The sequence below is a fragment of the Lingula anatina genome, chromosome 2 (assembly GCF_051362555.1).
Source record: "Lingula anatina isolate TDL-2025a chromosome 2, LinAna3.0, whole genome shotgun sequence".
In the NCBI taxonomy this organism is placed as follows: Eukaryota; Metazoa; Brachiopoda; class Lingulata; order Lingulida; family Lingulidae; genus Lingula; species Lingula anatina.
The window spans coordinates 22,884,401-23,118,710 of NC_141768.1; the positions used below are offsets into that span (position 1 = coordinate 22,884,401).

Genomic DNA, 234,310 nt, shown 5'->3' on the forward strand with positions numbered 1-234,310 from the left:
AAAAAATGTGGAAACGCGCCCGGGTCACTTCATTAAAGCCCCCAATTTCAGCTTTAAAGATTGCCAGAAAGCACACCTGAGAACAGGATTTGGAGAGAGGGGGGGTGGAGAGAGTTTTTGCTCTATTTCTTCCTAAATAATGACACAATCCCTCTTCCAGCACTTTACCCTCACTACAAATGACCAAACACACCTACCTGACACAATATTGAAGAAAAAAATTTTTCATCCCTACCTGGCCAAAATTGAAGAAAACTGCCATATCCGGACCTTACGAAAATCTCTCAAAATCACCCAAAAATGACCCGTCACCAATTTTTCCAAAAAGTGATGAAAATTAATTTACCACACCTGACATTCATAAAAAATGTGGAAACGCGCCCGGGTCACTTCATTAAAGCCCCCAATTTCAGCTTTAAAGATTGCCAGAAAGCACACCTGAGAACAGGATTTGGAGAGAGGGGGGGTGGAGAGAGTTTTTGCTCTATTTCTTCCTAAATAATGACACAATCCCTCTTCCAGCACTTTACCCTCACTACAAATGACCAAACACACCTACCTGACACAATATTGAAGAAAAAAATTTTTCATCCCTACCTGGCCAAAATTGAAGAAAACTGCCATATCCGGACCTTACGAAAATCTCTCAAAATCACCCAAAAATGACCCGTCACCAATTTTTCCAAAAAGTGATGAAAATTAATTTACCACACCTGACATTCATAAAAAATGTGGAAACGCGCCCGGGTCACTTCATTAAAGCCCCCAATTTCAGCTTTAAAGATTGCCAGAAAGCACACCTGAGAACAGGATTTGGAGAGAGGGGGGGTGGAGAGAGTTTTTGCTCTATTTCTTCCTAAATAATGACACAATCCCTCTTCCAGCACTTTACCCTCACTACAAATGACCAAACACACCTACCTGACACAATATTGAAGAAAAAAATTTTTCATCCCTACCTGGCCAAAATTGAAGAAAACTGCCATATCCGGACCTTACGAAAATCTCTCAAAATCACCCAAAAATGACCCGTCACCAATTTTTCCAAAAAGTGATGAAAATTAATTTACCACACCTGACATTCATAAAAAATGTGGAAACGCGCCCGGGTCACTTCATTAAAGCCCCCAATTTCAGCTTTAAAGATTGCCAGAAAGCACACCTGAGAACAGGATTTGGAGAGAGGGGGGGTGGAGAGAGTTTTTGCTCTATTTCTTCCTAAATAATGACACAATCCCTCTTCCAGCACTTTACCCTCACTACAAATGACCAAACACACCTACCTGACACAATATTGAAGAAAAAAATTTTTCATCCCTACCTGGCCAAAATTGAAGAAAACTGCCATATCCGGACCTTACGAAAATCTCTCAAAATCACCCAAAAATGACCCGTCACCAATTTTTCCAAAAAGTGATGAAAATTAATTTACCACACCTGACATTCATAAAAAATGTGGAAACGCGCCCGGGTCACTTCATTAAAGCCCCCAATTTCAGCTTTAAAGATTGCCAGAAAGCACACCTGAGAACAGGATTTGGAGAGAGGGGGGGTGGAGAGAGTTTTTGCTCTATTTCTTCCTAAATAATGACACAATCCCTCTTCCAGCACTTTACCCTCACTACAAATGACCAAACACACCTACCTGACACAATATTGAAGAAAAAAATTTTTCATCCCTACCTGGCCAAAATTGAAGAAAACTGCCATATCCGGACCTTACGAAAATCTCTCAAAATCACCCAAAAATGACCCGTCACCAATTTTTCCAAAAAGTGATGAAAATTAATTTACCACACCTGACATTCATAAAAAATGTGGAAACGCGCCCGGGTCACTTCATTAAAGCCCCCAATTTCAGCTTTAAAGATTGCCAGAAAGCACACCTGAGAACAGGATTTGGAGAGAGGGGGGGTGGAGAGAGTTTTTGCTCTATTTCTTCCTAAATAATGACACAATCCCTCTTCCAGCACTTTACCCTCACTACAAATGACCAAACACACCTACCTGACACAATATTGAAGAAAAAAATTTTTCATCCCTACCTGGCCAAAATTGAAGAAAACTGCCATATCCGGACCTTACGAAAATCTCTCAAAATCACCCAAAAATGACCCGTCACCAATTTTTCCAAAAAGTGATGAAAATTAATTTACCACACCTGACATTCATAAAAAATGTGGAAACGCGCCCGGGTCACTTCATTAAAGCCCCCAATTTCAGCTTTAAAGATTGCCAGAAAGCACACCTGAGAACAGGATTTGGAGAGAGGGGGGGTGGAGAGAGTTTTTGCTCTATTTCTTCCTAAATAATGACACAATCCCTCTTCCAGCACTTTACCCTCACTACAAATGACCAAACACACCTACCTGACACAATATTGAAGAAAAAAATTTTTCATCCCTACCTGGCCAAAATTGAAGAAAACTGCCATATCCGGACCTTACGAAAATCTCTCAAAATCACCCAAAAATGACCCGTCACCAATTTTTCCAAAAAGTGATGAAAATTAATTTACCACACCTGACATTCATAAAAAATGTGGAAACGCGCCCGGGTCACTTCATTAAAGCCCCCAATTTCAGCTTTAAAGATTGCCAGAAAGCACACCTGAGAACAGGATTTGGAGAGAGGGGGGGTGGAGAGAGTTTTTGCTCTATTTCTTCCTAAATAATGACACAATCCCTCTTCCAGCACTTTACCCTCACTACAAATGACCAAACACACCTACCTGACACAATATTGAAGAAAAAAATTTTTCATCCCTACCTGGCCAAAATTGAAGAAAACTGCCATATCCGGACCTTACGAAAATCTCTCAAAATCACCCAAAAATGACCCGTCACCAATTTTTCCAAAAAGTGATGAAAATTAATTTACCACACCTGACATTCATAAAAAATGTGGAAACGCGCCCGGGTCACTTCATTAAAGCCCCCAATTTCAGCTTTAAAGATTGCCAGAAAGCACACCTGAGAACAGGATTTGGAGAGAGGGGGGGTGGAGAGAGTTTTTGCTCTATTTCTTCCTAAATAATGACACAATCCCTCTTCCAGCACTTTACCCTCACTACAAATGACCAAACACACCTACCTGACACAATATTGAAGAAAAAAATTTTTCATCCCTACCTGGCCAAAATTGAAGAAAACTGCCATATCCGGACCTTACGAAAATCTCTCAAAATCACCCAAAAATGACCCGTCACCAATTTTTCCAAAAAGTGATGAAAATTAATTTACCACACCTGACATTCATAAAAAATGTGGAAACGCGCCCGGGTCACTTCATTAAAGCCCCCAATTTCAGCTTTAAAGATTGCCAGAAAGCACACCTGAGAACAGGATTTGGAGAGAGGGGGGGTGGAGAGAGTTTTTGCTCTATTTCTTCCTAAATAATGACACAATCCCTCTTCCAGCACTTTACCCTCACTACAAATGACCAAACACACCTACCTGACACAATATTGAAGAAAAAAATTTTTCATCCCTACCTGGCCAAAATTGAAGAAAACTGCCATATCCGGACCTTACGAAAATCTCTCAAAATCACCCAAAAATGACCCGTCACCAATTTTTCCAAAAAGTGATGAAAATTAATTTACCACACCTGACATTCATAAAAAATGTGGAAACGCGCCCGGGTCACTTCATTAAAGCCCCCAATTTCAGCTTTAAAGATTGCCAGAAAGCACACCTGAGAACAGGATTTGGAGAGAGGGGGGGTGGAGAGAGTTTTTGCTCTATTTCTTCCTAAATAATGACACAATCCCTCTTCCAGCACTTTACCCTCACTACAAATGACCAAACACACCTACCTGACACAATATTGAAGAAAAAAATTTTTCATCCCTACCTGGCCAAAATTGAAGAAAACTGCCATATCCGGACCTTACGAAAATCTCTCAAAATCACCCAAAAATGACCCGTCACCAATTTTTCCAAAAAGTGATGAAAATTAATTTACCACACCTGACATTCATAAAAAATGTGGAAACGCGCCCGGGTCACTTCATTAAAGCCCCCAATTTCAGCTTTAAAGATTGCCAGAAAGCACACCTGAGAACAGGATTTGGAGAGAGGGGGGGTGGAGAGAGTTTTTGCTCTATTTCTTCCTAAATAATGACACAATCCCTCTTCCAGCACTTTACCCTCACTACAAATGACCAAACACACCTACCTGACACAATATTGAAGAAAAAAATTTTTCATCCCTACCTGGCCAAAATTGAAGAAAACTGCCATATCCGGACCTTACGAAAATCTCTCAAAATCACCCAAAAATGACCCGTCACCAATTTTTCCAAAAAGTGATGAAAATTAATTTACCACACCTGACATTCATAAAAAATGTGGAAACGCGCCCGGGTCACTTCATTAAAGCCCCCAATTTCAGCTTTAAAGATTGCCAGAAAGCACACCTGAGAACAGGATTTGGAGAGAGGGGGGGTGGAGAGAGTTTTTGCTCTATTTCTTCCTAAATAATGACACAATCCCTCTTCCAGCACTTTACCCTCACTACAAATGACCAAACACACCTACCTGACACAATATTGAAGAAAAAAATTTTTCATCCCTACCTGGCCAAAATTGAAGAAAACTGCCATATCCGGACCTTACGAAAATCTCTCAAAATCACCCAAAAATGACCCGTCACCAATTTTTCCAAAAAGTGATGAAAATTAATTTACCACACCTGACATTCATAAAAAATGTGGAAACGCGCCCGGGTCACTTCATTAAAGCCCCCAATTTCAGCTTTAAAGATTGCCAGAAAGCACACCTGAGAACAGGATTTGGAGAGAGGGGGGGTGGAGAGAGTTTTTGCTCTATTTCTTCCTAAATAATGACACAATCCCTCTTCCAGCACTTTACCCTCACTACAAATGACCAAACACACCTACCTGACACAATATTGAAGAAAAAAATTTTTCATCCCTACCTGGCCAAAATTGAAGAAAACTGCCATATCCGGACCTTACGAAAATCTCTCAAAATCACCCAAAAATGACCCGTCACCAATTTTTCCAAAAAGTGATGAAAATTAATTTACCACACCTGACATTCATAAAAAATGTGGAAACGCGCCCGGGTCACTTCATTAAAGCCCCCAATTTCAGCTTTAAAGATTGCCAGAAAGCACACCTGAGAACAGGATTTGGAGAGAGGGGGGGTGGAGAGAGTTTTTGCTCTATTTCTTCCTAAATAATGACACAATCCCTCTTCCAGCACTTTACCCTCACTACAAATGACCAAACACACCTACCTGACACAATATTGAAGAAAAAAATTTTTCATCCCTACCTGGCCAAAATTGAAGAAAACTGCCATATCCGGACCTTACGAAAATCTCTCAAAATCACCCAAAAATGACCCGTCACCAATTTTTCCAAAAAGTGATGAAAATTAATTTACCACACCTGACATTCATAAAAAATGTGGAAACGCGCCCGGGTCACTTCATTAAAGCCCCCAATTTCAGCTTTAAAGATTGCCAGAAAGCACACCTGAGAACAGGATTTGGAGAGAGGGGGGGTGGAGAGAGTTTTTGCTCTATTTCTTCCTAAATAATGACACAATCCCTCTTCCAGCACTTTACCCTCACTACAAATGACCAAACACACCTACCTGACACAATATTGAAGAAAAAAATTTTTCATCCCTACCTGGCCAAAATTGAAGAAAACTGCCATATCCGGACCTTACGAAAATCTCTCAAAATCACCCAAAAATGACCCGTCACCAATTTTTCCAAAAAGTGATGAAAATTAATTTACCACACCTGACATTCATAAAAAATGTGGAAACGCGCCCGGGTCACTTCATTAAAGCCCCCAATTTCAGCTTTAAAGATTGCCAGAAAGCACACCTGAGAACAGGATTTGGAGAGAGGGGGGGTGGAGAGAGTTTTTGCTCTATTTCTTCCTAAATAATGACACAATCCCTCTTCCAGCACTTTACCCTCACTACAAATGACCAAACACACCTACCTGACACAATATTGAAGAAAAAAATTTTTCATCCCTACCTGGCCAAAATTGAAGAAAACTGCCATATCCGGACCTTACGAAAATCTCTCAAAATCACCCAAAAATGACCCGTCACCAATTTTTCCAAAAAGTGATGAAAATTAATTTACCACACCTGACATTCATAAAAAATGTGGAAACGCGCCCGGGTCACTTCATTAAAGCCCCCAATTTCAGCTTTAAAGATTGCCAGAAAGCACACCTGAGAACAGGATTTGGAGAGAGGGGGGGTGGAGAGAGTTTTTGCTCTATTTCTTCCTAAATAATGACACAATCCCTCTTCCAGCACTTTACCCTCACTACAAATGACCAAACACACCTACCTGACACAATATTGAAGAAAAAAATTTTTCATCCCTACCTGGCCAAAATTGAAGAAAACTGCCATATCCGGACCTTACGAAAATCTCTCAAAATCACCCAAAAATGACCCGTCACCAATTTTTCCAAAAAGTGATGAAAATTAATTTACCACACCTGACATTCATAAAAAATGTGGAAACGCGCCCGGGTCACTTCATTAAAGCCCCCAATTTCAGCTTTAAAGATTGCCAGAAAGCACACCTGAGAACAGGATTTGGAGAGAGGGGGGGTGGAGAGAGTTTTTGCTCTATTTCTTCCTAAATAATGACACAATCCCTCTTCCAGCACTTTACCCTCACTACAAATGACCAAACACACCTACCTGACACAATATTGAAGAAAAAAATTTTTCATCCCTACCTGGCCAAAATTGAAGAAAACTGCCATATCCGGACCTTACGAAAATCTCTCAAAATCACCCAAAAATGACCCGTCACCAATTTTTCCAAAAAGTGATGAAAATTAATTTACCACACCTGACATTCATAAAAAATGTGGAAACGCGCCCGGGTCACTTCATTAAAGCCCCCAATTTCAGCTTTAAAGATTGCCAGAAAGCACACCTGAGAACAGGATTTGGAGAGAGGGGGGGTGGAGAGAGTTTTTGCTCTATTTCTTCCTAAATAATGACACAATCCCTCTTCCAGCACTTTACCCTCACTACAAATGACCAAACACACCTACCTGACACAATATTGAAGAAAAAAATTTTTCATCCCTACCTGGCCAAAATTGAAGAAAACTGCCATATCCGGACCTTACGAAAATCTCTCAAAATCACCCAAAAATGACCCGTCACCAATTTTTCCAAAAAGTGATGAAAATTAATTTACCACACCTGACATTCATAAAAAATGTGGAAACGCGCCCGGGTCACTTCATTAAAGCCCCCAATTTCAGCTTTAAAGATTGCCAGAAAGCACACCTGAGAACAGGATTTGGAGAGAGGGGGGGTGGAGAGAGTTTTTGCTCTATTTCTTCCTAAATAATGACACAATCCCTCTTCCAGCACTTTACCCTCACTACAAATGACCAAACACACCTACCTGACACAATATTGAAGAAAAAAATTTTTCATCCCTACCTGGCCAAAATTGAAGAAAACTGCCATATCCGGACCTTACGAAAATCTCTCAAAATCACCCAAAAATGACCCGTCACCAATTTTTCCAAAAAGTGATGAAAATTAATTTACCACACCTGACATTCATAAAAAATGTGGAAACGCGCCCGGGTCACTTCATTAAAGCCCCCAATTTCAGCTTTAAAGATTGCCAGAAAGCACACCTGAGAACAGGATTTGGAGAGAGGGGGGGTGGAGAGAGTTTTTGCTCTATTTCTTCCTAAATAATGACACAATCCCTCTTCCAGCACTTTACCCTCACTACAAATGACCAAACACACCTACCTGACACAATATTGAAGAAAAAAATTTTTCATCCCTACCTGGCCAAAATTGAAGAAAACTGCCATATCCGGACCTTACGAAAATCTCTCAAAATCACCCAAAAATGACCCGTCACCAATTTTTCCAAAAAGTGATGAAAATTAATTTACCACACCTGACATTCATAAAAAATGTGGAAACGCGCCCGGGTCACTTCATTAAAGCCCCCAATTTCAGCTTTAAAGATTGCCAGAAAGCACACCTGAGAACAGGATTTGGAGAGAGGGGGGGTGGAGAGAGTTTTTGCTCTATTTCTTCCTAAATAATGACACAATCCCTCTTCCAGCACTTTACCCTCACTACAAATGACCAAACACACCTACCTGACACAATATTGAAGAAAAAAATTTTTCATCCCTACCTGGCCAAAATTGAAGAAAACTGCCATATCCGGACCTTACGAAAATCTCTCAAAATCACCCAAAAATGACCCGTCACCAATTTTTCCAAAAAGTGATGAAAATTAATTTACCACACCTGACATTCATAAAAAATGTGGAAACGCGCCCGGGTCACTTCATTAAAGCCCCCAATTTCAGCTTTAAAGATTGCCAGAAAGCACACCTGAGAACAGGATTTGGAGAGAGGGGGGGTGGAGAGAGTTTTTGCTCTATTTCTTCCTAAATAATGACACAATCCCTCTTCCAGCACTTTACCCTCACTACAAATGACCAAACACACCTACCTGACACAATATTGAAGAAAAAAATTTTTCATCCCTACCTGGCCAAAATTGAAGAAAACTGCCATATCCGGACCTTACGAAAATCTCTCAAAATCACCCAAAGATGACCCGTCACCAATTTTTCCAAAAAGTGATGAAAATTAATTTACCACACCTGACATTCATAAAAAATGTGGAAACGCGCCCGGGTCACTTCATTAAAGCCCCCAATTTCAGCTTTAAAGATTGCCAGAAAGCACACCTGAGAACAGGATTTGGAGAGAGGGGGGGTGGAGAGAGTTTTTGCTCTATTTCTTCCTAAATAATGACACAATCCCTCTTCCAGCACTTTACCCTCACTACAAATGACCAAACACACCTACCTGACACAATATTGAAGAAAAAAATTTTTCATCCCTACCTGGCCAAAATTGAAGAAAACTGCCATATCCGGACCTTACGAAAATCTCTCAAAATCACCCAAAAATGACCCGTCACCAATTTTTCCAAAAAGTGATGAAAATTAATTTACCACACCTGACATTCATAAAAAATGTGGAAACGCGCCCGGGTCACTTCATTAAAGCCCCCAATTTCAGCTTTAAAGATTGCCAGAAAGCACACCTGAGAACAGGATTTGGAGAGAGGGGGGGTGGAGAGAGTTTTTGCTCTATTTCTTCCTAAATAATGACACAATCCCTCTTCCAGCACTTTACCCTCACTACAAATGACCAAACACACCTACCTGACACAATATTGAAGAAAAAAATTTTTCATCCCTACCTGGCCAAAATTGAAGAAAACTGCCATATCCGGACCTTACGAAAATCTCTCAAAATCACCCAAAAATGACCCGTCACCAATTTTTCCAAAAAGTGATGAAAATTAATTTACCACACCTGACATTCATAAAAAATGTGGAAACGCGCCCGGGTCACTTCATTAAAGCCCCCAATTTCAGCTTTAAAGATTGCCAGAAAGCACACCTGAGAACAGGATTTGGAGAGAGGGGGGGTGGAGAGAGTTTTTGCTCTATTTCTTCCTAAATAATGACACAATCCCTCTTCCAGCACTTTACCCTCACTACAAATGACCAAACACACCTACCTGACACAATATTGAAGAAAAAAATTTTTCATCCCTACCTGGCCAAAATTGAAGAAAACTGCCATATCCGGACCTTACGAAAATCTCTCAAAATCACCCAAAAATGACCCGTCACCAATTTTTCCAAAAAGTGATGAAAATTAATTTACCACACCTGACATTCATAAAAAATGTGGAAACGCGCCCGGGTCACTTCATTAAAGCCCCCAATTTCAGCTTTAAAGATTGCCAGAAAGCACACCTGAGAACAGGATTTGGAGAGAGGGGGGGTGGAGAGAGTTTTTGCTCTATTTCTTCCTAAATAATGACACAATCCCTCTTCCAGCACTTTACCCTCACTACAAATGACCAAACACACCTACCTGACACAATATTGAAGAAAAAAATTTTTCATCCCTACCTGGCCAAAATTGAAGAAAACTGCCATATCCGGACCTTACGAAAATCTCTCAAAATCACCCAAAAATGACCCGTCACCAATTTTTCCAAAAAGTGATGAAAATTAATTTACCACACCTGACATTCATAAAAAATGTGGAAACGCGCCCGGGTCACTTCATTAAAGCCCCCAATTTCAGCTTTAAAGATTGCCAGAAAGCACACCTGAGAACAGGATTTGGAGAGAGGGGGGGTGGAGAGAGTTTTTGCTCTATTTCTTCCTAAATAATGACACAATCCCTCTTCCAGCACTTTACCCTCACTACAAATGACCAAACACACCTACCTGACACAATATTGAAGAAAAAAAATTTTCATCCCTACCTGGCCAAAATTGAAGAAAACTGCCATATCCGGACCTTACGAAAATCTCTCAAAATCACCCAAAAATGACCCGTCACCAATTTTTCCAAAAAGTGATGAAAATTAATTTACCACACCTGACATTCATAAAAAATGTGGAAACGCGCCCGGGTCACTTCATTAAAGCCCCCAATTTCAGCTTTAAAGATTGCCAGAAAGCACACCTGAGAACAGGATTTGGAGAGAGGGGGGGTGGAGAGAGTTTTTGCTCTATTTCTTCCTAAATAATGACACAATCCCTCTTCCAGCACTTTACCCTCACTACAAATGACCAAACACACCTACCTGACACAATATTGAAGAAAAAAATTTTTCATCCCTACCTGGCCAAAATTGAAGAAAACTGCCATATCCGGACCTTACGAAAATCTCTCAAAATCACCCAAAAATGACCCGTCACCAATTTTTCCAAAAAGTGATGAAAATTAATTTACCACACCTGACATTCATAAAAAATGTGGAAACGCGCCCGGGTCACTTCATTAAAGCCCCCAATTTCAGCTTTAAAGATTGCCAGAAAGCACACCTGAGAACAGGATTTGGAGAGAGGGGGGGTGGAGAGAGTTTTTGCTCTATTTCTTCCTAAATAATGACACAATCCCTCTTCCAGCACTTTACCCTCACTACAAATGACCAAACACACCTACCTGACACAATATTGAAGAAAAAAATTTTTCATCCCTACCTGGCCAAAATTGAAGAAAACTGCCATATCCGGACCTTACGAAAATCTCTCAAAATCACCCAAAAATGACCCGTCACCAATTTTTCCAAAAAGTGATGAAAATTAATTTACCACACCTGACATTCATAAAAAATGTGGAAACGCGCCCGGGTCACTTCATTAAAGCCCCCAATTTCAGCTTTAAAGATTGCCAGAAAGCACACCTGAGAACAGGATTTGGAGAGAGGGGGGGTGGAGAGAGTTTTTGCTCTATTTCTTCCTAAATAATGACACAATCCCTCTTCCAGCACTTTACCCTCACTACAAATGACCAAACACACCTACCTGACACAATATTGAAGAAAAAAATTTTTCATCCCTACCTGGCCAAAATTGAAGAAAACTGCCATATCCGGACCTTACGAAAATCTCTCAAAATCACCCAAAAATGACCCGTCACCAATTTTTCCAAAAAGTGATGAAAATTAATTTACCACACCTGACATTCATAAAAAATGTGGAAACGCGCCCGGGTCACTTCATTAAAGCCCCCAATTTCAGCTTTAAAGATTGCCAGAAAGCACACCTGAGAACAGGATTTGGAGAGAGGGGGGGTGGAGAGAGTTTTTGCTCTATTTCTTCCTAAATAATGACACAATCCCTCTTCCAGCACTTTACCCTCACTACAAATGACCAAACACACCTACCTGACACAATATTGAAGAAAAAAATTTTTCATCCCTACCTGGCCAAAATTGAAGAAAACTGCCATATCCGATCCTTACGAAAATCTCTCAAAATCACCCAAAAATGACCCGTCACCAATTTTTCCAAAAAGTGATGAAAATTAATTTACCACACCTGACATTCATAAAAAATGTGGAAACGCGCCCGGGTCACTTCATTAAAGCCCCCAATTTCAGCTTTAAAGATTGCCAGAAAGCACACCTGAGAACAGGATTTGGAGAGAGGGGGGGTGGAGAGAGTTTTTGCTCTATTTCTTCCTAAATAATGACACAATCCCTCTTCCAGCACTTTACCCTCACTACAAATGACCAAACACACCTACCTGACACAATATTGAAGAAAAAAATTTTTCATCCCTACCTGGCCAAAATTGAAGAAAACTGCCATATCCGGACCTTACGAAAATCTCTCAAAATCACCCAAAAATGACCCGTCACCAATTTTTCCAAAAAGTGATGAAAATTAATTTACCACACCTGACATTCATAAAAAATGTGTAAACGCGCCCGGGTCACTTCATTAAAGCCCCCAATTTCAGCTTTAAAGATTGCCAGAAAGCACACCTGAGAACAGGATTTGGAGAGAGGGGGGTTGGAGAGAGTTTTTGCTCTATTTCTTCCTAAATAATGACACAATCCCTCTTCCAGCACTTTACCCTCACTACAAATGACCAAACACACCTACCTGACACAATATTGAAGAAAAAAATTTTTCATCCCTACCTGGCCAAAATTGAAGAAAACTGCCATATCCGGACCTTACGAAAATCTCTCAAAATCACCCAAAAATGACCCGTCACCAATTTTTCCAAAAAGTGATGAAAATTAATTTACCACACCTGACATTCATAAAAAATGTGGAAACGCGCCCGGGTCACTTCATTAAAGCCCCCAATTTCAGCTTTAAAGATTGCCAGAAAGCACACCTGAGAACAGGATTTGGAGAGAGGGGGGGTGGAGAGAGTTTTTGCTCTATTTCTTCCTAAATAATGACACAATCCCTCTTCCAGCACTTTACCCTCACTACAAATGACCAAACACACCTACCTGACACAATATTGAAGAAAAAAATTTTTCATCCCTACCTGGCCAAAATTGAAGAAAACTGCCATATCCGGACCTTACGAAAATCTCTCAAAATCACCCAAAAATGACCCGTCACCAATTTTTCCAAAAAGTGATGAAAATTAATTTACCACACCTGACATTCATAAAAAATGTGGAAACGCGCCCGGGTCACTTCATTAAAGCCCCCAATTTCAGCTTTAAAGATTGCCAGAAAGCACACCTGAGAACAGGATTTGGAGAGAGGGGGGGTGGAGAGAGTTTTTGCTCTATTTCTTCCTAAATAATGACACAATCCCTCTTCCAGCACTTTACCCTCACTACAAATGACCAAACACACCTACCTGACACAATATTGAAGAAAAAAATTTTTCATCCCTACCTGGCCAAAATTGAAGAAAACTGCCATATCCGGACCTTACGAAAATCTCTCAAAATCACCCAAAAATGACCCGTCACCAATTTTTCCAAAAAGTGATGAAAATTAATTTACCACACCTGACATTCATAAAAAATGTGGAAACGCGCCCGGGTCACTTCATTAAAGCCCCCAATTTCAGCTTTAAAGATTGCCAGAAAGCACACCTGAGAACAGGATTTGGAGAGAGGGGGGGTGGAGAGAGTTTTTGCTCTATTTCTTCCTAAATAATGACACAATCCCTCTTCCAGCACTTTACCCTCACTACAAATGACCAAACACACCTACCTGACACAATATTGAAGAAAAAAATTTTTCATCCCTACCTGGCCAAAATTGAAGAAAACTGCCATATCCGGACCTTACGAAAATCTCTCAAAATCACCCAAAAATGACCCGTCACCAATTTTTCCAAAAAGTGATGAAAATTAATTTACCACACCTGACATTCATAAAAAATGTGGAAACGCGCCCGGGTCACTTCATTAAAGCCCCCAATTTCAGCTTTAAAGATTGCCAGAAAGCACACCTGAGAACAGGATTTGGAGAGAGGGGGGGTGGAGAGAGTTTTTGCTCTATTTCTTCCTAAATAATGACACAATCCCTCTTCCAGCACTTTACCCTCACTACAAATGACCAAACACACCTACCTGACACAATATTGAAGAAAAAAATTTTTCATCCCTACCTGGCCAAAATTGAAGAAAACTGCCATATCCGGACCTTACGAAAATCTCTCAAAATCACCCAAAAATGACCCGTCACCAATTTTTCCAAAAAGTGATGAAAATTAATTTACCACACCTGACATTCATAAAAAATGTGGAAACGCGCCCGGGTCACTTCATTAAAGCCCCCAATTTCAGCTTTAAAGATTGCCAGAAAGCACACCTGAGAACAGGATTTGGAGAGAGGGGGGGTGGAGAGAGTTTTTGCTCTATTTCTTCCTAAATAATGACACAATCCCTCTTCCAGCACTTTACCCTCACTACAAATGACCAAACACACCTACCTGACACAATATTGAAGAAAAAAATTTTTCATCCCTACCTGGCCAAAATTGAAGAAAACTGCCATATCCGGACCTTACGAAAATCTCTCAAAATCACCCAAAAATGACCCGTCACCAATTTTTCCAAAAAGTGATGAAAATTAATTTACCACACCTGACATTCATAAAAAATGTGGAAACGCGCCCGGGTCACTTCATTAAAGCCCCCAATTTCAGCTTTAAAGATTGCCAGAAAGCACACCTGAGAACAGGATTTGGAGAGAGGGGGGGTGGAGAGAGTTTTTGCTCTATTTCTTCCTAAATAATGACACAATCCCTCTTCCAGCACTTTACCCTCACTACAAATGACCAAACACACCTACCTGACACAATATTGAAGAAAAAAATTTTTCATCCCTACCTGGCCAAAATTGAAGAAAACTGCCATATCCGGACCTTACGAAAATCTCTCAAAATCACCCAAAAATGACCCGTCACCAATTTTTCCAAAAAGTGATGAAAATTAATTTACCACACCTGACATTCATAAAAAATGTGGAAACGCGCCCGGGTCACTTCATTAAAGCCCCCAATTTCAGCTTTAAAGATTGCCAGAAAGCACACCTGAGAACAGGATTTGGAGAGAGGGGGGGTGGAGAGAGTTTTTGCTCTATTTCTTCCTAAATAATGACACAATCCCTCTTCCAGCACTTTACCCTCACTACAAATGACCAAACACACCTACCTGACACAATATTGAAGAAAAAAATTTTTCATCCCTACCTGGCCAAAATTGAAGAAAACTGCCATATCCGGACCTTACGAAAATCTCTCAAAATCACCCAAAAATGACCCGTCACCAATTTTTCCAAAAAGTGATGAAAATTAATTTACCACACCTGACATTCATAAAAAATGTGGAAACGCGCCCGGGTCACTTCATTAAAGCCCCCAATTTCAGCTTTAAAGATTGCCAGAAAGCACACCTGAGAACAGGATTTGGAGAGAGGGGGGGTGGAGAGAGTTTTTGCTCTATTTCTTCCTAAATAATGACACAATCCCTCTTCCAGCACTTTACCCTCACTACAAATGACCAAACACACCTACCTGACACAATATTGAAGAAAAAATTTTTTCATCCCTACCTGGCCAAAATTGAAGAAAACTGCCATATCCGGACCTTACGAAAATCTCTCAAAATCACCCAAAAATGACCCGTCACCAATTTTTCCAAAAAGTGATGAAAATTAATTTACCACACCTGACATTCATAAAAAATGTGGAAACGCGCCCGGGTCACTTCATTAAAGCCCCCAATTTCAGCTTTAAAGATTGCCAGAAAGCACACCTGAGAACAGGATTTGGAGAGAGGGGGGGTGGAGAGAGTTTTTGCTCTATTTCTTCCTAAATAATGACACAATCCCTCTTCCAGCACTTTACCCTCACTACAAATGACCAAACACACCTACCTGACACAATATTGAAGAAAAAAATTTTTCATCCCTACCTGGCCAAAATTGAAGAAAACTGCCATATCCGGACCTTACGAAAATCTCTCAAAATCACCCAAAAATGACCCGTCACCAATTTTTCCAAAAAGTGATGAAAATTAATTTACCACACCTGACATTCATAAAAAATGTGGAAACGCGCCCGGGTCACTTCATTAAAGCCCCCAATTTCAGCTTTAAAGATTGCCAGAAAGCACACCTGAGAACAGGATTTGGAGAGAGGGGGGGTGGAGAGAGTTTTTGCTCTATTTCTTCCTAAATAATGACACAATCCCTCTTCCAGCACTTTACCCTCACTACAAATGACCAAACACACCTACCTGACACAATATTGAAGAAAAAAATTTTTCATCCCTACCTGGCCAAAATTGAAGAAAACTGCCATATCCGGACCTTACGAAAATCTCTCAAAATCACCCAAAAATGACCCGTCACCAATTTTTCCAAAAAGTGATGAAAATTAATTTACCACACCTGACATTCATAAAAAATGTGGAAACGCGCCCGGGTCACTTCATTAAAGCCCCCAATTTCAGCTTTAAAGATTGCCAGAAAGCACACCTGAGAACAGGATTTGGAGAGAGGGGGGGTGGAGAGAGTTTTTGCTCTATTTCTTCCTAAATAATGACACAATCCCTCTTCCAGCACTTTACCCTCACTACAAATGACCAAACACACCTACCTGACACAATATTGAAGAAAAAAATTTTTCATCCCTACCTGGCCAAAATTGAAGAAAACTGCCATATCCGGACCTTACGAAAATCTCTCAAAATCACCCAAAAATGACCCGTCACCAATTTTTCCAAAAAGTGATGAAAATTAATTTACCACACCTGACATTCATAAAAAATGTGGAAACGCGCCCGGGTCACTTCATTAAAGCCCCCAATTTCAGCTTTAAAGATTGCCAGAAAGCACACCTGAGAACAGGATTTGGAGAGAGGGGGGGTGGAGAGAGTTTTTGCTCTATTTCTTCCTAAATAATGACACAATCCCTCTTCCAGCACTTTACCCTCACTACAAATGACCAAACACACCTACCTGACACAATATTGAAGAAAAAAATTTTTCATCCCTACCTGGCCAAAATTGAAGAAAACTGCCATATCCGGACCTTACGAAAATCTCTCAAAATCACCCAAAAATGACCCGTCACCAATTTTTCCAAAAAGTGATGAAAATTAATTTACCACACCTGACATTCATAAAAAATGTGGAAACGCGCCCGGGTCACTTCATTAAAGCCCCCAATTTCAGCTTTAAAGATTGCCAGAAAGCACACCTGAGAACAGGATTTGGAGAGAGGGGGGGTGGAGAGAGTTTTTGCTCTATTTCTTCCTAAATAATGACACAATCCCTCTTCCAGCACTTTACCCTCACTACAAATGACCAAACACACCTACCTGACACAATATTGAAGAAAAAAATTTTTCATCCCTACCTGGCCAAAATTGAAGAAAACTGCCATATCCGGACCTTACGAAAATCTCTCAAAATCACCCAAAAATGACCCGTCACCAATTTTTCCAAAAAGTGATGAAAATTAATTTACCACACCTGACATTCATAAAAAATGTGGAAACGCGCCCGGGTCACTTCATTAAAGCCCCCAATTTCAGCTTTAAAGATTGCCAGAAAGCACACCTGAGAACAGGATTTGGAGAGAGGGGGGGTGGAGAGAGTTTTTGCTCTATTTCTTCCTAAATAATGACACAATCCCTCTTCCAGCACTTTACCCTCACTACAAATGACCAAACACACCTACCTGACACAATATTGAAGAAAAAAATTTTTCATCCCTACCTGGCCAAAATTGAAGAAAACTGCCATATCCGGACCTTACGAAAATCTCTCAAAATCACCCAAAAATGACCCGTCACCAATTTTTCCAAAAAGTGATGAAAATTAATTTACCACACCTGACATTCATAAAAAATGTGGAAACGCGCCCGGGTCACTTCATTAAAGCCCCCAATTTCAGCTTTAAAGATTGCCAGAAAGCACACCTGAGAACAGGATTTGGAGAGAGGGGGGGTGGAGAGAGTTTTTGCTCTATTTCTTCCTAAATAATGACACAATCCCTCTTCCAGCACTTTACCCTCACTACAAATGACCAAACACACCTACCTGACACAATATTGAAGAAAAAAATTTTTCATCCCTACCTGGCCAAAATTGAAGAAAACTGCCATATCCGGACCTTACGAAAATCTCTCAAAATCACCCAAAAATGACCCGTCACCAATTTTTCCAAAAAGTGATGAAAATTAATTTACCACACCTGACATTCATAAAAAATGTGGAAACGCGCCCGGGTCACTTCATTAAAGCCCCCAATTTCAGCTTTAAAGATTGCCAGAAAGCACACCTGAGAACAGGATTTGGAGAGAGGGGGGGTGGAGAGAGTTTTTGCTCTATTTCTTCCTAAATAATGACACAATCCCTCTTCCAGCACTTTACCCTCACTACAAATGACCAAACACACCTACCTGACACAATATTGAAGAAAAAAATTTTTCATCCCTACCTGGCCAAAATTGAAGAAAACTGCCATATCCGGACCTTACGAAAATCTCTCAAAATCACCCAAAAATGACCCGTCACCAATTTTTCCAAAAAGTGATGAAAATTAATTTACCACACCTGACATTCATAAAAAATGTGGAAACGCGCCCGGGTCACTTCATTAAAGCCCCCAATTTCAGCTTTAAAGATTGCCAGAAAGCACACCTGAGAACAGGATTTGGATTTGGAGAGAGGGGGGGTGGAGAGAGTTTTTGCTCTATTTCTTCCTAAATAATGACACAATCACTCTTCCAGCACTTTACCCTCACTACAAATGACCAAACACACCTACCTGACACAATATTGAAGAAAAAAATTTTTCATCCCTACCTGGCCAAAATTGAAGAAAACTGCCATATCCAGACCTTACGAAAATCTCTCAAAATCACCCAAAAATGACCCGTCACCAATTTTTCCAAAAAGTGATGAAAATTAATTTACCACACCTGACATTCATAAAAAATGTGGAAACGCGCCCGGGTCACTTCATTAGAGCCCCCAATTTCAGCTTTAAAGATTGCCAGAAAGCACACCTGAGAACAGGATTTGGAGAGAGGGGGGGGTGGAGAGAGTTTTTGCTCTATTTCTTCCTAAATAATGACACAATCACTCTTCCAGCACTTTACCCTCACTACAAATGACCAAACACACCTACCTGACACAATATTGAAGAAAAAAATTTTTCATCCCTACCTGGCCAAAATTGAAGAAAACTGCCATATCCGGACCTTACGAAAATCTCTCAAAATCACCCAAAAATGACCCGTCACCAATTTTTCCAAAAAGTGATGAAAATTAATTTACCACACCTGACATTCATAAAAAATGTGGAAACGCGCCCGGGTCACTTCATTAAAGCCCCCAATTTCAGCTTTAAAGATTGCCAGAAAGCACACCTGAGAACAGGATTTGGAGAGAGGGGGGGTGGAGAGAGTTTTTGCTCTATTTCTTCCTAAATAATGACACAATCACTCTTCCAGCACTTTACCCTCACTACAAATGACCAAACACACCTACCTGACACAATATTGAAGAAAAAAAATTTTTCATCCCTACCTGGCCAAAATTGAAGAAAACTGCCATATCCGGACCTTACGAAAATCTCTCAAAATCACCCAAAAATGACCCGTCACCAATTTTTCCAAAAAGTGATGAAAATTAATTTACCACACCTGACATTCATAAAAAATGTGGAAACGCGCCCGGGTCACTTCATTAAAGCCCCCAATTTCAGCTTTAAAGATTGCCAGAAAGCACACCTGAGAACAGGATTTGGAGAGAGGGGGGGTGGAGAGAGTTTTTGCTCTATTTCTTCCTAAATAATGACACAATCACTCTTCCAGCACTTTACCCTCACTACAAATGACCAAACACACCTACCTGACACAATATTGAAGAAAAAAATTTTTCATCCCTACCTGGCCAAAATTGAAGAAAACTGCCATAATCGGACCTTACGAAAATCTCTCAAAATCACCCAAAAATGACCCGTCACCAATTTTTCCAAAAAGTGATGAAAATTAATTTACCACACCTGACATTCATAAAAAATGTGGAAACGCGCCCGGGTCACTTCATTAAAGCCCCCAATTTCAGCTTTAAAGATTGCCAGAAAGCACACCTGAGAACAGGATTTGGAGAGAGGGGGGGGTGGAGAGAGTTTTTGCTCTATTTCTTCCTAAATAATGACACAATCACTCTTCCAGCACTTTACCCTCACTACAAATGACCAAACACACCTACCTGACACAATATTGAAGAAAAAAATTTTTCATCCCTACCTGGCCAAAATTGAAGAAAACTGCCATATCCGGACCTTACGAAAATCTCTCAAAATCACCCAAAAATGACCCGTCACCAATTTTTCCAAAAAGTGATGAAAATTAATTTACCACACCTGACATTCATAAAAAATGTGGAAACGCGCCCGGGTCACTTCATTAAAGCCCCCAATTTCAGCTTTAAAGATTGCCAGAAAGCACACCTGAGAACAGGATTTGGAGAGAGGGGGGGTGGAGAGAGTTTTTGCTCTATTTCTTCCTAAATAATGACACAATCACTCTTCCAGCACTTTACCCTCACTACAAATGACCAAACACACCTACCTGACACAATATTGAAGAAAAAAAATTTTTCATCCCTACCTGGCCAAAATTGAAGAAAACTGCCATATCCGGACCTTACGAAAATCTCTCAAAATCACCCAAAAATGACCCGTCACCAATTTTTCCAAAAAGTGATGAAAATTAATTTACCACACCTGACATTCATAAAAAATGTGGAAACGCGCCCGGGTCACTTCATTAAAGCCCCCAATTTCAGCTTTAAAGATTGCCAGAAAGCACACCTGAGAACAGGATTTGGAGAGAGGGGGGGTGGAGAGAGTTTTTTGCTCTATTTCTTCCTAAATAATGACACAATCACTCTTCCAGCACTTTACCCTCACTACAAATGACCAAACACACCTACCTGACACAATATTGAAGAAAAAAATTTTTCATCCCTACCTGGCCAAAATTGAAGAAAACTGCCATAATCGGACCTTACGAAAATCTCTCAAAATCACCCAAAAATGACCCGTCACCAATTTTTCCAAAAAGTGATGAAAATTAATTTACCACACCTGACATTCATAAAAAATGTGGAAACGCGCCCGGGTCACTTCATTAAAGCCCCCAATTTCAGCTTTAAAGATTGCCAGAAAGCACACCTGAGAACAGGATTTGGAGAGAGGGGGGGGTGGAGAGAGTTTTTGCTCTATTTCTTCCTAAATAATGACACAATCACTCTTCCAGCACTTTACCCTCACTACAAATGACCAAACACACCTACCTGACACAATATTGAAGAAAAAAATTTTTCATCCCTACCTGGCCAAAATTGAAGAAAACTGCCATATCCGGACCTTACGAAAATCTCTCAAAATCACCCAAAAATGACCCGTCACCAATTTTTCCAAAAAGTGATGAAAATTAATTTACCACACCTGACATTCATAAAAAATGTGGAAACGCGCCCGGGTCACTTCATTAAAGCCCCCAATTTCAGCTTTAAAGATTGCCAGAAAGCACACCTGAGAACAGGATTTGGAGAGAGGGGGGGTGGAGAGAGTTTTTGCTCTATTTCTTCCTAAATAATGACACAATCACTCTTCCAGCACTTTACCCTCACTACAAATGACCAAACACACCTACCTGACACAATATTGAAGAAAAAAATTTTTCATCCCTACCTGGCCAAAATTGAAGAAAACTGCCATATCCGGACCTTACGAAAATCTCTCAAAATCACCCAAAAATGACCCGTCACCAATTTTTCCAAAAAGTGATGAAAATTAATTTACCACACCTGACATTCATAAAAAATGTGGAAACGCGCCCGGGTCACTTCATTAAAGCCCCCAATTTCAGCTTTAAAGATTGCCAGAAAGCACACCTGAGAACAGGATTTGGAGAGAGGGGGGGTGGAGAGAGTTTTTGCTCTATTTCTTCCTAAATAATGACACAATCACTCTTCCAGCACTTTACCCTCACTACAAATGACCAAACACACCTACCTGACACAATATTGAAGAAAAAAATTTTTCATCCCTACCTGGTGAAAATTGAAGAAAACTGCCATATCCGGACCTTACGAAAATCTCTCAAAATCACCCAAAAATGACCCGTCACCAATTTTTCCAAAAAGTGATGAAAATTAATTTACCACACCTGACATTCATAAAAAATGTGGAAACGCGCCCGGGTCACTTCATTAAAGCCCCCAATTTCAGCTTTAAAATTGCCAGAAAGCACACCTGAGAACAGGATTTGGAGAGAGGGGGGGTGGAGAGAGTTTTTGCTCTATTTCTTCCTAAATAATGACACAATCACTCTTCCAGCACTTTACCCTCACTACAAATGACCAAACACACCTACCTGACACAATATTGAAGAAAAAAATTTTTCATCCCTACCTGGCCAAAATTGAAGAAAACTGCCATATCCGGACCTTACGAAAATCTCTCAAAATCACCCAAAAATGACCCGTCACCAATTTTTCCAAAAAGTGATGAAAATTAATTTACCACACCTGACATTCATAAAAAATGTGGAAACGCGCCCGGGTCACTTCATTAAAGCCCCCAATTTCAGCTTTAAAGATTGCCAGAAAGCACACCTGAGAACAGGATTTGGAGAGAGGGGGGGGTGGAGAGAGTTTTTGCTCTATTTCTTCCTAAATAATGACACAATCACTCTTCCAGCACTTTACCCTCACTACAAATGACCAAACACACCTACCTGACACAATATTGAAGAAAAAAATTTTTCATCCCTACCTGGCCAAAATTGAAAAAAACTGCCATATCCGGACCTTACGAAAATCTCTCAAAATCACCCAAAAATGACCCGTCACCAATTTTTCCAAAAAGTGATGAAAATTAATTTACCACACCTGACATTCATAAAAAATGTGGAAACGCGCCCGGGTCACTTCATTAAAGCCCCCAATTTCAGCTTTAAAGATTGCCAGAAAGCACACCTGAGAACAGGATTTGGAGAGAGGGGGGGTGGAGAGAGTTTTTGCTCTATTTCTTCCTAAATAATGACACAATCACTCTTCCAGCACTTTACCCTCACTACAAATGACCAAACACACCTACCTAACACAATATTGAAGAAAAAAATTTTTCATCCCTACCTGGCCAAAATTGAAGAAAACTGCCATATCCAGACCTTACGAAAATCTCTCAAAATCACCCAAAAATGACCCGTCACCAATTTTTCCAAAAAGTGATGAAAATTAATTTACCACACCTGACATTCATAAAAAATGTGGAAACGCGCCCGGGTCACTTCATTAGAGCCCCCAATTTCAGCTTTAAAGATTGCCAGAAAGCACACCTGAGAACAGGATTTGGAGAGAGGGGGGGGGTGGAGAGAGTTTTTGCTCTATTTCTTCCTAAATAATGACACAATCACTCTTCCAGCACTTTACCCTCACTACAAATGACCAAACACACCTACCTGACACAATATTGAAGAAAAAAATTTTTCATCCCTACCTGGCCAAAATTGAAGAAAACTGCCATATCCGGACCTTACGAAAATCTCTCAAAATCACCCAAAAATGACCCGTCACCAATTTTTCCAAAAAGTGATGAAAATTAATTTACCACACCTGACATTCATAAAAAATGTGGAAACGCGCCCGGGTCACTTCATTAAAGCCCCCAATTTCAGCTTTAAAGATTGCCAGAAAGCACACCTGAGAACAGGATTTGGAGAGAGGGGGGGTGGAGAGAGTTTTTGCTCTATTTCTTCCTAAATAATGACACAATCACTCTTCCAGCACTTTACCCTCACTACAAATGACCAAACACACCTACCTGACACAATATTGAAGAAAAAAAATTTTTCATCCCTACCTGGCCAAAATTGAAGAAAACTGCCATATCCGGACCTTACGAAAATCTCTCAAAATCACCCAAAAATGACCCGTCACCAATTTTTCCAAAAAGTGATGAAAATTAATTTACCACACCTGACATTCATAAAAAATGTGGAAACGCGCCCGGGTCACTTCATTAAAGCCCCCAATTTCAGCTTTAAAGATTGCCAGAAAGCACACCTGAGAACAGGATTTGGAGAGAGGGGGGGTGGAGAGAGTTTTTGCTCTATTTCTTCCTAAATAATGACACAATCACTCTTCCAGCACTTTACCCTCACTACAAATGACCAAACACACCTACCTGACACAATATTGAAGAAAAAAATTTTTCATCCCTACCTGGCCAAAATTGAAGAAAACTGCCATAATCGGACCTTACGAAAATCTCTCAAAATCACCCAAAAATGACCCGTCACCAATTTTTCCAAAAAGTGATGAAAATTAATTTACCACACCTGACATTCATAAAAAATGTGGAAACGTGCCCGGGTCACTTCATTAAAGCCCCCAATTTCAGCTTTAAAGATTGCCAGAAAGCACACCTGAGAACAGGATTTGGAGAGAGGGGGGGGTGGAGAGAGTTTTTGCTCTATTTCTTCCTAAATAATGACACAATCACTCTTCCAGCACTTTACCCTCACTACAAATGACCAAACACACCTACCTGACACAATATTGAAGAAAAAAATTTTTCATCCCTACCTGGCCAAAATTGAAGAAAACTGCCATATCCGGACCTTACGAAAATCTCTCAAAATCACCCAAAAATGACCCGTCACCAATTTTTCCAAAAAGTGATGAAAATTAATTTACCACACCTGACATTCATAAAAAATGTGGAAACGCGCCCGGGTCACTTCATTAAAGCCCCCAATTTCAGCTTTAAAGATTGCCAGAAAGCACACCTGAGAACAGGATTTGGAGAGAGGGGGGGTGGAGAGAGTTTTTGCTCTATTTCTTCCTAAATAATGACACAATCACTCTTCCAGCACTTTACCCTCACTACAAATGACCAAACACACCTACCTGACACAATATTGAAGAAAAAAAATTTTTCATCCCTACCTGGCCAAAATTGAAGAAAACTGCCATATCCGGACCTTACGAAAATCTCTCAAAATCACCCAAAAATGACCCGTCACCAATTTTTCCAAAAAGTGATGAAAATTAATTTACCACACCTGACATTCATAAAAAATGTGGAAACGCGCCCGGGTCACTTCATTAAAGCCCCCAATTTCAGCTTTAAAGATTGCCAGAAAGCACACCTGAGAACAGGATTTGGAGAGAGGGGGGGTGGAGAGAGTTTTTTGCTCTATTTCTTCCTAAATAATGACACAATCACTCTTCCAGCACTTTACCCTCACTACAAATGACCAAACACACCTACCTGACACAATATTGAAGAAAAAAATTTTTCATCCCTACCTGGCCAAAATTGAAAAAAAACTGCCATATCCGGACCTTACGAAAATCTCTCAAAATCACCCAAAAATGACCCGTCACCAATTTTTCCAAAAAGTGATGAAAATTAATTTACCACACCTGACATTCATAAAAAATGTGGAAACGCGCCCGGGTCACTTCATTAAAGCCCCCAATTTCAGCTTTAAAGATTGCCAGAAAGCACACCTGAGAACAGGATTTGGAGAGAGGGGGGGTGGAGAGAGTTTTTGCTCTATTTCTTCCTAAATAATGACACAATCACTCTTCCAGCACTTTACCCTCACTACAAATGACCAAACACACCTACCTGACACAATATTGAAGAAAAAAATTTTTCATCCCTACCTGGCCAAAATTGAAGAAAACTGCCATATCCGGACCTTACGAAAATCTCTCAAAATCACCCAAAAATGACCCGTCACCAATTTTTCCAAAAAGTGATGAAAATTAATTTACCACACCTGACATTCATAAAAAATGTGGAAACGCGCCCGGGTCACTTCATTAAAGCCCCCAATTTCAGCTTTAAAGATTGCCAGAAAGCACACCTGAGAACAGGATTTGGAGAGAGGGGGGGTGGAGAGAGTTTTTGCTCTATTTCTTCCTAAATAATGACACAATCACTCTTCCAGCACTTTACCCTCACTACAAATGACCAAACACACCTACCTGACACAATATTGAAGAAAAAAATTTTTCATCCCTACCTGGCCAAAATTGAAGAAAACTGCCATATCCGGACCTTACGAAAATCTCTCAAAATCACCCAAAAATGACCCGTCACCAATTTTTCCAAAAAGTGATGAAAATTAATTTACCACACCTGACATTCATCAAAAATGTGGAAACGCGCCCGGGTCACTTCATTAAAGCCCCCAATTTCAGCTTTAAAGATTGCCAGAAAGCACACCTGAGAACAGAATTTGGAGAGAGGGGGGGTGGAGAGAGTTTTTGCTCTATTTCTTCCTAAATAATGACACAATCACTCTTCCAGCACTTTACCCATACTACAAATGACCAAACACACCTACCTGACACAATATTGAAGAAAAAAATTTTTCATCCCTACCTGGCCAAAATTGAAGAAAACTGCCATATCCGGACCTTACGAAAATCTCTCAAAATCACCCAAAAATGACCCGTCACCAATTTTTCCAAAAAGTGATGAAAATTAATTTACCACACCTGACATTCATAAAAAATGTGGAAACGCGCTCGGGTCACTTCATTAAAGCCCCCAATTTCAGCTTTAAAGATTGCCAGAAAGCACACCTGAGAACAGGATTTGGAGAGAGGGGGGGTGGAGAGAGTTTTTGCTCTATTTCTTCCTAAATAATGACACAATCACTCTTCCAGCACTTTACCCTCACTACAAATGACCAAACACACCTACCTGACACAATATTGAAGAAAAAAATTTTTCATCCCTACCTGGCCAAAATTGAAGAAAACTGCCATATCCGGACCTTATGAAAATCTCTCAAAATCACCCGAAAATGACCCGTCACCAATTTTTCCAAAAAGTGATGAAAATTAATTTACCACACCTGACATTCATAAAAAATGTGGAAACGCGCCCGGGTCACTTCATTAAAGCCCCCAATTTCAGCTTTAAAGATTGCCAGAAAGCACACCTGAGAACAGGATTTGGAGAGAGGGGGGGTGGAGAGAGTTTTTGCTCTATTTCTTCCTAAATAATGACACAATCACTCTTCCAGCACTTTACCCTCACTACAAATGACCAAACACACCTACCTGACACAATATTGAAGAAAAAAATTTTTCATCCCTACCTGGCCAAAATTGAAGAAAACTGCCATATCCGGACCTTACGAAAATCTCTCAAAATCACCCAAAAATGACCCGTCACCAATTTTTCCAAAAAGTGATGAAAATTAATTTACCACACCTGACATTCATAAAAAATGTGGAAACGCGCCCGGGTCACTTCATTAAAGCCCCCAATTTCAGCTTTAAAGATTGCCAGAAAGCACACCTGAGAACAGGATTTGGAGAGAGGGGGGGTGGAGAGAGTTTTTGCTCTATTTCTTCCTAAATAATGACACAATCACTCTTCCAGCACTTTACCCTCACTACAAATGACCAAACACACCTACCTGACACAATATTGAAGAAAAAAATTTTTCATCCCTACCTGGCCAAAATTGAAGAAAACTGCCATATCCGGACCTTACGAAAATCTCTCAAAATCACCCAAAAATGACCCGTCACCAATTTTTCCAAAAAGTGATGAAAATTAATTTACCACACCTGACATTCATAAAAAATGTGGAAACGCGCCCGGGTCACTTCATTAAAGCCCCCAATTTCAGCTTTAAAGATTGCCAGAAAGCACACCTGAGAACAGGATTTGGAGAGAGGGGGGGTGGAGAGAGTTTTTGCTCTATTTCTTCCTAAATAATGACACAATCACTCTTCCAGCACTTTACCCTCACTACAAATGACCAAACACACCTACCTGACACAATATTGAAGAAAAAAATTTTTCATCCCTACCTGGCCAAAATTGAAGAAAACATACCTTACGAAAATCTCTCAAAATCACCCAAAAATGACCCGTCACCAATTTTTCCAAAAAGTGATGAAAATTAATTTACCACACCTGACATTCATAAAAAATGTGGAAACGCGCCCGGGTCACTTCATTAAAGCCCCCAATTTCAGCTTTAAAGATTGCCAGAAAGCACACCTGAGAACAGGATTTGGAGAGAGGGGGGGTGGAGAGAGTTTTTGCTCTATTTCTTCCTAAATAATGACACAATCACTCTTCCAGCACTTTACCCTCACTACAAATGACCAAACACACCTACCTGACACAATATTGAAGAAAAAAATTTTTCATCCCTACCTGGCCAAAATTGAAGAAAACTGCCATATCCGACCCTTACGAAAATCTCTCAAAATCACCCAAAAATGACCCGTCACCAATTTTTCCAAAAAGTGATGAAAATTAATTTACCACACCTGACATTCATAAAAAATGTGGAAACGCGCCCGGGTCACTTCATTAAAGCCCCCAATTTCAGCATTAAAGATTGCCAGAAAGCACACCTGAGAACAGGATTTGGAGAGAGGGGGGGTGGAGAGAGTTTTTGCTCTATTTCTTCCTAAATAATGACACAATCACTCTTCCAGCACTTTACCCTCACTACAAATGACCAAACACACCTACCTGACACAATATTGAAGAAAAAAATTTTTCATCCCTACCTGGCCAAAATTGAAGAAAACTGCCATATCCGGACCTTACGAAAATCTCTCAAAATCACCCAAAAATGACCCGTCACCAATTTTTCCAAAAAGTGATGAAAATTAATTTACCACACCTGACATTCATAAAAAATGTGGAAACGCGCCCGGGTCACTTCATTAAAGCCCCCAATTTCAGCTTTAAAGATTGCCAGAAAGCACACCTGAGAACAGGATTTGGAGAGAGGGGGGGTGGAGAGAGTTTTTGCTCTATTTCTTCCTAAATAATGACACAATCACTCTTCCAGCACTTTACCCTCACTACAAATGACCAAACACACCTACCTGACACAATATTGAAGAAAAAAATTTTTCATCCCTACCTGGCCAAAATTGAAGAAAACTGTCATATCCGGACCTTACGAAAATCTCTCAAAATCACCCAAAAATGACCCGTCACCAATTTTTCCAAAAAGTGATGAAAATTAATTTACCACACCTGACATTCATAAAAAATGTGGAAACGCGCCCGGGTCACTTCATTAAAGCCCCCAATTTCAGCTTTAAAGATTGCCAGAAAGCACACCTGAGAACAGGATTTGGAGAGAGGGGGGGTGGAGAGAGTTTTTGCTCTATTTCTTCCTAAATAATGACACAATCACTCTTCCAGCACTTTACCCTCACTACAAATGACCAAACACACCTACCTGACACAATATTGAAGAAAAAAATTTTTCATCCCTACCTGGCCAAAATTGAAGAAAACTGCCATATCCGACCCTTACGAAAATCTCTCAAAATCACCCAAAAATGACCCGTCACCAATTTTTCCAAAAAGTGATGAAAATTAATTTACCACACCTGACATTCATAAAAAATGTGGAAACGCGCCCGGGTCACTTCATTAAAGCCCCCAATTTCAGCTTTAAAGATTGCCAGAAAGCACACCTGAGAACAGGATTTGGAGAGAGGGGGGGTGGAGAGAGTTTTTGCTCTATTTCTTCCTAAATAATGACACAATCACTCTTCCAGCACTTTACCCTCACTACAAATGACCAAACACACCTACCTGACACAATATTGAAGAAAAAAATTTTTCATCCCTACCTGGCCAAAATTGAAGAAAACTGCCATATCCGGACCTTACGAAAATCTCTCAAAATCACCCAAAAATGACCCGTCACCAATTTTTCCAAAAAGTGATGAAAATTAATTTACCACACCTGACATTCATAAAAAATGTGGAAACGCGCCCGGGTCACTTCATTAAAGCCCCCAATTTCAGCTTTAAAGATTGCCAGAAAGCACACCTGAGAACAGGATTTGGAGAGAGGGGGGGTGGAGAGAGTTTTTGCTCTATTTCTTCCTAAATAATGACACAATCACTCTTCCAGCACTTTACCCTCACTACAAATGACCAAACACACCTACCTGACACAATATTGAAGAAAAAAATTTTTCATCCCTACCTGGCCAAAATTGAAGAAAACTGCCATATCCGGACCTTACGAAAATCTCTCAAAATCACCCAAAAATGACCCGTCACCAATTTTTCCAAAAAGTGATGAAAATTAATTTACCACACCTGACATTCATAAAAAATGTGGAAACGCGCCCGGGTCACTTCATTAAAGCCCCCAATTTCAGCTTTAAAGATTGCCAGAAAGCACACCTGAGAACAGGATTTGGAGAGAGGGGGGGTGGAGAGAGTTTTTGCTCTATTTCTTCCTAAATAATGACACAATCACTCTTCCAGCACTTTACCCTCACTACAAATGACCAAACACACCTACCTGATACAATATTGAAGAAAAAAATTTTTCATCCCTACCTGGCCAAAATTGAAGAAAACTGCCATATCCGGACCTTACGAAAATCTCTCAAAATCACCCAAAAATGACCCGTCACCAATTTTTCCAAAAAGTGATGAAAATTAATTTACCACACCTGACATTCATAAAAAATGTGGAAACGCGCCCGGGTCACTTCATTAAAGCCCCCAATTTCAGCTTTAAAGATTGCCAGAAAGCACACCTAAGAACAGGATTTGGAGAGAGGGGGGGTGGAGAGAGTTTTTGCTCTATTTCTTCCTAAATAATGACACAATCACTCTTCCAGCACTTTACCCTCACTACAAATGACCAAACACACCTACCTGACACAATATTGAAGAAAAAAATTTTTCATCCCTACCTGGCCAAAATTGAAGAAAACTGCCATATCCGGACCTTACGAAAATCTCTCAAAATCACCCAAAAATGACCCGTCACCAATTTTTCCAAAAAGTGATGAAAATTAATTTACCACACCTGACATTCATAAAAAATGTGGAAACGCGCCCGGGTCACTTCATTAAAGCCCCCAATTTCAGCTTTAAAGATTGCCAGAAAGCACACCTGAGAACAGGATTTGGAGAGAGGGGGGTGGAGAGAGTTTTTGCTCTATTTCTTCCTAAATAATGACACAATCACTCTTCCAGCACTTTACCCTCACTACAAATGACCAAACACACCTACCTGACACAATATTGAAGAAAAAAATTTTTCATCCCTACCTGGCCAAAATTGAAGAAAACTGCCATATCCGGACCTTACGAAAATCTCTCAAAATCACCCAAAAATGACCCGTCACCAATTTTTCCAAAAAGTGATGAAAATTAATTTACCACACCTGACATTCATAAAAAATGTGGAAACGCGCCCAGGTCACTTCATTAAAGCCCCCAATTTCAGCTTTAAAGATTGCCAGAAAGCACACCTGAGAACAGGATTTGGAGAGAGGGGGGGTGGAGAGAGTTTTTGCTCTATTTCTTCCTAAATAATGACACAATCACTCTTCCAGCACTTTACCCTCACTACAAATGACCAAACACACCTACCTGACACAATATTGAAGAAAAAAATTTTTCATCCCTACCTGGCCAAAATTGAAGAAAACTGCCATATCCGGACCTTACGAAAATCTCTCAAAATCACCCAAAAATGACCCGTCACCAATTTTTCCAAAAAGTGATGAAAATTAATTTACCACACCTGACATTCATAAAAAATGTGGAAACGCGCCCGGGTCACTTCATTAAAGCCCCCAATTTCAGCTTTAAAGATTGCCAGAAAGCACACCTGAGAACAGGATTTGGAGAGAGGGGGGGTGGAGAGAGTTTTTGCTCTATTTCTTCCTAAATAATGACACAATCACTCTTCCAGCACTTTACCCTCACTACAAATGACCAAACACACCTACCTGACACAATATTGAAGAAAAAAATTTTTCATCCCTACCTGGCCAAAATTGAAGAAAACTGCCATATCCGGACCTTACGAAAATCTCTCAAAATCACCCAAAAATGACCCGTCACCAATTTTTCCAAAAAGTGATGAAAATTAATTTACCACACCTGACATTCATAAAAAATGTGGAAACGCGCCCGGGTCACTTCATTAAAGCCCCCAATTTCAGCTTTAAAGATTGCCAGAAAGCACACCTGAGAACAGGATTTGGAGAGAGGGGGGGTGGAGAGAGTTTTTGCTCTATTTCTTCCTAAATAATGACACAATCACTCTTCCAGCACTTTACCCTCACTACAAATGACCAAACACACCTACCTGACACAATATTGAAGAAAAAAATTTTTCATCCCTACCTGGCCAAAATTGAAGAAAACTGCCATATCCGGACCTTACGAAAATCTCTCAAAATCACCCAAAAATGACCCGTCACCAATTTTTCCAAAAAGTGATGAAAATTAATTTACCACACCTGACATTCATAAAAAATGTGGAAACGCGCCCGGGTCACTTCATTAAAGCCCCCAATTTCAGCTTTAAAGATTGCCAGAAAGCACACCTGAGAACAGGATTTGGAGAGAGGGGGGGTGGAGAGAGTTTTTGCTCTATTTCTTCCTAAATAATGACACAATCACTCTTCCAGCACTTTACCCTCACTACAAATGACCAAACACACCTACCTGACACAATATTGAAGAAAAAAATTTTTCATCCCTACCTGGCCAAAATTGAAGAAAACTGCCATATCCGACCCTTACGAAAATCTCTCAAAATCACCCAAAAATGACCCGTCACCAATTTTTCCAAAAAGTGATGAAAATTAATTTACCACACCTGACATTCATAAAAAATGTGGAAACGCGCCCGGGTCACTTCATTAAAGCCCCCAATTTCAGCATTAAAGATTGCCAGAAAGCACACCTGAGAACAGGATTTGGAGAGAGGGGGGGTGGAGAGAGTTTTTGCTCTATTTCTTCCTAAATAATGACACAATCACTCTTCCAGCACTTTACCCTCACTACAAATGACCAAACACACCTACCTGACACAATATTGAAGAAAAAAATTTTTCATCCCTACCTGGCCAAAATTGAAGAAAACTGCCATATCCGGACCTTACGAAAATCTCTCAAAATCACCCAAAAATGACCCGTCACCAATTTTTCCAAAAAGTGATGAAAATTAATTTACCACACCTGACATTCATAAAAAATGTGGAAACGCGCCCGGGTCACTTCATTAAAGCCCCCAATTTCAGCTTTAAAGATTGCCAGAAAGCACACCTGAGAACAGGATTTGGAGAGAGGGGGGGTGGAGAGAGTTTTTGCTCTATTTCTTCCTAAATAATGACACAATCACTCTTCCAGCACTTTACCCTCACTACAAATGACCAAACACACCTACCTGACACAATATTGAAGAAAAAAATTTTTCATCCCTACCTGGCCAAAATTGAAGAAAACTGTCATATCCGGACCTTACGAAAATCTCTCAAAATCACCCAAAAATGACCCGTCACCAATTTTTCCAAAAAGTGATGAAAATTAATTTACCACACCTGACATTCATAAAAAATGTGGAAACGCGCCCGGGTCACTTCATTAAAGCCCCCAATTTCAGCTTTAAAGATTGCCAGAAAGCACACCTGAGAACAGGATTTGGAGAGAGGGGGGGTGGAGAGAGTTTTTGCTCTATTTCTTCCTAAATAATGACACAATCACTCTTCCAGCACTTTACCCTCACTACAAATGACCAAACACACCTACCTGACACAATATTGAAGAAAAAAATTTTTCATCCCTACCTGGCCAAAATTGAAGAAAACTGCCATATCCGACCCTTACGAAAATCTCTCAAAATCACCCAAAAATGACCCGTCACCAATTTTTCCAAAAAGTGATGAAAATTAATTTACCACACCTGACATTCATAAAAAATGTGGAAACGCGCCCGGGTCACTTCATTAAAGCCCCCAATTTCAGCTTTAAAGATTGCCAGAAAGCACACCTGAGAACAGGATTTGGAGAGAGGGGGGGTGGAGAGAGTTTTTGCTCTATTTCTTCCTAAATAATGACACAATCACTCTTCCAGCACTTTACCCTCACTACAAATGACCAAACACACCTACCTGACACAATATTGAAGAAAAAAATTTTTCATCCCTACCTGGCCAAAATTGAAGAAAACTGCCATATCCGGACCTTACGAAAATCTCTCAAAATCACCCAAAAATGACCCGTCACCAATTTTTCCAAAAAGTGATGAAAATTAATTTACCACACCTGACATTCATAAAAAATGTGGAAACGCGCCCGGGTCACTTCATTAAAGCCCCCAATTTCAGCTTTAAAGATTGCCAGAAAGCACACCTGAGAACAGGATTTGGAGAGAGGGGGGGTGGAGAGAGTTTTTGCTCTATTTCTTCCTAAATAATGACACAATCACTCTTCCAGCACTTTACCCTCACTACAAATGACCAAACACACCTACCTGACACAATATTGAAGAAAAAAATTTTTCATCCCTACCTGGCCAAAATTGAAGAAAACTGCCATATCCGGACCTTACGAAAATCTCTCAAAATCACCCAAAAATGACCCGTCACCAATTTTTCCAAAAAGTGATGAAAATTAATTTACCACACCTGACATTCATAAAAAATGTGGAAACGCGCCCGGGTCACTTCATTAAAGCCCCCAATTTCAGCTTTAAAGATTGCCAGAAAGCACACCTGAGAACAGGATTTGGAGAGAGGGGGGGTGGAGAGAGTTTTTGCTCTATTTCTTCCTAAATAATGACACAATCACTCTTCCAGCACTTTACCCTCACTACAAATGACCAAACACACCTACCTGATACAATATTGAAGAAAAAAATTTTTCATCCCTACCTGGCCAAAATTGAAGAAAACTGCCATATCCGGACCTTACGAAAATCTCTCAAAATCACCCAAAAATGACCCGTCACCAATTTTTCCAAAAAGTGATGAAAATTAATTTACCACACCTGACATTCATAAAAAATGTGGAAACGCGCCCGGGTCACTTCATTAAAGCCCCCAATTTCAGCTTTAAAGATTGCCAGAAAGCACACCTAAGAACAGGATTTGGAGAGAGGGGGGGTGGAGAGAGTTTTTGCTCTATTTCTTCCTAAATAATGACACAATCACTCTTCCAGCACTTTACCCTCACTACAAATGACCAAACACACCTACCTGACACAATATTGAAGAAAAAAATTTTTCATCCCTACCTGGCCAAAATTGAAGAAAACTGCCATATCCGGACCTTACGAAAATCTCTCAAAATCACCCAAAAATGACCCGTCACCAATTTTTCCAAAAAGTGATGAAAATTAATTTACCACACCTGACATTCATAAAAAATGTGGAAACGCGCCCGGGTCACTTCATTAAAGCCCCCAATTTCAGCTTTAAAGATTGCCAGAAAGCACACCTGAGAACAGGATTTGGAGAGAGGGGGGTGGAGAGAGTTTTTGCTCTATTTCTTCCTAAATAATGACACAATCACTCTTCCAGCACTTTACCCTCACTACAAATGACCAAACACACCTACCTGACACAATATTGAAGAAAAAAATTTTTCATCCCTACCTGGCCAAAATTGAAGAAAACTGCCATATCCGGACCTTACGAAAATCTCTCAAAATCACCCAAAAATGACCCGTCACCAATTTTTCCAAAAAGTGATGAAAATTAATTTACCACACCTGACATTCATAAAAAATGTGGAAACGCGCCCAGGTCACTTCATTAAAGCCCCCAATTTCAGCTTTAAAGATTGCCAGAAAGCACACCTGAGAACAGGATTTGGAGAGAGGGGGGGTGGAGAGAGTTTTTGCTCTATTTCTTCCTAAATAATGACACAATCACTCTTCCAGCACTTTACCCTCACTACAAATGACCAAACACACCTACCTGACACAATATTGAAGAAAAAAATTTTTCATCCCTACCTGGCCAAAATTGAAGAAAACTGCCATATCCGGACCTTACGAAAATCTCTCAAAATCACCCAAAAATGACCCGTCACCAATTTTTCCAAAAAGTGATGAAAATTAATTTACCACACCTGACATTCATAAAAAATGTGGAAACGCGCCCGGGTCACTTCATTAAAGCCCCCAATTTCAGCTTTAAAGATTGCCAGAAAGCACACCTGAGAACAGGATTTGGAGAGAGGGGGGGTGGAGAGAGTTTTTGCTCTATTTCTTCCTAAATAATGACACAATCACTCTTCCAGCACTTTACCCTCACTACAAATGACCAAACACACCAACCTGACACAATATTGAAGAAAAAAAATTTTCATCCCTACCTGGCCAAAATTGAAGAAAACTGCCATATCCGGACCTTACGAAAATCTCTCAAAATCACCCAAAAATGACCCGTCACCAATTTTTCCAAAAAGTGATGAAAATTAATTTACCACACCTGACATTCATAAAAAATGTGGAAACGCGCCCGGGTCACTTCATTAAAGCCCCCAATTTCAGCTTTAAAGATTGCCAGAAAGCACACCTGAGAACAGGATTTGGAGAGAGGGGGGGTGGAGAGAGTTTTTGCTCTATTTCTTCCTAAATAATGACACAATCACTCTTCCAGCACTTTACCCTCACTACAAATGACCAAACACACCTACCTGACACAATATTGAAGAAAAAAATTTTTCATCCCTACCTGGCCAAAATTGAAGAAAACTGCCATATCCGGACCTTACGAAAATCTCTCAAAATCACCCAAAAATGACCCGTCACCAATTTTTCCAAAAAGTGATGAAAATTAATTTACCACACCTGACATTCATAAAAAATGTGGAAACGCGCCCGGGTCACTTCATTAAAGCCCCCAATTTCAGCTTTAAAGATTGCCAGAAAGCACACCTGAGAACAGGATTTGGAGAGAGGGGGGGTGGAGAGAGTTTTTGCTCTATTTCTTCCTAAATAATGACACAATCACTCTTCCAGCACTTTACCCTCACTACAAATGACCAAACACACCTACCTGACACAATATTGAAGAAAAAAATTTTTCATCCCTACCTGGCCAAAATTGAAGAAAACTGCCATATCCGGACCTTACGAAAATCTCTCAAAATCACCCAAAAATGACTCGTCACCAATTTTTCCAAAAAGTGATGAAAATTAATTTACCACACCTGACATTCATAAAAAATGTGGAAACGCGCCCGGGTCACTTCATTAAAGCCCCCAATTTCAGCTTTAAAGATTGCCAGAAAGCACACCTGAGAACAGGATTTGGAGAGAGGGGGGTGGAGAGAGTTTTTGCTCTATTTCTTCCTAAATAATGACACAATCACTCTTCCAGCACTTTACCCTCACTACAAATGACCAAACACACCTACCTGACACAATATTGAAGAAAAAAATTTTTCATCCCTACCTGGCCAAAATTGAAGAAAACTGCCATATCCGGACCTTACGAAAATCTCTCAAAATCACCCAAAAATGACCCGTCACCAATTTTTCCAAAAAGTGATGAAAATTAATTTACCACACCTGACATTCATAAAAAATGTGGAAACGCGCCCGGGTCACTTCATTAAAGCCCCCAATTTCAGCTTTAAAGATTGCCAGAAAGCACACCTGAGAACAGGATTTGGAGAGAGGGGGGTGGAGAGAGTTTTTGCTCTATTTCTTCCTAAATAATGACACAATCACTCTTCCAGCACTTTACCCTCACTACAAATGACCAAACACACCTACCTGACACAATATTGAAGAAAAAAATTTTTCATCCCTACCTGGCCAAAATTGAAGAAAACTGCCATATCCGGACCTTACGAAAATCTCTCAAAATCACCCAAAAATGACCCGTCACCAATTTTTCCAAAAAGTGATGAAAATTAATTTACCACACCTGACATTCATAAAAAATGTGGAAACGCGCCCGGGTCACTTCATTAAAGCCCCCAATTTCAGCTTTAAAGATTGCCAGAAAGCACACCTGAGAACAGGATTTGGAGAGAGGGGGGTGGAGAGAGTTTTTGCTCTATTTCTTCCTAAATAATGACACAATCACTCTTCCAGCACTTTACCCTCACTACAAATGACCAAACACACCTACCTGACACAATATTGAAGAAAAAAATTTTTCATCCCTACCTGGCCAAAATTGAAGAAAACTGCCATATCCGGACCTTACGAAAATCTCTCAAAATCACCCAAAAATGACCCGTCACCAATTTTTCCAAAAAGTGATGAAAATTAATTTACCACATCTGACATTCATAAAAAATGTGGAAACGCGCCCGGGTCACTTCATTAAAGCCCCCAATTTCAGCTTTAAAGATTGCCAGAAAGCACACCTGAGAACAGGATTTGGAGAGAGGGGGGGTGGAGAGAGTTTTTGCTCTATTTCTTCCTAAATAATGACACAATCACTCTTCCAGCACTTTACCCTCACTACAAATGACCAAACACACCTACCTGACACAATATTGAAGAAAAAAATTTTTCATCCCTACCTGGCCAAAATTGAAGAAAACTGCCATATCCGGACCTTACGAAAATCTCTCAAAATCACCCAAAAATGACCCGTCACCAATTTTTCCAAAAAGTGATGAAAATTAATTTACCACACCTGACATTCATAAAAAATGTGGAAACGCGCCCGGGTCACTTCATTAAAGCCCCCAATTTCAGCTTTAAAGATTGCCAGAAAGCACACCTGAGAACAGGATTTGGAGAGAGGGGGGTGGAGAGAGTTTTTGCTCTATTTCTTCCTAAATAATGACACAATCACTCTTCCAGCACTTTACCCTCACTACAAATGACCAAACACACCTACCTGACACAATATTGAAGAAAAAAATTTTTCATCCCTACCTGGCCAAAATTGAAGAAAACTGCCATATCCGGACCTTACGAAAATCTCTCAAAATCACCCAAAAATGACCCGTCACCAATTTTTCCAAAAAGTGATGAAAATTAATTTACCACACCTGACATTCATAAAAAATGTGGAAACGCGCCCGGGTCACTTCATTAAAGCCCCCAATTTCAGCTTTAAAGATTGCCAGAAAGCACACCTGAGAACAGGATTTGGAGAGAGGGGGGGTGGAGAGAGTTTTTGCTCTATTTCTTCCTAAATAATGACACAATCACTCTTCCAGCACTTTACCCTCACTACAAATGACCAAACACACCTACCTGACACAATATTGAAGAAAAAAATTTTTCATCCCTACCTGGCCAAAATTGAAGAAAACTGCCATATCCGGACCTTACGAAAATCTCTCAAAATCACCCAAAAATGACCCGTCACCAATTTTTCCAAAAAGTGATGAAAATTAATTTACCACACCTGACATTCATAAAAAATGTGGAAACGCGCCCGGGTCACTTCATTAAAGCCCCCAATTTCAGCTTTAAAGATTGCCAGAAAGCACACCTGAGAACAGGATTTGGAGAGAGGGGGGGTGGAGAGAGTTTTTGCTCTATTTCTTCCTAAATAATGACACAATCACTCTTCCAGCACTTTACCCTCACTACAAATGACCAAACACACCTACCTGACACAATATTGAAGAAAAAAATTTTTCATCCCTACCTGGCCAAAATTGAAGAAAACTGCCATATCCGGACCTTACGAAAATCTCTCAAAATCACCCAAAAATGACTCGTCACCAATTTTTCCAAAAAGTGATGAAAATTAATTTACCACACCTGACATTCATAAAAAATGTGGAAACGCGCCCGGGTCACTTCATTAAAGCCCCCAATTTCAGCTTTAAAGATTGCCAGAAAGCACACCTGAGAACAGGATTTGGAGAGAGGGGGGTGGAGAGAGTTTTTGCTCTATTTCTTCCTAAATAATGACACAATCACTCTTCCAGCACTTTACCCTCACTACAAATGACCAAACACACCTACCTGACACAATATTGAAGAAAAAAATTTTTCATCCCTACCTGGCCAAAATTGAAGAAAACTGCCATATCCGGACCTTACGAAAATCTCTCAAAATCACCCAAAAATTACCCGTCACCAATTTTTCCAAAAAGTGATGAAAATTAATTTACCACACCTGACATTCATAAAAAATGTGGAAACGCGCCCGGGTCACTTCATTAAAGCCCCCAATTTCAGCTTTAAAGATTGCCAGAAAGCACACCTGAGAACAGGATTTGGAGAGAGGGGGGTGGAGAGAGTTTTTGCTCTATTTCTTCCTAAATAATGACACAATCACTCTTCCAGCACTTTACCCTCACTACAAATGACCAAACACACCTACCTGACACAATATTGAAGAAAAAAATTTTTCATCCCTACCTGGCCAAAATTGAAGAAAACTGCCATATCCGGACCTTACGAAAATCTCTCAAAATCACCCAAAAATGACCCGTCACCAATTTTTCCAAAAAGTGATGAAAATTAATTTACCACACCTGACATTCATAAAAAATGTGGAAACAAGCCCGGGTCACTTCATTAAAGCCCCCAATTTCAGCTTTAAAGATTGCCAGAAAGCACACCTGAGAACAGGATTTGGAGAGAGGGGGGGTGGAGAGAGTTTTTGCTCTATTTCTTCCTAAATAATGACACAATCACTCTTCCAGCACTTTACCCTCACTACAAATGACCAAACACACCTACCTGACACAATATTGAAGAAAAAAATTTTTCATCCCTACCTGGCCAAAATTGAAGAAAACTGCCATATCCGGACCTTACGAAAATCTCTCAAAATCACCCAAAAATGACCCGTCACCAATTTTTCCAAAAAGTGATGAAAATTAATTTACCACACCTGACATTCATAAAAAATGTGGAAACGCGCCCGGGTCACTTCATTAAAGCCCCCAATTTCAGCTTTAAAGATTGCCAGAAAGCACACCTGAGAACAGGATTTGGAGAGAGGGGGGTGGAGAGAGTTTTTGCTCTATTTCTTCCTAAATAATGACACAATCACTCGTCCAGCACTTTACCCTCACTACAAATGACCAAACACACCTACCTGACACAATATTGAAGAAAAAAATTTTTCATCCCTACCTGGCCAAAATTGAAGAAAACTGCCATATCCGGACCTTACGAAAATCTCTCAAAATCACCCAAAAATGACCCGTCACCAATTTTTCCAAAAAGTGATGAAAATTAATTTACCACACCTGACATTCATAAAAAATGTGGAAACGCGCCCGGGTCACTTCATTAAAGCCCCCAATTTCAGCTTTAAAGATTGCCAGAAAGCACACCTGAGAACAGGATTTGGAGAGAGGGGGGGTGGAGAGAGTTTTTGCTCTATTTCTTCCTAAATAATGACACAATCACTCTTCCAGCACTTTACCCTCACTACAAATGACCAAACACACCTACCTGACACAATATTGAAGAAAAAAATTTTTCATCCCTACCTGGCCAAAATTGAAGAAAACTGCCATATCCGGACCTTACGAAAATCTCTCAAAATCACCCAAAAATGACCCGTCACCAATTTTTCCAAAAAGTGATGAAAATTAATTTACCACACCTGACATTTATAAAAAATGTGGAAAAGCGCCCGGGTCACTTCATTAAAGCCCCCAATTTCAGCTTTAAAGATTGCCAGAAAGCACACCTGAGAACAGGATTTGGAGAGAGGGGGGGTGGAGAGAGTTTTTGCTCTATTTCTTCCTAAATAATGACACAATCACTCTTCCAGCACTTTACCCTCACTACAAATGACCAAACACACCTACCTGACACAATATTGAAGAAAAAAATTTTTCATCCCTACCTGGCCAAAATTGAAGAAAACTGCCATATCCGGACCTTACGAAAATCTCTCAAAATCACCCAAAAATGACTCGTCACCAATTTTTCCAAAAAGTGATGAAAATTAATTTACCACACCTGACATTCATAAAAAATGTGGAAACGCGCCCGGGTCACTTCATTAAAGCCCCCAATTTCAGCTTTAAAGATTGCCAGAAAGCACACCTGAAAACAGATTTTTGGAGAGAGGGGGGTGGAGAGAGTTTTTGCTCTATTTCTTCCTAAATAATGACACAATCACTCTTCCAGCACTTTACCCTCACTACAAATGACCAAACACACCTACCTGACACAATATTGAAGAAAAAAATTTTTCATCCCTACCTGGCCAAAATTGAAGAAAACTGCCATATCCGGACCTTACGAAAATCTCTCAAAATCACCCAAAAATGACCCGTCACCAATTTTTCCAAAAAGTGATGAAAATTAATTTACCACACCTGACATTCATAAAAAATGTGGAAACGCGCCCGGGTCACTTCATTAAAGCCCCCAATTTCAGCTTTAAAGATTGCCAGAAAGCACACCTGAGAACAGGATTTGGAGAGAGGGGGGGTGGAGAGAGTTTTTGCTCTATTTCTTCCTAAATAATGACACAATCACTCTTCCAGCACTTTACCCTCACTACAAATGACCAAACACACCTACCTGACACAATATTGAAGAAAAAAATTTTTCATCCCTACCTGGCCAAAATTGAAGAAAACTGCCATATCCGGACCTTACGAAAATCTCTCAAAATCACCCAAAAATGACTCGTCACCAATTTTTCCAAAAAGTGATGAAAATTAATTTACCACACCTGACATTCATAAAAAATGTGGAAACGCGCCCGGGTCACTTCATTAAAGCCCCCAATTTCAGCTTTAAAGATTGCCAGAAAGCACACCTGAGAACAGGATTTGGAGAGAGGGGGGTGGAGAGAGTTTTTGCTCTATTTCTTCCTAAATAATGACACAATCACTCGTCCAGCACTTTACCCTCACTACAAATGACCAAACACACCTACCTGACACAATATTGAAGAAAAAAATTTTTCATCCCTACCTGGCCAAAATTGAAGAAAACTGCCATATCCGGACCTTACGAAAATCTCTCAAAATCACCCAAAAATGACCCGTCACCAATTTTTCCAAAAAGTGATGAAAATTAATTTACCACACCTGACATTCATAAAAAATGTGGAAACGCGCCCGGGTCACTTCATTAAAGCCCCCAATTTCAGCTTTAAAGATTGCCAGAAAGCACACCTGAGAACAGGATTTGGAGAGAGGGGGGGTGGAGAGAGTTTTTGCTCTATTTCTTCCTAAATAATGACACAATCACTCTTCCAGCACTTTACCCTCACTACAAATGACCAAACACACCTACCTGACACAATATTGAAGAAAAAAATTTTTCATCCCTACCTGGCCAAAATTGAAGAAAACTGCCATATCCGGACCTTACGAAAATCTCTCAAAATCACCCAAAAATGACCCGTCACCAATTTTTCCAAAAAGTGATGAAAATTAATTTACCACACCTGACATTCATAAAAAATGTGGAAAAGCGCCCGGGTCACTTCATTAAAGCCCCCAATTTCAGCTTTAAAGATTGCCAGAAAGCACACCTGAGAACAGGATTTGGAGAGAGGGGGGGTGGAGAGAGTTTTTGCTCTATTTCTTCCTAAATAATGACACAATCACTCTTCCAGCACTTTACCCTCACTACAAATGACCAAACACACCTACCTGACACAATATTGAAGAAAAAAATTTTTCATCCCTACCTGGCCAAAATTGAAGAAAACTGCCATATCCGGACCTTACGAAAATCTCTCAAAATCACCCAAAAATGACTCGTCACCAATTTTTCCAAAAAGTGATGAAAATTAATTTACCACACCTGACATTCATAAAAAATGTGGAAACGCGCCCGGGTCACTTCATTAAAGCCCCCAATTTCAGCTTTAAAGATTGCCAGAAAGCACACCTGAGAACAGGATTTGGAGAGAGGGGGGTGGAGAGAGTTTTTGCTCTATTTCTTCCTAAATAATGACACAATCACTCTTCCAGCACTTTACCCTCACTACAAATGACCAAACACACCTACCTGACACAATATTGAAGAAAAAAATTTTTCATCCCTACCTGGCCAAAATTGAAGAAAACTGCCATATCCGGACCTTACGAAAATCTCTCAAAATCACCCAAAAATGACCCGTCACCAATTTTTCCAAAAAGTGATGAAAATTAATTTACCACACCTGACATTCATAAAAAATGTGGAAACGCGCCCGGGTCACTTCATTAAAGCCCCCAATTTCAGCTTTAAAGATTGCCAGAAAGCACACCTGAGAACAGGATTTGGAGAGAGGGGGGGTGGAGAGAGTTTTTGCTCTATTTCTTCCTAAATAATGACACAATCACTCTTCCAGCACTTTACCCTCACTACAAATGACCAAACACACCTACCTGACACAATATTGAAGAAAAAAATTTTTCATCCCTACCTGGCCAAAATTGAAGAAAACTGCCATATCCGGACCTTACGAAAATCTCTCAAAATCACCCAAAAATGACTCGTCACCAATTTTTCCAAAAAGTGATGAAAATTAATTTACCACACCTGACATTCATAAAAAATGTGGAAACGCGCCCGGGTCACTTCATTAAAGCCCCCAATTTCAGCTTTAAAGATTGCCAGAAAGCACACCTGAGAACAGGATTTGGAGAGAGGGGGGTGGAGAGAGTTTTTGCTCTATTTCTTCCTAAATAATGACACAATCACTCTTCCAGCACTTTACCCTCACTACAAATGACCAAACACACCTACCTGACACAATATTGAAGAAAAAAATTTTTCATCCCTACCTGGCCAAAATTGAAGAAAACTGCCATATCCGGACCTTACGAAAATCTCTCAAAATCACCCAAAAATGACCCGTCACCAATTTTTCCAAAAAGTGATGAAAATTAATTTACCACACCTGACATTCATAAAAAATGTGGAAACGCGCCCGGGTCACTTCATTAAAGCCCCCAATTTCAGCTTTAAAGATTGCCAGAAAGCACACCTGAGAACAGGATTTGGAGAGAGGGGGGGTGGAGAGAGTTTTTGCTCTATTTCTTCCTAAATAATGACACAATCACTCTTCCAGCACTTTACCCTCACTACAAATGACCAAACACACCTACCTGACACAATATTGAAGAAAAAAATTTTTCATCCCTACCTGGCCAAAATTGAAGAAAACTGCCATATCCGGACCTTACGAAAATCTCTCAAAATCACCCAAAAATGACCCGTCACCAATTTTTCCAAAAAGTGATGAAAATTAATTTACCACACCTGACATTCATAAAAAATGTGGAAACGCGCCCGGGTCACTTCATTAAAGCCCCCAATTTCAGCTTTAAAGATTGCCAGAAAGCACACCTGAGAACAGGATTTGGAGAGAGGGGGGGTGGAGAGAGTTTTTGCTCTATTTCTTCCTAAATAATGACACAATCACTCTTCCAGCACTTTACCCTCACTACAAATGACCAAACACACCTACCTGACACAATATTGAAGAAAAAAATTTTTCATCCCTACCTGGCCAAAATTGAAGAAAACTGCCATATCCGGACCTTACGAAAATCTCTCAAAATCACCCAAAAATGACCCGTCACCAATTTTTCCAAAAAGTGATGAAAATTAATTTACCACACCTGACATTCATAAAAAATGTGGAAACGCGCCCGGGTCACTTCATTAAAGCCCCCAATTTCAGCTTTAAAGATTGCCAGAAAGCACACCTGAGAACAGGATTTGGAGAGAGGGGGGGTGGAGAGAGTTTTTGCTCTATTTCTTCCTAAATAATGACACAATCACTCTTCCAGCACTTTACCCTCACTACAAATGACCAAACACACCTACCTGACACAATATTGAAGAAAAAAATTTTTCATCCCTACCTGGCCAAAATTGAAGAAAACTGCCATATCCGGACCTTACGAAAATCTCTCAAAATCACCCAAAAATGACCCGTCACCAATTTTTCCAAAAAGTGATGAAAATTAATTTACCACACCTGACATTCATAAAAAATGTGGAAACGCGCCCGGGTCACTTCATTAAAGCCCCCAATTTCAGCTTTAAAGATTGCCAGAAAGCACACCTGAGAACAGGATTAAGAGAGAGGGGGGGGTGGAGAGAGTTTTTGCTCTATTTCTTCCTAAATAATGACACAATCACTCTTCCAGCACTTTACCCTCACTACAAATGACCAAACACACCTACCTGACACAATATTGAAGAAAAAAATTTTTCATCCCTACCTGGCCAAAATTGAAGAAAACTGCCATATCCGGACCTTACGAAAATCTCTCAAAATCACCCAAAAATGACCCGTCACCAATTTTTCCAAAAAGTGATGAAAATTAATTTACCACACCTGACATTCATAAAAAATGTGGAAACGCGCCCGGGTCACTTCATTAAAGCCCCCAATTTCAGCTTTAAAGATTGCCAGAAAGCACACCTGAGAACAGGATTTGGAGAGAGGGGGGGTGGAGAGAGTTTTTGCTCTATTTCTTCCTAAATAATGACACAATCACTCTTCCAGCACTTTACCCTCACTACAAATGACCAAACACACCTACCTGACACAATATTGAAGAAAAAAATTTTTCATCCCTACCTGGCCAAAATTGAAGAAAACTGCCATATCCGGACCTTACGAAAATCTCTCAAAATCACCCAAAAATGACCCGTCACCAATTTTTCCAAAAAGTGATGAAAATTAATTTACCACACCTGACATTCATAAAAAATGTGGAAACGCGCCCGGGTCACTTCATTAAAGCCCCCAATTTCAGCTTTAAAGATTGCCAGAAAGCACACCTGAGAACAGGATTTGGAGAGAGGGGGGGTGGAGAGAGTTTTTGCTCTATTTCTTCCTAAATAATGACACAATCACTCTTCCAGCACTTTACCCTCACTACAAATGACCAAACACACCTACCTGACACAATATTGAAGAAAAAAATTTTTCATCCCTACCTGGCCAAAATTGAAGAAAACTGCCATATCCGGACCTTACGAAAATCTCTCAAAATCACCCAAAAATGACCCGTCACCAATTTTTCCAAAAAGTGATGAAAATTAATTTACCACACCTGACATTCATAAAAAATGTGGAAACGCGCCCGGGTCACTTCATTAAAGCCCCCAATTTCAGCTTTAAAGATTGCCAGAAAGCACACCTGAGAACAGGATTTGGAGAGAGGGGGGTGGAGAGAGTTTTTGCTCTATTTCTTCCTAAATAATGACACAATCACTCTTCCAGCACTTTACCCTCACTACAAATGACCAAACACACCTACCTGACACAATATTGAAGAAAAAAATTTTTCATCCCTACCTGGCCAAAATTGAAGAAAACTGCCATATCCGGACCTTACGAAAATCTCTCAAAATCACCCAAAAATGACCCGTCACCAATTTTTCCAAAAAGTGATGAAAATTAATTTACCACACCTGACATTCATAAAAAATGTGGAAACGCGCCCGGGTCACTTCATTAAAGCCCCCAATTTCAGCTTTAAAGATTGCCAGAAAGCACACCTGAGAACAGGATTAAGAGAGAGGGGGGGGTGGAGAGAGTTTTTGCTCTATTTCTTCCTAAATAATGACACAATCACTCTTCCAGCACTTTACCCTCACTACAAATGACCAAACACACCTACCTGACACAATATTGAAGAAAAAAATTTTTCATCCCTACCTGGCCAAAATTGAAGAAAACTGCCATATCCGGACCTTACGAAAATCTCTCAAAATCACCCAAAAATGACCCGTCACCAATTTTTCCAAAAAGTGATGAAAATTAATTTACCACACCTGACATTCATAAAAAATGTGGAAACGCGCCCGGGTCACTTCATTAAAGCCCCCAATTTCAGCTTTAAAGATTGCCAGAAAGCACACCTGAGAACAGGATTTGGAGAGAGGGGGGGTGGAGAGAGTTTTTGCTCTATTTCTTCCTAAATAATGACACAATCACTCTTCCAGCACTTTACCCTCACTACAAATGACCAAACACACCTACCTGACACAATATTGAAGAAAAAAATTTTTCATCCCTACCTGGCCAAAATTGAAGAAAACTGCCATATCCGGACCTTACGAAAATCTCTCAAAATCACCCAAAAATGACCCGTCACCAATTTTTCCAAAAAGTGATGAAAATTAATTTACCACACCTGACATTCATAAAAAATGTGGAAACGCACCCGGGTCACTTCATTAAAGCCCCCAATTTCAGCTTTAAAGATTGCCAGAAAGCACACCTGAGAACAGGATTTCGAGAGAGGGGTGGTGGAGAGAGTTTTTGCTCTATTTCTTCCTAAATAATGACACAATCACTCTTCCAGCACTTTACCCTCACTACAAATGACCAAACACACCTACCTGACACAATATTGAAGAAAAAAATTTTTCATCCCTACCTGGCCAAAATTGAAGAAAACTGCCATATCCGGACCTTACGAAAATCTCTCAAAATCACCCAAAAATGACCCGTCACCAATTTTTCCAAAAAGTGATGAAAATTAATTTACCACACCTGACATTCATAAAAAATGTGGAAACGCGCCCGGGTCACTTCATTAAAGCCCCCAATTTCAGCTTTAAAGATTGCCAGAAAGCACACCTGAGAACAGGATTTGGAGAGAGGGGGGGTGGAAAGAGTTTTTGCTCTATTTCTTCCTAAATAATGACACAATCACTCTTCCAGCACTTTACCCTCACTACAAATGACCAAACACACCTACCTGACACAATATTGAAGAAAAAAATTTTTCATCCCTACCTGGCCAAAATTGAAGAAAACTGCCATATCCGGACCTTACGAAAATCTCTCAAAATCACCCAAAAATGACCCGTCACCAATTTTTCCAAAAAGTGATGAAAATTAATTTACCACACCTGACATTCATAAAAAATGTGGAAACGCGCCCGGGTCACTTCATTAAAGCCCCCAATTTCAGCTTTAAAGATTGCCAGAAAGCACACCTGAGAACAGGATTTGGAGAGAGGGGGGGGTGGAGAGAGTTTTTGCTCCATTTCTTCCTAAATAATGACACAATCACTCTTCCAGCACTTTACCCTCACTACAAATGACCAAACACACCTACCTGACACAATATTGAAGAAAAAAATTTTTCATCCCTACCTGGCCAAAATTGAAGAAAACTGCCATATCCGGACCTTACGAAAATCTCTCAAAATCACCCAAAAATGACCCGTCACCAATTTTTCCAAAAAGTGATGAAAATTAATTTACCACACCTGACATTCATAAAAAATGTGGAAACGCGCCCGGGTCACTTCATTAAAGCCCCCAATTTCAGCTTTAAAGATTGCCAGAAAGCACACCTGAGAACAGGATTTGGAGAGAGGGGGGGTGGAGAGAGTTTTTGCTCTATTTCTTCCTAAATAATGACACAATCACTCTTCCAGCACTTTACCCTCACTACAAATGACCAAACACACCTACCTGACACAATATTGAAGAAAAAATTTTTCATCCCTACCTGGCCAAAATTGAAGAAAACTGCCATATCCGGACCTTACGAAAATCTCTCAAAATCACCCAAAAATGACCCGTCACCAATTTTTCCAAAAAGTGATGAAAATTAATTTACCACACCTGACATTCATAAAAAATGTGGAAACGCGCCCGGGTCACTTCATTAAAGCCCCCAATTTCAGCTTTAAAGATTGCCAGAAAGCACACCTGAGAACAGGATTTCGAGAGAGGGGTGGTGGAGAGAGTTTTTGCTCTATTTCTTCCTAAATAATGACACAATCACTCTTCCAGCACTTTACCCTCACTACAAATGACCAAACACACCTACCTGACACAATATTGAAGAAAAAAATTTTTCATCCCTACCTGGCCAAAATTGAAGAAAACTGCCATATCCGGACCTTACGAAAATCTCTCAAAATCACCCAAAAATGACTCGTCACCAATTTTTCCAAAAAGTGATGAAAATTAATTTACCACACCTGACATTCATAAAAAATGTGGAAACGCGCCCGGGTCACTTCATTAAAGCCCCCAATTTCAGCTTTAAAGATTGCCAGAAAGCACACCTGAGAACAGGATTTGGAGAGAGGGGGCTGGAGAGAGTTTTTGCTCTATTTCTTCCTAAATAATGACACAATCACTCTTCCAGCACTTTACCCTCACTACAAATGACCAAACACACCTACCTGACACAATATTGAAGAAAAAAATTTTTCATCCCTACCTGGCCAAAATTGAAGAAAACTGCCATATCCGGACCTTACGAAAATCTCTCAAAATCACCCAAAAATGACCCGTCACCAATTTTTCCAAAAAGTGATGAAAATTAATTTACCACACCTGACATTCATAAAAAATGTGGAAACGCGCCCGGGTCACTTCAATAAAGCCCCCAATTTCAGCTTTAAAGATTGCCAGAAAGCACACCTGAGAACAGGATTTGGAGAGAGGGGGGTGGAGAGAGTTTTTGCTCTATTTCTTCCTAAATAATGACACAATCACTCTTCCAGCACTTTACCCTCACTACAAATGACCAAACACACCTACCTGACACAATATTGAAGAAAAAAATTTTTCATCCCTACCTGGCCAAAATTGAAGAAAACTGCCATATCCGGACCTTACGAAAATCTCTCAAAATCACCCAAAAATGACCCGTCACCAATTTTTCCAAAAAGTGATGAAAATTAATTTACCACACCTGACATTCATAAAAAATGTGGAAACGTGCCCGGGTCACTTCATTAAAGCCCCCAATTTCAGCTTTAAAGATTGCCAGAAAGCACACCTGAGAACAGGATTTGGAGAGAGGGGGGGTGGAGAGAGTTTTTGCTCTATTTCTTCCTAAATAATGACACAATCACTCTTCCAGCACTTTACCCTCACTACAAATGACCAAACACACCTACCTGACACAATATTGAAGAAAAAAATTTTTCATCCCTACCTGGCCAAAATTGAAGAAAACTGCCATATCCGGACCTTACGAAAATCTCTCAAAATCACCCAAAAATGACCCGTCACCAATTTTTCCAAAAAGTGATGAAAATTAATTTACCACACCTGACATTCATAAAAAATGTGGAAACGCGCCCGGGTCACTTCATTAAAGCCCCCAATTTCAGCTTTAAAGATTGCCAGAAAGCACACCTGAGAACAGGATTTCGAGAGAGGGGTGGTGGAGAGAGTTTTTGCTCTATTTCTTCCTAAATAATGACACAATCACTCTTCCAGCACTTTACCCTCACTACAAATGACCAAACACACCTACCTGACACAATATTGAAGAAAAAAATTTTTCATCCCTACCTGGCCAAAATTGAAGAAAACTGCCATATCCGGACCTTACGAAAATCTCTCAAAATCACCCAAAAATGACCCGTCACCAATTTTTCCAAAAAGTGATGAAAATTAATTTACCACACCTGACATTCATAAAAAATGTGGAAACGCGCCCGGGTCACTTCATTAAAGCCCCCAATTTCAGCTTTAAAGATTGCCAGAAAGCACACCTGAGAACAGGATTTGGAGAGAGGGGGGGTGGAAAGAGTTTTTGCTCTATTTCTTCCTAAATAATGACACAATCACTCTTCCAGCACTTTACCCTCACTACAAATGACCAAACACACCTACCTGACACAATATTGAAGAAAAAAATTTTTCATCCCTACCTGGCCAAAATTGAAGAAAACTGCCATATCCGGACCTTACGAAAATCTCTCAAAATCACCCAAAAATGACCCGTCACCAATTTTTCCAAAAAGTGATGAAAATTAATTTACCACACCTGACATTCATAAAAAATGTGGAAACGCGCCCGGGTCACTTCATTAAAGCCCCTAATTTCAGCTTTAAAGATTGCCAGAAAGCACACCTGAGAACAGGATTTGGAGAGAGGGGGGGGTGGAGAGAGTTTTTGCTCCATTTCTTCCTAAATAATGACACAATCACTCTTCCAGCACTTTACCCTCACTACAAATGACCAAACACACCTACCTGACACAATATTGAAGAAAAAAATTTTTCATCCCTACCTGGCCAAAATTGAAGAAAACTGCCATATCCGGACCTTACGAAAATCTCTCAAAATCACCCAAAAATGACCCGTCACCAATTTTTCCAAAAAGTGATGAAAATTAATTTACCACACCTGACATTCATAAAAAATGTGGAAACGCGCCCGGGTCACTTCATTAAAGCCCCCAATTTCAGCTTTAAAGATTGCCAGAAAGCACACCTGAGAACAGGATTTGGAGAGAGGGGGGGTGGAGAGAGTTTTTGCTCTATTTCTTCCTAAATAATGACACAATCACTCTTCCAGCACTTTACCCTCACTACAAATGACCAAACACACCTACCTGACACAATATTGAAGAAAAAAATTTTTCATCCCTACCTGGCCAAAATTGAAGAAAACTGCCATATCCGGACCTTACGAAAATCTCTCAAAATCACCCAAAAATGACCCGTCACCAATTTTTCCAAAAAGTGATGAAAATTAATTTACCACACCTGACATTCATAAAAAATGTGGAAACGCGCCCGGGTCACTTCATTAAAGCCCCCAATTTCAGCTTTAAAGATTGCCAGAAAGCACACCTGAGAACAGGATTTCAAGAGAGGGGTGGTGGAGAGAGTTTTTGCTCTATTTCTTCCTAAATAATGACACAATCACTCTTCCAGCACTTTACCCTCACTACAAATGACCAAACACACCTACCTGACACAATATTGAAGAAAAAAATTTTTCATCCCTACCTGGCCAAAATTGAAGAAAACTGCCATATCCGGACCTTACGAAAATCTCTCAAAATCACCCAAAAATGACCCGTCACCAATTTTTCCAAAAAGTGATGAAAATTAATTTACCACACCTGACATTCATAAAAAATGTGGAAACGCACCCGGGTCACTTCATTAAAGCCCCCAATTTCAGCTTTAAAGATTGCCAGAAAGCACACCTGAGAACAGGATTTGGAGAGAGGGGGGGTGGAAAGAGTTTTTGCTCTATTTCTTCCTAAATAATGACACAATCACTCTTCCAGCACTTTACCCTCACTACAAATGACCAAACACACCTACCTGACACAATATTGAAGAAAAAAATTTTTCATCCCTACCTGGCCAAAATTGAAGAAAACTGCCATATCCGGACCTTACGAAAATCTCTCAAAATCACCCAAAAATGACCCGTCACCAATTTTTCCAAAAAGTGATGAAAATTAATTTACCACACCTGACATTCATAAAAAATGTGGAAACGCGCCCGGGTCACTTCATTAAAGCCCCCAATTTCAGCTTTAAAGATTGCCAGAAAGCACACCTGAGAACAGGATTTGGAGAGAGGGGGGGGTGGAGAGAGTTTTTGCTCTATTTCTTCCTAAATAATGACACAATCACTCTTCCAGCACTTTACCCTCACTACAAATGACCAAACACACCTACCTGACACAATATTGAAGAAAAAAATTTTTCATCCCTACCTGGCCAAAATTGAAGAAAACTGCCATATCCGGACCTTACGAAAATCTCTCAAAATCACCCAAAAATGACCCGTCACCAATTTTTCCAAAAAGTGATGAAAATTAATTTACCACACCTGACATTCATAAAAAATGTGGAAACGCGCCCGGGTCACTTCATTAAAGCCCCCAATTTCAGCTTTAAAGATTGCCAGAAAGCACACCTGAGAACAGGATTTGGAGAGAGGGGGGGTGGAGAGAGTTTTTGCTCTATTTCTTCCTAAATAATGACACAATCACTCTTCCAGCACTTTACCCTCACTACAAATGACCAAACACACCTACCTGACACAATATTTAAGAAAAAAAATTTTCATCCCTACCTGGCCAAAATTGAAGAAAACTGCCATATCCGGACCTTACGAAAATCTCTCAAAATCACCCAAAAATGACCCGTCACCAATTTTTCCAAAAAGTGATGAAAATTAATTTACCACACCTGACATTCATAAAAAATGTGGAAACGCGCCCGGGTCACTTCATTAAAGCCCCCAATTTCAGCTTTAAAGATTGCCAGAAAGCACACCTGAGAACAGGATTTGGAGAGAGGGGGGGTGGAGAGAGTTTTTGCTCTATTTCTTCCTAAATAATGACACAATCACTCTTCCAGCACTTTACCCTCACTACAAATGACCAAACACACCTACCTGACACAATATTGAAGAAAAAAATTTTTCATCCCTACCTGGCCAAAATTGAAGAAAACTGCCATATCGGACCTTACGAAAATCTCTCAAAATCACCCAAAAATGACCCGTCACCAATTTTTCCAAAAAGTGATGAAAATTAATTTACCACACCTGACATTCATAAAAAATGTGGAAACGCGCCCGGGTCACTTCATTAAAGCCCCCAATTTCAGCTTTAAAGATTGCCAGAAAGCACACCTGAGAACAGGATTTGGAGAGAGGGGGGGTGGAGAGAGTTTTTGCTCTATTTCTTCCTAAATAATGACACAATCACTCTTCCAGCACTTTACCCTCACTACAAATGACCAAACACACCTACCTGACACAATATTGAAGAAAAAAATTTTTCATCCCTACCTGGCCAAAATTGAAGAAAACTGCCATATCCGGACCTTACGAAAATCTCTCAAAATCACCCAAAAATGACCCGTCACCAATTTTTCCAAAAAGTGATGAAAATTAATTTACCACACCTGACATTCATCAAAAATGTGGAAACGCGCCCGGGTCACTTCATTAAAGCCCCCAATTTCAGCTTTAAAGATTGCCAGAAAGCACACCTGAGAACAGGATTTGGAGAGAGGGGGGGTGGGAGAGAGTTTTTGCTCTATTTCTTCCTAAATAATGACACAATCACTCTTCCAGCACTTTACCCTCACTACAAATGACCAAACACACCTACCTGACACAATATTGAAGAAAAAAATTTTTCATCCCTACCTGGCCAAAATTGAAGAAAACTGCCATATCCGGACCTTACGAAAATCTCTCAAAATCACCCAAAAATGACCCGTCACCAATTTTTCCAAAAAGTGATGAAAATTAATTTACCACACCTGACATTCATAAAAAATGTGGAAACGCGCCCGGGTCACTTCATTAAAGCCCCCAATTTCAGCTTTAAAGATTGCCAGAAAGCACACCTGAGAACAGGATTTGGAGAGAGGGGGGGTGGAAAGAGTTTTTGCTCTATTTCTTCCTAAATAATGACACAATCACTCTTCCAGCACTTTACCCTCACTACAAATGACCAAACACACCTACCTGACACAATATTGAAGAAAAAAATTTTTCATCCCTACCTGGCCAAAATTGAAGAAAACTGCCATATCCGGACCTTACGAAAATCTCTCAAAATCACCCAAAAATGACCCGTCACCAATTTTTCCAAAAAGTGATGAAAATTAATTTACCACACCTGACATTCATAAAAAATGTGGAAACGCGCCCGGGTCACTTCATTAAAGCCCCCAATTTCAGCTTTAAAGATTGCCAGAAAGCACACCTGAGAACAGGATTTGGAGAGAGGGGGGGGTGGAGAGAGTTTTTGCTCTATTTCTTCCTAAATAATGACACAATCACTCTTCCAGCACTTTACCCTCACTACAAATGACCAAACACACCTACCTGACACAATATTGAAGAAAAAAATTTTTCATCCCTACCTGGCCAAAATTGAAGAAAACTGCCATATCCGGACCTTACGAAAATCTCTCAAAATCACCCAAAAATGACCCGTCACAATTTTTCCAAAAAGTGATGAAAATTAATTTACCACACCTGACATTCATAAAAAATGTGGAAACGCGCCCGGGTCACTTCATTAAAGCCCCAATTTCAGCTTTAAAGATTGCCAGAAAGCACACCTGAGAACAGGATTTGGAGAGAGGGGGGGTGGAGAGAGTTTTTGCTCTATTTCTTCCTAAATAATGACACAATCACTCTTCCAGCACTTTACCCTCACTACAAATGACCAAACACACCTACCTGACACAATATTTAAAAAAAAAATTTTCATCCCTACCTGGCCAAAATTGAAGAAAACTGCCATATCCGGACCTTACGAAAATCTCTCAAAATCACCCAAAAATGACCCGTCACCAATTTTTCCAAAAAGTGATGAAAATTAATTTACCACACCTGACATTCATAAAAAATGTGGAAACGCGCCCGGGTCACTTCATTAAAGCCCCCAATTTCAGCTTTAAAGATTGCCAGAAAGCACACCTGAGAACAGGATTTGGAGAGAGGGGGGGTGGAGAGAGTTTTTGCTCTATTTCTTCCTAAATAATGACACAATCACTCTTCCAGCACTTTACCCTCACTACAAATGACCAAACACACCTACCTGACACAATATTGAAGAAAAAAATTTTTCATCCCTACCTGGCCAAAATTGAAGAAAACTGCCATAATCGGACCTTACGAAAATCTCTCAAAATCACCCAAAAATGACCCGTCACCAATTTTTCCAAAAAGTGATGAAAATTAATTTACCACACCTGACATTCATAAAAAATGTGGAAACGCGCCCGGGTCACTTCATTAAAGCCCCCAATTTCAGCTTTAAAGATTGCCAGAAAGCACACCTGAGAACAGGATTTGGAGAGAGGGGGGGTGGAGAGAGTTTTTGCTCTATTTCTTCCTAAATAATGACACAATCACTCTTCCAGCACTTTACCCTCACTACAAATGACCAAACACACCTACCTGACACAATATTGAAGAAAAAAATTTTTCATCCCTACCTGGCCAAAATTGAAGAAAACTGCCATATCCGGACCTTACGAAAATCTCTCAAAATCACCCAAAAATGACCCGTCACCAATTTTTCCAAAAAGTGATGAAAATTAATTTACCACACCTGACATTCATCAAAAATGTGGAAACGCGCCCGGGTCACTTCATTAAAGCCCCCAATTTCAGCTTTAAAGATTGCCAGAAAGCACACCTGAGAACAGGATTTGGAGAGAGGGGGGGGTGGAGAGAGTTTTTTGCTCTATTTCTTCCTAAATAATGACACAATCACTCTTCCAGCACTTTACCCTCACTACAAATGACCAAACACACCTACCTGACACAATATTGAAGAAAAAAATTTTTCATCCCTACCTGGCCAAAATTGAAGAAAACTGCCATATCCGGACCTTACGAAAATCTCTCAAAATCACCCAAAAATGACCCGTCACCAATTTTTCCAAAAAGTGATGAAAATTAATTTACCACACCTGACATTCATAAAAAATGTGGAAACGCGCCCGGGTCACTTCATTAAAGCCCCCAATTTCAGCTTTAAAGATTGCCAGAAAGCACACCTGAGAACAGGATTTGGAGAGAGGGGGGGTGGAGAGAGTTTTTGCTCTATTTCTTCCTAAATAATGACACAATCACTCTTCCAGCACTTTACCCTCACTACAAATGACCAAACACACCTACCTGACACAATATTGAAGAAAAAAAATTTTTCATCCCTACCTGGCCAAAATTGAAGAAAACTGCCATATCCGGACCTTACGAAAATCTCTCAAAATCACCCAAAAATGACCCGTCACCAATTTTTCCAAAAAGTGATGAAAATTAATTTACCACACCTGACATTCATAAAAAATGTGGAAACGCGCCCGGGTCACTTCATTAAAGCCCCCAATTTCAGCTTTAAAGATTGCCAGAAAGCACACCTGAGAACAGGATTTGGAGAGAGGGGGGGTGGAGAGAGTTTTTGCTCTATTTCTTCCTAAATAATGACACAATCACTCTTCCAGCACTTTACCCTCACTACAAATGACCAAACACACCTACCTGACACAATATTGAAGAAAAAAATTTTTCATCCCTACCTGGCCAAAATTGAAGAAAACTGCCATATCGGACCTTACGAAAATCTCTCAAAATCACCCAAAAATGACCCGTCACCAATTTTTCCAAAAAGTGATGAAAATTAATTTACCACACCTGACATTCATAAAAAATGTGGAAACGCGCCCGGGTCACTTCATTAAAGCCCCCAATTTCAGCTTTAAAGATTGCCAGAAAGCACACCTGAGAACAGGATTTGGAGAGAGGGGGGGTGGAGAGAGTTTTTGCTCTATTTCTTCCTAAATAATGACACAATCACTCTTCCAGCACTTTACCCTCACTACAAATGACCAAACACACCTACCTGACACAATATTGAAGAAAAAAATTTTTCATCCCTACCTGGCCAAAATTGAAGAAAACTGCCATATCTGGACCTTACGAAAATCTCTCAAAATCACCCAAAAATGACCCGTCACCAATTTTTCCAAAAAGTGATGAAAATTAATTTACCACACCTGACATTCATAAAAAATGTGGAAACGCGCCCGGGTCACTTCATTAAAGCCCCCAATTTCAGCTTTAAAGATTGCCAGAAAGCACACCTGAGAACAGGATTTGGAGAGAGGGGGGGTGGAGAGAGTTTTTGCTCTATTTCTTCCTAAATAATGACACAATCACTCTTCCAGCACTTTACCCTCACTACAAATGACCAAACACACCTACCTGACACAATATTGAAGAAAAAAATTTTTCATCCCTACCTGGCCAAAATTGAAGAAAACTGCCATATCCGGACCTTACGAAAATCTCTCAAAATCACCCAAAAATGACCCGTCACCAATTTTTCCAAAAAGTGATGAAAATTAATTTACCACACCTGACATTCATAAAAAATATGGAAACGCGCCCGGGTCACTTCATTAAAGCCCCCAATTTCAGCTTTAAAGATTGCCAGAAAGCACACCTGAGAACAGGATTTGGAGAGAGGGGGGGTGGAGAGAGTTTTTGCTCTATTTCTTCCTAAATAATGACACAATCACTCTTCCAGCACTTTACCCTCACTACAAATGACCAAACACACCTACCTGACACAATATTGAAGAAAAAAATTTTTCATCCCTACCTGGCCAAAATTGAAGAAAACTGCCATATCCGGACCTTACGAAAATCTCTCAAAATCACCCAAAAATGACCCGTCACCAATTTTTCCAAAAAGTGATGAAAATTAATTTACCACACCTGACATTCATAAAAAATGTGGAAACGCGCCCGGGTCACTTCATTAAAGCCCCCAATTTCAGCTTTAAAGATTGCCAGAAAGCACACCTGAGAACAGGATTTGGAGAGAGGGGGGGTGGAGAGAGTTTTTGCTCTATTTCTTCCTAAATAATGACACAATCACTCTTCCAGCACTTTACCCTCACTACAAATGACCAAACACACCTACCTGACACAATATTGAAGAAAAAAATTTTTCATCCCTACCTGGCCAAAATTGAAGAAAACTGCCATATCCGGACCTTACGAAAATCTCTCAAAATCACCCAAAAATGACCCGTCACCAATTTTTCCAAAAAGTGATGAAAATTAATTTACCACACCTGACATTCATAAAAAATGTGGAAACGCGCCCGGGTCACTTCATTAAAGCCCCCAATTTCAGCTTTAAAGATTGCCAGAAAGCACACCTGAGAACAGGATTTGGAGAGAGGGGGGGGTGGAGAGAGTTTTTGCTCTATTTCTTCCTAAATAATGACACAATCACTCTTCCAGCACTTTACCCTCACTACAAATGACCAAACACACCTACCTGACACAATATTGAAGAAAAAAATTTTTCATCCCTACCTGGCCAAAATTGAAGAAAACTGCCATATCCGGACCTTACGAAAATCTCTCAAAATCACCCAAAAATGACCCGTCACCAATTTTTCCAAAAAGTGATGAAAATTAATTTACCACACCTGACATTCATAAAAAATGTGGAAACGCGCCCGGGTCACTTCATTAAAGCCCCCAATTTCAGCTTTAAAGATTGCCAGAAAGCACACCTGAGAACAGGATTTGGAGAGAGGGGGGGATGGAGAGAGTTTTTGCTCTATTTCTTCCTAAATAATGACACAATCACTCTTCCAGCACTTTACCCTCACTACAAATGACCAAACACACCTACCTGACACAATATTGAAGAAAAAAATTTTTCATCCCTACCTGGCCAAAATTGAAGAAAACTGCCATATCCGGACCTTACGAAAATCTCTCAAAATCACCCAAAAATGACCCGTCACCAATTTTTCCAAAAAGTGATGAAAATTAATTTACCACACCTGACATTCAAAAAAAAATGTGGAAACGCGCCCGGGTCACTTCATTAAAGCCCCCAATTTCAGCTTTAAAGATTGCCAGAAAGCACACCTGAGAACAGGATTTGGAGAGAGGGGGGGGTGGAGAGTTTTTGCTCTATTTCTTCCTAAATAATGACACAATCACTCTTCCAGCACTTTACCCTCACTACAAATTACCAAACACACCTACCTGACACAATATTGAAGAAAAAAATTTTTCATCCCTACCTGGCCAAAATTGAAGAAAACTGCCATATCCGGACCTTACGAAAATCTCTCAAAATCACCCAAAAATGACCCGTCACCAATTTTTCCAAAAAGTGATGAAAATTAATTTACCACACCTGACATTCATAAAAAATGTGGAAACGCGCCCGGGTCACTTCATTAAAGCCCCCAATTTCAGCTTTAAAGATTGCCAGAAAGCACACCTGAGAACAGGATTTGGAGAGAGGGGGGGTGGAGAGAGTTTTTGCTCTATTTCTTCCTAAATAATGAAACAATCACTCTTCCAGCACTTTACCCTCACTACAAATGACCAAACACACCTACCTGACACAATATTGAAGAAAAAAATTTTTCATCCCTACCTGGCCAAAATTGAAGAAAACTGCCATATCCGGACCTTACGAAAATCTCTCAAAATCACCCAAAAATGACCCGTCACCAATTTTTCCAAAAAGTGATGAAAATTAATTTACCACACCTGACATTCATAAAAAATGTGGAAACGCGCCCGGGTCACTTCATTAAAGCCCCCAATTTCAGCTTTAAAGATTGCCAGAAAGCACACCTGAGAACAGGATTTGGAGAGAGGGGGGGTGGAGAGAGTTTTTGCTCTATTTCTTCCTAAATAATGACACAATCACTCTTCCAGCACTTTACCCTCACTACAAATGACCAAACACACCTACCTGACACAATATTGAAGAAAAAAATTTTTCATCCCTACCTGGCCAAAATTGAAGAAAACTGCCATATCCGGACCTTACGAAAATCTCTCAAAATCACCCAAAAATGACCCGTCACCAATTTTTCCAAAAAGTGATGAAAATTAATTTACCACACCTGACATTCATAAAAAATGTGGAAACGCGCCCGGGTCACTTCATTAAAGCCCCCAATTTCAGCTTTAAAGATTGCCAGAAAGCACACCTGAGAACAGGATTTGGAGAGAGGGGGGGGTGGAGAGAGTTTTTGCTCTATTTCTTCCTAAATAATGACACAATCACTCTTCCAGCACTTTACCCTCACTACAAATGACCAAACACACCTACCTGACACAATATTGAAGAAAAAAATTTTTCATCCCTACCTGGCCAAAATTGAAGAAAACTGCCATATCCGGACCTTACGAAAATCTCTCAAAATCACCCAAAAATGACCCGTCACCAATTTTTCCAAAAAGTGATGAAAATTAATTTACCACACCTGACATTCATAAAAAATGTGGAAACGCGCCCGGGTCACTTCATTAAAGCCCCCAATTTCAGCTTTAAAGATTGCCAGAAAGCACACCTGAGAACAGGATTTGGAGAGAGGGGGGGTGGAGAGAGTTTTTGCTCTATTTCTTCCTAAATAATGACACAATCACTCTTCCAGCACTTTACCCTCACTACAAATTACCAAACACACCTACCTGACACAATATTGAAGAAAAAAATTTTTCATCCCTACCTGGCCAAAATTGAAGAAAACTGCCAAATCCGAACCTTACGAAAATCTCTCAAAATCACCCAAAAATGACCCGTCACCTATTTTTCCAAAAAGTGATGAAAATTAATTTACCACACCTGACATTCATAAAAAATGTGGAAACGCGCCCGGGTCACTTCATTAAAGCCCCCAATTTCAGCTTTAAAGATTGCCAGAAAGCACACCTGAGAACAGGATTTGGAGAGAGGGGGGGTGGAGAGAGTTTTTGCTCTATTTCTTCCTAAATAATGACACAATCACTCTTCCAGCACTTTACCCTCACTACAAATGACCAAACACACCTACCTGACACAATATTGAAGAAAAAAATTTTTCATCCCTACCTGGCCAAAATTAAAGAAAACTGCCATATCCGGACCTTACGAAAATCTCTCAAAATCACCCAAAAATGACCCGTCACCAATTTTTCCAAAAAGTGATGAAAATTAATTTACCACACCTGACATTCATAAAAAATGTGGAAACGCACCCGGGTCACTTCATTAAAGCCCCCAATTTCAGCTTTAAAGATTGCCAGAAAGCACACCTGAGAACAGGATTTGGAGAGAGGGGGGGTGGAGAGAGTTTTTGCTCTATTTCTTCCTAAATAATGACACAATCACTCTTCCAGCACTTTACCCTCACTACAAATGACCAAACACACCTACCTGACACAATATTGAAGAAAAAAATTTTTCATCCCTACCTGGCCAAAATTGAAGAAAACTGCCATATCCGGACCTTACGAAAATCTCTCAAAATCACCCAAAAATGACCCGTCACCAATTTTTCCAAAAAGTGATGAAAATTAATTTACCACACCTGACATTCATAAAAAATGTGGAAACGCGCCCGGGTCACTTCATTAAAGCCCCCAATTTCAGCTTTAAAGATTGCCAGAAAGCACACCTGAGAACAGGATTTGGAGAGAGGGGGGGTGGAGAGAGTTTTTGCTCTATTTCTTCCTAAATAATGACACAATCACTCTTCCAGCACTTTACCCTCACTACAAATGACCAAACACACCTACCTGACACAATATTGAAGAAAAAAATTTTTCATCCCTACCTGGCCAAAATTGAAGAAAACTGCCATATCCGGACCTTACGAAAATCTCTCAAAATCACCCAAAAATGACCCGTCACCAATTTTTCCAAAAAGTGATGAAAATTAATTTACCACACCTGACATTCATAAAAAAATGTGGAAACAAGCCCGGGTCACTTCATTAAAGCCCCCAATTTCAGCTTTAAAGATTGCCAGAAAGCACACCTGAAAACAGGATTTGGAGAGAGGGGGGGTGGAGAGAGTTTTTGCTCTATTTCTTCCTAAATAATGACACAATCACTCTTCCAGCACTTTACCCTCACTACAAATGACCAAACACACCTACCTGACACAATATTGAAGAAAAAAATTTTTCATCCCTACCTGGCCAAAATTGAAGAAAACTGCCATATCCGGACCTTACGAAAATCTCTCAAAATCACCCAAAAATGACCCGTCACCAATTTTTCCAAAAAGTGATGAAAATTAATTTACCACACCTGACATTCATAAAAAATGTGGAAACGCGCCCGGGTCACTTCATTAAAGCCCCCAATTTCAGCTTTAAAGATTGCCAGAAAGCACACCTGAGAACAGGATTTGGAGAGAGGGGGGGTGGAGAGAGTTTTTGCTCTATTTCTTCCTAAATAATGACACAATCACTCTTCCAGCACTTTACCCTCACTACAAATGACCAAACACACCTACCTGACACAATATTGAAGAAAAAAATTTATCCCTACCTGGCCAAAATTGAAGAAAACTGCCATATCCGGACCTTACGAAAATCACTCAAAATCACCCAAAAATGACCCGTCAAAAATTTTTCCAAAAAGTGATGAAAATCAATTTACCACACCTGACATTCATAAAAATTGTGGAAACGCGCCCGGGTCACTTCATTAAAGCCCCCAATTTCAGCTTTAAAGATTGCCAGAAAGCACACCTGAGAACAGGATTTGGAGAGGGGGGGGGTGGAGAGAGTTTTTGCTCTATTTCTTCCTTAATAATGACACAACCACTCTTCCAGTACTTTATCCTCACTACAAATGACCAAACACACCTACCTGACACAATATTGAAGAAAAAAATTTTTCATCCCTACCTGGCCAAAATTGAAGAAAACTGCCATATCCGGACCTTACGAAAATCACTCAAAATCACCCAAAAATGACCCGTCAAAAATTTTTCCAAAAAGTGATGAAAATCAATTTACCACACCTGACATTCATAAAAAATGTGGAAACGCGCCCGGGTCACTTCATTAAAGCCCCCAATTTCAGCTTTAAAGATTGCCAGAAAGCACACCTGAGAACAGGATTTGGAGAGGGGGGGGGTGGAGAGAGTTTTTGCTCTATTTCTTCCTTAATAATGACACAACCACTCTTCCAGTACTTTATCCTCACTACAAATGACCAAACACACCTACCTGACACAATATTGAAGAAAAAAATTTTTCATCCCTACCTGGCCAAAATTGAAGAAAACTGCCATATCCGGACCTTACGAAAATCACTCAAAATCACCCAAAAATGACCCGTCAAAAATTTTTCCAAAAAGTGATGAAAATCAATTTACCACACCTGACATTCATAAAAAATGTGGAAACGCGCCCGGGTCACTTCATTAAAGCCCCCAATTTCAGCTTTAAAGATTGCCAGAAAGCACACCTGAGAACAGGATTTGGAGAGGGGGGGGGTGGAGAGAGTTTTTGCTCTATTTCTTCCTTAATAATGACACAACCACTCTTCCAGTACTTTATCCTCACTACAAATGACCAAACACACCTACCTGACACAATATTGAAGAAAAAAATTTTTCATCCCTACCTGGCCAAAATTGAAGAAAACTGCCATATCCGGACCTTACGAAAATCACTCAAAATCACCCAAAAATGACCCGTCAAAAATTTTTCCAAAAAGTGATGAAAATCAATTTACCACACCTGACATTCATAAAAAATGTGGAAACGCGCCCGGGTCACTTCATTAAAGCCCCCAATTTCAGCTTTAAAGATTGCCAGAAAGCACACCTGAGAACAGGATTTGGAGAGGGGGGGGGGTGGAGAGAGTTTTTGCTCTATTTCTTCCTTAATAATGTCACAACCACTCTTCCAGTACTTTATCCTCACTACAAATGACCAAACACACCTACCTGACACAATATTGAAGAAAAAAATTTTTCATCCCTACCTGGCCAAAATTGAAGAAAACTGCCATATCCGGACCTTACGAAAATCACTCAAAATCACCCAAAAATGACCCGTCAAAAATTTTTCCAAAAAGTGATGAAAATCAATTTACCACACCTGACATTCATAAAAAATGTGGAAACGCGCCCGGGTCACTTCATTAAAGCCCCCAATTTCAGCTTTAAAGATTGCCAGAAAGCACACCTGAGAACAGGATTTGGAGAGGGGGGGGTGGAGAGAGTTTTTGCTCTATTTCTTCCTTAATAATGACACAACCACTCTTCCAGTACTTTATCCTCACTACAAATGACCAAACACACCTACCTGACACAATATTGAAGAAAAAAATTTTTCATCCCTACCTGGCCAAAACTGAAGAAAACTGCCATATCCGGACCTTACGAAAATCACTCAAAATCACCCAAAAATGACCCGTCAAAAATTTTTCCAAAAAGTGATGAAAATCAATTTACCACACCTGACATTCATAAAAAATGTGGAAACGCGCCCGGGTCACTTCATTAAAGCCCCCAATTTCAGCTTTAAAGATTGCCAGAAAGCACACCTGAGAACAGGATTTGGAGAGGGGGGGGTGGAGAGAGTTTTTGCTCTATTTCTTCCTTAATAATGACACAACCACTCTTCCAGTACTTTATCCTCACTACAAATGACCAAACACACCTACCTGACACAATATTGAAGAAAAAAATTTTTCATCCCTACCTGGCCAAAATTGAAGAAAACTGCCATATCCGGACCTTACGAAAATCACTCAAAATCACCCAAAAATGACCCGACAAAAATTTTTCCAAAAAGTGATGAAAATCAATTTACCACACCTGACATTCATAAAAAATGTGGAAACGCGCCCGGGTCACTTCATTAAAGCCCCCAATTTCAGCTTTAAAGATTGCCAGAAAGCACACCTGAGAACAGGATTTGGAGAGGGGGGGGTGGAGAGAGTTTTTGCTCTATTTCTTCCTTAATAATGACACAACCACTCTTCCAGTACTTTATCCTCACTACAAATGACCAAACACACCTACCTGACACAATATTGAAGAAAAAAATTTTTCATCCCTACCTGGCCAAAATTGAAGAAAACTGCCATATCCGGACCTTACGAAAATCACTCAAAATCACCCAAAAATGACCCGTCAAAAATTTTTCCAATGGTGATGAAAATCAATTTACCACACCTGACATTCATAAAAAATGTGGAAACGCGCCCGGGTCACTTCATTAAAGCCCCCAATTTCAGCTTTAAAGATTGCCAGAAAGCACACCTGAGAACAGGATTTGGAGAGGGGGGGGTGGAGAGAGTTTTTGCTCTATTTCTTCCTTAATAATGACACAACCACTCTTCCAGTACTTTATCCTCACTACAAATGACCAAACACACCTACCTGACACAATATTGAAGAAAAAAATTTTTCATCCCTACCTGGCCAAAATTGAAGAAAACTGCCATATCCGGACCTTACGAAAATCACTCAAAATCACCCAAAAATGACCCGACAAAAATTTTTCCAAAAAGTGATGAAAATCAATTTACCACACCTGACATTCATAAAAAATGTGGAAACGCGCCCGGGTCACTTCATTAAAGCCCCCAATTTCAGCTTTAAAGATTGCCAGAAAGCACACCTGAGAACAGGATTTGGAGAGGGGGGGGGTGGAGAGAGTTTTTGCTCTATTTCTTCCTTAATAATGACACAACCACTCTTCCAGTACTTTATCCTCACTACAAATGACCAAACACACCTACCTGACACAATATTGAAGAAAAAAATTTTTCATCCCTACCTGGCCAAAATTGAAGAAAACTGCCATATCCGGACCTTACGAAAATCACTCAAAATCACCCAAAAATGACCCGTCAAAAATTTTTCCAAAAAGTGATGAAAATCAATTTACCACACCTGACATTCATAAAAAATGTGGAAACGCGCCCGGGTCACTTCATTAAAGCCCCCAATTTCAGCTTTAAAGATTGCCAGAAAGCACACCTGAGAACAGGATTTGGAGAGGGGGGGGGGTGGAGAGAGTTTTTGCTCTATTTCTTCCTTAATAATGACACAACCACTCTTCCAGTACTTTATCCTCACTACAAATGACCAAACACACCTACCTGACACAATATTGAAGAAAAAAATTTTTCATCCCTACCTGGCCAAAATTGAAGAAAACTGCCATATCCGGACCTTACGAAAATCACTCAAAATCACCCAAAAATGACCCGTCAAAAATTTTTCCAAAAAGTGATGAAAATCAATTTACCACACCTGACATTCATAAAAAATGTGGAAACGCGCCCGGGTCACTTCATTAAAGCCCCCAATTTCAGCTTTAAAGATTGCCAGAAAGCACACCTGAGAACAGGATTTGGAGAGGGGGGGGTGGAGAGAGTTTTTGCTCTATTTCTTCCTTAATAATGACACAACCACTCTTCCAGTACTTTATCCTCACTACAAATGACCAAACACACCTACCTGACACAATATTGAAGAAAAAAATTTTTCATCCCTACCTGGCCAAAATTGAAGAAAACTGCCATATCCGGACCTTACGAAAATCACTCAAAATCACCCAAAAATGACCCGTCAAAAATTTTTCCAATGGTGATGAAAATCAATTTACCACACCTGACATTCATAAAAAATGTGGAAACGCGCCCGGGTCACTTCATTAAAGCCCCCAATTTCAGCTTTAAAGATTGCCAGAAAGCACACCTGAGAACAGGATTTGGAGAGGGGGGGGTGGAGAGAGTTTTTGCTCTATTTCTTCCTTAATAATGACACAACCACTCTTCCAGTACTTTATCCTCACTACAAATGACCAAACACACCTACCTGACACAATATTGAAGAAAAAAATTTTTCATCCCTACCTGGCCAAAATTGAAGAAAACTGCCATATCCGGACCTTACGAAAATCACTCAAAATCACCCAAAAATGACCCGACAAAAATTTTTCCAAAAAGTGATGAAAATCAATTTACCACACCTGACATTCATAAAAAATGTGGAAACGCGCCCGGGTCACTTCATTAAAGCCCCCAATTTCAGCTTTAAAGATTGCCAGAAAGCACACCTGAGAACAGGATTTGGAGAGGGGGGGGTGGAGAGAGTTTTTGCTCTATTTCTTCCTTAATAATGACACAACCACTCTTCCAGTACTTTATCCTCACTACAAATGACCAAACACACCTACCTGACACAATATTGAAGAAAAAAATTTTTCATCCCTACCTGGCCAAAATTGAAGAAAACTGCCATATCCGGACCTTACGAAAATCACTCAAAATCACCCAAAAATGACCCGACAAAAATTTTTCCAAAAAGTGATGAAAATCAATTTACCACACCTGACATTCATAAAAAATGTGGAAACGCGCCCGGGTCACTTCATTAAAGCCCCCAATTTCAGCTTTAAAGATTGCCAGAAAGCACACCTAAGAACAGGATTTGGAGAGGGGGGGGTGGAGAGAGTTTTTGCTCTATTTCTTCCTTAATAATGACACAACCACTCTTCCAGTACTTTATCCTCACTACAAATGACCAAACACACCTACCTGACACAATATTGAAGAAAAAAATTTTTCATCCCTACCTGGCCAAAATTGAAGAAAACTGCCATATCCGGACCTTACGAAAATCACTCAAAATCACCCAAAAATGACCCGTCAAAAATTTTTCCAAAAAGTGATGAAAATCAATTTACCACACCTGACATTCATAAAAAATGTGGAAACGCACCCGGGTCACTTCATTAAAGCCCCCAATTTCAGCTTTAAAGATTGCCAGAAAGCACACCTGAGAACAGGATTTAGAGAGGGGGGGGGGTGGAGAGAGTTTTTGCTCTATTTCTTCCTTAATAATGACACAACCACTCTTCCAGTACTTTATCCTCACTACAAATGACCAAACACACCTACCTGACACAATATTGAAGAAAAAAATTTTTCATCCCTACCTGGCCAAAATTGAAGAAAACTGCCATATCCGGACCTTACGAAAATCACTCAAAATCACCCAAAAATGACCCGTCAAAAATTTTTCCAAAAAGTGATGAAAATCAATTTACCACACCTGACATTCATAAAAAATGTGGAAACGCGCCCGGGTCACTTCATTAAAGCCCCCAATTTCAGCTTTAAAGATTGCCAGAAAGCACACCTGAGAACAGGATTTGGAGAGGGGGGGGGTGGAGAGAGTTTTTGCTCTATTTCTTCCTTAATAATGACACAACCACTCTTCCAGTACTTTATCCTCACTACAAATGACCAAACACACCTACCTGACACAATATTGAAGAAAAAAATTTTTCATCCCTACCTGGCCAAAATTGAAGAAAACTGCCATATCCGGACCTTACGAAAATCACTCAAAATCACCCAAAAATGACCCGTCAAAAATTTTTCCAAAAAGTGATGAAAATCAATTTACCACACCTTACATTCATAAAAAATGTGGAAACGCGCCCGGGTCACTTCATTAAAGCCCCCAATTTCAGCTTTAAAGATTGCCAGAAAGCACACCTGAGAACAGGATTTGGAGAGGGGGGGGTGGAGAGAGTTTTTGCTCTATTTCTTCCTTAATAATGACACAACCACTCTTCCAGTACTTTATCCTCACTACAAATGACCAAACACACCTACCTGACACAATATTGAAGAAAAAAATTTTTCATCCCTACCTGGCCAAAATTGAAGAAAACTGCCATATCCGGACCTTACGAAAATCACTCAAAATCACCCAAAAATGACCCGTCAAAAATTTTTCCAATGGTGATGAAAATCAATTTACCACACCTGACATTCATAAAAAATGTGGAAACGCGCCCGGGTCACTTCATTAAAGCCCCCAATTTCAGCTTTAAAGATTGCCAGAAAGCACACCTGAGAACAGGATTTGGAGAGGGGGGGGTGGAGAGAGTTTTTGCTCTATTTCTTCCTTAATAATGACACAACCACTCTTCCAGTACTTTATCCTCACTACAAATGACCAAACACACCTACCTGACACAATATTGAAGAAAAAAATTTTTCATCCCTACCTGGCCAAAATTGAAGAAAACTGCCATATCCGGACCTTACGAAAATCACTCAAAATCACCCAAAAATGACCCGTCAAAAATTTTTCCAAAAAGTGATGAAAATCAATTTACCACACCTGACATTCATAAAAAATGTGGAAACGCGCCCGGGTCACTTCATTAAAGCCCCCAATTTCAGCTTTAAAGATTGCCAGAAAGCACACCTGAGAACAGGATTTGGAGAGGGGGGGGTGGAGAGAGTTTTTGCTCTATTTCTTCCTTAATAATGACACAACCACTCTTCCAGTACTTTATCCTCACTACAAATGACCAAACACACCTACCTGACACAATATTGAAGAAAAAAATTTTTCATCCCTACCTGGCCAAAATTGAAGAAAACTGCCATATCCGGACCTTACGAAAATCACTCAAAATCACCCAAAAATGACCCGTCAAAAATTTTTCCAAAAAGTGATGAAAATCAATTTACCACACCTGACATTCATAAAAAATGTGGAAACGCACCCGGGTCACTTCATTAAAGCCCCCAATTTCAGCTTTAAAGATTGCCAGAAAGCACACCTGAGAACAGGATTTGGAGAGGGGGGGGTGGAGAGAGTTTTTGCTCTATTTCTTCCTTAATAATGACACAACCACTCTTCCAGTACTTTATCCTCACTACAAATGACCAAACACACCTACCTGACACAATATTGAAGAAAAAAATTTTTCATCCCTACCTGGCCAAAATTGAAGAAAACTGCCATATCCGGACCTTACGAAAATCACTCAAAATCACCCAAAAATGACCCGTCAAAAATTTTTCCAAAAAGTGATGAAAATCAATTTACCACACCTGACATTCATAAAAAATGTGGAAACGCGCCCGGGTCACTTCATTAAAGCCCCCAATTTCAGCTTTAAAGATTGCCAGAAAGCACACCTGAGAACAGGATTTGGAGAGGGGGGGGGTGGAGAGAGTTTTTGCTCTATTTCTTCCTTAATAATGACACAACCACTCTTCCAGTACTTTATCCTCACTACAAATGACCAAACACACCTACCTGACACAATATTGAAGAAAAAAATTTTTCATCCCTACCTGGCCAAAATTGAAGAAAACTGCCATATCCGGACCTTACGAAAATCACTCAAAATCACCCAAAAATGACCCGTCAAAAATTTTTCCAAAAAGTGATGAAAATCAATTTACCACACCTGACATTCATAAAAAATGTGGAAACGCGCCCGGGTCACTTCATTAAAGCCCCCAATTTCAGCTTTAAAGATTGCCAGAAAGCACACCTGAGAACAGGATTTGGAGAGGGGGGGGTGGAGACAGTTTTTGCTCTATTTCTTCCTTAATAATGACACAACCACTCTTCCAGTACTTTATCCTCACTACAAATGACCAAACACACCTACCTGACACAATATTGAAGAAAAAATTTTTTCATCCCTACCTGGCCAAAATTGAAGAAAACTGCCATATCCGGACCTTACGAAAATCACTCAAAATCACCCAAAAATGATCCGTCAAAAATTTTTCCAAAAAGTGATGAAAATCAATTTACCACACCTGACATTCATAAAAAATGTGGAAACGCGCCCGGGTCACTTCATTAAAGCCCCCAATTTCAGCTTTAAAGATTGCCAGAAAGCACACCTGAGAACAGGATTTGGAGAGGGAGGGGTGGAGAGAGTTTTTGCTCTATTTCTTCCTTAATAATGACACAACCACTCTTCCAGTACTTTATCCTCACTACAAATGACCAAACACACCTACCTGACACAATATTGAAGAAAAAAATTTTTCATCCCTACCTGGCCAAAATTGAAGAAAACTGCCATATCCGGACCTTACGAAAATCACTCAAAATCACCCAAAAATGACCCGTCAAAAATTTTTCCAAAAAGTGATGAAAATCAATTTACCACACCTGACATTCATAAAAAATGTGGAAACGCGCCCGGGTCACTTCATTAAAGCCCCCAATTTCAGCTTTAAAGATTGCCAGAAAGCACACCTGAGAACAGGATTTGGAGAGGGGGGGGTGGAGAGAGTTTTTGCTCTATTTCTTCCTTAATAATGACACAACCACTCTTCCAGTACTTTATCCTCACTACAAATGACCAAACACACCTACCTGACACAATATTGAAGAAAAAAATTTTTCATCCCTACCTGGCCAAAATTGAAGAAAACTGCCATATCCGGACCTTACGAAAATCACTCAAAATCACCCAAAAATGACCCGTCAAAAATTTTTCCAATGGTGATGAAAATCAATTTACCACACCTGACATTCATAAAAAATGTGGAAACGCGCCCGGGTCACTTCATTAAAGCCCCCAATTTCAGCTTTAAAGATTGCCAGAAAGCACACCTGAGAACAGGATTTGGAGAGGGGGGGGTGGAGAGAGTTTTTGCTCTATTTCTTCCTTAATAATGACACAACCACTCTTCCAGTACTTTATCCTCACTACAAATGACCAAACACACCTACCTGACACAATATTGAAGAAAAAAATTTTTCATCCCTACCTGGCCAAAATTGAAGAAAACTGCCATATCCGGACCTTACGAAAATCACTCAAAATCACCCAAAAATGACCCGACAAAAATTTTTCCAAAAAGTGATGAAAATCAATTTACCACACCTGACATTCATAAAAAATGTGGAAACGCGCCCGGGTCACTTCATTAAAGCCCCCAATTTCAGCTTTAAAGATTGCCAGAAAGCACACCTGAGAACAGGATTTGGAGAGGGGGGGGTGGAGAGAGTTTTTGCTCTATTTCTTCCTTAATAATGGCACAACCACTCTTCCAGTACTTTATCCTCACTACAAATGACCAAACACACCTACCTGACACAATATTGAAGAAAAAAATTTTTCATCCCTACCTGGCCAAAATTGAAGAAAACTGCCATATCCGGACCTTACGAAAATCACTCAAAATCACCCAAAAATGACCCGTCAAAAATTTTTCCAAAAAGTGATGAAAATCAATTTACCACACCTGACATTCATAAAAAATGTGGAAACGCGCCCGGGTCTCTTCATTAAAGCCCCCAATTTCAGCTTTAAAGATTGCCAGAAAGCACACCTGAGAACAGGATTTGGAGAGGGGGGGGTGGAGAGAGTTTTTGCTCTATTTCTTCCTTAATAATGACACAACCACTCTTCCAGTACTTTATCCTCACTACAAATGACCAATCACACCTACCTGACACAATATTGAAGAAAAAAATTTTTCATCCCTACCTGGCCAAAATTGAAGAAAACTGCCATATCCGGACCTTACGAAAATCACTCAAAATCACCCAAAAATGACCCGTCAAAAATTTTTCCAAAAAGTGATGAAAATCAATCTATCCAATCACAGACTGTTATAGGCGAATGAAGTGCTGTGAGAAAAATTAGTGATTTTTCTAGTTTTTTTCCCTGATATTTTTTAGTGTTGCTAGGTTTAATTTTGATGTCAGGGAGCAGGTTTGTTGCCATTTTTTTTTCTTTTGCAGGACCAGGCTCAGGTACTGTGCCGTGTTAGACCTCTGGCGGAGGGATCGACCTTCCGACTTTGAGCAGTGCAGTGGTTTGTTTACAAACAAGGGTGTGCACGTGTTCAAGTACTGCATGACGATATGAAAATTACCGGTAACCTTTTGCAGTATATTTTTGTGTCATTGGCAGTTATGTCAGTGAGTCTGCTGTCTATAAGGTTACGAAATATTTCACCAAATTGCGGCCGTCAATGGGAATTTGAATTATTTGTCGATATAAAAGTATTACAATATAAACTGATATTGTCGAAGCCATTTGCCCGTAGCTCCTTATATAGGCCTCACATTTCAGAATAAATCACATTTATGTTGCAGTGCTAATACATGTATTAACATTTAAAACACATTCTTAGTGCAACAATTATTTCTTGTAATTACAACGTTTAAAACATAACATGACAGATAAATGGTCTTAATAAATATCGTAAATAATAATAATAATAATAATAATAATAATCACCGTCTGCAGCCGCCACGCCCCGTTTGTGAGCTATCTTGACACAGTTTGAAATAACGCGGGTTCTCGAGTCAGATTCGAGATGTAAACAAACACATGAGTGAAGAGAGACCATGCATGTTAAGAGAACCTTAACAGGTAAGCAAGTTATATTCACTATGAGCAGTTTTCAGATACATGTAAGAAGGTACCACGTGGCGGGGAAACCAAAATGTCTGGTAGTTGAATGTAAATAGCGTAGCGTAATTGCTAACGTTTCGTCTTGTAACGCGATGATTGGGTATTGCTATACAAAATGTACATACAGTATGTAGGCCTACTAGTTTAAGAACATGGTTACGCGCTATCTCACCTACTGAAATATTTAATGTTTACTGGATACTGTAACTGAAATGCAGTTTTGTGACTCACAGTTTATTCGAAGAAGCCGAATAATCTAGTCTTTTCATGAAACACACAAAGATTTCAGGATCATGTTAGCCTTTGCTAATAACCCCTTATTTACTACCTTATATACATTCTGTAAAGCGTATGACTCACTACGTGATTCCTTCAGAGGGCAGCTGTCAGATTTCCTACCCCTGGGCGACCTCAGCAATAATAAACTGTTTAATCTTCTTATGGGTGCCCAAGACATAGACATTCTTAGAATGGTTATGTGTTTTGTAAATAGATGCTTAAAACAAAGAGAACAGGCCCTCTATTAATGCATTGTACTCTCTCCAATGTACTCATTCTAATTCATCACCTTCATGTATAGATTGCCATCATACATTCCTTATATAACTTATTATAAAGTAACTTATTGATATTATGCTACATGTAAACATTGAAATCATGTATATTTATATTTATTTATATACCTGTTTGTACTGTTGTAGTTAGATGTAATTGTCCTTGTCTTTGATTGTACCTTATTTGTAAAGGTGTATCAATAAAGAATCCCATTCTTTTGGGTAACAGATAAATCTCCAGTGTTCAGTGACTAAATTAATTGACATTTACACACTTGTCATCTTAAATACAGGTGATGTCATGATTGTGATTTTGGGCTAAAAATAAAAAAAAAAATTGGTATCTGAATGTTCACAAAACATGACAATTTTTTTTTTGCTAATACGAAGTTACATGAATAAGGAGCATTTTAATCTTTGTGTTTCTGGTTTTGTAACAGTATGTAGTGAAATAGAACTGTTTACTATACTGCATGTACTGTGCGGTATGTATTTGTGTACTATATGTTAAGCCGCATATATTGCTATGCACATGAATATGAACAATAAAGTAGTGTATGGCGCGTTGTTTCAGACCCTTCATCATGGCTCCTTGTTTTATTTATTCAGGTTTGAAATGGTATGTGTACGGCAAATATGTGTATGGTGAGTGACATTATCTGGAAATTATTCCCACTTTCCTCGCATGTAAATAAGTTTTGTACAGACAGCTTGTCCAAAATATTCCATATTTATATAAGTTGACAACTGCTGATTCCCTGTGATTAAAGAAAGTAGTTGCCATTCCCAGATCCTATCATACTAACTATGGATCGATGTACATGTATCTCCAAGGGGATTCTAGCTAAATTGCAATCAACTTTAGCAGCCTTAGATGTCTGGCACGCGTAATGAAGCCGTTAGGGGGTAATTAACTACATGTATCATTTAGCAGCTTCAGTAGGCTTGCTAGATATCTAAGCTGCTTAAGCTGAAAGCAATTTAGCAAGAAACCTTTTGGCAATGGAATGAGCATGTTAGTTCGCTCTGGGTATGGGAACCCAGTCTAGGTCACGAAATAAATATATGCATCAGCAGGACCATCACCATCATTATTCGGATATTGATTTATTCTTGGTTTCTTTCAGCTATACTTTGCTCAGTTGAGGCTGACGTCCACTCCCAAGTTCATCCCTAATCCCAAATTAAGCAATGTTCAAAAATCTGGTTCAGAGTGAGTGAGTGTCTTTTGATTGTGCTTAAATATCTGCACTAGATTTTATCAAACATATTATATGTATAAGGCTTGCTATGTATGCTTTTTATTTGATAATGGGAAACATATTTAGTTAAACATCATTACATTAATTATAATTTTAAGGAAATAAACTTATTGCAAATGTGTTATTTAAGCTTTAATTAAATGGATTAATCTAAAAGTTTAACTTAATGGATGTTTTGTTTATCAAGTGTAACCATGTCTAGGTATAATAAGAAGCAACGGCTGGAAGCAATGGTTCTTATGTTCAGGTTTTGACCCGTACGTAGCCCTAAACCACAAAAGAGGAGAGCTGATAAAGAGGCAAAAAATCTGAAAATGTGAGAAGATGAGGATGTGTTGGAAGCACAATACTGTACATTGTTGCTAACTACAAAATATGGGATGTGTTGGAAGCAGAAGTTGTAGATAAAAGAGAAAAGAAGCTGAATGGCACTGTAATGGAAAAAGAAGGGGTTGTCAAAGCTATGGATGTCCTGAAAAACAAAGGAATCAATGTAACAGAAGTTCTCACAGATGCCCAAGTTGCACACTTAGGCAAGTACATGCCATTTAGGTCTTACTTATATAATTAGAAAGCAAATTCATTATGTGAAATGTGAATACAGTACGTGTCATGTATGTGATTATTAAGTTACAAATTTTTGATATATATCCATTTAATTTAATGTAAACTCAATATTCCAGGAAAAAGTTGACCTGGGATAAAACATTTATGGGTTATTTAGCATGGGGCAAAAAATCTTGGAAAGAAGAATCTGATATCACTGTGAGTAGATATGCATCGATCTAGCATGATCGACCCATCTCCGAGGGGATTCTGCCTAAGTTGCATTCAGATAAAGGACACAAAGTGACCTAGATGTCTGGCATGTCTACTGAAACAACTAAACAATTGTTAATTACTTCCTAACAGCTTCAGTAGGGGTGCCAGACATCAGAGCCACTTAAGCAGAGATAGGTCGATCCTGCTAGATTGATCTAGGTATGGGAATGGGATCTAACACTGATCAGATATCAGTCTTTATTCAATCAAGGCAAAGTCTATAAAGAAAATTCATTTTTACTTCCAGTCAAAATGGAGAGGTGTTGTACCATCACATTCAAAATGAACATGAATCGTTTTTAGAGATGGTCGGGGGAAGCACATTGTCAGCATGAACCTATCCCACCAGAGGCTGAGAGGAACAAACCATGGCTAGAACCTGGGTCACATGCAGTTCCGGCACTGGTAGAAACTGTTCTTAACAAGAAGTTTCAAAACATCTTATCTCAGGTTATTAACACAGGTAATATACTTGTAGCAACATTAGCATATTATAGAGGATCCAAATGTAGTTTTTGCCTCATCACAAAGAACTTCTCCGGACCCATAACTTGTTTAAGAAAATGTTTAAGGACTAGCTGCTGTTATCTTAACAAGATGACAAGATGGGAAGCTTTTTTTTAAAGAAAGTTCTATTTGTGTTTTCTTAGCTGTGTGCTGTTTTGTCTTTTATGTAGACTCTGTTAATACTGTGATGGATACTGTACCTATATATTAAAGTATGTTCTAATTTATGCTAAGAATCATTGTTAAACGACTAGGGTAGGAAAATTGCAGAACCTTGATTTATAAAAATCACTATATAAAGTTAAATCTATACAAATGTAGTAAGAGGCATTTTCAATTTTATTGCAGACACAGGATCTAATGAAAACATCAATTCACATGTTTTGATGTATTGTTCAAAACGGAACTCTTTTAAACCACTTGCCTACACAGCTAGAAGCTATCTGGTTGTGATGCACTACCAAGAGCACAAGGATAGGCAGGCAAGCATTAAAGTGGATGGCACATTCAGATAGTGTTCATTCTGAAAGGGATTTCAGATCATGATTGATTTCTTTATGATGCAAATTAAAAAAATGTACAGTATTCACTGCGATTTGATACAGTCTGATGTATTGAGAAATGGCTGTTCACTTCTTTTCTGAAATACTGTCAAGTGTTACATACTAAAATGTTTTAAATGAGATGTTCCCATGTTTCTTGAAAATATAAAGATATCATTACATTCCCACATTACAGTCTAATGCAGTGACATTGGCCCATATGGCAGCATGGATGCAACTTGAGCCATGGGACCCAAGGAACCTCAGTCCAAATCCTGTTTAGTGATTATTATGTATGACTTGCAATGCCCAATACAAGAAGATGTAACAAATAAGTTAAACTGTTTTGTAGTTTTGGTTTGTCATGTATGTAAGACCCCATTCCTATAGACACATCATCAGTCCATGTGGATCAACCCAGCTCTGCGGGGTCTCTCGCTAAGTGCAATCAGCTAAACAGATTGATATGCCTCCTCTTGTTTCCAACATACTCATATGATACATTTTGGACTGACAGCTAGAAGAAACCTCTGTATATTTTCAAAAAGATATTATGAAATTTCTATTTGCGTCAAATGAGAATCTTGTTCGTTTTATTGGACCAGCTGGGCGCACAACACTAAGGCCCAAGAACCGACGCGTTATCCAACGTGACATTATCCTAACTTGAAGTCTGACTGACGAAGTCTGGGACTTAACAGATGACATCTCACCTCATTCATTTCAGCAATTTTTCCATTAGCTTATTACTGGTTACCCATTGGTATCGTTTCATTTTAATTAACAAAATTTCTTGAATTTTAGCTTTAATCTTCTGATATTCTATTGAATCCAATTAAAGATTGACGACAGAAAAACATTTCTGTGTTAATAGCAAGTTTGAAGTCTGAGCAGTTTCTCAAGCTTCTAAACAATTTCTTTGAGACCAAATCTGTATCAACAGAAAGGTTAACAGGAGACGTATTCTGCCCTGATGAAGTTAAACTGAATGACTCCTAACCCAGTGGCGGATTTAGAGGGGGGGGTCAAGGGGGCCCTGACCCCCCCCCCCCTTCGAATTCTGGTCCTCCTCTTGAAATTATAATTTTGACTAGTTGAATCATAGTTGTGAACCATACCAAATTCACAAAGTCAGTGCTACCCATCAGACAAGACATCTGATTTATCACATTCCCTGACCCTGAGAACATAGGTGTAGACACTTCATTTGTCATGTTTGCTTGCCTAGTTACAGAGATACAGAAGTAAAACGGTTTTTCAGTAATGGCAATCCTAATCTTGGAAAATTGCGTAAATCTAATTCTAACAGAAACATCTTAATAATGTTCCTCGACCCTGAAAATATGGGTAAAGACACTTCATTTGTCATATTCGCCTGTCTAGTTCCAGAGATATTGCAGAAAATTGGAAATCTGGCGTCCATTTTTTTTTTTTTTTTTTTTTTTTTGCAAATTAGATTGTTAAAAACGCAAAATTTCGCTTGGGAACCGGGTTAATCGGATTCAGCATCCCAAAATTATGCCAATAAGCCTGGTTCCCAACTTTTACCCCAAAATGCCCCTTGCTTCTTATGCAGAGCCTTTTTTCAAAAATCTCACTAGACTATAATTAGGAATTGGTGATAATTATGCAGGTAAATGTTGTTTAATATTGCAAATACGTTTACAGAAGAAAAATAAATTGTGTAACGCCAACATTAATGCTATAGATGAATAACAGTGCCTTATTCATATCATGTTAATATAGCAAGAATAAAAGTTTGAATAGCAGCTTTATTGGAATATTTTTGTTATGTTTTCTTTTTAATTTTTTTTTTCAAACACTGGCATTTCAACTCCCATCCACCTGAAGCTCTTCACTTTTTCTGTATTATTTCTGCTTTTTGTCTGACAGCTTTTCTGCCTTGTTATGATTATTTGTTGACTCTTTTTAATGAGACATTGATAGTATTTTATTATTAATTTAAAAATTACAAAAGGTAGTCTCTGCAACCACAAAAATCACCGGTGCTGTTTGTTTCGGTATACTAGAAAGTTCACATGGTGACTATTTAACATGGTTATTATTGATTTATCGGTAGATCTGTACCTGTTAAACAAATATATTTTAATTGACACGTCGCCCAGAGGCATTCACATACATGAATTGCACATATCTGCTTCACGGCCACGGCTACCGTCCTCTACAAATTGCGGGGGAGGGGGGCACGCATATAGTCCATATGATTTTGAAATACTGCAAGGCGGTCAAAAAAAAATACACCCCTATGTTATTGACTTAGTCAGACTTACTGACGATCAATAAACTCTAGCCGCTATTGACAGCACATAAATCTTCGGCTGTAGTTCACAGAACAAATTGCCAGAATCAACAACAATAAATATTTCATTGGAATGACATGCACTAATTCACTATTTTCCATTTCCGAGGGTCTAAGTTGAGAATGTCCTAAAGAATCTGCTGGCCTTGGAACGAATTTTAAATCCATTAGTTAAAATAGAGTCTGCTACGAAAAGACAAGTAGGCACATTCTAGATATACCAAAATTATATATCATTGAAATATATGTATGGAGGCCGTTGCGACAGCAGAGGACGAGCTTGCATTTAAAAAGAATGATGTACTTAAGGTAAGTCCTAGTATTGATCAAGGAGGTAAACATACGAGAGATAGAATCCCTTGGTTTGATCGTGTGTACATGCGATATTACTATCTATTAGGATAAAAGATAAGGTATGGATGGAGTTCGGTACAATGAAAAGAAAAGAATGATGCTCGTTTTGCTAGGTGCCAATCAAAATCAGCATTTCTTGATCAGTGTTACATTAAATGCTGGTGACGAAGGACATTTGCAAGGCAGAGGCACTATGCAACCACTGAGAGCTCGGTGGCTAATAACATTTCTCTTCGTGTCAGAAATCAAAGCAGCGTACCGTATGAATGTCTGCGTAAACTGACATTGCAGAATTCGGTAAAGGGTTGTTTTGTGGAGGGAAATTCTTCACTGCGAAAGAGAATTTTTAGATTGTAATACGGTATATTTTGCAAATAAAAATGTGTAATATGAAATAGGCCGATAGTTTGTTTAGAACTTGGAATGAGCCCCTTTTTTTTGAGGGGATAATGGCTTAACGCGCCTTTGTTCGTAAACCCATCGTTCACTTTTGAAAATGCATGATAAAAAGCAACTTATTCAAAGCAAATTAATAACATTTCAGATATTATGTATGAATGAGCAATACTGGTATAAAGCAGAATTAAACGGAAAGTAGGAATTGTCCCCAGCACTTCAGTTGAAATGAGAGATTACGAGTAAGTGTTGCATTGCTCTTTTCAATATTATGCGTGTTTTGGGTTGGAGTCGATGACTGCATTGAGGTTTAAAGGCCAGCTAAAGGGAAAAGGTTAAATTGATAAATTCAACCTCCAATTCGCAGGAATCTGAAACATACGAGGGTTCACAGAAACCACTATTGTATTTGTTGATTATTATTACACTTACCTCTGTCAAGGGGGTTATACTTTTGGCTTTGTACTGTAAGTTTGTTAGTCAACAGCCTAACTAAAAGGTTGTGGATGGATATTGATTAAATATTCAGGATGGGTCAGAAATAGGCCAACTTGAAATCATTTGAGTGGTACTCAGTTATTTAATTAATCAACTATTTAATTAATTGGAAATTAGAATTGAACTGCACTAACAGAGGTGTGCTCTCCGAGTGCTTTTTTAAGTTAATGATATTACGACATAAAAGAATCTTTCTGTCTAACGATGCATTTCGTAAAGTGTAGAAGGGTGCAATAGTTTCTTCTATTCAACTTTTTATTAACAAATCACACGGTTAAATAATTTGACGTCGGGCTTAGATTGTACTTGAAATTTAATTAAAGATTGATAATCAACTTACACGTTTCAACATTTTATAAGGAAAAAAATGCCCCTTTTGTCAATTTTAATTATATTCACAATCTTTCTAATTACAGCTGGTTTTTTGGTCCAATAAATCGTGAAAAAGCAGAAGAAATTTTACTTGAAAGAAAAGCAGATGGAACCTATTCTCAACCAGATGGTGCTTTCTTAGTAAGACATGATGAAAGTTCTGAAGGGAAATTCTCTGTTTTAGTCAAGTTAGTATACAGCATCATAAATCGTTTGTTTGATATGCCATCAAATTCAAATAGTATTTCTGAATCAATGAATTAGCATTAACAAGGTACACTGTATCATACAGTCAAGCATGAGCATTTTATGTTTTGTTTCTAGATTTCTCTTATTATTTAGAATATATCTGCTCACATTTATACACATTAGGAAACGGCCAACGCTCTTTGTATCCTCTGCTCTGCACTCTGTCAAATATTTTCCCATAAACGCTCTGGTATGAGAATCGCAAGAAAAATGTGCAAAAGAGCATTCGACATCACGCGCAGAACCAGTATCTTTGGGGAGCTACATTGTGCACGTTCTTGGCATTGAGAGAATTTGCCTGTAATACACTCGCGGTTTAATAATTTTTTTGTTGTTGTTTTTGTTTTTATCTTTTTGCAGATTGGGTGAGTCTGTCCAACAGTTTAAAGTGCTCTCAGATAACACGGGAAGATATTCCATTTGGGGGAAGAAGTTTAACTCCTTGAATCAGGTTGTACAGCACCACAGAACTACCTCTGCCAGTACAACGCGGACAGTTCTCCTCAAAGACATGTTTTAGAGTCCAAATTAAACTATTTTCATTCAGTACATTCACCCTTCTTTTTTGTTTTGAAAAGTCCTTACGAACTTCAGCACCATTATGTGCTACATAGTTATTAGATTAACAAAATTATTACAGTTCTGTATGGATAGCTTGATATTTAATCTTATTATCTGCATGCTATGCATTTTATATTTTGTGTCAGCATATTTTCCATTGTCATTACTGCATATAATCGATGGTCCGTCAATTTAACAGGACAGAAAAGCGCGCTGCCTTCTTCCTTTAGGCACAACTGCGAACAGAAAGAATTATTGTTCTGGTTATGCCGTTTGCTGGGTCCTACATGTACATTTTTCTTATTTAGAAAAATAAAGTAGCATTTTAAAAGATTCTTAAATAATTTTTTCATTTATAAAAATTGCAAATAAAAGCATCGTTTTCTGACTTTGTATGTATCATACGTCTACGGATTTATTTTATCGGGTGGGTAAAACAACGAAATTTTAAGTCTTTTCTTCTAAAACTACCCAGCGCAATAAAACCAAATTGTGACCGGCGGCCATCTTGGTTTTGAGGATCAAAAAGGCTAAGCACCAAGTATGTGTCCTTTACCTTTAATTAAGCCATTTTGGTCTCATACACTTGTTTAAAGGTCTTAAAGATGTTATGAAACATTTTGTACTAATTAGACTACATGACGTAAAGTTTATGTGATAACTTAATTAAGCCTACATGAATATTGATTTTGGAAGCTTAAAATAGTTTGTACTCACATTTTATGAAGCAGATAATAAGAAAAATGGATTCTACACCAGAAAAAAATAAAAAAACGGCGTATTTCTCATTTACAAAGATGTAATACATATAGTTTCAAAATGGCGAATTATGCTCAATTTCAAAATGGTTTCTGGCGGCCATCTTGGATTTCAGGGATAAAATGGCCACCAATGGCCTTCATAATGGTTAAAAAGAGTTTCTCACTCATAATTTAGTCCAATATCGATGGTTTATAACAAAAAATTGCATTGAAATATACTTGAAAACGGGTTATCAATACCCATGGTTTTGCAACTTCACACACATATATATATCTTGGTAGTCACTTAAAACACTCCTTGGCCCTTCTAATCACCTTCTTTCACCAAAGCAATATCAAAAATGACTTTTGCACCCCCAAAATAGTAGGAATCCATATATATCACGTTTATATAGGTCAAACGCTTCAAAAATCAACATAAAATAGCAAAATTATGTCCACTTTCAAAATGGCGGATGGCGGCCATCTTGGATATGAAGCACAAAATGGCCGCCAATTGCTTCCTTCATGTCAAAAATGGGTTCTTTGTCCCTAGTTTAGTCAAGTTTGGTGATCTATGCGTGTTTTTAGGCCAAAAATTGATAGAAATATGAAAAATTGTATATTTTGGTAACTAATTTGCATAATTTATGCTAATATATGCATCGATATAGCGTGTCTCTTTGAATAAAAAATTTGCTTTGGCCCAAGTAACATTCATGCCAAGTTAGACATTTGTACTACAAAATGCAGTGTTTGGCCAATTTTTGGTCCTTAACAAGCCTACTATAACACTGCAATATTCCATTGCGTACATTAATACACAACACAAATTTGACCTTCCTTACAGGCTGTTACAATGTAAATGCATTTTGAAAGTATATACTACAAAAGTACAATATACACAGGATGGCCCTCAAGGGGCAAATAATTTTTTTCAAGGATATATTTTTTTAGATAAAATTGTAATTCAATACATGATGAGCTAACAACATGTATAAATATCTCAATAAATATAGAGCAGTAGAGCCTATAAATCGAAACACACAATGAAAAATGAATGAGTTGCCATATGTAATAATGATGAAAAGGTTAAGTTCAAATCATATAACAATGTCCTATATGTATCCCAAAGAGTCTCGTTTTTCTGCCTCAAGAGCTGTTCTCGCTTCGGTTGCTTTTCGCAGTTTCCTGCCCGTCAATTTCACAGCATCTATTATCTGCATTACCTTGGTGTAAGAACTGCCATCTCTGCCCTCCAGAAGGTTAGCGATTTCTTTGAGTGTTATCAAAAATGTCTCTATGTCCCCCTCGGTAAGGCAGCCGACGGTGGAGGAGGCCAAAGACAAACGGCCGTGCAGTAAACCAAGGAACTCGGAGCAGCCGTGTATTACCTGGATGAGATTTGTGGCCTGGAGCAGAGTTTGATGAAGTGCTTCATTTTCATGTTCGATTTTATGAATTTCTTCCTGCAGTTCATTATGTTGTTGTTTAAAGCGTGTTAAGTCTTTTTCCAGTGATGAGAGGTCGCTTTCGATTTTGCGCAGTCTCTCTTCATATGAGTTAATCTTACTCTTATACTCCCTCTCCATTTTATTGCAATGCTCTATTGTTTCAGCTAGGTTTGTTATAGCAGCCGCAGTGATGTAACCCCCAACTACTCTTGTCAATATTCCGACCCCAGGCATTATCATGGCTGCTGTGCTGCCTATGCCTACTATTACAGAACCTGCCTTTGCTACTTTGTACATGTTTTCTGCCTTAATTTTACTTTCTCTGGTAATAGTGAGCGACTTTTGAACGTCACGTAATGCACATTCTTTTGAGTTTTTGTCGTCTTTCATTTGTTGCTGTCGACGTTCGTTTTCGGAAATTCTCTGCAATTTTTCCTCCTTTTCTTTCTTTAATTTGTTTAAGTCAACTAAAATGACTTCCATGCGCTTGTATGACTTGCTTTGAATCTCCTCAGTTTCTTCGCGCGATTTCTTGATAAAAACTTGGGCTTGTTCCAAGTTGGAAATAATGTCATCGGTGCTAGAAGATGGCTCTACGATAAGCCTGGAGACGTTACAGAGGTATTCCAAACCTTGGCGAAGACAGGGGTATACGTCTTCGACTCTGCAACCGTATTGCTGGTCCATGGTTGACGATGGGTCCTAAAAAGTGAAAATTTTCTGTGTAGAGTCACCGCAAGAAAGACGTTCCCCTTGAAATTAAAAAAAGATTACTATAATTAGAAATAGGAGCCAGCATTAAACAATAACAAAATGGAAAATAAACAACGGAGAATAATTTAATTTTAGAACTGAAAACACTGACAAATTAATGCAAAACAATAAAATATGTATAAAATGTGAATTGACGCTCGATTCCGTTTTAAACTGTACCTTTCATTTATGATTATCAATTTATGAAACAACTCCAAAGCCCAATATTCAGCAATGGTTTGTAAAGCCAAAATCAACCTGCCCTAACTGTCAGCTATCAACATCCCGATAGCTGTATTAGTACATAAGATTTTCTCCGCCCACATGACTGACATGATGAGTCTCAAAAATTTACGGCGGGGATTATTTCACCTACAACGTGGAGGTAGAGGCAGCAGAGGAATATTATGAGGAATTGGCTATAGAACCCTTTGGTTCGTAAGCTCTCTTTCTCTCTTCTTCTCTCTCGTAGTGGTAGATCTTACATATCAGCAAGGTTTGTTTGGTGTCACCGTCAGCATATGATACTAATTAATGACGTATATACCGTATCACCAGCGATGGGCTTGTCGAAGGAGATTAAAATCGTATGCCTTTCACAATTTAGAGAAGTAACAAAAATATTCATATAGCCACAGTGGTGAGCGTAAACAATTGATTTATATCTATTAACTAACACTGTTTTTAGCATCGCTATACTAAAAGATTATCGAGTTCTGTTTGATCACATCATATTGGAGGATAAACATCAGGCATTAAAGTTTGCCTAAATCAATATCAGGATACATGTATGAATGTAAAAATGATAACATATAAGCCTGTTTAGCACGTTTGGAAAAAAATTTGACATGTTTTGGCAATTCTTACCCCTGCGAGACTTTGTCTCATTTCACGTTCACTTACAGTTCTCAATCTATTCTAGAACATTTGGTGAATTTAATTTATAATTTTTTTTACAGTTCTAATGTTGTTCTGTGATGACTGTAACTGTTCGAGAACCGTTTTTTACCCCCGTCACACTAGAGGCGGAATGAGCAAGAATGCCGTCGGAAAGATATTTCTTTGTGCGTTCCTGGATATTCGAAGAGCATTCTAAAAATTCGGAATGCATTCCAAATACTTTTACCCATTCTTGTGGCCGGCCCGAATGTTTTGCTCATGTTAAAAACTTTCGAAGTGCATTCCAAGGGGAAAATTATCGAATGGCATTTGAATAGTATTCTAACTGCGCTACGACTGCATTCCAAATATTCACACGTCGTTCCGACAGCATTCGAAACATTCTGATCACATTCGAGGGAGAACCGAAATGGCAAGACACTTCAAATCCTGATAGAATGAGCCATAATTCAACTCGAATGCATCTCGATCCTATTTCAGCCAGCAATCGATCTAAACTCGTACGGCATTCGAAGTGTATTCTGACTGCATTCTGGCAGCATTATAGATATTCCTAGTTTTCCAACTACATTCGAGCTGCATTTGAGAGCTAATACAGCCGAAATGTGCCCGAATCTTTCCAGGCGGATTCAAGCGCATTCTGAGTATTCCAGTGGCATTCTTAAAAGAATGTAGGTGCTGGTTCTGCTTGATCACTGCTGATTCCGAATAAGTGTGACGGGGGCTTTAGAAAAGGCCTTCAGAATGTTCTAGAACAGATTAAGAACATTTTCATCAAAAGAGAAAAACATCATGTTCTAGGACAGATTGAAAACCGTAAGTGAGGGTTAAATGAGGCAAATTTTCGCAAGGGTTGTGTATAATCCGACACTCACCTCGTGCAGTCAGACCCTGTGTTCAACAGCCGTCGCCTGTGCTCAGATTGGTTGCGATCTGCAATTCTACAAAAATACAGTATTTGAATTTTCTTCAGTCACTAGGGAAATTTTACCTGTATTGGGGGCTTTTGTATTTACACAGTAGCTGTTCAAAAATTACGTTTCGCATTCTCTTTGCTTTGACATCAGGTTTACAACGGGAAATTTTCCTACAGAACGAATCCACATTTTACGAATTTCCTGTGTACTTAGTATGTCACTATTAGCCTTTAGATCAGAACCATTACAGGACCCAGCTGTTAATCAAAATAAATTTCAATGTGTCACGCCGTCCCGATTTGAGTCTAGATAACGCATGGACACTGTGGCAGTTACGCTGATTTATACCTCTGTCATTACACCATACATATCACTGTCTCCCAAAATTAAGTGTTAAATTGAGCTAATAAATTATAATAAAAAATAACACTCAGTAACAGGAGCAAACTCAATATGTCACCCTGTCCTGATTTGAGTCCAGATAACGCTGGTTTATACCTCTGATTTATACCTCTGTCAATACACCATACATATCACTGTCTCCCAAAAATAAGTGTTAAATTGAGCTAATAAATTATGATACAAAAGAAATAACACTCAGTAACAGGAGCAATCTCGAGAAAACATTTTTCTTAAATAGGGTGAAAATTATGAACGAATTTATAGATCACGACCAGTTACCATTCTGAGTCATGTGTAGGTGTATGATATAGAATGATTCACTATGAAAAACTTTGATTTGTCAAAAGAGAAAGCGAAAGAGAATTGGTATTTCCGACATGTTTTTCCCAATCAAAAGTCCCAGTTACTGAGTTGAAAAAAAAAAACTGTCGCTAATTTTGTGATTCATCATGTTAGTGAAAATAAATTATAATAAAAAAATCCCAGGCTACAAATCAATACTTGTCATCGTCTGATACAGGTGTATATAAGGACGTGTGGACAGCAGTAGCCTGTACACAGACTGCAGACACCAGTCTCGAGTGTACAACACTGTCGACCACAAGACACCTGAACGCTGATGTAATTTGCCAATGCCAATACACCATACATATCACATATCACCATACATATCACTGTTTCCCAAAAATAAATGTTAAATTGAGCTAATAATTATAATTGAAAAAAGAAATAACACGCATTAACAGGAGCAAACCTATTTTCTTAAACGGGGTGAAAATTATGAAGCTCTTACATTGTTTCTGAATGGAAAGTAACGCACGAACGGAGTGTTTGCCAATGATGATTTTAAGTACATAGAGGGACTCGATCAACGGTTCATATAGTAACCATCTTGAGCAATAGGCCCTTACTCCAGACAATCGGTAATTTAATTTTGTACATTTTAACATTGCAGAGTCTAATATCATGTATGTTTACGATTATGGTGCATTTACTGCTAATGGCCAGACCTTTCCTGGACCCCTCCCCACTCTCAGCTAGAATACCAATATCTTCTGTATGGGATATAATTGATTCTCTATGAATTATTTAATTATTTCCTGAAAGAGAAACGAGATAGAAAAAAAAAATGAAATTTTCAATGAGATTCATCAGTTACCGGTTACCGTTCGCAGGCGTGTGTACATGTAGGTGTACACACGTATGGGATAGAATGAGTCACTATGAAAAACTTTGATATGTCGAAGGAGAAAACGAAAGAGAATTGGAATTTCCAACATGTTGAAAAAAACTGACTTTAAATTTGTGATTCATCATGTGAGTAAAAATAATATTAATAAAAATCACAGGCTAAAAATCAATTTTTGGCATCGTCTGATATAGGTGTATTTGGATAGCAGTACCCTTTTGTAACAACAATGGTACATGTACTGTATATAGCATTAAAATTTCAACATGGCACCGATCTTGTGAGCATGCTTTCCGCTTAGAACACATATCTTATTTTGCTTTATATTCGTACATTTTGGAAAATGTAACACTTAACACATACAAAAATTATCAGGAAAAAGCACACTTAACTTCACAGAGTTGGGAAAGCATGCTGCGACCCTGAATCGGTGGTCAAACAGCGATGACATAAATCGTCTTTCGTGAGTTACATGCCAAGGAGTAAGAGCTGGATATAGCTATAATTTAATAAGTCTCATTTATTACAGGATTCAAACTTCTACTGTGCATGTGCGAAAATGCGCTGTTCCTTTAAAAAAGAAAAGAATAGATTGACTTTGGACCTGAGTCAATTGAACAATCATGTTAAGAAAGATAAAGTAAAATTCAAAGACTGGAAATCGGGTATCGATTACTTCGAGAAAGATTGCTTAATGATTATATTTGATCTTAAATCAGGTTAACATCAAATCGATATCTCACATAGATTTCAATCTTTCTTGGCATTTTCCTGGGATCATCATTTCTAATGTTATACGCGTTCTGCCTTTTAGGCTTTACTCTGCCGCTTATATTTTCAGTAAATGTTTGGGGCCGTTAGTCAAGTATTGGAGAGAACAAAGCATCAAGATAGTTTTATATCTAGATGACGGGATAGTCTTTTCAAAAAATTTAGATGAGTGCCAGCGAGTTTCTCCGTTAGTGAGAAATTCTCTTATCGAAGCGGGTTTAATAATCAATGAAGAAAAATCAATTTTTTCACCTGTCAATAATTAAGAATGGCTCGGTATTATTTGGGATGCCCCATCTTTATCTCTGTCAATACCAGAAAGGCGAATTCAAACTACTTCAACAGCAATAGAAAACATTATGTCCATGTTCAATTCTTTTACAGCAAGAGAGTTGGCCAGCGTCGTCGGAAAAATCATTTCTATGTCTCCAGTTCTGGGCAACTTTTGTAGAATTGATACTAGATATTGTTTTGTGGCAGTAGTCAATCGATCTTCCTGGGATATCCCTTTAACTGAAGTAGAAAAATGTCCCATCCTAAACGAGCTCAGTTTTTGGCTGCAAAATATTCGTTCTCACAATAACAGGTCGCTTTTACAGTCCGTCAAAAAAGAAATTATTATTTTTTCGAACGCCAGTAACGTAAGGGCGGGTGCCTGCACTGTTGAGATAGAAAACAAAATTTTTCAACAAAATTGGACTGCTCAAGAAGCTACCATGGGTTCAACTTGGAGAGAGTTAAAAGCAGTAGATCTGGCTATTATGTTTTTCGGGCATCACATCGCAAATTCTCATGTCATATGGTTTTCGGACAATCAAAATTGTGTCAAGAATGTACAAACTGGAAGTATGAAAAATCATTGCAAGATTTATCCTTCAATATTTTTTAGACTTGCATTAAAGTCGGAATTTCCCTTGATATTAGCTGGATTCCTAGAAATCAAAACAACACAGCCGATTACCGACACAGCAAAATTATCGATTTTGACGTTTGGGGCGTTTAGCCGGAGTTTTTTGAATTCATACAAGAGCATTTCGGTCCCTTTACCGTAGATTTGGCGCTGAAAAATTTTTGAGTAATCAATTTCTATAAAGAAGTTCACGAGAGAATGAAAAATATAAAAGTAATAAAAAAATGAAAGATAAAAAATATGAACATATAAGGACCTTCTTAATACTTTTTGCTTTAAGTTTCAGCTTTAAAGATAGCCAAAAAGCACAGCTGAGAACAGGATTTGGAGAGGGGGGGTGGAGGAGTTTTTGCTCTTTTTCTTCCTTAATACTGACACAACCACTCTTCCAGTACTTTATACTTACTACAAATGACCAAACACACCTGCCGGTCACTAAAATGAAGAAAAAAATTGTCTTCCCTAAATGGCCAAAATTGAAGAAAACTGCCATACGCGGACCTTATGAGAATAACTCAAAATCACCCAAAAACGACCCGTCACCAATTTTTCCAAAGAATGATGGAAATCAATCTACCACACCTGTCATTCATAAAAAATGTGGAAACGCGCCCGGGTCACTTCATTAAAGCCTCCCCCATAATTTTTTTTAGGTTTGCTAATTCACAAAATACAAAATTTTGGAACCCAAGCTCCGAAGCAGTTGACGCCTTTACGCAAAATTGGGAGGGGGAAAATAATTGGTTGTTCCCTCCCATATACTTGGTTATCGCCAGTATTAAACATTTGGTCCATTGCAGGGCTTGTAGTTCCAAAATGGCCATCGTCTGTATTTTGGCTTTTTTTCAGAAAGTGAATCCCATATGTTCATTTAAGATGTATTTGGATTTAAAGACGCTTCACATATTTATATACAGGGCAACAACAAAAATTCTATTTTTAACTCAAATTTCAAATGAGTATTGGGTGTGGCCTCTGTGTAGGTTCATCAATCTGGGCATTACTCTGTAAAACTGTGCGGACCGTTTCGTTTGGCGCAATTACCTGTCTGGCAATGCCTGTCTTTTTCGCGCCATTCTGCCACAGATTAACAAATTTGTAAAGCACTGCATAGCTCATTTTACACACTGCGAACCCGACCACTTGCATGCAAAATTTCAAATTCTTCTATGCAGTAGTTGCCGACATATGGATACTTTTTTGACAGAACCATGCTTTGCCAAAGCCAAGCTTTGACCTGCCCAAAGGAGCACTACCCAATTAAATCACTGCATATTACATAATGCAGCAGCGCAACAAACCTGGTAATCAGTTAATTGGTAGGGATACACCTGACTACACACTTCTCCATTCACATATCTTATGAGATCGGAGTTTGTGAAAAAAAAACGCATTTTCACCTAGGCATACATTCGAAACTGAAATATTCCATATGAAATGTCAAGTCTGTATCTTATTTCATGTATAATAATATATTCATACTGATAATCGTAAAAAAATTGATAGTAAATTATATCAATAATATATATATTATTAAGTCAAGCTTTTAGATAAACAAAAGAAGAGACAGACTTTAACGACGCTATATATAGATTTTATTTCCGTTTTTTATACGTTTTTCAGATATTTTTTCTATCGGAAGATGGAAAGATCAACCATCAGAACAAGACGAAGTTTTAAAAGGACTCGAAAAATCTTTACAGGAATACTCAAAATCAAATAACACGGTCTCCGATTATAAATATGCATCCAACAAATTTAGTTCCTGGTGCAACAGCTTTAACCCAAAACTTTCCTCCTTACCAGCTTCAGAAAAGCACGTATCCACGTACTCATGCATGCGTCAAAACTACCCATGGACTGACAAATTCTTTCCCAACATTTAGAGGAGTTAAGCAAGGAGATACACTGAGCCCCTTCCTTTTTAATACATACATAGATGGCATACTAAGACTTATAGATGAATCACAAAGCAAAGCCCCATCACTTGGGGCTGGAAACCTGTTACTTGTCTTTTTCATGCTGATGATTTAGTTTTGTTTTCGGCAAGTAACTCAGGTCTTCAGTATAGTTTAAATTGCTTGGAAGAATACTGTGACAGATGGAGGTTAACTGTTAACTTAAACAAGGCAGCAAAGCTGTCAAATGTACAGACAAAAAACAGAAAATAACAATGCACAAAATAGGCTACTGTCAATTCTGATGCAAAAGTACATCATGCCTAACTGCAAATTCAACATCAAATTTTAATTATGCTCAACAGGTTATGTCGATGTATGTAAAATGTGTAACAAGCATAAGGCTTCAGGCCCATGGAAGTTCAAGTTCACACTTTGAAAACGCCAGAATGAGAAAAATGAAAATTTCACACAAAATTGCATAAATTCAATAATAAATGATAACCCAATTGAGCTGGCTTTCTAATTTGAACTGCATGCCAATCCTAAAAATCATACTTGTAAGTTAAAAATAGTAATAAGTAACACAGTTTTCTTTTCATAATGTTTGTAGTAGCAGTGCAAAAAGATTTTTGTCAATTTTGATGTAACATTAGATAATAAATTACAGAATAATGATAACCAATTTTTGATTATTGACTATAAATAGCATGGACATAGAAAATTTGATTACCATCCGGCTTCATGTCCATGGGAGCTCCGAATCCAAAATGAATATGCCAATACTATGTTAATGAATATTTCACTGAAATGTATAACTTCCAGAAAAAGAAGCCAATTAGACTGCTTTTCCAACTCAGGTTACATTTGAGTCTGTGTTTCTTTTTTGAAAGTTTGACAATCATAAGTAATACGGTTTTCCCATAATGGTCATAATGGCAGCATCACCAAAATTGTGTGTTCTTCTATTTTGATGCAATATTACATAATGCTTAACAGCAACTTTTAATAATAAAATATATATGTATAATGGATTTTCAGAAAATGTGACTAGCATGGGTCTTCAAGCCCGTGGAGGTTCTAAGTCACACCTTGAAAATGCCAATATGTGAAAAGTTAAATTTTCACAAAAAACTGTTTAATTGCCAGAAAAATTTACCAAAAAGTCTGCATTGCTTACTGAAGCTGTACTTTAGTCCTGTGTTTCTTTCCTGTAAGTTTGAGAACAGTAAGTGGCATGGTTTTCCTTAAATGGTCATCATGGAAGCAGTGCCCAAAATAGGGTTTTTTCAAATTTTGATGCAATATTACATAATGTTTAACAGCATTATGACCATCAATTTTTAATAATAAAATATAAGTATCATGGACAATCAGAAAACGTGAATAGCAAAGGTTTTTAGGCCCATGGAACTTCAAAGTCACACCTTGAAAATGCCAAAATTTATCTTATTTTTATATATATAGTATGTTTACGTAAATTTTCAAAAAGCTTAAATGAAATCATTTCTGAAATCATTGATGTAACAATAAGAAAAATTCGATCATAAAGTCATTAAAATGTTGTGATAGTACACACACCTCTTAAACCAAAAGTTCACTCGCAATTATATGTTAAAAATATGTACTTTGGCACTAGACACATGTAGCAAGTCAAGTCAAATTCACCTTGGATTAAAATTAATCTGCATCGTGATCAATGGATTTGAACTGAATGTAGAAAAATACATCAGCTTGTTTAATGCACGAAAAATGCACAATATTCGCTTTTGAGATTTTTTTCAGTTTAAAAGCTGTAAATAGTGACAAAAATTGGATAATGAAATTATGATTTCGTTTATTATAAGCATAATTTTTTAACTCCATAATATTCATAGGTGTCTTTTATTATCGTCAGATGAAAGATCCACTTTTTCTGTTTCGTGAATATCTCTGTCTTGCGTTTCAATGGTCGTTATATTTCCATTAGATTTGTTGGCTTGCTCATAATTACTTTCATTCAGACTTTTGTATTTATTGTAACCTTTAGGGCCATAATACATTTTTAATCTGTTTGCATGAACAGATTTATGTTCCCTGTGTGTTTTACAATCTCTCAAATAATACGTGCACCCTTCTGATTATACATGTATCTTCGTAATGTAATATCCCAGCAGGCATAGTTGCGTTGGATCAACGTTGAAAACAGGTTGATACGTTGAATTGCCGTTGATCTACCTAAATTCAAAGTTGAATCAACGTAGATCCAGCCACGTTGACTCAACGTTGTATTTTGGTCAATGACACAACCTTGCAGTTATGGATTGTAATTTAAAATATTAATTATTGAAAACGTGATACTTTGTTTATCAATACTGTAACTAAATTTATCAAAATAATAACAAAATGGTTTTAAAGTAAAGGTGACAGTTGTTTTGAATCTTTAGTTAACTAGTGAATTTTCTTAACTTGTTATTCAGAAATACATTCCAATAAACTGAATTGTTTGCAAGGTCAGCTAACACCAGGATGAATAAGTTGCTGTAAACGTGATGGAGTTAACAGTTCTTGGTAACCTGTTATAGATAGACAGGTTGAGGTGACTGTGACCTTGTTACATATATATGTTAATCTAAACCTTGGAAATTTTAAAGGCATAATAACTCTTTGTATGAGACCTATATTTCACAATAAAAAACTTGTGAATAACTCATAGAAATATAATATATTCTGTTTTACCACAAAAACAGCAGTTATAGCTTTTATTCTGATATTTGAACTTGTCTTTAGACCACGTGACCTCCATTGATTTCTATACTCTGTTAAAATCTCTTAAGAGATTTTAACAAAAAACCAAACTTTTTAGAAAAAAACCAGGGACTAACTTTGAATGTAAAAATGGATTCATTAACCATTGGTAAGTATGGGAAAATTGTTGTTTACTCCAGGAAAATTCATTTTTTGGCCGAAACGAAGAGTTATTATTGCTTTAACTTAAAGGCCATATATTTATACCCTACATATATTTAGCCATCAAACATGTTCTACTGCTAAACACATTAAGGCAAATTTCCCGCTGGGTGGGATTGATATAACATTGTTTTCTGACGTTGATACAACGTTGTTATCTGAGGTTGACACAACTTTCAAATCCAACGTTTATTCAATGTCTTTTCAACGTTATGGTTCAAGTTGTTTCAACGTTAAAACAACATAATTTGCCCGCTGGGATGGTCCTTTATACTTGATGTACAATTAGAAATCAATCATTGAGGTGTCATTGGTGTATATATCCAAACTCTGTCACCTATTCTGAAAATCGGTTGCTTTGATTTAAGGTCATACATTGCTTTATACTATTTATGAGCTTCATCATTGTTGTTTGTTGATATTTTGCCGTTTTAAGGGTTTCTTTCAATTCTTCAATGTACTGATGTAGGTTTTTATTTTCATTGAGTCCAGAGATGAAATCACTATCTAAAGGTGTACGCATTTCTCGTCCAAAAACCAAATGATAAGGAGAAAACTTTGTGGACTGAGCACAAGGCGTCGTTCGTAATGCCATCATTATTTTTGGAAAGACATCACCCAGCAGGCATAGTGACGTTGGATCAACGTTGAAAAACAGGTTGATACATTGAATTGCCGTTGATCTACCTAAATTCAACGTAAAATCAACGTTTTGTGACGTTGACTCAATGTTGTATTTTGGTCATTGACTCAACGTTGTTGTTTGGTCGTCGTGATGCAAGACATGGATTGTAATTTAAAATATCAATTATTGAAAACGTGATACTTTGATTATCAATACAACAAAGTTGACAGTTCTCGGTACCCTGTTATAGACAGACAGGTCGAGGTGACTGTGACTTTGTTATATATATATATATATATATCAATACGTCACATGTTATATATAACTTAACCTTGAAATTTTTAACTTAAAGGTCTACATATATTTAGCCATCAAACATGTCCTACTGCTAAACACATTCAGGCTAAAAGGGTGTACCATGCTTAGTTATAAACATGCTTAGGAGCTAAATGCGTTGAAAAAATCAGACAAAGCAGGCACTTGGATGTTTTTACAGTGTACGTTATAATTCTGTACCTGTTTTTTTTTTTTTGTACCAAAAATAAAAACATTTCAGATAATTTTAATGTCTTTTCATGCAAGAATGTTGTCTAACAACTGGGGTTGATACAATGTTGTTATCTGACGTTGATACAACGTTGTCATCTGACGTTGATACAACTTTCAAATCCAACGTTTATCAAACGTCTTATCAACGTTATGGTTCAAAGTTGTTTCAACGTTAAAACAACATAATTTGCCCGCTGGGCAGGCCAATTAGTTTGATCTGTATCACAATATGCTCTCAAAGTTTGCGCAATTATCGGGTTTGTTCTCTCACAGGCTGCAATACTTTGTAGATGCTATGCACTAGTATGATAGCGCTTTCCAAGGAATAATTTACACAACGATTGAATGATTTGAGACAAAAAGTGCTTTCCGCGATCAGAAACGAGATAATTCGTTTTGTTCCAGGTATCTTATGATATCTTGAAATTCAGGGCATTCACTTTGATCTTTATCGACTACATTTGTAACATCAACAACGTTTATGTCATCACACTGACTTAAGTGCCGCTCACTTCTCCTTTCGCCAGTTTGATTCGGTAAGTTCGGTAAGTTAAGCTTGGGCTAAAAATTCTTATCCTGACATCTGTCAGTATCATCCGCGTTTAAGTGACTAACGTTGCTAACGGTATCAAAAACGTTCATATTCACGTCTCAATAGGACGTCAGCTGGATTTGTTTTTCCAGGCCAGTGAAGTATTTTAAAATCTAGACGTTGTCATTTAAATAACCATAGCCTGCCATTTGTATGTTTAACATTTTGCAAACAAGATTTCTCTTTATTATTTGTATACACCTTGAAGTGGCTGTTGGCCTAATATTGTTCAAATTGCCTTATCCCTTCAATAACTGCTTAAAATATAACCTATAGCGGAAGTAGATGCGTCCGTTGTTAATGTAAACTCGTGCGAAATGTCTGGATAAGCTAATATTGGTGGTGACAATATTAACTATTCTTTTAATGTTTGAAATGAGACTTCACATTCAAGACTCCATAGGAATTTTGCGTCTTTCCGTACAAGTTTATTTAAAGGGATAATAACTCTTCGTTTCGGCCAAAAAATTAATTTTCTTGGAGTAAACAACAATTTTCCCATACTTACCAATGGTTAATGAATCCATTTTTACATTCAAAGTTAGTCTCTGTTTTTTTTTTTTATTTTTTTATTTTTTTTTTTTTCTAAAAAGTTTGTTTTTTTGTTAAAATCTCTTTGTTAAAATCTCTTAAGAGATTTTAACAGAGTATAGCCATCAATGGAGGTCACGTGGTCTAAAGACAAGCTCAGATACCAGAATAATAGCAATTACTGTCGTTTTTGTGGTAAAACAGAATATATTATATTTCTATGAGTTATTCACAATGTTTTTATTGTGAAATATAGATCTCATACGAAGAGTTATTATCCCTTTAAGGTATCTGCTATTTTACTAAAGCCTTTCATGAATTTTCTGTAGAAGTTACACAAACCTAAAAAAAATTCTGACGTCTCTTACAGCTTTTGGTATTGGCAATGATTTTATGGCTTCAAGAGTTTTCTCATCCGGTCTTATTCCATTTTTATCTATTACATGACCTAAATATTTAGCTTTTGTTGTTGCAAACTTACATTTTGATGGTTTTAGTCTGAAATTTGCAGATCGTAATTTCTGGAATACTAGATTTAAATGTTTTAAATGATCATCAAACGTTTTACTTATGACCAAATAATCAATGAAGTATTGTTTTACGATACATGTCTCTAAAAATGTGGCCTCATTAAAGCTTGGAAGCTTACACCGGCGTCACGAAGGCCATATGCTAAACGTAAAAATTGGAAGTGACCGTGGTGTGTGATGAACGCAGTCTTGTGTTTAGTTTCAGGGTTAAGACAGTGTATGAAATGGCTGCCTGCCCGCCAGCCCGAGGCTGGTAACTTTCAGGCCGGGCGGGTAAGATTTGCAAATTACCCGCCCGGCGGTCTGGCTAGTAATTTCCTTGAATTTCGTACACTGGTTAAGAGGTAATTGCCAGAATGCGCCTGCCATATCTAAATTAGAGAAATATCTAGCACCTGACGTAGGCCCTGCCTATTGTTTCAAAAATATTTTCTAAAAGTGGCCGGTGCATGGGTTTTGTGACTTTATTCAACTTCCGGTAATCTAGTGCGAACCTGTATTCTCCGTTTTTCTTTTTTCAATAGTACCATTGGACTACTGTACTCATGCTTTCTTCGAATATAGGCCCTACCGTGTTCTAACATTTCGTCTACCTGCTGGACAATTTCATTTTTTAACTTTGGTTCATTCAACAAAATGTTTGTTTAACCAGAACATCATTTATTGTGTCAATTTGATACTTATACAAAGGCCTATTTGTTGAACCTAACTCTGAAAGATTAATCGCAATGACATCACGATTACCACCCAAACCCAATATAGAGGTGCAATTGATGTCAAAAGCATGTTATTGAAAATATTTACTGCACAGATTGCTAACTGTGTTTGATTATTTTAGGGTCCCACATGAAGAAACTTGTATAATAGTTTCACTCTCCTGGAACCGTGAATAATTAAAAACAATTCATCTTTTAACCCCAAAAAGGAACATACGTCACAAATACAAAACGTCCAACTGTGAAACGTTCTACTCACTTTGAAAATTCAGTCATCACTGGTTTTGTTCATTGATTTATCTTCTACAAGTAGGGCTTATAACGTTGCTAAAATTATAATAATCTTCTGTATAGAGCAGTTTTTGGGCGACTTTAATTTGCTTGTCACAGAATATTTAAAAAATGGGGAAAATACACCCTACCGACAGCAAAATAAGCATTAAATAAAAAAATTTCCCTTCATGATCCAAATACTTTATCAGAAATGTCAAACTATCATGGAACCACAATATATTGTTCGGTCAGCAAAAGAAAACTGATTGTATCTCTTGCACACAAGTACTTGAACAAAATGAAATAAAACAAAAAAATTTAAAAAAACAAAAAACAAATTGTATCTCTTGCACACAAGTACTTGAACAAAATGAAACATTTGACAATTTTTCTAGTATAAGCCAACACGCAAAGCCCCTTGGGATACAGTTTAAATATTTATAAAAACGTCCTTCGTCATGTCTAATTTACCATGATTGAACCACTAAAATATATCGGAACGCGGCATAAAAATGAAAATTAAATGGCAAGGAACATACGTTACCGTACGTTTTGGAACATACGTTACCATATAGGGCTCTTTGCGTAATGTTAAAGACATGGTAAAAATTAAAAATTGAATTTCAGTTGAGACAGGCGTGGGTTTTTGTTCTATACACATATATGTTTCGAAATATTGAATACAATTTTAAATTCATTTATTTTTATTTTTTGACACTTCAGCGTGTGAAATGCACCTCTATATTGGGTTTGGGTGTTACGTCCTTGATGTTTCTGATCTTTACTCATGTCTGAATCGGCAAAGTTTATATTTAATGCATCTGCATTCTGCAATGCTTCTTGGTCCGATAACCCCCTTTGCGCTGTGTTTCCCTCTGACATTTCAATTAAAGCACTGACGCTTGCCAGACTCACTGAACTCGCACTTTTGGGGATGGAAATACTTTCATAGCTAGGATGCATTATTCTGTAAGCAGATTTGTTTTTATCAATGAACACCAAACATTTTCCTCCGAGTTTTTTCTTTGGCTCAAGATTTCGTACTGGCTCTAGTAAAGCTACTGAGACAGATGAGGAATGTGATATTTTCACTGGAACTAAACACTTAAATCTGGTTGGAATAGATTCTGATTTAAAGTTACGCACTAGACCTAATACAGAGTAAGTGGGTAAGAGCACATCATAATCAGGCAATGCCATGCTATCAAACAATAAATTTTGTCATTGTGTTTACTTAGGAAATCTGTGCTTAATATCAAACCTCTTGGCAACTGGCTCAATACGACTTTATGTTTATTGATCACATCTCTAAGGCAAAGAAGAAACCCAGCAGATATAATGACACTGGATCAAAGTTGAAAACAGATTGGGCCGTTCATCTACCTAAATTCATCGTTGAATCAATGTTGATCCAGCCACGCCAAAATGCCGCCATAATGAGACGTTGATTCAATGTTAGATATTGGTTGTCGTGATGCTAGACATGGATCGTAATTTAAAATATTATTGGGTCGATGTAGAATCAGAATTAATTATATAGTTACTAAAAACGTAATACGATGTTTTATAAAAGCCTATATTATGACATATTGTATTAATATGAATTTACGGCAGCTGCATGGTATATGTTGCCATGGGTAATGATTATTTCTAGCCAATTAACATCAAAAACGGTGCCGCATAATCCATCTCAGACTTGATTTAAATTTTAAAAAAATTAATTTACAACAGTGCTGGTCAATCTTGTGCGGTGCGAATTGTAGAATCTTCAGATAATCCTTACCGAAATACCCAGCATGTGATGAAAGCTTAAATAAACTGTTATACTGAATATCCCATCATCATCATGATGTTTTTATTGTTCATTATTTCTTGAAAAGATTAAAAGGACATCGATACTGTAACGAACTTTATCAAAATATGGAAAACGGTGCTTTAAAGTAAAAACGATAGTTGTTTGGTGCCTATAGGGAACTGGCGAATTTCCCTAACTGGTTTTTAAGAAATACTTTCTAATAAACTAATAAAGGTTAACTAACACAAGGATGATTAAGTCCAGCTAAAAATGTGGTTGAGTAAAGTTTATGACGCTGATCACGGTATCCTGATATATATATATATATATATATATATATATATATATAACGAGAAATGTGATTAGGAGCTGAACGCTGTTTTTACAGAATACATTATAATTGTGTGCCTGTGTTTAAAAAATTTAATAAAAACATTTTTAATGTCTTTTAATGCAAGAATGTTCTCTCAGAAATAGGGTTGATACAACGTTGTTATCTGACGTTGATACGTTATTTTTCTTTGAGCCAATTTCTAAATCCAATGTTAATCCAACGTCTTGTCAACGTTGAAGTTCAACTTTGTTTCAACGTTGAAACGACATCATTTGCTTGCTGGGAACTCTAGGCCTACCTTTCCCAGAACTTTAATCGCTAATTGAAATTTCTTTTAATGGCGATTTTTCGTAAGAATTTCGATCTTTTTTCCTTATTTTGATAAAAGAGATTCTGATACTCAACATATAACTGCACCTGTGTCAACATAAGCATTGATATGTTGTTTGTCGATAAGAATTGATATTAGATTATTCGTTTGGTAGTCGGAATTAATAGCAATTGGCACTTTAGGCTACTATTTTCAATCTTGTTATAAATCCTTTTTCTTTCTCTTAGCCATTTGTTTACACATGCAGCATGACAGACTTTTGCTATGTGTCCTATTTTACCCCAAAAATTACAGTTAAAATTGCGAGCAAAACAATTAAGTCAAAGATCCGTGTACTCGACACATCCCTGACCTATTGACCATTTTCTTATCGGACGATAGCTGGGGCGTCCAGCTGGTGTTGATTTGAACTCTAGTCGCAGATGCATGCATGCATGCATGCGTTAAAAATATTTAGTCTAATAGTAGGGCCTACACAGATTGCAAACTATGATTATTTCAGGGTTTCACGTGAAGAAGTTTGTATCAAAGTTTCACTCTCCTGGAACCATGAATAATAAAAAATAATTCATCTTCCATCCCCAAAAAAAGAAACATACATTGTACGTTAGTGTCACAAATCCAAAACGTTTTATTCACTTTGAAAATTCAATTAGGCCTATCACTGGATTTGTTCTCTTAATTAACACCTACAAGCATAACGTAAAAAATTATAATAATCTTTCGTATAAAGGAATTAATTGTTTTTGAGCAACTTCAGTTTGCTTGTCACTGAATATTTAAAAAACGGGGGAAAATACACCCTACCGACAGTAAAATAAGCATCAAATAAATTATTTTACTCAGAAATATCAAACTATCGTGGAATCACAAGAATTTTTTCTGTCAGCAAGTGAATACATTGTTTTCTCTTGCACCAAGTATTTGAACAAAATGAAACATTTTGACAAATTTTATAAATTTACCATGACCGAACCGCTTCAAGTTATATGGAAACGCGGTATAAACATTAAAAATAAATGACGAGGAACATACGATACCGTACGTTTTTGGAACATACGATACTATTTAGGGCTCTTTGCATAATGTAAAAGACATAATAGGCCTAAAAATTAAAATTTGAATTTAAATTGAGACAGTCGTGGATTTTTGTTCTATACACATATAGGCCTATGTTTTTAAAAAATGAATACATCTTTGCATTAATCCAATTTTATTTATTTATCTATTTATTATTATTATTATTATTATTATTATTATTATTTTGACACTCTAGCATGTCAAATGCACCACTTTATTGGGTTTGGGTGTAAAGATAAATCTGAGGACATCTTCAGCTTTGTTTTTAGTTATTAATTGTTGCTAGCAGCAATGTGATTTTCAATATCCAGCATACTCAGTTTCCTCTGCACTGGGGCACTGACGATATTTGCCCCTGGGTGGATGGTGTGAACCCATTGGTGTCTACGCTCCTGCTGCCGTCATCACTGTAACTATATCGCCGTTCCGCTTGCTTCGGTAGAACATTTTTTATTCCTCCACCACTTATTAAAGTGACAATAACAACGATCTGGAGCTTTCAAACATTTATTTCACACAATTTATTATCTAAATTGGGAACCCAATCCGTAGGCCTACTGATCATGCATTTACTTGTTTTGTTTTTTTTTTTCACTGTCTTTGCGTGATTGCAAGGAATTTTCCATTCTCATGTTGCAAGCCACCATGCAACATTTCCTTATAAGGTAATCTCTAAGAGACTTGTTTTCAATTTAAAATATTTAAAATATTATTTGAATTACTCATGCAACACACCTGATCCATCCTTATTTTGCATGTGTTTTACACGTGACAGAAACTGGCAACTCTATTGAGAAATTAACCAATCAAATCGAACTATATGTGACCTTGACATGTTCCTTCTTTTCCACTGAGAGAACAATTTCTACACTTGTTGACACTAAAAGAAAATTAACTTGCACTAAATAATCTCCTTTCCTTTTACTCGTTTGATTCCGTTTTAATTATTATCTGCAATTAGTAAAAGTGTTAAGTTATTTGCTTTACAACAAAATTTTCGCAGGGGTTGTGTACAAATTGACACTCACCTCGTGCAGTCAGACCCTGTGTTCAACAGCAGTCGCCTGTGCTCAGATTGGTGTTTCACCATCTGGAATTGTACAAAAATACATTATTTGAATTTTCTTCAGTCACTGGGGAAACTTTACCTGTATTGGGGGATTTTTGTATTTACACAGTAGCTGTTAGAAAAATTCGGTTTCGCTTTCTCTTTGCTTTGACATCAGGTTAACAACGGGAAATTTTCCTACAGAACGAATCCACATTTTACTAAATCCCTGTGTACTTAATACTTAGCCTTTGGATCAGAACCATTACAGGTCCCAGCTGTTAATCAAAATGAATGTCAATATGTCACACCGTCCCGATTTTTAAGTTCCGTTTTAATATTATCTGCAATTAGTAAAAGTGTTAAGCTATTTGCTTTACAACAAAATTTTCGCAAGGGTTGTGTACAAATCGACACTCACCTCGTGCAGTCAGACCCTGTGTTCAACAGCAGTCTCCTGTGCTCAGATTGGTGTTTCACCATCTGGAATTGTACAAAAATACAGTATTTGAATTTCATTCAGTCACTGCTGGTCCCAGCTGTCCCAGCTGTTAATCAAAATAAATGTCATTGTGTCACGCCGTCCTGATTTGAGTCTAGATAAACATAGACACTTTGGCAGTTACGCTGATTTAAACCCCTGTCAATACACCATACATATCACATATCACCATACATATCACTGTCTCCCAAAAATAAGTGTTAAATTGAGCTAATAAATTATAATAAAAAATAACACTCAGTAACAGGAGCAAACTCAATATATCGCGCTGTCCTGATTTGAGTCTAGATAACGCTGGTTTATGCCTCTGGTTTATACCTCTGTCAATACACCATAAAACATATTTTTTCTTAAATGGAGTGAAAATTATGAACGAATTTATAGATCACGTTACCGAAAAAAAACCCCGACCATTTACCATTCTTAGTCGTGTGTAGGTGTATGATATAGAATGATTCACTATGAAAAACTTTGATTTGTCAAAGGAGAAGCGAAAGAAAATTGGAATTTCCAACGTGTTTTTCCCAATCAAAAGTCCCAGTAACTGAGTTGAAAAAAAAACTGTCGTTAAATTTGTGATTCATCATGTTAGAGAAAATAAATTGTATCAAAAAAAAACCCAGGTTACAAATCAATACTTGTCATCGTCTGATACAGGTGTATATAAGGACGTGTGGACAGCAGTAGCCTGTACACAGACTGCAGACACCGCGCTCTCGAGTGTACAACACTGTCGACCACAAGACACCTGAACGCTGTAGATTTTTGACGGTGACAAGATACGACGGAGTTTAAGGTAAATACTCTTCTGTGCCAATTTTTTTTTTTTTTTTTTTTTTTTTTTTTTTTTTTTTTTTTTTGTAGGCCTGTATTCACACGGTGTTTAACGACATACAGGTACATGTAGGTTGCTTTAGCATATCCTTTATATATATAATTTAATTACTCTCTTTGAGCACAGGGTTTAAACTACTGCACATGTGCGTAAATATGCTGTTTGGTAGACAAATTGGTGAAATGTACAGAACCTGCCGGTGTTTACGAACTGGTTGATTTTATTTAATTTGCTTTCTGGTGTCGTTTTGAGCAATTTAATTGGAAATGGTTTGCTTATTTTGCCTTTATTGTGAGGGGATTCTATTTGTATTTAATAGTGTTATATATACCCCCCCCCCCCCCCCGCCCACCCCTTGATAACGAAAATTCTCCTTCTTGGCTAGTATGAATGTTATAACAAAATGCATTCGAAAACGTAGGAAGGTTCATTTTAGGGAATTCATTTAAGCAAACCCACGTACCCCGGCGAAATTACCCGAAACGGTATTTCCCCAAAATGGTGCTACAGCGTCATCTGTTGGGCACTGCACTTAAAATCTCTGTCTAAAATTGTCCTTTTAGGAAGTATGTTTATAAGAACATGGCATTAAATGTTCAAGTCTAATGCTGTCTTGTATGGTGTCTTATATCCGGCACTTCTTCTCCGAGACCGCAAGGACCTGTGTCCCCATCTCTTGGATTTAGGTCACGTATAATCTCAACTTGAATCCCCTGGTTTTTTGTCTCAGTCAGTGCATTGGTTTGGGCGTAACGGTCGTTGAAATGCACCCTTATCAAAAATTTTGAAAATTCAATGCTAAATATCTCTCAAACCGAAGGAATTATGGGAAAATTTCTATAGAAGTCTGACCTAAAGTCATATGCGGAGATTCCAAATATGCCCTTGGATTTGACCTTTTACCTTTTATTTCAAGGACAACCGGGCCAAAATTTGCCCTAAAGTGGAAATTTTCTGCAAAATAAATTGTTTGTGCCAATTTTCAGAAACTACACAGACTTAGCTCTCATATTAGAGTTGGGGAGGGGTTAAAATAAGGAGCTCCTTTCATCTTCAGCAGTTTGGGGCCAATCGCTGCATTTTCAAGGGAGAAACAGCCATTAGATCCCAAAGTTGAAAACGCTCTCTAATTCTGGAACCGTAAATGCTAGAAACCTCTTTCTTTTTGCATTTTGTAGAGCTTGTCAAGCATAATACTAGAAGTATTGTCGGTTTTTTTAATTTTGGTTTTCGATATGGTTTAGTAGTTGCGCTATACCAAAAAGTACAATGTAGCAATATTCAGTGTGGAAATAAAACGTGAAGTACAGTACTCCAAAATTAGCAAAGAAAGACCTATTCCTATAGTCTCTATGAAACTTGAATAAGAAATCATATACTGGCAACCTTACTGTTGACCTTGAAATTGACTTTTGACCTATTTTTCACCATGAATTGAACTTTGCAAGTTTTCCATCTTTTAAATCTCCAAAACTGGCATATTTACGCCCATAGTAACTAATGAATTTGAATAGGAACTTGATATACTGGCAATCTAAATGTGACCTTGAAATTAACCTGTGACCTACTTTTTAACATGAACTTGATTTTGCAAGTTTTCCAGTCGTTACATCTCTAAAACTGGCAGAAATGCGCCCAAAGTTACTATCGAACTTGAATAAGAAGTCATATACTGGGAATCTAACTGTCACCTTGAAATTGACATTTGACCTAGCTTTCACCATGGACTGAACTTTGTATATATTCCATCTCTTATATCTTCAAAACTGACAGATATATGCCCAGTGTTGCCCCTGGGTTTCAATGTCTGCGAGTTGACAGAGCAATATAGGGCCCCAACAAAACAAGGGGGTCTGGGGCATGCTCCCCTGGAAATTTTTTAATATCAAGGTGCAATTTGGTGCATTTTAGGTTTTTTGGAACAGATTTTTCAACATTTTATGTGGCACATAAATGTCTTGTTGAAGCTTTATTGAGTAAGTAAAGTAATGAAATGATGAAAAAATTGGTACGGATTGAAAGGAAGCATTAGCTTTGCAGCCATTCTCCGAGTGGGCAAAGACAAACATTTCTACAAATTGTGCAATTTTTACACATGAAGTCTAGAAAAATAGTAACTAAAAATAAATCTTAATTCTACTTAAAATATACACATAAATCTACTAAGATAGTAAATGGAAAATTTTTCTGTGAAAAATATACAAAATACAAGGCCTAATTAATTGTGAAAAACAAACAATTCTACGTACAATATCTGTGAATATCTGTGGAAAATCAATCTGTCGCCGTGGTAGAGGGTAAGCTATGACAATGATTTTTGCCATAAATTAGGCACCGTTCACATGAAAAATCCAAATTTCCAAAATCCATTGGCGGTATCTAGTGATCACAGTCTGTGGCCTGAATACCCAGCGGCGTAATTAACTAGCAGAGTGAGTGAGTTACTTTCCTGGAAAAGGTCAGAGATGTAGGAAGGTCAAGCATATGTAGCCTGTTCAAGTGCAAAGTGCTAAGACCTGGCATATTTAACAGCTTATCGTAGCTGCTTGTGTGGTTGTCATAGACAAATCTTAGACAACTTACCTATATCTTTTCTAATTTTTTCATATTTCCCTCACCACAAAAATGCCATACTAATGGACAATAATTGAAGTTTAATAATGTAAATTGCCTGAATATAGCAAGCCTTTTCAGGGTGTTTAATTGACATGCTGTTTTAGAACATAAAAGTCAGTCTTGAGTCAAAAGAAATCTCCTAGGAGTTTAACCCAAGTTTCTGGTTTTACCAATTTTCCATTGAAAGATAATTGAATGAAAATTGCTAGGACCCCCTCATTGCATGACTGTTCAATGCACTGTCACACTTCATTTTATGTACAAAGCAGTACTTGAACTTCTACCTACCCCCTTAGCTTATTCTAAGGTAAAACTATATAAACAAAAACCTTCCCAGCAGGCATAGTCGCGTTGGATCAACGCTGAAAACAGGTTGATACGTTGAAATGCCATTGATTTACCTAAATTCAACGTTAAATCAACGTTGATCTAGCCACGTCAAAACACCGCCATAGTGTTACGTTGACTCACGTTGTATTTTGGTCATTGACACAACCTTGCAGTTATGGATTGTAATTTAAAATATTAATTATTGAAAATGTGATACTTTGTTATCAATATTGTAACTAAATTTATCAAAATAATAACAAAAGGGTTTTAAAGTAAAAGTGACAGTTGTGTCTTTTTCTTAACTTGTTATCCAGAAATACATTCCAATAAACTGAACTCCTTGCAAGGTCTGCTAACACTAGGATGAATAAGTTGCTATAAATGTGATGGAGTGAAGCCAATAAAATTGACAGTTCTTGGTAACCTGTTATAGATAGACAGGTTGAGGTGACTGTATATATATAGTTATAGTTTTCTTTACATATATATATAGGCCTAGATATAGATATAGATATAGATATATAGGCCTATAAGAAAATAATTATATATATATATATAAAGCAGGCACTTGGATGTTTTTACAGTGTATGTTTTTATTGTGTACCTGTGTTTTGTACCAAAAATAAAAACATTTTAGGTCATTTTAATGTCCTTTTATGCAAGAATGTTGTCCAAAAACTGGGGTTGATACATTGTTATCTGACGTTGATCTAATTTTCAAATCCAGTGATAACGACTTGTCAACGTTGAAGCTCAACATTGTTTCAACGTTGAAACAACATAATTTCCCGCTGGGTGGGGTTGATATATTGTTTTCTGACGTTGATACAATTACCGTTGTTATCTGAGGTTGACACAACTTTCAAACCCAATGTTTATCCAATGTCTTCTCAACGTTATGGTTCAACGTTGTTTCAACGTTAAAACAACATATTACCTGAAAACTTGATATGTATAGCATAACTACACCTTACACTTGAACATGAAAAAAGCGGTAGGATAAAGAACATTGCATTTCTGAATAGGTAATTCTAGAGCAATATGATTAACAATTCCATCACTAAAAAAATAAATAAGTAGAAAAATAGAAAATCAAACGTTACTTACATATTCACTTCGTAAACTGCTAGTATCTTCTTTTCTCTTTCTTTCTCTGCTTTCTCTCTTTCTACTTCTACATTCTCCTAACCAGTTATCTTCTCTTTCAGTTCAAAACCAAAATTTGTTGATGCTCGCTTTTTACCAGAATATCCCTGCTGACTCTTGAATAAGTATCTTGAAAGTGATCAACTGACTGCAAACCTTGCCACCCAGTTCCCTAATCAGCTATGATTCAGATTCAGATTCTTTATTTATAAACACCTTCACATACAAGGTACAATCTGTAAACAACGGTCAGCACTAGATCATAGACGGCAGCGGGACGGAAGTGAGAAATCCAACATGGCGGCCCCTAGCCACGGCTGATAGTTGAATGTTGTAGTGCCGATCAAAACACAGTTCAATTGATTTTTTAAATCGTATAATAACTAGGAATATAGCATGTAATTTTTATTTACTTTTTAATTTATCTTTTTTATTTCTTAATCGTATTATACCTTGGATTTTGTAAACTTTGCGATTTGAATAAAGTAGATGAGTTCCACCTCCTGCTAGGGTGCAAAGCATATGATTCCTTCAGAGGGCAGCTGTCAGAGTTCCTACTCCTAGGCGACTTCAGCTTTAATGCACTGTTTAATTTTCTTATGGGTGCTCAAGACTTAAATATTCTTAGAATGGTTATGCGTTTTGTAAATAGATGCTTCCAACAAAGGGAACAAACCCTCTCTTAATACATTGTACTCTTTTCAGTGTATGTATTTAAATTCATCGCCTGCAGATTATCATTACACATTTTATATATATCACTTTATAAACTCATTTATTAGTATTATTATACATATATCTAATTGGGTCTAAATGCGTTCCCACGTCCTGCAAATTTACGTATCTGTAGCTGGAGTTGTCTGTTTTACTTCTATGATTGTACTTCGGCCCTTTTTTAAACACGTATTTATCTATATCGCATCAAAATCATGTATATGTATTCATTTACTTGTTTGTAGCCTACTCTGCTATAGTTAGATGTAGGCCTACTGTCTTTGATTACATACCCTATTTGTGAAGGTGTATCGATAACGAATCCCTAGTGATATAGCATACATGTATATTTTCCTAGATATTTGCTGTAAAACTACATCCTATAAATATTCACTGAAATATCAAGTGATGCATTTTTTAAATTCCATGAGTATATATTATGAGCGTGCCTTGGTATGTCCATATACAAACATGGGCATCGCATGTAGGACATTTCACAAAAATGTAATTTTTGATGATAGCTGCCGTCAGTAGCCAACCGCTACCCGGGTATTTGTTGGACGAAAATCGGTAAACGGCCAGAGGCAATGTCTCGGCGGCGCGGGGGGCCGCCATGTTGGATTTCTCACTTCCGTCCCGCTGCCGTCTATGATCGTTTTTCTTTGAAATAATATATGTGTTGTTATTTTTAATAAAGATGTAACCTGCAAATAAATGTACTTTTTGCGACGGTCTGAGACCGCCATTTTTTCGTCATTATTTGAGCTGCATCTTGGATTATTTCTTCTGGTGACAATACAAGAAATAACACGTTCTTGAAACTTTGAAATTTTAAACCTTAGGTGGTGTTTTAACTTATATCTAAAAATGAGATAAATTCGAGGCTGGAAACTTTTTTCTCGCAACATAGTCCCGACCTCTACGATACTCATTTTGATAACGATTTTATTTTCAAAATTCAAAATCGTGAACATATTTCATTAAAATTTTTGCATATTTCAGTAATCCTTTGAAATCGAGGGTAAGGGCATGAACTTTTCTTATGATCTTTACAAAATTACAAGTAAAAACGCCCTGGTTTGTTTTTAAACTGGTTTTATTTGCAAGGTACAGTTTTTCACGTCAGCCATCGCATTTGTCCAGAAATGGCGCTACTTCGTGACGCGGACTCACTGAAAAGTTTCAAATAACCGCCATGCATGACGTTACGTTTTTCAGCCGGTTGCCATCTGACTACAACGTGACTCCAAGATGGCGTGGTGTCGCCAAGCGTCTTTATTACGTAACACAAATAGGTCATACATTTAACGACATTATGATACATCTTCCTTTTTTTACAACAAATGTTTCTCAATAAACTTAAGCTTAAGCTTTAATCTACAATGTTTGTTCTTATTTCAACAACGAAATAATGTCCTTTAACACTCTTCAATAAGTCTCTTTGGTTTAACAATGTTTCTACCACTAGGCCTACGAGTCTTGACATCAGGTAGAGTTACAGCTTGTGGCATAACATTAAAGTAATAATAACTCTTCGTTTTGGCCCAAAATTGGATTTTCCTGGAAAAAAACGGCAATTTTCCCGTACTTACCAATGGTCAACGACCCTATTCCTGCATTCAAAGGTAGTCCATGGTTTTTTTCCTAAACGCTTGGTTTTTTGTTAAAATCTCTTAAGAGATTTTAACTGACGGAGCCCTCTCTGACATTGAAGTCACGCGATATCGAGCGGGGTTTTCTAATGGTCAGCACTACATGTAGATCATATACGGCAGCGGGACGGAAGTGACTAATCCAACATGGCGGCCCCCAGCGCCGCCGCAATCGGCAATCCTCGGCTCATTCCGCAAGCTCCATACTAACCATACTTATTGTCGAGTGCGGAGACATCCGAGTAGTTCCGAGTGGCGCCGCCGAGACATTTATAGGATGTAGTTTTACAGCAAAATATCTAGGAAAATATACATGTATGCTATATCCCTAGGGATTCTTTATTGATACACCTTCACAAATAAGGTACAATCAAAGACAGTACATCTAACTATAGCAGAGTACAAACAAGTAAATGAATAAATATACATGATTTTGATGCGATATAGTTGAATACGTGTTTAAAAATGGGCCAAAGTACAATCATAGAGGTAAAACAGACAACTCCAGCTACAGATACGTAAATTTGCAGGACGTGGAAACGCATTTAGACCCAATTAGATAAATGTATAATAATACTAATAAATGAGTTTATAAAGTGATATATATAAAATGTGTAATGATAATCTACAGGCGATAAGAGAGGGTTTGTTCCCTTTGTTGGAAGCATCTATTTACAAAACGCATAACCATTCTAAGAATATTTAAGTCTTGAGCACCCATAAGAAAATTATACAGTTCATTAAAGCTGAAGTCGCCTAGGGGTAGGAACTCTGACAGCTGCCCTCTGAAGGGATCACGTATTGAATCATATGCTTTGCACTCTAGCAGGAGGTGGAACTCATCTACTTTATTCAAATCGCAAAGTTTACAAAATCCCAGGTATAATACGATTAAAAAATAAAAAGATAAATTAAAAAGTAAATTAAAATTATATGCTATATTCCTAGTTATTATACGATTAAAAAAAAAACAATTGAACTGTGTTTTGATCGGCACTACAACATTCGACTATCAGCCTTAGCATCTCGTCGCTAGGGACCGCCATGTCCACTCTCTACTCCAACTGCATGTATCTTTCTTACAGCTCTGTAATATAAAATAACTATAAATATAAAATAGAAATATAAATATGTACCATAAATGTACATGTAAGTTTCGCTTTTATTAACAGTCTTGAAGTTAAACGAGTATAAATGTATAAAACTTATAATTAATTTATAATGGTTTGCAGCGCTTCTCCTTATTGCTCTTTTCTGATTGTCGGTTGTTCGTCTTCTGTACCTGCCATGTTGTAAATAAGGTCGCACTTCTTGAAAATCCATGCTGACAGAGTAAGACATCGCGAAGAGCTAGCCATTTTATACCCTGAGAAACATGGAACACATTCCTTTTGGGTTGATTCAATTTTAATTTAGGTTATGCAACTTAAATTAAAACTTTATATAAATTGGTAAACAAAATTAAATGAGTACATTTTTAATTACACTCCACAAGCATGTATATTTAATAACTAATTAATTTCGTCAGTTTCCAGAAAATACATATTTTGCACAATTTGGCATTGATGCACTGTATAACGCTAGCTGTCACACATTTATGTCACACATTTATGTCATTGTAGCCTAAGTCACGCGTATAGTCTAAATAAAAGGAACGTTTTGCACAATTTAGCATCGATTCATTGTGTATCAATAGCTTGCACACATGTGCGAGTGGTAATCAAATAAGTCACGCGTGTATATAGTCCAAAGCATCACAATGCAATGGGATATGTGTGAAATATTTTACGTAAGTCCAATTAAAAAAGGTATGGAATGTAATCAAAAGTGAGTATAACACATATTATTGCGGAATGACACACTATAAATGGACAGTAAGTTAAATATTTAACTATAGATTTAAAAAACAAGAGTGAAAATAGAGGCGTTAAAATGTCAACTCTAGTGTGGGACTCGAACCAACATATTGTTTAATTTCTGCATACTTCCCTGTCATTGGATACCATAGTAGGCTTATCACCCGTGTCGCTGTCCACTACACCACCAGGTCGTTGTGCAAACCACTGCCGTTTTGTTATATTACATTTACTTGCATCAAGGGTTTGCTTTTTAATAATTCTATTATACCCAGATTGTCAATATAAAGCGCTTTTACTAAATATTTACTATTCTACAGTAGGACCCTAGCTTTTAGACCCAGTTATTCTGTATAACGGGCGGACTCTGTTTCGTGATAGCTGTCATGAAACGTAGGGTCCGGTTAAATGCAGGGTCCGGGGGACCCTGTATATTATATCCAATTACCATGATACAAGGTCCGGGACCCGTTATTTCAGAAACCAAACTTTCTGTCATGGGGGACCTTCTGGTACATGACACCGAGAAGAAAGGCACCGAAAGCCCTATTGACAAGCACAGCTTTTACTTTTACTACAATAACAGCCGTTTGAGTGGTGAAGTGCAATATAATATATTTCCACGTGTTGTTTAGAATCATGTATTTCTTGCGGAATTTTGAATCTCAAAAGAAGAGTTATTATTGCTTTAACTAGTGCCTGAGAAGGACTCTGGTCCTTCAGGCTTCAACTCAAATGGTTCTTTTGTTGAAAGTAAATCTCGTCTATTCCTTCTTAATACAGTTCCATTTTCAAGTTCAACATTAAAAGAATTTGGAGAATTTTCCTCTAAAATTCTACCTTTATCACTCCAAACACCTGTATTTCTTTCTCTGCGAACTCTTACAACATCACCTTGGTTTTAACAGTTTTGCACCAACATCATAATATTTTTTATTTTTAATCATTTTCCATATTCCTAATCAAATCATTGTTTCTATGTTCAACTGCATCTGGTAATCTATTTCTAACTTTCCTTCCCATCATTATTTCTGAAGGACTATTTTCACCAGACAAAGGTGTAGTTCTATAATTCAAGTAATTCCTTACATGTTGGATCAGGCATATTGTTTATAGCACTGACTTTACATGGATCTGGCTTTATACCATGTTCTGTAAGACAGTCACCTAGAAATGTTAAAGCATTACAATTTATTTCACATTTGTCTCCATTGAGCTTCACACCTGCTTTCTGTACGATATTCATCACACGTAAAATACTGTTATGCTCTGACCATGTTTCAGCATAAATCACTATACCATAAAAAACTCACATTTTTCTCATTTTCAAATAACTGAGCAATCTTAGCATGAAACATCTCTGGTGCACTTTTCACCCCATATGGCATCCTAAGAAATGAATATCTACCAAACGCTGTAGTTACTGTACACAACCTAGAGCTTTGCTCATCTAACTAAAGGTTATAGAAACCATGGCAAAGGTCCAGTTTTGAAAAACACTTGGCACCTGCCATGTCACGCTCTATTTCAGATTTCTCTGGTAAATGATAATGTTCTCGGCAGACATATTCATTCAATCTTAGAGGATCCATGCATATTCTAAGGTTACCATTAGCTTTTTCAACTAATACTAAGGGAATTACCCGGCTGTGGGACCATCTGTTTTCTTTATTATGTTCTGACTTGCCAATCTTTCCAACTCTTTCTGGAGTTTATCTCTCAAAGCAAAAGGTACTTTACGAGCTGCACACATTATTGGCTTTGCATTGTCTTTGAGTTTAATACAAACTTCAACTTCCAGGCAACCAATGCCTGTAAATACATCCCTGTACTTTTCTTTGATGTATTCCTTAGTTAAACCACCCTTTGTAATACCATATACTTTTCTGACATCTCTAGTTATTATTACTAAACCACATTTTTCACTATCTCCTGCTCCAAGTATTGATACACAACCTTGGTTTGCTACATAACATTTTACATCATTTATTTTCTTTCCTGACTTTAGAGTCAGATTTACATAACATATACCCTTTGTAGCAATGCTAGTATTGTTATAAGCACTCAGTTTAGTGTTAGTACTGTACAGTCTCGGTTTATGTCTTAACAAATTGTACTCGTCAATACTCAGAATGTTCACCTGAGAGCCACTGTCTATTTTCAAGGGTATAACTTTGCCATTCACACTCACTGGAGCTATCCACTCACACTTTGATCTGTCAGTTCTGACTGTAGAAACAAATAGTTCTTCTTCATCTTCTTCATCAGATACAGCATTCAGAGCATGTACTTTACCGTCTGTTCTACATTTATTTACAAAATGGCTCCATCCTTTGCTTTTTCTACACATCTTGCCCCATGCCGGGCACTTGTATTTATTGTGGTTACCGCCACATCTGCAACAGTCTTTATGTGAAGACTTACTGTTATGAGGCTTGTCACTACTACGTGGGATTTCATGGCTTTGACGACTTTTACCGGTGGCTTCTAATGCTTTACTTCTTTTATAACCATGGCTGACCTTCTTACTACGCACCGCATTGACCGCCGCCTCTGAAGAAGACCCGAAGGTTTTCATTTGCTCCTGGCCATGCACGTCTGTACGGCTTTCTGGAGGGTTAGATCTTCCATGCGGAGTTTTTCTTTTAGTCTGAGGTGTCTGATGCCGACAACGATCTGGTCTATGATCATTTCTTCTTTTAAAATGCCAAAGTTACACGTATCTGCTTTGTTTTTGAGATCCGTTACGTACATGTAGTGCTCAAAAGTTTCACCGACTTGCTGATCACGTGTTCTGAAACAGTATCGTTCATTTTTCATTCTTCTTCGGTTCACAGAACCTCTTAAAATTTTCAACCTTCTCAAAGATCTTTTCGTCTCCCTCTTCGTCATAAGTGAAAGTGCGGTTAAGGTCCTGGGCCTCACCCCCAGCCACTGTTAAAAGCAATCCGATTTTTCTCGCGTCTGTAGCTTTGCTGGCGTCAATGGCCTCTAAATACCAGTTGAATTGTTCTTTGAACTTCCGCCAAGCCACAGAAATATTCCCGCTCTGCAAGAAGGAGGATTGATGCGCTCCATTATCAAAAGACAAACTGTCTCAATTACTAACGATTGCGCGGATTTACTTCTGTTACCATGTAACAACGTGACTCCAAGATGGCGTGGTGTCGTCAAGCGTCTTTATTACGTAACACAAATAGGTCAATCAATGACAACCAAGTAACTATAACAAAACAAACAAATAAGTGATAGATACAATACGAGTCGCCGAGCTGTACGTGAAATATTACGAGTGTATTGGCGAGCCACAGGCGAGACAATACACGAGTAATTTTCACGTACAGCTCGGCGGCGACTAGTAGCGCAACAGACCGTGGAACGCACTCGTACATGACGTGCTTGTATGTCGAATACAGCACAGCTGATACGAGTCTTTTGTTCTACGCGCTAGCCGTGGTTTAAATATATATACTGACAGTCAATGAAAACGGATCAGAAAACGTTCTTGTACTTTGTTACCGAGAATCGATTCCAACCTTAAAACGAGTACAAATGCACTTGTTAGGTCATAAGAGAGTGGGCTGACCACTCGGATGTTTAAAATTTCCGCTTCAGTGATTTTGTGAACAGCTGTTATAAAATCATGTGTTTTTCCAGTCTCGTGATTGGTGTGAATTAATCAGGTTCAATATATGGTGATTAATTAAGCCTATTTAAGGTAGTCTCCAAATCCAGTATGACACAAGACAAAAAAATTCAGTGATGCCATGTCTGACACTGAAAGAGCGACTGCGGGCCCTGGTGATGATGGAGGCTGGGCGGAACCAAAGAGATTTGATCACGTGACCTTGTATTTTAATGACCTTTTCATTTTCTTAATGTGCCAAAGGAACTTACAATATTATTTGATAAATAAATGATGCGTTTTCATCATTGATCATAGTATTTATATAGATGGCTACACAAATAGATATGTGCGTCGTGTTTCGTAATCAATTTACCAGGTTTGATCTACACGGGTCCGTGTATGGGGGGGGGGGGGGGGGGGGGAGCAAAGTGATTTCTATTTCGTCAGAAAATGAAAAAAACGGCTGTTTTTCCTTTTCATTTGATACAAATGGACAAAATGTAATGGAAAATGAAACTCAATTTTCGTTTTTCCATTTAAAATGAAAAATAGATAAAAATGAAACTGTAACTCAACGGTCGGTGTATGGGGGGGCAAAGTGATTTCCATTTCGTCAGAAAATGAAAAAACGGCCGTTTTTCCTTTTCATTTGATAAATTGTCAAAATGAAATGGAAAATCAACCTTGATTTTCGTTTTTCCTTTTAAAATGAAAAATGGAAAAACGAGATTATTTTTCGTTTTTTCCGCTTTTTTATGACATAAAAAAAAAACAAAAAACGACAGATTTCCAAACGTGATAGAAAATAGAAACATCCACTGTTTTCCCATGTCAAGAGAGTGAAATATATTAGAAAATACGTCCTTTTCTCCTTCTGTGAAGAAATGAAGTATCGAAGCATGTTTATTTTTTGCCATTATGGTTTCAATGGAAAAACGGAAGTCAGTTCGTTTTTCTGATTTTCATTTTGGAAATAAAACTTGGAAAACGGAAGTATATAAAGACATACAGACAGAAAAATGGCAGCCCTTGAAACTTTGACTTCACGAGACTAGGATTATTCCTGGTTTTGTATAAGTATTCGGAGATTTAGTAAATTACTTTAAGAAAAATGAATTAAGTAATTTCAGAAATTCTATAAACTGTGGACAATTATGGAAAAACAATGCGCCCTCGCTGTGTGTCGTTCAGAAATATGAAATAGGCCCCTAGGTAAGTGTCTAGGTCAAAGTGGAGAAGAGATGAAGGTTGGATCTGTTTCTGTAAGGACTTTTTGTGACAAGATTTTGATAGAAAGTAGAAATTTTTATCATGAGAGAAATATTTGAATGTTTATGAAGTCGCCTGGACTGTAGTGCTGGTATAGCCTCAATTGATGTTCTTTTAACTAAGTAGGCCTACTGGTGCGTGCGACTGGGCAAAGCAGTTATGTAGCTGCACAAATTTTGTAGCTGTGTTTCTGTGGATAACACTGGATAAATTAATAAAATGTTTGTTAGAATCTTTACACCCCTGCGTGTTGTTGCTCTTGAATGTTATTGTTCCTTAGTCAAAAAAGTTATTGAGTTAGTTTTTACAAACCTACAGGGCCCTTTGCGCAATGCATTTGCGTTATTATCTTATGTACGTAATCACAAACTAATAAACAAATTATGTATTTCCTCTTCCTAAACATTTTAATGCAACCTTTGGGGGGGGGGGGGGTATTTTATTTTATAAAAATTCACACATTTGCATCTTGAGTTTGACTCTCTTTTTTAATGCAATACGAGCGTTGGGACGGACAATCTCAAATATTCGTCGTGTTGATAAAAATAAGCTGTACATAGAAGGAAAAATAAGTGCAAGATTTCTCTCTTGTTTCAGTTTTTACTGCTGTTACTGTACAAACCAGCAACTAATCAGGTAACAAAAACAGGGGTGGATCCAAGATTATTTGAAGGGGGGGGGGGGGGGGAGTCCGCGGGTAAGCGTGTCATTGTTGTAATATTATAATATATTAATATTTAACCTTTCAAAAAAATAAAGATGTTCAAAAAACAGTCCTTGGATGCGAAGCCGACCCTCTGGCGTGGGTTTCGGGGCCCGCTGAAAGGCATTTTAGAGAGTACCATTTGGTATGGTTTACAACTATGATTCATCTGGTGAAAATTCTAATTTCAAGAGGGGATCATTGGTGTGATATTTTTCAAAAATCGAAAGGGTGGGGGGGGGGGGGATATCAGGATCCCCACATAAATCCGCCACCTAAAATGTTCACCAACCTGTATCGATCAACTGTATCGATCTTCTGAAGGAGTGAATGAGTATATCATCTAGTAAGGTCTTGACTCCCTAGCCCGTAGCTATGTTTCAAGCATAATTAGATGTTTTGAAGGTACATTAAATGAATATGACATGAATAAAAAACTAAGACTTTTAGTTTAAGAGAAAGTCTTTAACCCTCCCCCCCCCCCCCCCCCCCCCCCCCCCCTTAATCATAAAATGTTCCTGTAGCGGACCACGAGTAATTGAAGCAACACCATTGGATAATACTGCCGTTTATTCACGCAGTGAACAGAACTGAACAGAATCTGAACAGAAACTGAACAAAAACTGAACAGAAACTGGACAAAACTGGTGAAAACTATAAAAAGAAAAGAAAAAAAAAATTATAATAACAATACAGTGAAATAAAGATAAATAAACTATATATACTAAACAACTTAATTTATGTGATCTTAACAACAAATAATTGATCTTTGCATGTGTGTAAGTTTTTACTATTTATTATTTAATTTTAAAACACTCACACTAAGACAATATCCAGACTCGCTTTCTCCGCTAGCAACTGGCTGCTCAGATACGGCCATAGCAATCTGAGCTGGTACTGTAAATTTATTTGATAACATAAATATACATGTGCGTGTTGGTCATGAAAATGCCACTCCCATACTAACATCAACTTTAATAAACACGATGCTCATAACTTATGTTACTGATTAAACTTAAGTAAACTTATGTAAACTTTTGTAAACTACACAAAATATCTCTATATAAGTGAATTACACTTTATTTAACACAAATTTTACACAATCTACACGTAATATCGTAACATACCTCCACTCTGCCAGTAAGTATATAAATGACCGCGCAGAGTACATGCAACATCGGCTTTTATACAGTTCATCACATGACTAGATGAATAGATGTTACTTAATATTGAGCAGTGTTCTAGTGTCTTCTCTAACACAATATAAATAAACATAAGAACAGCGTGGAAAATATAAAATAAAAATGATAACGTATATAATTTCTGCCGTGTCGGCAACACTCCGCATTTTACAAAAAAAAAAAAAAAAAAAAAAAAAAAAAAAAAAAAAAATTGTAACATCACATTTGCAATATATATACACTATATGTATGTACACTGAAAGATCATACAATCCACATTTTCAAATTGCATTTTTAAACATACAAATATCTGAAGCGTTGTCATTCCCTTCCAATAAAACAAGTTTTGTGATAGGTCTAGTATACGTGGACGTTTTAGTGCGAATGACTGCACTTCGAATTAAACCATCTCTACCGACGTTGGTGCTTTCTACTATGGCCAGAGGCCAAAGTCCACGAGGAATTGATTTGTCTACTTCAAGGACAATGTCACCGACTTTCAAATTCCTCTGAATGCAATGCCATTTTGAACGTGCCTGCAGTGTAGGTAAATATTCTCGAGTCCATCTTTTCCAAAATTGAGACACCAGAAATTGGACATGCCTCCACAGCTTTCTGTAAGTGTCAGCAATATCAAATTTTCCCCATGGATAGGAAGGAATTCCTCTGATTGCTAACAAATGATTTGGTGTGAGCGCATCACAATCATTCATATTCTCACTGATTTTAGTAATGGGTCTTCCATTTACTATACACTCACATTCGCACAATACAGTCTGCAAAGACCAATCGGTTAAAGACTTAGCACAGTTTGCCAGCACAGCCATCAAAATTTTTCTTATTGTCCGAATCATTCTCTCCCATACACCACCATAATGAGAAGCGTGTGGTGGATTAAAAATCCAATCAATTCCCTTTCGTCTCATTTCTGACATGATCTTTACTTTGTCTAACTGCCGTAAACATTTGTTCATTTCATTCACCGCCCCTACCAAGTTTGTGCCGTTATCACTGTAAACTTTTGTGGGACAACCGCGTCTCGATACGAATCGTATGAAACCGTTGAGAAATGCGCTTGTTTCTAAATTTTCTAACACCTCCAAGTGAATCGCTCTTGTTTTAAAACACGTGAAAACGCATCCGTAGCGTTTAACTTCTGAGCGACCTACCCTGACTTTGAGAGGTCCAAAAATATCGATTCCAACTACATCAAAGGGGGGACCTCCTCCAGAACACCTATCACCGGGCAAATCAGCCATTTTTTGAATCATTGGCGACGCATACAAACGCCTACATACAACACACTCTCTTTGTATCTTTCTCACCAAGTTTCTATCACCCACTATCCAAAATCTTCTTCGTATCACACTTAGAGTCCATTCCGTACCTAAATGTGCACTTTCATGCGCTTCTCGAGCAATCAAATTGGAAACAACATGCTTTCTAGGTAAAATCGATGGTTGCTTACACTTCAGTGCAGAATGAATTAGTCTACCACCGACAACTAGTGTGTCATTCTGAAGGACGGGAGAAAGATCGTGAATTTTACTTGATTTCGAAACTTGGCCTGTTTTGTTTAGAGACTTTAACTCGTGAGAGAAACTGTCTCTTTGTACCGCCTTGATGATTTCATCTTCCGTGATTTTTAGTTCAGCCGCAGTAATATGCCCTTTGTCTAGCGTCTTTGAGCAAGGGAATTTCTTAAATTTCTTAAGCTTTGAAACATTGTCTTTGTATGGGTCATACAGGCGTTCATTTGTGAGTTTCCTTTCTAAATTTTGCTGCCCTTTAACGGCCACACACCGATTGTTAGGAAATTTCGCGCAATTGTCTTTCCACGGGATTGGAAGAACATAATGACCGTCTTTCATGGAAACATTGTTTTCCCATAAACGGAGCACACTTTTGTCTTCATGAGACAATTTTGTCCCCTTATCAATACCATCCCAACATCTGCCCTGAATTACATTCACAGACAAATAATTTACAGAGACATGAGGATTGAACGTATCATCTACCAACCCGTTGATAGTCCACCCTAAACGCGAACGCGCCGCGTATATGCCTGTTGTGCTATTTTCATCAACACGGACTTCTAATGGCATAATCAAATGGGCATTATCCATTCCTATGATTATGTCAACTCCCTCTGCAGCAGTGCAGTTACTCAGAGGTATTCCCTTCAAATGCGGGAATGATTCCACATCAATCATGTCATTTGCTCTCACATTTACGCGAGGAATGACGAAAACATTTGACACGCGGTATTTCACCGACTTATTTTCAATTGGTGACGCGTCAAAAGAAACCACAGGTGATCGCGCGCTCCTAGAGCCGTCAATTGTGTTCAAATGATATTCCACGGTGCTTTTAGTGCTGAGCGCTGCAGTGGACACTAAACGCTCCGAAATAAATGATGAAGTCGACCCACTGTCTAACAACGCTAATGCTTTGTGCACGCCATTTATCATCACTGAAACTATCGGTAGTTTCACGCTTTTGAGCTCGCCCGAATTAATACTGGTGTTCGTAATTTGACTTTGAGATCTGATTCGAGAATCACCGGCACTTTCCGTATGCGCGCGTGGAGGATTTTGCAACCTTGAATTTACATGAATGAACTTTGAATGTTTTTTACCGCAGCCCGGCACACTACAAACAGCAGGATTTCTGCAGTTACTTGCAAAATGTCCGGCAAACAAACAATTGAAACACAATTTATTTTGTCTCACAACATTCAAACGTTCTTGCACTCCTTTCTCTTTAAAAGCACTGCACTGAGATAAATGATGTTGACTACCACACAACACACATGGGAAAATACCATTCTTTTCATTCGTCCTTTGATCAACAGACTGATCACACGGATGACGTACGGGACAGCCATTGATATTCGACCCAATCACGGAGTGTTGGGTAGAAACAGTAGCAGTTACAAAAGAGTGATTTGACACATTTGCATATACTGACTCACCACCGTACACTGGGTCACTAGCATCTGCAGCAGTTTTTACCATGAAATCTACAAATTCCTGAAATTTAGGATATCGATCAATTTTGTGTTTGATTTCTAATGCACGCTTTCTCCATCGCTCAACAATCCAACTTTTACACCTACCCAGAATCTCCAATATGATCTTTTGATTTTCTATCTCACCTTTTAAGTTCAACTTTTCTAATGTTGTACACACAACTTGTAATTCATCAGCTAAACTCTGTAAATCTTTCACTTTCATAATCTTTTTACCATTTTTGAGATTTTCAATCAAAGAGCTAGCCACCAAATGATCATTTCCAAAACGGACCTTCAGAATCTGTCTGGCTTTGGTATAACCCTCCAAGCCCCCAATTAATACGCAATTTTTAATTGCTTCTTTGGCAGAACCAGTTGTAAACTGTATTAATCTGTTTAATTTCATCTGAGGGTCTTTCATTTTTGAATCGATCATTTCGTCAAAAACCGTCATAAAATAATGAAAATTTTTGGCGTCTCCTTCAAATTTATCAATTGAGCAATGTGGGGTGTTTAAAAAAGTAAACAAACTTGCTTCATTGATTAAACTTGTTTCTGATTCATTTGACTTTTGCTTAAGAGAGTTTAAAAAAGTCATACCAAGTTTGATACCCTTGATTACTTTTTCTTCCACTTCCCGAAACCAATCTTCGCTTGCATCCATCTCTTCCTCGTCCAGATAACTGTGGTATTCATCATGAGCAGCCTCGAACGAAGAAAACGTCTCTTTCAACTGGTCAACCTTGCTGGCTACCATTTGAGTGTCCTCAGCAGCAACTGCCCTCTCGATGGCACCCAAGCACTTCGTCACGGCACCTTTTCGCGCCCGTCGTAGTTTTGACAGTCTGTCAATGTCCGGCTTTTCCTCTCCTGAGTCAGTCATGGTCTGGTGTGACGGTGAAACAGCGTGTACCCTCGGGGAAACAAGATTAGCACTTGTCGAGTTCTCCGGTGTATCCCAACCTCGGGATGGCAAGTTTTCCTCTAGAGAACCCTCCAATATAACCCAGCCTTGGATTGTCTTAGTTTTTCACTGTAGCGGACCACGAGTAATTGAAGCAACACCATTGGATAATACTGCCGTTTATTCACGCAGTGAACAGAACTGAACAGAATCTGAACAGAAACTGAACAAAAACTGAACAGAAACTGGACAAAACTGGTGAAAACTATAAAAAGAAAAGAAAAAAAAAATTATAATAACAATACAGTGAAATAAAGATAAATAAACTATATATACTAAACAACTTAATTTATGTGATCTTAACAACAAATAATTGATCTTTGCATGTGTGTAAGTTTTTACTATTTATTATTTAATTTTAAAACACTCACACTAAGACAATATCCAGACTCGCTTTCTCCGCTAGCAACTGGCTGCTCAGATACGGCCATAGCAATCTGAGCTGGTACTGTAAATTTATTTGATAACATAAATATACATGTGCGTGTTGGTCATGAAAATGCCACTCCCATACTAACATCAACTTTAATAAACACGATGCTCATAACTTATGTTACTGATTAAACTTAAGTAAACTTATGTAAACTTTTGTAAACTACACAAAATATCTCTATATAAGTGAATTACACTTTATTTAACACAAATTTTACACAATCTACACGTAATATCGTAACATACCTCCACTCTGCCAGTAAGTATATAAATGACCGCGCAGAGTACATGCAACATCGGCTTTTATACAGTTCATCACATGACTAGATGAATAGATGTTACTTAATATTGAGCAGTGTTCTAGTGTCTTCTCTAACACAATATAAATAAACATAAGAACAGCGTGGAAAATATAAAATAAAAATGATAACGTATATAATTTCTGCCGTGTCGGCAACACTCCGCATTTTACAAAAAAAAAAAAAAAAAAAAAAAAAAAAAAAAAAAAAAAAAATTGTAACATCACATTTGCAATATATATACACTATATGTATGTACACTGAAAGATCATACAATCCACATTTTCAAATTGCATTTTTAAACATACAAATATCTGAAGCGTTGTCATTCCCTTCCAATAAAACAAGTTTTGTGATAGGTCTAGTATACGTGGACGTTTTAGTGCGAATGACTGCACTTCGAATTAAACCATCTCTACCGACGTTGGTGCTTTCTACTATGGCCAGAGGCCAAAGTCCACGAGGAATTGATTTGTCTACTTCAAGGACAATGTCACCGACTTTCAAATTCCTCTGAATGCAATGCCATTTTGAACGTGCCTGCAGTGTAGGTAAATATTCTCGAGTCCATCTTTTCCAAAATTGAGACACCAGAAATTGGACATGCCTCCACAGCTTTCTGTAAGTGTCAGCAATATCAAATTTTCCCCATGGATAGGAAGGAATTCCTCTGATTGCTAACAAATGATTTGGTGTGAGCGCATCACAATCATTCATATTCTCACTGATTTTAGTAATGGGTCTTCCATTTACTATACACTCACATTCGCACAATACAGTCTGCAAAGACCAATCGGTTAAAGACTTAGCACAGTTTGCCAGCACAGCCATCAAAATTTTTCTTATTGTCCGAATCATTCTCTCCCATACACCACCATAATGAGAAGCGTGTGGTGGATTAAAAATCCAATCAATTCCCTTTCGTCTCATTTCTGACATGATCTTTACTTTGTCTAACTGCCGTAAACATTTGTTCATTTCATTCACCGCCCCTACCAAGTTTGTGCCGTTATCACTGTAAACTTTTGTGGGACAACCGCGTCTCGATACGAATCGTATGAAACCGTTGAGAAATGCGCTTGTTTCTAAATTTTCTAACACCTCCAAGTGAATCGCTCTTGTTTTAAAACACGTGAAAACGCATCCGTAGCGTTTAACTTCTGAGCGACCTACCCTGACTTTGAGAGGTCCAAAAATATCGATTCCAACTACATCAAAGGGGGGACCTCCTCCAGAACACCTATCACCGGGCAAATCAGCCATTTTTTGAATCATTGGCGACGCATACAAACGCCTACATACAACACACTCTCTTTGTATCTTTCTCACCAAGTTTCTATCACCCACTATCCAAAATCTTCTTCGTATCACACTTAGAGTCCATTCCGTACCTAAATGTGCACTTTCATGCGCTTCTCGAGCAATCAAATTGGAAACAACATGCTTTCTAGGTAAAATCGATGGTTGCTTACACTTCAGTGCAGAATGAATTAGTCTACCACCGACAACTAGTGTGTCATTCTGAAGGACGGGAGAAAGATCGTGAATTTTACTTGATTTCGAAACTTGGCCTGTTTTGTTTAGAGACTTTAACTCGTGAGAGAAACTGTCTCTTTGTACCGCCTTGATGATTTCATCTTCCGTGATTTTTAGTTCAGCCGCAGTAATATGCCCTTTGTCTAGCGTCTTTGAGCAAGGGAATTTCTTAAATTTCTTAAGCTTTGAAACATTGTCTTTGTATGGGTCATACAGGCGTTCATTTGTGAGTTTCCTTTCTAAATTTTGCTGCCCTTTAACGGCCACACACCGATTGTTAGGAAATTTCGCGCAATTGTCTTTCCACGGGATTGGAAGAACATAATGACCGTCTTTCATGGAAACATTGTTTTCCCATAAACGGAGCACACTTTTGTCTTCATGAGACAATTTTGTCCCCTTATCAATACCATCCCAACATCTGCCCTGAATTACATTCACAGACAAATAATTTACAGAGACATGAGGATTGAACGTATCATCTACCAACCCGTTGATAGTCCACCCTAAACGCGAACGCGCCGCGTATATGCCTGTTGTGCTATTTTCATCAACACGGACTTCTAATGGCATAATCAAATGGGCATTATCCATTCCTATGATTATGTCAACTCCCTCTGCAGCAGTGCAGTTACTCAGAGGTATTCCCTTCAAATGCGGGAATGATTCCACATCAATCATGTCATTTGCTCTCACATTTACGCGAGGAATGACGAAAACATTTGACACGCGGTATTTCACCGACTTATTTTCAATTGGTGACGCGTCAAAAGAAACCACAGGTGATCGCGCGCTCCTAGAGCCGTCAATTGTGTTCAAATGATATTCCACGGTGCTTTTAGTGCTGAGCGCTGCAGTGGACACTAAACGCTCCGAAATAAATGATGAAGTCGACCCACTGTCTAACAACGCTAATGCTTTGTGCACGCCATTTATCATCACTGAAACTATCGGTAGTTTCACGCTTTTGAGCTCGCCCGAATTAATACTGGTGTTCGTAATTTGACTTTGAGATCTGATTCGAGAATCACCGGCACTTTCCGTATGCGCGCGTGGAGGATTTTGCAACCTTGAATTTACATGAATGAACTTTGAATGTTTTTTACCGCAGCCCGGCACACTACAAACAGCAGGATTTCTGCAGTTACTTGCAAAATGTCCGGCAAACAAACAATTGAAACACAATTTATTTTGTCTCACAACATTCAAACGTTCTTGCACTCCTTTCTCTTTAAAAGCACTGCACTGAGATAAATGATGTTGACTACCACACAACACACATGGGAAAATACCATTCTTTTCATTCGTCCTTTGATCAACAGACTGATCACACGGATGACGTACGGGACAGCCATTGATATTCGACCCAATCACGGAGTGTTGGGTAGAAACAGTAGCAGTTACAAAAGAGTGATTTGACACATTTGCATATACTGACTCACCACCGTACACTGGGTCACTAGCATCTGCAGCAGTTTTTACCATGAAATCTACAAATTCCTGAAATTTAGGATATCGATCAATTTTGTGTTTGATTTCTAATGCACGCTTTCTCCATCGCTCAACAATCCAACTTTTACACCTACCCAGAATCTCCAATATGATCTTTTGATTTTCTATCTCACCTTTTAAGTTCAACTTTTCTAATGTTGTACACACAACTTGTAATTCATCAGCTAAACTCTGTAAATCTTTCACTTTCATAATCTTTTTACCATTTTTGAGATTTTCAATCAAAGAGCTAGCCACCAAATGATCATTTCCAAAACGGACCTTCAGAATCTGTCTGGCTTTGGTATAACCCTCCAAGCCCCCAATTAATACGCAATTTTTAATTGCTTCTTTGGCAGAACCAGTTGTAAACTGTATTAATCTGTTTAATTTCATCTGAGGGTCTTTCATTTTTGAATCGATCATTTCGTCAAAAACCGTCATAAAATAATGAAAATTTTTGGCGTCTCCTTCAAATTTATCAATTGAGCAATGTGGGGTGTTTAAAAAAGTAAACAAACTTGCTTCATTGATTAAACTTGTTTCTGATTCATTTGACTTTTGCTTAAGAGAGTTTAAAAAAGTCATACCAAGTTTGATACCCTTGATTACTTTTTCTTCCACTTCCCGAAACCAATCTTCGCTTGCATCCATCTCTTCCTCGTCCAGATAACTGTGGTATTCATCATGAGCAGCCTCGAACGAAGAAAACGTCTCTTTCAACTGGTCAACCTTGCTGGCTACCATTTGAGTGTCCTCAGCAGCAACTGCCCTCTCGATGGCACCCAAGCACTTCGTCACGGCACCTTTTCGCGCCCGTCGTAGTTTTGACAGTCTGTCAATGTCCGGCTTTTCCTCTCCTGAGTCAGTCATGGTCTGGTGTGACGGTGAAACAGCGTGTACCCTCGGGGAAACAAGATTAGCACTTGTCGAGTTCTCCGGTGTATCCCAACCTCGGGATGGCAAGTTTTCCTCTAGAGAACCCTCCAATATAACCCAGCCTTGGATTGTCTTAGTTTTTCACTGTAGCGGACCACGAGTAATTGAAGCAACACCATTGGATAATACTGCCGTTTATTCACGCAGTGAACAGAACTGAACAGAATCTGAACAGAAACTGAACAAAAACTGAACAGAAACTGGACAAAACTGGTGAAAACTATAAAAAGAAAAGAAAAAAAAAATTATAATAACAATACAGTGAAATAAAGATAAATAAACTATATATACTAAACAACTTAATTTATGTGATCTTAACAACAAATAATTGATCTTTGCATGTGTGTAAGTTTTTACTATTTATTATTTAATTTTAAAACACTCACACTAAGACAATATCCAGACTCGCTTTCTCCGCTAGCAACTGGCTGCTCAGATACGGCCATAGCAATCTGAGCTGGTACTGTAAATTTATTTGATAACATAAATATACATGTGCGTGTTGGTCATGAAAATGCCACTCCCATACTAACATCAACTTTAATAAACACGATGCTCATAACTTATGTTACTGATTAAACTTAAGTAAACTTATGTAAACTTTTGTAAACTACACAAAATATCTCTATATAAGTGAATTACACTTTATTTAACACAAATTTTACACAATCTACACGTAATATCGTAACATACCTCCACTCTGCCAGTAAGTATATAAATGACCGCGCAGAGTACATGCAACATCGGCTTTTATACAGTTCATCACATGACTAGATGAATAGATGTTACTTAATATTGAGCAGTGTTCTAGTGTCTTCTCTAACACAATATAAATAAACATAAGAACAGCGTGGAAAATATAAAATAAAAATGATAACGTATATAATTTCTGCCGTGTCGGCAACACTCCGCATTTTACAAAAAAAAAAAAAAAAAAAAAAAAAAAAAAAAAAAAAAAAATTGTAACATCACATTTGCAATATATATACACTATATGTATGTACACTGAAAGATCATACAATCCACATTTTCAAATTGCATTTTTAAACATACAAATATCTGAAGCGTTGTCATTCCCTTCCAATAAAACAAGTTTTGTGATAGGTCTAGTATACGTGGACGTTTTAGTGCGAATGACTGCACTTCGAATTAAACCATCTCTACCGACGTTGGTGCTTTCTACTATGGCCAGAGGCCAAAGTCCACGAGGAATTGATTTGTCTACTTCAAGGACAATGTCACCGACTTTCAAATTCCTCTGAATGCAATGCCATTTTGAACGTGCCTGCAGTGTAGGTAAATATTCTCGAGTCCATCTTTTCCAAAATTGAGACACCAGAAATTGGACATGCCTCCACAGCTTTCTGTAAGTGTCAGCAATATCAAATTTTCCCCATGGATAGGAAGGAATTCCTCTGATTGCTAACAAATGATTTGGTGTGAGCGCATCACAATCATTCATATTCTCACTGATTTTAGTAATGGGTCTTCCATTTACTATACACTCACATTCGCACAATACAGTCTGCAAAGACCAATCGGTTAAAGACTTAGCACAGTTTGCCAGCACAGCCATCAAAATTTTTCTTATTGTCCGAATCATTCTCTCCCATACACCACCATAATGAGAAGCGTGTGGTGGATTAAAAATCCAATCAATTCCCTTTCGTCTCATTTCTGACATGATCTTTACTTTGTCTAACTGCCGTAAACATTTGTTCATTTCATTCACCGCCCCTACCAAGTTTGTGCCGTTATCACTGTAAACTTTTGTGGGACAACCGCGTCTCGATACGAATCGTATGAAACCGTTGAGAAATGCGCTTGTTTCTAAATTTTCTAACACCTCCAAGTGAATCGCTCTTGTTTTAAAACACGTGAAAACGCATCCGTAGCGTTTAACTTCTGAGCGACCTACCCTGACTTTGAGAGGTCCAAAAATATCGATTCCAACTACATCAAAGGGGGGACCTCCTCCAGAACACCTATCACCGGGCAAATCAGCCATTTTTTGAATCATTGGCGACGCATACAAACGCCTACATACAACACACTCTCTTTGTATCTTTCTCACCAAGTTTCTATCACCCACTATCCAAAATCTTCTTCGTATCACACTTAGAGTCCATTCCGTACCTAAATGTGCACTTTCATGCGCTTCTCGAGCAATCAAATTGGAAACAACATGCTTTCTAGGTAAAATCGATGGTTGCTTACACTTCAGTGCAGAATGAATTAGTCTACCACCGACAACTAGTGTGTCATTCTGAAGGACGGGAGAAAGATCGTGAATTTTACTTGATTTCGAAACTTGGCCTGTTTTGTTTAGAGACTTTAACTCGTGAGAGAAACTGTCTCTTTGTACCGCCTTGATGATTTCATCTTCCGTGATTTTTAGTTCAGCCGCAGTAATATGCCCTTTGTCTAGCGTCTTTGAGCAAGGGAATTTCTTAAATTTCTTAAGCTTTGAAACATTGTCTTTGTATGGGTCATACAGGCGTTCATTTGTGAGTTTCCTTTCTAAATTTTGCTGCCCTTTAACGGCCACACACCGATTGTTAGGAAATTTCGCGCAATTGTCTTTCCACGGGATTGGAAGAACATAATGACCGTCTTTCATGGAAACATTGTTTTCCCATAAACGGAGCACACTTTTGTCTTCATGAGACAATTTTGTCCCCTTATCAATACCATCCCAACATCTGCCCTGAATTACATTCACAGACAAATAATTTACAGAGACATGAGGATTGAACGTATCATCTACCAACCCGTTGATAGTCCACCCTAAACGCGAACGCGCCGCGTATATGCCTGTTGTGCTATTTTCATCAACACGGACTTCTAATGGCATAATCAAATGGGCATTATCCATTCCTATGATTATGTCAACTCCCTCTGCAGCAGTGCAGTTACTCAGAGGTATTCCCTTCAAATGCGGGAATGATTCCACATCAATCATGTCATTTGCTCTCACATTTACGCGAGGAATGACGAAAACATTTGACACGCGGTATTTCACCGACTTATTTTCAATTGGTGACGCGTCAAAAGAAACCACAGGTGATCGCGCGCTCCTAGAGCCGTCAATTGTGTTCAAATGATATTCCACGGTGCTTTTAGTGCTGAGCGCTGCAGTGGACACTAAACGCTCCGAAATAAATGATGAAGTCGACCCACTGTCTAACAACGCTAATGCTTTGTGCACGCCATTTATCATCACTGAAACTATCGGTAGTTTCACGCTTTTGAGCTCGCCCGAATTAATACTGGTGTTCGTAATTTGACTTTGAGATCTGATTCGAGAATCACCGGCACTTTCCGTATGCGCGCGTGGAGGATTTTGCAACCTTGAATTTACATGAATGAACTTTGAATGTTTTTTACCGCAGCCCGGCACACTACAAACAGCAGGATTTCTGCAGTTACTTGCAAAATGTCCGGCAAACAAACAATTGAAACACAATTTATTTTGTCTCACAACATTCAAACGTTCTTGCACTCCTTTCTCTTTAAAAGCACTGCACTGAGATAAATGATGTTGACTACCACACAACACACATGGGAAAATACCATTCTTTTCATTCGTCCTTTGATCAACAGACTGATCACACGGATGACGTACGGGACAGCCATTGATATTCGACCCAATCACGGAGTGTTGGGTAGAAACAGTAGCAGTTACAAAAGAGTGATTTGACACATTTGCATATACTGACTCACCACCGTACACTGGGTCACTAGCATCTGCAGCAGTTTTTACCATGAAATCTACAAATTCCTGAAATTTAGGATATCGATCAATTTTGTGTTTGATTTCTAATGCACGCTTTCTCCATCGCTCAACAATCCAACTTTTACACCTACCCAGAATCTCCAATATGATCTTTTGATTTTCTATCTCACCTTTTAAGTTCAACTTTTCTAATGTTGTACACACAACTTGTAATTCATCAGCTAAACTCTGTAAATCTTTCACTTTCATAATCTTTTTACCATTTTTGAGATTTTCAATCAAAGAGCTAGCCACCAAATGATCATTTCCAAAACGGACCTTCAGAATCTGTCTGGCTTTGGTATAACCCTCCAAGCCCCCAATTAATACGCAATTTTTAATTGCTTCTTTGGCAGAACCAGTTGTAAACTGTATTAATCTGTTTAATTTCATCTGAGGGTCTTTCATTTTTGAATCGATCATTTCGTCAAAAACCGTCATAAAATAATGAAAATTTTTGGCGTCTCCTTCAAATTTATCAATTGAGCAATGTGGGGTGTTTAAAAAAGTAAACAAACTTGCTTCATTGATTAAACTTGTTTCTGATTCATTTGACTTTTGCTTAAGAGAGTTTAAAAAAGTCATACCAAGTTTGATACCCTTGATTACTTTTTCTTCCACTTCCCGAAACCAATCTTCGCTTGCATCCATCTCTTCCTCGTCCAGATAACTGTGGTATTCATCATGAGCAGCCTCGAACGAAGAAAACGTCTCTTTCAACTGGTCAACCTTGCTGGCTACCATTTGAGTGTCCTCAGCAGCAACTGCCCTCTCGATGGCACCCAAGCACTTCGTCACGGCACCTTTTCGCGCCCGTCGTAGTTTTGACAGTCTGTCAATGTCCGGCTTTTCCTCTCCTGAGTCAGTCATGGTCTGGTGTGACGGTGAAACAGCGTGTACCCTCGGGGAAACAAGATTAGCACTTGTCGAGTTCTCCGGTGTATCCCAACCTCGGGATGGCAAGTTTTCCTCTAGAGAACCCTCCAATATAACCCAGCCTTGGATTGTCTTAGTTTTTCACTGTAGCGGACCACGAGTAATTGAAGCAACACCATTGGATAATACTGCCGTTTATTCACGCAGTGAACAGAACTGAACAGAATCTGAACAGAAACTGAACAAAAACTGAACAGAAACTGGACAAAACTGGTGAAAACTATAAAAAGAAAAGAAAAAAAAAATTATAATAACAATACAGTGAAATAAAGATAAATAAACTATATATACTAAACAACTTAATTTATGTGATCTTAACAACAAATAATTGATCTTTGCATGTGTGTAAGTTTTTACTATTTATTATTTAATTTTAAAACACTCACACTAAGACAATATCCAGACTCGCTTTCTCCGCTAGCAACTGGCTGCTCAGATACGGCCATAGCAATCTGAGCTGGTACTGTAAATTTATTTGATAACATAAATATACATGTGCGTGTTGGTCATGAAAATGCCACTCCCATACTAACATCAACTTTAATAAACACGATGCTCATAACTTATGTTACTGATTAAACTTAAGTAAACTTATGTAAACTTTTGTAAACTACACAAAATATCTCTATATAAGTGAATTACACTTTATTTAACACAAATTTTACACAATCTACACGTAATATCGTAACATACCTCCACTCTGCCAGTAAGTATATAAATGACCGCGCAGAGTACATGCAACATCGGCTTTTATACAGTTCATCACATGACTAGATGAATAGATGTTACTTAATATTGAGCAGTGTTCTAGTGTCTTCTCTAACACAATATAAATAAACATAAGAACAGCGTGGAAAATATAAAATAAAAATGATAACGTATATAATTTCTGCCGTGTCGGCAACAGTTCCTGACGCCTTTTTGACATTTGACAACCGTTTTGGTGGGTTTTTCTCTCTTAAAAATTTGCTTACAGCTAGGATAGACGATAATAATTTTGGTCCTAGCTTACAGATAGCCCCCCTACTCCCTTTCGGCCCTTTGACCGTAGATAACTGATCAGCATTTTCTGACCAAACTTTCAAATAAGAGGAAACACGTGCTGCGATAAATCATTAAACAATAAGTCTGATTTTAAAGAAGTAAGACTGATCAAGGATGAGAACAAAGACAAATTGTTTAAGTTTTTAATCGTGCCGTTGAAGCTAAATGGTAGGCCTATATTATCTACAAATCAGCGGATCTACAATAAACAACAACAAAAATATGACAATAACCAAATACTTTATTAAAACCTAATTTTCCATGAAAGTTATTCACAGTGGATAGAGGGTTAAAACAGTCTGATTAGAATATGTTTTCAGCACATAAACAGCTGGCACATGCACTGGGTGCAATAGGCCTATACCTGTCTGTTGCACAAAGTTGAACTCCCTTGTGCACACTAGTAATGGATCTCTGTTTCTGTTATGCCTTTAAGTGGAAGTTGTAGACCAACGTCAACAGCATATCCCAAATTCTGCATTATTTATAAAAAAAATTCATTGCATTTAAGCTTTATCTGACAGAATTTAGTCACCAATAACTTGCAGCCGCTGCCATTTCTCTGTATGTGTGTCTGCACGTCCGTTTCTCCATTTTCATTCATAAAATGAAAATCAGAAAAACGAACGGACTTTCGTTTTTCTATTTGAATCGAAAACTGAATAATGAACACTTTTCGAGCCTGTCATTTCCTCAAAGACACGGATAAAAGGGTATTTTATGATTTATTTCACCTGTTAAACATTAGAAAAAACGAAAACGGTCGATATTTATATTTTTGTATCACATCGGGGATCTGTCGATATTGTATTTTGCATTTTATAGTAAAATATAAAAAACGAGGGCAATTTCCGTTTTTCCATTTTTCATTTTAAATGGAAAAACGAAAACTGAGTTTCATTTTCCACTACATTTTGGCCATTTCTATAAAATGAAAATGAAAAACGGCCGTTTTTTCATTTTCTGACGAAATGGAAATCACTTTGCCCCCCCCCCATACACTGACACCCCCCCCCCCCCCCCCCCCCCCCCCCATACATGGACCAAATATTGTCAGAAAGATTCAAATTGTTCAAGCACTTGGTGCAATAGAAAACAGTGTTTTTTTGTTGCTGACTGAAAAATAAATTGTGATTCCATGATAGTCTGACATTTCGGATATGATATTTGGATCACGAGGGGAAAATAGTTTATTTAATACTTATTTTACTGTCGGACCCCCCTTTTTTAATATTCAGTGACAAGCAAAGTAAAGTTCCTCAAAAACAATTAAACCTTTGGTATTTGTGACGGTAACGTCTGTTCTTTTGGGATGTTAAATGATGAATTATTTTTACTATTCATGGTTCTAGGAGAGCGAAACTTGGATACATGTACAAAGTTCTTCATGTGGGACCCTAAATAATCAAATATTATTTGCAATCTGTGCACTAAATATTTTTAAGAGCATGCCTGTGACCTCATCATCAGCAATTAAAGGACCCATAGTTTGTACTGCTCCTTTTCATGTGTTTTAAGGGTTGTAAAAAATATTTTTCTTACGTTAGCACCGGCATTACCGGCATTTTGATGTGTCAAACATATCACTCAGTTATGGCATTTTCAGTATGTGACATAAAACATGGGTCTGCCCTTAACGATTTTAGCAAAAAATGCCTATTTCTTCGTGATTTTTGAGTTATGATGGTGAAAGCGGTTTTTATCTTGTTCTTTGTGGGTAAAATATACAGGTATATAATTATGATTATCTTGGCCTTTGGTACATTAGGAGGGGCAAATACCATGAAAAATATGCTAAAAATCAGTAATTTTTAATATCCCAAACTTCACAGGATATGTACAGGGAATTAGTGAGGTATACAAATTCTAAAAAAAAATACTTTTAGGCACAGCCCCATTGGAAGAATAAAACATAAATGACAGACATTTCGTATTCTCAAGCAGGCCCCGAACATCATTCTCGTCTGCCCCAGTACAATTTCATTTAAATATGCCATCAATAGGTATTTGAAGAAACCCTGTTATGAGAAAGTCACTACTATGCATGCAGCTAATATAATGAATGTGAAAGCATGCATATGAATCCAGTAAACTTTGAGGTTAATCCCTCATCCTCGATTTATTTTTTATCTCAGGAGCGGATTTAGAGTTATTTTCTTAGTCTTCGAAATTATTTTTGTTGACCCATCTTCCATTTTTGACCATCTTCCGACAGAAAAAATTAGATGCCCGTCAATTTAAACTTTAAAAATTTCCACCGTTTTCCGGAAGACAAAAAAACTGCTTCCATCCGCCCCTGTATCTATTCTTGTTGGCGAAAATAATTCTCGTAAAGCGCCGTCTGATAAAGCAGTGGTACGCCCTATTTTTTCAATAGCACAACATATAAATCAAGCTGTTACGCGAGATATACCCTCTGGTATCACAGGGGCCCAGGGGCCTCTAAAAGTGTATACAAAATTGAGGAATACAATAATACAATTTATGTAGCAGACCACCAGCGGACCCTGTGGTCATAGAGTACCGCGGCAGATATATTGTAGTTATGACGGTGAACCGTATGACCATAAAAAAAAAAGAAAAGAAAAGAAATAAAAATCTTAATTAACTTTTGTATTGCATCACTTCCACTGTATGACTTTATGAAGGTTATAGAAACTAGACTTTTGATAAGAAGTCATTGTCGAAACTAAGGGGATGGAGTTGTGTAGTAACATGACATAATGCCGAGAGTTCTTGTGCAAGCCGCAGCAGATAGCAGTGACATTATCGAGGAATCAATTGATGGACACAGAACAAAGATGTTGCTTCCCGATTATTTATCAAAGACTGCAGCATGGACCTAACCCATAGAATGTCCGAATGTTCATGTGCATATTACATGAGAGGCACAACATATAGGCTAAGTCAAGCTGTTACGCGAGATAGGAATGAAGATAGTAATGAAGATAGCCATAAAGATGAAAATAATGATATTTTGTAAATGTTGTAATGATACATATAAGTTCATGTTGTTAATGGTTTTATTGAACAGTAACGCACTGCGTTAGTGAAAAAACTACAATACCTGGTTTTACCCATGTGCTAAAATTTTGAAATGCAGCATATTGACATTTATTAGTTTCACCATTCTGACCTAATATGAGAAATATGTCTTGAGAAATATGGCAAATTTGATTATTTAGCCTGCACATTGACGCCTTTACGTGTGAAATAAACATGTTTTAAGCTAGTTTTTGTTAAACAAAAAAAGTGGTTTGATGGTCCAGAATTATTATTTACGATGTTTGATGGGTAGCATAACGGCGTATAGTGAAGTAATACAAGTGTAACTTCATAAGGAAAATAGAAATATAACTTTTAATGGACAGGAAAAATTGTATTACTCTCAGTGCAATATATATATATATATATATATATATATATATATATATATATATATATATATAACAAAGTCACAGTCACCTCAACCTGTCTATCTATAACAGGGCATCGAGAACTGTCAATTTTGTTAACTTCACTCCATCACATTTACAGCGACTTATTCATCCTAGTGTTAGCTGACCTTGCAAGGAAGTTTATTGGAATGTATTTCTGAATAACAAGTTAAGAAAATTCACGAGTTCACTAAAGACACAAAACAATTGTCACTTTTACTTTAAAACATTTTTTATTATTTTGATAAAGTTAGTTACAGTATTGATAAACAAAGTATCACGTTTTCAATAATTAATATTTTAAATAACAATTCATGTCTTGCATCACGACGATCAACGTTGATTTTATGTTGAATTTAGGTAGATCAATTGCATTTCAACGTATCAACCTGTTTTCAACGTTGACCCAACGTCACCATGCCTGCTGGGGAGGGAATTGAATTGAAATGAATTTTATTTTCCATTAAGTTTTGGCCATTTGTATCAAATGAAAAGGAAAAACGGCCATTTTTTCATTTTCTGACGGCCTCAAACGTCACCAAAATTGTGCAAAAAACAGAATTATTACCGTAAATGTGACTCGTTCGTGCGGATTTTCAATAGCAACCTGTCTCTTTGCCAAACAAAGCTACTCAGAGATTTTAAAAGTAAACAAAAATATGGTTTGGTAGTTATGGGGCAAACGTCACCAAAATTGTGAAAAAAAATTAAATGTCAGTGTCTGTATATGAAACAAGGCAGCAAAGCTGTCAAATGTACAGACAAAAAGCAGACAATAACAATGCACAAAATAGGCTACTGTCAATTCTGATGCGAAAGTAAATTATGCTTAACTGCAAATTCAACATCAAATTTTAATTATGCTCAACAGGTAATACTGACGTAAGTAAAATGTGTAACAAGCATAAGGCTTCAGGCCAATGGGAGTTCAAGTTCACACTTTGAAAATGCCAGAATGAGAAAAATGAAAATTTCACACAAAACTGCATAAATTCAATAATAAATGATAACCCTATTGAGCTGTTTTTCTAATTTGAACTGCATGCCAATCCTAAAAATCATACTTGTAAGTTAAAAATAATTATAAGTAATACAGTTTTCTTTTCATAATGTTTGTAGTAGCAGTGCAAAAAGATTTTTGCCAATTTTGATGTAACATTACATAATAAATAACAGAATAATTATCACCAATTTTTGATAATTGACTATAAATAGTATGGAAATGTAGAAAACTTGATTACCATTCAGCTTCATGTCCATGGGAGCTCTGAGTCCCACAATGAATATGCCAAAACGATAATAATGAATATTTCACTAAAAACTTCCAGAAAAAGAAGCCAATTAGACTGCTTTTCCAGCTCAGGCCACATTTTAGTCCCGTGTTTCTTTTTTGAAAGTTTGACAGTCATAAGTAACATGGTTTTCCCATAATGGTCATCATGGCAACAGCACCAAAAATTGTATTTTCTTCTATTTTGATGCAACATTACATAATGCTTAACAGCATAATGACCATCAATTTTTAATAATAAAATAAAACCTATCATGGATTTTCAGAAAATGTGACTAGCATGGGTCTTCAAGCCCGTGGAGGTTCTAAGTCACACCTTGAAAATGCCAATATGTGAAAAATTAAATTTTCACAAAAAACTGTTTAATTGCCAGAAAATCTGTGTCTGTACATAAAAAGGGACACCATCTCTAGTGTTGTGCTTGACGAGCTCTATGAAATGTTGTAAAGAAGGGTTCTTAATATTTTTGTAGACAATTACAATTTATAACAAAATCCTGGGGAAAAGTAAAAGGTCCAATCCAATGTTGCAGTAAGATTGTGAACATAAGACTCCCAAAACACTGACAAAGCCCAAAATTTAGATGGATCAAGTTCACAGGGTTCCCAGAAGAAGTGCTCTTTTGGTGGAAAAGATTTATTGTTATATATTGTTATACAAAATTTGATGTTAGTTATCAATGTCAACTGATGGCCGGGGGGAAAAAACATTTTTTCAGAAAAAAACTCTTGAAAATTGTCTACTTAGGCCTGGAATTTGCTAGTAAGATCCTAAAATGTTCTTATATTTTAATTTCTTTATAGATGGCTGAGGCAAGTGAGAACAAGCAGGCAGCAAAGAAAGTTGAGAACAGTTTGATTGCTATGACTAAAGGGGAGAGCAACACCAATCTCAATATGGAACTTGTAATGAGATCTTATGCAAACTGGGAACATTTCCTGACCCCAGCCCCAATGTCAATTGCCATGTTAGGGGAGCTGATGATAATAGCAAGTGAGACCGACTTCTCCCTGGCCAAAAATCCTCCAACAGAAGGTTTTCAACACATGAAGCATCCTTCATCTTTTCGTGCCTCATTATTACAAGTATCCAATGCTGCTTATGTGGCATTTGACCAGGCTAATTCCAGTATGGACCAGATTCGTATCCGAACATTAGCAATCCCTTCTGATGTTAAGAATGCCTTGAAGATCATCATAGCAGGTGAAAATAATGAGATCAAAAGCATTGTGCCCAGGAAACTTGTCAGGATTAAAGAGTCAGCGGATAATTGTCTACAGTTGGCAAAAGAAACAGAGTCGAAGTTTCAGAGTGTGATGTTGCTGATAGCTGAAATCCTGGAGGCATGCACAAAAACCCAGGGCGAAAATGACCAGGAGGTGGCAACCGCTCTAACTACCATAAAATTTTTGAAAGAAAGGGTGGAAAGATATCAACAAGAACAACAAAATGAACAGAAAGACCTGCAAGAACTGAAAGAAGAGGTCCGAAAAGCCCACAAGCAGATAGAAGCTGCCATGGATGGGATGCCCTCTGCTTGGGAAACCTTGGGAATGTCTGTCATTTCGGCAGTTACCACTGGTCTTGTACATAAGTTTACCGGGATGTTAGGGTGTGTAGCAACTGCAACAGCTCAGTTACAAACACAGATAATTGAAAGTGCAAAAGAATTTGCTAATTCCAGCCAAGATTCTACTCTGAACCCTGATCAGGCCCAGCCAACAACACCCGTACAAAAGGCTAATAGTAATGTATTCGGGAAATGTTCAGAAATATTAAAGTTTGCTGAAATCCTTAGTGATTTCATCATCAAAATGAAATCAGGCAATGAGCAGGAGACTAAGCTCAAGCTCTCGCAATATATACAAGACACTGAAAAAGGTTCAAAGTATGTGCAGCTTCAATTCAACGCCCTTAGAGAAGAAGTGGAGAGGGAAATTGATGCTGATGAAGGAGTCAGAGGTCCTGCCATCGAAATATGTACGACAGGAGTAGAAATTGCCCAGGATCTTACCAAACTCAATGGTGAAATGAACCAACATCAAAATGAGATCGAAGAAATCAGGGGACGAGTGAAAAAGCTAATTAAAGAGGCGCAATTGTTTCAAACACGTGCAATGAAATGGCTTAAAGTTCCTCCATTTCCTTCCACCACACCACAACATGCTGTTGCACAAGAGAAGTGTGCCTTGTCTGCAGGGCAAGATGTCTCGATTGCATTCACTGAGACTGCACGTTTTAAGACAGAACAGGCAATAAGTCTTCTAAAGAATGCTGAAGAACGGCATGACAAAATGGCTAAAGAAATGAGGGAAAAAAATGAGGCTATCATGAATTTGATGCAGGAAATGTCAAAGCAAGATGTACGTAGGCTGGACTTGGACACCATCCGATCCACTCTATCGCGTGGAATGACTTCTTTGGCAAGAATAAGGGACCAATGGGCAAAGCTTGTAGAGTTCTTCAAAATGATGTCCCATATAATGGAATGCGCTCTAACAGAATCCCTTGAAAAGTTCACCATCACTGTGGATGGAAAATGTGAAGACAAAACAGCGGGCCCTTTGACCCTTTCCCAGGCTGTCCGTGATGTGTTATTTGAAGAGGCTTACATGGCCATCAAGATCAGTCACCTGGTCAACATGCTGTCCACCACATATTGTGAGGTTTCAAAGGACCACATCATGGGTCGTATTGGGGTCCTCTACCATATCGTGGCAATGGACCCAAAATACCAGTTAGAAGATATGAAACATCAGCAAAAACAACTTCTTCATGGTTGTCAGGAAGCTCAGAGGAAGATCCAAGAGCTTGCTTGCTCCAATGCTGAGGAGTTTCATGCCACCATCCAAGGAAGAATAAATCGTATTGAGCATGAAGTCAACGCTTTGCTGCCTCCCCCAGCAACCCCCGAAGCAGCTGCTGCTATAGAGCAGAAGAGAGTTGAAATCAAGGAAGTCATTGCAAGAGCTGACCAGGAAGAAGATCAAAATGTAACTGAATGGTTGTAATCATTTCCTGAGTTAATATCTTTGAAATAAGACAGGAGTGACTTTTACATGACAGCACAAATGATATCTGTAGTGCTGTCTGCATGCCTGTACTAAACATTCCACAGGAATTAAAAAAAACTGTTAAAGGATTCCAAGTCAATAAGCCAATAAGTCTTAATTTTTTCTGGGGTAAACAGCATTTCCCAACCCCAATTTACAAACCTTCGATCTTCCTTTTCTGACACTCGCCCCAACTCTGTAACAATTTTAGAAAAGCAAAAGATAAAACCTGTGCTTATTTGTAAGCACAGGTTTCAGATACACCAATCACTCAGTGACTTGTCTTCTGGGTATCACAAGTCTCATGCTGTGACTCAGTTAAAACTAGTGCATGCTGCCTGTGAACCCAAATTGGATCAAGATGGTTGACTACTGGATCAAGATGGTTGACTACCAAGTTGGACAGGGGACGGTGAATATCATTAATTTCTGTAATATTAATTAAGGCAATTTATCTGTATTTGTACATATGTTTTAAAAGTTTTGTCTTCAGATAAGTTCAACAAGAAGTGATTCATGCACTTACAATGCATTCTTAATCCTGGCTTGGATTAATTGCTTTATGTATATAATACTGATTCTGTGCTGTGAGAATTCTTAGGATTTTCAATGTTTTAGGTGGTTTAATAAGGTCAATCTAGCATCCCGCACAGCATCTCATATCTCCAGTAAACATCTGACACAATTTTGTAAGACTATTTTTCTTTTAAAAAAAATATGAAAAGAAAGGAGCAAATGTGAAATGGAAGGAAAACACTTTAGAATAGCCCTCCAGTATATACTGTTAATATTAGTCTATGCCCTTTTACATTTGACACTGGGAGAGGTGAAAATTTGCATCTTTACTTGGCATTCAACTGAGTTGAAAAGTGTATAAATTATAAGAACATCAGAAAGTGAGAAAGACACTAAGAATATTTTTTCCATTATTATTTGTTTGTTCATGTATGGAGTGGGGCAACAAAAATAGCATGTATCAACCATGAACCCTGCTCCTAACCACTGAAACTTAATCATTGTGGAGTGTTATACATTAGGTTTATATTAACATAAGGTCACACCTGACAAATCTTTTTTGTAAATAGCCTCTTTATCATATTTGTTAAATTGAAAAAACTGAAAACCAAGAAGTTGTTGAAATGATAGTGTTATCCAATTGAATGTGTTAACTGATAAAGTAAACGTGCCAACATGTAACATCCATGCTTGATCATTTGTGACCTCTACAAGAGGTGAAGAAATGTTATTTTGCTAGTAACAAAAAAAATTTCAAATTGTTTAAAAATGGTTTATTTATCTTTTATTTAATGTAAACAAGAAATGGCACAAATTCAGTTAATCAAAAGAATACTAATAGGTATTTCATCAATGAAAATGACAATTTTTGACAAATGTAATCAAGTAATACTTACAGAGTGATACATAGTGATATTTCCTTTACCGGAACTAAATGTTTCAATTTCAACATGTGAGAAAAAATGGTACTCTCACACTATTTAATCAAGTTGATAAGTGCACTTTTAATGAAAAATTACCACAATTGTGTATCACAGTAATAAATTGTATTTGTAAGCTGTAATTTTTTCCACAATCAGTAAACAACTTTGTTATGTATAATAAAAATTAACATTTTGCACCCATTTTGAACATGTTCTCATGTATTAATATAATATTCCTGACAACTTGAAAAGGGAAAAAAATGATAACAAAACAAAACAAAAGTTACCAACAACTTCCCCTCTTAGAGTCCAATCAATAACAGAAAATTAACAGAGCTAAAATTACAATATCTCATTGATAATTTGGAAAAAATAATCAGGGTACATCATATAATAACAGTGGTCTGTGAAAGTCTGCACATATAAGAGATACAAGTTCAAATAGAAAAATAAATTTCACCAAAATGCAGAAGTGATCTACCAGTACATGTCAATATTACAGTGACAAGTTTTGTAATCATTGAAATACTTTTTAGTACTACCTTGACAACCAATGTAAAGAGATTAATTATGAAATATCTCTCTCTTTAATTTGGATGTACCCTTAATGTTTTAAATAAGGCAGTTTAACATGCTATCTCAATCTTGTATGAATAGTTTTAAAAAATCACGTTCGTATGAAGTGTATTTAATACATGTAGCAGTTTATACCTTTATCATGGAAATGTGTCAGTGTGAAAGAATATTATTTTTATTGCACTCACTGAATAATTTAAGCAATGTAATACAAGGGAAAAATAATATCAAATCAATAAAAAAAATAGTAATATTTTCAACATTAAATAAACAATCACTCTTTTGTCAACAGAGGAATAATAAATTATAATTTGATAAATGAACAAATTCAGTTATACAGCCATTATTATCATATTACAACTACTTTGGCTGTAAATGCACATGTAAACGGCCCATCACGACTACTGGGCCTTACCTCAATTCTTGTACCTACTTAACAAGGCATTATATGACATTTCATGGTGGACTGGATTGGAAGACCTAATCAGCAGTGCATAATCACCCAAACACCACAAAACAAACCGACTCATACATCTTGATCAAACTTGGAATCATTTCTGATTATTTTACTTCGTCTGTCAAAAGTTTTGTATGAAAGTAACTCACTTCTACAAAAATTATTTCAGGTCAGGTGGAAAATTACAGTATACAACATATACTCCAATCTTCTCTCCAAACTCTTGGTTGAAACATTCAGGACACGTGGCAGTGGCATTGATAAAGTTTAGGTCTTGGTTTAAAATGACGATGTTCCCACAGTTTTCCTCACTTTCTCATATGTTAACCAGAATGTAAGAGACCAGGGGGCCTGTAAGTGCAATATTACTTTAAGATAGATACGAAAAAGGGAATGTACAAATGTATGTAAAACATGTATGTACATTTGGATTGTTTTTCATCTGAGTCATCTAATTTTCCTCTTTTGTCTAATAATAAATGGGATAGTTTTCATTGCTTTTACAACACACCATTAAACAATATACTGAGGGCACTTACATATAATGAGGTATACAGATAATTAAACTAAGAAGATATGATAAAACACTTAACGGAGTGTCAAAAGAGAGAAATCAACAGTAATATTTGATCAATTAATGGACCTTGAAAAATGCCATCAGCCTTCAACTACTGATCTTTGCACTTACCATTCTTGCCCAAATGGGCAAGAGGCCTTTATAGAGAGCTAGGAAGCCTTCATTTTGAACAGTTTTTACTGCACAGTTTAAGGATGAGGTATACAGAAGGCCCCTAAAATAAATGACATGAAGTTCATACATCCTTGGCTTACACCATACCCTCGTGACACCTTTTTTTTAAGACTGTCGCTGGCTCCAAGAAAGACAGAATTTAATTTGAAATATGTCATTTACAGAAATTGGACAGCCAGTGAGAGTCATGCATCATACACCTTCTGACAAAACTAAGAAGGTCAAAAGGAAGGCAAATATGCCTTGTGGAAACTGGGCATTTGTATATACTGTGCACTGCAAAGCTTTGAAGCGAACTGCTCTCGACTGTAAGAGGTTAAGAATTTAGCTTCTATTAAATCCATAATGAAAAACTTATTTTAAAGAAGTTTTATGACGTCTGAGTGATATAAAATTGTACTTCATGAACAAAAAGTGATTTCCAGATGATTGTTAAATACAAGTATATATCAGTCAAAGTGTTCAAATAAATAATGGGATTTTCTTTAAAAATATTGACTATTGAAAAAACTTTAATTGACCAGCAGCCCCTATATAATTTTAAAGACAGAATGACATCTTTACAGATAACTTACTTTCCATCTTTTGTTGGTTGGTTCATAATTCTAGTTTTTACAACATCTGCTGGAGTACCTACTAAAGCAGCAACTATACCTGACATCCCACTGAAAAAAAATTAGATCTTTAATATCTCACTATTCCTTTTGTGATATTGATGTAAAAAGGTTAAAATACAGGCTGAGACACATCTGTGAATATCAAAGGAAAAAGTGAATTTACTGTCCTGGTAGAGGGTAAGGGCCCCTTTACACTGGACGGCGTCCTTTCTGCGTTCAAAAATGTGGTCTAACTCATATTTTTTCATCGGTTCTAACCAGATCATCCAATAAAGAACATTTTCAGCACACAAAACAAATAAGTGGGAATAAACGCTTTAAACTATAGTGATGCAAGGTCTGCATGGACTGATATAATCAGCCAGATGCTCATTGTTATCATTATAAGAAGGATCGACAGGCGCCTTAAACGAGAAAGTATGACTGACACAACATAGAATATATATTTGAATCTGTTTTCAAATGATGCATTCTTCAAAAAGTTCTGACAATTAATGCATCTTGTAAAAAAGGCAAAAAATTCATTTTATAATAACCTACAAAAAAAAATGGATCGTTTCATGAATTTTAGGGGAAAAAACAACCGGAGGCTGATATGAGACCACTGTTGCCCTTAGAATTCCTGTCTGGTGAAAAATACCTCAGCACGGCCCCGTTCAAGAGTGAGAAAAATGTTCTACGTGCTGAACACTGGAGGATCTTTGAGTTTTCATTCTGCAACCAAAGCAATGCTTGTGCCTTCTTTCTATGACCACAGCGATGCTTGTGCATCCCCTCTGCGACCACGGCGATACTTGCGTCCATTGAGCAACCATCCTCCATCGCGTTCTCTCTGCGATTGTTCTGAACATGCTCAAAACTTCTCGGCGTCCATGGCGTCCTCAACGATGCTTGAACGTTCTTTGTGCGACCTTGGCGATCACTGTGCGTTCTTTCAGCGTACGACGGCGTCCTAGCCAGTTTCATGGTCGCACAAAGGATGCCAAAAGGACGCAGTGTAAAAGGGGTTTAACAAAGGCCAAAGAGTACACACTTTCGCCACATACACATGCACTCACTCCCCAGTCCAGTCCTGATAACAGTATATAACCCACCTTGCTAAGGAATGTGTTACATAATTGTCTTGTAAACTTGTGTGCCTCAATAGGAAATGTTTTGCCGTATCATAAGTTGCTAAATCTGAAAATAGAGAAATAAATATAAAGATCCATTCAAACATTAAACATGTGTAAGAGATTGCGTACCTGCTTTTCCAAACGAAATATAAAATGGAAAATCATATAAAATATCTAAAACAAGGAGGCGAAGCTGTCAAACGTACAGACAAAAAGCAGAAAATAATGATGCACAAAATAGGTTACATTACATAATCTTTAATAATGTACTTTTGTTTATGTGGAAATACATAAAATGTTACTAGAGTAAGTAAAGGGCTTCAATGTATGGCAGTTTGAAGTCTAATCTTAAAAATGCCAATGTTTGAAAAATGAAAATTTCATAAAAAAAGGATAACCAATAAAATTCCAATATAAAATTCCAATAAAAGTGCTATTCAAACTAAACCTGTATTTAAATGCCACTACCCATTCCAGTGAGTTTGAGTTTACATGACGCTTAAGAGTATTATTTTATTACCATGGATTTTTGATTATGTATCACATGTAACATGAATATTCAAATAATGTAATCAACAAAGTGCTTCGGATCAATGGATGTTCGAAGCCACACCTTGAAAAATGTCCATATGTGAAATAGGAACATTTCAAAAAAAAAACTTCACAATTTACAGTGACAAAGCAGAGAATGGGGGTTTCATCAGTTTCGCAGCAATGTTACAAAATGCTTAACAGCATAATCATCACCAATTTTTAAAATATATATAATACAGGTATCATGGATATTCAGAAAATGTAACTAGAATAGAGCTTCAGGCCCTTGGGAGCTCTTAGTTACGAGAAAAAAAACTGCATTACCTCAAGAAAAGGAATCTAATTAGACTGGTGTTCCAACTGAAACTGCATTTTAGTCCTATGAATCTTTATGTAAGTTCAAGATTAATAAGAAACATGGATTTCCAGAAATGGTCATCTTTTACAGCCATAGGAACTCTTGCTTGAGTATTTGAGAATATAGAAACCCTGCTGAATCCAACAGCTTGCTCTATTTTAACTTTAAGGTGTCATCATTGAGGTAAAAAGCAGAGATACAACAGCCCAATACTTGCCTCCCATGTTGACTAATGCAGCCCTCTGTACATTGGGCACACAGCCCCTCCACAGGCCTCTCACACCACCCTCCTTTCTTAGGCTGGAGAAGGCATGCCAGGTGCTTTTTACTCTGAAAATCAAATCCAAAACAAATTGTCATTATCTCCACAACCAAAGAAACCTACATGAAAATTAAACATTTCTCATATGGCGAAGTATAAATTTTACCAACAAATGTAAAATAAGTAATGTCTCAAAGCATCCATATGGTATTAGAAATAAAAGAAGGCACAGAATGAGCAAATGACAGCTGTTGCTCTGTGTATGATTATTAGCAACATTCCTATGGGAGCCTGCTTAGACTTTTCCAGCTCCAGTTACATTTTAAAGAGAAACCTATAAGGCCTTGTATATTTTTTATTTATTCTTTATTTCAATGTGATGGGCTGTGTGCCCTATTTAGTTATGACACATTCATGTATCTTAATTGTGGGCCAATCATTCTTTAAAGCTCTTAGATCAATATTGTAAAGTCTGTGACCTGATTTTTGCAATCTGAGCTTAGCCCAAGAACCTTTAGTGATTCTCCTGACCAGCTTCCACTCTGTTTTATTCCAATATTCCTACATGTACTAGTATATGTACCTGGGTGGGTGGCCTTCTAATCGTCTTTTTCCTTCCATCTGCATCTGGACCTTAACTAAGTCAGTTGGACTAGCAATAAACTGGCCAAAAGCACCTGCACTTAGACCTCCTATAACAGCTTTCCTGCAAATGAACATGAATCAAAAGCAAAGCATTTAAAAATGATGCCGTATGATGCAGACCTTTACTCTGGCATGGCAATGACTTAACAATGTCATACATGCATGACAAGTTATAGGCTTTATCAGTTAACTCTTTGTTTGACTGTCCCATGTGAATATTACACACTGTCACATCATGGCTTACTGGGTATGTTGATATTATATCATGCAATGAGAGTAAACCGCACATATAATTTTGCTTTGGCCTTTGGTATAAACTAGTCAAATATCAAAACAACCTCCACCTATCATCAATGTATAAAATATTAGAGGAGAACACATGTACAACTGAAGTCACCTGGTGAGCGTGCCCTTTCAGAGTGAAGTACTAACTCTTACCATAATGGAAATGACCCATCTTTATCTTTCTTCAGTACATTTTCTCTCAAATATTCATAGCACCCCATTCTTGCTCCTGTATACACTACAAATGAAATTCAAATAGTACATGAAAAAGACATATTCAAGAACCATACACAATTTTCATGTGTAGGACTAAGGTGACTATATAAATTGTATATGCTTTCATGAACAGGAGTTGACATACCAGATTTTGCGCTCAACAATCCAACTCACAAGATGGAATCTAGTCTAAACAGATTTTTGTGTCATGCCAAAAACAAAAAACATAGCTGTCAAATGTACAGACATGCAAAAACTGAAAAATGATGAAGCTGGTGGACTATATATATATATATATATATATATATATATATATATATATATATATATATATATATATATATATATATATCAATGAAAGAGACATTTTGTGAAACATCCAATAGTTTTTGGATCAGTTTTGTTATGATCTTACAAACATTCAGGGACCTTAAATCAGGGACCTACAGTACATTTCTTAAATAAAAGAATATATGATCTTTCATGCAGCACGAGTAGCTCATATAACTTATGACTTTTCTTAATAAAAAAGATGAGCATTCATAAGAGCCATACCTACCAACATGTCTATATAGGGCTGGTGTAACACCCTGCCAAAGTTTAGGAAGCCCTTCTTCACGAACTGCAAACCAAATGCATAAAAAGTACTTTAATTAACACATATGTTGCAACAAATGAAGTTTTGTAGACGAATTATAAAGAATCTATGGAATTATTAAGGAATTTTTAAATTATACTGTGTCTTGTGATTGAGCCATTTGGACTTGGATAAATAAGGGACTAACTCCCTCCCCTGCCATCTACCTGTATACCTACAGCTTGCAAATAGTTCAACTGTATTTATAAGTTGATCCACTGAGGTATCAAAAAAGTCTGTTAAGTTATGGGTATCTCGCATGGGATCCGCATACTATCCAGCAGCTCTACTTCTTGGACTGCATTCCCACAGATTTAGATTGATCCATCTGGATCGACCTAACTCCCAGGGGGTTCATGCTAAATTCCTGTCAGCCGAGGGTGCACAGAAGTTAATTACCCCCTCACAGCTTTTAGTAGGCGGGGCAGACATTTAAGCCAGCTAAGCTGACACTAGTGAGTCTCCCCAAGGGGATAGATTGATCTAAAATCTGTGGGAATTAATTTAATGAACTCTGATAATTAAATTGATAATTCAATGCAATTGATTAATTGTAGATATTTTATTCCACAAATAGTTAAGGACAACATGTCAAGACCACCATACATATTTCACAAACCTATGCCAACTGCAGTTTTTAACATGCCCCTGTGTGAAGCTGCCTCTTTGACCCCCTCAGAAGCCTGATGGGTGAATGCATGGTGGCAATGCGTTTGTTCTCCTTGGATCTGTAACCTGGTTTTTGTAAGGTCTAATGGATACGTAACTGAAATAAACACGTTGATCATAATTTGCAACAAGAACCCTCAAACATGTAAGTCTTTGACCTCTGGCATTTTCTAAATTCAGTTACAAGGTAACTTTGACAAATATCTTTGTTATCAATTAATGAATCACATGTTTAGTTTTGTAAATTGCAAACTACTTTTGGATATGCAACATGTACTGAAATTAAATCAGCTCTCATTACATTAGAATGGGCTCATAATTTCTTGTAAAACATATAACAATCAAATAGCGGAGTCATTGATCAAAATAATCTACCACAAATGAATGTAGAAAAACGTACAAAATCAAATAGACTGTGACGGTAAATGGTACAGGTACTGTATAGGTACAGGTGCTTTAATTTTTGCAAGGCAATGGCTTTTTGATAAAAATAAAAGAGACAGAAAAGCTGTCAAATGTAAAGTTAACATGTAATTATAGGCGCACTTCAGCATATTTGAGGGTAAAAAATGGAATGGTTATACATGTACTACCAGTATATCCATTCATTTCGTTTCATATGGAAAAAGTGCACGGAGACATATACGTAAAATGTATGTGCCTATACGTAAAAAGTCGGACGAGGTGCGACAATGTTGTAAGTATTCACATGTATTAACTCTTATTCACTGCATTGCATGCATGTATGGTAATTTCTGAAAAAATCCCAATCACGTTACCAGATTCAGCTACAACAGCAGCAACAGCAGATAATGCAAACTTAAACATAAAGGTCTCATGAGAATTCGTTTTATCCGCCATGTTCGCAATGATAAAGAAAAAGAAAAAATGAACAATATCTAATTTCAATATGAATTAACAGCTACAATCTTTTTGAAGCATATCTCCAGTATTTTCGACACACATTCTTAGTGGCCGAGATTAAAAGAAATGACCATGACCTTATGCGGAAGAGCATGAAGAGGCTTTAGTAAATAGTGCTACGGCACTACAGAAGACCCAGGCTTAAATATGAACTTTTACAATATTTGCACACAACTTCGCCATAATATAGTATTTTTTGAAAACATTTACAATAAATGATATAATATGAATGACAAATCGAAAATAAAAACAATGTACATGTGCGAATGAATATAAAGTACCTGTGCACTACTTGCAGTAAGATGTGACATCGGTAGTTTTGTCCAGGATTTTACGCTATATGTTTTACTGACTTATTCATTAAAGGAACACAGTTAGCTGTTAACATCATAGAAAGTAGGACGTACAGACTCACATTGGTATAATATTTAACCACTTAGATCTGTCTGACTACACAGTTGACCAGAAGCGTTGTTCTAGAAATCAAAATGGAGGCCACAGCTAAACACGATTTCAAAGCGACAGCAGAGGATGAGCTCACATTTAAAAAGGGAAACTTGCTTAAGGTACGTTTCGTCATGATTTTAAGCACAAATTTTTGTTGTAAAAGAATATGAGATTTTCTTTTACTTTTAACTCCTATAAAATGTACCTTGCGCTAAAAGAGTCGCAACTTCCGGGCGGAAGTGCTGATTCAACTAGTAGATAAAAGTTTTTAAATCCCTGCTACAGCTAGCACTAACAGTGTATTATTGGGGGGTAAAAAATATTTTTGTTATAACTTTAGACATTGCTTTTAACTCACAATAGGTTAGACCCTAAAATAATGATAAGCCTTGAGACTGGATTCATAATTTTAAAAGAGAAAGGCGCTCATACAGCACACACTGTAAGCTTGGGGATTTCCTAAATCAACAGAAATAGGACAAGTGACCTAGCACTATTAAAATGGCGATATTCTTGAGCATGTAAGGTATATCATTACTATGGATTTATACAAATAATTGAAGACATAGAGATTAGGAAGAGCGAACATTTCAAATGAGAAATGTGGAATATCACTATGAACAGATAAAAGACGAACATACATTTGAATAGTACTTGCTTATTTTGAAAGTCGGTGACCACCAAACATGGATGTGGGAGATGGTATGAAAGAGTGATTTTTTGTAAGGTTTTGTTTTTCTGCCTGTTTGCAGGCCCTTGGCAATGAATAGACAAGTGGGAAGCCAAACCACAGTAGCATTAATTAACAGATAGAATTATTTATTTACTGCACCCTTGTTATACGAAAGACATATGGTATTTCAGAATGTTTGACTCACCTGGTTTAGTTGCCCTTTTTACTGCACTTCAGTCTAAATAGATTCAGATTTTGTTCTCTTGCCCACATTTGTTTTTGTGGTATAAAAGGTTTAACAAAGTCTGCTTTGAAATTATTTGAACTTCAGGAAATATGAATTCTTTGCTTACATCGAAATATAAACTGCGCCCATACAAAGAAACAAGTATGGTTTTGTAGAAGTATGATCAAAATTAAAAATCAAATCAATCTTTCATATTTGGCTGCTTTATTGTATCTTTTAGAACTGTCAGGTAGGAGGGTTATTGTTAATTTTTTTCAATGTAAGTTTTTGGAATCAATGTATCATAAAAATCTTTCATCACATTGTCTGTTGTTAAATGAAGTTATTGTTTTTATTTCAGATCTTAAGCATTGAAGAAGATCATAACTGGTACAAAGCAGAGATAGATGGAAAGGAAGGCTATATTCCCAGCAATTACATTGATATGAAAGAACATAAGTAAGTATCATTGTTCATAGACAACCAAAGTACCATTGAGCTGGGAACATGCTTGAATGAATTTTATTTCAATGAATATTGGAAAAAGAACTCTCCAAGTGAAAACTTAATCTAAACAATGGTGAATAGGCAAAATTAAAAACAAGTTATTTCTGACTTTCTTCAGTTGCATCTAGGTCATAGCATTTGATGAATGATTAATCTTACCATGAGCCTATCCTACTCACAGAGGATCATCTGGTCTTCAATGTGGTTATTACCTTTTTTAAGGCTATACTAAATCTCCTTCCCATATAGGTAAAAATGGAGAGAAAGTAAAAAAAAAATCATTTTCATGGAGACTTAACTACTCTTTCACCTGCTAGTAGTCTGTAACAAATTTATTGTCACCGACCCTGTGGGATTTGATGTGATCTATGGGAATGCATTTCTTGTCAGACACACCCTATGTATTTGTCATTAGGGAGGCTTTCATACATAGGTCCCCATCTATGTTATGTACAATGCAAGTCAAGCATGGCCTCAAACTTCAGTATTATTCACATAAATCCATTGTACTAGCTGGATCGATCCAAATCTGCAGGAGATTCTCGTTGAGTGCAATCGTTTAAATGAGCTTAAGTGTCTGACATACCTACTCCACTTAGCTACTCAAGGAAGAGTGTAAGACAATTTAAGACGATTACAATGAATGCATTTTAATGAGAATCCCCCCTCCCCAAGTTGGATTGATCCAGCTGTTTAAAGCTGAAAGTGCCCAACAGAGTGATTACACCCAACCCAGCAAGGATCCTCTGCTGCAGAGCCACCATTTGGGGGGAGGGGGGGGGGAGCAGGGTAATTACATAACAGCAGACAAGCTGATGGGGTGTATTCCCACAGGGTCTTAAATCTTGCATCCTGCTTTAGAAGCTTCTGATAGAGGATAAAGGCAAACCACTCAAATCAGTGATTCATTGTTATGGTCCCTGTAAAAGATTATGGTCAATTCGCTTACCCTGAAATTCAGGTTCACCATGTACCTGCTTCTTTATTTTCAAACCAGCATATGTATATTTATCAGATAAGTCAGATGCAGGCACTCATGTAATTGAAGTTTACGATGCCAGTTGCAGACTACCATCTAGTCATGCAGATTTTCCGGTTTCTTAGAATGGCATTTGACACAGTTTATGGGCCCATTTAACGTTTTCTGATTGGTGTGGTGAACTTCAATCTAATGATGCTGAAATTTCGATGTGGCAAGCAGACATGTATCTAAGAATTTAAAAATAGAGAGTGCTCATGTCGCTTCTGAAACTCAGGCAGTGATTGCTTTGATGAACATTTTGTTTTGTTTATTACATTGCATGGGTTTTTTATTTGTCATTGTTATATATATATATATATAAATGTATATTCCATATTTTCTTTTTGCCTTTATAATTATCGAACCGTGACATTTTATAAAACTGTAATGTTTTAACACTTATTTAGATAGGCTATGTTTAAATATAATCTGTTTGAGATTTTTCTGCCAAGCATATTATCCTTGAAAGTGTCCTTAAGGTTCAATCCCTCAAGTTAAAAGGTGGATATCAATAAAGCTAGCTTTAAATGAATTTTTTAAAAACTTTAAACTTTAAAAAGATTCCATTTTGACAATAATATTAAATTATGATATGGCAAAAGGAGAATACACAGTTTGTATTGGACAAGTGTATTTTCAACCAAACTTAAAGATGCATACAAAGTCAATTTTTTGTCACAAAAACCAACCAAACGCCAGCATATAGTTTCAAGAAGTATAACTAAGAGAATTACCAAAAGGCATTTGTTTAATTTTACTCGAAAATGATGTTTGGACGGATATTTCTGCTGGCATTCTAAGCTGTATGTCAATGGGGCAGGAAAGTAGGTCACGAAAGTAGGTTAAATTTACAACCAAAAATTTAAAGAAAGTAGCAGTCTAAAGGTCTTTTATGGCTGATCAAGTGATCTATTCAGTTTATCCCTTGGCATGTCGAATTTATTTGAGTCATATAAGAATCTAGTAGAAGTGGTTTACATGTGTTACTGGAAATCCATGCTCCACCGATGCTCGGTTTGTATGTACCTTTAAGAATCTACCCAAAATCTGGAGACTATCTAGATTCATACATAGCATTTTCTTTTTTTGGGTCATGTAACCAACAATACCAATTAGTCATTAAGCTGAGAAAAAAACATGCATTTGATTTAATTTTGAATATTAAACATATTTGATATATCTGTTTTTGATACTATGTTTGTGAACCGTCTTTTTAACCTTTAGCACACTGCATTTCCTTTCGAGTGATTTTCTCTGCCACTTCCCTTTTTCTTTCTGAGACAGCAAATATTATGAAAACATGACTATTTTTAGAGAGCCATAACCTTTGTGTTGTGCAAAGAATGCATTATTCTCTGCTAACATGTTTTGACTGATAAAAAATAAAAAGATTTTTAAATCTCAGTGTGTTGACTTACTTTTATTAGTGTCTGAAAGGTGCACTATACCCTGATCCACCAGACTGATATTACCTCTTGAAGCAGTTGCATTGTCTCTCATTTAGGTCAACAAAAAACTGATGTCACTCTAAGAAATTCATTATCTTGTTATGTCAAGTGAATAATGATGACACTTGAAAACGGATTTTTGACGATGTTTTGAAATGGAAACACAGGGGAATTGTGAAGTGCCATCTTGGCACCGTTTACAGGGCAACAGATTGCGCCTGCAGCTACAGGGGAGAATACCCAAAAGGTGGCATGACTCGTCTGCAGCGTGCTAAAGGTTAAGCAATGAACTGTAAGTTTTTAACTGGTTTAAAGCATTTGATTGTCTGAAGTATAGCTTGATAGAGGTTGTAACAGTGTGTCATTGGATTAGCAGGGAAGGTCTCAGACATGTTGAAACTTTTTTAATATAGCTGGACATGTGGATTGGCAGTGAAAAAAAAGTGCTGGGTCAAATTTTTTCATCATTTATAATATCACATTGAAATACTAGTGAAAATACTCATTTATATTCATACTCAGAAAATGTAAATGGCAGCTCTAAAATTTGTTGCTGGTTCTTTGGGTCGGCTGAACTAGGATTTTTTAACATTGACTTGGAAAATTTTGTTGATCATGACTGGTTAAGCTGACAGTTTCAGCATGTCTGTGTCTTTTAAAGAACTGTTTGCCCATAAATTAGTTTCAGAGGCTCATGTAGTAGTTGAAATGACTTGATGTATACATAGTAAGGCAAATTGTACAGGGTTGTTGTATCAGTTCATTTTCTAGTTTATTAAAGAAGAAATTTTACAATTTGAAATTGCAACAACAATTGAATTTATACTCTTTCATGACATTATGTAATGTACAGAGAAGTCTGCAAATTTTGAAAGACGAGACTTGTTCATACTTTTTGAATGAAGCACTGTAAATCCATAGATTGCAGGTGAAATGTGACAAGTTATTACATTAATTAATATTAATTAATGTGTGTGGCTTTTAGAATAATTAGTAATGGGTTGATGTATCTAGTGTTGGGTCATAGATTATTAACTCTTCAAATTTGAAGAAAGAAATGACATCAGTGAATAATTTGAATATTTGTATGGATTCAAATTAAGATCTTTGTTTTTCTTACAGTTGGTATGTAGGAAAAATGCCGCGTGTTGAAGCTGAAAAGATGTTACTCCGTAAAGATCAAGGATTTGAACAAGTGGATGGTGCTTTTCTTATAAGGCTCAGTGAAAGCTCACCAGGAGAATTCTCATTATCAGTCAAGTAAGCTCATGCAGAAATATGCCACTAGCACAAAAGATCTGAAACTGGTTTAAGACAATTTCACTTTGGTCTTGGATTTAACCTTTATTTTAAGGTAAAATAGGACAATAGTATATGAAATATGTTTGTGGTTATTTTCAGGAACTTCATAGACCTCTTTTTTTATAGTATTGTGAGAATTTACACTTGAGGGTCTCTTTTTAGCTACATGGGCTAAGGGTAATCAATGCATTTTCACAGGAGAAGCAGCAAATGTAAACTTTTCCTACTTATGGCCCCATAAAAGTTAGAGATATCTTGTAAGTTTCTGATATATTAGCATATTTGTGTGATCATTATTACTTTCTTCTACTTTTTTTAGGTGGGGAGATGGCGTGCAGCATTTCAAAGTATTGCGAGACGGCTGTGGCAAATATTTTCTGTGGATTCAAAAACACGATTCCCTGAATGAGCTGGTAAAATTCCACAGGACAACAACTGTCAGTAGATCAAGTACCATTTATCTCAAAGACATGATACATATAGGTAGAAATAAAGAAAGGGATGCGTCTAAGTCTGCAGTAAGTACCATGTCAATCATGTAAGAACCAATTTGAAGTGTAGGGCAAGGCATATACAGCCTTGAAAAGTGCTAGAGTATAGCCCAGGTGCCATAAATTTTGATTAATTGGAAAAAAACTTGTAAAGAGCTCATACTGCACCATTTTTCTTGAAAAGTACATGAATTTGATCAGAAAGCAATTTGTTCAAAGATTATTTCAAATTTTGTAGTTTTTATTTGGAATATAGACAGTCATTCACAGAAAGAAAAGATACTTTTGGAGTCCTCGAACAAAACTTGAATTGGAGCTCCAAAAGTCTTTGAAAGTCTCTGACTTTGTTCTTGATGTTGCTTTAAAAACCTTGTAGGATTTGCTTTACCTTTTAATTTTAACTGTAGAAGTGAGGGTCATGTTAGTTACTTTTTGTCCCTATATTAGAAAGTAGTGGTTATATTTCATGAAAACGTCTTGAGAACTCCACATGTTGTGCTATTGGACATTTGAAGATTTCTTTTTCCAGTTGTTCTAGGGTACTCTAATGTATTTTTTAATTAAACATATTAACAGATAAAGAATATTTCCCATGTCATTTTGACCCTAAAAAACTTGTATATATTGTTCTACTTTTCTTTTTGTTTCATAGAACGAAGAAGAGTTAGTCGAAGCTCTGTATGACTTCACTCCTGAGGAGCCAGAGGAGTTAAAATTTTCTAAAGGGGACATCATCAAAGTGCATTCTAAAGTGGATTGCAACTGGTGGAAAGGAGAATGTAATGGACAATCTGGACTCTTTCCTGCAACTTATGTGAATGCCTTAAAGAAACAAGCTAACAGACATTAAGAAATATAACCAAGCTGTACTTTTGTAGGGATTGGGCAATATAAGGAACTGCTTGTGTTGCCAGTTCTCAGAACAAATAAATGTGTTTAAAAGACCTAAGTTTAAGGCATTAAGTGCAGTTTCCCATCGTATTTAATTTCATGTAATTTTGCAATTTTAGTACAACTGGGGAATGATACCCTATTGATTTGAGGAAGGAAGAAGTAGGTTCCTTACAGTGCTCATTTTCCCTGTTATTCAGTCTTATGTTAGACATGAACTTTAAAAATAGAAGTACAAACTTTAATAGAAAAAAGTTTTAAAAATAACTGCGGATTAAAACTGTTCCTACTTGACCATTCTAGTGTATTTCAAATCTGGTAAGAGATTAAACAAGCTTATTGCCGATTCATTTTTATACCAGTTAATGAGGTCTATATTTTGTAGTGAACTACTCGACAAATAGCAAAGAAATTTTGTTTTGCATTGCCCTTTCCTCTATGGTGAATACTTTGTTAACCCATGATTTGAAATACATAGTTTAGTTACGTTAGTAGTTGATCAATTTATAAAAAGGAAGTGGATCTTCCATTGATTACTTATTTTTGTTTTTTTTTTTTTTTTCTTCTTACAATTATTATTATTATTATTTTTATTTATTTTTTGCTACAACGGCTCATCTTTAAACCTGCTGAAGAAAAGTAATTTGAATTGTAAGACAGTACTTCTGACAGCCTCAAAGAATCTTTTTCTTCTTTGGGCAAAATCTAACATTTTGATGTGAAGGGGGAGGTAGAGAGGTAGAGCCACAAGATTTGTAAAATTGCATCACAGAATGGAAAATGCTTTGTCAGTTATGATAAATCGGATTACCATGAAGTGTGTCAGAATTTATTTCAGCATTATTTATTATTTCATTATTTATATTCATGGTGTGGGATTTTAGAAGTGGCTTTGTAAGTTCACATTTCGGATCAATTTTTTCTCCAGAAAATGTGTATAGAAAAAAAAACTAGACAGTGCTTGTACTTACAAGAGCCTTATGGTAAAATGAAAGAGTAGATTGTCTTTGTAATATGTGCTTTCACAGCGAAGTACCAATTTTGCAGGCATTTTATTTTGGTAAAATATTATAGATTAGCAGATGAAATGTATTAATTGCTTTATACACGTTTGCAGACTATTGGTGATGATCTGCATTAACTTACTAATATATTTCAATATTTATATATAGAATTTTTGTAGCTTTTATCTGCTTTAAACAAGATTTCCCTCTACTGTTGTAAAATAGGTATTGTTGTGAATACCAAGTTGGTAGTATTATGTTCTCAAATGAAATGAGGTGAGGCCATGGAGTTCATTGGTTCTGTAGAGGGTCATAGGAAGAGAAGATCTGGGCTTTGGCTTTTGTTATTGGGGAGGTACTGGTCTTAAATTTACACAGTGTTTAGTACTGTATCAGAGATAATCCCAGGGCACATTTTCATGTGAGAAGCTTGTTCTCACTTAGCATAGACAATGCCTTGGAGCTATTGAATGTAGTGTATGTTGCTTAGGTGGGCCTTTCCTCTCCCCTTGACAAATCAGGACAATTCACAGATTTATTTGACCTGTACTTGTATACAATTAAGCTTAATGATCACATTGCATGGCATTCTACACTAGTAAATCTTATCAAAAAATATCAATTAAGCTGCTTTGTTTGATTTGGTACAGCCCCCTTCACACTAGACAGCATCTTTTGTGCCTATCTTCTACAATAAAAAATGTGACCATGACACTCAATGGTCGCCAAAGTGTAAATACTTCTGCGTCTCTTGTGCGCCCTCTGTGCAACCTACAGCGCTCATTGCGATTTGAGCATCCTCATTGCATTCTCTGTACCTTCATCGGTGGTTAGTGGAGACCATTCTAAATCTTTCTGCCTCCTGCTAGATTGTTTTGAATATGCTCAAAACTTTGCGTTGACCAGTTTTCTCAGTGATGCTTAAACACACTACATCTGATCACCGTGCATTTTTTGAGCGTCCAACAGCGACCTGGCAAGTTTCATGATCGCACAAAGGATGCAGAAAGGAGGCCGTCTAGTGTAAAGGAGGTTTACCAGAGAAATATACATAATACAGTGTGTAGATTTGTTTGTGTGTCCAAGTTAATATCATGATTAAATACTAGTTGAACATTACTTTAAGAGATCATGCATATAGTAAGCAGGCTTGGCAAAATTTTTCTATTATTGCTTTTATATGAAGTGTGAAATTAAGAAGAATTTAATGAAAGAGCTGCAATGCTGTACTGCTTGCCTTTCAGCCTGCAGATTTCAACTACAACACATTTGTATATATTATTTTCAGAAAAAATAGCTTGTTGAGTCTCTCTTATTATAATAAAAGTATTAAACATACAAACTGAACATTACTTAGTATTTTGTTGATATCTCAAAATATTGTGGGTGAATGTTAATCTTTTAATTTCAAATCGGTTTGGAGGCTTAGCACAAGGTGAAAAAATTATGTTAGCATGAGCCTATCTTTTATGCAGAGGATCGACTGGCCAAAAAGGTTATCACTTGCGTAAGTGGTAATATTAAAATAACTTTAATTACTTCCCCTCCCTGGTAGGAAAAAAATTGTGACAGTGAGAGGTAAACATATATCAAGACTTGTACCGTATAATCCAATCATTTACTTAGAAAACTTGTCTTAAAAGAAACTAAACTTTGTGTTCTGTGTTAAAAATTGTCAAAAAAAAAAAAAAAAAGTGGATTTGCTGATAATGTGATAAACTAACAAGCTATCATAGGAGGATATAACTGTAATCTTTGTATTCTGTAGCCACTATTTTTCAAATACTTAGTCTATGCCTTATTTTCAGTTCCTTCAGGTATGAGCACTGAGGAACAAATGATATACAACAAACCATAAATTGTTCTGAATTTTTTTATTTGGTCAGGGAAAATTGCCACAAACACAAATGCCTTCATGCGTGTATGGAAATAACAACCATGTCACATACACATACATGGGCGAAAGTTTTCAGGATTATGCTCCAGTTAAGGATTTTCATTCTTCAATTCGATCATTTTTCATAAGGTCAAAATGCAATGAGAAATTGCAAGCAACGTTTTCAGGATTTTTGTTTTTTACAAATCTGTCATGCACATGTCTCGCACAAAAATGATGCTAGATGTTCATAGAGACCAGGCAATCAGAAGTGAGTTCATTGTTAAGCAGGAAAAGGCAGTTGTCTTGTTGCTGTTGGTTGACGGGTCAAATGATTGCTAGTAAGCTGGTCATGAAAAAGAAAGTTTACAAAGGGCTTCTGCCATGTTTGTTTGGCTCAGTGCTCCAGAAAAATTGAGAATTCGTCAGTTTATGGGAGGACAAGTTGTGGCTGCTTCATATATGGCAGTGCATCAGCTCACAATGTTTGAGACGAAGACTGCTGCACTTAAACATTTTCTTTTTTTACCTGATCTTGGTTTATGTGACTTTTTACTTTATACCTGGGGGCCAAAGATAGGACCTGTATTATAAGCCTTCAGGACATCAAGAGATAAAGAGCATCCCAGAAGAATCCACTAAGCAGTTCATAAGAGCATGACAGTGTACAAAAAAGTGCACTTGACTTGATGACTTTGAAGGAGAACCATGTTGTGTTGCTTGGAATGTAGATGAATTGTTTGTGACACCAATTCCATTTCTTTTCAGTCAGACCTCATATATTTTTGTGTATAAGCGTGTATATCATGAAGGAAGCATAATTATTCTCTTCAGTATCATTGCAAAGAATTTTATCTTTTTCTTTTACAGTTGGTATGTTGGAAAAATGACACGCAGTGGGGCTGAAAAATTTTTACTCAAAAAAGAACAAGGATTTAAACAACCAGATGGTGCTTTTCTGGTAAGAGACAGTGAAAGCACACCAGGAGATTTTTCATTATCAGTCAAGTAAGTGGACTCATGTAAAAATTTGCCATTTGCTCAAAGTTATTATTAGTATTATTTTGGGGGGCTTACAGTATCTGACACTGTTGCAAGAGAATATGAAGTATTAGATCTTTTAACGTACCAGTTCTAGTGAAGACCTGCCTCTGTCAGTGTTGCAAAAAGATGCACACATTACTTCTTTTACTATAGACTTGTAATCCGACCCAGTGTAAATTTTGAAAATGGAACTTATTAAGCCATTTTATGTCCATATAGCATGCTTCTCTGCTTGATTATGTATGTATGGCAGAAAATATTTAAATTAAGTACAAAAACAGAAAACCTATTGTTTAAAAGCTTAGCTTCGTCAACCAATGTATTCACCACAACTCTCTTATTGAAAATCTCACTTGTACTCCTCTATTTTTTTGGCCATGAATCATTAAACATGGGAGAGATGTACGGGTAATCCAAATGTAACCTTGAATTTCTTCTTTGACCCAGTTTTCACCAAAAAAAAAAAAAAAAACTTTTTCAACTTTCTACTTCTCAGGTTATGCATCTGTAAGACTAAAGGTGACCTACGGCCAACAATACTTAAGTTGAACTTGAATTGGAAATATTGTCAAATCTAAATGTGATTTTGAATTTGATATGTATCTAGAAAATGTACATACTGATTTCCAGAAATGTAGACGCCCATTGGATTAAAATCCAGGTCTTTCTGTATAATTATTCTTATTATCATTTTAAAAGTTGTGCAGATTTTGAGAATTTGAGCCATCAGCCTTGGGCATTTACATGTATTGCACCATTATTATTATTATTATTTTATCCAAAACAGGGTTTAGATAGTGTTTTGAAATATATCTCTTTAAATGAAGTGTTACCGTATTTGACTGATCATTCTCTTCCTCTGGTTTTTTCAGATGGGGTGATGCTGTACAGCATTTCAAAGTATTACGAGATGGCAGTGGCAAATATTTTCTATGGGTTGTAAAATTTGATTCCTTGAATCAGCTTGTGAATTACCACAGGAATAATTCAGTCAGTAGAACAGAAAAAATTCAGCTCAAAGACATGCTGTCCACAGTAAGTACCATGTTTTTTCTTTTTTTTTTTTTCTATTTATTTATTAAATCATATTGCAATAATTCTCTTATGTTTAAACTTTGGGGTCATTTTCACCTTGCTGTGGATGTGGGGACCATTTTTAAGTGACTGTGTCACTATATTAGAAACTTAGTAGAAGGTTATTATTAATGAAAATGTGTTGAGGACCTTGAAATATGTGCTTGTGGAAAGCTGAAGATTATACTGTAGATTTGTTCTTCATTGTCAGAAATGTATGAAACAAAATTAATATTTGAGACAGTAAACACGCTGAATCATCCAGTAGACATGAGCAGTGGTAACCCAACAATCCAGTGTACTGGTCTACAACAGGGAAATGAGTGTCGGTGACCTGGATGGACAGGTCACATGATAGGTCAAACAAGAAGAGAAGCTGCCACTGAACAGTAGAGGAGGAATGAGATTTAGACCTCATTCCCACAGATATTAGATCGATCTATCCCTGTGGGGAGTCTCACTAGATTACTGTCAGCTTAGCCAGCTTAAGCGTCTGTCCTGTCTAATCAAAGCTGTAAGGGGGTAATTAACTACCGTGCGTGCTCAGCTGACATCAATTAACCCCCAGCGAGTTAGGTCGTTTTAGATGGATTGATCTAAATCTATGGGAATGCACTCTAAATCTTTTCCCCAGTTGGGACAGTGCACTGATGCAGATACCAAGTATCCAGGCCTGTCTCATGACCAGCCCATTGAGTGACTGACACTCATTTCACTTGGAAATTGTGCAACATTGCATTTTTACTTTTGGGTCTAGTATTTAATTTTTCCACATTTGTGAAAATTAATACTTATTGGTAGAGACCCACTGTCCATTCGGTTGGACACTATTAACACCACTTGTTTATTTTTTAATCTTATTCACTTTTTCTCTTTTTTTTCTTGCAAAGGATACAGTAGTTGAAGCCCTGTATGACTTTACTCCTGAGGAGCCAGAGGAGTTAAAATTTTCTAAAGGGGACATCATCAAAGTACTTTCTAAAGAGGATGAGAACTGGTGGAAAGGGGAATGTAATGGAAAATTTGGACTATTTCCTGCAACTTATGTAGCTGCTCCAAAGAAATAATCATAACAAATGAACATGCTGTAAGTGTTGGAAGTGGACAAGATAAGGACCTGCTTGTGTTGCCTGTGCCTCAAACAAATAAAAAAAACCTTGAAAAAATGCAGTATTTTGTGCATTTTTCAATATTTGTATATTTGGGTATGCTTTTGTATTATCAAATACTTAAGACAGTCCCATGGTTTTTGTAATGATAATCAGTAGGGCATGAAGTCATTTTCATGATATTTATGTTGGTTTCTCAGTGAATCAGGGGAGAATGCTGATAAGTCCTCCCTTCCCTCACTCTTTTTATTTATTTATTGTATTTTTTCTGTATGTCAACAACAGCCCAAACTTTTTTTAATAAAACGAAACAAATACATGCTTGTTTTGGCCTTTGGGCGTCTTTTTTCCTCATGCAGAATTCACCCCTTTGTCCTAGAAAGGGAAGGGGAGCTCAAAGGGTTTATAATTATATCATGTCAAACAATAACAGAGAGTCAGAATTTTGTTGTGAGAAATTAAGAATGGAACGATTCCTGTTTGGGACTTCTGTCAGTTGTTGACATTATTTATACAAGGTTTAAGATCAAAAATCTTTTAGGCATTATTTCTAAATAATTCAGTTGGTTTGGGGATACAGAACTAACAACATACCTATAATTTGGTTGTCCTTTTTTTCCTCCAAATAAACCTGAGACGGGGAAAAAATTTTAACATACAGGAATGTTTTTCACATTAGGAAAAAAATTGAGGATCAACATATTGCCTTTTGGTAGATTGAAAGAGTGTAAATAGCTGTTGTGATTTGCTTTCACATAAAAATACCTATTTTGCAGGCATTATATTTTGGTAAAGTTTTGCTCTGTATGCAAAGAGAATATCTTTATGGCTCTGTACACAAATTTGCAGTCTTATAATGTTGATCTGCAGTAACTTACTGTTATATTACAATATTCATATATTGAATAGCCTTTAGTAGCTTTTTTCTCCTTTAAGAAAAAAATCACTACTACTCTTAGAAAAAGATATTGCACTATTTTTGTTGCAGCTACTAAGATAAAAGTTGCAAGTATTATATTGTAACACTAAATGAAATAAATGGTGCAATGCCATCGAGTCCATTGGCTCAAAAGAGGGGCACAGGAAGAGAATATCTAGATGTCAACTTTTGTTATTGTTAACATGGACAGACCTGTGCATTGGGGAGGTACCCTGCTTTATTTGATTTACAGAGTTTAAATATCAAAACTGTCAATGATAGTCTCAGTTCAGGCATGTGTTCATCTCTGGGATATATGTTTTCACTTTTTGGTAGATAGTGCTTTTGATGCTCTTAAATATAATTTTTCTTTCCACAAATCGTAATAATTAACAGATTTATTTTGACCTGTATTGGAGTGCAATCAAGCTAAATGATTACATTGCTGGGCATTGGATTATTTTGGTTATGCTCTCAAGAGCTCCCAATGTATACATATATATATATATATAGAGAGAGAGAGAGAGAGAGGTTTTTCGCTACACTCCTTTTGCATGCTTGCTATGACCAACCAAACCTGTGCACTGCTGCGTTTTACTGATATAAATAGGATGACAAGTGCCTGATGTATGCTATATTATAGCAGTCATTTAATACATAAGAAAGCTGCTTGACTGCTATTTTTCATTTGGTGTTGGAGAGATGCATTCAGTAAAATGCTGCATGTATTTGTTTATGTACCAAGGTAGCTTAAATTTGTCACGTCTGTTTGCTGAATACCAGTTAAACACTGCTTTCTTATTATTTTTTTAAACCAGATAAACATTGTTAGTAGGCTTGGCAATAGTCATCTATACTTGCCTTTTATACATTTCATGAATTCAATGGAAGAGCTATAATGCTGTACTAGCAAGCTTTCAGCCTAAAGATTTCATTACATCATTAGTGTATTATTTTCAATAAGACAAGCTTATAGAGTCTACTTTATAATAAGATTATTAAAAAAAACTATAGAACTAACATTGATTTTGTTATTTTTTAGACTGGGCCTACAACTTAGTATGGTCACCTGCGGGTGAGGTCACCTCTGGGCTGCATTCCACCCAGAGCTGGGATAATTGACAAATTATCCCAACTTTGAGATGAATATAGTCAAGAGGTGACAGAAACAAAGTCTATTACTGTTTTGTTACATGATCATGAATTTTGAAAACGATACATTGCAAGCATTAAAACATAAAGCAACAGACCCACCACAGTGCAATATCACACATGAGAATGAAAATATGAAACTAGTCGACCAGTTTCAGTACCTTGGGTTCATAAACATTTGCAAATCTGTCCATTTCATCAGTCTGTTATGCAAATGGGTCCCAGAAGATAGAATTGGAAAGTCAAGTGCTCTTCTACAGCACATGACACGAGGGAGCTAAACAAACAATGTGTAAACACGAACTGAAACAGTCCCATACGCTCTGCCTTATAAAATTAGTTTGACATGCCTCAAAAGTTTTTATGGGGCTTTAAAATCAATACTTTATTAATTCTCAAGCTATACAGTTAAAGAGAGGTATGTACATATATCTTTTGAGACATTTAAAAATAGAACAAGAATTTTTATATTACGGACTACAAGACAGATTCATAATGGAAATGTTTCAACAAATCTCGACCTATCTAATTCTTAGATTGTTCATCAATACTGAGTGGTAAGGGTTATTTTATTTATTTATTTTTTAATAAGTAAAAGCGTGTAAGAGAGATACTTACATTAAGTTTTGAAATGTTCAAAAGTGTGATGAGCTGACTGTCCCAAACTGATTTATATACACATTGGGAAGAAATGATAAAGTACCTCCCGATTCCCGATATAGCACAGTTGGGAGGTCAGTATAGTCTGATATTAACCTTGCCCTCAACCAATCAGTGAGTGTCAAATTCATGATCATGTAACAACATACAACTAATGACTGGGTGAGGTCATCTTGGCGATTTATTGACCTGAAGATGGGATAATTCACCAATGCCAAAAGCAAAATATCCTAATATCTACTGCATTTTATTCTATCAATCAGACACTCATATTTTTAGCATGTTAACTAAAAAACAAACAACTGATATGCTTTCAGACTAATGAATTCAATTAAGAACCCCAAATGTCACATTAAACTATAGAGATAGTGCAGATAACATGATATGGGGTTTCATGCACAACTTGGGACTAAAAAGTTCAATTTGAAGGCTTTCATGAGAATCAATGGAAAAACTTTGTTTCTGAAGTTTTCAAACACACAAAAAGCATTACGATTTATTTTAATTCCATGCTGGGGAGACTGACATTTTGAGCTTATTTTTTTCTGTAAAATTCTTTTTGCTTATTTCAACATTTTTTGGGAACTGTCCATTCTCCTTCAACATTCACAATACTGTTGCCAATGTTATGCTATAAAGTGTCAAATTAACACACAGAGGACACTTTCATGGACAGTAAAAGTTTCTATCATTTTGGAAAACTGATTCCTGTGGTGGTGCTCTTCCTTCATTTTTCTTGCAGTGGTAATTAGGCTGCATGATGCAGTATACTTATATACCTACAGATGTTATCACATTGAAACAGCCATCCATATCATTAATAACATCTCTGTCTGATATTAAACTAGCATCTCATTTTATATGAACTAAGAAGGAATTCATTTACCTCTGGTGAAGACAATATACAAAGAATAATGTATTTTCATCCTGGATTTGTGCGTTTCCTTTGATGTTTTCCTCTTATAATCTTTTCAGCCTTTCTCCTCTTGTCCCTTTCTTTTTTGAGTTTATGTTTATCTTGTAGATGGGTCATATTTTTATGCTTTGGTTTTCCAGCTTTCTTCAACTGCATTTTACCATGTTTTGTAATCTTCAATCTGGAAAGCAATAAAACACCATGCTGCAACAAAGTTTTAACCCATAACACGGGGGCAGTATTCCAGAAGTTACCTGAACTTATAGTGAAAAGAGCAGTGTACAGGTCCATTGTCAACTTTTGTTTTTCTGTTTTATTTGTTTTTCTTTTCTTTCTTTTTTGATGTATTGATCATTACCATGTGGCATATAATAAATGAAATTACTACCTCCTGCTAAAAAAAAAAAATCACATTTTTGGTAACTGAGGAAGCATGGAATACATAGAACAATTCAAAGCTAACTAAAAAAGTGCTTTCAATTTAGAAACTTGATTTATCAGTGGTTGAACTTGTTGTAATATACTTTCTGCTCTAATGCTCCTTTGATTGTGAATACGTTACAAACCTCACCTGGCTTTTACTTTACCCTTTCCGTGAACGGTTTCTTTATTGTCAGTGTTGACTTCAGCATCAGATTCATCCTGAAATACACAATATTATTTCAATGCTATCCTCATAAAGCATTTTCACTGAAGACATTTCTCATATTTTAAAAAAATTATTATACCTGCATGGAACATAACAGAAAGATATAAAAGAATATTGCAACATACCCTATTTACTCCAAGGAAGCCCCTGTTGTTCATAATCTCAGAGTTATCTATCTCTGTGACTATCACAGTATGTTGTGGAAGGTTGTATGTCTTCTGCTCCACAAGATGATCAACCTCAGGAACTGGCGTAAAGTTCTGCACATGAGCTTTCCTGAAATCTCTCGCCTGGAATGTAAACAGATGAATGGATAGTTTCACCTCTTTGGTTTTAAAAGTGATAAAAAGTGGATATAAATACTAGTATACACAGCTTTTGAGAAAAAATTTTTGAACCCAACATAATGGCCTGTGACACTCAACAATTTCAAGGATAAATGCAGGTAATCAGAATACAAACAAATACTTATTGTGTCCTATTACGAACACCACTTATTGACTAAACTTTCCTTACCTCTTGTTTAATTCTCCTTTTCTCTTCTTTCAAATGCCTTTCCATTTTCTCCTTTGCCTTTTGTCTGCGTTCATTTTTTCTCTTCCTAAACCCAGTTAGGTACTCTCTGCAGATTATGAAAAGTGGAACAAGATGGGCAGACATATTGTAAGATTCCCTGAGCTAAGGTGGAAAGGTACATTAACTTGTTTGTAAGTATTTAAATTATCCACTGTCCAAAATGTGCAACTTCCCCAAACTAAAAATGCAAGGAAAGCATACAATTGTTTACTCACCTTAAACAGTTTGCAATCAGAAGAAAGACTAATTTTAAGCATTTTTTGTATTCCTGAATTTTATACCAGTGGGGTGTTGGTCATTGAAAACTAGATACCTGTAACTGTTGATGATCTCATAAATGCACCTTAATGCCATTCCTCATCCCCAAACCTCATGTACAGTCTCTTTCAATCATGAAAATGTACATGCTATTTTCTCAACAGGGGGAGTGGAAACTTGAGGCTCTATATGTGGTGTCACTAACAAATGGCAGAAGTGGAGCAAAGCGTTTAATAAAAATACTGAAGCGTTATCAAAAAAGTTTGAATATTAATAGCCTCGAGAGTTTCCAACACAGGGTATAATGAGGCCTTACCTGCGCATTAACTTATTTTGTAATACCAAAAACGGAGATGGGTAAATTATAAATATCTGCACTGAGGTCTTGAAAACATGGCCATGTTTGTAGTAGATCTATCAGGGCTCGATCGAAATTTAGAATTATGGTACACTACGATATACAAGTGTGGTATTTTCAAATCGTTTTGCGTGCTTCCCTTTAGATTCGCCAACCAGTCAGGGTGGCAACCAATCGTGTACAGCTGTAGCGAGTAACTACCGTATTTGGAAGTTTCTTTAAATTAAAATTCAGTTTGAACTTACTTTCGGGCTTTTTCGTCAAATATTAGATGCACTTTTGTCTCTCGATTTTTGGGACCACGTTTTCGTTTTTTAACAGGACCCATACTGCTTATATTCAGGTTTCTCTTTAAAGATACATTTTGTCACTGGAACACACACACGTTTCTGTTCAGTCGCTAATTCGGGTCTCCCCTTACGAAAGAGTGTTTCCTTCAAGTGGAACGACGATAATGCGGAAGTAGCGTACAGTGAAAACTAGCAGAACATTTTTATTAGGAAAAAGTGAAAATTAAGATACTACGATTGACTAAAAATGAAATATTTCAAAAGTTCTTTCTGTGTTTTTTATATTTGACAGAATATAAACACACTATGCTGCAAACGTTTTAAACTGTCAGTACAGAAATTATAATTATTAAAAAAATTTCTTGTAATTTTAAATTTTTTCCAAAAAATTTTTTTTCAAAGTCATGCTTAGATAGCAAGTACCAAGTAGACCATGTGGGAGGGGGGTAATATTTGCAGGGCACCTTTACTTAAAACTTTGCTCCAGGATATGAATTAAGTATTGGGTGTTGAAAAAAAATGAACCTGCATCATGTGGCAGTTAATAGATTGTTGTTATTTGTAAAATAAAGCAATTAAAAAGCCGAATGTTTTTTCATAATAAGAGTGGTTCAAATAAAATTAAATATTATTAAAAGTCGAAGATCAATTTGATATTTGTATCTTTATACTTTATTTTTACAAGTAAGTGTTGTGTACAGCCTTAACATTCCTGTAAAATATATCTTTGGGGCAGTGCACAATGAATTTTGTCTAATGCACACAAACTCCAAGAGAACTCTTGCTGAATGTAAAAGAATAACACACCTCCTCTTGTTTCCTATATACCCTTATAATCACCAGAAAGAGAAGGCGTGTTAATCTGATTACATTCAGCAAGAGTTTCTGTGGAGTTGGTGCGCATTAGAAAGGTGGACAAAATTCATTGTGAATGGTCCCTTTATCACAACAGTAGTACACATCTACAGCAAGTGCACTAAAAAAGCATTCTTTTTAAAAATTACATAGCCTGTGTACACATTTCATGTAACAATACCAGTAACAAACTTATTTCTCTTTAGCAACATACTTGTGAAGTTAATTGCCCCTAGCATTATTTGTTTTCCAATTTTCTGAGTAGTGTGTCTTTAAAGAGTAGCAATGGGAATCAACAATAAGAGTTAAATGGCCTATCCTTATGTGGAACTGTAAACTGTCTCTTGGAGAATCGACACCACAGCCATAAATGGGAAATTTCAAAATTGTTTTAAATGTCTTGCCAGATTTATTTTTTGTTGTCCTGAATCCATAATTTGATTTTTTCTCTCAGTTCATCATGAGGTTTCAACATCTCCATTGTCAGAGGACTCCTGTTAAATGGGTCTGTCTGGTCACTGGAAGTAATTCAAAATTCTTAAAAGTTAAATCTGATTGAAAATTTTAGAAAAGTCACTGTCATTAAATTAATGATATTAAAACAAATATATGAACTTCATTTTACACAAATTAATATGTATATCACACAAAATTGAAACTGTCATCTGATCAAAGTTAAAATACAATCAATGGAAGATAAAAGAGTTGTGATTACAAAATAAAGTTTCATCTCTCTCAGTAACCCTTTACCTGAGTAAATGTCTGGCAATTGTGCTTCTGTCTACAACTTGTCCAGATGGAAGAATGACAGGATCCTTCATCACTGTCCCCATGATGGCATCTTGGAATTCCTCAGGAACGTCACCTAAGAGTTCCTCTTCTTCCTTCTGCTGAGAGGCTACAGACTGAAAAATGTGATATGATAATTCACGTAAATAATAATAATAATGATGTTTATTTGCAACTAAAATAATTGAATTGTACAATGTATGAGTCAAATATAAAAAGTAAAATTCAATAAATGAGAATAAGATTAATGAAATTATAAATCAAAAGTGTTAAGATAAGTACTATGAGGATATTAAAAAATACATTAAGGTTAATTTTAACTTCAAAAACACACTAAAAGTAAGGTCAGTATTTATAAGTAGTCAGTGCCCAAGGTATGAATGTCTTGGCTGATCTGTTAGTTCTCAGTTTTGGCACAGTAAATTTTTGGGTTCAACGCAGAGTGTATGGCATACTTCTAATCAACTGGCAATAAATTAATTGATTCTACTCCATTTCTGGTTTCACTACAACTAAAATAATCTGTCATGCTAAGTATGCCAAAGACTCGGTTTTTGGTTTAGAGGCAGCCCAGATGTACCTTAATCTCCTCAGCAAGACCAGCAAACTCTGAGATCATTTGCACAGGTTTCCCAATTCTCTGGAGCACTCTCTCTGCCTGTGGCAGAAGATCTGGAGAGTAAGATCTGCCGTCTGCTGTCACTGCCAAACAGAAATCCTCATGGCTGCCCAAATTCAGGTAGATTTGGCAAATATCTGACACTATGAGCTGGGGCTTAAATTCAAACTCCTCAAAGTTTTTTACTTTTAAGTTCTTCTTCTTTGGACCCACCTACATGTAGGAAAACAGCTGATTGAGAATCATTCTTAAATTTATGGCAGAAATAGAATGGAAAAGATCTTTAAACATATTCACAAATTGGAATATATATACATGCATTAAACCTGCATAAGGTAAATGAAAAGACAGTAAAAAATTTGTAAACCCAACCCTACTGAGATGTTCAATGGATAATATACCATCTTTAGAACGGTGTCCCAAAATAGTCTAAAAACTCACCAGATGTATAAGAAAATAATTCAACATTGCAGCTATCCTATCCACCATAATATTATGTATAAACAAAGTTTGTATGTCCCTGGTAAGAAGCTCCAAAATATGGATAGTGTCTCTGCTCATCAAGTTATGAAATCTTGATAACATGGTCAATTGCTGCAAATTACTCTCTTTCTCTCTTTGCTGGTCTTCAGGCAAGTTTTGCCAAGCCCCAGAGTCTTTCTCTTCCTGCTGTTCTTTGATCTGGCTCATGTACTGCATGACAGAATAAGCAAAAGTTAATTTTATCTTATCTTAAAAAAATGCTGCGCATATCGCAGGGTAAAACAGATTTTATATTGTCTATTGGGTATGATGATCAAAATAATAATGTTTCTGGAGAGACTAGACATGATATTTACCAATGAGGCATATTGAGAGAGAGATGTTAGGTTAAACAAAGTGAAAATTTTGTCAGTTTACAGTATTTTCACCTCCCTAGTAAGTAACATAAATAGCATACTGGCAAGGAGACCCCACTATCAGTAATATCTATATGATACAGACTGAAAATCAGTAGATCATCTGTCAGATCAAATATTTAACACTTTACTTTTTGTTATCAACCTTTAAAATTTAATTAAGTGTGTAAACATCATGTGTCACGGGTGAAGGACACATTCAGTCTCCTTAATAATGATTTATTTTTTCATCATCACTGCTGATATTCTAAACTGCATCTGTATGTGACAACGGAAATTTGAAGACCTGCGTTTGAAGAAGTTCACACTATTTTATGTTGAACCCACCATTAAAGCTTCATCAAGAAGAAAAGTGGCATCATTCACAAGAAGATTTATAAACCGAAGAAAAAGAGGAGCATCTGAATCTTCTATGTGCTCTTCTGCATGTGCTGACAGCCTCTGTAAGTATAATTTAAAACAATGATGTTATACATCTTTACAATATGATCCATAATAGATCCATAAAACTTGCATCTTGCTTTAAAATGACAAAGGAAGAAAATTTCTAACTAATACTTAGGTGCGAAATGTTTGGTTTGCAAATGTGAGTATCTGGCGAGTACACTGCTCAATCATCAAAAAGCTGAGTATACTAAAACTGTAACCTTATATGCTGTATACTAACCTTCAATGCCTCATGGTGGATTTCAATATTCCAAATGTAATCCAGTATTTTGTACATGGGCCTTCTGTAGTTGAATTTCTGTTCAAATTGCACTGCCTGGCCTGTCATCTCTATGCTGACAAACACATGCAGCAGGGTCTCAGCAAGATGCTGGATCAGCGGGTGCTTCACAAACAGCTGCTCCCTGTGATAGCTAGAGGAAAGATTTCAACACAGTTTGAAAGTAGTTTGATGCCTGGTACCATGAGAACAAAATTCCACCCAACTTACAAGGTTTAATTAATTTGCTTTTTACTTCTTAAAATCATCATTGACATTTCAAATTTCAATATCCTCTGAAGATTTTAGAAAATATTTTAAAGCTGTATTATTCAAACAAAGAATTCCCATGCATTCTCACTTTGCTATCAATCCAGCCTTCATCTCATTCTGCACTGGCATGAGATTTTCTAGCGTCTGAGCCAGTTTTGCTCTCAAGTGAGGGTTCTTCATTCTCTGGGGGCTTCCCATAAACACTAGGATCAGAGAGGCAAAGTGCGATATATCACCACCAATAATCTAAAATGATACAAAATCAACTCATCACAGCATGACTAAATCTACCATATTTTTTGCAATGTGAAAGGTCTAGATTAGAAGTTACATGTGTCTTCAGGAAAAAACTGAACATGTTTCACTATGCACTGGGTACTCATAAAAATATATATATATATGCCAAAGGTTAGTAAGTCATTTTAACATAAAACATGTAAATAGTATTTACATGTTTATAGGAAAATATATCAAGAAAGCTCACTCCAAAATTGACACCCTTTTTTATTTCAAAATCCATTACATAACATTTACTTAACTCTTTGTGTTTTTTTAAAATGGAGAAATTATATTTTTCAACAATAGTACCTCAAATGTTTCATCTCTGAACCTTCTAATAAATACAACCAAGTCCACCATGTTTTCCACCAAGAACTCTGGAACAACTGTTAGCACCTCAGGCACTGGATCAGGGAGTGGGAAACAAATTTCCTGTAAGAAACTCTCTGCTCCTCCGGCAGCCAAGTTGACTAATAATGTTGCTGAGGCAACATGGAGCTGAAGACTCATTTGGACAATTTGTGGTTCCAGCAGGGCCGCCCTTACACACTGGAACATACTCATTCCTGGAGAAACAGAAAGAATAATTTTTGAAAACCTGTAAAAATACTGTTGATATAAGAGGTACATGTAGATGCAATACTCATGTACAAGTATGTTATCATTGAAAACTGAACACAATCAAAAAATGGCCAAATAGACCATTAAGGATAATGTAACATTTTTATATAAACAGTGTACAATGTTCATAAAAATCACCTAAAACATACATATTACTTTTCTATTTAAACAATTTAAAACGTTTATACAAATCTTCTTCAATATGCCATACACACTGAAATAACTTGTATGTACATGTACATTAAAATGTTGTCATGTTTACTTTTTTCAAACCTATCCTTTAGTTGCCTCCCAATGGCTGAGCCCTCTGCCCCTGAATTGACAAGGTCTCTATAAGCCCCCTCTAGCTGACCCATCTCCTGATTCAGCCTCATGAACTTCTCATGAATGACGTGAATTCCCAGGTGGAGACAGTAATGGGTCATCATGAAGCACTCTGTCAGAAAGTTGAATTTGTCTTCTCCTGGATATGGCACACTGCCCTCTGGTGGAGGAATCAGAGATGTCTCTTTGTTCAGCCCTGGAAAAGGCATAATTAGCATAAACACTCAAATTGCAGCATGCACTTAACCTAGTCATTGTTGCAAATTGATTCACAAATACAGCTGCTTGGATCTACTGTCAAGAAAATGCCACTTATGGACATCTTGCAAATGTCTTTAAAAAGGGGGCATCCTACAAGGGGCACACATTTCAACTTGAGTTAAATTGAGTTGTTAGCTAGTAATGAAATCTATTTTGCATTCCACTTAATGCCTGCTTGTTAGACTTTTTTATACATAGGAGGTTTTTTGGAAGACAAAAATTCCTGTTTTTTTTTCTATTTTTTTTCAACCTGTGAGCCAACTAAAAAGTAATTAAAAAACTTATCTGTAGGCATGCTAAGTAAAACTTGTTATGTACCTTTTAAATGCATATTTCTCTCTCTTCCTTCTTCTACAGTTTTCATTTCCACAGCACAGTATGATAATTGTATTTTGAGCAGTTTAGGAGACTGGGCTGCACAGAAAGGTTTACACAGACGAAGCAATACAGCACACAGGTTGATGAAGAAACCATCACTACAGTACATTCTGTTAAGTAACTCTGGCGGAAGATGATTCGACCACAGTTTGGCCCGACCTGAAAATTATGTCATAAAATTCTAAAATTAATCTGATATTACAAACATCTCAATTTTGGGCAAAAAAATGTGCTACATTATTAAAACACTTGGTCAAATTTGGTCATCAGCACCACCTACCCTGATTTGCAGTTAAACAGTTTCCCAGCCACTCCAAAGTTCTGTGCTTGAGTTCTTCAGACAATTTCAGCAAGTTGTAGATCATTTTGTGGACTTTCTCATTCAAAATTGCTATAGGCTTGAAAAAGTGACAAATAAATAAATAAATTTTATACAACTGCCTTTTGGGTATCCAAAGTTCATTTCTGATTTGAATATGGGAAATGGAAAGCTGCTGAGTGTAATATGCACACCCATTTTAAATTTGTACATAGTTATATATTTTGTTCTAAGAGAAAAAACCTAACAAAAGGCTTCAAAATAGTTCTTTAAAAATTGAAACAAATGAATAATAAAAAATAAAATTAAACTGATCAAAAAATAATAATATAAATAAATTTTGGGACAGTCTAAACCTTACCTGCCATAGGCTGTGCATTGTCATTTCCACTTCACTGGGTCTCATTGTAGAGGGCTCAGTGAAGAACTGATATGGTCCCTGAGGGTTCTCTGGTATACAACTTATGGAGAGAGTACACCCAAGTAAAGACATTTCGAAATTCTTAGCAGTCTTTATGTCCCTAGGGGTTGTATAGTCCATAAAAACCTGGAGATTAAGAATGGTCAACATATAAATATATATCAACAAAATGTTTATCAATGAAGAATTGATGGAAACTGGTAAGGTCAATATGCAATCATAATACAGTTAGAACTTCATTTTCATGTCAATTGGCTAAGCATTTCACTCACCATTTACTAACATAATTTTAGTTTTCACTTAAATGGCGATCATTGTTTTTTGTAATTTAAACAATAAGTACTTAAACAAAAATTTACTTTTCCGAGACACTCTGTCCTTGTCATGAATAAGACAAACTCTACAAAGTCAAATGTCCTAGGATTATTAAGCCCAAGTTCTTTGTGAAATGTGGTGGTAACTTGATCTAAAACTGGTCTCAAGATGTGAGCTAAACTGCCATCTTCTTGGTGGCTGTCAATTTCTGAGGCAACTAACTCTAAAAATTCCATCATAATTTCAGAATCTGTAAAAACATGGAACATTTATTAATGTTTGTTTGAAAAACCAATCAGAGACTCAGTGAATATATGTCACTCATCTCAACTTTCATTTACATCCCTTAATTCTTTAAACCGTAATATTTTAAACTACCTACGTGTATTTGTTTGTATACGTAATCAATTATTCCTCTTCATTAAAGATTTGTGCTCCATCTCTTTCAACTGAAACTACTTTCATTCGATGAAAATGTAATGTCAGTCAAAATAATTTTGAATATTACCAGAATTTCTGTGCTCCTCCATGAATATATCCAAAAACTGTTGACCAGGGTCCTGCCCAACAAACAGTGGTGCCGTCTGGAGGCTTGTTTTACCATTTCTGATGATGATATCCTTTATCACAGTGACAAAGCTCAGGTAGCTCTCCTGAAAGACAGATCAAAAATAAAGATATTCCAGTCTTGAAAAAAATTTAGGGCCACGTAGAAATAAGACATAAGTAACTGATGCATATGCAGTACTCTTTAAATACACAAGTCTTGTGAAATGTTGGCATTTCATTTTAGATCTAAAATCTAAATGTATGTCTGACATATTATTATTATTATTTTTGTAAACAAACACATGCATTAATTAGGCCCTAATTCTAGTAATTCAAATGTTTGTTTGTTTTTATTAAAATTTCATCAGAACAGGGCAACAGCAAGAGTACATTTGTATTTCATGTATTCTTCATTGATACATGTATGAAGAAAGCAGTCATCTTGTTTTGATAAAGTGTACTAATCAAAAATAAATGCAATTATCTTCTTTTGATAAAGAGTGCTTTTCAAAAATGCAATAAGTACAACTACAAGAAAAATGTACTATTGTTTAGAATGCTTCTCAGACATGCTCCATAAAACCATTAGTGGGTTAGACTGAGCACCAGCTCCATCCAGGGAAAACATTTCAAGTGAAATAAGGTACTTATAAATCAACCATCAGGAAGAAAGAAATTACATATCAACCATTATGTGGAAAGCAATGGAAATTTGAAGAAAAGTTAAATGACAGTCACAGCACTGACACTCGATTCTTGATGGACTTTGGATAATGAAGTGAGGGAAGGGACAAAAAAATAGACCTGCAACTTTTGCCCCCCTCCCCTCCCCCCAAAATAAAAAAAAAATCTGCTTTAATGTACAAATGATGTGCCTTTAAGTACTTGAGAGGAGCCTATACGTTTTATCTGAGTTTGCATTCACAATCAACAAAAATGCCAATAAAAAACTTCTTGCTAGCATTTTGAGATTATTCATTGGTGCTAAATCATGTTTTGTATGTGTAGGTATTGCACAGAGGCAATTCTCAAAGGCTATTTGTTACTTAATGTTCATAAATACTGCACAGTCTATCTTGCATTGCTTTTCATTAAATAAGATCATTAATTATTTTTGACTTGCTGCAGGTCTTGAGCATGTCTGCGTGAATTTTTAGGGAACGTAAAGGAAAAATAATGGAATGTGTTCCTCTCCTGAGGACATCACAATATAATGCCATATGCTCCCTACTGAATTTGAAACAAGTCTTGCATATGGCACACAAAGTACTTATCAAACTATTTAGGTTATATAATATTCATATTTTCAAATCCATTTACCACTCCTTGTCTCAAATTGGTCAGTTATATTCTCTCTATGAAAATATCAAATCTTTATAGTCTTTGAATCATTTGGTACCCTATATACACAGAACATAAGCTTCGCCATAGACACCTCACCCACAAAATCATATAAGAGTACCCTAGATAAGGCACTGTAACAAAGTAAAAACATCATTCCTATTGAAGGCAAATCAATATCTAGATTCCCTGCGGCTTATGCTTCATTACACAATTATCTCAGCCATCTGTTCTGGGAACTGAGGTTGTTCAGAGTTAGGTTAATGTATGTATATATGCCAGTATTGATTCTGGGTTTGCTACAAAGATCAATAAAACACAGCTTCCAGACACGCGCAAAGAGAAATTACATCAAGAACAAAGACATTAACTTCAGTCAGGTCCGAGATTAGATCCTGATGTGATCTAGGATATTTTTTGTCTTTGAACTCTATCTGCTCAGTGTGACAGACAGACACGAAGAGGATGAGAGACTTATTACTGCTACTAAAATAGAGAAAACCCAAGATAGCATTATCATTGTGAGCTTTTTTCAGAGGTGACTTCAAGAGTTCTTCCATTAACAAAAACAATAACAACAGTTATTTGGATTTTATATTTACATAACTGAACAACACTGGGGGAAATGGAATCTGGAAATATGTGTGTTATATATCTTTTGTTCAGTTTAAGCAGTATTTCCCAGATATTTTGCTTTCAAGACAGATATCCAATACCAAGGGGCAAGTTTGTTCCAGAATCCCCTCTGAAAGATGATGGGTTGACAATATTAGACTGTGGCCTGACAGTCACAGAGTTGTCAGCCATGAAGATGGAAAAGTATATCTTTATTGATAGAGCAGACATTATCTACTTAACCCTAAACTTTCCCCCAGGGACTAAAATGGACACGGATGTTTCCATTATGGTGGAGCTGAACAAGTGGATCTGGGTGGAAAATCACTCTGGGAAGCCAATGCTGGAGATGGACTTCAGGTTTGCAGCATATTCTCTGAATACTTTATCTTTGCATACTAAAAATTTGGAACTGGACATTACATTGCACCCGCCATTGTGTCTGAATACACTCAAACTTGAGCATAAGATTTTACTCATCAAAACAACAGTCAGAGGTATATTAGGGAAAAATTCTACCATCAAGTCATCCTTGTGTTATTCCCGCCTTGCGCCATATCAGCAGGCAGCAGATAGTTTCTACTTCCAGCACAAATGCTGTGACTTGGCCCAGCAAGACAAATATGACAGTGTAAATATCACCCACTCTGGTTTCGGCTACTGCGAGTACCTGTTGTTAGAAATAGGTGGGTTGTATATGACACTGCTGTACACCCTGATATTCCTGGTGAGCCCATTGGCCATCAGCCTGCTTCCCACAGAGGAACAGGTGTATACTGTGAACAGACTTGGGAGGATCGCTAACCTGAGAGAACCTTGCTACAAATATAAAAGAATGGACTCTGTGGGACATAACATGAAGGGTAAATGTGTCCCCAAAGAGTTGATATGTGGAAGACCAATGAGTGTAACTTTAGAAAGTCCACAGAGTCCTCCAGTTCTACAAAGCAATGGTGTTGAGGGCACTGAAGTTGCAGGCGTGGCTGCAGATGTTTTGACAGATCAAAATTGTCCAGGACAAAATGATGGCGTAAGGCAGCAAGACCAAGAGCCCATACATCAAAATGACCAGCTGCAAGTACTCCCGAGGCAGAAACACGTCAGGTTGTCCATAGAAGGTGAAGACACCACATTGCCCCCTGGTGACCAAGATGTCTGCCCGAGTTCTATGGGGAGTACGACAACCCAGCACCACATTTGCTTAACACTAGAGGAGCCCCTGCATAGTGAGAGGATTGGTAACAGGTCCACTGACGCCTCACCAACTGATCAAATGACAAAATCATCAAACTGCCATGTCAAGAAAAGAAACACTGTTGTCATTCTCAGCAATGCTGATGAAGCCGTCACCATCACTGAAGATGTAGCTGTGGAGGAGAGTGATAATCTTCAAAATCAAACTCTGGACAGAGCTGCTGGAGCTCAGAATCAGCATCATCTGGCAAGAAATGATGAGCAGCCTGAGGAAGAGCAATGTGGGTGCCCAAGCCACTATATTCCCCTGAACTCCTCCACCCCAGTTCGCATCTCTCATCCATTCAGTTACCTCTTTCTGATGCATGTAAGAAGTAGCTGGGTTTGTCGCCTTAGGAGGCTGGTGTTTTTCCTGGTGATATACCCCAGTGTTGTGTACGCTGTCATTGCAGTGGATTTCCTAATGTATCACAGTGATATCAAACTGAGGGAAAAATTAGAAACTAATCTCAGCATCTTTGGAAAGATAGCAGATTTTGACTATTTTGATCATTACTTAAATGCCAACTCCTACACTGAGCCATCTTTCATGGTTGGGCTTCTCTATCTTGTGATGTATGTTATAATGTCATTCTTCAGTGCCATAGAAGGCAGTCTTACATCAATGGTGGATCAACTGATGGTGAACAACAAACACCTTGGTGTGCTGCGGCTCCCTGACTGCTTACACATACCGGAGAGGGAGCTTCACACTATAGAGAAAATGTATCACAAAATGGCATTCCGTTTATCACTCATTGCGGATCCAAGATTCTGGAAATTTTGGGTTTTGGAAATCAAGGAGATCTTGTTTAGCTGTTCAGGCAAATCCACCAAAGAAATTTTGGTCAAACCATTCAAATTATTGATGTGTTTCGTGTCCCTGGCATTCCTGTTTCCTTTGGTCAACTGTCTCCCCTGGGAATACTTAGTAACTATGGTAACAGACCAGGCAGAGGCTAACAGACTGATCAGCTACTGTAAAACTAGATACAAGAACTTTGGAAAAGGATTCTTATTTCTAATTGGTGGAAGCATCACTGTGCTGGGTCTTATGTTTGCCCACCTGATATTCATAAAAACATGCCAGAAACTAACCCTGGTTGTTCTGTACACCATAAAAGGCATTGTGAAATACTATGCTGATATACTTCCCATCCTGACCATCATTTTGGTAGGGGCCTACTATGTCTTCAGTACCTTCTACAAACTAGATGAAAAATACAGGTCAGTCAAAAAGATGATATTTGAGGAATGTGAGAAAGAATGGGAAAATCAAAGAATTAAGGCAGAAGAAGCAAACAAACCACCCCTAGCTCAGTCCCTGGTAGTGTATAGAAAAGATGGTATTCCCATGATTCCCAGAGCTCTGTATAAAATCATAATTGACAAACATGTGCCTGTGCGTGAAGCAGAACTCCCTGCCCTAGCTAAACTGATACTGATAGCTTTATTTCTCTCATATGTGGCTGAAATTGTGGATGTTTTCAGTATTCACAACATCACTGGGTTGGGACATGCGGTGGCCACATTTTTTGCTGCTACCCTACCAAAGCTGCTCGATTTCCTACACTCCAAGAGTAGTATTGAAGAAGAGTGTCTAAAACACAAAATAAGAGCCACAATTAAAGATTACTATCAAACAAATCTTGTCATCACTGAAGAAGAACTACTGAACCACACGAATAACAATATCCTCCTTGACAATGAAGGGTTTCCCAGGGAAACGTTTGTGTAATTGTCTGCCTAGGTGATATGGTTTCTGGCCAGCATATTTTATGCCATAAAATGTTATACATGTTTTCCAGAGTGAGCTGTACATGTACAAGGCACAACATATAAAACTGCACATTAACATATTAATTTGAAAGAATTAAAATTCAATCATGAACATCTCTTCAATTTTATTTCAATGATTCAGGCTAAAATTCACAAAAGATGATGAAATAATTTGCTGTGCATGTGACATGAGTCAACTGTTGGCAAAAAAACAGTTCACTCTATTCAATTCAGCATAAAAGCCACTTCAAGCTATTGAATTATGAATAGTCACTTACAAGTCAAGATCATCGAATTGTGAAAAAAGTATGAATCACTACATCAATATTTCACATGCTATTAGTTGGCTTTAGATTTGATATCTTTACATCTATGAGTTCTCATCAGATCATACGCATTGTGCACATCCATAAAAGTGCAACCAAATGTGAAGCTGTGATTAAAGCTTTGGCCAATTGTTACTTGAGTTAATGAGTACAATTTCATGTACAAATTAGACTGTGTATCTAAATAAACATTAGTTCATTTGCTTCTATCTCTGTAATTTTTTCCTAGATTACTTATGAAGTAATTTTGTATGAGAGCCTGTCTAATGGCAGGAATATTTTTAGAAATGCTTGCATAAACAATCTTACATCTAAAGATGTGGCATCCTAGGTTTAAAAGATAAAACTATTAGACAGAATAACTAAAGTATACATAAATGTTTAAATGCTAAAACTTTAAAATCATAGTGCCACTAAATTTAATGAATGCACCACTAACATGCATCTTTAGGAAAAGTATTCAATGTGCAATAGAGATTTCAAATAAATAATTTATCAAAATAAGTAAATAAATAAATTTTGAAAAACGATAAAATGGGTTTTTTTAAACTTACATCCTCTATCTTCTTGGTTTCCTGTACAGCTCTTACATAGGCATAATAAAGATAAAACAGCACTCTCCCCTCTGTCACTGTCCTGTCAGGTTCTCCAGTCTTGCTTGTCTTTACTATGTGCTTATCAGGCTCTTCGAGAACTAGTCTTTCAAATAAACACTACAAACAAAGATAATGAATAACAAAGCTAATTACATTTAGCAGGTGTAAAAAATGCAGATATATTAAGGAATCTCTGGTGAACTATGTACCATTTAATCAGGTAATGCTGATGAACTTACCTTTTTTAAAATACATACAATCAGATATTTTCAATAAACTTTCTCAAAACAAAACAAATAAGCAAATTAAATCAAATCAACCAGACAGTAAACACTGGCAGGCTTTGTCAATTTCCCCATTGTGTTTATTTCAAAAGGCTGTGCATTCCCTGCATGTGCATGTGCTGAATATTTCTCCTATGAAGAATGTACAGACCTGACATGTGTGGCACCAACATAAATATGTATACATATACACAAATAGTCTTCACTTACAGTTTCTAAAATCTCTAAATCCAACCAGTCTTGTCCTCCCAGTGTTAACTGAAACTCCGCCATGAAAACTGCCTTTGCAGGTCTGAACTTGTCCAATGTGCATGCTGGAGTAACAAATAAACTAATATTAAACTTATCTAATCTGTAAACTAATCTGTAAATGCTTTTGCTGACAATAATCAAAGTAGTTTTTTTGATATAATCACTATAAATGCATGCATTTTTATATCTAATAAAGCAATATTTATGATCTAATATCTTATTAATGTGCACAATACTTCACAAATTATTTCCAATTCATGAGTTACTACTAACAATATAACAGTATATGTATAAACACAGGTGAAAAAATTTACAATGTTTTTCAAAACTAAAAATAAAAAGCCTTAAAACAAACTTACTTTGGTCTAAAGTAATTAAGAATATTCTTTCAATGAGGTTATTAAGGTGGACTACTTCCTCAGCTTTCCCTTGGTCACTGAAAATGGACTCACTTATGTCTTGAACAGAAGTAGCTGAAAAGAAATGAAAACATCCCATTTAATGCATAACTACTGCAAATTTAATTATGATATACCAATACCATAAAGAAAGAAAAGCTGCAGCAATGGGATGAACACAATGAGGTTATCTCACCTAACGCATCCTTGACTCCAGCTACATATTGCTGAGCATCTAACACTGATGGAAAGAGGGCTGTAAATGGGTTGTTCTTCAAGTCTGGCCCACTCATTCTGCTCATCTAATAAAATCAAAATGCATTATTGTAATATGTAATTAACTTGGATTGCAGTAGGCATCACAGACATTAGAAATGTACAATAATCACATTTAAATGGAAAAATTCACATACATAGTAACATGTACAGTTGTATCAGCTGTATCAGTTGTATTTCATTATTTTTAGATGACTTGGTCTAATCCCTTAATGGATATGAGTTAAACATTTAGATCATGCTATTTCACCTGACAAATATTACTAGAAAGTCAACTTAAGAGTAATGTGCTCTGTAATACACACTACATGTTAAAAAAATGAATTAAATAGTTAAAATATGAAAATACAAAGATTAAATGAGTAATCGACTCCTTGTCCAGAGTAAAAAAGGTTTAAGCATAACAAAATATGTAATATAACATAATGAGATGGAATATTTAAAAAAATAATTAACTGTTAACTGGTCTAAAGTAATTAGTCATGGTTTAGTATGGTTGTTTGACGTTAAATACCAGTAAACCCTATAAATATGGCAGATAACCCTCCCCCCTTCAACAAACTCTGCCTCAGTTATAGGATTTAAATTACTCGATTTTATTCACCTTACCTAGCTTCATTTCTTTATTTTGGGCCTTTACTTACTCTCACCCTCTCTCTCTCTCTCACTCTCTCTCACTCACTCACTCAAGCACACACACACACACACACACACACACACACACACACACACACACACAGACACACACACACACACACAGTGACACATGCACTAAATTAAATAGTAAGAGCTATAGGACTTTCATTTTTAAGTGAAGACTTCCAAGTTCCAAGAAAAAAATTGGTGATATTGAACGCTCCGATTTTTCAGTAAAATACATCTGCCAGTATACATGATATGACAGTGGATATCACTTACCTTAGACAATACAAAACCAAATTTACATCATTAAATTCACTTTAGCTACCTAATCTACAACACGTCGATTTTAGCCTAGCCACAGCCTGCAAATATCCACTTCCAACTTCCGGGAAATAGTCCTTGTGATAAGTGCTAAATAAAAGCAAAATAATACACTAATTACCACCTAGGCTGCCTTTATAAGTTTTTCTTATGCTTACAGTATATTTTGCTGTTATAAACTCAAACTGAACGCATTTAACCTGGGACATTAATGATATTTTATTCCGCACTGCAGCTCTTTTGCATTTGAAGACCACAATTTGCCAAGACGGCGGAAATTTTGTGACAACTTATTTTCGTATTGAGAAATGAATGCTTTTTCTGCTAGCTTAAAAGAACATATCCGAGATCTATACTTCAGATGATTATGGAGGACGTTCCTGACAGTCAATTCAACCCGTGGGTCGATGATGATAAGGCGCTAGGTACAATAAGCAGCGTTTTGAAAATTGCCGAGAGAACTGGACACATCAAAGGCTTGAAAGTAAGGGGGCGAAAGTAAGGCGACTCATTGCCCCAATTTTCGGCCTTACGTGCTACGTAAATGAGATCTCATAACAACCGTGTGTTAGAAACTCTGGAGACCATAAATACCCACAGTCTTGTGAATTACCTTGTTGTATATCATTGTAATTTAAGTAATTTTGTATCGGTTCACGCGCCAGTTTGATAACGTTTAAAGGTGCTCTCCACCGGATTTTCATGCCAAAATTAATTTTACGGGATATTTCCACATTTTGGAAATCCTCCACAGTCATATTTATGTCCTTGAAAGCTTCTTTTATTTCCCAATTCAGGCTCTAAAGACAATAATAACCTTTTACGTATAAGTTAATCCTTGGAAGTAAATCGACTTCCATGATTTATCTGAAGCATGCTGTACTGCCATTATTATAACTTCTCAGTCTCTTAGGGTAGCCATGCATTACCAGTATGCATTGTCTGTATTATACATGGCACATTTATAGTTATAGTTATTCTACCCTATGCACAGGTGTCAGTAAGTAAGTAAGTAAGGCTTACCAAGTGACATTTAATATCATTTGTTTTTATTGCAGGATGCTTGCATCCCTGATGATGATGTATCCAGGAGGAGACTCTACTCAGAAGTTTCTTCTCTTAAATTTATCACCTTGCTGAGAGAAATTTCCAAAACCCAGAAACAGCTGGATAAGGTAAACTTGAAGTAAAAATTTCTCTATTTGTGCAATTTGGAAATATGCATTCACTTCTTTCAAAGCTTCATGCAGACACAAGCTATTTATTTATTTTTATAAATTGCTTCTTTTCGTTCTAGGCTAATCTAGAAATTCAATGTCGGTTTCAAGATAAAGAAACTAGAGATGTTACACACATGGACACACTTGGTAGGTACACAAATTATACAGAGTTCTTGTATCAAAGGTAATTGTGATATTTCTGTATAACATGAACTTTCTTGGACTATAATAATAATTGTGACTGAAGCACTTATGACTGTTATTATTTTAGAGTTTAAAAGTATAATTGTTTTCATAGTCTAGTTGACATGTCTCGGTATTGTAGAGAAGAGATCTGCAGACATCACCAAGCTGTGCACTCATCTCCAGTCCATTGTCAACAATAAAAGTCATTTAATAGGAAGACTACAGCAGCCATTTGTTGGGGATTACCTTAAAATTGAAGCAACTTATCACAGGTTAGTTCTTATTAGAACTGACAGTACTCATGGTTTTAGTCCCAACCTGTCTCTTCTGTCTCCTGCTGCTGCAAGTCATGTCAGCGTTTACAATACTCGTTTCCCTCCTAAAGACTACAAGGACCTAATCTCTTGGAATTGGGTTATGTATAATCTGAACTGGAACCCCCTGGAAGAGATACACCTGTAGTTGCTCTTTAACTTGAAAAGGAAATCATATATCTTCACTTTTTGATCTGTACCTTTTTTTACCAAATTTTACAATTCGTACTGTGTATTTTGTTGTCCATGCTATGTCATTTCATATTGATATTTTAGGTATGTTAGCCAGGTGTTTCCTATGCTGGCTCCCATACTGGCAGAGTTGACCAATCAACTGGACAACATAGAATGGGCAAAGAAAGTAGACATTGGAGATGGACAGCTGGTCAGTAACTGTTTTGTTCTTATTTCTTCTGTTGGACCATATTTCGATTATGTTGATCAGATTTTGCTATACCGTAACCAGTGATAATTAATGTAACCATTTTCTTATACTAGTGAACACTATTTAAAGATTAAAGAAAATTAAAGGCATTCTTAGTTGAAAATTATTGTGATATTGTGTATCCAAATGTAATCCCATACTGTTTGGTTTTATTTTTAGGAGACTGTCCTTACAGATATATCCTCTGCCTTGGCATCCTTACAGACAAGTTTCCAGTCAGTTTGTCAACTAAGAGACTCTATCAGCCACCTACACTCACAAAGCATGGCAGATGACTCTTGACCAGTTATAAGTTTAGTTTTCAGTCTTTCAGCTACTACAAATTTCTCTGTTGAGTCACCCAACCGAGAACGCTGAAACTGTTCTAAAAATTCATTTAAGAAATATTTTTCCAGTACTGTTGGGTGGTTGTTGTGAAAACTAATATGAACTGGAACTACCAAGGGGAGCACCTCTGCATACTGAGAGCAGAATTTATTTCTTCAGACTGTTATGCTGACAAGCACTGAAACATGCTCTGTAAATAAGTTTATAAAATGTATATTTTGTCCATAAAAGGGTTGATCTTGAATCAATAATAATTTGAAGTGGTACCATAATATTTTCTGATCCTGTGTGTTTGTTTTCAAGTTGTCTTCAGTAATATATATACTGACAGTCAATGAAAACGCATTTGTTTATCAAATATTTGAAGTTCCTTTGGAACATTAAGAAAATAAGTTTTTGTGTGAAATATGACCCATTATTCAGTCAAACAAGGTGACTCTTATGACCAAACAAGTGCTTTTTTACTTGTTTTTATGGTTGGAATTGATTCTCGGTAAAAAAGTACAAGAGGTTTTCTGATGCATTTTCATTGACTGTCAGTATATGTTACTGTGGTAGCAGAAACCTGTGAGGCCAACATGGATCATTTTTCTCCATGATTGAGGGAGATCAAATTGCCATTACCTGATATTGGGAGCGCCTGGATTTCAAGAGACACTCCCGACAACATAATGATGTAATTAGAGACAATTAACTGTTGGTGCACAAGCAGCACACGGGCTTGCAGCACAGAATCTGCGTAAGATCATAGTGATAAAGGAAACTTGTATAAAAGCCACTTTTTGTATTGATTTGGGGGGGGGGTCAGTTGCCTTATAAATTAGCGTTACGTTGATTTATCCTTGTGGTTGACTTGGTTTCTGTCGCACCCACTTACGTGAAGTTTTAGACCAAAGAATCTTGGATCGATCGTGAGAGTAAAAGGTTACTTACGTAAGTGAGCTAAGTGAACGATAGTGATTGAAAACTTCCTTCGGTTTATTACATTCAGTACAAATAGCAGGCTATAAATCCAAACTTAACATTTTTCCTCTCAGCTAAGATAATTGGTGTGGACAAGAAATATATTAAAAAATTTTTTTGTGTAATATGTTAATGTTTTTTTCAGTTGATTGTTTTATCAGCTGTGACCAGGACTCAATCATGCTTTCTTTACAATGCGAGTTAAGGAGCATTTACTACATCAGGGAGCAGTTTTATCAACACTGGATAGCACTATCCCACGGATAACACTGGATAATTGTTTTCCTCTAGACAGTTATGTGGATAGTGCTAGCCCATCATGATCAGCTATCTTCAACTAACGGATAGTAATATCAGATAAGAAAAATAAATATGTAGAGTTTTAAAAAAACATTATTTTGCCCACAGAATAACTGATCAGAGGATAACAATTCCATCCACTGGATAGTGTTGAAGAAAGTGGGGCATGGCAGGTTTGCAGGAATATGTGACTTAATAATTCCATCAGTAAACTTGGTAGGTATGACATGTTGGTTTATACACAGTGCACATTTGAACAAATAACTTGCTTCATTTCTAGGAAGAACATTTTATTTGACTGGCAATGTTAGATGAAAAGTCATATTTCACTCAGGTATGAAAGAAACACCAACAGCGAGTAAAATGAAGTAATAACCAATTTGGCGAACTTAAGAAATGGATGCCTTTGGCACATGCAAGAACCATTCTGTTACAACTTGTGTCTTTTCTTGAAATTTCTTCCAAGCTGGTTGCTGAGCTGTCTAAAACAAAATTTCTGATGGCAAGTTTCAGATTTTACTTACTAAATGTTTGTTGCGCTTTACATACTTTAGAAATTGTGCCCTTGGAATATAAAGACAAGCATTTCTTAACAGTTACAATTATAGCAATATTTTAGCTGACAATTTGCAGTTGCATATATTATAGATGAATTAAATGATGATGTATGAGCGATCTACCTTACATATGAGTATGTTAATGAAGCAAGCATGGCACAACAAGATATGCTTTGGGTACATAAATGTATGAAATATCTTTTACTGGCATCACAATTCAAGTAGTTCCTTTTAATAGTACTACATGTACATATTACTCGTTACTTCTTACTACCCACATCTAAAATAATAAAACTGAGGATGGAAGCTTTTTAAACACACACTATATTCAAAAAATTATTTTTTTGTTTGCAGGGAGTCCTTGAAAAAATGTTGCCCAACATTATGTGACTCCTGTGATTATTTGTGTCACAAAAAAGAATCTGAACTATTCTTGTATACTATATTCTTTAAAGAGGCAACTTCACACCAAGGTGGCGAGTAATGCATGTCCCTGTCCAAGTTATGTAATGCAAGTCCAGCATGGCCTATGACTTACTCCAGATGCCCAGGTGAGTGATTACATCCAACCCCACAGTTATCCCCACCATTTAAGGGGTGGGTAGGGGCAGGGTAGTTACTTAATAGCAGACGATATATTAGGTGAGTTTCGAATTCTACAGGGGCCTAACTTAAATTTTGTATACTGTTTTAGAGGCCCCTGATATAGTAGAAGGTAGTAATGATCTGACATGACACTAGCCAAGTTTTATCTAAATAACTATAATTATCATCAGAAACTTGTTAGTTTTTCCGAAAATATAACTGATAAATCCACTATGCAGCAAGTATATATGTGAAGGCTTTGAAATTGTATTTCCACACGGTGTAACTAAATCCTTTAGTAAACATAACTGCCTTTGCCAGGGACAATATTTTACAATATGTCATTCTTTCAACAATGTAATGAAGATGACAACTGCCATTTAATAGGTTTCCCTGGTATGTATTTTCAGGATACATTTAAGGGCATTTCATAATAACTATGAGCCTCTGTGGGAATCCTACTCTTACATGTACTCCTTCAAAAGTTCATATCCATTATCCTTTGCAAACTCCCAGCACCGGATTTTTTTTTCTTTTTCCTTTGAATGTCTGAATAACCTCTAGAGAAAGAAGCAGACTTGTTGCCAACCTATAACATCAGTGCTTAACATTCTCGCTGTACCTTGACACACTGAAAATAATTCAAGCCTGTGCACCAGCATTTTGTACTGTTACAATATATAACTCCAAGTGCAGAGTATTGGGGAATGATCAGACGTGGACCAGAATCCTATACAGCTAGTGGAGTGCAAATCCTCAATCATTTTTTTTTACAGAAACTGGTGAAAAGCACCACACAGGTTGTGTAACCATAAGAGGGTTGTGTAACCATACATGGATAGCATAACTTGTTAAACCCTTCTTGTTCACCTTTAGTTTAATTGCATCAGGTATGGTAAAAGTTATAAGGAAGCTTGTCATCATCCACATTCCTACAAATAAGTAAGTTTGTGTATAGGAGAAAACATTAAGGACTCTGGTTCTTTTTGTCCTTGCACGAAGATTCCCACCCTTGTTCTTTGTCAGTGAATAATATATCTTGCAAGCCCCGTAGCCCTGCCACCAATAACAATTGACACAAGCAAAGTCTTCATTTCACTATATCTTTTGTGTGATAAATTGATAATGTTTTTTTTTTATTATATTATCATCACGTCCAGATTATCATGATAATTACTTTTTGTAAGTTCATTTGTATTTTTCATCCAAATTCTTCTCTTTCACCAACCCATACATCCATTTTGAGGGATTTGGTCTCATTTAGTCTTCATCCTGGGTTTTTCTGTACCTTAAAACACATATGGAGGCTCCAGCCTAGAATTTTTAGTTGTACTGCAGCCTAGAAAATATATGCTTGGCATATCGGCTGCACTGAAGTTGCATCAACATGACTGTTCCCCTTTTTGTGGGGTTCTTAAAGAGGTGGACACCAATAATTAACATTCTTATTTCTTCATAAAACTGTTTCCATTTCTAAATGATCAATAGGAGGGTCTGACCGTACCCCAGAGTACTGTCTTCCACCAAGATGGCGAGTTTTATTTTTGGGATCCACTGCATTGTACGGTGGTGGAGGGGTTTTAGATCTGTAAGGCTGAGGACTAGGGGTTGCACTCTTATCCTTGTCCTTTTTCTTAGACTTCCAAAAGGAAGGACTAGTCTTAGGCTTATGTTCTTGCTCAGGTGTTGAGCTTGGCCTAGAGGCTGGCACAATATGTGTTTTGTCATTAGCGAGAGGGAACTCCTTGTTTTCTTTATGTACATCATAGGATGGTTTGTCTTGTGAGGCCTGTTGTTTGAAATTTTTCCTTTTTCTTGGCATATTGCATACATCTGGTTCTTCCCTGAAAGTGATGGCCTTTGGCCTGTTATCCCTCCACACTGCTTTTTCTTGAATCTCAAAGCCATGTGTTCTAAAAAGAGAAGGTAAAAAAGGCAATAAAACCATCAAAACAGTTCAACAAATCCTGATCATGTCAAGAGTACATGTGCTCTTATTTTGTTTTGAGTTGCTGACAGAATGCGTTAAATTTTTTTGTTATAAATCTCAAACCTTGGAAAAATGTTGAAAAATTCCAACCACACATACAGTTTTGTACAAATGTATAACCAACACATTTCTCCCTCAAATACCATCAAACATTCCAATTCCAAAACAGCTTTTTAAAAGTTTTCAAGCTCGGTGTTACCTCAGTCTCATGTGCAACCTTTCTATCTTGAGGAGGGCCAGATCAAGCTCATGTTGAACCTTCCATCGCTGTGTCTCACAGATGGGGTTCTTGCATTTGTAATTCTTTGTCAGATCTAGGGTTTCCATCACAGACTGCTCAAATGTCAAGGACTTGCCCATACTCTGAAATTTGGGGCAATCAAAACAATCCGGAGTTTGGTATTTAATGCTTGTATTGGCTTTTAAATTCAGTATTTGTATGCAAGTAAAATTTCATATGTCTATTTGAATAAAATATATGAACCAATGCATATAAAAGTTAATTGCACCAGGCTTAAACATTATTGCTATTTGTAACATATGATAAAATATGACATAGAACCATGCAAAGTTGTAAGGTTTTATCAAATATGTTCTAGCCATCATTTTACTACTCAAAATGACTAATTTCAAAAATGTTTGCATGAGAAATGATCACTGAAATTTATCAACTTACAAGACTTATCAATCCACAGCATCCACACTTGTCCCACTTTCTTAATTTTGGTCGGAAGCATTTAAAGTAGACATGTTCCATCAATAGAAGTAATGCTCCTAGCAAAATACCCCCAGCTAGGAGAATGTATGCACTGGTAAAGTTGACTATTTTTAATGGATGACTGGAGACTCCCCTTTGATTGTTCTTCTTACAAGCTCCAGCAAGCCAATATTTTTGTAGGCGCTCTAAATCACCTGGAAATATTTCACAATATTTTTAGCTTGGATAGTTTTGAATGCTTTTCTGTTATAGATAGATATTTGTGGTAGGTTAAGCATCTTTTTCATAAATCTGAAAACCATGTGTTTGAAATATCTCATATAAAAGCATTTTTAATATTATAATTGTTACACGAAGTTTATCTTTGACCCTGAAAAAATATCAATTTTTCACATATACAGTTAAGTTTTGTTTGAGAAAAGTTAGCATTTCACCACCCACAGAAAGTTAATTTTTGAGCCTGCCTTTTCATAGGTATTAATTCTTGAGAAGAACTTTTTAGTAACTATAACTTCATTTTTTAAGGAGCAAATACAATGTCTCTACTCACCTCTTTGTATTAACTGCAGTAAATGCTCATTTACAGTGTCTACATACTTGGAGTCTTTAGGAAAGCTCACACCATAGCCTGTCATGGCATACCAGTTTCCCACTGTCTTTAACTTACAGCCCTCATCATGGGAAGCACGGTATTCCAACACGGTGGCATCATAGATGAACGCATCAATTTTTCTGGAAAGAGTGCAGGTGAATTTAAAGACAGAATTCATTTGTCAACCTGCTTCTCTTTCTAGCACAGTTTATGTTTTAATGCAAGGTACTGTAACAGCTGTGATTTGTTTGTCAAATTTCAATTCTTTTTAAATTTCATAAAAGCATTTATAGAGCTTTGCTGCACAGTAGTGAAGCAACTTTACATTAGGTTGAGATTTACTTGTCTTTAACAGCCTGGGTACCCTCTGCAGCATTCACTTTGTTCCATTGCTGCATGTAGCTGTACATATTTGGGTAATTCTTCTTCAAGTTAATGGATGTGGCCCCACTGTTCACTGTGGCAAACTTGAAGGCAGGATTCACAGCAAATGGGTTGTGTAACTGAAACAGGATTTGGCATTTTTTTTTTTTAAAGGCAAACAAAAAGATACCCAGGATACCTGGATGTCTGTCACATTGTGCTTTGGACACCTGACACAAAGTGCCCATATCTGTCATATGGTACCTTGGATATCTGTTACATTGCACTCTGGATTATGTGACATGGCACCCAGCATATGTGTCAAATGGTACCTTGAATATCTGTTCCATGTTACCTTTGATATATGTATGTCACATATGGTACCCTTGATATATACTGGTTTGTACCCTGGATGGCTTTCACATGGTATTAATCACATTGAATCCCAAATACTACTGTACAATCACTAACAAGAGTCTCTTTATCTGTAGAACCCCCTACTCAACCTCTGCAACTTTGAGAACTTTTTAGAAAGTCAAATTACGGTAATTAATCAACCTTTTCAATGGGGAAAATTGTGATTTTTAGGGATACTGTACTTTTTAAGTCATAATTTTTTTTTTAATTAAAACATTCTTATTGAGCGGTAGCAACAAAAATGAAAAACAGGCTACTCTATAGTTCTATCCTTTGCAGTAAAAGCACCACAAATGTTATACAGAAATATAATTCAGATCTTTGATTATGTATCTGAAAGTTTGATTTTGTCCATTGAAAAGATTGAGTCATTACCATAAGACTCTTCTCCAGTAAAGATACCTCTGATTCTTCGTAAATATTATAAATTACATGCACCACCAGCCTCAAGTTATTATTACCATTGGATCCTGAATTCCCTTCAAGTCATAATATTCCTCTTTGGCAATCATGAAAGCAGCCAGGTTGGCAGTATAGCTGGCCAGGAAGACAACAGCAAAAAGTGCCCAGATGTTGGCCATAAAGCGGCTTGACACTCCTCTTGGATTGTCGACGTTGACTGCCGCCCCAAACAGCATTGCCCATATCAGCCAAAATGATCGGAATAATGAAAATCTGTGCTCTTAAATAAAAATGAAAATAAAAATAAATGGCGTTATAGATCATATTATTTCATTATATCAATTTTCTATTCATTAATTAATCTTTTAATTTAATCATTATTTTAATTAGTTTAAATATCTTCCATAGAACAGATCTATCTATTCTGAATGTCATTCTTTCAGAAGCAACTCAAATAATTCCTCAAGTTTTACAATTAGTTCATAAGAATAATCATTACATGTTGTCTAATGCAAAGCTGGCACCCTTTTCTATATGCCAGTCTGACAATTAAACCATGGTCTTTTCTTTTTTTAACAAACTAAGTATCAGAGATTTGAAAGTCATTGTGAAAAGGTTTTATTTGGTAAATTTATGACAGTCAGACCATGCACACTGCTTGAATATGAGGTAAAGATTCAATGTTGAAAAGTATTTTACAAAAGAATGACAGAAGCATCATATTCACGTCATCTAATATCAATGGCTTATACACCAATTCCCCATTTCACAAAAATTTTCAATAGATGCCCCATTTTAGTGCATTACAACTATTTAAAAAGTGAAATAGTCATCAAGTGTTATTTGGGTACCTTGTATTATCTTAATTCTGTCATAATATGGATGCATTTTTCTTAAGTTATTGTTCTATTAAGGGTATAGAATTATAAATGTTAGTATTGCATCACTTGTTAGGGTTAGCAAATACCCATGCTGTTACAGCCTATTTTGTGACATTATTTTGCACTGCAAAAGCAAGGTCATATAACAATATGTCAGTACATTTGTAAGCTAATTTTATATATTAATGTGGCTTATGTACCAATTATAGATGAAAGATAGCTTATACTGATATCCAACATGTAGTGGCACTGAGACAGATAGTGTGGACACGGACAATATTAAAACTTACGATGATGTTTCGAATCACTTTTCCTTCCATGTGACTCATCTGTAAATTTCAGAACTGAAATTAATAATTGTGCCTTTTCTCGATCAACTTCTACATGTACTTATGGTACGCATTGTGTACGCACTACATCGTCAAAGCCACAAGAGTTTCAAAACTGTTAACCGTGCACAGGAGACCGAGGTAAACTAGCCAACAGACTTCACTGAGACGGATGTCAAAGCATATGAAAAAGCTCCTACAAAAGTTCAGTGGAGTTCTACTTTCACAAGACTTCAGTTGTAAGTCTCTCTCTCTCTCTCTCTCTCTCTCTCTCTCTCTCTCTCTCTCTCTGTACTTCATCTATAGCACAAATAGTCACAACAATGATGAGACAGGAAGTAAGATACCCTCCAAAAGTCCCAGAAAGAGATTTAGTGCACTTAGTGCACAGAGGCAATAGCTATGAGAAGACATTGAGTGTTGATACCATTATGGTTCTCATGCAGTTAGACAGTTGCTAATGGACCCAAGATCACAGATGGGACTGAGGTCTAGGAGAGAGTCTACTGGGAGTTTTACCACAGCACCAAGTGACAAGTGATGCCATCAAACACAGTGTATAAATAAATATAAGGATATATATATTCTTATGGTACCTTATGATGCTTGTTAGCATGGGCACAGTGGTGAGGCAAACTCAGTCTTTTTTGTGCTTAAAGTGTCAATCAATCCATGTGTCACTTGTTAATAGCTCATATCATACAAAAGTTTAGATTGTGTAGTTACATTGACTCTATTACTATATTTATATAATCAAGTAAATAGTTTACTGTGATTGATTACAATTGCAAATAAAAAACCTGTTAGTAAAGCAAGTAAAACAGAAATGTATGGGTTATATATCAGAACAATAGCACTGTGCACAAATACAAAAACACCCTCGGCCCAAGCTGTAAATTGGTCACATTTGTACAGTACCTCTTGCAGGCACTTCTCCTTGATTTAAACCTCCAGGGCTTAGCCATTCAAATATGAAGATGGCTGCCCCAGCCGTATGGACACTAAATACTAGGATAAGACACCAAGCAGGATAATCATATGGTTCTGAAATAATTTAAGAAAGTAGATCATGTGACATTTAGTATACATGTGTCAACTGCTGCCAAGGAAACACAAAACATCAACATTTGTGCCCTCTCCTCAGGATGGTTTCAAGGTTGCCATGGATACCTGTGACTGTGGAATACAAAGTTATGGGATTGCTGAACTGCACTTTTCAACATTTGTTGTAAAACAAAACTACCAACGACAAATCCAACTAAATTGGTGGATTTTTAATACTTGACCAAGTTTTTTGTAATACTAACTCTGTTTTGCTCACTTATCGAAAGCTAAAATTATTTTTTGTTGCTGACAGCAATGATCCACACCTTTGTTTTCCAACTGTAAGTCAAAGAAAAAATGAAACATCTGTAAAACAACATCAATGGTGCATATTTTACCTCTTGTGACAGGACGTTTTTGCCTGTTAAAGCCATAGGGACTTCCCCATTCAAAGAGAAACACTGAGACAGCTACAACTTGGATAGCTGCGAGTAATATCAGTAGCCATGATTTGATGTCAAACGGCTCTGAAAAGGCAGGTTCACAGTGAACTTATGTAACTAAATTCTACTTTGAATGTTATTATCACACATACTGCAATCCAATCAACAAAAACATACAGTACATTAATCTATCTAAAGAGCACTTGACTTAAAGTTTTTTGAGTACAGAAAATTAGTGGAGAAAAGGTAAGAAACTGGTAAAAGACTGAAATTTTGTGATTTTTGTACATTCAAATTCCTCTTAGTAAGCTCTTACTATAGGCTTGTCAATTTTGTATATCACAAATTGCTTATGTTAATGTTAAGGTAATAATGAGATAGAAAATTAGTATTTTACATTTATAGATTTGCAGAGAATAATAAGTAGTGTTCAACAAACAAATGTCAATCTTAGTAAGATTTCAGAAATTAAGTTATTGTTATTATTCTTCACAAATATTTTCAGTTAGAAAAAATGCCCAAATCAAATTATTGATGAAATGCACATTTGTATCAAACTACCCACATTTCAGAGCAGATGAGATAAAAGTCATATACATTCATACCTAAGAATGCTTTGGGTGAGATTGCCCCTTCCCTCACAGCTACCACAATAGTGATCCCAGTTTCTAGGAAAGGCACTGAGAAACTGATCACACTACTTCTCTCTGGATTGATCTTTAAAGATGTCATGCACATGTCTGCTTTATGGTCCATAAGATCTTTGACCAATCCATTCCACATAGGTTTTCCATTTTCATCCTGAAATATTTTAACAGTTTGATGTTTTTTACAGAGTTTTTACTTACATTTATACATGAGTTTTAAGAGTTGATGCCACTAAAACATGTTTTAAGATGAGAATCAGAATCAGAATACAAGGAAAAAAAAAGAAAATAACAATTAATCAAAACATTAATGACAGATGACTTTTTCTATATGATAACATGTACTTGTTACTGGCCATTCAAAATGTATTCAAAATGCAACCACTTATATGTCAATATTTCTACTGTTAGTTTTTAAACAGAATTTTTTACCCAGTACCTTGCTGTCAGGAGCCCCCCATTTCCTGTCTTCCACTACATAGAGCTCATAGTCAAAACCCATTTTTTCAGCCAGAAGGTTCAGAAGGTCTATACAAAACCCAGAGCAACAACGATACAGGGTAGAGTTCCGGGTGGCATTTTCAAAGCTGTACCTAAAGAGGAATTCAGCCATTACATAGGTCAATAATCGGAGTGTAAGCTGACACACTATGTGGGTTGAATATTTTTAAAAATTCAAGAAAATCTTACCAAAATGTAGTCTTCCATGTCTATAGTACATGCCTAATCGCTGCTATGGAGTTTAAATTAACATATTTATTAAGTATTTGCACAAAAAACCCAATATTCTAAATTGCCTTAAATATTAGACCTGACTACCAAGAGCTTTGTGACAGCCATTACCTACATATATTGAGGATTATGTCAGCATCAAAGAAACTTCACTGATCTATAATTAATGGGAGCTCGGTCATGTCTTTCAACCTACTGTTGGGTTATGTTTAACGGTTTCATTCTGCAGAGTGAAGCTCCAGGGTTACACTTCCATGTCCGGGGATCTAAGTCAGAATATGTGACATACGGGGGTTCCTCCAGGGTGACCACTTTCAGGTGGTACTTTTCTGGCCTGTCCCTAGGTGGTGTTGCTGCATCCCCAGGCCAGCTGATATCATCCAATTTCAGGCCATCTGCATCAAAAACACCCACCTGGAAAATTGCAAGCATTGGAGGAGATTGAAAAAGATGCAGCACAAATCCCCTCTACAATGATAAATACATATTGAAATAAATTAATGAAAACACCCAGTAAATGAATTCTTTAGAGACCAAAGGACAGAATAACTCTCTCCTCTCATTGAATCATTCTTATTAACTATTAGCTTCTAACTTAAAATGAACCCCAAAATGAACTTATTGATGAAAAATTTGTTTGAAAAATAAATTAAATTGAACACTTACTGATTTCCATATGTGATCTTTATTTAAGTTCATCACCTTGAAGGCAAATTCTTTCAATGTGCCATCTGGTTTAAACTGGATGTTTTTATCTGACAAGTTCACCCCTTGCATATATCTGCAAATTAACAGAGTAATTATGACAATTCACTGGGATGTCTCTACAAAAAAATATTCCATCCACTTGAAAAGCAACCTTGGGACAATGCAAATTGTGACATGTGCTGCAATTACGATTACGTGCCACGTTTGGTACACGCTTTTGATTATATAGTATATACCTTTGAGAAGCGTGCTAAAGGAAACAGCAAGTGGTTGTTCCTTGGCGCACACTTCTAAAAATATAGAGTAATATGCAGCAAGTGTGCAAGAAACTTCAAAAAATTCAAAATTTCAACAGTAAAATGCAGCAAGTGTGTATATATAGACATGAACAAGCAGGTAGAAGCCATATCTTAATTACTCGCAAACCAGGATGGTTGCAAGTTATATAAAATATTCATTGTGTTATTTAAATAAGAAGTAAAAGCCTCACCTTTAATTTCTTTTGGTTCTCTGGATGTCCAAAGAAATTATTTTAATTTAAAAGGTAAAAATTGCCTCATTTGGGTTATTCATCTGGATAGACCATCTTAAGTTACAAAAGTCTCTAAAATATTCTTTGTGTAACATTATTCAGAATTAAAGTAAAGGCACATGTTAATGTCATTTTACTGGTACAATTATATACCTTATCAATACTTACAGAATAAGACTTACTTATAGAGAATCTGTCCATCTGCCCAGTAGGCAGTCTGGTTCGGTTCACAAGAAAAATTTGGAACCAATGATGGAGGGTTTGTAGAGTTGGCTCTAGCTGGGTCTGGATTGGCTAATATGAACTGTTTAATCCCTTCCAGCCACACATCCATGCCAATCTCAATGGCACTGAAAAAGGTGGGTCTGTCCCAGAGCGTATCATCTTCCCCAAATGTTAGACCTTAAATGACAGTTTAGACATCAAAATGTAAGCTAATTGTGAAGAATTCCATCAAAAAGAATGTTTTCCTTCAATTTTAACATCTGAAGACCGTATACCTACATACAAATCTACATCAAAATTACATCTACATCAAAAATTCTGTGACATTTTCCTTAGCTGAAAGGATCTGACATAAAGCATATAGTAATATAATGCAACAATTTCACAAAGCCAACAAAATAAAATTCATTTCCACAGAGCAAATTGGTTCTATTCAAATCTACATTTTGTGTAAATACACAACATGTTCATACCCAGCATCCCCACTGGAAACTCTAATCTCTGTTCTTCATCAAACAGTACAGCCTGGTGTGTAACTATCCAGAGATATTCATCAGTGGCAATATTCAATGTTTCAGACTGTGCTGCTTGCATTATTTCTATTGCTTCTGCTCTGGTGAGGAAAAATTGACACATTCATAATAAAACAAAAGCAAAACCATGGATGTTTGAAACTGAAATAAACTTTATCAAAGAAAAAAATATATATACATATAAATAAATAAAAAAGATGCCATTTTGCAATACATGTACCAGTATGAGTGGAAGAGGCAAATTTTATGAATACCTACTATGGTTAGAGAAACTGAACTTCTAAAATGCCAGATTTAACATGCTTCATTTTGAACCATGTTAACTAAAATATAGAGACCATATTCAAAAAGAGTAAACAGTTACAACAATTAAGCACATATCACATCTTTATTCTATAGTTTTAGATTTGTAGAAAGAATATGGGAACCCGAAGTTTCACATTCTATTGAAATCCCTTTTCCAATAACAGTCATATTGTTTCCAGGAATGGAATGTCCATGCTAGATCATATATTTACATGTATTAGTTCCATCAATTCTTTGAAACTAAAGATTAAAATTACTTCCACTGCAGTGGAAATGAAACAAATGATATTTTAACAAACTTAAGATAGAGTAATATATTTGCAATCTATACATGGAACAAAGATTAAGAATTCACATCTCACCACTTAAAAAACCACTCAAATTTGACAGCATACCTTGACGCGTAGAGAACAATAATTCTTGCATCACTGTCCTTAATTACTTTCAACTGTTCATAAACTTCGGCGGAGTTTTGGGCATTCCAGATTTTGACACTATCTAATAAAACATATTCCCTTCTGAAAAAATAAAGACGTGTGGGTTACATGATACTTGGAAATGTCTTTATCAGAGCAATACTAAATGTGATAAGTTGACAATGCATTATGAGAATTAAGTGAATAAAAACCAGTAAGAGTGCATGGAAAGAGAACATATGTACCCTAGAATTTAATTTGGTGATATAGACAGATTTATATAAATAAGATCTAATATAAGAGTGCATAATCCATTATTACCCCTCAAATTCTGTCTTAATCATGCGCCTCATGGTGGCCACGAGTTCTGCGTTCCCAGGAATATTGGTTGTTATGATGGAGAAACGTGACCATGAGTAGTGGTTCATCAATTTCAGTAATGCTGCATCGATATGATAAACTGATGGAGTCAGCTGAAGATTAAGGCTTTCTGAAGGGTTCTGAAACCATACTTTTAGGTTAATTTCATATTACAAGTTCAGTTAGAAGATATAAAAGTAAAATTTATTTTTTCTATGACCAGAAAAAATTGACAATATCCAATAATAGTGCAGGGATTTAGTTATAGAATTAGGCTAAAGTTTAAAGTACATATATATTTTTTAATCTCTGCCTTTTGTGAGCATTTGTTTTTCTATCTAACAGGAAATTTTTAGCCATACCCAAGAGAACAATTTTCCTGCTATTTTGAAAGAATGGTTTAACTATGTAGTTCATTTTTATTTATCAAGAGTGGACATATGGATTCTTATGAGAAACTGCACAATAGTGTATTGCAATATCAAGAAGTGATACAAAAAGAAGACCTACCTCAGCCAGTCCCGACTTAAAAGGAACCCACACTATGGTGGGGATTCCCATAAAGGATAGGAGTGACAGAAGGTACTGAACAGAGGCTGCATTGAATTCTTCATTATAGTTAGCATACAGCACTGTATTCCATTTATTGGTCATTATTTTTTCACAAATTACATCCAGGATATCCCATGGGCTGTAGCCAGCAGTCTTTGATATGGCCTTCAACTCTAACCTGGTGATATCAAACCTGTAGCGACTGAGAGCAAGTCTGAAATCATCATCATCAATAGATGCAATTCCATTTTTCTTTTCAAAAATTTTTGCATTTGTAGTTCTTTTCATAAAAAAATCTGAGGGAACAACTATTCCCATCGTTAGTTGTTCTTTGTTTTTGCAAGGTTCTATGCACAGAGTCCATATTATCAAAGCTATCTTTATTGAGGGCAAGGTAGAGTACCATTGTATTCCTCTTGGTATCATGGCTGCTGTGGATTCTTCCGTCTTCTCCTCTTGTAATTATAGGTTCTCTGCAGCTGAGCCTTAACAGTAAATTATCCTTTTTACTTTAAGTTTTACCATGTACATTTGTGTGCAATTTCATGCAAATCCTCCTGATAAATAGGAAAAGTCTCTCTGAAGGCAGATGACACCACACACAGTTTTTAAAAAACCTATAAATGTTTCTCTCCCTTGATGTATGTTTGTCCAATTTTTTCAAGGAATTACAAAATTATGGTATTTATAACCTCATGAATATGCCGTAAGACTTTTCTTCCTGCAAAAATTATCTATAATGTAAATCATATTTTGTGGTTGTATCCCAGTTTATCCACTATTGCAACAGCAAAATACCCCAGTCCACAATATCATCATGTCTTGGACCATTAAAGACTACAGATATCATGCATATAATTCACCAAATATTAGAATGGAATCAAAAGAGTCAGTTGAGTGTCTTCACTGTTCCAATCCTGTTTCCTGTTTCAATGATTAAAATAAAAAAAATCTTACTATATATATTTCACACTAAACATTAAATAATGTTGTCTATTCAATCCTCTTCAATAACCATCAGAAATCCAACTGTATATTTCCTTTTGTAGCTCTATTTAATGAGGAGTAAAATCCAGTTCCTTATTTTGTTTCAAGTTCTGCTTTTACTAGTGAGGGTATAATCCATTTGTTCTTTTTCCACTTGTCTGCTAGAATCCATACCAGGTATTAGTATCCTCAATGCGAGTTGAAATCTTTACATGTTCCCTTCTCTGTAATACTAGTGCATGTGGGTTTGGGAGGCTAGGTGTGGTGACGCAATGCACACCTAGAATAGAAAGCGATTAGAAATAAACAAGCAGCTCTGCACCACCTACAGAGTGATGTGTCCATCAGACATGATAAGACTTTCCCACAGAGTATAGGTGATAGCTTTACCTGATCACTTTAATCTGGCAAACTCGGTGAAATCTATCTACCGTGTCTGGTAATTAGGATGCACCATTTGTTCAAATTTAGTCACAGATATTAGATTACTTCAGACAGACCGTCACAATTTAATAAAATGACTTCCCTGTGTTTCCAAAACAGATTACTGAATCAATTGTGCTGCTTCTAAAGTGCATAAGATTATCACATTTAGCAAATGCCAATTATAACTAACCATACCCATCTATATAGATGTGTATCATACCATGGCCCACTGCTGTGGTTATTTATTATTATTATTATTTTTTTTTTTTCAGTTATATTACCACCTACATGACAAATGAGGTGGAAATTAAAAGATTTTGGCAAGTTATTTCTCATGTTTTTATGAGTTATTTCAACATTCATGACATATTGCACTGTCAGTTGTCTTTCTCAAAAAATATGTAACTGTCTGTCATATATAATTGCCATTTGCAATGGAAATGTTTTGCAATATCCGATACTATAAGTTTTTTTCAATATTCTAAACATAACTTTAACACTTTTTAATTCCAAGATGAGTTAAGCCCTTCACATAACTTTACTCCTAATGTTCAAATGTTCTGCATTGCCCAATATATGTCAATATAAATAACACTGCCTCTAACAAAAAATCAATTTCCCATGCCAATTAATTGACCTCTGAATGACACCTGACCTTGACTATAAAGTTTAAATGTGAGTTGTTCCAAGCCCTGATCATCAACAGCTTTCTCTGTTTAGCAGTCTGCCACCAGCCATGACATATGTAATGACTTACTGCAGGTGAAGATATATATTGAATCTTCATATAATAAGTGACATCTGTCACAACTTGACTTTTTCTGGGAATCATTTAGGTATCAGGATCTCTTTGCTGCTGTGATAATTCAGTACATATAGGTAGCTTCAAAAAATGATAATCTCAGCCGCACAACTTGCTATAGGTATTTTCTAACAGTTGAATGCACAAGTGGTTTTACAATTAACATGCTTTTTGATTATATTAAATCACCAGGGCATGTCAAATATACTTTATATTACATATGACTCAAAGTACAAAATGAAAAGGCACCTTGAAATAAGATTTGTTATAAAATTTGAAATAAGATTTGCAATTCTTCTCTATTCTATAGCCAACTGTGCTATATGTTTTTATTTTTCAGTTTTAGTTTTGGCAATTAAACCTGGGACCCAAGATTTAATCTATTTAATTGTGGAGTGTGACTCATATGGAGCCGGGGAGATCATAAAAGGATTAGGCAGACTTGCTTTCAAGTGGGTCTGCCATATTTGATCTGTGGATCTGTTAGTCCACAGATCAACCTGTTCTGATTGCACTATAACACATAATATTTCATAAGTCTTCAAGAAAAAAATGTTTCTTTAAAGGAACTGCATGGTCGTCTTAAACATAATTAATAATGATAAATGCTTAATAGTAACTTTAAATTTTTACACATTGCAATCAATGGTACAACCATGCAGTAGTCCTATTTAGTATTTTTGGGTTTTACATGGTATTAGGGGGATGTCAGTGGTTGAACATGTAAATATTATGATTATATAATTAAACAAAACAAAAAAGGACACTACAGAAATATCTCTGGTGTTGTTTTGTGATTCAATCTCCTTATACAAACACTCTTAGTAGATTTTGCTGGAATAAAGTTATAAAAGTTTTAGTTAACATTCATTAAAAATCAATAATGAATCTTTTATTTATCTTTTATAATTAACAAAAAAATCTAAAATCTTAGGCACTTACTACAAGTATGACAACTAAAGAATGTGGGTGGTAAGTTCTTGCTTCAAGCATTTTTTTAAAAAACAGTCTGCAATCGTTTTTGGTTTTACTGTTTATCTTTCATACCATTCACAGCTTGCTACATTAAAAGGGTGAAGTGACATTTCGAAGATTTCAGGTGGTAAAAATTTAACTACTGTTCACAAACCCATCCTCCTTAACTGAGACGTGTGACATTATGAAGGAAGTTAGCTGATGTTGTGAATTCTCATTAGGATTTATTTCTTCCAAACTATCTGTTATCTGATGCTACAAAAAATCACTATGGTTAACTTTTACACAGTCTGTTGTCTCGTAAATCCTCACAATTGGCTTCGTTGCCATGGACGGGAAGCAGAAGAAGAGCCAGAAAAAACAGTGTGGCATAATCTATAGTGTGAACACCACTTCAACTATACAGATAAGAGACTGGCTGGTATCACTGATTACATGTAGTGCTTATTAGTACAACATTCTTCAATTATGCTTGAATTCCAGAGCAGTGATTTCTGACACCTCTTGCTTTTTTAATCAATTACTGGGAACCCTCACGTCACAATTTAACTACCTGAACTACCATGCACATGTATGGTAATGAAGAGGGAAGAGTTTTTCAACATACTTCACCTTCATTCATCTCCCGGAGAGACTAGAACTCAATTTACAAATTACTGTCAAAATTACGTATATTCACTATTATTTTTACATAGTTTTTTCATGAAATTTAAACTTTTTTTTTTTTTTTTTTGAGGGGGGGGGTTGGGGGAGGGGGGAATCTGTAAGTATTAGTAGAATAATTGAAAGGAAAATACATGGTGCCAGGAATAACAATGCACACTGATATATATATATATATATATGTATATATATCTAAAATATCATATACCTGTGTCTAGGGGGAGAGGGGCCTAACCTTGAATAATTCTGAGAGCACCAAAAAAACAGTTTCATGCACCCAAAGGTAGGAGGCCTCAAACATCCTGTTTTCAGTCCTCTCAATTAAATCTTTATCTCTGTGCCCTGCAGACAGAGAGCTCATAGTTAACCAGCCACGCATTTCACCTGACTGTAATGAACATTAAGGCTTACCTCTCTCAGGCCAATAGTAACTTTAAATTGAAAGAAAAAAAAAGAGAGAATGAGAAGAGAGACAGAAACAGAGAGAAAAAAAGTTGATGTGAACTTTTAATGCCATTTGATTTATCCTTAATTGAAATTACCAAATTATTTGGTCTTACAATTTAGAACAACATACTATTGTGAGTTAGGCCCAATGTCCTGAAATTAATACAGACCTTAATTTTATACACATTAAACCAAGGTGCATATTTCAGTTTTTAAATGAGAATCTGGAACCACAGGTTTATGCTTGCAATCAACAAATTTAAGGGCTCAAACTGCAATTTCATGGTGCGAATGTAAAATTACTTGTCACAAGCATCACATTAGACATATGCATGTAGATCATAAACAGTTCGGTCAGCTCTCATCCGGGTCTCCGGCTGTTAAACTTAAGTCTATTTATGGCCTACATCAAAAACTATAAAAACAGGTTTGTGACTTAAAAATGAAAATGTCATGTGACAAATTATTGATTCTATATTTCCTAAATTGTTATGCTATTACTACTCACCCCCATTTTTGAAACTTTATTTGTAAATCAATTACTGGTAATTAATCTAGAATTTACCACTCTCAAGCAAGGTGGGAAAAAACACCTGTGACCAAAAGTGTGTAAGATCTATAAACTGATAGAATGTGATATCTACAATGTATTCCTGTTTTTATATGCACATGTACAACTAAAAACTATAAAAACAAAAAACCAAGAACTGGACTTGTTTAAATCAATGCAGCTACTAAATACACTTAACACTAGATACTTTGTAACCCGTTCTGGGGCCGTAAACAACTGATTTCTTGGAATCTGTAATGGATTGCCACTGTAATAATTTAATTATCCCCCAGCAGACAACTGGGAAAACCACAACAGAAACTATAAAACCTACACACAGGTCAGTGAAAAATAATATAAATGCACAGGCAAATATACAAAAAGAAATTAAAATAATCAGATTAATATGAATATAGTAATTGTATAATAATTAGATTTCAAATGAATATTGACATACCTTTCTGTCTGTTAGCAACATTATGCAAGAAAGTTATGGAGGGTTTTTGACAACCATAAGTATTCAAGGGAAATGGGCTATATTTGGTTGGTGATTAGTTTTAATTAGAATTAGTTAATTAAATAATTAGTTGATTATCTGTTACTTGATGATGATGAGAATTTAACTGAATCAATTTATTGATAATTAATAACTAATAATGAGAACTGAGCTAATGGATTAATTGACTAATTAATCGATGACTGATGGTTTGTGAACTGAGTTGTCTTGGCAGAGGTCTGCACTCTCTCAGGTTTTTCTAGTTTAAATTTCTACTTTTTTATTCAGAGTTCATTTATTAATTTTTCTTTTCTTTATTTAATTTTATTAAGGTAAAAAATTGAAAAAATGATTTAGAAATAATAAAAAAGATACTTGAATTGATTTTCATCCAAATGGATGAAGCTGCAGGAACAACTTTGAGAATCTGGTGATTTGTATGACTGGATTTCAACAGTGCCTAGTAAGAATTCTTCTAAGGGATCTGACAGTCTAGTCAGTATAGCAGCAGGATATGTTTATAATCAGGTAGTATTTTAATAAATGGTTACCACCTCCTGACAGACAACACAAGTAAAAGAATATGATACTCTGTACATTTTGGTCATACTTATGCTGCTACGATAAAAAAAAATAAATAAATAAAAAATGAGAAACCCATGGGAAATCTTTGTTCATGACAGGATATGAAAGCACACCAAAATAAATCATCAGCACCAGGTGATGTAAAAGGTCCCCACATATAATGTCTTAGCCTGTTTCAGTGCACTGGCTAAGTCAGATTTATGGAAGCTCAATTATAAGTCCAGAGGCTGATGGAGTTATGTCTATAACCTTTCACAGTGTTTAGATTAAAATACAAATAGCTAGCTGTTGTCAGGGTTCTTCTATGGAACAGCTGAATAATCAGTTCATGGATCTTAGACTGCTGAGAGGAACTTATGCAAGTTAACATGTCAAAAAAGCATGTTAACCATCTCCATGACTTATTAACTCAATGTACGGTACTTGTTCAAACATTTCAAACAGTGCGATCAATTTGACCAAAGAAATTATTTTCTAAAATTAGCAGACTGGCCTCCATTTACTAATTCAACAGCCTGTAAATTGGGCGATGGGGGCTAAAAAATTTTGAAGGAGAAAGAGTTTGCTCTGGGTTAAAATTTGATCTACATACACAAATGTTTGGTAAAATGTCCCCTTTTCAAGACCCCCCTCTTCCCCCTTTGAAGTTCCTGGTTAAGGGCCTATTCATATAAAATGATTTCTCATTGATGGCTTGTCCTGTCTACCAAAATTATCAATAGTGGGTCAGATATGTTGTAAAACAGCTTGACATAAACCATACATGTATATCACATTTGATAGCAATTAAACATTTTGAAAAAATAAGGTGTTTATTTTCAAAGTCTAGTTTAAGCAAATTAAGCAGATGCATTGTTGTGATCTGATACAGCAAGATTTTACGTTAACCACAATCATTCCACAGCAAAACCAGGGCCGACCAAGACTTACACTGCATTCCCACAGATTTTAGATCGATCTATCCCCGTGGGGAGTCTCACTCTACATTACTGTCAGCTTAGCCGGCTTAAATGTCTGTCCTGCCTCCTAAAAGCTGTAAGGGGGTAATTAACTTCCGTGCATGCTGGGCTTACAGCAATTTAGCATGAACCCCCAGGGAGTTAGGTTGATCCAGATGGATCGATCTGAATCTGTAGGAATGCAGTCTTTATTCAAGGCACAAATACCATGCACTGTCAAAATCTGATGAACACATGTGAACTGTTCACCTACATGACAAACTGATTTGCCAACAAAAAAAAAAAAAAATGACATCAACCTTATCTCCATTCATAACAAACTTTTTAAGTTTTATAAAAACTTATCATTTCTACTAGTGAACCTTTGCCTGTCATCTGTGATTATATTATTTTCTTCAAGCTTACTGAATTTAATATTTTATCTACTAGTCCACACATTAAATTTAAAACATAAAATTTAAAGTTATGAAACAAAGTTTTTTGCCTTAAATAAAATATAAATACATGTTATAACAATATCATACAGCAATGTATGATACAACAAAATGCTACCCCTTTCTCCCCCAGCTTGAGCAAATAAAAAGAAACATTTTTGTCTCTTCATATCTCAAAAAAATGTAAAAAAAAAAAAAAAAGAAAAGAAAAGAAAGAAAGAAAGAATAAAAAAGAAGCATTTACTCAATTGCCATTTTGGAAGGCACAGAGGGGACAAAAAGTTTTGTGGAGAAAAAAATGACAAAGAGAAAAAGAGAGAAAAAAGATGGAATATTCCTTACCAAACCTGTTTTACTTACTTGCAATATGGGGCCCATTCTCCTTTCATCCATCATTTATAGCAACTCAGTATAGACTAGAGAGCAAAGAAAACATCCACTTTTATTTGTGTCCAGGCAAGGTGGGACTGAAAAACATGCACACCTAATAATGTGTGTGTAGATACCCCTGACTGGCAACCTGCTGCATTCTTTCCTCTATTACCACCATGTGCTGGCCATTATGGAGTACTCAGACTGGTCAAAACCCAGCAGTGGATGACCAGGTGTGACTGGCCTTCACTACTTTCAAAGGGATTCTTATCAGTACTTACAAGCCAAAGCTGATATGCCTGCCGCCTTGGGGTTTTTGTATATATCTTTGTTTGCTGCATTTATATAAGCCATGATATCAGTCTAGGCTAGCCTCAAAATAAAGATTGATCCATTTTTTAACAATATGGATATAGCAAAAATAGTGATTCCATTTGTTGTAAGTACTGCAATATGTGAGCAGTCAACTAATTCCTTTTTCTGATTTACACAAAACCAGTTCAGTTAGGATTAGAAAGAATGACCTTTTTGTGTGGATGAACAAAGACTGCTTGCTCTACTACAAAAAACCAATTTTTGGAAACCCCTCCTAACCACAGCTTAATTGTGTGCCAGACAAATAAACGAAGACCGATTATGTAATTTTACCACTATGTGGAATTGCAAAGACAAAAGGGCCAACTCATCACATGGATAAATTAAATTTTCTGTGTAAACTACACTGTACTTGATTGCAAGCATAATGTATAAATATATGGTACATCTCAACAAAAATATGACAGTATATCCCAGCATTTTTGTAACTAAAGATATCTGCCTGAGCACCACTGAAGTTGTAGATCAATCCAACAATGGGGACTCTTGCTGAATACAATCAGATCAAGAGTTTTACATGTCTCCTCTTGGCGTGAGTAGAATATATAAAAGCTGATGGTTATACAAATAAGTCTGAAAAAGAGCCCATGCTACCTTTTGTGCACAAAAAATTTGGTGATAATGTTATTAAGCATATTATGTTGCTTTAAACTCCACAAAATCACCTGTTTTCTACATCATATATTCTGATTTATGTGTGCACATTTCACAGCTTTGCTGCCTTGTTTTGTATTCAAGTGCACACACAATCTTGCACAAAGGAATGACTCTGGATCATCATCTCTTGGTCCCTCATCAGTTACCAAATGAAACAGGAGAGTTACTTCATTTCTATGAGCATATCCCCAGTGGCCCATGCGTGGTATTTATATTATATTCTTTTTAGAATCAACAGTTCTAATGCAGACAGCCAGCAGACTCAATCCAGTCATGGATTATTACTGATATGGGGACCACCTTTCAATCATACCAGTCTAGCAGACATAGTTTCAACAAAATTAAATAAAGCTGCATGTTCATGTTGAGAAAAGCACTGCGTGACCTGTCCATTCATGGAGAAGAATCACAAACAAAAACATGTTAACTACATTTTGGCTAATCAAATTATCACTAAAATAGAATTTAAGGCAAATTAATGAGTTTCTGATAAAAAGTCATCTACAGAATCAAATTATGCTCCCCCTACTGCAGTCTAGGGAAAAAGGAATGAAGCCATTTTCACTTGAGGTGAGGTATACAGTAAAACATCAAAACATCTATTTCATTACAATCATTCATTCCCAATATAATTTTTTAAGTAGCCTTCCCAGAAGTTTCTGATAAAAAGAATTTTCGCTGAATTAAATAAAGACCTCCCTGGTGCATGAGTGTGACCTCTTGAATGCCGACTAGCTGCCCTTTAACTGTCCAGTGTAGCTTGTCTCCGTATCTACTAGTACAACTAAAACAAAACATCTTAACATGGTTTCTCACAGTTATCTCATATTCAGTTCTCCTCTGGGGATAAAAATGTTCTGCTCAATGAAATAGAGTTGTCCAAGTGGAGTATGATACGAGACAGCATGTTCTGACTGCTTGGCCCTTCTTACTGGTCACTGCCCATACCAGCTACATAATGCCAGTAACTTCACTTCTAATTGGTAATCGGAAATGATGAATACATGCTACCCACCTTATATTTTGTACATCTTTTAAAACCTTTATTTGTAGTTTTATTGCCCGAATAAAAAGTTGACATTTTTTGGACAAATTTACATTTTGTGATAGAAAATATCTTTGTGCATGCTAAGTTATTTGCTATTTCTTATATGAAATACTTACCTTAACCAAATCTGTAATAAATATTTGAAATCTATCGATTTTTGGATCTTAAATAAATCTGTTGTAATTTAAAAATATAGTGTTCTTCAATATCCCTCCTCATCTTGAAATACAGACAGAATTACTATATTCCCAAATCAAATTAATTACGACTACATCCCACAGTTTATACCAAGCTCTAACGAATATGAAATATAACTTCATCTGAGAAGTAGGAGGCCCGAGATAAATATACAAACAAGAACTTGCATCCAGGTGACTTCTCATGGTTAAAATTTACCTGGCTATCATCTCATATTAATGCCCTATTAATAACAATAAACTATAAATAAGCTAATACCAAAAGGCTGTGTCTACATATCCCTGTATTAATTATTCAATAAGATGGTATCAACATTCTGTGTGAACTTTCAATCAAAGCTCAATCGCAAACAAAGCTCAGGTGTTGAAAAAGCTAGAAAAGAGCTACATGTTGCATCTTGTTTGGCAGAAAAAAAGATGATGTGTTCTCTAGGAGTCAAGGATGGCATATTCAGAACAAAGAAACAGTCTTAGACATACCAAGGAGTTATATATTTAACTTCTTGGATAAACTGTTAATTGCTTTATTAGAAAATCTCACTTAATTAAACAGAAATACCATAATCTAAAACCACTATGATGAGTAAATAATTATAATGTATATATAAACATTTTTTGAGCACAAGTTTTACATTGAACAGTAAAGTTGGTCGTACATTAAATCTTTTAACATCTTCATACACAAAACTGCCAATAAATTTGAAACACAAATTTGATTTTGTAGTTATGGGTTGTATGCATGCATGCATATGTGTCAAACAACAATGATGACAACAGCATTGACAGAATATACAAAAAGTGTCTGTACATAAAAAAATTTAAGATATTTTGAATTGGGATGATGAGTCTATTCATTTTCATTATATTATCTTTAAATAATACACTTTTATACCTATCATTGTCATAATTCAATGAACCAACCACTACTGGCATCAGAAATGCATTCAGTGTGCATTGAAATGATGTTTACCATGCATCCATCTGTACTCATTGTCAAGTAAACCAGAGGTATCCTCAGCATTATACAATGTACCACCATCATGGATGAGTTAAACAATGGAAGCGGTGTGTGTTATTTTCAAGCTTCATGAAAGAACAATAGTTTACATTGTAATATGTATTAAATATGTATAGTTTATATGTGTGCATCTACATGCATTAACAGCACACAGCCTAGTGCCACCTGCACATACACATAAAAACAGCAGACAGACTGCAAAAAAAAAAATGCCCACAAACGATTTTTTAAAGATTACACAAGGAATTAAATAAGGTGTCACAGTCTATCTTGTTGGCAGTTAAAACTTCCCCAACAGCAGCTGTGGTGTGAGTGTAAGTGACATTCAAAAAGGCGATGAGCATCTGCCAGCAATTCTGATAATTACCTTATCTGATTCTCTGAGGTGCAATATCTGTGCCCGCTTACTGAGACATAGCTCTGGAAAAAGGTTTTCATTCTGGCAACCAAATTTTAAAATTCATCCACAATGCACTTCTTTATAGAAAGAGTGAATTTTGTTACCCCATCACATGATGGCCATTAGTACAAATTGCTTTGTGATTCAGATATACATTATTGCTGTATCTTTTTTTTTTTTTTTTTTTTTTGCTCCACATTTTATCTTATTGCTCTTTTTTTTTAGTATTAAACTAAATCAGATACTATCTAAAATAAAGTCTAACAGCAACAATGCCATCCCTTCAGTTGTGATTGATCCAAAATGGTAATTTAATTGTTACTCTAAAATGAGTGTGATAAATCTATACAAAAATGCCAAAACATGGTAAATGTAACAGATGCTCTCCTCCTAAATTACTTTCCCCATAAATTAATGATGTAAAAAAATGACATGCCTTGACTTAATTCTTTGTAAAAAATTCAGATATTACTGAGTAAACAATTTTGATATCAATATTACAACAAAAGCCTTAAGCTATTTGTCCAACTTTCAGTATTTGCATTTATATCAAATTCAGATATAAAGGTCTTGCCAAAATCAAACTAAAACATATTTGCTGAATCAATTTTTACATCTGAATGCAACTTTTTTCTTCTGGTATGACAGTTTCTACCTGTAATAAGCGTAAAATAAAGGAAACATACCAATAATATTAAAGTATATCTACATTATGACACAGTGTCATTACACCAAATAAACTGTTATGACATCTATCATAGTTTATCTAAATTCATACTCTGCTGTTAAGTTTACTCTTAACTTAAAGTCTTCCTTTGTTTCAATGGTTTTAGACTTAACATATCTATTACTCCTAAAACACACGTGAAATTTAAACATCTTCTCACTAAAGTAGCATCAGTTTTCTAGTTAGCTTTCATTGCAATCCATAATTTAACTGATTAAGAATTAATTTCAGTGATTGGTCTATCAAAATACCATTTCTGTGTGCAGTGAAATTGACCAGAATTAATCATTAATTTTGTCCACAGAAACAAAATGCTACCAGCATCCTATTTACAGGTCTAAAAGTGCCCCATTAGTGATCATTAACTCTACTGTAATATTCCGTACACAAGCTCTGTCCAATAACACATGGCAGACATGGTCCATGCATTAGTGAACCCAGAACCAAATCATCATTTATCAACAGCCCACAAAAAAAAAAGAAAAAAAAGCATGAGGGGACTTCTATCCATATTAATATGGTGCTCCTGATGGCTAGTTCTATTATTATAAAGGACACAATTTCCTGATTTACAAGATGGGTATTTTATACACTAATTGCTATGAGGAAAACATGTTTCATTTAGCTGGCACACACTGTACTGACATTATGTGAGAAATTTTAGACTTCCAAAAACAAAATGTTGCAGATGACAATTAAGGTTCAATTATGAAAACATTTTTACTTACCTCATTACGATAACATTTCTTGCAAATATTGAGAATTTTTTCTTTTTTTTTAATCAGCAGTGACAAAATGTATTTTTGTGTAGGAGTAGTCTTGCTCAATTAATCCAACAAGAACTTATTTCAAAAATTAAAATATTTATGTTTCATCCAGAGCAAGGCCTTAAAATATGTTACAGACCATTTAACACCAGTACACTGTGATTTTAACTATGTTGTTATTTTAAAAAGTTTGATTTGATTCAAAATCATTTTGTGATTATTTGCAAATAGTAAACTTACTGAATCCACAGACCTTTTTTTGGTAACCAGAATCAGAACCATAACGATAAAAAAATATTGCAAGATTTCAAAACTACAACACACCCGTACAAAGTTCTTACCTGTCTAATTATTGACATCTGTATGCCAGGAAATCCCTCTGAGTAAAGCAGTTTGTATAATGGAGGTAAGGTAGGTCTGAGTTTATTGATATACACACCACATTTCCTGGACAGCGAAACTTAATCCTTCACCAGCTCGCACCTTTAACTACCCATAGCTATCCACCGCCCCTAGATCACAATCACACAGGGGTAAGGCACGTACCTGGCAGTGAGGGTTTGGATCAATATTGGGTGAAGACATTCACTGATCACAAAACGGATGAGTAATTTTCTTGCAAGTTTATTCGCAGCAATTCTTGAATGCTATTAACTAGCCCTGTACCTAATTACGACTAGCACATGAGATGCAATATAATATCTGACAAGAAAGGTGATAGTATACACTCTAGGCAGAACTGGATTGTTCCCACTAGACAGTTTGAATTGGAATTTCGTTCACCTATTTTCCATGGACTGTAAGTGTTTGCATTAGAAAGGTACATGTACTTGTGAATTTAAAGCACAGGAAGAATTCCTACAAAGTTAAAGAGTCAGTGGCACTGGTCCTCAATGTACAAGTAAATCCAGTTTGCCGTGTGTAAACTGGTTTATTTTCTGGTTTGGGCTTGACGTTTTTTATTATTGATCCTAACAGTTCCTCCTTTCCATATCATGCATGCTGCATCCCATCTTTCTGATCTTTAATGGGACCAAGACTTTGACTTCAACTTAAAACATAAAGCCACAAAATGAAAAAAACTCTCTAGGGAGAGGATCATGATTATACTTGAATAAACATGTATTTCATCCCTGTCTCCCTACATCTGAGTTCCAACTAAAATTGATCACTTTGAATCAATATCAGGATGAAAGCAAATTCCACTTGATTTTTAATCTGAATGAGAACGAAAGATTAAACATCTTGACAACTTTACCTTAATTATACGTGACAAAGAAATGTTTCTTAGCTTACATTATTCATGATATTTTGAAAGATATAAAAAATAAGCAAAATTTGTATACATATATACTGTACACACACACACACACAAACACACACACACACCAGTATATATATATATATTTAAAAAAAAACAGCGAAAGTATACTAGTTTTACTTGAACATATTTATATCAAATTAGTAAAAGTAAATACCTTTTTATATATTACCATTTAAACACTGGGAATAGGGAAATAACTTTATCATCTATAAAACCAGGGTATTTATTTCATACCCACAAAAACACCACTGACCTTAATATTTCAGAGAAAAATAATCTTCATGGGGTAATTTCTTCAAAAAACAACCCAAGTGTAACAAATCATGTGATAAAAAACCACTTTACCTGCCACTGGAGTCAGACAACCTGCAGTACAAAAAGGTTTCTGCCCTTACCAGTTCAGGATAAGTTAGTTCTTTGATGTATAATAAGACATGGCATTTCTGATATGACCTTCACCTTTACTGGCACTTCAAGTACAAGTTGCCACAAATTTTTTTTCAGCTGATTATTCAGAATACTATTCTAACAGTTCTAACAAATTCATCGACATGTAATACTTTACATGTTCTAATTCAATTTTCAAGGGGCAGATTTGAGCTGTTCATAGCATCTCCTAAAAACTTTTCTGTTTTCAAGAAAAATCACTTTATGGTGTAGAATAAGGTATTTGGTATTATCTGAACTAAACCATTTGACAGTGTTACTTGCAAAATAATTTCAATTTGAGAGTAAAAAAAAAACCCTAAAATTATATTTTTACCCTATTAGCAGTGCTAATACTTCAGTAAAACTTTGCAATTATCGTTATGGGAAATTACAGCCGAAATCAAGCTACAAACAATATACAATCACATTTCACTGATAAATAATGTCAATCATATCTTTTGCTTTTCTCAAACAAAAAATGTCTCTATTGTTTTGAATATTCAGATACATTTCTTTCTTTCCACTTTAATTTAATTCAACTTAATTTCACAAAACTATTAACCAAAATAAAATACAAAAAGAAACAAGGCAGCAAAGCTGTCAAATGTGCAGACAACAACAACAACAACAACAAAAAATTCTAATATGCTCAATTATGAGATTCTGAACATAGTGGTAATGGCTATATGTACAGACACATCTGTGTCTGTACATAAAAAGAAAGACAGCTGAATGTCAGTTGGTGAAATCTAATCTACAGAACGAAGCATATCTTTTTATGATGAGCATACCTTTTTAAAAGCACCAGCTCTTTATAACGAGCACACTTTTTTTTAACTACCAGGCCTTTATGACTGAAGATTCTTCAACTCATGGAGAAAAAGGAAAGTTACTGCCTGATTGATTAAGTAAATCCAAACTTACATGTAACCAATTAAGTTTTTTCAGGCAATCTGTATTTGGAACTGTAAATGTAATTTACATGTATGCCAGATTATAAATTGTGTGATAATTACTTAAGAATCGTAAATTTTGAAAATTTACAACAGCAGCTTGGCATAAACAAATGTCTTGACAGCATGCCAGTATGAGCCATCAAATTTAGTTATTGTAGATAAATGTAGTTTCCTAGATAAAGCAAGAAATTCTAACCCACCTTATTTTAACTACTTATTACTTACTCTTGGCACTACAGAATCCACAGGAATGACAAACATATGCTGGGACTGGGATTGCTGAGAGGGTATATTTGTCTGGAGGTAAAAATGCCAGAATAAAAGCATAGATATTCATAACCCAAATTTAACATGTACAAAAAAGTACACTTCATATTAACAAGATACTGCTTGAATAACTGAAATCATTTGTTCCTAACTTGATGTAATGCACAAATGAAATAAGAATTTTATCAAGTTTGTCAAGCAATCACATTTTTTTGCAATTCCCTCACACTCTACACTAATTTATACCTTAACTAGTAAATGACTCGGAGCACAAACCTACACGAAGGACATAACCTGTAAGAAACAATAAACAATTGACATCCCATGTGCTTAGAAACACTTTCCAGAAAAATATCGATAGATCTATATAAAAACTGCAAGACGTAAGATGTAATTGCCTATGTGTGTGACGCAACTTGCCTAACTCTGACGTAGTGTGTGTCTCAGTGGTAATCCTTATATTATTGCTGCTTGTATAGCTTAGACGCAGAGTGGCATCTCAATGGTAATACGTATCATCCCCAAAATCTAGTAATTTCTTCCTTGGCCTCTTTGTGACCTATCCTGAAATTTTTATCAAAGTCCATCCAGGACTTTTTGCAGAATATGGTGCACAGACAAACAAACAGGACCAAAAACATAACTTCCTCGTTGTTGGTAATAAAGAAAACATTCTAAAAATTAATTGAGTTCCACTGACTATTAGACTTTTCCATTCTGAGTTTTTCTTCCAACAAAGAAAAAATCAATATCAGGTCAAATCAATAATTACCATAAGCTGATCCTTTCCATTTTAGTAAACATCACTTAAAAACTACTGATATTATATAAGCAGGTTTTACCTTATTAGGCCCATCCTACATGCAGGACACAAAGGCCAAAGCTTGGCTACTAAATTTAATATACAATTGATTTGATAAGTAAATCCAATTGAAAACAAAGTAGAGTAATGCAAATAATGGCACATGACTGATGCACCTGATGATTATCTTTGAAAGTTTTCAAGAACACTCACCATTAAGCTGTCAAGAGAAATTTGCTTATTTTGTGAAAATAAATATTTTGTCAAAGCCCTGACCACTGAAGAGATATATGTTGCTCCTGACCATTGCCATAAAATATCATTATGTTTAAAAATCAACAGTATTTCACTACTGTGTACTTTTGACATAGACCTGGGTAATGTATTCCATTAATGCAGTGAGCCATATTCTAGAGATTCAATAAATATATCAATAGCACCATAAAAATGAAATAAAAAATAATGCAAACTTTAGGGAGAACTTTTCCTGGTGTAAATAATATGACACTGTTGGTGATCAGGTACTTCACGTTCAACTGCCACCGATGATCTAGCACTGTGCCAAATTTCATTAAAGATCACATGAAGCATCAAAGTGCAATTTCCTCCGAACCATGGAGAATCCCATTACCATTACATGGCCTGTTGAACCAGAGGATGGATACACAGTAGGCCCTCTTTTATAACAGATTGGTGTGACACCTTAAAGCCACTGTTAACTCATCTAATTAAATCTAACAGATCAATCAAGGCTATTAGTATAGTGTGCCTTGTAAATAGTCACTAGAGATGCACGTACATTAAACAAGTTGATGCACATATTCTTATTTACCAGCCAGATGTTTTTAGAGTTAGAAATGGCAAATTGCCACCACTGGCCAAAGGCATACAGGTGTCTGAAATTCCCAATGCTTCTAGGACATTTGGAGCAAGTTTTATCCAATGAGGGCCAGGTTTTTGGGCAAATTAGAACAAAAACATTTATAAAAAACATCATTTTGATAGGAAAGTTATTATTAGCTCTCAGCTTATTCTGGCTCCACCACAAATGAAAACAAAAGGGTAAATTTTTGTATACAATATCAGGCATTCATTAACATAAGGAAATTATTTCAATTGATGAACGAAACTAAAGTCTCTGTCTGGAATGTATTTGAAAAGGGCACCAGTGCATTTGGACCAAAGATCTTATTTTTTATGGTAATCCAACTGAACTTCTGTTCTTTGAGCGGACAGTCAGTGCATCACTTCGAGAGGGATTCATTGCTTACCATACGGTTTTAATGCAATCACTGTGCAACAAACCTTCCACATGATTTGTGACTCATACATTACAACAGAAAGTGAATATAACTAAAAAATGACTGCAGGTATAAGTGGTACGAGGGCGAGTCAATAAATAACCAGCCTAACACATCTCCGATCAACCGAGACATCCACGATTTTCACGCATTGTTTCAATACATGTATTGTACCTGGGTACAAAACTACACATGAATACGGTCATTTGTTTGTCAGATATTGAATGTCAAACATGGCTAGTGATGTAAAAGCAAGCTTTTCATCAAAAATGGAGTACCGTATTTTTTTTTTCTGTTTTTTTTTCTTTTTTTTTTCTTTTTTTTGGGTTGGTTTCTGGGTTGGGGAGTTTAAACGCGGTAGAACGTCTTTAGAAGATGAAGCCAGGTCTGGACGCCCTGTGGATGTCACCGACGATGAAATGTGTAATAAAGCTGCAGTTGAGGAGTGGTTCAATGGAAAGGACCCTGACTTCTTCACTTCTGGGCTGATTGCACTTGAACACCGTTGGTCCAAGTGCATTGCCCCGGAGGGAAATTATATTGAAAAAGAAGAAGTAGATCTCAACCCAAAATAGGTTAGGCTGGTTATTTATTGACTCGCCCTCATATATTAAATATATTGAGTTATGCTGTTTTCCTAAGTATCTTAGTTGTTAAAGCAATAATAACTCTTCCTTTGAGATTCAAAATTCCGCAAGAAATACATTGTAAACAACGCATGGAAATGTATTCTATTGCATTTTACCACTAAAACGGCCGTTATTGTAGTAAAACTAAAATCTGTGCTTGTCAATAGGGCTTTTGATGCCTTTCTTCCCGGTTGTCAAGGAATTCGTTGCCAATGACGTTAGGGTGTCACACGGATTCTCGCGTTCATTCGAGACCAAAATAACATATGGCGTCAAACGCCTGATGCAATCGATGCAATCCGCAGACGTAAGTTGCGAGTTTTTGTACAGTGCGTCGGATAACGAAAAGCCCAGAATTGCACACATTGTAGATATAAATGCATTTTGAGCAATAAGACAAATATATCTTATGAAACTTTTATTATTGTTATATAGTGTTGTTGTTGTCTGCTTTTCCCGCAGTTTTAAGTAGGTCACCAGAAACTATCGCTCGATATCGCGTGACTATGCAATGTCAGAGAGGGCTCCGTCAGTTAAAATCTCTTAAGAGATTTTAACAAAAAACCACCGTTTAGGAAAAAAAACCCTGGACTAACTTTGAATGCAGGAATGGGGTCGTTGACCATTGGTAAGTACGGGAAAATTGCCGTTTACTCCAGGAAAATCCAATTTTTGGCCAAAACGAAGAGTTATTATGACTTTAAAGGTATTTTGTACACATCCGAAAATGCCCCAAAGTCATATTTGTATATCTTACAATATACTTGATATTTTCCCCAATTCAAATCTTTAAAATGATAACTAGAACCTTTAAATTAAAGTATCTGATACTAGTTTCCATCAAAAAAACATGGTGGTGTAAAGGAATCAAGATTCGTTTAGAGCCAAGTTATTTTATTACAAATAGTACAATTAAAACATTCAATCCAAAGTGGGTTGAGCAGTGATTCATGAGTAGGAAAAATGTTTTTATGCCAAGAAATATTAGATTTGTCAAGAAAATCTCATACAGAATACCTTAATTCACAGTTGTAACAAAATAGTCATTAAAAAATCTTTGATACTCGATCCATTACTTTATAATCACTATTCATATATTCAAGCCTTAAAATAAAACAAAGTGAAGCAGAATGAAATACAAATGTATCTAAACAGAAAATCACATATTTCTGAAATTAATGTTTATCTGATGATAGTAGTTCACAATTTGAGACAAGATCAGATCATTCAGTATTCATTCATTATACAATCCTCTAAATGTGGCGCCAGTAAGAGAAGTATCCACGAACTACTTTAAAAGCACAAGTAATTTTTGACTAACCTACATTCGCATACATTCACTGTTGACTACACAGATCATTCCAGAAAAGCATCTACTGGACCTGAATTATGGCACAGGAGAAATAGAAGTTGATTGAAAATCATGTCCATGAAACAGGATGAAATGCACATTATTCATGCTCAAATTTTTATCGACAACAAAAACATTGTACAAACCTAGAAAAAAAAGAAAGAAAAAAAAAGTGGTCTTTTTGGGCATGTGCTTGTCTGATCTTCAATGTTATTGTGTTTTCAAACAGTTCTGAAATCAGAAAAGTATTACATGTATTTCAAAGATAATCTTATTCTCTCCATCAGAAATCTCTGGGTCAAATTTCAAACTAGCAATTACTGAAATAATAATTTTTCACTAATACTTCAACAGATAAAAAATAGTCTTTTGAACAGTCTCTACTGCTTGTCTTGGGATTATTCTCTTTATTGCAACAAACAAGGATGAAACTGATCAGAGGAAACTAGGAGACAAGAATAAGAAGTGCATGAGAGATCATCTTGACTTATCAAGTGATCAGCATGAGCGACCATCAGCAAGCATGATTTATCAGGATGATTTGATTTGACGATGATGGCGCCCATTACTGTTACCATAATGATAAAGTGTTCCATCAGGATCAAGATGTGATTAAATAACCTAAAATGTGTTCAAAGGAAATAAACCATTTTTTTTTCATGTAGAGACAATCTTTTGAAAATATCTCAACTTTAAGTGGCTAGTTCCTCTTCTCTGCTGTCATTTTTCTGTTCTTCATTCACGTTTCAAGACTTGGCGCCCCAAGAATGATAGTCACGGTTTGAAAAAAAATGATGCTGCACATCTCTAATGTATTTGTCATTAAGTGAACTTGTCATTTACTGAGACATCAAAGTAACTCTCATTTTTACAGTGATCTGACAAAAAAAAAAAAAAGACAACAGTCACAATGCAGCTTGCATGTCACTTTAGGTTAATTACTTCTGTCTCAATGCCAGATCACGTAATCTGGGGAAACAGTATAATCATCCACTGCTTACTTCAAACTAATCAAAGATGTATTTGTCAGAACACTGCAAATTAAACTTTAAATTCTATAATTAAAGAGCAAAATTAACAAGAACAAAAACTAACAAAAAATAATGTCTGAATATATATATATATATATATATATATATATATATATATATATATATATATATATATATATATATATTCCACACTTCCTGCAGTAAATGACTCATTTAAACACTGCTTAATTCAAAAATACCTTAAAGTGTTGATCTACTAAGTCCTTTAAACTATGGAGCAGTCCAGTGACATTTACTGTACAATTGTTGGAAAAGGTTACCAAAACTCAATGAGCTCCCCAAGTAGAGTGCTGCACAGGTCACAGTGATAGCCAGTCATTAAAACAACAGTACTGGCTTTAAGGCAGTTTGATACGATATACAGCAAAAATCACCAAATTCCTCTAAAAGGCAAAAGAATATGTAGCAATATGACATGCAGCAAAAATCACCAAACTCCTCCAAAAACAAATCCTTATACTGTTCTTTGTTGGAGCATACACTATACCGGCATGGATATAAACCTCTAGGGATGCTTTTTGATCCCTCATATCCATAGGGGATGATCAGTATTGCACCGCTTGATAAAATAAGACACAATTCAACAAATATATTTTCAAGGGCAATAAGACACTGTATTTTTAACTGTTGAAATTCTACTTAAATTGTAATATCCCACAATTGAGCACTGTAAATTTTAAAGTTGGCTACTCTTCATGAATTTTGCAAACCTTGTACAAAAACACTTGTTAATGGATTTGGGGTTTGAGAAATTTTTGATATATTTTAAGGTAACTTAGAGGTCATTGCAGCACAATCATGATTCCAATCATCCAATTGAGAGAGAGAGAGAGAGAGAGAGAGAGAGAGAGAGAGAGAGAGAGATGTCAATCAGTACACAAGTAATTTTTATTTATTACATGACTACTTAATCATTTTATGCAGAGAGCAGTGCTCCCAATCCAAATCATTTTGCACTAAGATCACACAATTTACCTCAGATGAGGAGAGGTGGGTACCAGGAATGTTTGCATATGATTCACTGTAAATGCACAAACAGTTCATTGATGGGTAAACTGATTTTTTTCTATGCCATTTCACTGCTCAAAATACAACCATTCACTTGGTTGTAATTTGTGACATATTAGAGAGCTTGAAGTATTTTCCTTTTCTTCAAACAACCTAAGTGATTCAGCTACTTGTTTGAAGTTTGAAGTTTTATTATACAATTTTGGAGTAGTCTACAGCTGAATGTACATGCAGATGACATGAAAGTACCAGAAGGCACATCTCTGCCAATCCTATTTCTATTACCATTTCCATATTGTACAAACAAAGCCCTTTGATTCCCAATAATATTTTATAAATAACGAATTTCTTTGATGGTAAAAAACAAAACGGAACCAGCATTTTGTAATTCACATATATCTACCTTCATATTCTTTCCTGGAATACCTCTTCCAAAATACCAAAATATTTGCATTCTTTTTTCAAAATTTGTTGCATGACAAATGTTATTAAGAACTTTGACTATGGGACACAAGGGATTTGCTATGCTGTAGTAATTTCTAGAATATACTATTAGCATTTAAACATGCCAGCTGCTCATTGATGTTAAGGATGCATTGTGTAAGACATTAAAGAGTTATTTAAGGGAGAATGTGTTAAAATTAGAAGGTTTTTTTTACAGTGGTCCTGTATAAAGAGTTAACTTTTGTTGACATTCTATAAAGTTACAGCACCACCCTACAGTTTAACAGCACCATGGAACACTAAAATAACAGGTGCCATTCAATTTACTATCCCTCTCCTCCATTAATACTGCTACCCAAGGAGAGCACTGAAGAACATTTCGAAAAATAATGAAGATAATGAAAATATAGCACCTGCAGCCAATACAGCTGGTTTGTCTTTATGTGCCACAAGACTATGTTTACAAGAGGAAGAAACAAATATGGATTTGAATTAAAATCAGCAAAATGTTTTTAAAGAGAAAAGTACAGATACCACCAGTAAAATGCCATAAGCTAATTGAGATGTTCGCATGCTGCAACTAGGCAATATTCCCCAAAAGCCTGGGTGTATTTTCAGTCAGCACAGGCAGTAAAAGCATTATTGCTAATGAAAAAATTACCTGTATTATTCCTAAAACTCCATGTTTCTCCTAAAACTTCCATGTTACTCACAAAATCAGGCTTCTGAAAAAATATCCTGCCTGTGGTGCAAAATGCTACTGTCATTAGCTCACACGGTCTTCATGACAGATGCCTTGATAGCTGGCAACCTACCATAATACACATTTGAAGTAATTTTCCCAGTGACTTTTTTCCCTCCTATTGTCTCTACCAGAATATTTGCCAAAATACCTGCATAATTTTGAAATGGTTCTTGTATGGATTACCTCTACGTGAACTGACTGATAACAGAACAGTTGAAATCAATGTTTCAATCATACCATCCGTTGGTTGATTTTACATACAAATGTGACAACTTCAGCCAGCATGTTTGCCGTCTCCTCACTCTATGCTTCTCTCTCCTCTCAGAAAAAGGTTGAAGAGCAGCACATTAACAGCGCATTGTGATTTTCAGCTTGATGGGGGATTTATTGTTGAAACAGAACTCACGAGGTCTCTCAGCCAAGGGAGCTGAAATGGACTACATTATTTTACACAATATCAAACTAAGCAATTGATACTTCTCCCTATAAGTCATACAGGGGTAAAATACAGTCAAGAGCCATAGATAATAACTAGATTAAGCATGATCTGTTTGATGAGAAAAAACTAACAATCAGTTGTAGATATGCAGCTTAAAAGGAAAGTAAAAACATATTTGTATAAAAATATTTTGAAAGGATTTGCTACACATTGCATAATTCATTTGTAAAGTGTTCCACTTAAATGGGATGAACTGTCACCTTGAGTTGCCTAGGAGGAAGTAAAACAGAAGAAAAAAAGGACTATATTGAAAATAAAATTTGAAAAATCAATGAACAAGAATATCTAATCTTGGTATGATGTTATAGTTTTCTATTATCAGCACTATTCAGTTTTATAGTTTGTATCTCAAACAACATCAGTTACCTATAAATACATTGCATGTATATAAAAATGGCAAATACTTGTCATCCAAGTAGAAAATTATGTTTGCCAAATGTATTTTTGCAGTTCAAGTTATCTTTACAACAGCAACGACAATCTAATACCTTACATTTCATACATCACTGGTCTCTTGCACAGAGACTGCTTCCAGTCTGGGTGCCAATCGTGGTATTTTGGGTATACTGGGCATTGTCTTTTTTTTTTGCATTGAAGTATTTTTCTCAGTGGTTTCCACACCCTTATAATACATATCTGGCAAGTAACAATTAAGTAACATTTAAGCATGCATTCTTTTTCTCATCAAATTTCTACTTATCATTTCATTTTTTTTTTTTTTTTTTTTTGCTTTAAAGATGCAGAGTTTTAAATCAAATACTTAATTAATCATCCTGGGGTAAATTACATTATATTTGGTGAAACTTAATTTCAGCATTACTTTACTTTGATAAGTTCATTAAGTAGTGGTCTATATAATTAATTGTGTGTTTAAAATCTTACACTTTGTCTCTTTACGTAAGACTAAGATTTATTTTTCATAAATACTTAACCTTGATTGCAGTGTAATTTATCAGCAACATGGCTGATATATTATGATCTAAATTTGCTCATAAGTTATACTTTAGTTTATTTGTGTAACTACTATTAACCAAATCTAAACAAATGGCATAAAACCCTGCTTATGTGATATTCAGATGCCAACAAAAATTCACAAAAAGAAAAGGTCAACATGCTGAGTCCATCAGAGTCAAAAACAGGGAAAAAAAAAAAACTGATTGCAAGCATGCTTATTTTGTTATTATACTGGGTAAGTGAAAATCTAGGGCCAAACTCCTAGTTAAAAGATCACCATATAATTTTGTATCCAGACATGAATTTATATATTTGAAAGTGTAATCCCAAGTCACAAGATGAACTACACAATAGTTGATCAACCCATCTCAGATGTTCTCTGTCAGGACAGGTGACAACTCAAATCCGTTACTATGATTTGTCTCATCCACTTGCTACAAATATGTGACAGCTGTGAAGATAATCACATAATAATGTAAAAGAATCAATGGTGGAATATTCTGTTTCGTCACTGGTTACTCCCTTGTGCCTATCCAACAAGCACCAGCAATGGGATGGCTTGACCAATAATCAATGGCGCTTCAGACATGTCCTCAAAAACAGACCCTTTCCGTTGTCAGTTTTTATCACTACGCACATGCTGCCATCTAAGTGTACCAATTATTGAAGTGTCCGTAAAACTTCACTTCATTTTTTAAAGATTTTCTCAAAACCAGTTAGTAAAAGTTAGTGAATGCCACCCCCCCCCCCCCCCCCCAAAAAAAAAAAAAAAAAAGTTTTGGCATCTTGAAAAGTCATTACCTATTATGCGCTTCTCAAAATGAAAACTGCACTATAAAGTGTGTAGCTTTATTGGGTATACTCTAATACTGAACAACCTCTTCATATTCTGAAGACTCTTCAAGTGATGCCTAGCATTTCCATATGCATTAAAATCTAATCTAATACAAGACTTCAACAACTGAGGGCACTTTGAATTACCCATTTCAGTTGAAAGTGTAGTGACTTTTGTCTCTGTCGTATAACCCTCTATGTACTGTTTTTTGTCATCAAACATAACTACAGTTATTGAAATGCTTTGCCTAAATTCAATTTAAATGAAATGCACGATTAGGTGAAATCCTGATGTTAACAACCCACAGAAATGTTATCTTGTCCATAGATACTAACACCAGTTCAGCCTGCATATTCAACAGAAGTGGCAGGCTATGCAGAGCAATCAAGGCAATGGCATGGCTGCGTCCAGCACCATTTTAACATAACCTGGTTTAAAACTAACTCCAGGAAGTAGCTCTTTGGATTGCTCCTGACCATCAGGGTCAGGCAAAGGAGCCTATGGTAATTACCTAAATTTTTCAAATTTCTCATACTAATAATATTTTAGTTTTCCTAGATTTATCATTTTCAGACACCCACTACACTGAACTTTCTGGCAAAAAGACAGTTTTAAGCATTTCTAACAAAACTTTTTTTTTTTTTTTTTTTTTGGGGGGGGGGGGGGTTGCTTATCTATAAAAAAAGTTGTTTGAATATATATAGTACTTACCGTATATTATCTTTCAATTAACCAGCCCACTCATTCACAGCACACAAGGTTTAATTCAAGGTTCACACTATCTGAGCTTAAGAGTGCAATAAAACTATCTACTTCTGGCAGTCAGTCTTAGAATGTTTTGGTTCATTGCTGAACGAGGCCTTGAGTGAAACACTTGCTTAAAGTTGATTCATCTCTAGTTGGATAAAGTCTGACAATCCGCCCATGGCTGCTCTATTACAGAGTCACACAAAAAATGCAGTATATTCAAAGTTCACATTTGTCTATAGATTGAGATATATAATTAATGATCAAATAAACGACATAAACATGAATAAACTCAAAATATATTATGACCCCATTTTATAAAATTCATTCCATATCTCACAGAATGACATTTTTATAATCCTTTGCACTTGAATGATACAATAAAATTCAACAGACCTTGTATAATGAAGTTTTGTCTCTAGCTGTAGAAAAATAAATGTACCTTAACTAAATATGACACATGACGCTGCTAAAACAGTCCAAGCAGTACTACTTGAAAAAAAGGAATTCCCAAGCAACACAGCTGCTCCTTAGGGATTTCAAATCACACTAACTGACAAAAATAATTAATTAGACATTAGCACAAATGAGTTTTTTTCATTGATCAAGACATTTTTATTGATCAGTTCTTGTTGATAATCCCATGATTTGTATTTTTCAACATAATCATGTATTTTCAAAAGATTTTTCTTTCATTTTTTAAGTAAAACCTCTGCTCAAAATATTAAAGATGATAAATGTTTTTTGTGACCCAAGAGATAAGACAATCAAGTTCAAGGCCAATGACAGATTTAGAGGGGGTGGCCTGGGGGTAAAAAAAAATCACACTAATATATCCCTCTAGGAATTAGAATTCTGACTAGCTGATTTATAGAACTAAACCATACGAAATGGCACCGTTGGCCCTCTAATATACCAAAAATTTTCGGGTCCCTACAGCAGGCCCCAAACCCACACCAACTGGGGGTGGGGGGGGGGTCGGCTTGACATCCACAGACCCCCCCTTCAAATAATCCTGGATCCACCCCTGAAGGGCATTTAATTTACACTAAAACAATTTTGATAAAATCATGAATGGGGGTCGTGATTTTATTCAATATTAACGATATGAGAGGAACCATCTCTCAATTACTCTGAACAAAAAACAGAGATGACTGCACCTGAAATTCTCTTGGGCAGCCGTCCTGTTAAATCGACAGCTTAGGCTATAACTACAAATTTGGTGGCATCATTATGAACAAATGGTATAAACCAACCCAAAAGTATGTGGAAGGATGTGTATGCCAAATATTTCTGTATGTTTTATTGAATTCTGCCCTCATGTTTCTAGTGTGGGTCTCTTATGCCCCTATTCCACACCCACTCGGAATTCCTCAAACTGCCAGGAATTGTGAAATTTTGCACATTTCTGGTAAAAATCTTGAGGATTCAGTTACAAAGTTGTTAAGATAGACTTAAGAATATTTGTGGGATTCTGACTGAACAACACGAATGTTGTCAAGAAACAGTTATGATTTGCAAGAATGACATCTGAATACTTAACGAATATCAGGTTTCAGTTGAGAGAAAGTCAAGTATCTGCCGAATGCACCTATGATTCTGGCAGGATTATAAATGTAATCTTGAGTCTTCTTGAAATTTTGTAGAATGTCCCCAAAAGACAAGCATAAAAAGCCCCTCACCCTTGCTTTACAGAATCGTAGACAAAACGTGTTCGGATGAATGCTCCATGGTTCCCAGATTAAAGGAAGAATACATAAAAATGGCTAAAATTATACTAGGAAACAGTTAGAATATCTAATAATGTACCATGGATTTGTAAAGAATTAACCAAGATTTTTTGCATTCTGGAGTTCAGAACCAAAATTTTGTACACCTCAAAACCTTTGTCCGGATTTCATGATCTCACAAGAACTGCACTAACTTACTGAGAATAAATAAAAAACAAGTAAGAGGTTTAAAATATTATCACAATTAAAATAAGAACCTTCGGATTTATCAATTCCTGGCAGTTCATGGATTTGTAGTCGGTGTGGAATATAGTGGTATAAGACTCTCAGACTTACACTTTTAGACTCAATATTTGAAAGGGCCCAATCCTTATTATTGTCTTTCAGGAAAAGTTCACCTGGAGAAATCCCCTCTAAAATTTTCTGTAAGAACTGCATCATACTGAGACCACCACTGCCAGGATCATATCACAGTGTGTGAGCCAAATTCTCAAAACATTAATAGTGCTCTCCTGGAGTACTGAATTTACCATGAGATCAAAGTATTGGATCTCCAAATCAAAATTATAAAAGGTCTAAGAAAATCCAAAGCACAAGAAAAAATGTTGATGTGCACATGCATATATTGATGCAGGCCTGTAGCTAGCAATTACAAAGAAGGCTATTTTTCTGAAGAAAAAAATGGATCACTTCACCCCCTTAGTTGACCCAACTTGAGAAATAGCACATCTAGGACCTAGTTCAAATTTTGATTTAGAGCAGACCCATTTTTGACCAAAAGGGCAGTCCACGGGCCTGAAATGAAGTACCCAAACAGCAAAACCTAGAGTATGGGTGAAAATTGTAAAAACTAAAAGTCCTGAGTAGGTAGCTTTCAATTTCTCATTGAATTTAAATCCATATGAAAAAACTATCAAAATGAAGACCAAAAGTCCTTTAGTCAGGCATAATCCTGAAAACTTTCATACTAGAGTAAAGTGTGACATATCTGCAGAAGTTTTATCTTCACAGTAACCTTAACAAATTCATCAGTTTGATGGAAGAGAGACATGGATAATGACTGCTGTTTCATGGTTTTTTCTACCTTAAAAAAAAATCTTTGCGTTGCTTTGATGTCTCCATTATTCCATATAAATTAATTTTATGTGGAAAATGTATCACATACTAACATTATCTGGTGCTAAAACATTTTACTTGACATTGTCTTTGATGTGTAAGGAAAATTTAAGCATCAGTTTGGTGTAAGTAATCTGAGCAGTGAGGTATCTGATTAACAATATGTCTGTTGGCCAATTAGTTAGAATGGCAAGTTTAATCTGTGGCTGGGCAGGGATCTACGTTTTAAGTGACAACTTAACTCTGGGGTGAGGACATAAGATAGCATTATACAAAACAAAATACATGATTTAAACACTTTTTCTTATGATTCAAGGATTCTATAGATAATATGTTCATTCAATGACTATTTTGCTGGTTGAATAAATAAAAGTGTGGCTAAATACATGCAATGCAGTTCATTTTAATATGATGGCATGTTACCAATGGTGAACTGAATAAATCAAAGGAAAAAATCTAGTTAAATGTGGCAAAATTTTTGTGTATTTGGGACTTTCAGTTAGTCAGTCTGAGGTAAACCTAGTTAACATACTTTGATATAAACGTGGCCTCAGTACTTTTAGCCACAAGGATAAAACTGGCTACTGTACATTGATTACAGATCAAATTCCTCCATATCCAATGCTAGATGATACTGAGCAAATACGATTATAAATGAAATAATTTGCACCTAACCAGGTTCAGTTTATATTAGCAAAGCCTAATTGCTGCTCTTTTCCTGATCTGGCAACATAGCCACCTGATGATGCTGAAACTTTGCTATTTCTGCCCTGAGTCCATTGGGTTTTGTATATGTCTAAATGGTTCCATACTCATCATAACCCATTGATATCTTCTAGACATCATATCTCTAAAGGGAATAACAGTAACATTATTTTTAGACACCCTTCATGCCAGAACTCATAGAAAGTGAACTTTTCAAAATTTTTCATAACTTTAATCTGACTGGATGCATTTTTATCTTCCACAATGGTTTCAAATCCATATGTTCGTGGAAACACAGGTAATATTTCAATGTTCATGGAAATACAGGTGACATAATTACTTGTAATTACATGTAATAACATACCACCATGGTGTCTTCTCATTGAAACACTAGGTTAGGGTAATGACTCTATCTTTTCAATGGGAAAAATTGTGAATTTCACAGATACTGTACATTTTTAAGTCATAAATTCTTCTGTTGAGTGCTTTGCAACAAAACTGAAAAGCTGACTATCTTATAGTTCTATCATATATAGAAAATTTCACAAATGCTGCACCAAAATATATTTTATGATTCTAAAATTATGTATCTGAAAAATGGGTAGTTTTTCCACATGAAAAAGATCAAGTCATCACTGTACATGTATAGCTAATAAACCATATACAACATTTGTATATCATGTTGATCATTATAAAGAAAAAAAGGAATTTCCTTTTAATGCAGGTACCCATTTTTTCAGTGAACAATATATACCTTTAGAACATCTGCCACTTCTGCCACTTCTAGCGGATGTTGAATGTGTGAAAAAATCAAGACTACATGCATGACAGTCAAAGTCTTTCCAAATTATGGATTACACTGGAAAGAGTCCATAATAACACAGGAGCCTCAATGGAACCTTCCTATGCCACATTTTATGTCATCAAATTCTGTCATATTTCATGGCAAATTTTTTTCCAGTATGTCTATATAATTCTAAAAATGCAAGTGCAGAAACAACGGGAAATCAAGATTACTGATGTATCTTTTATATCCAGTTTAAAGAGGATACTAATTCCATCCCTTTTTGACTGAATTTAAGCATGAATTTATTTCCATCTTTAAAAAATAGTAAAA

At 36.7% G+C, this 234,310-nt stretch overlaps 12 protein-coding genes, 1 long non-coding RNA gene and 1 pseudogene across 27 annotated transcripts; 6 read left to right on the forward strand and 8 right to left on the reverse strand.

Moving 5' to 3' along the window:
• Positions 1-73,781: 73,781 nt before the first annotated feature.
• Positions 73,782-79,487, forward strand: LOC106172171 (uncharacterized). The gene is made up of 4 exons (XR_015333256.1): positions 73,782-73,871; positions 75,077-75,112; positions 75,595-75,680; positions 76,799-79,487. It is a non-coding gene; the product is annotated as an uncharacterized LOC106172171 (long non-coding RNA).
• Positions 79,488-80,178: 691 nt separating this feature from the next.
• LOC106167277 (growth factor receptor-bound protein 2-like) lies at positions 80,179-83,676 on the forward strand. Its single transcript, XM_087003392.1, has 3 exons — positions 80,179-80,912; positions 81,585-81,728; positions 82,150-83,676. Exons 1-3 carry the CDS (start codon positions 80,899-80,901, stop codon positions 82,307-82,309), a joined length of 318 nt encoding a protein of 105 aa, XP_086859518.1. The 5' UTR covers positions 80,179-80,898; the 3' UTR covers positions 82,310-83,676.
• A 398-nt stretch (positions 83,677-84,074) lies between these two features.
• On the reverse strand, positions 84,075-109,963 carry LOC106167288 (uncharacterized). Of its 5 annotated transcripts, XM_087003387.1 has the most exons (7): positions 109,028-109,373; positions 107,224-107,423; positions 104,059-104,120; positions 103,618-103,679; positions 87,073-87,138; positions 85,556-85,669; positions 84,075-85,296 (listed from the first exon to the last, which is right to left on the reverse strand). In XM_087003387.1, the coding sequence occupies exon 7, from the start codon at positions 85,229-85,231 to the stop codon at positions 84,209-84,211; it is 1,023 nt and encodes a 340-aa protein (XP_086859513.1). In that variant the 5' UTR covers positions 85,232-85,296; positions 85,556-85,669; positions 87,073-87,138; positions 103,618-103,679; positions 104,059-104,120; positions 107,224-107,423; positions 109,028-109,373; the 3' UTR covers positions 84,075-84,208. The 5 variants fall into 5 exon arrangements, 4 of the variants coding, with proteins under 4 accessions (XP_086859513.1, XP_086859516.1, XP_086859514.1 ...); XM_087003390.1 differs by lacking the exons at positions 85,556-85,669; positions 107,224-107,423 and having other exon boundaries at positions 84,075-85,246; positions 109,028-109,963; XM_087003388.1 differs by lacking the exons at positions 85,556-85,669; positions 107,224-107,423 and having other exon boundaries at positions 109,028-109,374.
• On the forward strand, positions 88,972-98,910 carry LOC147763478 (uncharacterized; annotated as a pseudogene).
• LOC106167278 (uncharacterized) lies at positions 104,797-143,920 on the forward strand. The gene is made up of 2 exons (XM_087003386.1): positions 104,797-104,935; positions 140,031-143,920. The coding sequence occupies exon 2, from the start codon at positions 140,031-140,033 to the stop codon at positions 142,236-142,238; it is 2,208 nt and encodes a 735-aa protein (XP_086859512.1). The 5' UTR covers positions 104,797-104,935; the 3' UTR covers positions 142,239-143,920.
• LOC147763479 (uncharacterized) lies at positions 119,441-124,001 on the reverse strand. Of its 2 annotated transcripts, none has more exons than XM_087003375.1 (2): positions 120,016-124,001; positions 119,441-119,785 (listed from the first exon to the last, which is right to left on the reverse strand). In XM_087003375.1, exon 1 carries the CDS (start codon positions 123,963-123,965, stop codon positions 120,351-120,353), a length of 3,615 nt encoding a protein of 1,204 aa, XP_086859501.1. In that variant the 5' UTR covers positions 123,966-124,001; the 3' UTR covers positions 119,441-119,785; positions 120,016-120,350. The 2 variants fall into 2 exon arrangements, with proteins under 2 accessions (XP_086859501.1, XP_086859500.1); XM_087003374.1 differs by having other exon boundaries at positions 119,441-119,542; positions 119,709-124,001.
• Positions 124,150-128,713, reverse strand: LOC106171951 (uncharacterized). Its single transcript, XM_087003376.1, has 2 exons — positions 124,725-128,713; positions 124,150-124,494 (listed from the first exon to the last, which is right to left on the reverse strand). Exon 1 carries the CDS (start codon positions 128,675-128,677, stop codon positions 125,063-125,065), a length of 3,615 nt encoding a protein of 1,204 aa, XP_086859502.1. The 5' UTR covers positions 128,678-128,713; the 3' UTR covers positions 124,150-124,494; positions 124,725-125,062.
• On the reverse strand, positions 129,374-134,357 carry LOC147763480 (uncharacterized). 2 transcript variants are annotated; one of them, XM_087003373.1, is made up of 2 exons: positions 134,148-134,357; positions 129,374-133,917 (listed from the first exon to the last, which is right to left on the reverse strand). In XM_087003373.1, exon 2 carries the CDS (start codon positions 133,386-133,388, stop codon positions 129,774-129,776), a length of 3,615 nt encoding a protein of 1,204 aa, XP_086859499.1. In that variant the 5' UTR covers positions 133,389-133,917; positions 134,148-134,357; the 3' UTR covers positions 129,374-129,773. The 2 variants fall into 2 exon arrangements, with proteins under 2 accessions (XP_086859499.1, XP_086859498.1); XM_087003372.1 differs by having other exon boundaries at positions 129,374-133,674; positions 133,841-134,357.
• On the reverse strand, positions 143,564-151,855 carry LOC106167274 (mitochondrial uncoupling protein 4). Its single transcript, XM_013546006.3, has 10 exons — positions 151,621-151,855; positions 150,792-150,938; positions 150,095-150,157; positions 149,473-149,557; positions 148,973-149,095; positions 148,345-148,457; positions 147,215-147,299; positions 146,079-146,168; positions 145,441-145,543; positions 143,564-145,103 (listed from the first exon to the last, which is right to left on the reverse strand). Exons 1-10 carry the CDS (start codon positions 151,700-151,702, stop codon positions 145,032-145,034), a joined length of 963 nt encoding a protein of 320 aa, XP_013401460.3. The 5' UTR covers positions 151,703-151,855; the 3' UTR covers positions 143,564-145,031.
• Positions 151,856-152,024: 169 nt separating this feature from the next.
• LOC106164896 (growth factor receptor-bound protein 2) lies at positions 152,025-166,817 on the forward strand. The gene is made up of 8 exons (XM_087003159.1): positions 152,025-152,331; positions 153,473-153,570; positions 157,210-157,347; positions 157,709-157,907; positions 158,533-158,729; positions 162,522-162,659; positions 163,568-163,730; positions 164,660-166,817. The coding sequence occupies exons 1-8, from the start codon at positions 152,254-152,256 to the stop codon at positions 164,834-164,836; spliced, it is 1,188 nt and encodes a 395-aa protein (XP_086859285.1). The 5' UTR covers positions 152,025-152,253; the 3' UTR covers positions 164,837-166,817.
• Positions 166,818-167,837: 1,020 nt separating this feature from the next.
• LOC106164898 (nucleolar protein 12) lies at positions 167,838-170,800 on the reverse strand. The gene is made up of 5 exons (XM_013542940.2): positions 170,612-170,800; positions 169,691-169,796; positions 169,300-169,464; positions 169,097-169,167; positions 167,838-168,706 (listed from the first exon to the last, which is right to left on the reverse strand). Exons 1-5 carry the CDS (start codon positions 170,692-170,694, stop codon positions 168,532-168,534), a joined length of 600 nt encoding a protein of 199 aa, XP_013398394.1. The 5' UTR covers positions 170,695-170,800; the 3' UTR covers positions 167,838-168,531.
• A 501-nt stretch (positions 170,801-171,301) lies between these two features.
• Positions 171,302-186,401, reverse strand: LOC106164917 (ubiquitin conjugation factor E4 A). The gene is made up of 19 exons (XM_013542967.2): positions 186,283-186,401; positions 185,285-185,390; positions 185,050-185,163; positions 184,649-184,752; positions 184,113-184,271; positions 178,224-178,368; positions 177,760-177,965; positions 177,341-177,526; positions 176,941-177,058; positions 176,601-176,819; positions 175,960-176,217; positions 175,386-175,642; positions 174,886-175,043; positions 174,486-174,678; positions 174,146-174,259; positions 173,361-173,612; positions 172,881-173,132; positions 172,262-172,416; positions 171,302-172,029 (listed from the first exon to the last, which is right to left on the reverse strand). The coding sequence occupies exons 2-19, from the start codon at positions 185,388-185,390 to the stop codon at positions 171,921-171,923; spliced, it is 3,105 nt and encodes a 1,034-aa protein (XP_013398421.2). The 5' UTR covers positions 186,283-186,401; the 3' UTR covers positions 171,302-171,920.
• A 162-nt stretch (positions 186,402-186,563) lies between these two features.
• Positions 186,564-189,091, forward strand: LOC106164885 (uncharacterized). The gene is made up of 6 exons (XM_013542925.2): positions 186,564-186,811; positions 187,386-187,502; positions 187,625-187,694; positions 187,873-188,005; positions 188,324-188,432; positions 188,652-189,091. Exons 1-6 carry the CDS (start codon positions 186,689-186,691, stop codon positions 188,772-188,774), a joined length of 675 nt encoding a protein of 224 aa, XP_013398379.1. The 5' UTR covers positions 186,564-186,688; the 3' UTR covers positions 188,775-189,091.
• A 1,260-nt stretch (positions 189,092-190,351) lies between these two features.
• LOC106164878 (glutamate receptor ionotropic, NMDA 2B-like) lies at positions 190,352-219,297 on the reverse strand. Of its 9 annotated transcripts, none has more exons than XM_087003379.1 (18): positions 219,234-219,297; positions 203,373-204,681; positions 202,824-203,002; positions 202,482-202,604; positions 201,721-201,860; positions 201,205-201,424; positions 200,449-200,563; positions 199,979-200,196; positions 199,490-199,643; positions 199,009-199,204; positions 197,835-197,960; positions 196,878-196,931; positions 195,766-195,986; positions 194,867-195,027; positions 194,483-194,664; positions 193,891-194,126; positions 193,414-193,577; positions 190,352-193,137 (listed from the first exon to the last, which is right to left on the reverse strand). In XM_087003379.1, exons 2-18 carry the CDS (start codon positions 203,838-203,840, stop codon positions 192,678-192,680), a joined length of 3,417 nt encoding a protein of 1,138 aa, XP_086859505.1. In that variant the 5' UTR covers positions 203,841-204,681; positions 219,234-219,297; the 3' UTR covers positions 190,352-192,677. The 9 variants fall into 9 exon arrangements, with proteins under 9 accessions (XP_086859505.1, XP_086859506.1, XP_086859503.1 ...); XM_087003380.1 differs by lacking the exons at positions 197,835-197,960; positions 219,234-219,297 and adding exons at positions 198,359-198,487; positions 216,641-216,987 and having other exon boundaries at positions 196,878-196,916; XM_087003377.1 differs by lacking the exon at positions 219,234-219,297 and adding an exon at positions 216,641-216,985.
• Between the last annotated feature and the right edge of the window lie 15,013 nt (positions 219,298-234,310).

Excerpts from the sequence above, each read along its gene's own strand:
- LOC106167277 (XM_087003392.1), top strand. Across the intron at positions 81,729-82,149 it reads AAATTCTCTGTTTTAGTCAA|ATTGGGTGAGTCTGTCCAAC; the intron begins GTTAGTATACAG and ends ATCTTTTTGCAG.
- LOC106167288 (XM_087003389.1), bottom strand. The coding sequence starts at position 85,231 with ATGGACCAGCAATACGGTTGCAGAGTCGAAGACGTATACCCCTGTCTT.
- LOC147763479 (XM_087003375.1), bottom strand. The coding sequence starts at position 123,965 with ATGACTGACTCAGGAGAGGAAAAGCCGGACATTGACAGACTGTCAAAA.
- LOC106171951 (XM_087003376.1), bottom strand. The coding sequence starts at position 128,677 with ATGACTGACTCAGGAGAGGAAAAGCCGGACATTGACAGACTGTCAAAA.
- LOC147763480 (XM_087003373.1), bottom strand. The coding sequence starts at position 133,388 with ATGACTGACTCAGGAGAGGAAAAGCCGGACATTGACAGACTGTCAAAA.
- LOC106167278 (XM_087003386.1), top strand. The coding sequence starts at position 140,031 with ATGGCTGAGGCAAGTGAGAACAAGCAGGCAGCAAAGAAAGTTGAGAAC.
- LOC106167274 (XM_013546006.3), bottom strand. The coding sequence starts at position 151,702 with ATGGCGGATAAAACGAATTCTCATGAGACCTTTATGTTTAAGTTTGCA. Across the intron at positions 149,558-150,094 it reads AGCCCTATATAGACATGTTG|TGTATACAGGAGCAAGAATG; the intron begins GTAGGTATGGCT and ends TTTCATTTGTAG. Across the intron at positions 145,544-146,078 it reads CAACCAACAAAAGATGGAAA|GGGCCTTCTGTATACCTCAT; the intron begins GTAAGTTATCTG and ends CATTTATTTTAG.
- LOC106164896 (XM_087003159.1), top strand. The coding sequence starts at position 152,254 with ATGGAGGCCACAGCTAAACACGATTTCAAAGCGACAGCAGAGGATGAG. Across the intron at positions 153,571-157,209 it reads ATTGATATGAAAGAACATAA|TTGGTATGTAGGAAAAATGC; the intron begins GTAAGTATCATT and ends TTTTTCTTACAG. Across the intron at positions 158,730-162,521 it reads AAACAAGCTAACAGACATTA|TTGGTATGTTGGAAAAATGA; the intron begins AGAAATATAACC and ends TTTCTTTTACAG.
- LOC106164898 (XM_013542940.2), bottom strand. The coding sequence starts at position 170,694 with ATGGGTCCTGTTAAAAAACGAAAACGTGGTCCCAAAAATCGAGAGACA. Across the intron at positions 169,465-169,690 it reads AAAGGAGAATTAAACAAGAG|GCGAGAGATTTCAGGAAAGC; the intron begins GTAAGGAAAGTT and ends TTTACATTCCAG. Across the intron at positions 169,168-169,299 it reads GCTTCCTTGGAGTAAATAGG|GATGAATCTGATGCTGAAGT; the intron begins GTATGTTGCAAT and ends TGTGTATTTCAG.
- LOC106164917 (XM_013542967.2), bottom strand. The coding sequence starts at position 185,390 with ATGAGCAGAATGAGTGGGCCAGACTTGAAGAACAACCCATTTACAGCC. Across the intron at positions 174,260-174,485 it reads TCCACCATGAGGCATTGAAG|AGGCTGTCAGCACATGCAGA; the intron begins GTTAGTATACAG and ends TTATACTTACAG. Across the intron at positions 172,417-172,880 it reads GTCTTGCTGAGGAGATTAAG|TCTGTAGCCTCTCAGCAGAA; the intron begins GTACATCTGGGC and ends CACATTTTTCAG.
- LOC106164885 (XM_013542925.2), top strand. The coding sequence starts at position 186,689 with ATGATTATGGAGGACGTTCCTGACAGTCAATTCAACCCGTGGGTCGAT. Across the intron at positions 187,695-187,872 it reads TACACACATGGACACACTTG|AGAAGAGATCTGCAGACATC; the intron begins GTAGGTACACAA and ends TCGGTATTGTAG. Across the intron at positions 188,433-188,651 it reads ACATTGGAGATGGACAGCTG|GAGACTGTCCTTACAGATAT; the intron begins GTCAGTAACTGT and ends TTTTATTTTTAG.
- LOC106164878 (XM_087003379.1), bottom strand. The coding sequence starts at position 203,840 with ATGATACCAAGAGGAATACAATGGTACTCTACCTTGCCCTCAATAAAG. Across the intron at positions 195,028-195,765 it reads AGGGAATTCAGGATCCAATG|TTACACAACCCATTTGCTGT; the intron begins GTAATAATAACT and ends ATCCTGTTTCAG. Across the intron at positions 194,665-194,866 it reads ACCCAGGCTGTTAAAGACAA|AAAAATTGATGCGTTCATCT; the intron begins GTAAATCTCAAC and ends CACTCTTTCCAG.